General features: G+C 40.5%; 7 protein-coding genes and 2 long non-coding RNA genes across 14 annotated transcripts in view; 4 read left to right on the top strand and 5 right to left on the bottom strand.

The window, feature by feature from the left end:
- Positions 1-6,636: 6,636 nt before the first annotated feature.
- On the top strand, positions 6,637-32,654 carry arg2 (arginase 2). The gene is made up of 8 exons (XM_061893924.1): positions 6,637-6,934; positions 7,009-7,081; positions 17,436-17,610; positions 17,673-17,832; positions 17,914-18,008; positions 28,396-28,500; positions 28,565-28,701; positions 30,428-32,654. The coding sequence occupies exons 1-8, from the start codon at positions 6,821-6,823 to the stop codon at positions 30,619-30,621; spliced, it is 1,053 nt and encodes a 350-aa protein (XP_061749908.1). The 5' UTR covers positions 6,637-6,820; the 3' UTR covers positions 30,622-32,654.
- On the bottom strand, positions 32,567-51,678 carry vti1b (vesicle transport through interaction with t-SNAREs 1B). The gene is made up of 6 exons (XM_061893928.1): positions 51,443-51,678; positions 51,317-51,375; positions 49,518-49,691; positions 39,736-39,909; positions 36,825-36,886; positions 32,567-35,290 (listed from the first exon to the last, which is right to left on the bottom strand). Exons 1-6 carry the CDS (start codon positions 51,537-51,539, stop codon positions 35,197-35,199), a joined length of 660 nt encoding a protein of 219 aa, XP_061749912.1. The 5' UTR covers positions 51,540-51,678; the 3' UTR covers positions 32,567-35,196.
- A 5,455-nt stretch (positions 51,679-57,133) lies between these two features.
- rdh12 (retinol dehydrogenase 12) lies at positions 57,134-68,463 on the top strand. 2 transcript variants are annotated; one of them, XM_061893925.1, is made up of 7 exons: positions 57,134-57,294; positions 59,365-59,483; positions 59,544-59,699; positions 63,085-63,189; positions 63,359-63,568; positions 63,664-63,853; positions 67,700-68,462. In XM_061893925.1, exons 1-7 carry the CDS (start codon positions 57,221-57,223, stop codon positions 67,800-67,802), a joined length of 957 nt encoding a protein of 318 aa, XP_061749909.1. In that variant the 5' UTR covers positions 57,134-57,220; the 3' UTR covers positions 67,803-68,462. The 2 variants fall into 2 exon arrangements, with proteins under 2 accessions (XP_061749909.1, XP_061749910.1); XM_061893926.1 differs by having other exon boundaries at positions 57,136-57,294; positions 59,368-59,483; positions 67,700-68,463.
- On the bottom strand, positions 59,212-63,929 carry LOC133548959 (uncharacterized). Of its 2 annotated transcripts, XR_009806008.1 has the most exons (10): positions 63,352-63,929; positions 63,068-63,296; positions 62,492-63,000; positions 61,946-62,426; positions 61,398-61,878; positions 60,850-61,332; positions 60,305-60,782; positions 60,197-60,237; positions 59,993-60,088; positions 59,212-59,838 (listed from the first exon to the last, which is right to left on the bottom strand). It is a non-coding gene; the product is annotated as an uncharacterized LOC133548959 (long non-coding RNA). The 2 variants fall into 2 exon arrangements; XR_009806009.1 differs by having other exon boundaries at positions 59,212-60,237; positions 60,305-60,414; positions 61,220-61,332; positions 63,352-63,928.
- A 5,782-nt stretch (positions 68,464-74,245) lies between the features above and the next one.
- Positions 74,246-154,433, bottom strand: zfyve26 (zinc finger, FYVE domain containing 26). Its single transcript, XM_061893923.1, is given in 45 exon segments — positions 74,246-74,769; positions 78,502-78,552; positions 78,627-78,809; positions 78,874-78,933; positions 81,694-81,829; positions 81,915-82,045; positions 84,511-84,591; positions 86,725-86,922; positions 87,004-87,219; positions 91,353-91,562; positions 91,633-91,780; positions 98,509-98,729; positions 98,821-98,954; positions 103,263-103,291; positions 104,766-104,899; positions 106,636-106,823; positions 106,976-107,077; positions 110,204-110,453; positions 112,799-112,966; positions 113,095-113,217; positions 113,295-113,399; positions 116,632-116,831; positions 119,265-120,079; positions 122,335-122,440; positions 122,529-122,768; positions 122,832-123,002; positions 123,071-123,193; positions 124,975-125,238; positions 128,587-128,824; positions 128,902-129,041; positions 132,744-132,893; positions 133,062-133,577; positions 136,499-136,690; positions 136,776-136,927; positions 137,005-137,093; positions 140,119-140,283; positions 142,470-142,594; positions 142,667-142,757; positions 142,760-143,018; positions 147,473-147,534; positions 147,536-147,610; positions 147,691-147,777; positions 149,567-149,642; positions 151,246-151,524; positions 154,306-154,433. Coding segments are annotated over 44 exon segments (7,620 nt in total). The 5' UTR covers positions 151,446-151,524; positions 154,306-154,433; the 3' UTR covers positions 74,246-74,553.
- Positions 106,930-116,268, top strand: LOC133548955 (uncharacterized). Its single transcript, XR_009806007.1, has 2 exons — positions 106,930-107,106; positions 113,083-116,268. It is a non-coding gene; the product is annotated as an uncharacterized LOC133548955 (long non-coding RNA).
- A 418-nt stretch (positions 154,434-154,851) lies between the features above and the next one.
- Positions 154,852-169,374, top strand: si:ch211-10a23.2 (Galectin-related protein A-like). Of its 2 annotated transcripts, XR_009806012.1 has the most exons (5): positions 154,852-154,955; positions 155,159-155,244; positions 158,326-158,530; positions 166,687-168,694; positions 168,729-169,374. XR_009806012.1 is itself a non-coding variant. In XM_061893941.1 (4 exons), exons 1-4 carry the CDS (start codon positions 154,929-154,931, stop codon positions 166,828-166,830), a joined length of 462 nt encoding a protein of 153 aa, XP_061749925.1. In that variant the 5' UTR covers positions 154,852-154,928; the 3' UTR covers positions 166,831-169,367. The 2 variants fall into 2 exon arrangements, 1 of the variants encoding a protein (XP_061749925.1); XM_061893941.1 differs by having other exon boundaries at positions 166,687-169,367.
- On the bottom strand, positions 169,224-187,201 carry plek2 (pleckstrin 2). Of its 2 annotated transcripts, none has more exons than XM_061893939.1 (9): positions 187,066-187,201; positions 186,830-186,994; positions 181,809-181,996; positions 181,091-181,182; positions 178,805-178,995; positions 178,612-178,713; positions 177,377-177,460; positions 173,105-173,183; positions 169,224-172,916 (listed from the first exon to the last, which is right to left on the bottom strand). In XM_061893939.1, the coding sequence occupies exons 1-9, from the start codon at positions 187,168-187,170 to the stop codon at positions 172,789-172,791; spliced, it is 1,134 nt and encodes a 377-aa protein (XP_061749923.1). In that variant the 5' UTR covers positions 187,171-187,201; the 3' UTR covers positions 169,224-172,788. The 2 variants fall into 2 exon arrangements, with proteins under 2 accessions (XP_061749923.1, XP_061749924.1); XM_061893940.1 differs by having other exon boundaries at positions 178,805-178,992.
- Positions 187,202-196,722: 9,521 nt separating this feature from the next.
- LOC133548952 (tandem C2 domains nuclear protein) overlaps positions 196,723-205,726 on the bottom strand; it is a 29,289-nt gene continuing 20,285 nt past the window's right edge. For both annotated transcript variants that reach the window (XM_061893921.1, XM_061893922.1), the window contains exons 9-12: positions 205,179-205,370; positions 200,506-200,620; positions 200,234-200,430; positions 196,723-196,980 (exon numbers count right to left, since the gene is read on the bottom strand). In XM_061893921.1, the coding sequence (XP_061749905.1) occupies positions 196,867-196,980; positions 200,234-200,430; positions 200,506-200,620; positions 205,179-205,370 (618 nt within the window). In that variant the 3' untranslated portion in view covers positions 196,723-196,866. The remainder of the gene's footprint in view (positions 196,981-200,233; positions 200,431-200,505; positions 200,621-205,178; positions 205,371-205,726) is intronic.

Here is a 205,726-nt window from a genome sequence, read left to right as displayed (position 1 = left end):
ATTTTCACAATGACACGTCCAATATAAATCAAAACTCAGTTTGAAATAATTTCAGTTTTCTCTTTTTATAACTCTTTTTAAATACAAAGATATTCTTACAGCTTTTTAAGTCTTTGTTTAGACTTAAAAAGTCTTGCATGGCATCTCATAAGCTGGACAACACACTGTGTCCAATGTTTTCACAAAGATAAAATAAGTCATATTTTGGCTTCGTTTAATAGTTAAAACAAATTTACATTATTGCAATCAGTTGATAAAACATTGTCCGTTACAATTATAAAAGTTTTTTTTTTTTTCAAATCTACTACTCTGCTAGCATGTCAGCAGACTGGGGTAGACGCTGCTGAAATCTATGTATTGAATGAATACAGAATCGTTTTTGAATAAAAAATCGCATTGAATCGAAAAAAATCGATATATTATCGAATCGTAACCCCAAGAATCGATATTGAATCGAATCGTGGGACACCCAAAGATTCACAGCCCTATTTACAACTGTGCCTTTTCATTCTCGCTGAGGACACACGTATATGTATTTGTCCGAACAAATATTTGACTATCAAAACGTTGCATTGTGTGTGGTATAGCAGCTGCATTCCTCGCCCAAAAATAATTTTTATTTCAATTAGAAACCAGAAATACAAACCCCCTTTTCCATATGAGTTGGGGAATTGTGTTAGATGTAAATATAAACAGAATACAATGATTTGCAAATCCTTTTCAAGCCATATTCAGTTGAATATGCTACAAAGACAACATATTTGATGTTCAAACTCATAAACTTATTTTTAATTTTTTTGCAAATAAATATTACTTAGAATTTTATGGCTGCAACACGTGCCAAAGTAGTTGGGAAAGGGCATGTTCACCACTGTGTTACATCACCTTTTCTTTTAACAACACTCAATAAACGTTTGGGAACTGAGGAAACTAATTGTTGAAGCTTTGAAAGTGGAATTCTTTCCCATTCTTGTTTTATGTAGAGCTTCAGTCCTTCAACTGTCCTATTTTACGCTTCATAATGCGCCGCACATTTTCCATGTGAGACAGGTCTGGACTGCAGGCGGGCCAGAAAGGTACCTGCACTCTTTTTTTTTTTTACGAAGCCACGCTGTTGTAACATGTGCTGAATGTGGCTTGGCATTGTCTTGCTGAAATAAGCAGGGGCGTCCATGAAAGAGACAGCACTTAGATGGCAGCATATGTTGTTCCAAAGCCTGTATGTACCTTTCAGCATTAATGGTGACTTCACAGATGTGTAAGTTACCCATGCCTTGGGCACTAATGCACCCCCATACCATCACACATGCTGGCTTTTCAACTTTGCGTCGATAACAGTCTGGATGGTTTGCTTCCCCTTTGGTCCGGATGACACGATGTCGAATATTTCCAAAAATAATTTGAAATGTGGACTCTTTAGTCCACAGAACACTTTTCCACTTTGCATCAGTCCATCTTAGATGATCTCGGGCCCAGAGAAGCCGGCGGCGTTTCTGGATGTTGTTGATAAATGGCTTTCGCTTTGCATAGTAGAGCTTTAACTTGCACTTACAGATGTAGCGACCAACTGTATTTAGTGACAGTGGTTTTCTGAAGTGTTCCTGAGCCCATGTGGTGATATCCTTTAGAGATTGATGTCAGTTTTTGATACAGTGCCGTCTGAGGGATGGAAGGTCACGGTCATTCAATGTTGGTTTCCGGCCATGCCGCTTACGTGGAGTGATTTCTCCAGATTCTCTGAACCTTTTGATGATATTATGGAGCATAGATGTTGAAATCCCTAAATTTCTTGCAATGTCACTTTGAGAAAGGTTTTTCTTAAACTGTTTGACTATTTGCTCACGCAGTTGTGGACAAAGGGGTGTACCTCGCCCCATCCTTTCTTGTGAAGGACTGAGCATTTTTTGGGAAGCTGTTTTTATAGCCAATCATGGCACCCACCTGTTCCCAATTAGCCTGCACACCTGTGGGATGTTCCAAATAAGTGTTTGATGAGCATTCCTCAACTTTATCAGTATTTATTGCCACCTTTCCCAACTTCTTTGTCACGTGTTGCTGGCATCAAATTCTAAAGTTAATGATTATTTGCAAAAAAAAAAATGTTTATGAGTTTGAACATGAAATATGTTGTCTTTGTAGCATATTCAACTGAATATGGCTTGAAAATGATTTGCAAATCATTGTATTCTGTTTATATTTACATCTAACACAATTTCCCAACTCATACGGAAACGGGGTTTGTACAAGATAATGAATCGGTGTGTCTCGTGGTTTTATTCCAGTTTTTGACATGAAAATAAATTAACTCTGGGTAAATATTATTGGATACCTTTTAAGAAATTGCTATATTTTCTTTGATTGTGACGTTTATGATTTCCAAAATGTTTTTTGAAAGAAAAATATCAATCTGTCAATCCTTTTTTTACCATGAATTGATGAAGGTGGACCCCGACTTAAACAAGTAGAACAACTTATTGGGGTGTTACCATTTAGTGGTCAATTGTACGGAATATGTACTGTACTGTGCAATCTACTAATAAAAGTATCAATCAAAAAAAAAAACTCCCGGCTGGCCTGGGAACGCTTCGGGATCCCCCGGGAAGAGCTGGACTAAATGGCTCGGGAGAGGAAAGTCTGGGCTTCCCTGCTTAGGCTGCTGCCCCCGCGACTCGACCTCGGATAAGCGGAAGAAGATGGATGGATGGATGTTTATTTTTCCTAAACTTGCTCTTATACGATATCAAACAAGTCTGTTTCAGTTTGACCCCACATACTACGACTTAGCTCGGTTGGTAGAGCGGCCGTGCCAGCAACTTGAGGGTTGCAGGTTCGATCCCCGCTTCCGCCATCCCAGTCACTGCCGTTGTGTCCTTGGGCAAGACACTTTACCCACCTGCTCCCAGTGCCACCCACACTTCTTCAAATGTAACTTAGATATTGGGTTTCACTATGTAAAGCGCTTTGAGTCACTTGAGAAAAGTGCTATATAAATATAATTCACTTCACTTCACACACATGCTGGTAAATGAACTCATGGTAAATATTACGTCTACTGCAGTGTTAATCTTATCAGTTCCTGAAAACCAAGCCCACAGCATGATGCTGCCACCACCTTGCTTCTGTCACGTCTTGTGATCAGGTTTTGTTTTGTTATCTTCTGTTTTGCTCAAGACTCCATTGTTTCCTGTTTTTGCATTTCCTTGTTTGCTTTGTTTCCATGCCAACCCATTAGTTTTCACCTGTCCTCATGTCACGCACCTGTCTCACCTTTTGCACTCCCACACCTGTCACTAATCATGTCTATTATTTAAACCGAAAGTTGGCAGGAAGTCAGCCTGGCGACTTTACCTCTACTCACGTCATGCCATGCCACCTCCACTCACATCATGCCATGTTTACGATTCACGCTGCTTGTTTCGTAGTTCCATGCCAAGTAAGTTTTTTTTGTTTATTGTTCATAGTTTCTGCCTTTGTGCAAGTTTTGTTTCATTTGTCGGGTTTGTTCTCCGCCATTGTGCGCGCCTTTTGTTTGCTTCTTTTTTGTAGGTATAGTGTTAAAATAAAAGATGTCTTTACCTTCACGCTTTGCCCGCTCCAACTTTCCTTTGCCTTCCGGGAAAAAAGAACCCAAAGTCCAGGTTCTGACATCTTCACTGCAGGGGTGGTGTTGGCCCATGGTTTCCTCCGGACATGATGTATGGCATTCACGCCAAAGAGTTCAATCTTTGTCTCATCAGATCACAGAATTTAGTTTCTCATGGCCACTCTACCATACAGGCCTGACTGGTGGATCACTGCAGGGACGGTCGTCCTTCTGGAAGGTTCTGCTCTCTCCACAGAGGAATGTGTGACCATCAGGTTCTTGATCACCTCCCTGACTAGACATTTGACGACTGCCTTCCGCGAGCTGTGTGAGCGCGCCGATTAGGGCCCAAAGGGGATCGTCCTCCCCCGCCTCCGGTGGTCCAGCTACGTTGGGTGCCAAATGTGACAGACTTAAGCTGTCGTCGTGTGGGTTGAATGGACCACCCAGAAAGGACATCTCTCTAGAGCAGGTTTGACTCTTTTATTTTTCAATAATCAGGTCTTTTGCTCGGTTGCTTTTCAGCTCCTTCCTTCCTGCTCGTTTCTCGCTCTCCTTCAGTTGGCTGCATCGTTGTCGTGCGTTCTTTTGCTTCCACTCCTCGATATCTGCTGCAGTCTCTCCAACTCCTCTTTTGATCCCTCCTCTTTCTCCCTTTTTATACAGCAGGAAGAGATTAATTAATTGTGTACCGGTGTGTGCCACGCACCTGATTCAGATTGTGGCGGCGTCGCTCCCAGCAAGCCCCGCCTCTCCGCTCCGCCGCATCCTCCACCTCTCCACAAACATCTACGGCTCCTCCCCTCTTAACCACGCCCCCCACACCCCACACCCCACACCCCACCTACCGAATTCGGAGTTCTTAAGGTTGGCAAGTATGTCCGACAGAGAGGCAGGGCACGCTGGAGCCGGGCCCAAGATGGCGGCGAGGAGGCGGGGATGGCGAGCAAGCAGCGAGGGTTAGCCGGGAGCGACGCCACAAATGAGATACAGGTGTGTGGATCGCACACCTGTATCTCCTCTCGCTGTATAAAAAGGGAGAAGGAGGAAAAAACGGGGCTGGTGATGGTGCGGAGCGAGAGCAACCCAAACAAGGAAGGAACGAGAGAGAGAGACGACAACACAAGCAGCAGCGCGTGCAACCCGGAAGAAAGCGAGAGGCAGACGCAGACAACGGGGAAGGCTGAAAAGCAACACGCAAAAAAACTTTTGTTTATTGAAAAATAAAGAAGTCTACACCTGCTCAAAGGCATGTCCTTCCTTGGTGGTCCCTGGAACCCGCAAGACGACAGTGAAAGTCGTTTACGGTTACATTTCCATTTTGGATTTGGGAATACCATAAATGGAGACAATTATTTGGTGTTAAAAGACACTTGAACTTTTAAATGCACAATAAAGTCTACAGTAAACTACTGTGATTTCCATATTTGGACGCTTGGGGGCGCCACAACTTTAGTTTTTCATTTGGGTTGGTCCCCTTTAGGGCCTCCTGGTCCTGACTCCTGCTTGCTTTACTGCATCAAACATGCTATCTGAATGCACTTTGATTCATCATATTACTTGTACTACAGCTACACATACAAAACACAAATCTAAAGGATTGAAGATCACACACAAATGATATAAACAATAATTACAAGTATTGTCACTAACAACAATAATAGCTGAGGTTATTCAGGTGTTATTACCTTTTTCTGCTTCTTTTGGCTTGATTGAGCAAGTGTGAAACTACAACAAATCAACAAAATGACATAATAATGGTGTTATTACCAGCAATAACCACAGGGCTACAAAAAAAAAACATTGTCACTGCAGAATTGGCTATAAAACATGTAGATGTTTACGCATATTATTGTGTTGTTGTTTTTGGATTGTAGACCGTTTCCTCATGGATAGTTAATCATTACAAAGCATCTGAAATGATTAATCCGTTTACTCTTTCCTAAGCTGGTTTGTGTATCATCAAAACAGGTTTCAATAGTTTTACTCCACATATTGACATCAAAATAAACAAATTTGGTGAATGAGATCATTTTTTTTACTACCATATGCTTACTTTGTCCTAAACTTGCTCGTGTGCTACATCAAATACGGGTTTCATAGTTTTATTCCACATATTGACATGAAAATAATGTTATTCAGGGTAAATGATATCACATATTTTTACTGGCTTGCATAATAATATATTAAATAAGTGTCTCATAGTTTTACTCCATATATTGAGTTGAAAATAAATGAACTTAGAGTATGGGATATAAAATACTTTTACTACTAAGTTTATTCATTCTTAAGCTGACTTTTGTACTGCAGAAAAAAGGGTTTCATAGTTTTACTCCTCATACTGACATTGAAAAAATAACTCATGGTAAATGATATTAATTACTTTAACTGCCATAAGCTGGTTTGTGTACCATCAAAAAAGGGTTTTAATAGTTTTACTCCACATATTGACATATAAATAATTATATCACATATTTTTACTACTGCATTGTTTAACTGGCTTGCATAATATATCAAATAAATGTCTCATAGTTTTACCATGAGTTGATTAATGTGTACCCTGATTTAAACAAGTTGAAAAACTTATTGGGTTTTACTATTTAGTGGTCAATTGTACGGAATATGTACTGAACTGTGCAATCTACTAATAAAAGTATCAATCAATCAATCATACGTTTACACTTTCATAAGATGGTTTGTGTCCTATCATAAAAGGGTTTTAATAGTTTTACTCCACATATTGAGATGAAAATAAAGGTTATAAAGTTGTGAGGGAGAAACTTAATGTTAGAAGATGGATGAAAAAGAGCGCATTTGCGTGTTTAGTGCTATGTTTTTGAACGGCAGATGCTCCACGGTCAACAAGTCCATCACTTCCGCCCGGCCTCCCCCCGTGGAAATTTCCACCATCAGAGAGGATGGTTAAAAAAAGGCCAAGCCACGCCCACAAAACGAACCCACATTTTACACCCCTTCCTATTGGCCAACATGAAGGTGTGTCACGGGGTGACGTCACAAACAGAGGCATTAAAAGCGGCACCTGTGGAGGAGTTTCTATTGATACACTTTTAATCGCGGCAAGGAAACTTCTAGAAGTGACGGACAGGAAAAAAAATAAAAAAAATAATAATAATTAAAATATTATTCGGACCGGAAGTGCGCGACTCAGCATCCAGAAGAAGAGGCAACATCTCGCCGCCCTTTCGTCAGACTTGCAGCGAGCGGCGCGGAGGCAACATGGCTCTCAGCGGACATCTCAGCCGCCTCATCCGGACACGGGCGCTCTGCGGCGGGCAGCCCAGCCGAGCTCAGTCGGTGGCGGTGCTGGGGGCTCCTTTCTCGCGGGGCCAGGTAAGGACGAGCAGGAAGGAGGAGAAGGAAGGGAGGAGTCGGACTGATGATTGTTGTCCGCGCCTGTGTGGCAGAAAAGGAGAGGAGTGGAACACGGACCCAAAGTCATCCGGGAGGCGGGGCTCATGGAGAGGCTGTCCGGGCTAGGTGAGTCTTGTCGGCCGGCTCGGCTCAGCACCGGCCTTACGTAACGGCGGCCGCGGATTTAACCGTTACATCACGGACACGGTGTTTATATAACGGTGTGTGTGTGTGTGTGTGTGTGTGTGTGTGTCGCTTTCATGCTCAAATAGTTCTTTTGTATTCACACGTGTATCTGGCGCGAAATGAAAGGCGGGAAGAACAATGAAGATTCAATGGCCGCCCCCCAAGTCAGCTCTAACGGCACAGCGTGGCCGCGCAGACACACAATGGGGGAGGACGGAGCCCCTAAAGCAGGGGTCACCAAGCTTTTGGAAAGCAAGAACTACTTCTTGGGTACTGATTCATGCCAAGGGCTACCAGTTTGATACACACTTCAATACATGGCCAGAAATAGCCAATATGCTCAATTTACCTTTAACTCTGTTATTATTAATAATTAATAGGGATGCACCGAATTTTCCGAAGCCGAATAAAACTTAAACGCTCAAATACCGAATAATGAGTGCAGTTTTTCACATTTTTTTTTTATATTCCATATCAGTAGGTGGCAGCAGGTAGCTAATTGCTTTAAGGATGTTGGAAACAGCGGGAGGCAGTGTGCAGCTAAAAAGGTGTCTAATGCTTAAACCAAAAAATAGACAAAAGGTGAGTGCTCGTAAGAAAAAGCATTGAAGCTTAGGGAAGGCTATGCAGAACCAAAACTGAACGGGCTACAAAGTAAACAAAAACAGAACGCTGGACGACAGCAAAGACTTACTGTGCAGCGGTATAGCTCGGTTGGTAGAGTGGCCGTGCCAGCAACTTGAGGGTTGCAGGTTCGATTCCCGCTTCCGCCATCCTAGTCATTGCGGTTGTGTCCTTGGGCAAGGCACTTTACCCACCTGCTCCCAGTGCCACCCACACTGCTTTAAATGTAACTTAGCTATTAGGGATGCACCGAAATGAAAATTTGTGGCCGAAGGCCAAATTCCGAATAATGAATGCAGTTTTTCACAATTTTTTTTATATTCCATATCAGTAGGTGGCAGCAGGTAGCTAATTGCTTTAAGGATGTCGGAAACAGCGGGAGGCAGGGTGCAGGTAAAAAGGTGTCTAATGCTTGAATCAAAAAATAAACAAAAGGTGAGTGCTCGTAAGAAAAGGCATTGAAGCTTAGGGAAGGCTATGCAGAACCAAAACTGAACTGGCTACAAAGTAAACAAAAACAGAACGCTGGACGACAGCAAAGACTTACTGTGCAGCGGTTTAGCTCGGTTGGTAGAGTGGCCGTGCCAGCAACTTGAGGGTTGCAGGTTCGATTCCCGCTTCCGCCATCCTAGTCACTGCCGTTGTGTCCTTGGGCAAGACACTTTACCCACCTGCTCCCAGTGCCACCCACACTGCTTTAAATGTAACTTAGATATTAGGGATGCACTGAAATGAAAATTTGTGGCCGAAGGCCAAATACCGAATAATGAATGCAGTTTTTCACAATTTTTTTTATATTCCATATCAGTAGGTGGCAGCAGGTAGCTAATTGCTTTAAGGATGTTGGAAACAGCGGGAGGCAGTGTGCAGGTAAAAAGGTGTCTAATGCTTAAACCAAAAAATAAAATGGTGAGAGCTCGTAAGGAAAGGCATTGAAGCTTAGGGAAGGCTATGCAGAACCAAACTAAAACTGAACTGGCTACAAAGTAAACAAAAACAGAACGCTGGACGACAGCAAAGACTTACTGTGCAGCGGTATAGCTCGGTTGGTAGAGTGGCCGTGCCAGCAACTTGAGGGTTGCAGGTTTGATTCCCGCTTCCGCCATCCTAGTCATTGCGGTTGTGTCCTTGGGCAAGGCACTTTACCCACCTGCTCCCAGTGCCACCCACACTGCTTTAAATGTAACTTAGATATTAGGGATGCACCGAAATGAAAATTTGTGGCCGAAGGCCAAATTCCGAATAATGAATGCAGTTTTTCACAATTTTTTTTATATTCCATAGCAGTAGGTGGCAGCAGGTAGCTAATTGCTTTAAGGATGTTGGAAACAGCGGGAGGCAGTGTGCAGGTAAAAAGGTGTCTAATGCTTAAACCAAAAAATAAACAAAAGGTGAGTGCTCGTAAGAAAAGGCATTGAAGCTTAGGGAAGGCTGTGCAGAACCAAAACTGAACGGGCTACAAAGTAAACAAAAACAGAACGCTGGACGACAGCAAAGACTTACTGTGCAGCGGTATAGCTCGGTTGGTAGAGTGGCCGTGCCAGCAACTTGAGGGTTGCAGGTTCGATTCCCGCTTCCGCCATCCTAGTCACTGCCGTTGTGTCCTTGGGCAAGACACTTTACCCACCTGCTCCCAGTGCCACCCACACTGCTTTAAATGTAACTTAGATATTAGGGATGCACCGAAATGAAAATTTGTGGCCGAAGGCCAAATTCCGAATAATGAATGCAGTTTTTCAAATTTTTTTTAATATTCCATATCAGTAGGTGGCAGCAGGTAGCTAATTGCTTTAAGGATGTCGGAAACAGCGGGAGGCAGGGTGCAGGTAAAAAAGTGTCTAATGCTTAAACCAGAAAATAAACAAAAGGTGAGTGCTCGTAAGAAAAGGCATTGAAGCTTAGGGAAGGCTATGCAGAACCAAACTAAAACTGAACGGGCTACAAAGTAAACAAAAACAGAACGCTGGACGACAGCAAAGACTTACTGTGCAGCGGTATAGCTCGGTTGGTAGAGTGGCCGTGCCAGCAACTTGAGGGTTGCAGGTTTGATTCCCGCTTCCGCCATCCTAGTCATTGCGGTTGTGTCCTTGGGCAAGACACTTTACCCACCTACTCCCAGTGCCACCCACACTGCTTTAAATGTAACTTAGATATTAGGGATGCACCGAAATGAAAATTTGTGGCCGACGTCGAATAAAACTTAACATAAAGGCCGAATAATGAATGCAGTTTTTCACAATTTTTTTTAATATTGCATAAATAGCCTAGAATAAATATTTCGACATGTTTTTCAAATAAAGTATTTTTTTTAATTGAATATTGACCTTTTTTTAATATTCCAGTAGCCTTTGCTTTTCAAAAAAAGTTTTTCATTTATATTAGGCCTTCAAACAATGGGTTGTACTTGTATAGCGCTTTTCTACCTTCAAGGTACTCAAAGCGCTTTGACACTACTTCCACATTTACACATTCACACACTGATGGCTCAATAAGTGTGTGCTTGTAACCTCATACACTTATACAGGTACACAACATATCCCAACGTCACCGCATGTTGGTTGATTGCGTCACCGCGTCAAAAAATTGCGTCACACGCCACTATTCGGCCTTGTTTTTAACTCATTCCGCCGAAGGCCGAATGTGGCTTTTTTTGCCATATTCGGCCGAATATACTTGGTTACCGATTAATCGGTGCATCCGTAATAATTAATGATATTTATCTTTGTGGAAACACTCATCTTAATGATTTCTCACAATAAATATATATAGAAACTAGGGATGCACCGATTAATCGGTAACTGAATATAGGGAGATTTCTTGCCAGTGGTGCAACTTGAATCCCTCCCTGTTAGTGTTGTTACACCCGACAACACACCCACCAGGCATGATGTCTCCAAGGTTCCAAAAAATAGTCGAAAAAACGGAAAATAACAGAGCTGAGACCCGGTGTTTGTAATGTGAAAATGAAAATGGCGGGTGTGTTACCTCGGTGACGTCATCGCTAAAAGAACGATAAACAGAAAGGCGTTTAATTTGCCTAAATTCACCCATTTAGAGTTCGGAAATCGGTTAAAAAAATAGATGGTCTTTTTTCTGCACCATCAAGGTATATATTGACGCTTACATAGGTCTGCTGATAATGTTCCCCTTTAAAGGCGACCTTTAAAGTACTTCATCCTCTGGCAGAGTTCATCAGCTGAGGCTCTGTCGGAGGTGACTGTTATATTCCTCTCAGCCTGGTCAGTAAGGAGCACAAATGTGTGGAAGTCAGTTCCGGAGGAGGTTGAACTGCTCACAACTTACAAGGCCTTCACAAAAAAATGTAAAATGTGGCCTATCCACGCCTACAACTGCCAGCACTAAAAGATGAGCCCATGTTGATGCTAAGATAAATGTTACGTTTGGGTGTATTTTTTATTATTGTATATGTATTGTGTGCTTTTATTCTTTGTCTCTTTCTTTGCTTTTAAATTGTAATTTTACCGCCTTTTTTACATCATGGCCAGGGGACTACAGATGAAAACGAGCCTTCTGGATAATTCTGGCTTTTTTAAGCCATCGTATTTCCTTGAATTGCCGCCGGGGCGCTAATTATTTTAAAACCTCTTCTCACTACGGCGCTTACCAAAGGCATGCGGTAAATTTAGGCCTGCGCTTATAAATTTGAGTGTGATGTAAGGATACCATCATGAAAAGCACATTTAATAAAACAAAACGTTATTATGGTCTTACCTTTACTTATAAATGAAGTCCATGTGCAGCTCCTTCTGATCAAAAGCATCGATAACTTGTTTATAGAAGTCTTCCTTATCTTTCTTCAGTTTTAAAAGTCTCTCTGTCTCGATGGAGATCTTCCTTTATTACCTCCTGCTTCGATTGAAAGTCCAGTTTAGAAAACTGTTTTATTTTAGATATGTAATCCTCCATGTTAAAAGTGCAAGCGAGAGGAAAAAATAAAGGATTGCTGCTTGTTGTCACTTCTTCTGCAGCCGAGTAGTCGCTAGAAGGATCACTAGCGCCCTCTACCACCAGGAGGCGGGAGTCATTTAATGACTCATATTTGACACACGCAGCTACGGTATATTAATAAAACATAGCTGCTTACTGTTCTTTCTAGCATATTCAATAGCTTGGACCTTAAATCCTACTGAAAAGCTCTTAATCTTCTTCCCTTTATGCGATTTCAAATGATTGAAATCAGCCTCCTCCATTTTGAAAATGATGACAGGTGAAGTGTCACTCGTGACGTGACGAGTTTGACCCGGTGGAAATTCTAGACATATGCTAATTATTTGGCGAAACGAGTTTGACCCGGCGGAAATTCTAGACATGCGCCAATAAAAATAATATTTTGCGAAACGAGTTTGACCCGGCAGTAATTCTAGGCAGGCGCATACTATATACCCGGCATGTGTTTTTATGAAATTGCATTGTCCCCTTTGAAATAAACTCATCTAAATAAAGACAGCCTCCGGGGAGGTCGGGGCGGTGTGCAAAATACCACTAAAGAAATTGGGTCATGTGTCTGACTTCATGTCACTGCTCTTTCCAGGCATCCCAGATGAAGTGATGAATCATAGTTGAGCTTAATGTTGCAGCTAAAAGGGCGTGCAGACTAAAACAAACACAAGTATAAACTTGTCTCCCAGCATATTTTTTATTGTAACATGCACCTTCATGGGAGTCATCTTGCAGGCGACTGACACAACTCTTTGACCTTTGAGATCAAAACATGTCTTCTATGCCATGTTGCCGCTCATCCAGCACCTGTTATCATTGCAACTGCCCCACTGCTGGATGAATAAAGGCCGTCTTATTTCATGGACATAAATGCTAGAAGACACATCACACGTGTCATACTTGGCACACTGGAGATCAGCGTGTCTTAAACCATAGTTGGGCCGCCAAAAACACCTGAAATTGTACTGAGTTGTAATACACTTTTCCACCACCTCTGGCAGTAATGGCAGAGAAACAGAAGTTGTGAGTTAAAGTCATAGGGGACGTTGTTGCCCTAGGTTTTATTCGGCCCCCTGGATGACTTTGCCAAGTATAAATATTAACTTGAATTTTGAATGAAATAAACTGCTGTTCTAAATGTGTCCACTGGATGTCGCTATAGCAATTCTTTGTTGATGCAACATACACTTAAAGGCCTACTGAAATGAGATGTTCTTATTTAAACGGGGATAGCAGGTCCATTCTATGTGTCATACTTCATAATTTCCCCATATTTTTGCTGAAAGGATTTAGTAGAGAACATCCACGATAAAGTTTGCAACTTTTGGTCGCTAATAAAAAAGCCTTGCCTGTACCGGAAGTAGCAGACGATGTGCGCGTGACGTCACGGGTTGTGGAGCTCCTCACATCTGAACATTGTTTACAATCATGGCCACCAGCAGCGAGAGTGATTCGGACCGAGAAAGCGGCGATTTCCTCGTTAATTTGAGCGAGGATGAAATATTTTGTGGATGAGGAAAGTGAGAGTGAAGGACTAGGGAAAAAAAAGAAAAAAGACGAGGGCAGTGGGAGTGATTCAGATGTTATTAGACACGTTTACTAGGATAATTCTGGAAAATCCCTTATCTGCTTATTGTGTTACTAGTGTTTTAGTGAGATTATATGGTCGTGCCTGTACAACCTGATGATCAACAGGTGGTGGCGATGCCCATCTCTGCCCTTCGCAAGGGACCCTCTTCGAAACACAATCTTTCGAAATGATGGCTGCATAATACACTGTACTTTGTGTGTGTTTTGTGCAATCCAACCGTGTTCGCTTGACCGCTCCGTTCCATAGCAAAGCTTGACTGTCATCTTTCGGGAATGTAAACAATGAAACACCGGCTGTGTTTGTGTTGCTAAAGGCGGCCGCAATACACCGCTTCCCACCTACAGCTTTCTTCTTTGACGTCTCCATTATTCATTGTTCAAATTGCAAAAGATTCAGCAACACAGATGTCCAGAATACTGTGGATGTTTTAGCATGATACTTCCGCGCGAAATTTAAAATTGCAATTTAGTAAACTAAAGCGGCCGTATTGGCATGTGTTGCAATGTTAATATTTCATCATTGATATATAAACTATCAGGTCCGTAGTAGTGGCTTTCAGTAGGCCTTTAAGTACAAAATAAACCAGATGTTAAGACATCAGTCGAGGAAAATGATCAAACTACATGAATAACATACTGTAATTTGAATTCAATATTTTCTTTATCTTTATAGAATGAAAATTAACACCAATAAGTTGACTGATAAACGTTCAGAAAGTATAAATAATGATGAATAAAGATGGAATACTACTAGCCACAAAATGTGAACGTAAAAAAAAAAAGCCAACATTATGATTCGTACATTTTCAGAATGTTTTTGTTCTATTTTTAAACCAAAAAAACTATCTGAAGTCGTCTTTATTTTTAAGTTATCGTGCTATGTCTGGCCTGCTTGGGTGTAGATTTGTCTCCATGTGGCCCCAGATCTAAAATAAGATTGACACCCCCGTCCTAGAAGAAACTGGGTAACACATGGCACACGGACCAAGCTTGACCTATTCTTGCTATAACAATCTACAAGGTTAATACAGTTGGCTTCTCCAGTTAACTGCTTTCTTTTGTATTTCTAGTTATGATTTCATGTATTGTTGCATTTGAAACTATTGTATTGTTAATAATAGAGGTCATTATTACTCATTAATAATAGTGATATTTCTATTGGTATTTATATTTCTCAATGGTAGTGTAATCACGCTCTTTGTCATTTCTGTTTTATTATTTATTTCACTAACAGCTGCCCCATTCTTTAAAAAGTACTGTTTTACGTCGGCTGTTTAGAACTTGCTCTGTTTTACTTTTCTAGCGGACATTGTTTGTTTATCTGGTGTGAAAAGATAGATGCCTCTCACTTGTTGGAAAAGTGTGTGTGAGTAAAATGTTTGAGCAGTCTCTCTTTAAAAATGTCTGACAGCTTTACAGGTGCCATGTCAATAATGGCGACCCAAACAGTAGTTGAAGGGATTTTAGCCATGCTAGTTTTGAAGGCGTTTGGGTCACGGCGTCCATTAGAGTGGACAGTTAGAGGACACGCTGTACTTCTTTTGTCCTCGCACTAATGAGAGAGCGTCTATTTCTGTCGCGTCAGCTCAAGGTAGCGGAGGTCGGCCTTGCTGAGCAGAGTAAGACAACACCACTCATGGTATTATGGCGATCATGTTGCTTGTTTACCTTCCCAATGTATGTGACGACCACATTAAAAATAGACGTTTTTGGAATGCTATTAAAAATAGTGCTTAATACATCTCACTCCTCATAGAGCAGGGGTCACCAACACGGGGCCCGCGGGCACCAGGTCGCCCGTAAGGACCAGATGAGTCGCCCGCTGGCCTGTTCTAAAAATAGCTCAAATAGCAGCACTTACCAGTGAGCTGCCTCTATTTTTTAAATTGTATTTATTTACTAGCAAGCTGGTCTCGCTTTGCTCGACATTTTTAATTCTAAGAGAGACAAAACTCAAATTTGGAAATCCAAGAAAATATTTTAAAGACTTGGTCTTCAATTGTTTAAATAAATTAATTTATTTTTTTGCTTTGCTTCTTATAACTTTCAGAAAGACAATTTTTTAGAAAAAAATACAACCTTAAAAATGATTTTAGGATTTCTAAAGATCCATCCATCCATTTTGTACCGCTTATTCCCTTTTGGGGTCGCGGGGGGCGCTGGCCCCTATCTCAGCTACAATCGGGCGGAAAGCGGGGTACACACTGGACAAGTCGCCACCTCATCGCAGGGCGATTTTTAAACACATATACCTTTTTACCTTTTAAATTCCTTCCTCTTTTTTCCTGACAATTTATATAGCTGGCGGTATAGCTCGGTTGGTAGAGTGGCCGCGGCAGCAATTTGAGGGTTGCAGGTTCGATTCCCGCTTCCGCCATCCTAGCCACTGCCGTTGTGTCCTTGGGCAAGACACTTTACCCACCTGCTCCCAGTGCCACCCACACTGCTTTAAATGTAACTTAGATATTGGGTTTCACTATGTAAAGCGCTTTGAGTCACTCGAGAAAAGCGCTATATAAATATAATTCACTTCACAATTTAAATCAATGTTCAAGTAAATACATTTTTTTTATTGTAAAGAATCATAAATACATTTTAATTTAATTCTTCATTTTTGCTTTTTTTTTCGACGAAGAATATTTGTGAAATATTTCTTCAAACTTATGATTAAAATTCAAAAAAATTATTCTGGCAAATCTAAAAAATCTGTTGAATCAAATTTAAATCTTATTTCAAAGTCTTGAATTCCTTTTATTCTGGAAAATCTAGAAGAAATAATGATTTGTTTTTGTTAGAAATATAACTTGGTCCAATTTGTTATATATTCTAACAAAGTGCAGATTGGATTTTAACCTATTTAAAACATGTCATCAAAATTCTAAAATGAATCTTAATCAGGAAAAATTACTAATGATGTTCCATAAATTGTTTTTTTTATTTTTTCAAAAAGATTTGAATTAGCTAGTTTTTCCTCCTTTTTTTTCGGTTGAATTTTGAATCTTAAAGAGTCAAAATTGAAGAAACTATGTTTCAAATTTGTATTTGATTTTTTTCCTGTTTTCTCCTCTTTTAAACCGTTCAATTACGTGTTTTTTTCCTTCCGTAGAAGGAAAAAAAATTGTATGATGGAACATGGTTTGTTAAAACGTGTTAGTGTCCAGCTCGTTAAAACGGGATATTGTGATGTCACAAGACTGTCTTAGAAGTGATCATTTGAAAATGTTCAATTTGAAAAATGTGCACTTAGAGAAAATATAAAAAAGTGTTGCATATTGATATTTATCTGTTTGTATATATATTTATTGTGAGAAATCTTAAGATGAGTGTTTCCACAAAGATAAATATCATTAATTACTATTAATAACATAGAGTTAAAGGTAAATTGAGCAAATTGGCTATTTTTGGCAATTTAATTGTGTATCAAACTGGTAGCCCTTCATATCAATCAATCAATTAATCAATCAATCAATCAATGTTTATTTATATAGCCCCAAATCACAAATGTCTCAAAGGACTGCACAAATCATTACGACTACAACATCCTCGGAAGAACCCACAAAAGGGCAAGGAAAACTCACACCCAGTGGGCAGGGAGAATTCACATCCAGTGGGACGCCAGCGACAATGCTGACTATGAGAAACCTTGGAGAGGACCTCAGATGTGGGCAACCCCCCCCCTCTAGGGGACCGAAAGCAATGGATGTCGAGCGGGTCTAACATGATACTGTGAAAGTTCAATCCATAGTGGCTCCAACACAGCCGCGAGAGTTCAGTTCAAAGCGGATCCAACACAGCCGCGAGAGTCCCGTCCACAGGAAACCATCTGAAGCGGATCAGCAGCGTAGAGATGTCCCCAACCGATACACAGGCGAGCGGTCCATCCTGGGTCCCGACTCTAGACTGCCAGTACTTCATTCATGGTCATCGGACCGGACCCCCTCCACAAGGGAGGGGGGGACATAGGAGAAAGAAAAGTACCCAAGAAGTAGGTCTGGGTTTCAAAAAGCTTGGTGACCCCTGCATTAGAGGGAGTCACAGTGCCCCCTAGAGGGTGACAACAACATAGCAGTGAGGTGACAACAAAGTGTCAATAATAATGTGAATAATGAAATACTTCCAGATTACGCCGTACACGACTTTGGCGACCTGACTTTCCAACACCTGGAGACGGACGAGCCCTACATGAACGTCAAGTTCCCTCGCACGGTGGGCGCCGCCAACAAGAAGCTGTCGGGCGCCGTGAGCCGAGCGGTGGGCTCGGGCCACACCCTGGTCATGCTGGGGGGCGACCACAGGTACGGACCACCTGGGGGGGGTTCACACTCACCGTTCTTACATCAGCCCGCTCTTCTCCTAGCCTCGGTGTGGGCTCCGTGGGAGGCCACGCCCAGCAGTGCCCTGACCTGTGCGTCATATGGGTGGACGCCCACGCCGACATCAATACGCCCGTCACCTCGCCATCGGGGAACCTGCACGGACAACCGGTGGCCTTCATGCTCAAAGAGCTGCAAGACAAGGTGAGGGAGGACAAAGCCTGGTGGTGTACATGGTGGTGGTCCAAACCTCACCTTTCTGTGCGGCTCCTCCCCTTCCTGCAGGTGCCCCGTCTACCTGGATTCTCCTGGCTGAAGCCATTCCTCTCCTGCAGGGACCTGGTCTACATCGGGCTGCGGGATGTGGACCCTGGAGAGTAGTAAGTAGTACTACACTACTAGTTTACTTGTTCAAGTCACTACACAACTGTGTGTCGCTCGTGGGATTTAAGTAGTACTACACTACTAGTTTACTTGTTCAAGTCACTACACAACTATGTGTCAGTTGTGGGATTTAAGTAGTACTACACTACTAGTTTACTTGTTCAAGTCACTACACAACTGTGTGTCAGTTGTGGGATTTAAGTAGTACTACACTACTAGTTAGTTGACTTGTTCAAGTCACTACACAACTATGTGTCAGTCGTGGGATTTAAGTAGTACTACACTACTAGTTTACTTGTTCAAGTCACTACACAACTGTGTGTCGCTTGTGGGATTTAAGTAGTACTACACTACTAGTTAGTTGACTTGTTCAAGTCACTACACAACTATGTGTCAGTCGTGGGATTTAAGTAGTACTACACTACTAGTTGACTTGTTCAAGTCACTACACAACTATGTGTCGCTTGTGGGATTTAAGTAGTACTACACTACTAGTTTACTTGTTCAAGTCACTACACAACTGTGTGTCAGTCGTGGGATTTAAGTAGTACTACACTACTAGTTTACTTGTTCAAGTCACTACACAACTATGTGTCGCTCGTGGGATTTAAGTAGTACTACACTACTAGTTGACTTGTTCAAGTCACTACACAACTGTGTGTCAGTCGTGGGATTTAAGTAGTACTACACTACTAGTTAGTTGACTTGTTCAAGTCACTACACAACTACGTGTCAGTCGTGGGATTTAAGTAGTACTACACTACTAGTTGACTTGTTCAAGTCACTACACAACTATGTGTCGCTTGTGGGATTTAAGTAGTACTACACTACTAGTTTACTTGTTCAAGTCACTACACAACTATGTGTCAGTCGTGGGATTTAAGTAGTACTACACTACTAGTTGACTTGTTCAAGTCACTACTATGTGTCAGTTGTGGGATTTAAGTAGTACTATACTACTAGTTTACTTGTTCAAGTCACTACACAACTATGTGTCAGTCGTGGGATTTAAGTAGTACTACACTACTAGTTGACTTGTTCAAGTCACTACACAACTGTGTGTCAGTTGTGGGATTTAAGTAGTACTACACTACTAGTTTACTTGTTCAAGTCACTACACAACTATGTGTCAGTCGTGGGATTTAAGTAGTACTACACTACTAGTTGACTTGTTCAAGTCACTACTATGTGTCAGTTGTGGGATTTAAGTAGTACTATACTACTAGTTTACTTGTTCAAGTCACTACACAACTGTGTGTCAGTCGTGGGATTTAAGTAGTACTACACTACTAGTTGACTTGTTCAAGTCACTACTATGTGTCAGTTGTGGGATTTAAGTAGTACTACACTACTAGTTTACTTGTTCAAGTCACTACACAACTATGTGTCAGTTGTGGGATTTAAGTAGTACTACACTACTAGTTTACTTGTTCAAGTCACTACACAACTGTGTGTCAGTTGTGGGATTTAAGTAGTACTACACTACTAGTTAGTTGACTTGTTCAAGTCACTACACAACTATGTGTCAGTCGTGGGATTTAAGTAGTACTACACTACTAGTTTACTTGTTCAAGTCACTACACAACTGTGTGTCGCTTGTGGGATTTAAGTAGTACTACACTACTAGTTAGTTGACTTGTTCAAGTCACTACACAACTATGTGTCAGTCGTGGGATTTAAGTAGTACTACACTACTAGTTGACTTGTTCAAGTCACTACACAACTATGTGTCGCTTGTGGGATTTAAGTAGTACTACACTACTAGTTTACTTGTTCAAGTCACTACACAACTGTGTGTCAGTCGTGGGATTTAAGTAGTACTACACTACTAGTTTACTTGTTCAAGTCACTACACAACTATGTGTCGCTCGTGGGATTTAAGTAGTACTACACTACTAGTTGACTTGTTCAAGTCACTACACAACTGTGTGTCAGTCGTGGGATTTAAGTAGTACTACACTACTAGTTAGTTGACTTGTTCAAGTCACTACACAACTACGTGTCAGTCGTGGGATTTAAGTAGTACTACACTACTAGTTGACTTGTTCAAGTCACTACACAACTATGTGTCGCTTGTGGGATTTAAGTAGTACTACACTACTAGTTTACTTGTTCAAGTCACTACACAACTATGTGTCAGTCGTGGGATTTAAGTAGTACTACACTACTAGTTGACTTGTTCAAGTCACTACTATGTGTCAGTTGTGGGATTTAAGTAGTACTATACTACTAGTTTACTTGTTCAAGTCACTACACAACTATGTGTCAGTCGTGGGATTTAAGTAGTACTACACTACTAGTTGACTTGTTCAAGTCACTACACAACTATGTGTCGCTTGTGGGATTTAAGTAGTACTACACTACTAGTTTACTTGTTCAAGTCACTACACAACTATGTGTCAGTCGTGGGATTTAAGTAGTACTACACTACTAGTTGACTTGTTCAAGTCACTACTATGTGTCAGTTGTGGGATTTAAGTAGTACTATACTACTAGTTTACTTGTTCAAGTCACTACACAACTGTGTGTCAGTCGTGGGATTTAAGTAGTACTACACTACTAGTTGACTTGTTCAAGTCACTACTATGTGTCAGTTGTGGGATTTAAGTAGTACTACACTACTAGTTGACTTGTTCAAGTCACTACACAACTATGTGTCAGTTGTGGGATTTAAGTAGTACTATACTACTAGTTTACTTGTTCAAGTCACTACACAACTATGTGTCAGTCGTGGGATTTAAGTAGTACTACACTACTAGTTGACTTGTTCAAGTCACTACACAACTGTGTCGCTCGTGGGATTTAAGTAGTACTACACTACTAGTTTACTTGTTCAAGTCACTACACAACTGTGTGTCAGTTGTGGGATTTAAGTAGTACTACACTACTAGTTGACTTGTTCAAGTCACTACACAACTATGTGTCAGTTGTGGGATTTAAGTAGTACTACACTACTAGTTTACTTGTTCAAGTCACTACACAACTGTGTGTCACTTGTGGGATTTAAGTAGTACTACACTACTAGTTTACTTGTTCAAGTCACTACACAACTATGTGTCAGTCGTGGGATTTAAGTAGTACTACACTACTAGTTTACTTGTTCAAGTCACTACACAACTACGTGTCGCTTGTGGGATTTAAGTAGTACTACACTACTAGTTTACTTGTTCAAGTCACTACACAACTGTGTGTCAGTCGTGGGATTTAAGTAGTACTACACTACTAGTTGACTTGTTCAAGTCACTACACAACTATGTGTCGCTTGTGGGATTTAAGTAGTACTACACTACTAGTTTACTTGTTCAAGTCACTACACAACTGTGTGTCAGTCGTGGGATTTAAGTAGTACTACACTACTAGTTGACTTGTTCAAGTCACTACACAACTATGTGTCAGTCGTGGGATTTAAGTAGTACTACACTACTAGTTGACTTGTTCAAGTCACTACACAACTATGTGTCAGTCGTGGGATTTAAGTAGTACTACACTACTAGTTTACTTGTTCAAGTCACTACACAACTGTGTGTCGCTCGTGGGATTTAAAAGTGCTTATAGTAAACACTAATGTGTGTGTGTCTGTGTCTGTTACACTAACAAGATGTGTGTGTCTGTAGCTTCAATGCTAATAATCTGTGTGTGTTTGTTGATCTAGTGTGTGAGTGTGTGTGTCTGTAGCTTCAATGCTAATAATTGTTTGTTGATTTAGTGTGTGTGTGTGTTTGTAGCTTCAATGCTAATAATCTGTGTGTGTTTGTTGATCTTGTGTGTGTTTGTAGCTTCAATGCTAATAATCTCTGTGTGTTTGTTGATCTAGTGTGTGTGTGTGTTTGTAGCTTCAATGCTAATATGTGTGTGTTTGTTGATCTTGTGTGTTTGTAGCTTCAATGCTAATAATCTGTGTGTTTATTGATCTAGTGTGTGTGTGTGTGTTTGTAGCTTCAATGCTAATAATCTGTGTGTTTATTGATCTAGTGTGTGTGTGTGTGTGTGTGTGTGTTTGTAGCTTCAATGCTAATAATCTGTGTGTGTTTGTTGATCTTGTGTGTGTTTGTAGCTTCAATGCTAATAATCTGTGTGTTTGTTGATCAGTGTGTGTGTGTGTGTTTGTAGCTTCAAAGCTAATAATCTGTGTGTGTTTGTTGATCTTGTGTGTTTGTAGCTTCAATGCTAATAATCTGTGTGTGTGTGTGTGTGTGTGTGTGTGTGTTTGTAGCTTCAATGCTAATATGTGTGTGTTTGTTGATCTAGTGTGTGCGTGTGTTTGTAGCTTCAATGCTAATGATCTGTGTGTGTTTGTTGATCTAGTGTGTGTTCGTGTGTGTGTGTTTGTAGCTTCAATGATAATAATCTGTGTTTGTTGATCTAGTGTGTGTGTGTGTGTTTGTAGCTTCAATGCTAATGATCTGTGTGTGTTTGTTGATCTAATGTGTGTGTGTGTTTGTAGCTTCAATGCTAATGATCTGTGTGTGTTTGTTGATCTAGTGTGTGTTCGTGTGTGTGTGTTTGTAGCTTCAATGATAATAATCTGTGTTTGTTGATCTAGTGTGTGTGTGTGTGTTTGTAGCTTCAATGCTAATGATCTGTGTGTGTTTGTTGATCTAATGTGTGTGTGTGTTTGTAGCTTCAATGCTAATGATCCGTGTGTGTTTGTTGATCTAGTGTGTGTGTGTGTGTGTGTTTGTAGCTTCAATGCTAATGATCCGTGTGTGTTTGTTGATCTAGTGTGTGTGTGTGTGTGTGTTTGTAGCTTCAATGCTAATGATCCGTGTGTGTTTGTTGATCTAGTGTGTGTGTGTTTGTAGCTTCAATGCTAATAATATGTGTGTGTTTGTTGACCTAGTGCAGGGGTCGGCAACCCGCGGCTCTTTGTACACTCTGATATGGCTCAGCTGCGTACTTTCAGAGCCCCCGTTTTTTCCGGAAGGTTTCAGGATTTCAATGCCTCTTCCAGAAATCTCTCGGGGCAAATATTCTCCCACATTCATCCAGAGAACTATGTTGAGGACAACATTGAGGGCGTGCCGTGATGGCAAAGCCTTCAACGTCCCCTGGTACAAGACGTCACATCCGCTCTTGTTCCATTCTCTGAATGCAAGGCATACTTGGTCAACAGCCATACAGGTTACACTGAGGGTTGTGATATAAACAACTTTAACACTGTTACAAATATGCGCCACACTGTGAACCCACACCAAACAAGAATGACAAACTCATTTGGGGAGAACATCCGCACCGTAACACAACATAAACACAACAGAACAAATACCCAGAATCCCATGTATCCCTAACTCTTCCGGGCTACATTATACACCCCCGCCCACCTCAACTGACGCACGATTGCTAATCGAATCACAAAATGTGATTCAGTTGGCAAGCTGTTTGCTCTAGCTGTAGGAGGTGCTAAATGCAGTGCCATCATAGCACGCCCTCATTTTGTAGTTTGAGTGAAATTCAGCAGACATCTAAGAGAATAATTGTTTGGAATTCAGGAGTTACTCGGAAAATTCCGGAGGGCTGGCAAGTGTGATGTTGTCAAGCGGCATTCATATTAATGTCGCGGCCCGCTGTAACATTACATCTTCATATTAAGGTGCGGCCCCGTGTCTGAGACCCCTGGTTTATACATAGCACAAAGCAAAAAAAACTTTGTACGCAGTGTTACTTCATATTAAATTTCAAAAGAGTTTTGTGGCTCCCATTGTTTTCTTTATTTTGTGAAACGGGTCAAAATGGTTCTTTGAGTGGTAAGAGTTGCTGACCCCTGTTCTTGTGTGTGTGTGTGTGTGTGGCTTCAATGCTAATGATCAGTGTGTGTTTGTTGATCTAGTGTGTGTGTTTAATGCTAATGATCTGTGTGTTTATGATCTAACCCAGAGGTTCTCAACCTTTTTTCAGTGATGTACCCACTGTGAACATATGTCATCAGTTTCTGATTTATTAAATTGTATAACAGTGCAAAATATTGCTCATTTGTAGTGGTCTTTCTTGAACTATTTTCAATAAAAGATTTTTAAAAAATTAAAGCTGCAAGCAGCGTTGGTCGGGTCCGCCGTTGGCCGCCGCCGCCGTGTCCCGAGTCCCGATCTTAGTCAGACCTACATAGAAGTTTTTATTTCATCACTCTACGACATTCCTAACAGAAGTTAAAATCAGTTTTGTCTGGAAAAAGGTGACGGCTTTTTACAAAACCTTTATTTTGAAGGGGTAATTGCCAACTTCCTGTTGATTTTAACTGAAAGATGCCACCTATCAAAATGTAGGTCTAGGTGAGACCTACATTGAGGTTTTTGTTTCATGTCTGTCCGACATTCCTACCAGAAGTTACAAGCAGTTTTATCTGTTTCCTCTTCCTAGGAGCAGTTTTTTCTGTGTTTTATTCAAAAATTGCAATAGAGCGCAATTTTGAGTTTTAAGGTTTGGTTTTTTCACTAGATCGCAATTTCTGCCAGTCCTGATGTGTGTGCCAAGTTTGGTGAGTTTTGAAGCATTTTAAGGGGGTCAAATTACAGCTCAAAGAGGCAAAAATTGCGTTTTTTTCAAAAATGTTGCTTTGAATGAGTTTTTGCAAAATTTCTGTTGATTTTGGGTATAGACGTTTTTTATTGGAAATGTAGGTCTTAGTCAGACCTACACAGAGGTTTTTGTTTCATGTCTCTACGACATTCCTAACGGAAGTTACAAGCAGTCTGTTTTTTGTCTCTTCCTAGGGGGCGTTAGCGCGCAATTTTCATTTTTGGGGTTTGGTTGCTTAATAAGTTGGTCTGCCGCTCCATACCGATGTGAGTGTCAAATTTGGTGAGTTTTGAAGCATGTTAAGGGGGTCAAATTAGGGTGCGAAGGTGCGAGCGCGCCTTGGGTTGCTGCCCCCGAGCCCCAGGGCTTAAGACGCCTTCGTCCCACTATTTAATGCATTGTGAAAGTAATGCAGTTGTTGTATTGAAGTGAAAATATCTAGCTTCCTGTTGATTTTTGCCAAAGTATGTTAAATATTCAAATGTAGGTCTAAGTCAGACCTACATAGTGGTTTTTGTTTCATGTCTCTACGACATTCCTACCGGAAGTTACAAGCAGTTTTGTCTTTTTCTTCCTAGGAGCAGTTTGTCTGTGTTGTATTCCTAGGGGGCGCTAGAGCACAATTTTGAGTTTTGGGGTTTGGTTTTTTTATTAGCTCGCAATTGTTGCCAGTCCTGATGTGTGTGTCAAGTTTGGTGAGTTTTGAAGCATTTTAAGGGGGTCAAATTACAGCTCAAAGAGGCAAAAATTACATTTTTTATGAAACTTTGCGCAAGGCATCTTTGAAGGCGCGTAAAATCAAAACCTTAAAACTTATCAAAACTTTGATCCATACTTTTATTCAGAAGGGTCCAAACTCTCTCCTGAGCGAGTTTGAAGCCGAAACGACAAACGCGCTCAGAGGAGATAACTTTTGAAGAAAGGTGACGTTTTTTCACAAAACTTTTATTTTGAAGGGGTAATTGCCAACTTCCTGTTGATTTTTTCTGCTAGCTGTCGATTATTAAAATGTAGGTCTAAGTAAGACCTACATAGAAGTTTTTGTTTCATGTCTTTCCGACATTCCTACCGGAAGTTACAAGCAGTTTTGTCTGTGTTTTCTTCCTAGAAGCAGTTTTTTCTATGTTTCATTCAAAAAATTTTGTAGAGCGCAATTTTGAGTTTTATAATTTTTTTTTTTCGTTAGATCGCAATTTCTGCCAGTCTTGATATGTCTGCCAAGTTTGGTGAGTTTTGAAGCATTTTAAGGGGGTCAAATTACAGCTCAAAGAGGGAAAAATTGCATTTTTTGCAAAAATTTTGCTTTGAAAGGGTTTTGCAAAATTTCTGTTGATTTTAGGTATAGGCATTTCTAATGGGGAATTTAGGTCTTAGTCAGACCTACATAGAGAATTTTGTTTCATGTCTCTACGACATTCCTAACCGAAGTTACAAGCAATTCATTTTTTGTCTTTTCCTAGGGGGCGCTAGAGCGCAATTTTGATTTTTGGGGTTTGGCTCCCTAATATGTTGGGAAGAAACTCCTCACCGACGTGTGTGTCAAATTTGGTGAGTTTTGAAGCATGGTCAGGGGGTCAAAATACAGCGCATAGGCGAGTATGCGTGCGGAAGAAAGAAAGAATAATAAAACGCTACAGATTCAATAGGGTCCTTGCCATGGCAAAGGACAGAGTCCTTTGCTGGCAGTGCGGACCCTAATAACTAAAAACTTGTATAAAAACAAGTGATTCAATTAATAAAGATTTCTCCACATAGAAGTAATCATCAACTTAAAGTGTCCTCTTTGGGGATTGTAATAGAGTCATGAACTTCATTCTAAACATTTCTTCACAAAAAAAGAAATCTTTAACATCAATATTTATGGAACATGTCCACAAAAAATCTAGCTGTCAACACTGAATATTGCATTATTTCATTTCTTTTCACACTTTATCAACTTACATTCATATTTGGTTGAAGTATTATTCAATAAATATATTTATAAAGGATTTTTGAATTGTTGCTATTTTTAAAATATTTTTTAAAAATCTCACGTACCCCTTGTCATACCTTCAAGTACCCCCAGGGGTACACGTACCCCCATTTGAGAACCACTGATCTAGTGTGTGTGTGTGTGTGTCTTCAATGCTAATAATCTGTGTGTATTTGTTGATCTAGTGTGTGTGTGTGTGTTTGTTGATCGTGTGTGTGTTTGTTGATCGTGTGTGTGTGTGTGTGTGTGACTTCAATGCTAATCTGTTTGTTGATCTAGTGTGAGTGCGCGTGTGTGTAGCTTCAATGCTAATCTGTGTGTTTGTTGATCTAGTGTGTGTGTAGCTTCAGTGCTAATAATCTGTGTGTGTTTGTTTATCCAGTGTGTGTGTAGCTTCAATGCTAATAATCTGTGTGTGTTTGTTGATCTAGTGTGTGTGTGTGTGTAGCTTCAATGCTAATAATCTGTGTGTATTTGTTGATCTAGTGTGTGTGTGTGTGTCTTCAATGCTAATAATCTGTGTGTATTTGTTATCTAGTGTGTGTGTGTGTTTGTTGATCGTGTGTGTGTGTGTGTGTGACTTTAATGCTAATAATCTGTGTTGATCTAGTGTGAGTACATGTGTGTGTGTGTAGCTTCAATGCTAATCTGTGTATTTGTTGATCTAGTGTGTGTGTGTGTGTGTGTGTGTGTGTGTGTGTGTGTGTGTGTGTGTGTGTGTGTGTGTGACGTCAATGCTAATCTGTTGATCTAGTGTGAGTGCGCGTGTGTGTAGCTTCAATGCTAATCTGTGTGTTTGTTGATCTAGTGTGTGTAGCTTCAGTGCTAATAATCTGTGTGTGTTTGTTGATCCAGTGTGTGTGTGTGTGTGTGTAGCTTCAATGCTAATAATCTGTGTGTGTTTGTTGATCTAGTGCGTGTGTGTGTGTGTAGCTTCAATGCTAATAATCTGTGTGTGTTTGTTGATCTAGTGTGTGTGTGTGTGTGTGTGTGTAGCTTCAATGCTAATAATCTGTGTGTATTTGTTGATCTAGTGTGTGTGTGTGTGTGTGTGTGTCTTCAATGCTAATAATCTGTGTGTATTTGTTGATCTAGTGTGTGTGTGTGTGTCTTCAATGCTAATAATCTGTGTGTTTGTTGATCTAGTGTAAATGCGTGTGTGTGTGTGTAGCTTCAATGCTAATAATCTGTGTGTGTTTGTTGATCTAGTGTGTGTGTGTGTATACAGTGTTAATGCAAATCAACTGTCTGCCTGCAGCTTTAATGCTAATGAGCGCTGCTTGTAGCAACACAATACATACATTAGAACACAAATGTGAGCAACACATTTAACTTATAATAATAATAATAATAATTCACCCCTATACAATATTCTGCCCTAATACTGTGCAATACTACCCTTTGAGGCAATATGTCCGACACTGATTATTTATTACTTAGGTACTCGTCTTGTTCAGTATATTGTATTACTACAGTGTTTTGTATATTGTACAGGATTGCTTATTTTTATTAGATAGTAGTCTGTTTATTTCAATTTTTAGTTTTTCCTTTATTACCTCTTGTGTTATTTATTTTTACCCCATATTTGTTCTCACCAACGCACCTTAAATTGCAGTCCTTAATCTCATTATGTGCAAATATGACAAAGTCCATTCTATTCTATTCACTAGGTTTGCAATGCGAGCTATGTGCTAACATTACATTTCAACATTTTTGTGGTTAGCATAGTCACTGATGGGAAAGACTAAAATGATGAAACTTACCACCCCTATCTGTGACTCTGAGTGGGCTTTTATTTAAGATGTGTAGCAAAGCCTGCTTTCTTCTGAAGTGTTGGGGGATAAAAAGACACATTTAACATAAGGGAGCTTTATAAATGTTTGCGGTTTTGTTTTTAGCCACATTATGAAGGATTTGGGGATCCAATACTTCACCATGAGGGACATTGACAGACTTGGCATCCAGAGGGTCACGGAAGTCGCTCTGGACCACGTGCTGGCGAGGTACACAACAATAACCATAAGCAAACAACAACTGCAACATTAACCGCTCACTTCCTAACAACAGAAAACAGAGACCAATTCACCTGAGCTTCGACATCGATGCCTTCGACCCGTCTCTGGCTCCCGCCACGGGGACGCGGGTGAACGGAGGACTGACCTACAGGGAGGGCATCTACATCACAGAGGAAGTTCACAACACAGGTACTAAAGACTTGTAAAGATGCCTCAATTAGGTGGAACTCTGAGTGTCATCTGGGAGGTGGCAGGGTCCTCCATCCTGGAGCTGGTCTTGTTAATACAAAGCCCGTTTGCATAGGAGTCTGAAAATTGTGTTAGATGTAAATATAAACAGAATACAATGATTTGCAAATCATTTTCAAGCCATATTCAGTTGAATATGCTACAAAGACAACATATTTGATGTTCAAACTCATAAACTTTATTCTTTTTATGCAAATAATAATTAACTTAGAATTTCATGGCTGCAACACGTGCCAAAGTAGTTGGGAAAGGGCATGTTCACCACTGTGTTGCATCACCTTTTCTTTTAACAACACTCAATAAACGTTTGGGAACTGAGGAAACTAATTGTTGAAGTTTAGAAAGTGGAATTCTTTCCCATTCTTGTTTTATGTAGAGCTTCAGTCCTTCAACAGTCCGGGGTCTCCGCTGTCTTATTTTAGGCTTCATAATGCACCACACATTTTCCATGGGAGACAGGTCTGGACTGCAGGCGGGCCAGGAGAGTACCCGCACTCTTTTTCATTTTTTTTACAAAGCCACGCTGTTGTAACAAATGCTGGATGTGGCTTAACATTATCTTGCTGAAATAAGCAGGGGCGTCCATGTAAAGACGGCGCTTAGATGGCAGCATATGTTGTTCCAAAAGCTGTATGTACCTTTCAGCATTAATGGTGCCTTCACAGATGTGTAAGTTACCCATGCCTTGGGCACTAATGCACCCCCATACCATCACACATGCTGGCTTTTACACTTTGCCTCGATAACAGTCTGGATGGTTCGCTTCCCCTTTGGTCTGGACGACACAATGTGGAATATTTTCAAAAACATTTTAAAATGTGGACTCGTCAGACCACAGAACACTTTTCCACTTTGCATCAGTCCATCTTAGATGATCTCGGGCCCAGAGAAGCCGGCGGCGTTTCTGGATGTTGTTGATAAATGGCTTTCGCTTTGCATAGTAGAGCTTTAACTTGCACTTACAGATGTAGCAACAAACTATTTAGTGACAGTGGTTTTCTGAAGTGTTCCTGAGCCCATGTGGTGATATCCTTTAGAGAGCGATGTCGGTTTTTGATACAGTGCCGTCTGAGGGCTCGAAGGTCACGGTCATTCAATGTTGGTTTCCGGCCATGCCGCTTACGTGGAGTGATTTCTCCAGATTCTCTGAACCTTTTGATGATATTATGGAGCGTAGATGTTGGAATCTCTAAATTTCTTGCAATGTCACTTTGAGAAAGGTTGTTCTTAAACTGTTTGACTATTTGCTCACACAGTTGTGGACAAAGGGGTGTACCTCGCCCCATCCTTTCTTGTGAAAGACTGAGCATTTTTTGGGAAGCTGTTTTTATAGCCAATCATGGCACCCACCTGTTCCCAATTAGCCTGCACACCTGTGGGATGTTCCAAATAAGTGTTTGATGAGCATCCCTCAACTTTATCAGTATTTATTGCCGCCTTTCCCAACTTCTTTGTCACGTGTTGCTGGCATCAAATTCTAAAGTTAATTATGTTGTTAATGTTAATGAGTTTGAACATCAAATATGTTGTCTTTGTAGCATATTCAACTGAATATGGCTTGAAAAGGATTTGCAAATCATTGTATTCTGTTTATATTTACATCTAACACAATTTCCCAACTCTGTAGTTTGGCTAAGCAGAACTTCCTGGTCTTGTCCACATGCAGGTCTGCTGTCAGTCATAGATCTGGTGGAAGTGAACCCCGTCCTGGTGTCCTCGCAGGAAGCCGTGGAGGCCACCGCCTCCCTGGCCGTGGACGTCATCGCATCATCTCTGGGACAGACGAGAGAAGGCGCTCACGTGGTCATAGACGAGATCCCTTCGGCGAAGGAGGACGACACGGAGCAGCTCTGCCTCTGAGGACCCTCACAATCCGCCGAGACACAAACATTCCAACGTGTTGCGTTCAAGGCTGCTACAAGTCCAAGGAGCAGAGCCTCGTTTGCTTTAATTTAGCTGTACTCTCTCCGATGTATTTAACCGTGAAAAGTATTTGACTTGAAAGGTTTGCCGTGACCTAATTTAGACAGAAATAGGAGCACAACCTACTAATTTATTTTATATTTATTATCATTAATTGTTTTACATGAGAATGTGCTCGTCTCAAAAGGTGTTTTTTTTAGTGAAAACTAGCAGTCATAAGTTTGCACTTTTGGACCAGCAGTTGTTAGAGTTGGCTTGACATCTTCATCATAGCTGGGACTAAGAAAGAAAATGCTAGCGTCCAGCTTTGACCATCAAAGGCTGGCTGATGTGGTCACTGAACTAAGTCAAGCACTTGACATTTGTTGGTGTTCAAAAGCAGACCTTCTGGTCTTCCACGTGCTACCATTGTCATTTTTGACCTGTCAACAGAGGAGTTTGTTCTCAGAGCTTCCACAAAGTTCACTCTAATAACCACTACTTTTTATACGCTGTACAATATACAGTACAGGCTTAGGTTGGACACACCTTCTACTAGTTCAATGTGTTTTCTTTATTTTCATGACTATTTACATTGTAGATTGTCACATCCAAACTATGAATGAACACATGAGTTATGTACTCAACAAAAAAAAGGTGAAATAACTGAAAACATGTTTTATATTTTCTTCAAAATAGCCACCCTTTGCTCTGATTGCTGCTTTGCACACTCTTTGTCGTTCTCTCCATGAGGTAGTCACTTGAAAAGTAAGGTCTTCTCTTCAAACAGAAATATATTGTTTGACCCAAGAATGACAAAAGCAAAGAGGAAGCAGGACCAGAATTCCCTCCATGCGACCTTTTTTTCTGAACTGTTTACGACCCCCAACCCTTTGAAAGCAGCTATTGACATGTGGTCAGAGAAAGTCCAAATACAGGAGGAGGTATACAACGGTGGTAGAGGGGTTAGTGCGTCTGCCTCACAATACGAAGGTCCTGAGTAGTCCTGGGTTCAATCCCAGGCTCAGGGTCTTTCTGTGTGGAGTTTGCATGTTCTCCCCGTGACTGCGTGGGTTCTCTCCGGGTACTCCGGCGTTCTCCAAAGACATGCACCTGGGCATAGGCCCCTCCCACCTCCAGAGACATGCACCTGGGCATAGGCCCCTCCCACCTCCAGAGACATGCACCTGGGGATAGGCCCCTCCCACCTCCAGAGACATGCACCTGGGGATAGGCCCCACCCACCTCCAGAGACATGCACCTGGGGATAGGCCCCTCCCACCTCCAGAGACATGCACCTGGGGATAGGCCCCACCCACCTCCAGAGACATGCACCTGGGGATAGGCCCCTCCCACCTCCACCTGGGGATAGGTTGATTGGCAACACTAAATGGTCCCTAGTGTGTGAATGTTGTCTGTCTATCTGTGTTGGCCCTGTGATGAGGTGGCGACTTGTCCAGGGTGTACGCCGCCTTCTTCCCGATTGTAGCTGAGATAGGCACCAGCGACCTCAAAGGGAATAAGCGGTAGAAAAATGGATGGGTTTTCCCTTCACAGGTGTGCTTGAAGCTCAAGGAGAGAATGCCAAGAGTGTGCAAAGCAAAGTGTGGCTATTTTGAAGAAACTAAACAAGTTTTCAGTTAATTCACCTTTTTTTTGTGTGAAGTACATAACTCCATGTGTTCATTCATAGTTTACATGTGACAATCTACATGGAAATAAAGACAACATTGCAGTGAATGAGGAAGTGTGTCCAAACTTTTGTCCTGTACCGAATATGAAGTGTAGTTTTGCAAATTTTAGCGAAAATCCGACCAAGATGAAACCATCTTTAATACTTTTTGAGTAGCAGGTTAGGTGTTTGAGTCTGGATCTTGGACATTGACCAACAAGAGGCGGCGGGTACTTTGAGGAAACTTTATTATTTCTGCAAGCATTGATGATTATCAGATTGATTAAAGGAATGGCTCGTTCAACGTCCGGGGAAACAACTTCCTTTGCTGTCATGAATCATTGCCTCCAACAGATATAAAGATGTGTTTCCACTCAACTCATAAGCTTAGAAGATTCTAACTAAAACGAGGGTCGGCAACTCGCAGCTCTTTGGAGCTTTTTTAAAAAAATGTATGACAAATGGAAAAAATATTTGTTTTAATATGGTTTCTGTCGGAGCACAAACATGACACAAACCTCCATAATTGTTATAAAACACACTGTTTATATTAAACATGCTTCACTGATTCCAGTATTTGGCGAGCGCCGTTTTGTCCTACTAATTTTGCCGGTCCTTGAACTCACCCTAGTTTGTTTACATGTACAACTTTCTCCGACTTTCTAAGACGTGTTTTATGCCACTTCTTTTTCTGTCTCATTTTGTCCACCAAACTTTTAACGTTGTGTGTGAATGCACAAAGGTGAGTTTTGTTGATGTTATTAAATGGGTTGTACTTGTACAGCGCTTTTCTACCTTCAAGGTACTCAAAGCGCTTTGACACTACTTCCACATTTACCCATTCACACACACATTCACACACTGATGGAGGGAGCTGCCATGCAAGGCGCCAACCAGCACACATCAGGAGCAAGGGTGAAGTGTCTTGCTCAGGACACAACAGTACTAGGTGGGATTTGAACCAGGGACCCTCGGGTCGCACACGGCCACTCTTCCACTGCGCCACGCCGTCCCTATTGACTTATGTGGAGTGCTAATCAGACATATTTGGTCACTGCAAGCTAATCGATGCTAACGTGCTATTTAGGCTAGCTGTATGTACATCATTATGCCTCATTTGTAGCTATATTTGAGCTCATTTAGTTTCATTTAAGTCCTCTTAAATCAATTTATATCTCATGATTCACAATCTGTACATAATACGGCTTTTAAAAAATGTTTGCGGCTCTAGACAGATTTGTTTTTGTATTTTTCGTCCAGTATGGCTCTTCCAACATTTTGGGTTGCCGACACCTGAACTAAAACGATCGCTTCTCAAATCAGCGTACACTCATTTTTGTCTTACGATGGTTGGAAAAACAAGAGTTCTGTTCCTGTAAAATATTGCTAGTGAGTAAAACACTATTATAGTGTTTTGACTATTGCATTTGCTACGCCAAAAAATGGCAGAGAGCCTCGCTTCTTAACTTTTTGCTTGCAACTTTAAACAAAATTAGCCAAAAGACGTGTTTTATCTGAAAGCACTCTTAAGTTGAGGTACCGCCGTGATGAGAAGGCTGGTTTAAAAAAAAAAAAGTAGGTAGTTGTAGCCACATTCTGCAAAAAATTGCACAATTGATAGTATTGCAAAAATAAAAATAAAAACATTTAAAAAAAGTGGAATGAGGTGAAATCTAATGAGAAAAAGCGGCAATGTTGACACAAAGCTGCCGTGCAGGCAGTTTTTTGTTCCTCTTGTCTTTATTTTCTTTTTTTTCCATTGCTCCAAAAAAATCTATCTTATAATGAATTATTACTTAAAAATTATCACTTTAAAATGTTTTATGTGGAAAAAATATTGCATATGTTAAGTGGTTGCCATATAAAAACATCAAAGTTTTGACAAAAGAGCATAAAACGAACAAAATAGTAGATCAAACTTAAAATCGACAGATAAATTTCAATTTAAGTGTTAAATGTAAAAAAAAAAAACTAATACAAATGCATCACTTTATGAGTGGGGAACCTTTCGGATCTCAAATATATTTAGTAGGATTTTATTGAACTTTTCACTGTGATTACTCAAAAATATTAAATCATTAAAATCAATGGTGTCCTGCATTATTGATCTTTGAGGGCTTTAATTGCTAAATAAAGGAACTCTCCTGAAGGAATCAATAAAGTACTATCTATCTATCTAAATACTGCATATTTCAGTTTTACTACAAAAAAACAAAGTTGTCTTTGACAGAAAAGGCATAAAACCTTATTTGTTTTACTTTATATCAACCTCAAGTTGATATAGAGATTTACTGTAAGCATTAAATTTAAAAAAATAATAATTTGACTTATTTTTAACATTTTAGTGACTGAAACCCTCTATGCTCCGCAGGAGCCCTAAGGATGAAAAAAATCCATATATTTTGTTATGGTTTGAAAATAAAAATATCAAAATAGCCCCTGCATGCTAAAATTTTTCCGTGTGCTGAGGAAAAAGTTTGGACACCCCTGTTGTAGTCTTTAAACAAGCAAAAGAAGCAAGCATGCATTTCACTGCAGTGCCTACACAACATTTAGTAAGAAGAATAGTGGCTTGTGTTATCACAGCTGAGAATTGCAAATCACAATTAAGTCTGCTTTGTGGTCTTCGACTGAGGAAGCATAAAAAGCATCAATCAGCAAGTTGGTGATTACCTCATCGAAGCTGCTGAGCCAATCAGATGTCTTCAAGCAGGCTTCCAGTTTGTGCATCCTGTGGTCTGTCTTCCCAGGGGTAAATGTTCTCATTGTCCCGTGGTGGTTTGGTCCATGAGGAACTCCAGCATCCTCCTGACAAGCCGGGTGAAGATTTGACCTTTCAGACCTGGTCAGGACTCCTGTTCTCATCGGCGGAAGAATTTGAGGTAGACGACAGCGGCCAGGATGGCGACTTCCATCAGGATGATGACGGCCAGCAGGAGCTTGTTTGTCATGAGCCTAATGGAGGTAGTGTCAGTAAATACTGTGCTGCTCCCATTTACAAACCCCGTTTCCATATGAGTTGGAGAATAGTGTTAGATGTAAATATAAACAGAATACAATGATTTGAAAATCCTTTTCAAGCCATATTCAGTTGAATATGCTACAAAGACAACATATTTGATGTTGCAAATAATCCTTAACTTTAGAATTTGATGCCAGCAACACGTGACAAAGAAGTTGGGAAAGGTGGCAATAAATACTGATAAAGTTGAGGAATGCTCATCAAACACTTATTTGGAACATCCCACAGGTGTGCAGGCTAATTGGGAACAGGTGGGTGCCATGATTGGCTATAAAAACACCTTTCACAAGAAAGGATGGGGCGAGGTACACCCCTTTGTCCACAACTGCGTGAGCAAATAGTCAAACAGTTTAAGAACAACCTTTCTCAAAGTGACATTGCAAGAAATTTAGGGATTTCAACATCTACGCTCCATAATATCATCAAAAGGTTCAGAGAATCTGGAGAAATCACTCCACGTAAGCGGCATGGCCGGAAACCAACATTGAATGACCGTGACCTTCCATCCCTCAGACGGCACTGTATTAAAAACCCACATCAATCTCTAAAGGATATCACCACATGGGCTCAGGGGACACTTCAGAAATCCACTGTCACTAAATACAGTTGGTCGCTACATCTGTGAGTGCAAGCTAAAGCTCTACTATGCAAAGCGAAAGCCATGTATCAACAACATCCAGAAACGCCGCCGGCTTCTCTGGGCCCGAGATCATCTAAGATGGACTGATGCAAGGTGGAAAAGTGTTCTGTGGTCTGACGAGTCCACATTTGAAATTGTTTTGGAAATATTCGACATTGTGTCATCCGGACCAAAGGGGTACCGAACCATCCAGACCGTTATCGACACAAAGTGTAAAAGCCAGCATGTGTGATGGTATGGGGGTGCATTAGTGCCCAAGGCATGGGTAACTTACACATCTGTGAAGGCACCATTAATGCTGAAAGGTACAGACAGGTTTTGGAACAACATATGCTGCCATCTAAGCGCCGTCTTTTTTATGGACGCCCCTGCTTATTTCAGCAAGACAATGCCAAGCCGCATTCAGCACGTGTTACAACTAAGTGGCTTCGTAGTAAAAGAGGCGGGTACTTTCCTGGTCCGCCTGCAGTCCAGACCTGTCTCCCATGGAAAATGTGTGGCTCATTATGAAGCGTAAAATAGGACAGCGGAGACCCCGGACTGTTGAAGGACTGAAGCTCTACATAAAACAAGAATGGGAAAGAATTCCACTTTCAAAGCTTCAACAATTAGTTTCCTCAGTTCCCAAACGTTTATTGAGTGTTGTTAAAAGAAAAGGTGATGTAACACAGTGGTGAACATGCCCTTTCCCAACTACTTTGACAAGTGTTGCAGCCATGAAATTCTAAGTTAATTATTATTTGCAAAATAAATAAAGTTTATGAGTTTGAACATCAAATATCTTGTCTGCTCGGTAAGAGGACCAACAAATCAGGACTTGCACTTACCGCCGAGACATAGAACGAAGGATCTTTCTTGACCGACTGAGGTTCTCTCCTGTATTCACCAACTACAAACAAAAGAACATCATCAATAATAGGAATATTTCCCACATTCCTAATATTTTACCCTTTGGAGTTTAATGAGGACCTTTTAGGTACATTGCTGCTCTATTTTTGGCTTCAACTTGGATGTTGTTACTTAGAATGTAATGACTGTTCCTAAAAGGGTTTATTTCTTCTTCAATTTGAATATTTTTTCTTTTAGTTCTTTCAAAGATCAGTGATAATAATAATAATTAAAGCTGCAAGCAGAGATGGACAGGACCGACTTTCGCTGGTGTTTCCTGCCTTTACCCATTCAACATATCTTTACCTGCACTTTACCTACCTTCTCTGTATCCTGGAGTCAAACTGGTGCTTCTTTCTGTCACCCATACACGCTGGTGCTTCCTGCCATCACCCAGACAACATATCTTTACCTGCACTTTACCTACCTTCCCTGCATCCTGGAGTCAAACTGGTGCCTCCTTCTTTCACCCAGTCAACATATCTTTACCTGCACATTACCTACCTTCTCTGCATTGTGTGGTCACGCTGGTGCTTCCTGCTTTTAAGCAGCCATCTTGAGACGGCAGCAACGCAGCGGTTCTTTGAAGGCTCGCAAAATCCAAACCGGAGCAGTTAATAAAACTCTTTCTGCAACTTTTAATCAGAAGGGTTCAATCTCTTTCCTGTGCGAGTTTGAAGCCGACACAAGAAACGCGCTCAGAGGAGATAACGTTTGAAAAAAGGTGACCGGTTTTTACAAAACTTTTGTTTTGAAGGGGTAATTGCCAACACTCTGTGGATTTTTGCTGAAGGATGTCAATGAATGAAATGTAGGTCTAAGTGAGACCTACATAGAAGTTTTTGTTTCATGTTTCTACGACATTCCTTCTGGAAGTTACAAGCAGTTTTGTCTGTGTTTTCTTCCTAGGAGCAGTTTTGTCTGTGTTTTATTCCTAGGGGGCGCTAGAGTGCATTTTTTAGTTTTGGGGTTTGGTTTTTTTTTATTAGACCGCAATTTTCGCCAGTCCTGATGTGTGTGTCCTGTTGTGGTGAGTTTTGAAGCAAATTACAGCTCAAAAGAGGCAAAAATGAAATTTTTTAGGAAACTTTGGTTTTGAAGGGGTTTTTGCCAACTTCTTTTTGATTTTTGCTGAAGGATGTAAATGAATGAAATGTAGGTCGAAGTCAGACCTACATAGAGGTTTTTGTTTCATGTCTCTATGACATTCCTACCAGAAGTTACAAGCAGTTTTGTCTGTGTTTTCTTCCTAGGAGCAGTTTTGTCTGTGTTTTATTCCTAGGGGGCGCTAGAGTGCAATTTTGAGTTTTGGGGTTTGGTCTTTTTTTATTAGATCGTAATTTTCGCCAGTCCTGATGTGTGTGTACAGTTTGGTGAGTTTTGAAGCAAATTACAGCTCAAAGAGGCAAAAAAGAAATTTTTTAGGAAACTTTTGTTTTGAAGGGGGTTTTGCCAACTTCCTGTTGATTTTTGCTGAAGGACGTGAGTGTATGAAATGTAGGTCTAAGTGAGACCTACATAGATGCTTTCGTTTCATGTCTCTACGACATTCCTAACGGAAGTTACAAGCAGTTTTGTCTGTGATTTTTCCTAGGGGGCTCTAGAGCACAATTTTGAGTTTTGGGGTTTGGTTTTTTTGATTAGATGGCAATTTTCGCCAGTCCTGATGTGTGTGTCAAATTTGGTGAGTTTTGAAGCATGTTAAGGGAGTCATATTACAGCTCAAAGAGGCGGCGGTATAATAATAATAATAAAAAAACCTTAGAAATACAATAGGGTCCTCTGTCCCAAAGGGACATTTGGTCCCTAATAATAATAATACCACCTTAACATGTGACAACCAAACAATTACACAGGGCAAATCGGTAAAGAGTCTGGCTATTATCGTCCACCCAACTCTGTCCTTTGAGTCACACATCCAGAGCGTTACTAAAACGGCCTTCTTTCATCTCTGTAATATCGCTAAAATGATCATTATTCATGCGTTCGTTAAGTCTTGTCCCGATTACTGTAACCTATTATTTTGGGGTCTCCCTATGTCTAGCATTAAAAGATTACAGTTGGTACAAAATGCGGCTGCTAGACTTTTGAGAAGAACAAGAAAGTTTGATCATATTACGCCTATACTGTATATACCTTTATATACATATATACATACATATATACCTATACTGTATATACCTTTATATACATATATACATACATATATACCTATACTGTATATACCTTTATATACATACATATATACCTATACTGTGTATACCTTTATATACATATATACATACATATATACCTATACTGTATATACCTTTATATACATATATACATACATATATACCTATACTGTATATACCTTTATATACATATATACATACATATATACCTATACTGTATATACCTTTATATACATACATATATACCTATACTGTGTATACCTTTATATACACATATACATACATATATACCTATACTGTATATACCTTTATATACATAAATATATACCTATACTGTATATACCTTTATATACATATATACATACATATATACCTATACTGTATATACCTTTATATACATATATACATACATATATACCTATACTGAAAAACCTTTATATACATATATATATACACCTATACTGTATATACCTTTATATACATATATATATACACCTATACTGGCTCACCTGCACTGGCTTCCTGTGCACTTAAGATGTGACTTTAAAGTTTTACTACTAGTGTATAAAACACAACACGGTCTAGCTCCATTAAACATAAACAAAGACTAAATAGCAGCAGGTAAGAAAAGTGACTTTTGTGTCGTCTGATCCCCTTCAAGACCACCCGAACTGACCCTGTTCCTGCTGCGGTCGAGTTGTTCCCGCTGTTCTCCCAGCTCCTCGATGATGTCCGTGCCGATGTGCTCCGTCTCGGCGGCCAGGCGCTGACTTCGCTCGATGCTCTGGCTGGCGTTGTTCAGAGACTGGGTGCCCTGCAGGAGCAAGGCCCTCTGCGACTGCAGGTGTGTCTGCACAGGGGGACAAAGACCCGAATTCAACACAATTGTTCTCAGGGCGACATTTACAGAAAACTAAGAAAGGGAGGCCAGACTTCTCCCTTCACCATTATTATTTCGAGAACCAGCATTCTCTAGTGCGGTGTTTTTCAACCACTGTGCCGTGGGAGATTATCTAATTTCACCTATCTGGGTTAAAAGTATTTTTTGCAAACCAGTAATTAAGGTCTGCAGATTATGTGTTGTTGTTGCCTGTCGGTTTTATCTAGAACTGTGTAATACTCTTCCATATCAGTAGGTGGCAGCAGGTAGCTAATTGCTTTGTAGATGTCGGAAACAGCGGGAGGCAGTGTGCAGGTAAAAAGGTGTCTAATGCTTAAACCAAAAAATAAACAAAAGGTGAGTACTCGTAAGAAAAAGCATTGAAGCTTAGGGAAGGCTATGCAGAACCAAACTAAAACTGAACTGGCTACAAAGTACACAAAAACAGAACGCTGGACGACAGCAAAGACTTACTGTGCAGCGGTATAGCTCGGTTGGTAGAGTGGCCGTGCCAGCAACTTGAGGGTTGCAGGTTCGATTCCCGCTTCCGCCATCCTAGTCACTGCGGTTGTGTCCTTGGGCAAGGCACTTTACCCACCTGCTCCCAGTGCCACCCACACTGCTTTAAATGTAACTTAGATATTAGGGATGCACCGAAATGAAAATTTGTGGCCGAAGCCGAATAAAAATTGAACGCTTGGCTGAAGACCGAATAATGAATGCAGTTTTTCATAATTTTTGTAATATTGCATAAATAGCCTAGAATAAATATTTAGACATGTTTTTCAAATAAAGTAATTTTTTATTGAATATTGACATTTTTTTAAGATTCCAGTAGTCTTTGCTTTTCAAAAAAAGCACAAAGTTTTTCATTTATATTAGGCCTTCAAACAAAACATGCATTCCAAAAAAAAATAAAGTGCATTAAAGTGGATAAACCCACAACAAATGAATTATTGTCCTTTTGGCAAAAGTCTGCTTAGCCACAGTAGATATGCTAATAATGTAAACAGAAGGCTCAAGTAAATCTCAATTAAGTGTGTGCTTGTAACCTCATACACTTATACAGGTACACAACATATCCCAACGTCACCGCGTCAAAAAATTGCGTCACACGCCACTATTCGGCCTTGTTTTTAACTCATTCCACCGAGGGCCGAATGTGGCTTTTTTTGCCATATTCGGCCGAATATATTCGGTTACCGATTAATCGGTGCATCCCTATTAGCTATCGGGTTTCACTATGTAAAGCGCTTTGAGTCACTAGAGAAAAGCGCTATATAAATATAATTCATTTCACTTCAAAGACGGCGTTTACAATGTAATGTACATCCGAACATGACAATCAACAATATCCCCACACAGAAGGATAACAACAACTGAAATATTCTTGATTGCTAAAACACAGAAGATGCGGAAAATATCGCTCCAAGAAAGACATGAAACTGCTACAGGAAAATACCAAAATAAAAGAGAGAAACCAGCAAAGTAGGAGCGCAAGACAAGAAGAAAAACACTACACACACGAAAACAGCAAAAAAGCCCAAATAAGTCAAGGTGTGATGTGACAGGTGGTGACACTACACCTACTTTGAGAGAAGAGCTATATAGCAGGAGTCGGGAACCTTTCAGGCTGAGAGAGCCATGAAAGCCAAATATTTAAAATGTATTTCCGTGAGAGCCGTATAATATTTTTAACACTGAATACAACTGTCAGGTTCAAACACAGATGACATCTATTAAACAGACAAGAAGCAAGGAATTAAACAGAGACAGGATTCCATTTAGCTCAATGAGGAGAAAGGTGTAGACATGTACACTTGTACAGTGACGTCTACGCCTCCTCTTTTATTTGGACTTTCCCTGATTACAACAACTAAATGCTTGCATCGCTTATTCTTTTTAATAACATTGTTATTCTGAACGTAACCAATAATAAATCAAATACTCTAGACCATTAATGCGACTTCTTGAAACGGATGGATGGATTCAAATGCATGAGAATGTTTTATATTTTGAACGTTATTTTTAACACTGATTACCAGCGGAATTATTAATTACTTCTCGCGTTAAGCAACGTCGGCTAAGCTTGATCAGGGAGCCAGATGCAGTCTTCAAAAGAGCCACATCTGGCTCTAGAGACATAAGTTCCCTCCCCTGAGCTATAGTCTTGCATGCTTGCTTATGCTTTAAAGTCACATCCAACAATTACCACAACCACTTTTTACTGTCAACTGGGTTTATTTTTTTCATGATTTCTGCTGGTGGTGCGCCTCTGCATTTTTTCAACGCAAAATATGTGCTTTGTCTCAAAAAAAGGTTGAAAAACACTGCTCTGGTGGACATTTGCTGTTGGTCTATTTTGAGAGAGAATAAACACAACCCTGTCGGGCAAAAGACTATTGCAAAGCTTCCAGGAGGTTTAAAGTCCTACTGAAAGCCACTACTAGCGACCACACAGTCTGATAGTTTATATATCAATGATGAAATATTAACATTGCAACACATGCCAATACGGCCGCTTTAGTTTACTAAATTGCAATTTTAAATTTCGCGCGAAGTATCCTGTTGAAGACGTCGCGGTATGATGACGCCGGTTGTAGCGGACATTTTTTTCCAGGCCCGATCCAAGCTATAAGTAGTCTGATTTAATCGCATAATTCCACAGTATTTTGGACATCTGTGTTGCTGAATCTTTTGCAATTTATTCAATTAATAATGGAGACATCAAAGAAGAAAGCTGTAGGTGGGAAGCATTTAGCCTTTAGCCACACAAACACAGATGGTGTTTCCTTGTTTACATTCCCGAAGATGAAGCTTTACTATGGATCAGAGCGGTCAAGCGAACATGGATCCCGACCACATGTCAACCGGCAGGTTTCAGTGAGAACATTGTGGTAATAAGTCGGCTCTTACCGTAGTTATGAGCGGAGCTTGCGTCCTCCTGCAGCTGCGGACTATTACCTTCTCCCACCGGAGACACTGGCGGTCACCACACCCCTCCGACTTTCATGTACCATATAATCTCACTAAAACACTAACAACACAATAAGCAGATAAGGAATTTTCCAGAATTATCCTAGTAAATGTGTCTAATAACATCTGAATCGCTCTCACTGCAATCGCCCTTTTTTTTGCAACACATGCCTATACGGCCGGGTTAGTTTACTAAATTGCAATTTTAAATTTCGCGTCAAGTATCCTGTTGAAAACGTCGCGGTATGATGACGCTTGCGTTTGACGTCACCGGTTGTAGCGGACATTTTTTTTCCAGCCCAATCCAAGCTATAAGTAGTCTACTTTAATCGCATAATTCCACAGTATTTTGGACATCTGTGTTGCTGAATCTTTTGCAATTTGTTCAATTAATAATGGAGACGTCAAAGAAGAAAGCTGTAGGTGGGAAGCTTTTAGCCTTTAGCCACACAAACACAGATGGTGTTTCCTTGTTTACATTCCCAAAAAGGAAGCTTTATTATGGAACAGAGCGGTTAAGCGAACATGGATCCCGACCACATGTCAACCGGCAGGTTTCGGTGAGAAAATGGTGGTAATAAGTCGGCTCTTAACGTAGTTATGAGCGGAGCATGCGTCCTCCTGCAGCTTCGGACTATTACCTCCTCCCACCGGAGACACTGGCGGTCACCACACCCCTCCGACTTTCATGTACCATATAATCTCACTAAAACACTAGCAACACAATAAGCAGATAAGGAATTTTCCAGAATTATCCTAGTAAATGTGTCTAATAACATCTGAATTGCTCTCACTGCAATCGCCCTTTTTTTGCAACACATGCCTATACGGCCGGGTTATTTTACTAAATTGCAATTTTAAATTTCGCGTCAAGTATCCTGTTGAAAACGTCGCGGTATGATGACGCTTGCGTTTGACGTCACCGGTTGTAGCGGACATTTTTTTTCCAGCCCAATCCAAGCTATAAGTAGTCTACTTTAATCGCATAATTCCACAGTATTTTGGACATCTGTGTTGCTGAATCTTTTGCAATTTTTTCAATTAATAATGGAGACGTCAAAGAAGAAAGATGTAGGTGGGAAGCATTTAGCCTTTAGCCACACAAACACAGCCGGTGTTTCCTTGTTTACATTCCCGAAGATGAAGCTTTACTATGGATCAGAGCGGTCAAGCGAACATGGATCCCGACCACATGTCAACCGGCAGGTTTCGGTGAGAAAATGGTGGTAATAAGTTGGCTCTTACCGTAGTTATGAGCGGAGCTTGCGTCCTCCTGCAGCTGCGGACTATTACCTCCTCCCATCGGAGACACTGGCGGTCACCACACCCCTCCGACTTTCATGTACCATATAATCTCACTAAAACACTAGCAACACAATAAGCAGATAAGGAATTTTCCAGAATTATCCTAGTAAATGTGTCTAATAACATCTGAATTGCTCTCACTGCAATCGCCCTTTTTTTGCAACACATGCCTATACGGCCGGGTTAGTTTACTAAATTGCAATTTTAAATTTCGCGTCAAGTATCCTGTTGAAAACGTCGCGGTATGATGACGCTTGTGTTTGACGTCACCGGTTGTAGCGGACATTTTTTTTCCAGCCCAATCCAAGCTATAAGTAGTCTACTTTAATCGCATAATTCCACAGTATTTTGGACATCTGTGTTGCTGAATCTTTTGCAATTTGTTCAATTAATAATGGAGACGTCAAAGAAGAAAGCTGTAGGTGGGAAGCTTTTAGCCTTTAGCCACACAAACACAGATGGTGTTTCCTTGTTTACATTCCCAAAAAGGAAGCTTTATTATGGAACAGAGCGGTTAAGCGAACATGGATCCCGACCACATGTCAACCGGCAGGTTTCGGTGAGAAAATGGTGGTAATAAGTCGGCTCTTAACGTAGTTATGAGCGGAGCATGCGTCCTCCTGCAGCTTCGGACTATTACCTCCTCCCACCGGAGACACTGGCGGTCACCACACCCCTCCGACTTTTAGGTACCATATAATCTCACTAAAACACTAACAACACAATAAGCAGATAAGGAATTTTCCAGAATTATCCTAGTAAGTGTGTTTAATAACATCTGAAGTGAATTGTGAATTATATTTATATAGCGCTTTTCTCTAGTGACTCAAAGCGCTTTACATAGTGAAACCCAATATCTAAGTTACATTTAAACCAGTGTGGGTGGCACTGGGAGCAGGTGGGTAAAGTGTCTTGCTCAAGGACACAACGGCAGTGACTAGGATGACGGAAGCGGGAATCGAACCTGCGACCCTCAAGTTGCTGGCACGGCCGCTCTACCAACCGAGCTATGCCGCCCTGAATCGCTCTCACAGCAATCGCCCTTTTTTTTCTAGTCCTTCACTCTCACTATCCTCATCCCCGAATCTTTCATCCTCGCTCAAATTAATGGGGAAATTGTCGCTTTCTCGGTCCGAATCGCTCTCGCTGCTGGTGGCCATGATTGTAAACAATGTTCAGATGTGAGGAGCTCCACAACCCGTGACGTCACGCGCACATCGTCTGCTACTTCCGGTACAGGCAAGGCTTTTTTATTAGCGACCAGAAGTTGCCATTCTTGTTTTATGTAGAGCTTCAGTCGTTCAACAGTCCGGGGTCTCCGCTGTCCTATTTTACGCTTCATAATGCGCCACACCATGTTTCCTTGTTTAAAATTATGGATCAGAGCGGTTAGGCGAACATGGATCCCGACTACATGTCGACCGGCAGTTTTCGGTGAGAAAATTGTGGAAATAAGTTGCCTCTTACTGGAGATCAGCGGAGCCAGCGTCCCCCTGCAGCTGCCGTGAAATTCTCTCAGAGACTTTGGCGTCAACACACCCGTGGCCACACACCTCTGACTTTCAGGTACCATATAATCTCACTAAACACTAGTAACACAATAAGCAGATAAGGAATTTTCCAGATTTATCCTAGTAAGTGTGTCTAATATTATCTGAATGGCTCTCACTGCAATCGCCCTTTTTTTTCTCCTAGTCTTTCACTCTCACTTTCCTCATCCACGAATCTTTCATCCCCGCTCAAATTAATGCGGTTATTGTCACTTTCTCGGTCTGAATCGCTCTAGCTGCTGGTGGCCATGATTGTAAACAATGTTCAGATGTGAGGAGCTCCACAACCCGTGACGTCACGCGCACATCGTCTGCTACTTCCGGTTCAGGCAAGGCTTTTTTATTAGCGACCAAAAGTTGCCAACTTTATCGTGGATGTTCTCTACTAAATCCTTTCAGCAAAAATATGGCAATATGGCGAAATGATGAAGTATGACACATAGAATGGTTTGAATAAGAACATCTCATTTCAGTAGGCCTTTAAATGTCAATGCTAGGATCTGACACGGTTTACACTGGTCCAAGTTCCTTCATGCAACAGGAGTGCTCGAAAGTTCACAATAATTTGTCGGTGTTAAGTTTTGAACTGAACTCGGAGGACAAGTCTGGAGTCATGGCCCTGCATTTAGCAATGAGTCAACAATGAGGACTCTATCAGAGCAGATCTCATGATCATTGTCACATGAATACCCAGATGTTTATCACCCTCAACAAGTATGTTTGCATAAATCAAGGGGTGTCCAAACTTTTTCCACTTAGGGCCGCAGACTGAAAAATCAAAGCAAGCGGGGGCCATTTGGACATTTTGTTATTTTAAAAAGCAATACAATATATGTATAACCAATATACATTTAGGCCTCCACTCAGGCTTGATCCCGGGGACTTCAAAGGGTTTTTGTCAAAAAAATATAAAATATGTGTCAATATTCAGTATTATTTTGTTGTATCATTATTCAAGTTTTACATCTCCAGATCTGTCAATATAATGATTTTAAAGATTTAAGTTGTATGCTCTTTTTGTCAAAGAAAACCCTGTTTTTTGATGGAAAAAAACCCCCACAAAATATGCAATATTCCATCCATCCATCCATTTCCTACCGCTTATTCCCTTTTGGGGTCGCGGGGGGCGCTGGCGCCTATATCAGCTACAATCAGGCGGAAGGCGGGGTACACCCTGGACAAGTCGCCACCTCATCGCAGGGCCAACACAGATAGACAGACAACATTCACACACTAGGGACCATTTAGTGTTGCCAATCAACCTATCCCCAGGTGCATGTCTTTGGAGGTGGGAGGGGCCTATCCCCAGGTGCATGTCTTTGGAGGTGGGAGGGGCCTATCCCCAGGTGCATGTCTTTGGAGGTGGGAGGGGCCTATCCCCAGGTGCATGTCTTTGGAGGTGGGAGGAGCCTATCCCAAGGTGCATGTCTTTGGGGGTGGGAGGGGCCTATCCCCAGGTGCATGTCTTTGGAGGTGGGAGGGGCCTATCCCCAGGTGCATGTCTTTGGAGGTGGGAGGGGCCTATCCCCAGGTGCATGTCTTTGGAGGTGGGAGGAAGCCGGAGTATCCGGAGGGAACCCACGCAGTCACGGGGAGAACATGCAAACTCCACACAAAAAGATCCCGTGCCTGGGATTGAACCCAGTACTGCAGGAACTTCGTATTGTGAGGCAGACGCACTAACCCCTCTGCCACCGTGAAGACCATATGCAATATTATCACCCAATATTTTTTTAATGTGGAATATTTGATTGGAGCATTAAAATAGTCAATAACTCCTAACACCATTGATTTTAATTCATTATTATTTTTGAGCAATGACATTAAAAAACAAATCACACTAAAATAATTGGGGATCCAAAAGGGTCCTACTCATTAAAGTGTTAGAAAATAAATCATATTTTTTTTACTGTTTACTTTTAACACAATAATCTCGAAATCATCTTCAAATCTATCTGTCAATTATAAGTTTTATTGTTGTTTATGTTTTTTGTTTGTTCATTTTAGGCCCTTTGAAAAAACAGCTGAGTTTTTTCTATGGCAAACAAAATATGCAACATTTTCCCCAAAAAATATCTCAAAGTGGAATATTTAACGTGACGTAATTGGAGCCTTGAATAGGTCAATAATTCAGGATGACATTGATTTTGATTCATTATTATTTTTTAACCCTTCTATTATGTTGAGGGTCAATTTGACCCATTTCAGTTTTTGTGTTGATCAAAGTACTGGTTATCCTTTCTTTTTCTTGCTGAAATTTGGTGAGTTTTCTTCATCTCGGGTCATGAACTGGTGTGTAAAATCTGGACACTTTGTTGTGTAGTGGAATGTCTTGCAGAGTTTGTATACAAAGATGATGTTGCGGGTTATTTTGACCCAGACGCTTTAATATGGGTAAATAGCCAAAATAAACCTGTCTCTTTGATGTACTTTTTACTTTGATGTACAATTGTTTGTATTTTGATTGCCTCTGAGACCCAGAGCCAGGTGTGTGAAGAGAGGGAACTTTCTCACACTTGTCCTTGTCACTGTTCTCATGTCATCTCTTTGACAAACTCACCAAAAAATGCGCTCCAGAAGGATGACATCTGAGGAGACAAAGACAAGTGTGAGAAAGTTCCCTCTCTTCACACACCTGGCTCCGGGTCTCAGAGACAATCAAAATACAAACAATTGTACATCAAAGTAAAAAGTACATCAAAGAGACATGTTTATTTTGGCTATTTACCCACATTAAAGCGTCTGGGTCAAAATGACTCGCAACATCTTTTTATACAAACTCTGCACAAACATTCCACTACACAACAAAGTGTCCAGATTCACACACCAGTTCATGAGCCTAGATGAGGGAAAAGTCACCAGATTTCAGCAAGAAAAAGCAAGGATAACCAGTACTTTGATCAACACAAAAACTGAAATGGGTCAAATTGACCCTTAACATAATACAATTGGAATAAAAAATGTATTGTATGTCACTTTCTAAATGTTTATATAACCTAAAATAAAATTGTTATTGGTTTAACCTATTTCTATTTTTTAGGGGCGGCATGGCGTAGTGGGTAGAGCGGCCGTGCCAGAAACCTGAGGGTTGCAGGTTCGCTTCCCACCTATGGACATCAAAGTCGCTGCCGTTGTGTCCTTGGGCAGGACACTTCACCCTTTGCCCCCGGTGCCGCTCACACTGGTGAATGAATGATGAATGAATGATTGGTGGTGGTCGGAGGGGCCGTAGGCGCAAACTGGCAGCCACGCTTCCGTCAGTCTACCCCAGGGCGGCTGTGGCTACTGATGTAGCTTACCACCACCATTGTGTGAATGAATGATGAGTTCCCACTTCTCTGTGAGCGCTTTGAGTATCTAACAATAGAAAAGCGCGATATAAATCTAAACCATTATTATTATTATTATTTTCTTGACTGTTTTGAGTGCATTTACACAGTACGGGTCAAAACGACCCGCAACATAATCAATGTCATTTTTTCCCAACATAACACAAGGGTTAAAGAAAGAAACAGCCTGCATGGCAGCTTTGTATTATTAGAGTCAACATTGTTACATTTCACCCGTTTGCTCCTTTATATCACTTTTTACGTTTGAAAACATTTTCAATCGTATTTTTAAAATGTGCCGTGGGGCCGTTAAAAAAACGGCCCCCGGGCCGCACTTTGGACACCCCTGGCGTGAGTGTATTCCATTCCCACCGCTGACAAAAATCCCAAGCTGACGTGTCCACGGTTCCAAACTCACACTTTGCTGGTTTTGTGATGAATAGACGCCATCCGACTTCGCAGAACCCGGGTTAGAGTTCTTCATGTCCCTCTGCAGCTTGGCCAGGTCCCGTTGGTACAAGCGCAGCTTTGTCCTCATCGGATTTTTGAAGGACTGCGGCGCATCCTGCAGCTCGTCTTCCATTCCTTGCAACTGAAATGACAGGCTGTTATTGTGTCTTACAAAACCCCAAAGCAGTGAAGTTGCTACCTTGTGCAAATTGTAAATAAAGACGGACTAAAATGATTTGAAAATCCTGTTCAATAGATACTCAATTGAATCAACTGCAAAGACTTTGTTCTTCTGCTTCGTCGCTGTTACGTTTTTGGACATTACTACTTGCCGTAGTTTTGATGGGAATGTGGCTGTTGTGAGAAATAGTTCCGTGCCTGCCTACTTTATGGGTTATAGATAAACCTATGGATAACGGAGACATATATATAATAGTCTCCTTTTCAGGCACGCCCCCAATATTGTTGTCCGGGTGGAAATCGGGAGAAATTCGGGAGAATGGTTGCCCCGGGAGATTTTGGGGAGGGGCACTGAAATTTGGGAGTCTCCCGGGAAAATTGGGAGGATTGGGAAGTATGCTAAAATCCAACATGACTGTGCACCAGTGCACACAAAGCAAGGTCCATAAAGACATGGATGACAGAGTCTGCTGCAGATGAACTTGACTGGCCTGCACAGAGTCCTGACTTGAAACAGATAGAACACCCTTAGAACGGCGACTGAAAGCCAGGCCTTCTCGACCAACCGCTTTTGGAAGAATGGTGGAAAATTGCTATAACGACACTCCGCAACCTTGTGGACAGCCTTCCCAGAAGAGTTAAAGCTGCAATGGCTGCAAAGGGTCATATTGAACCCTGTGGGTTAGGAATGGGTTTGTACTTCAACTTCATATGTGGGTCAAGGCAGGTAGCAGGTAGCCAGATACTTTTGGCAATACAGTGTAGATCCGTGACGTTCCAAGAGCTAGCTTCTGTAGCCGAGGATCGGACCGCCAAGTTCCCTGCCGCCCAGCTCGCATTGTACCCGACCTCTATGGCCCTGCTATGGGTGGTGAGCCCATTGGAGGGGTGACTCTAGTTGCTTGCCATCCTGCCCCACCTCCGGACCTGGCTCCAAAAGGGGGGCCCCGGTGACCCGCGTCCAGGCGAGGGAAATCTGGGTCCTTCATTGTTATTCCTCATTGAGGTGTTCGAGATGCTCTTTGTCTGATCCCTCACCTAGGACCTGTTTGCCTTGGGAGACCCCAACAGGGGGCACGGAAGCCCCCGGACAACATAGCTCCTTGGATCATTGGGACACTCAAACTCCTCCACCACGATAAAGTGGCAGCTCAGAGAGGAGAGCCAGATGAGATGAGGTGGTTGGGGCTTCTGGTCAGGATGCCACCCGAACGCCTCCCTAGGGAGGTGTTTCGGGCAAGCCGGACCGGTAGGAGGCCACGGGGAAGACCCAGGACACGTTGGGAAGACTATGTCTCTTGGCTGGCCTGGGAACGCCTCGGGACCAAGAGCTGGACCAAGTGGCTGGGGAGAGGGAAGTCTGGGCTTCCCTGCTTAGGCTGCTGTCCCCGCGACCCGACCTCAGATAACCGTTATCATGACTTTCATAAAGATTGTGAAGGATAGGCGACATAACAACAAGATAGTGACAGTTTCTACAGCTCTTGTGTTCCATATTAGATGATGCAGGTGAACTTATTGAAGTGTTAGCTGACTAGCATTAGCTAGCTAGCTAACAGTTGTCATTAAACAAAGAAGGCGGCTCACAATTTCCTCAGCCTCGCCCTTCCTCTCCTCGAAGGCCCTCAGCAAGCTCTTCTTCTCCTCTGCAGGCACACAAAACACACACGTTGAAGTTAGAAAGGTAAACAACTGCTGTTTAAATGTGTTTACCTGCATGGCTTCTTAGCAGCCGGGCCGGCATCAGCTTCAACTCTTCAAACAATGACTTGTACATTTCATGCAACTTCTCAAACTCCTCCGACGACATCTTTGTGACTCAACGTTGGCTTACTTTTTCTTTAATGGAAGATTTAAGACAAGTAAGTGCCACCGATAGCTTAGACATTTGCCTTCGTAAACAAGCCCATAGATATCTACGAGCTAGACAACCACAGACATGTTATAAGTAGACGCAGCATTGGCTGCTGTGACGCGAGAAATTGGGCCGCCATCTTGAAGTGGTGATGAGGAGCCGGCGAGTAGCCTAAACTGACAGTTGACAGGTAGAAAACAAAGATGCTAAACTGACAGTTGACAGGTAGAAAACAAAGATGCTAAACTGACAGTTGACAGGTAGACAACAAAGATGCTAAACTGACAGTTGACAGGTAGAAAACAAAGATGCTAAACATACAGTTGACAGGTAGAAAACAAAGATGCTAAACTGACAGTTGACAGGTAGAAAACAAAGATGCTAAACTGACAGTTGACAGGTAGAAAACAAAGATGCTAAACTGACAGTTGACAGGTAGACAACAAAGATGCTAAACTGACAGTTGACAGGTAGACAACAAAGATGCTAAACTGACAGTTGACAGGTAGACAACAAAGATGCTAAACTGACAGTTGACAGGTAGACAACAAAGATGCTAAACTGACAGTTGACAGGTAGACAACAAAGATGCTAAACTGACAGTTGACAGGTAGAAAACAAAGATGCTAAACTGACAGTTGACAGGTAGACAACAAAGATGCTAAACTGACAGTTGACAGGTAGACAACAAAGATGCTAAACTGACAGTTGACAGGTAGAAAACAAAGATGCTAAACTGACAGTTGACAGGTAGACAACAAAGATGCTAAAGTGACAGTTGACAGGTAGAAAACAAAGATGCTAAACTGACAGTTGACAGGTAGAAAACAAAGATGCTAAACTGACAGTTGACAGGTAGACAACAAAGATGCTAAACTGACAGTTGACAGGTAGACAACAAACATGCTAAACTGACAGTTGACAGGTAGACAACAAAGATGCTAAACTGACAGTTGACAGGTAGAAAACAAAGATGCTAAACTGACAGTTGACAGGTAGAAAACAAAGATGCTAAACTGACAGTTGACAGGTAGAAAACAAAGATGCTAAACTGACAGTTGACAGGTAGAAAACAAAGATGCTAAACTGACAGTTGACAAGTAGAAAACAAAGATGCTAAACTGACAGTTGACAGGTAGAAAACAAAGATGCTAAACTGACAGTTGACAGGTAGAAAACAAAGATGCTAAACTGACAGTTGACAGGTAGAAAACAAAGATGCTAAACTGACAGTTGACAGGTAGAAAACAAAGATGCTAAACTGACAGTTGACAGGTAGAAAACAAAGATGCTAAACTTACAGTTGACAGGTAGAAAACAAAGATGCTAAACTGACAGTTGACAGGTAGAAAACAAAGATGCTAAACTTACAGTTGACAGGTAGAAAACAAAGATGCTAAAGTGACAGTTGACAGGTAGACAACAAAGATGCTAAACTGACAGTTGACAGGTAGAAAACAAAGATGCTAAACTGACAGTTGACAGGTAGAAAACAAAGATGCTAAACTGACAGTTGACAGGTAGAAAATAAAGATGCTAAAGTTCCAGGGGTCACCAAGGCGGGGCCCGCGGGCACCAGGTCGCCCGTAAGGACCAGATGAGTCGCCCGCTGGCCTGTTCTAAAAATAGCTCAAATAGCAGCACTTACCAGTGAGCTGCCTCTATTTTTTACATTTTATTTATTTACTAGCAAGCTGGTCTCGCTTTGCTGGACATTTTTAATTCTAAGAGAGACAAAACTCAAATAGAATTTGAAAATCCAAGAAAATATTTTAAAGACTTGGTCTTCACTTGTTTAAGGTTTTTACTTTGCTTCTTATAACTTTCAGAAAGACAATTTTACAGAAAAAATACAACTTTAAAAATGATTTTAGGATTTTTAAACACATATACCTTTTTACCTTTTAAATTCCTTCCTCTTCTTTCCTGACAATTTAAATCAATGTTCAATTTTTTTTTTATTATTGTAAAGAATAATAAATACATTTTAATTTTGAGCAAGACACTTCACCCTTGCTCCTGATGGGTGCTGGTTAGCGCCTTGCATGGCAGCTCCCTCCATCAGTGTGTGAATGTGGAAGTAGTGTCAAATCGCTTTGAGTACCTTGAAGGTAGAAAGGCGCTGTACAGGTACAACCCATTTATATATATATATATAACCTAATCATATTGTTTATTTAACTTAAAAATAGCTGAGCGTTTTTTTCCCCTTCGATTATATTCCCAGTTTTGATCTGGTCACTTATAGCATATAAGAATTATATATTACTGTTAAGCAAACTATTAACAATAAAACATGTGTCCTTAATCATAGCTACATGAATGACGAAAAAGGGGAGTGAAAATAATAATATTCAGTGAGGTGAGATGAATGACAGTTCATTGCTCCTGTTAAATAAATTGCACTGAGTGGAGCGGATCACCACTCCAAGATGGCGGCCCCGCGTCTCGTCAGCGCCAGTAAGACGATGTTTATGGATGCCGGCCCACGTGATTAAAGGTGTCCCTTAGAACCGCCATGCCAAAATTTCGAACACACAGGAGTGAAATATTTCAAGTGTCCAATAAAACAAGTATACAAAACATTTGTACAATATGACATGAATTTGAAATTTTTGGAGCTGGCCTAAACATTTAAATTAACTGGATAAGTATTCTGATCAGGCGCTGCTAAGACCGCTTTTACCGGTGTCTTCTGTGTGAAGAAATTTATTTTTAAATGGTATTTTATTGTTTTAATTAAACAACAGACATACATTAATAATGCACACAAAAGTCACGGCGCTTTCAACGTCAGCGAAACATGTCAAGGAACGAAAACAAAAGCAAATACAGAGAGTATTAAATAATAATAAATATTAATGTAGCAGAGTGTTTTGGGTTCGCCTTTACTGTGTTATTATCTAATAACAAAATAACCCTGAGACATTAGAGCAGGTCTGAGAGCCACTGCTCTTTAATGCTACCTTCACACACCTTTTTTTAAACCTTTATTTATACATTTCAACATTTACAAACAGACGAGAAACAATAATCAAAATAAGTAGAAAACAGTACAAAAACAGTACAAAATAAAACAGCGCCAGGGGGTTGTAAATTCAAAGTAACTAAAATAGAATACACACACATATATATACATATATATATATATATATATATATATATATATATATGTAAACAAACTAAGTGCAAAGCCATAGGCTCATTCAATTTAAGTAAATATATAATTTAAATTTGGAACACAGCATCATCGTTTTCACAGGTTGTTAGAGGTGGTGAGTGTTTTAAAGTTGAGTTTTAAATCTTTTTAGAGGCACAAAAAACAGTTCGGGTATTGAGAAACTTACATTTATAAAAGTTAGCCAATAGTATAATGAGACCATCACACACCTTCTTCAACAACCACGCCCCCACTACGTCACAGCCCTACGGCAACTCTGGAGGTACAAAACTCCTCCTTACATAACTCTCCGGTAACTTGGGACACCCGGAACTGTTTTGTACATCAATAATAATTAAAAAAATGACAAAAGGGGCTACTTAAATCATTTTACTTTTTCTTGAATAAAGGTATCAACTTAGGGGTTTTGTACTCTTAATCATCCTCCAATATTTCATTGATAATTGTAAACCTTTAAGGCAGGCGTGTCCAAAATGCGGCCCGGGGGCCATTTGTGGCCCGCAGCTAATCATTTACTGACCCGCCACACATTCTGCAAAAATGGCAAAATTGATAGTATTGCAAAAATAAAAAAATAAACATTTAAAAAAGTGGAATGAGGTGAAATCTAAAGAGAAAAAGTGGCAATGTTGACACAAAGCTGCCATGTAGGCAGTTTTTTTTCCTTTTGTCTTTATTTTTGTCAGAGTTATTTGGTGACGAACCCCAAGATGCAGAGATGGAGGCAGGCATGGAGTGAGCAAACATGATTTTAATATAAAATACTACAACTAGAACAAACAAAAAGCACGCACATGGGCTGATATAACAAACTAAGGGCTATGAACCAACTAATCGGAAGCAGGGAACAAAAAACAGTAAGCTACAAAACATCTACCAAATATAGCTTACCGCTACGCTGCATTCACACGACCAGTAGGAATGACAAGTAGAAAATGACATTGACACGACAATACAAATGATCCAGCCCTGACTGGAGGAACAAAGCAGGTTAAATAGGAGCGGGCTGATTGACTACAGGTGTGGCCAGGTGCCAATCAGCCGCAGCTGAGTGAAAACAGGACACAGGGAGACAGACAGGAAACCAAACCAAAATAAGAGCACTAGACAGGAAGTACGGACAGGAAATACTAAACACAGATGAAACAAACAAATGCAGAGGAAAAAACTAAAACGTAGTCAAACTGTCAGAGGAAAGCCTGACAATTTTCTTTTTTTTCCATTGCTCAAAAAAAAGGACAAAAAAATCTATGTTATATTGAATTATAACTTAAAAATTATCACTTTAAAATGTTTTATGTGGAAAAAATATTGCATATGTTGTGTGGTTGCCATATAAAAACATCAAAGTTTTGACAAAAGAGCATAAAACAAACAAAATAATAGTTCACACTTAAAATCGACAGATATATCAGAAGTTGATCTTGAAATGTAAGTGTTAAAAGTAAAAAAAAAAACTAATAAAAATGCATCACTTTATGAGTGGGGAACCTTTCGGATCTGAAATATATTTAGTAGGATTTTATTTAACTTTTCACTGTGATTACTCAAAAATATTAAATAATTAAAATCAATGGTGTCCTGCATTATTGATCTTTGAGGACTTTAATTGCTGAATAAAGGAACTCTCCTGAAGGAATCAATAAAGTACTATCCATCTATCTAAATACTGCATATTTCAGTTTTACTATAAAAAACAAATTTGTCTTTAACAAAAAAGGCATAAAACCTTATTTGTTTTACTTTATATCAACCTCAAGTTGATATAGAGATTTACTGTAAGCATTAAATAAAAAAATCATAATAATAATTGGACTTATTTTTAACATTTTAGTGTCTGAGACCCTCTATGCTCCCCAGGAGCCCTAAGGATTAAAAAAGAAATCCATATATTTTGTTATGGTGTGAAAATGAAAAATATCAAAATGGCCCCCGCACGATTAAATTTTTCCGTGTGCGGCCCTCTGTGGAAAAAGTTTGGGCACCCCTGCATTAAGCCAATTAAAAACGTAGGTCCATCCATCCATCTATTTTCTACCGCTTATTCCCTTTTGGGGTACTTTCATAATCAACATTTATGTACAACTTTTTTTTTTTGCCTTGAGCATATTAATGTTGACAAACATTTCTATGTTATAGTCGTTAATAAAAATACCAAATTTGATCTCTTTCTGTGTGAACAAGTACTAGCGTGTATGGTCTTCAGTACACAAATTGCAAAGAGATGATTATGTCCTCGTTAACAACAATTTAAGCTTGAAGTCAAATTACCAAGACTCTTCTCACGCCTCCTGGCTAACAAGCAGAAAGAACCACAAATCCCATGATGCAGTTCGCGTAAAGATAGTGTAGCCTGTATAGAACTACACTTCCCACAATCCCCTTCCCGCGTCATCGCTGGCCTCATCAGCTGTTGAGCTAGCAAGCAGTGCAGCAGCGTCCTGCAGCTCCAAAGATGTGGTTTTTAATATTGGTCGCCGTCGTCGGCTTGGCGACATTGCTGGTGGTTTTATTCGCGCCGCACATACGGTAAGAAGGAATCTTTTGGCGCTCGGCATGTGACGTAGGAGGCTCCGTTTGGCAGCACGTTACATTTCACCTCACTGACACTCGCTATTTTCATAGCCAAGGGCATTTACGTTTCAACAACAACAAGAAAAACGTACGTTGGATGCATTTATTGGATTAATTCCCGACTATTTACCGAGAGAAAATCAATTGGAAAGAAGAACGCGGGAGCGGATCTGAGGGGGGCGTTCCCCGTACGGAGGAACTGCTGCGATTTGGGCCTATCAGGAGGCAGCATGTGGGCGGGACCAAGTCGTGATGGGCGTGGTCAGCGATGCGATTGGTTCGGAAGCCGAATGCGTTCGGTGAGGCGCTCGTACGAGCTCGTGTGTGCGTCACCAGTATTGATTCATCACTTTTTTGATTTTATAATTTGGCATTTTTATACACAGCTGGTTAGAGTAGACACTAATTATAATCAAGAGTATCGTTACTTTACAATAATAGGACGCAAGTAAAGTCAAATGTAAACATCCATTAAGTAAGTAATAATAATAGTGATGTCAAAACAAATTGAAGGGATCAGAATGAAACTAGGTAGTTGTTCACAATAATACTCAAGTAAAAGGACAAAATATGTTGCATTAAAGTACACTTTATCTCCAAAATTTCTTTGAGTAAATGTAACACCTTCGTAAAAAAAACTATGAATGAATAAAATAATGCACTTACATGAAACTAATGAACATAATAGAATAAATCCTTGTTTAACGCTCTTAATGGGTAATTTAGTTTAAAAAAACATGTTTACTAATTAAAATGAATTAAAAAAAAAATTGTATATAAATATATACATATGTGTGTGTGTATATATATATATATATATGTATATATATATATATATATATATATACAAACCCCGTTTCCATATGAGTTGGGAAATTGTGTTAGATGTAAATATAAACAGAATACAATGATTTGCAAATCCTTTTCAAGCCATATTCAGTTGAATATGCTACAAAGACAACATATTTGATGTTTAAACTCATAAACTTTGTTTTTTTTTTGCAAATAATAATTAACTTATAATTTCATGGCTGCAACACCTGCCAAAGTAGTTGGGAAAGGGCATGTTCACCACTGTGTTACATCACCTTTTCTTTTAACAACACTCAATAAACGTTTGGGAACTGAGGAAACTAATTGTTGAAGCTTTGAAAGTGGAATTCTTTCCCATTCTTGTTTTATGTAGAGCTTCAGTTGTTCAACAGTCCGCTGTCCTATTTTACGCTTCATAATGCACCACACCATGTTTCCTTGTTTAAAATTATGGATCAGAGCGGTCAAGCGAACATGGATCCCGACTACATGTCAACCGGCAGTTTTCGATGAGAAAATTGTGGAAATAAGTTGCCTCTTACTGGAGATCAGCGTAGCCAGCGTCCTCCTGCAGCTGCCGTGACTTCTCTCAGAGACTTTGGCGTCAACACACCCATGGCCACACCCCTCCGATTTTAAGGTACTATTTAACTCACTAAAACACTAGCAACACAATAGGCAGATAAGGGATTTCCCAGAATTATCGTAGTAAATGTGTCTAAAAACATCGGAATCACTCTCACTGCCCTTGCCTTTTTTTTTTCTAGGCCTTCACTCTAAATTTCCTCATCCACAAATTGTTCATCCTCGCTCAAATTAACGGGGAAATCGTCGCTTTCTCGGTCCGAATCGCTCTGGCTGCTGGTGGCCATGATTGTAAACAATGTTCAGATGTGAGGAGCTCCACAACCCGTGACGTCACGCGCACATCGTCTGCTACTTCCGGTACAGGCAAGGCTTTTTTATTAGCGACCAAAAGTTCCCAACTTTATCGTGGATGTTCTCTACTAAATCCTTTCAGCAAAAATATGGCGAAATGATGAAGTATGACACATAGAATGGAGCTGCTATCCCCGTTTAAATAAGAACATCTCATTTCAGTAGGCCTTTAAAAAATAAATCCATCGGAGAGTAAAGTGTGATGTCGCGAGGGACGACTTGACCACCATTTGCCCCCTGGCCTTGTTGTCATGGTTACCATCTTCTCAATAGAAGCTATGCAGCAGGAGGAAGGTGCAAGTCCCTGGCTCGCCTGGACGGGAAGACGGTCCTCATCACTGGGGCCAACACCGGCATCGGCAAGGAGACGGCCCTGGACCTGGCAACCCGAGGTGACTATAGACAGACCTGAGGTTGGAGGAATCAGTTGGGAGGATGTTGTCACCTCACAGGAGCGCAGGTGATCATGGCGTGTCGGGACGTGGACAAAGGCGAGGAGGCGGCCGCCAGCATCAGGCTCTCGTATCCCGAAGCACGCCTGGAGGTGCGGGGGCTGGACCTGGCCGACACCTGCTCCATACGATCTTTCGCGCAGCAATTCCTGACAGGTGAAGAAACAGGAAGTGTGTGTTACTTCTTCGTTGGTGTTTCATGCTCGATGTTGTGGTGCAGACTTCCCGCAGCTTCACGACAATGCAGGACGTCTTCTTTGTTGGTATTTCTGTCAGGTTCAAACACTGATGACATCTATTAAACAAGACAAAAGGCAACGAATAAAACAGAGTCACAATTAGATTTGGACTCAGATCTGAAGAGAGACATGTCTGTACAGTCCTGCACCACGCTCTGCCCCAAGATCCTACTCATCCTTCTTTATTTGATTTCCTCCCCCCTCCTTTACCGCAGCTGCTTCCTCAGGGAAGTGGGTCGTAAACAACGTTGCCTTCGGTTCCCGAACAGCTCAAAAAGAGTTCCATGAAATCGTTCAAAGAGAATCCTATAAAATATTTGAAAGAGAGTTCGTAAAAATACTTCAAAAAGAGTTCTTCTGGAAGTTGGGCAGATCCTGCCATCTGTCCGCTTGGAAGTCCGAGTGGAGTTTTACCAGCATTCTTCTTGGAAGGTTTCAGCCTTTTGTCTTCTTGTCTGGAACACAATGTAATACAAAGTTTTTTGTTATAATTCGGAAATAATTATTCTAACAGTTTCATACTCGATGTTGTGGTGCAGACTTCACGCAGCTTCACGTCCTGGTCAACAATGCAGGAGTCATGATGTGTCTTCTTTGTTGGTGTTTCTGTCAGGTTCAAACACTGATGACATCTATTAAACAAGACAAAAGGCAACGAATAAAACAGACAGAATTAAATTTGGACTCAGATCTGAGGAGAGACATGGCCACTGTACTGTCTGTACAGTCCTGCACCACGCTCTGCTCCAAGATCCTACTCATCCTTCTTTATTCGATTTCCTCCCCCCTCCTTAAGTTGCCTTCGGTTCCCGAACAGCTCAAAAAGAGTTCCATGAAATCGTTCAAAGAGATTCCTATAAAATATTTGAAAGAGAGTTCGTAAAAATACTTCAAAAAGAGTACTTCTGGAAGTTGGGCAGATCCTGCCATCTGTCCGCTTGGAAGTCCGAGTGGAGTTTTACCAGCATTCTTGGAAGGTTTCAGCCTTTTGTCTTCTTGTCTGGAACACAATGTAATACAAAGTTTTTTGTGATAATTCGGAAATAATTATTCTAACAGTTTCATACTTGATGTTGTGGTGCAGACTTCACGCAGCTTCACGTCCTGGTCAACAACGCAGGACGTCTTCTTTGTTGGTGTTTCTGTCAGGTTCAAACACTGATGACATCTATTAAACAAGACAAAAGGCAACGAATAAAACAGACAGAATTAGATTTGGACTCAGATCTGAGGAGAGACATGTCTGTACAGTCCTGCACCACGCTCTGCCCCAAGATCCTACTCATCCTTCTTTATTTGATTTCCTCCCCCCTCCTTAAGTTGCCTTCGGTTCCCGAACAGTTCAAAAAGAGTTCCATAAAATCGTTCAAAGAGAGTCCCATAAAATAGTTCAAAGAGATTCCTATAAAATATTTGAAAGAGAGTTCGTAAAAATACTTCAAAAAGAGTTCTTCTGGAAGTTGGGCAGATCCTGCCATTTGTCCGCTTGGAAGTCCGAGTGGAGTTTTACCAGCATTTTCTTGGAAGGTTTCAGCCTTTTGTCGTCTTGTCTGGAACACAATGTAATACAACGTTTTTTGTGATAATTCAGAAACAATTATTCTAAGTTTCATACTTGATGTTGTGGTGCAGACTTCACGCAGCTTCACGTCCTGGTCAACAATGCAGGAGTCATGATGTGTCTTCTTTGTTGGTGTTTCTGTCAGGTTCAAACACTGATGACATCTAGCAAACAAGACAAAAGGCAACGAATAAAACAGACAGAATTAAATTTGGACTCAGATCTGAGGAGAGACATGGCCACTGTACTGTCTGTACAGTCCTGCACCACGCTCTGCCCCAAGATCCTACTCATCCTTCTTTATTTGATTTCCTCCCCCCTCCTTAAGTTGCCTTCAGTTCCCGAACAGTTCAAAAAGAGTTCCATAAAATAGTTCAAAGAGATTCCTATAAAATATTTGAAAGAGAGTTCGTAAAAATACTTCAAAAAGAGTTCTTATGGAAGTTGGGCAGATCCTGCCATCTGTCCGCTTGGAAGTCCGAGTGGAGTTTTACCAGCATTCTTCTTGGAAGGTTTCAGCCTTTTGTCTTCTTGTCTGGAACACAATGTAATACAAAGTTTTTTGTGATAATTCGGAAACAATTATTCTAACAGTTTCATACTCGATGTTGTGGTGCAGACTTCACGCAGCTTCACGTCCTGGTCAACAACGCAGGAGTCATGATGTGTCTTCTTTGTTGGTGTTTCTGTCAGGTTCAAACACTGATGACATCTATTAAACAAGACAAAAGGCAACGAATAAAACATTCAGAATTACATTTGGACTCAGATCTGAGGAGAGACATGGCCACTGTACTGTCTGTACAGTCCTGCACCACGCTCTGCCCCAAGATCCTACTCATCCTTCTTTATTTGATTTCCTCCCCCCTCCTTAAGTTGCCTTCGGTTCCCGAACAGGTCAAAAAGAGTTCCATGAAATCGTTCAAAGAGAGTCCCATAAAATATTTGAAAGAGAGTTTGTAAAAATACTTCAAAAAGAGTACTTCTGGAAGTTGGGCAGATCCTGCCATCTGTCCGCTTGGAAGTCCGAGTGGAGTTTTACCAGCATTCTTCTTGGAAGGTTTCAGCCTTTTGTCTTCTTGTCTGGAACACAATGTAATACAAAGTTTTTTGTGATAATTCAGAAACAATTATTCTAAGTTTCATACTCGATGTTGTGGTGCAGACTTCACGCAGCTTCACGTCCTGGTCAACAATGCCGGAGTCATGATGTGTCTTCTTTGTTGGTGTTTCTGTCAGGTTCAAACACTGATGACATCTATTAAACAAGACAAAAGGCAACGAATAAAACAGAGTCACAATTAGATTTGGACTCAGATCTGAAGAGAGACATGTCTGTACAGTCCTGCACCACGCTCTGCCCCAAGATCCTACTCATCCTTCTTTATTTGATTTCCTCCCCCCTCCTTTACCGCAGCTGCTTCCTCAGGGAAGTGGGTCGTAAACAGCGTTGCCTTCGGTTCCCGAACAGTTCAAAAAGAGTTCCATGAAATCGTTCAAAGAGAGTCCCATAAAATATTTGAAAGAGAGTTCGTAAAAATACTTCAAAAAGAGTACTTCTGGAAGTTGGGCAGATCCTGCCATCTGTCCGCTTGGAAGTCCGAGTGGAGTTTTACCAGCATTCTTCTTGGAAGGTTTCAGCCTTTTGTCTTCTTGTCTGGAACACAATGTAATACAAAGTTTTTTGTTATAATTCAGAAACAATTATTCTAACAGTTTCATACTCGATGTTGTGGTGCAGACTTCACGCAGCTTCACGTCCTGGTCAACAATGCAGGAGTCATGATGTGTCCCTACACCAAAACCAACGACGGCTTCGAGATGCACATCGGCGTCAACCACTTGGGTGAGACTTGACTGTTTGTAAAATGTTGGGTTGATTCAATTTGCAACAATTTTGAATGAAATAGAAGGTCCCTTCGCCATCTCTCTATCAGTTTGTGGGTTCTTGTCCTGTAGAAAATGTAGATTGTTCTCGATCAATCCAACACGGCCACTCCTGTCCTACCTGCCAGGTCACTTCCTGTTGACCTCCCTCCTCATCGGCCTGTTGAAGCGCAGCGCTCCATCCAGGATCGTGGTGGTGTCGTCCCTGGCGCACAACTTCGGCTGGATCCGCCTCCACGACCTGCACAGCCAGGGCAGCTACAACAGCGGCCTGGCGTACTGCCAGAGCAAGCTGGCCAACGTGCTCTTTGCCCGGGAGCTTGCTCGCCGCCTGAAAGGTACAACACCCACATCCTGCCTCACAGGGAGGTAGAAGAAGGTGTCATCTTGAGGGTGGGTGGAGTCACTTCACTTCCCACGCTGGCTCTCTCAGGCTGCAACGTGACCGTCAACTCCGTCCACCCCGGCACGGTGAACTCTGACCTGACCAGGCACTCCACCCTGATGATGATCCTCTTCGGCTTCTTCTCCATCTTTCTGAAGACGCCTCGTGAGGGCGCCCAGACCAGCGTCTACTGCGCCGTGGCCGAGGAGCTGCACGCCATCTCTGGAAAACACTTCAGGTACTGCGTGTTCAAACCCCGTTTCCATATGAGCTGGGAAATTGTGTTAGATGTAAATATAAACAGAATACAATGATTTGCAAATCCTTTTCAAGCCATATTCAGTTGAATATGCTACAAAGACAACATATTTCATGTTCAAACTCATAAACTTTTTGTTGTTGTTGCAAAAAATCATTAACTTTAGAATTTGATGCCAGCAACACGTGACAAAGAAGTTGGGAAAGGTGGCAATAAATACTGATAAAGTTGAGGAATGCTCATCAAACACTTATTGGGAACATCCCACAGGTGTGCAGGCTAATTGGGAACAGGTGGGTGCCATGATTGGCTATAAAAACAGCTTCCCAAAAAATGCTCAGTCTTTCACAAGAAAGGATGGGGCGAGGTACACCCCTTTGTCCACAACTGTGTGAGCAAATAGTCAAACAGTTTAAGAACAACCTTTCTCAAAGTGACATTGCAAGAAATTTAAGGATTTCAACATCTACGCTCCATAATATCATCAAAAGGTTCAGAGAATCTGGAGAAATCACTCCACGTAAGCGGCATGGCCGGAAACCAACATTGAATGACCGTGACGTTCGAGCCCTCAGACGGCACTGTATCAAAAACCCACATCAATCTCTAAAGGATATCACCACATGGGCTCAGGAACACTTCAGAAAACCACTGTCACTAAATACAGTTGGTCGCTACATCTGTAAGTGCAAGTTAAAGCTCCACTATGCAAAGGGAAAGCCATTTATCAACAACATCCAGAAACGCCGCCGGCCTCTCTGGGCCCGAGCTCATCTAAGATGGACTGATGCAAAGTGGAAAAGTGTTCTGTGGTCTGACGAGTCCACATTTCCAATTATATTTGGAAACTGTGGACGTGGTGTCTTCCGGAACAAAGAGGAAAATAACCATCCGGATTGTTATAGGCGCAAAGTGTAAAAGCCAGCATGTGTGATGGTATGGGGGTGCATTAGTGCCCAAGGCATGGGTAACTTACACATCTGTGAAGGCACCATTAATGCTGAAAGGTACATACAGGTTTTGGAACAACATATTCCGCCATCTAAGCGCCGTCTTTTTCATGGACGCCCCTGCTTATTTCAGCAAGACAATGCCAAGCTACAGTACGTGTTACAACAGCGTGGCTTCGTAAAAAAAAGAGTGCGGGCTCTTTCCTGACCCGCTTGCAGTCCAGACATGTCTCCCATGGAAAATGTGTGGCGCATTATGAAGCGTAAAATACGACAGCGGACTGAAGGACTGAAGCTCTACATAAAACAAGAATGGGAAAGAATTCCACTTTCAAAGCTTCAACAATTAGTTTCCTCAGTTCCCAAACGTTTATTGAGTGTTGTTAAAAGAAAAGGTGATGTAACACAGTGGTGAACATGCCCTTTCCCAACTACTTTGGCACGTGTTGCAGCCATGAAATTCTAAGTTAATTATTATTTGCAAAAATGAGTTTGAACATGAAATATGTTGTCTTTGTAGCATATTCAACTGAATATGGCTTGAAAAGGATTTGCAAATCATTGTATTCTGTTTATATTTACATCTAACACAATTTCCCAACTCATACGGAAACGGGGTTTGTAATAAAATACAACATTTACCTTAGAAAGTGGACTTCTGTCCGTGTCCTCTCTGCTGCTTCACAACCTAAGCAGCTTCTTCATATTTTCATGGATACATGTCCGCCGTTTGGATAATATTTTAACGTCCTTGCTAAGTTTTCTGAACTCATTCTGCTTCAGTGTTTACCATCCTCAAAAAGCAAAACCAAAGCCACATTCCTGCCAACACAGACTTGTTTCAGATTGGCGGCCCCTAATAATAATTCGGTCTCCAACACCTTGCAGACACGGCGTGCTGCCAGGCAGGTGGCAGTTGCAAAGAAGACACGTACCTGTGCAGGCACATACTGGATTCTCAAACATGAACCACATTCAATCCAAATACCGCACCTGCCTCACAAACAACAGCAAGCAGTCAGTCCACTAGAACTGCAAGGTCTGTGCAGGTTTTAACATGTCAAATTTAAGTCTTTTTTTTAAGACCATCTTGAAAATGATTTAAGACCATTTCACATGCATACCGACAAAAAATATGATGATATTACAGACCTTGGATCCCTCAGGCAGTACGGCATTAAAAAGCGACATCAGTGTGTAAAGGATATTGCCACTTGGGCTCAGGAACACTTCATAAAACCACTGTCAGTAACTACATTTACCATTTATCAACAACACCCAGAAACGCCATCGGTTTCACTGGGCCCGAGCTCATCTAAGATGGACTGATGCAAAGTGGAAAAAAGTGTTCTTTGGTCTGACGAGTCCTCATTTCAAGTGTCTCAAAGGGCAGCATAAACCACAATGACATTCTCAGCTCAGATCCCACATCAGGGCAAGGAAAAACTCAACCCAATGGGACAATGACAAACCGCAGATGTTGGATCCATAGTGGATCTAACATAATAGTGTGAGTCCAGTCCATAGTGGATCTAACATAATAGTGAGAGTCCAGTCCATAGTGGATCTAACATAATAGTGTGAGTCCAGTCCATAGTGGATCTAACATAATAGTGTGAGTCCAGTCCATAGTGGATCTAACATAATAGTGAGAGTCCAGTCCATAGTGGATCTAACATAATAGTGAGAGTCCAGTCCATAGTGGATCTAACATAGTAGTGGGAGTCCAGTCCATAGTGGATCTAACATAATAGTGAGAGTCCAGTCCATAGTGGATCTAACATAATAGTGTGAGAGTCCAGTCCATAGTGGATCTAACATAATAGTGTGAGTCCAGTCCATAGTGGATCTAACATAATAGTGAGAGTCCAGTCCATAGTGGATCTAACATAATAGTGTGAGAGTCCAGTCCATAGTGGATCTAACATAATAGTGAGAGTCCAGTCCATAGTGGATCTAACATAATAGTGAGAGTCCAGTCCATAGTGGATCTAACATAGTAGTGGGAGTCCAGTCCATAGTGGATCTAACATAATAGTGAGAGTCCAGTCCATAGTGGATCTAACATAATAGTGTGAGAGTCCAGTCCATAGTGGATCTAACATAATAGTGTGAGAGTCCAGTCCATAGTGGATCTAACATAATAGTGAGAGTCCAGTCCATAGTGGATCTAACATAATAGTGTGAGTCCAGTCCATAGTGGATCTAACATAATAGTGTGAGAGTCCAGTCCATAGTGGATCTAACATAATAGTGTGAGAGTCCAGTCCATAGTGGATCTAACATAATAGTGTGAGAGTCCAGTCCATAGTGGATCTAACATAATGGTGTGAGAGTCCAGTCTATAGTGGATCTAACATAATAGTGAGAGTCCAGTCCAAAATGGATCTAACATTATAATGTGAGAGTCCAGTCCATAGTGGATCTAACATAATAGTGAGAGTCCAGTCCATAGCAATAGATCATTAGTCCTTTTTGCGAGGGCTGTCTCCTTAGAGTGATTTGCCCTAAAACTGGACTAAAAGGGTTCACAGAGATTGTTAGACGCTAAGTGTTCATTTAGCTGCTGCGCAACAATTTTTTCGAGGATTTTCGAAATAAAGGGAAGGTGAGACAGCGGCCGGTAGTTCACCATGAGGTCAGGATGAAGGTTAGGTCTTTTGAGCAGAGGGGGAATCACCGCCAGGGTAACAATGCCAGAGGAAAGTGATAAGTTTATAATATTTAGCACTTGAAGAAATATAATAACAAGCCGACTCGCTCCCTTCCAAGAGCCATAAATCCCATCTCTACTCTGCAGGTGTTGAGCATTCTTACCTGTCAATGTTTCCGCCCCCCCTCCTAGTCGACTGACTCTCGCTTCTTGACCTTCCAGCGACTGCACCCCCGCCTTCGTGGCCCCCCAGGGGCGGAGCGAGGAGACCGCCAGGAGACTGTGGGACGCCAGCTGCGAGCTCCTCGGCATCCAGTGGGACTGACGGGCCCAAGCTCCGCCCACCATCCTTCTCTGACGGTGTAACCGCGCTCACAGTATCATCGCCTCTGACCTTTGACCTCAGAAATGACACAGTCAGCATAAAAAATCCAACTCTGTCTCGGGGAGCAGGAAGCAGCAGCATCGTTCTCTTAATGTGAATTTAACTGACAGTATTTTGGTGCCAAGCAGAAGCAAAAAAAAATTATATATATGAAGTTGTGATGTATTTTAGTTGAGGATTGTTGACATGCAGCGGCGGTCTAAACAGGGTCAAGAAGAACGGTGTTCATCATCTTTGCATCCAAACTGCTTCACGTTTGTGCCGTGATGCTTATTTACATCTCCAGGGCTTTTCTTACACCTCTTCAAGACCACAGCCAGCTAAGCCGATACATGTTATTTTCTAAAGAAAAGCAAAGCAATATATATATACATATATATATATATGAAACGATGATTTTTCTATATAAAACACGCCATCGCCATGTTTCCTGGTCAGCGTCGGTGCAACACGTGCAAAGAGTTTACATTTGCTTTTGTACAAGTGGGACTTAATTGCCTTTTTACAAAAACCTGATGTTCATGTGCAGAGTTGAATGTTTACATTTCACGGAAATAAACAAATAATCTGCCTTTGTCCATGCTTGAAAAAGGAAACAAGTATTTAAGAGTCGCTTTTGTCGGGTTTCCTCAGCCGTGCCTCAATTCCTCGTCACGATTGACTCCTAAGTCTGGACTAGGTGTCATGATCCGCTGCCCGGGTTTTGGTTCCGTTTTGTATTTCATCTTGTTAGTATTTGACTTCCTTAGTTCCTGGTGACACTTCCTGTTTTGTTCTGTTGTGGGGCGGCATAGCTCGGTTGGCAGAGTGGCCGTGCCAGCAACTTGAGGGTTGCAGGTTCGATTCCCGCTTCCGCCATCCTAGTCACTGCCGTTGTGTCCTTGGGCAAGACACTTTACCCACCTGCTCCCAGTGCCACCCACACTGCTTTAAATGTAACTTAGATATTGGGTGTCACTATGTAAAGCGCTTTGAGTCACTTGAGAGAAAGCGCTATATAAATATAATTCACTTCACTTCATAGTTACGTATTAGTGCCACCTGCCTCTTGTTTTTTACGTGCACCTGCTTTGTAATTACTCCCCTTATTTAAGCCTGCCTTTTCCGTTACTCATCCTCGCATCCTAGTTTCTGTTCCGTGCTACAGGTGACGACGCTGTTTCCCAATTGTGGTAAAGAACTGTTTCCTGTACTTGCTAGCTTCCGCGCTTTGCGTCTTTTGTTTGTTCCCAAGCTCACATGCTAGCGCTTTTAGTTCTTTCTAGCTCCCATGCTAGTTCTAGTTGTTTTGCCTTTAGTGCCTGGTGCAAGTTTTTCTGTTCCTAGTCTGTTTTTTACAGTATAAAAAAATCATAATTTCTTACCTTCACGCTGTGTCCACTCCAACTGCAACCTTGAGAGAACAAACCCGCACCACGATGCCAGCAAAACGTCACACTAAGGTTGCAAACTTTCCGGAAATTTACCACGGGAACATACCGTATTTCCTTGAATTGTCGCCGGGTATATAGTATGCGCCTGCCTAGAATTACTGCTGGGTCAAACTCGTTTCGCTAAATAATTAGCGCATGCTTAGCATTACCGCCGGGTCAAACTCGTTTCGCAAAATATTATTTTTATTAGCGCATGTCTAGAATATCCACCGGGTCAAACTCGTCACGTCACGAGTGACACTTCACCTGTCATCATTTTCAAAATGGAGGAGGCTGATTTCAATCATTTGAAATCGCATAAAGGGAAGAAGATTAAGAGCTATTCAGTAGGATTTAAGGTCCAAGCTATTGAATATGCTAAAAAGAACAGTAAGCAGCTATGCTTTATTAATATACCGTAGCTGCGTGTGTCAAATATGAGTCATTAAATGACTCCCGCCTCCTGGTGGTAGAGGGCGCTAGTGATCCTTCTTGCGACTACTCGGCTGCAGAAGAAGTGACAACAAGCAGCAAGAGTGAGCAGCGATCCTTTAGTTTTTCCTCTTGCTTGCACTTTTAACATGGAGGATTACATATCTAAAATAAAACAGTTTTCTAAACTGGACTTTCAATCGAAGCAGGAGGTAATAAAGGAGGATCTCCATGGAGACAGAGACTTTTAAAACTGAAGAAAGATAAGGAAGACTTCTATAAACAAGTTATCGATGCTTTTGATCAGAAGGAGCTGCGCATGGACTTCATTTATAAGTAAAGGTAAGACCATAATAACGTTTTTTTTTATTAAATGTGCTTTTCATGATGGTATCCTTACATCACACTCAAATTTATAAGCGCAGGCCTAAATTTACCGCATGCCTTTAGTAAGCGCCGGAGTGAGAAGAGGTTTTAAAATAATTAGCGCCCTAGCGGCAATTCAAGGAAATACGGTAAGCTTGGGAAGTTTGGAAATATTGATAATTTTTTGATTATTCAAAGTTGGATAGAACAGGATAGGTCTTTATTGTCATTGCACAAGTACAAGGAAACTTTGTTTTCAGCACAAAACCAAATGTGTTCAAGAAGCCCCCTGATCACCAACACCATCAACCTCTCCTTTCAGACCAGCAACATTCCATCAGCTCTGAAGACCGCCATCCTCACCCCTCTTCTTAAAAAACCCTCCCTGGACCCAGACATCCTCTCAAACTACAGGCCCATCTCAAACCTTCCATTCCTCTCTAAAATACTGGAGAAAGTAGTTTCCTCACAGCTTCAAACTCATCTAGGCCTGTCTTCATGAAATTAAACAATGGATGTCCGCTAACTTTTTGCAACTCAACACCAAGAAAAGGGAAATGCTGATTATCGGTCCTGCTAGACACCGACCTCTATTTAATAATACAACTTTAACATTTGACGATTAAACAAGGCGACTCGGTAAAGAATCTGGGTATTATCTTCCACCCAACTCTCTCCTTTGAGTCACACATCAAGAGTGTTACTAAAACAACTCTCTCCTTTGAGTCACACATCAAGAGTCTTACTAAAACAACTCTCTCCTTTGAGTCACACATCAAGAGTCTTACTAAAACGGCCTTCTTTCATCTCTGTAAGATCGCTAAAATTCGCGCCATTTTGTCCACTAGCGACGCTGAGATCATTATCCATGCGTTTGTTACGTCTCGTCTCGATTACTGTAACCTATTATTTTGGGGTCTCCCCAAGTCCAGCATTAAAAGATTACAGTTGGTACAAAATGCGGCTGCTAGACTTTTAACAAGAACAAGAAAGTTTGATCATATTACGCCTGTACTGTATATACCTTTATATACATATATACATACATATATACCTATACTGTATATACCTTTATATACATATATACATACATATATACCTATACTGTATATACCTTTATATACATATATACATACATATATACCTATACTGTATATACCTTTATATACATATATACATACATATATACCTATACTGTATATACCTTTATATACATATATACATACATATATACCTATACTGGCTCACCTGCACTGGCTTCCTGTGCACTTAAGATGTGACTTTAAGGTTTTACTACTTGCGTATAAAATACTACACGGTCTAGCTCCATCCTATCTTGCAGATTGTATTGTACCATATGTCCCGGCAAGAAATCCGCCTTCAAAAGACTCCGGCTTATTAGTGATTCCTAGAGCCCAAAAAAAGTCTGCGGGCTATAGAGCGTTTTTTATTGGAGCTCCAGTACTCTGGAATGCCCTCCCGGTAACAGTTCGAGATGCTACCTCAGTAGAAGCATTTAAGTCTCACCTTAAAACTCATTTGTATACTCTAGCCTTTAAATAGACCCCCTTTTTAGACCAGTTGATCTGCCGTTTCTTTTCTTTTTTTCCTCTGTCCCACTCTCCCTTGTGGAGGGGGTCCGGTCCGGTGGCCATGGATGAAGTACTGGCTGTCCAGAGTCGGGACCCAGGATGGACCGCTCGCCTGTGTATCGGATGGGGACATCTGTGCAATGTTGATCCGCCTTCGCTTGGGATGGTTTCTTGCTGGATCCACTATGGACGGGATTCTCGCTACTATATTGGATCCACTTTGGACTGGATTCTCACGGTTATGTTGGATCCATGGATTGGACTTTCACAATATCATGTTAGACCCGCTCGACATCCATTGCTTTCGGTCCCCTAGGGGAGATTAACGCCAGGTCCTCTCCAAGGTTTCTCATAGTCATCATTGTCACTGTCACCGACGTCTCACTGGGGTGAGTTTTTCCTTGCCCTTATGTGGGCTGTACCGAGGATGTTGTTGTGGTTTGTACAGCCCTTTGAGACACTGGTGATTTAGGGCTGTATAAATAAACATTGATTGATTGATACTTGTACTGATAACTCTAGCATAACTACTCGAACTTATTGTGCAACTTATTGTCTTGTAATTAATGTACATCAGAGGTGTTCAAGTTTTTGTATTTTTGGTATATAGTGTATTATATTCTGCAACTAGTGTTTGAATCCCACTGTACACAATATCTGAAGGGCATGCAATAAAAGCATTTCACTGTGGTGTACTCTGCATGTGACCAATAAAACTTGAAACCTTGGGGTATTTAAACTTTTAATCATGGTCATTTGGGTACTTTCTTTTGTCGTTTTGATTTAAAAAGAGCAAACACAGTTTGTTTACCAATAATGAGCTTCACACAACCATTAAGCTTGAGTGGGAGGAAGGTTTTTGTGTTATTATTTATATTCTCTGAAGCAGGGGTCACCAACACGGTGCTCGCGGGCACCAGGTCGCCCGTAAGGACCAGATGAGTTGCCCGCTGGCCTGTTCTAAAAATAGCTCAAAATAGCAGCACTTACCAGTGAGCTTCCTCTATTTTTTAAATTGTATTTATTTACTAGCAATCCGGTCTCGCTTTGCTGGACATTTTTAATTCTAAGAGAGACAAAACTCAAATAGAATTTGAAAATCCCCAAAAATATTTTAAAGACTTGGTCTTCACTTGTTTAAATAAATCCATTTATTTTTTTTACTTTGCTTCTTATAACTTTCAGAAAGACAATTTTAGAGGAAAAATACAACCTTAAAAATGATTTTAGGATTTTTAAACACATATACCTTTTTACCTTTTAAATTCCTTCCTCTTCTTTCCTGACAATTTAAATCAATATTCAAGTAATTTTTTTTTTTTTAATTGTAAAGAATGATAAATACATATTTAATATAATTCTTCATTTTAGCTTCTGTTTTTTCGACGAAGAATATTTGTGAAATATTTCTTCAAATTTATTATGATTAAAATTCAAAAACATTATTCCGGCAAATCGAGAAAATCTGTAGAATCACATTTAAATCTTATTTCAAAGTCTTTTGAATTTCTTTTAAAAAATTTTGTTCTGGAAAATCTAGAAGAAATAATGATTTGTCTTTGTTAGAAATATAGCTTGGTCCAATTTGTTATATATTCTAACAAAGTGCAGATTGGATTTTAACCTATTTAAAACATGTCATCAAAATTATAAAATTAATCAGGAAAAAATACTAATGATGTTCCATAAATTATTTTTTAAATTTTTTCAAAAAAATTCGAATTAGCTAGTTTTAATAATAATTTTGAATTTTAAAGAGTCAACATTGAAGATAAACTATGTTTCAAAATTTAATTTTCATTTTTTCCTGTTTTCTCCTCTTTTAAACCGTTCAATTAAGTGTTTTTTTCGTCTTTTATTCTCTACATAAAACCTTACGTAAAAGGAAAAAAAATGTACGACAGAAAAACCCATTTTTATATACATATAGATTTATTTATTAAAGGTAAATTGAGCAAAGTGGCTATTTCTGGCCTATTAATTAAGTGTGTATCAAACTGGTAGCCCTTGGCATTAATCAGTAGCCAAGAAGTAGCTCTTGCTTTCAAAAAGGTTCAAAAATGGCCAAGAAATCCTCAATTCTCCCAGGATGTGTCAACTTATGAGCACGACTGTACATACTGTATATTCTTCTCATTTTTTAGTTAGCGTGCTAACAATATCTCAGGTATGAACCTAAAAATGGTGAGTTTTTGTATGTGCTGCTACGCTGCTAGCTCACCTCATATTGTGTCCCGTCATGCAAAAATGAAGTAATTCAGCCAAATAAGTGATGTGTCATCATTTTTATTATTTCACTTTAATTAATAAACTGTGAGAAATCTATTAAAAAAACTCGTGATTGCATCATTTAAGCAATTGTACAAATTCCTCCGAGGAAAATGACGATCATTGTTTTTTGTTTTTTAACAAGTCAGACAGTAAAGTGCGGCGGTGAGGACTTGAAATGTGTCTCAAAAGTCTTCAAGTGGCTTTTTTCTTTTTGTCACAAAGTCGCTCTGAGGCGAACGTCTGTGAGAAGGCATCTTCCGGCAAAAAAAAAAAAAAAAAAAGTCCCTTTTTTTTGTGTTGTGTCCAAGGAGTAAAATGTAGTTTAAAATGAGTAAATGTGATTATTATATGATTTTGAAGAGGATTAAAAATGGAGTTGAGCAAGCAGATTCTTGGAGGATTGTGTTGTGGAGGAAGTGTGACATGATTTGTGGGCTAAGCTACGTTCCCTTTTAGCCGAGGTAGACTGAGCGCCTGCATCGCTACGGTCGTCGTGGTAACAGATTGAAAAAAGGTCGTCTCCGGGGCTCTTTTGTTGTGTGTAGTGTTTTTTAAAAAGTCGTAGGTTTAGTTGGATCCGTCTAAAAGTCTCACCCGGCCCGGTGTGCGGGCGTGTGGTTACCTGGCGTTGTTGGCCCTCGCCGCTCGCTGCGGGTTGGCCTTGTTGTGGTGCTCCAGCAGCCACTGGCGGCAGATGTTCTGCATCACCGAGTCCTGCGCTCCCTCCGCCGCCCGCAGCACGTCTTGCACCAGCGGACCGGCCCGGCTGGCGTCCAGCTTGACCGCCAGCAGGTAGGCCGGCCGCAGCTTGTTGCACTGCAGGTACGCCTTGATCTAAAGACGGACGGGAAGGTTGTTAGTCAACTCATCGAAACGCATCGGCGGCGTGGCGAGTGCATCACTAAGCGGCCGGTGGCGCCGCAAGCCCTAAATGTATTCATGTTTTAGCCAATCAGAAGTCATTTCTGGAAAAGGCGCGTAACCGAGAATGGAGGAAAATGATCACAATTAGGTTTTATGTGCATTATGTAAATAATAATGGTGAGAATATTGCCAATAATGATGATAATAATTGAAATATCTGTCAAATTATTTGTGTTTATAATGTGTATTTTCTGCTGCAGCTCTTACATATTCTGTAATATTGTACATGCTCATTGGGACTTGTTATGTATTGTATATATTATATAATAATAAAATATATTATATACTATATATGTATAATGTGTTATGGTGCATTTTTAGTCTACTTTATGCCTGCATTATCCTTTCCATCATTTGTAACTGAGCTACTGTGTGGAACAATTTCTCTTCAGTTTGTCCGGGTCTAAATACTGATAATAATAATGTAAATAATGATGAAAATAATTGCATAAATAATAAAAAAATTAATAATTGTAACAATAAAAGTGTAAGTAATGATATTAATAAAAGTGATGTACTTTTTGAGACAAAAATGAAGTAAAAATTATAATGTAAATAATGATGGCAATGTAAGAGATTATATGAATAATGTAAATAATGCTGGTAATAATATTGTCAATAATGATGATAATAATTCAAATATTTGTCAAATCATTTGTGTTTATAATGTGTCTTTTCTGCTGCAGCTCTTACATATTCTGTAATATTCTACATGCTCATTGGGACTTATGTCTTGTATATATTATATAATAATAAAATATATTATATACTATATATGTATAATGTGTTATGGTGCATTTTTAGTCTACTTTATGCCTGCATTATCCTTTCCATCATTTGTAACTGAGCTACTGTGTGGAACAATTTCTCTTCTGGATCAATAAAGTTTGTCCGAGTCTAAATACTGATAATAAAAATGTAAATAATGATTATAAAAATGTAAATAATTGTAACAATAAACGTGTAAGTAATGATATTAATGAAAGTGATGTACTTATTAAGACAAAAATGAAGTAAAAATTATAATGTAAATAATGATGGCACTGTAACTGATTATATGAATAATGTAAATAATGCTGGTAATAATATTGTCAATAATGATGATAATAATTGAAATATTTGTCAAATTATTTGTGTTTATAATGTGTATTTTCTGCTGCAGCTCTTACATATTCTGTAATATTGTACATGCTCATTGGGACTTGTTATGTATTGTATATATTATATAATAATAAAATATATTATATACTATATATGTATAATGTGTTATGGTGTATTTTTAGTCTACTTTATGCCTGCATTATCCTTTCCATCATTTGTAACTGAGCTACTGTGTGGAACAATTTCTCTTCAGTTTGTCCGGGTCTAAATACTGATAATAATAATGTAAATAATGATGAAAATAATTGCATAAATAATAAAAAAATTAATAATTGTAACAATAAAAGTGTAAGTAATGATATTAATAAAAGTGATGTACTTTTTGAGACAAAAATGAAGTAAAAATTATAATGTAAATAACGATGGCAATGTAAGAGATTATATGAATAATGTAAATAATGCTGGTAATAATATTGTCAATAATGATGATAATAATTCAAATATTTGTCAAATCATTTGTGTTTATAATGTGTCTTTTCTGCTGCAGCTCTTACATATTCTGTAATATTCTACATGCTCATTGGGACTTATGTCTTGTATATACTATATAATAATAAAATATATTATATACTGTATATGTATAATGTGTTATGGTGCATTTTTAGTCTACTTTATGCCTGCATTATCCTTTCCATCATTTGTAACTGAGCTACTGTGTGGAACAATTTCTCTTCTGGATCAATAAAGTTTGTCCGAGTCTAAATACTGATGATAATAATGTAAATAAAGATGAAAATAATTGCATAAATAATAAAAATGTAAATAATTGTAACAATAAACGTGTAAGTAATGATATTAATGAAAGTGATGTACTTATTAAGACAAAAATTAGTTAAAATTATAATGTAAATAATGATAGCAATGTAACTGATTATATGAATAATGTAAATAATGCTGGTAATAATATTGTCAATAATGATGATGATGATAATTGAAATATTTGTCAAATTATTTGTGTTTATAATGTGTATTTTCTGCTGGATCTACTCTCTATTTTATGCTGCAGCTCTTGTAATATTGTACATGCTCATTGGGCTTTGTTATGCATTGTATATATTATATACAAATATAATACATCAGTATATATTATATACTGTAAATATTACATATGTTATATTTTATATTGCTACTATGGTACATTTTTGTCTACTTTATGCCTGAATTAGCCTTTCCATCCTTTGTGACTGAGCTACTGGGTGGAATAATTTCCCTTCTGGATCAATAAAGTTTGTCTAAGTCTAATAATAAATGTGTAATTACTGGTAATAATAATAATGTAAATAATGATAAAAATAATTAAAATAATTGCATAATTAATAAATGTGTAAATAAAGATTATAATAATGCAAATAATTGTAATAATAAACATGTTGTTAATGATATTCATAAAAATGTAATTATAACTAATTAGGATAATAATAAAGTAAAAATGATTATGTAAAAAATGACAAATAATTAACATATTTTATTGTAATTATTTATATGATAATATTATAAATACTAATACTGTAAATAATGGCAAAGTAAATAATGAATAGAATGATAATAATGTTAGTAATGAAACTATCAATGTTAATTAAACTAATAATGAAATTAATTACATAAATAATGATAATGTAAATTATGATATTGTAAATAATGATAATAATAATGTAGATAATGACAATAATGTAAAAAATGGACATGTTTTATTATAATTACATGATAATGTAAATAACAATATAAATGATAATAATATTGTAAATAATGATGATATTGACTAAGATAATAAGGTAAATAATCATAAAATAAATAATGATGATAATAATAATGGAAATACAGTGGATGAGAATAATGATATAAAGTTCATAATAGTGTAAATATTGTCTGAATATTTCACATCTCGATTCATATTGTAACACGAAAGGAACCCAACAAAAATCTTGTATAAATTTAACGATAACAAACAAAGAAATTAAATGTGAAGTTAAGTGTATTACATTTATATAGCGCTTTTCTCTAGCGACAAAGCGCTTTACATGGGGTGCTTTTGGTCCAGGTTCAATCCCTGCTTCTGCCATCCTAGTCACTGCCGTTGTGTCCTTGGGCAAGACACTTTACCCACCTGCTCCCAGTGCCACCCACACTGCTTTAAATGTTACTTAGATATTGGCTTTCACTGTGTAAAGCGCTTTGAGTCACTGGAGAAAAAGTGCTATATAAATATAATTCCCTTCACTACATAGGGCAACCCATTAGGTTCCATTTGAAGCAGTGTGGGTGGCACTGGGAGCAGGTGGGTAAGGCATCTTGCCCAAGGACACAATGGCAGGGACTAGGCGGGGATCGAACTTGGAACCCGGCCGCTCTCCCAACCGAGCCACAAAACCACAAACAAAAAGTCACTTTTACAACATTTTCACCTGAGCCAGAATTTCCCCAGATATGTAATTTCATTGCCTAAGTTTATTGTGACCAAAAGGGACCAGAGCGCTCTTTTACCTTGTTTTCTGGGCTCTTGGTCTCCAGGATGAGACTCTCCAACTCTTTGGCCTAAAAGACAAGGAGGCAGGTCACCATCTTTGCACGGTGGCGCCAACACCCCCCCCCCCCCCCCCGTCACTCACGTCCGCCGCTCCTTTATCCGCCACGGCCACGCAGCTGAGGATGAGGGCGTCGCCATCGCTCTTGGTGGCCATGCCGGACTCCATGACACACTTCAGCAGCTGCCGCACCGCGCCAAACTTCCTGTGACGGACCAGGCGTTGGCCGGCCCGCACGTACACGCCCTGGGCCTCCAGCTGGAAGTCCTGCACCGAGGACGTTTTGGGGTGACGCGGCAATGGTGGAACAGGCTTCCTTCGACGTGCTCACCTGTATGACTCGGTAGGCAATGCCGAAGCCTTCTTCGATGTTTTTACCGCCAAGCATCACCTGCAATCCAACAACACAATCTAATTGACTCTTAAAATAATTGAGTAAGGCTCGTAAAACTCCACCGTGGAGGGGGAGGCAACATGAAGGTGTTCCTGTTTCTTTCATGTATTGTAATCAAACAGAAAGATAGTGTCTGACCCAAGAACTACAAAAGCGAAGAGGAAGCAGGACCAGACTCCCCTTCAGGCGACCTCTTTTTGAACTCTTTTACGACCTCTTCTTTGAACACCTAGAGCGTTTTCCGTTCGGGCTCCAGTACTCTGGAATGCCCTCCCGGTAACAGTTGGAGATGCTACCTCAGTAGAAGCATTTAAGTCTCACCTTAAAACTCATCTGTATACTCTAGCCTTTAAATAGACCTCCTTTTTAGACCAGTTGATCTGCCGCTTCTTTTCTTTTTTCTCCTATGTCCCCCCCTCCCTTGTGGAGGGGGTCCGATCCTATGACCATTGATTATGTACTGACTGTCCAGAGTCGAGACCCAGGATGGACCGCTCGCCTGTATCGGTTGGGGACATCTCTACGCTGCTGATCCGCCTCCGCTTGGGATGGTTTCCTGTGGACGGGACTCTCGCTGCTGTCTTGGATCCGCTTGAACTGAACTCTCGCGGTTGTCTTGGAGCCACTATGGATTGAACTTTCACAGTATCATGTTAGACCCGCTCCACATCCATTGCCTTCGGTCCCCTAGAGGGGGGGGGTTGCCCACAACTGAGGTCCTCTCCAAGGTTTCTCATAGTCAGCATTGTCACTATCTATGATTGATTGATTGATTGATTGACGTTTACGACCCCCCGTCCCTTTGGAAGCAGCTGTTGACATGTGGTCAGAGAAAGTCCAAATAAAGGAGGAGGCACACAACGGTGGAAGAGGGGTTAGTGCGTCTGCCTCACAATGCGAAGGTCCTGGGTAGTCCTGGGTTCAATCCTGGGCTCGGGATCTTTCTGTGTGGAGTTTGCATGTCCTCCCCGTGACTGCGTGGGTTCTCTCCGGGTACTCTGGCTTCCTACCACCTCCAAAGACATGCACCTGGGGATAGGCCCCTCCCACCTCCAGAGACATGCACCTGGGGATAGGCCCCTCCCACCTCCAAAGACATGCACCTGGGGATAGGCCCCTCCCACCTCCAAAGACATGCACCTGGGGATAGGTTGATTGGCAACACTAAATGGTCCCTAGTGTGTGAATCCGAAAGTGAATATTGTCTGTCTATCTGTGTTGGCCCTGCGATGAGGTGGCGACTTGTCCAGGGTGTACCCCGCCTACCCCCCGATTGTAGCTGAGGTAGGCACCAGCAACCACCAAAGGGAATAAGCGGTAGGAAATGGATGGATGGATGGATGGGCATACAATCTTTCGCCAGAGTGTGCTGAGACATCGACCAGACGTTTCTCCTCAAATTGAGCCAAATTGAATTCTGCCTCTGTTCAATTCTTTGCTTCTTGTCTTGTTTAATAAATGTCATCAGTGTTTGAACCTGACATGACACTTGACAGAAAAAAGAAGCTCCTCAATCTACGTACGAGCTCCTCCCTCTGGTGACGATGATGTCAGTAAGTCTTACACGTAAATAAAAAATAAGTCAGTCACACTGTACACACAACGAAGCCACGCTGTTGTAACACGTGCTGAATATGGCTTAGCATTGTCTTGCTGAAATAAGCAGGGGCGTCCATGAAAAAGACGGCGCTTAGATGGCGGCATATGTTGTTCCCAAAACCTGTATGTACCTTTCAGCATTAATGGTGCCTTCACAGATGTGTAAGTTACCCATGCCTTGGGCACTAATGCACCCCCATACCATCACACATGCTGGCTTTTACACTTTGCGTCGATAACAGTCAGCATGGTTCGCTTCCCCTTTGGTCCGGATGACACAATGTCAAATATTTCCAAAAACAATTTGAAATGTGGACTCGTCAGACCACAGAACACTTTTCCACTTTGCATCAGTCCATCTTAGATGATCTCGGGCCCAGAGAAGCCGGCGGCGTTTCTGGATGTTGTTGATAAATGGCTTTCGCTTTGCATAGTAGAGCTTTAACTTGCACTTACAGATGTAGCGACTAACTGTATTTAGTGACGGTGGTTTTCTGAAGTGTTCCTGAGCCCATGTGGTGATATCCTTTAGAGATTGATGTCGGTTTTTGATACAGTGCTGTCTGAGGGATGGAAGGTCACGGTCATTCAATGTTGTTTTCAATGTTGGAGTGATTCCTCCAGATTCTCTGAATCTTTTGATGATATTAAGTCGGTCACACTGTACACACAACCACATAAGTACTTACGAAGTACACAAAGTCGTACAAAAAAAGACAACCGCACAGGTTTTAGTGCCGGATTCATGGGATTTAAAAGCACCAAACGGAACACCAGGACCACCTGTCTGTAACGGACACCAGCTGGGTTGATAGCTCGGGCTTTAAACTCGGTGGCTAACACGCTCGCCTCTCACGTCGGACGACCCAGGTTCGATCCCGGGCGAAACAGAGAAGAAGGGACTAAACCAGGCGGGTTACATGTACACCCCTCACATTTCAGGAAGTCTATATACTGTTAATAAACATGGATGTAGCTTCGAGTAGAGGAGGGGAGGAAGGAAGGATCCAAGGAAGGACCGAATCACAGAAGGTAAGGAAAAAAGCAGGAAAGAAGATGATAAGAAAGGAAAGAAGGATGAAAGCAGGAAGGAAATAAAGAAGCACGGATGGAAGGAAGGTTTTGGTCACATCTGACATCAGAAGGGAAGCGTCTCACCTTGCAGGCCACCTCGGCCTTCATGGGGTTTCCTCCAAACAAGGTGGGGAGGGGGGCGGATCCAGCGGGAGACGCCGCCTCACATCTGTGCAAGAAGCGAGTGACCTCCAGCTGCAGCTCGATGGTGTTCATGTGTCTGCTGACCACACGGGAGGAGGACGTCACCACAAGAGCGGCGGACATGTTGAAAGGTAGAGGAGAAAAACATGCAACCGTATGACCTGGTGACGTCGCCGGATGACATCATCTTCCTGAACGAGCCCGCTTGAGACTTCCTCCTGCCGCCGCCGCCGCGACTTTGCTGCTCCTGCAGGTACGTCCTCAGGTGCTCTTTGGCTCGCACCAACCAGCGCTGCACGCATGACAATTAGCATTATTGCCATTTATAGCTGGCAAAGTTATTTTACAGCAGGGGTCACCAAGGCGCTGCCCGGAAGGACCAGATGAGTCGCCCGCTGGCCTGTTCTAAAAATAGCTCAAATAGCAGCACTTACCAGTGAGCTGCCTCTATTTTTTAAATTGTATTTATTTACTAGCAAGCTGGTCTCGCTTTGCTGGACATTTTTAATTCTAAGAGAGACAAAACTCAAATAGAATTTGAAAATCCAAGAATATATTTTAAAGACTTGGTCTTCACTTTTTATTTTTTTTTTACTTTGCTTCTTATAACTTTCAGAAAGACAATTTTAGAGAAAAAATACAACCTTAAAAATATACCTTTTTACCTTTTAAATTCCTTCCTCTTCTTTCCTGACAATTTAAATCAATGTTCAAGTGAATTATTTTTTTTCTATTGTAAAGAATAATAAATACATTTTAATTTAATTCTTCATTTTAGCTTCTGTTTTTTTGACGAAGAATATTTGTGAAATATTTCTTCAAATTTATTATGATTAAAATAAAATAAAAATATTCTGGCAAATCTACAAAATCTGTAGAATCTAATTTAAATCTTATTTCAAAGTCTTTTGAATTTCTTTTAAAAATTTTGTTCTGGAAAATCTAGAAGAAATAATGATTAGTGTTTGTTAGAAATATAGCTTGGTCCAATTTGTTATATATTCTAACAAAGTGCAGATTGGATTTTAACCTATTTAAAACATGTCATCCAAATTGTAAAAATAATCTTAATCAGGAAAAATTACTAATGATGTTCCATAAATTATTTTTTAAATTTTTTCAAAAAGATTCGAATTAGCTAGTTTTTCTCTTCTTTTTTTCGGTTGAATTTTGAATTTTAAAGAGTCAAAATCAAAGATAAACTATGTTCTAAAATTTAATTTTCATTTTTTTCGTGTTTTTTCCTCTTTTAAACCGTTAAGTGTTTTTTTCATCATTTATTCTCTACAAAAAACCTTCCATTTAAGTAAAAAAAATGTACGACGGAATGACAGACAGAAATGCCCATTTATTTCTATATATAGATTTATTTATTAAAGGTAAATTGAGCAAATTGGCTATTTCTGGTCAATTTATTTAAGTGTGTATCAAACTGGTAGCCCTTTGCATTAAGAAGTAGCTCTTTGTTTCAAAAAGGTTGGTGACCCCTGCTCTAAATGCAAGTTCTCCGACAGCAGGAATACAAATTCTTTATTCCTACAAAATACAACATTTTTCCAACGCACTGCAGGTCATTTTTTTATTGTCAATAAAATCTGTTTGTGTCCTTTTTGTGTTGAGCCGTTTTAAAAAACATTCCAATGAAGCAAACTGATTGTCCGCTCATAGTAATAGAGTCTTGAAAATGATGTGAAGTGAAGTGAAATATATTTATATAGCGCTTTTCTCTAGTGACTCAAAGCGCTTTACATAGTGAAACCCAATATGTAAGTTCCATTTAAACCAGTGTGGGTGGCACTGGGAGCAGGTGGGTAAAGTGTCTTGCCCAAGGACACAACGGCAGTGACTAGGATGGCGGAAGCGGGAATCGAACCTGCAACCCTCAAGTTGCTGGTACGGCCGCTCTACCAACCGAGCTATGATCTGTCTGGGGTACACTTATGAAGATGACAAAATTATATTTAAGTCAACTATGAACAAACTGCTGTTAATCGCCATTAAATATTATAATTGTTCGAAAGCCCTATTATTATTATATGAATACCATATTTCCTTGAATAGCCGCCGGGACGCTTATTCAAGGCATGCGGTAAAAGTAAGCAGGCGCTAGTAATTTCAGAACCTCTTCTCACCCCGGCGCTTACCAATGGCATGCAGTAAAAATTTGAGTGTGATAAAAAAAAATAATAAAAAATGATTCTGCGGCCGCGGCCCGGTGGTTTGGGACCACTGTTCTACAACATGTCATCACGCCTACCTTTACACCATGCTATCTGCTTCTCATACGAGATTGCAATGCAAACTTGGTCAACAGCCATACATGTTACACTGATGGTTGTGATATAAACAACTTTAACACTCTTACTAATATGCGCCACACTCTGTGAACCCAACCAAACAAGAATAACAAACACATTTCTGGCAAACATTGGCTCTGTAACACATTATAAACGCAACATAAGAATTACCCAGAATTCCAATGCATCCATGACTCTTGGCTATATTATACACGCGACCCCCTCAACCGGCGCACAGAGAAGGGGGGTTAGGGGGGTTTGGTGCTAGCGGGTGTATAATACAGCCAAGAGTCATAGATGCATGGCATTCTGGGTAATTCTTATGCTGCGTTTATGTGTTACAGAGCCAATGTTCTCCAGAAATGTGTTTGTTATTCTTGTTTGGTTAGGGTTCACAGAGTGTGGCGCATATTACATGCCCGGCGGCTACTCAAGGAAATAGGGTATGCTGTGTGTGTACCTGTTGGTCCCCCAGCTGCTGGTAAGAAGTGGCTCCATGTGTGAAGAAGCGTATGCAGGTCATAGCCGCACGCACATGATCCTGCACACAACAACATCATTCCACATGTTAGCAACATGGATTACTAACATTTAAAAACTAGGGGTGTGAATCTATGGGCCAGAGTCGGCCCAAGGCATGGGCGAACTCAGCGCTCGCTTAGGTCCCCACGGCCACCAGGGGGCCCCCAAAAGCAATGAACAAAAACATTCTTATTTTTAATTTTTTGCATCTGCAGCGCGGAGCTTTTCCAGGCTGAAATTAATAAAAAACTACTTGAGATCTTCCATGGCTCAAGAAAGACGGAGTGGACCGGCAGTGATTAGTATTAATAACAAAGTCGGCCATCAGATTTCTTACAGTGATGTCATAAATGACTTTGCCTCCAGAAAAGCCAGGAAGCCCAGGTTTGAAGGAGTGTGTGGGTGGTGAAGAACAGAGGAACAAAACTGTGATGTGATGGTCAAATGTGTGAATTGAAGTGAAGTGAATTATATTTATATAGCACTTTTCTCAAGTGACTCAAAGCGCTTTACATAGTGACACCCAATATCTAAGTTACATTTAAAGCAGTGTGGGTGGCACTGGGAGCAGGTGGGTAAAGTGTCTTGCCCAAGGACACAACGGCAGTAACTAGGATGGCACAAGCGGGAATCGAACCTGCAACCCTCAGGTTTCTGGCACGGCCACTCTACCCACTACGCCACACTGTGAATCCACACTAAACAAGAATGACAAAACACATTTCGGGACAACATCCAAACCGTAACACAACATAGCAAATACCCAGAACCCCTTGCAGCACTAACTCTTCCGGGACGCTACAATATTCCCCCCCGCTACCCCTAACCCTCAACCTCCTCATGCTCTCTCAGGGAGAGCATGTCCCAAATTCCAAGCTGCTGTTTTGAGGCATGTTAAAAAAAGATAATGCAATAATAATAAATATAGCAGTGCCATGTTGGCATTTTTTTTCCATAACTTGAGTTAATTTATTTTGGAAAACCTTGTTACATTGTTTAATGCATCCAGCGGGGCATCACAACAAAATGAGTCATAATAATGTGTTCATTCCACCGCTGTATATGTCGGTATCGGTTGATATCGGAATCGGTAATTCAGAGTTGGACAATATCGGCCAAAAAGCCATTATCGGACATCTCTTTAATATATGCATATATCCATCCATCCATCCATCCATCATCTTCCGCTTATCCGAGGTCGGGTCGCGGGGGCAGCAGCCTAAGCAGGGAAGCCCAGACTTCCCTATCTCCAGCCACTTCGTCTAGCTCTTCCCGGGGGATCCCGAGGCGTTCCCAGGCCAGCCGGGAGACATAGTCTTTCCAACGTGTCCTGGGTCTTCCCCGTGGCCTCCTACCAGCTGGACGTGCCCTAAACACCTCCCTAGGGAGGCGTTCGGGTGGCATCCTGACCAGATGCCCGAACCACCTCATCTGGCTCCTCTCCATGTGGAGGAGCAGCGGCTTTACGTTGAGTTCCTCCCGGATGGCAGAGTTTCTCACCCTATCTCTAAGGGAGAGACCCGCCACCCGGCGGAGGAAACTCATTTGGGCCGCTTGTACCCGTGATCTTATCCTTTCGGTCATGACCCAAAGCTCATGACCATAGGTGAGGATGGGAACGTAGATCGACCGGTAAATTGAGAGCTTTGCCTTCCGGCTCAGCTCCTTCTTCACCACAACGGATCGATACAACGTCCGCATTACTGAAGACGCCGCACCGATCCGCCTGTCGATCTCACGATCCACTCTTCCCTCACTCGTGAACAAGACTCCTAGGTACTTGAACTCCTCCACTTGGGGCAGGGTCTCCTCCCCAACCCGGAGATGGCACTCCACCCTTTTCCGGGCGAGAACCATGGACTCGGACTTGGAGGTGCTGATTCTCATTCCGGTCGCTTCACACTCGGCTGCGAACCGATCCAGTGAGAGCTGAAGATCCCGGCCAGATGAAGCCATCAGGACTACATCATCTGCAAAAAGCAGAGACCTAATCCCGTGGCCATGCATATATATATAAATAATTGTTTTTAACACTTTTTGGAAATGATGAATGTATTTAGAATTGGGATGAATAAGAATCGCGATTCAGATGAGAATTGATTTTTGTGTGCCCCTCCCTCTATCAAAACCCCTGAAAAGATAAGACAACAACCATCATGAACTGCTGCAGCTGATAGAGCGTGTGGAAGTAGCCTCGTCGCTGCAGGAACTGGCAGGAGGCGATGAGGTAGCGGCTGCAGCTTTCCAGACCGGGGTCCAGTTTTTCCAGGATGTCCTGCAAGGTCCCCAGGCGTCCTCTCTCCACAGTGGGCTGCAGCACGCCCTCCAGGAACACGTCCTCGGGGGAGTCCTGAGAGAGATAAATGTGAGGGATGAATACACAGGCTCAGGTTGGCGAGCCATAAAAAAAACAAGACAAATGGAGGCTGGCCTTGTTGAGGAGTAACGAGAGCGCCTGGGTCATGCTGTCATGGCGCATGTAGAAGCTGACGCGTGCCAAGAGAGTGCCGTATGTGTTCAGGTAGTACAGGCACTCCTGGTGGAGGACACTCCGCTGGTTCTGGGAGTCCACTCGCTCCACGGGGCCGCGCTCAGTGAGAGCCTCCTCCAGCTCATACAGGGAGGCCAAGATGTCCTCGCTAAGAGACTGCAGTGGACATGGAAGTGGATAGTAGACAGTTACTTAGACTTAAAGCTGACAAACTTTATTGATCCACAAACAAACACACTGCTGTGTGTGTGTGTCTTTAATGCCACACACACGTAATCAATATGCTTCATACATGTCATTTATCACGTACAACAGGGGTCGGGAACCTTTTCGGCTGAGAGAGCCAAGAAGCCAAATATTTTAAAATGTAATGGGTTGTACTTGTATAGCGCTTTTCTACCTTCAAGGTACTCAAAGCACTTTGACACTACTTCCACATTTACTCATTCACACACACATTCACACACTGATGGAGGGAGCTGCCATGCAAGGTGCCAACCAGCACCCATCAGGAGCAAAAGTGAAGTGTCTTGCTCAGGACACAACGGACGTGACGAGGTTGGTACTAGGTGGGAATTGAACCAGGGACGCTCGGGTTGCACACGGCCACTCTCCCACTGCGCCACGCCGTATTTCTCTAAGAGCCATATAATATTTTTTGTAATAACATTGTTATTCTGAAGCTAACTGTGGAGGGGGGTGTGGCCTGCGGGCCTGCAGCACTGCGTTCAAAAGACTCCGGCTTATTAGTGATTCCTAGAGCCCAAAAAAAGTCTGCGGGCTATAGAGCGTTTTCCGTTCGGGCTCCAGTACTCTGGAATGCCCTCCCGATAACAGTTGGAGATGCTACCTCAGTAGAAGCATTTAAGTCTCACCTTAAAACTCATCTGTATACTCTAGCCTTTAAATAGACCTCCTTTTTAGACCAGTTGATCTGCCGCTTCTTTTCTTTCTCCTATGTCCCCCCCTCCCTTGTGGAGGGGGTCCAGTCCGGTCCGGTGGCCATGGATGAAGTACTGGCTGTCCAGAGTCGAGACCCAGGATGGACCGCTCGTCAGGACCCAGGATGGACCGCTCGCCTGTGTATGGGTTGGGGACATCTCTACGCTGCTGATCCGCCTCCGCTTGAGATGGTTTCCTGTGGACGGGACTCTCGCTGCTGTCTTGGATCCGCTTCAACTGTGTTGGATCCACTATGGATTGAACTTTCACAGTATCATGTTAGACCCGCTCCACATCCATTGCTTTCGGTCCCCTAGAGGGGGGGGTTGCCCACATCTGAGGTCCTCTCCAAGGTTTCTCATAGTCAGCATTGTCACTGGCGTCCCACTGGATGTGAATTCTCCCTGCCCACTGGGTGAGTTTTCCTTGCCCTTTTGTGGGTTCTTCCGAGGATGTTGTAGTCGTAATGATTTGTGCAGTCCTTTGAGACATTTGTGATTTGGGGCTATATAAATAAACATTGATTGATTGATTGCAGCAAAGCGGGGTGTTGCCAGGATCAGCCTCGAAATCAGCGACAGGTGCGTAGATGGCCCACCTGGTCCTTGTGATCTAATCACCTGCCGCTCGGTTATAAGCAGCAGCCGGGAGGAGAGTTGGTGTTGGAGCTGGAGCCAGAGCACAAGCGAGGACGAAAGAGAAAAAGACAATTGCTGGAAAGCAACTGAGAGACTTATTGAAAAACAAAACAATATTGTAACCCTGAAACAGGCTCTCATGTCGGTGCTTGGTGGTCTGAAGAACCCCCAGGAGGGCAAGCCCCACACTAACCAATAGTAAATAAATAACTTCCTACCATTAACGCAACTTCTTGAACAGGTGCGGTAGAAAACGGATGGATGGATTAAAAATGCATAAGAATGTTTTATATTTTGAACATTATTTTTAACCCTAAAGTGGAATTATTCATTACTTATCGTGTTAAGCAATGTCAGCTCAGATTTATCAGAGAACCAGATGCAGTCATCTTCTAATCCGATACCAATATCGGAGCCTTAAGTATTATTGTCTGATACCGTTACTGGTCTGGTACAATATCAGCAGAAATCATACATTCTTGTATTATTTTGTAGTGTGGAAGGTTGGAAAATACAAACCCCGTTTCCATATGAGTAGGGAAATTGTGTTAGATGTAAATATAAACAGAATACAATGATTTGCAAATCCTTTTCAAGCCATATTCAGTTGAATATGCTACAAAGACAACATATTTGATGTTCAAACTCATAAACATGTTTGTTTTTTTTGCAAATAATCATTAACTTTAGAATTTGATGCCAGCAACACGTGACAAAGAAGTTGGAAAAAGTGGCGATAAATACTGATAAAGTTGAGGAATGCTCAATAAATATCATCAAAAGGTTCAGAGAATCTGGAGAAATCACTCCACATAAGCGGCATGGCCGGAAACCAACACTGAATGACCGTGACCTTCCATCCCTAAGATGGCACTGTATCGAAAACCGACATCAATCTCTAAAGGATATCACCACATGGGCTCAGGACGACTTCAGAAAACCACTGTCACTAAATACAGTTGGTCGCTACATCTGTAAGTGCAAGTTAAAGCTCTACTATGCAAAGCGAAAGCCATTTATCAACAACATCCAGAAACGCCGCCGGCTTCTCTGAGCCCGAGATCATCCAAGATGGACTGATGCAAAGTGGAAAAGTGTTCTGTGGTCTTACGAGTCCACATTTCAAATTGTTTTTGGAAAATATGGACATTTGTGTCCTCAGGAACAAAGAGGAAAAGAACCATCCTGATTGTTATAGGCGCAAAGTTCAAAAGATAGATAGATAGATGGATGGATGGATGGATGGATGGATGGATGGATGGATGGATGGATGGATGGATGGATGGATGGATGGATGGATGGATGGATGGACGGACGGACGGACGGACGGACGGATAGATAGATAGATAGATAGATGGATAGATGGATAGATGGATAGATGGATAGATAGATAGATAGATAGATAGATAGATAGATAGATAGATAGATAGATAGTACTTTATTGATTCCTTCAGGAGAGTTCCTTCAGGAAAATTAAAATTCCAGCAACTGTGTACAAAGTTGAGATCAATTTAAATAAAAGTAAAAAGTAAATAATGGGGGTTGAAATGGAAACAAAATAGAGAAATATTACAATAAGAATAAAAACTAAAAAGCAACAATGGGAATAAAAATATAACAGTAAAATAAGAATATAACAAGACAAAGTAGGCAGTAGTGACCATGTTATGAAAACGTATTGCACTGTTATTGTTTTGCATCTCCTGTCATCCTAGTACCCCCGCCCCAGAGAGGAGTTGTACAGTCTAATGGCGTGTGGGACAAAGGAGTTTTTGAGTCTATTAGTCCTGCACAAAGCCAGCATGTGTGATGGTATGGGGGTGCATTAGTGCCCAAGGCATGGGTAACTTACACATCTGTGAAGGCACCATTAATGCTGAAAGGTACATACAAGTTTTGGAGCAACATATGCTGTATTGCCATTCTAGCAACGTTATCATGGACGCCCCTGCTTATTTTAGCAAGACAATGCCACACCACGTGTTACAACAGCGTGGCTTCATAGTAAAAGAGTCTGGGTACTACACTGGCCTGCCTGTAGTCCAGACCTGTCTCCCACTGAAAATTTTGAAGCCTAAAATACGACAACAGAGACCCCAGACTGTTGAACAACTTAAGCTGAACATCAAGCAAGAATGGGAAAGAATTCTACCTGAAAAGCTTCAAAAATGTGTCTCCTCAGTTCCCAAACGTTTACTGAGTGTTGTTAAAAGAAAAGGTGACGTAACACAGTGGTGAACATGCCCTTTCCCAACTACTTTGGCATGTGTTGCAGCCATGAAATTGTAAGTTAATCATTATTTGCAAAAAAAAATAAAGTGTATGAGTTTGAACATGAAATATGTTGTCTTTGTAGCATATTCAACTGAATATGGCTTGAAAAGGATTTGCAAATCATTGTATTCTGTTTATATTTACATCTAACACAATTTCCCAACTCATATGGAAACGGGGTTTGTAGTTTAAGTGCTATTGTGTGCTTAGCTGCTGTGTAGCTGCTAGCTTCTAAGAAACTTTAGACTTGCATGTTTATCTTTTATCGAAGCGCTCACAAGGGAAAATTTAGAAGCCATCCGATACATGTTTTTTGCGACCGATATCTGATATCAATATCGGGACAAGTAGGACACAAACGATAGCAATGTGAGCTACATGCTAGCATTTCAGTCTATTTAAATGCCCCCCGCATAACAAGTGTGTACAGTATACCTTGGACAGTGTAGGTCTCACGCTGGTCTCCAGGTGTTTCACAATCTCCTGGAGTAGTGTCGGGCCCTGGTTGAGTTGGTTCCGGTCTACAGGAGCCTTCAGGCAGCGGGCAAACTTCTCCCGGGCCCCAGTGAGGTTACCCGCCTTCAACGAGGCCATGGCCCAGACTTGCCACACCGCGCCCGGGTCCAGACCGCTCTTGGTGGACACCTTCCAAAAGAGGACATGATAGGGCCACATGCGATCATACAGTATATTTACATTCTTACTATTGACTCACTTCCACTGCGAGCTGGTAATGCTCCGCCTCCAAGAGCTTGTTTCGAAGCCGCGTCACCGCCGAGGTCTCCAGGATGTCGTCCAGGGAAGGAATATGCTTGTAATTTGCCGCCACTAAAATCTTCAGGACGTCTACTTTGCTGATGTAACTGCAGAATAAACAAAAAAAGTCCAAACACTTAAAAGAACGCAGGCTTCACTACACATCTTAAAATAATGCCTGAAGCTGATGTTAAAGGCCTACTGAAAGCCACTACTAGCGACCACACAGTCTGATAGTTTATATATCAATGATGAAATATTAACATTGCAACACATGCCAATACGGCCGCTTTAGTTTACTAAATTGCAATTTTGAATTTTGTGACGAAGTATCCTGCTAAAACGTCGCGGTATGATGACGTCACGCATTGTAGAGGACATTTTGTTCCAGCACCGTTCCTACCTATAAGTCATCTGTTTTCATCACATAATTCCACAGTATTCTGGACTTCTGTGTTGCTGAATCTTTTGCAATTTGTTCGATGAATAATGGAGACGTCAAAGAAGAAAGATGTAGGTGGGAAGCGGTGTATTGCGGCCGCCTTTAGCAACACAAACACAGCCGGTGTTTCATTGTTTACATTCCCGAAAGATGACGGTGAAGCTTTACTATGGAACAGAGATGTCAAGCGAACACGGTTGGATTGGACCACACACACAAAGTACAGTGTATTATGCAGCCATCATTTCGAAAGATCGTGTTTCGAAGAGGGTCCCTTGCGAAGGGCAGAGATGGGCATCGCCACCACCCGTCGACTGGTGCTGAAGAAAGGTGCGGGGCTGACCTTCAGGTTGTACAGGTACGACCATATAATCTCACTAAAACACTAGTAACACAATAAACAGATGAGGGATTTTCCAGGATTATCCTAGTAAATGGGTCTAGTAACATCTGAATCACTCCCACTGCCCTCGTCTGTTTTTTTTTTCTAGTCCTTCACTCTCACTTTCCTCATCCACAAATCTTTCATCCTCGCTCAAATTAATAGGGAAATCGTCGCTTTCTCGGTCCGCATCACTCTCGCTGGTGGTGGCCATGATTGTAAACAATGTTCAGATGTGAGGAGCTCCACAACCCGTGACGTCACGCGCACATCGTCTGCTACTTCCGGTACAGGCAAGGCTTTTTTATTAGCGACCAAAAGTTGCGAAATTTATCGTGGATGTTCTCTACTAAATCCTTTCAGCAAAAATATGGCGATATGGTGAAATGATGAAGTATGACACATAGAATGGAGCTGCTATCCCCGTTTAAATAAGAACATCTCATTTCAGTAGGCCTTTAATCTGTGATGTTAGCATGTAGCTCACATTGCTATGCTAGTGTTGCTAACGTCCGTACTACTCCTTAATGTTAGTTGCTATATGTGACATATACATATATTACATTGGACAAGTGCACAATTACAGTGTGTATGTCACAAGTTGGTCAAGTACACAATCGCGCCTCTTTTCTGTCTTGCCTCTGGTGAAGGCGGTCGCATATTTTTCCGCTCCCTCCTCTCCCAGCTTTCTTCTTTTGTTTTTGTCTTGTCTGAACTTTTTTGAAGCCTCTTACTTTGCGCTGTCCTCAAATCTAAACATCAGGCGTGGATATGATCAGCTGCACTCTCGACGCAATTAACAAAATCTTTTCGACGAGGAACAGAGGTTCGGGGGATCCTGGCTGCCCTGATGGAACCATTGCTGCGGGGTACGTGAGAGATTCCTGGGACAAATGGAGAATCATTTGCCTCTCAGTCCTTTCCATGGAGGACGTGGAAGACATCTACCTAGTTGGAACAGTGATCGCGGTTCACTTGCTGATTGGGCTGGGCATTGCTCTGGTGTGTCGTCAAATTTGTAAAACGATGGCGGCCCAATGGCTGTTCGTTACAATTTGAATTAAATTTGAGAGCACCCAGCATGGACGAATAGAACAGACAAGTCATTGCTTTTTGTCTTCTCGCGGGAAACAAACATCCTAAGCTATGATTTGACTCCCTCGAACGGCCTTGACGCTGTGGAAACAGGACCAGGCTGTTCTGAAAACACCCCCGAGGACACCTCAATGATAGACGCTTTTGACCTTTCTTAATTGGGCATACACCCCCCCACATTCCCACCCCCACCCCACGCCTTCACCACCGCTTTTTTCCCTTGGGCGATGGTCGGATGGCAGCGCTTTTCTTCCGCAGCATTTTACCCTTTCCCATCTTTTACGGGGCGCCTCGTGGCGACCCATCAGCGTTCCTGTTCTGTAACCCTGTACACCAGGGGTCACCAACCTTTTTGAAAGCAAGAGCTACTTCTTGGGTACTGATTAATGCCAAGGGCTACCAGTTTGATACACACTTAAATAAATTGCCAGAAATAGCCAATTTGCTTAATTTACCTTTAATAAATAAATCTATATATATAAATAAAAAATGGGTATTTCTGTAAGTCATTCCGCCGTACATTTTTTTTCCTTTCACGGAAGGTTTTTTGTAGAGAATAAATGATGAAAAAAACCCCACCTAATTTAATGGTTTAAAAGAGGAGAAAACAGGGGAAAAAAATTAAGATTAAATTTTGAAACATAGTTTATCTTCAATTTCGACTCTTTAGAATTCATGATTCAACCGAAAAAAAGAAGAAAAAAACTAGCTAATTCTATTTTTTTTTTTTTAAATTAAAAACATAATTTATGGAACATCATTAGTAATTTTTCCTGATTAAGATTAATTTTAGAATTTTGATGACATGTTTTAAATAGGTTAAAATCCAATTTGGACTTTGTTAGAATATATAAAAAATTGGAAAAAGCTTTATTTCTAACAAAGACAAATCATTATTTCTTTGAGATTTTCCAGAACAAAAATTTTAAAAGAAATTCAAAAGACTTTGAAATAAGATTTAAATTTGATTCTAAAGATTTTCTAGATTTTCCAGAATAATTGTTTTGAATTTTAATCATAATAAGTTTGAAGAAATATTTCACAAATATTCTTTGTCGAAAAAACAGAAGCTAAAATGAAGAATTAACTTAAAATGTATTTATTATTATTTACAATAAAAAAAAATAAATTGACTTGAACATTGATTTAAATTGTCAGGAAAGAAGAGGAAGGAATTTAAAAGGTAAAAAGATATTAGGGATGCACCGATTATTAATCGGTAACCGAATATGGCAAAAAAAGCCACATTCGGCCTTCGGTGGAATGAGTTAAAAACAAGGCCGAATAGTGGCGTGTGACGCAATTTTTTGACGCGGTGACGTTGGGATATGTTGTGTACCTGTATAAGTGTATGAGGTTACAAGCACACACTTATTGAGATTTAGTGGGGCCTCTGTTTACATTATTAGCCTGTTGTGTAGGCTACCTGTATAAGTGTATGAGGTTACATGCACACACTTATTGAGATTTACTTGAGCCTTCTGTTTACATTATTAGCCTGTTGTGTAGGCTACCTGTATAAGTGTATGAGGTTACAAGCACACACTTAATTGAGATTTAGTGGGGCCTCTGTTTACATTATTAGCCTGTTGTGTAGGCTACCTGTATAAGTGTATGAGGTTACAAGCACACACTTATTGAGATTTAGTGGGGCCTCTGTTTACATTATTAGCATGTTGTGTAGGCTACCTGTATAAGTGTATGAGGTTACAAGCACACACTTAATTGAGATTTAGTGGGGCCTCTGTTTACATTATTAGCCTGTTGTGTAGGCTACCTGTATAAGTGTATGAGGTTACAAGCACACACTTATTGAGATTTAGTGGGGCCTCTGTTTACATTATTAGCATATCTACTGTGGCTAAGCAGACTTTTGCCAAAAGGACAATAATTCATTTGTTGTGGGTTTATCCACTTTAATGCACTTTATTTTTTTTGGAATGCATGTTGTTTGAAGGCCTAATATAAATGAAAAACTGTGCTTTTTTTTGAAAAGCAAAGGCTACTGGAATATTAAAAAAATGTCAATATTCAATAAAAAATTACTTTATTTGAAAAGTATGTCTAAATATTTATTCTAGGCTATTTATGCAATATAAAAAAAATTATGAAAAACTGCATTCATTATTCGGCCAAGCTTTTAATTTTTATTCGGCTTCGGCCACAAATTTTCATTTCGGTGCATCCCTAAAAGATATATGTGTTTAAAAATCCTAAAATTATTTTTAAGGTTGTATTTTTTCTCTAAAATGGTCTTTCTGAAAGTTATAAGAAGCAGAGTAAAAAAATGTAATAATTCTATTTAAACAAGTGAAGACCAAGTCTTTAAAATATTTTCTTGGATTTTCAAATTCTATTTGAGTTTTGTCTCTCTTAGAATTAAAAATGTCCAGCAAAGTGAGACCAGCTTGCTAGTAAATAAATACAATTTAAATTAAAGCTGCAAGCAGCGTTGGTCGGGTCCGCCGTTGGCCGCCGCCGCCGCCGCCGTGTCCCGAGTCCCGATCTTAGTCAGACCTACATAGAAGTTTTTATTTCATCACTCTACGACATTCCTAACAGAAGTTACAAGCAGTTTTGTCTGGGAAAAGGTGACGGCTTTTTACAAAACCTTTATTTTGAAGGGGTAATTGCCAACTTCCTGTTGATTTTAACTGAAAGATGCCACCTATCAAAATGTAGGTCTAGGTGAGACCTACATTGAGGTTTTTGTTTCATGTCTGTCCGACATTCCTACCAGAAGTTACAAGCAGTTTTATCTGTTTCCTCTTCCTAGGAGCAGTTTTTTCTGTGTTTTATTCAAAAATTGCAATAGAGCGCAATTTTGAGTTTTCAGGTTTGTTTTTTTCACTAGATCGCAATTTCTGCCAGTCCTGATGTGTGTGCCAAGTTTGGTGAGTTTTGAAGCATTTTAAGGAGGTCAAATTACAGCTCAAAGAGCCAAAAATAGCATTTTTTGCGAAAATTTTGCTTTGAATGAGTTTTTGCAAGATTTCTGTTGATTTTGGGTATAGACATTTTTTATTGGAAATGTAGGTCTTAGTCAGACCTACACAGAGGTTTTTGTTTCATCTCTCTACGACATTCCTAACGGAAGTTACAAGCAGTCTGTTTTTTGTCTCTTACTAGGGGGCGCTAGCGCGCAATTTTAATTTTCGGGGTTTGGTTGCTTAATAAGTTGGTCTGCCGCTCCATACCGATGTGTGTGTCAATTTTGGTGAGTTTTGAAGCATGTTAAGGGGGTCAAATTAGGGTGCGAAGGTGCGAGCGCGCCTTGGGTTGCTGTCCCCGAGCCCCACTGTATCAAACACCTTCGTGCCACTATTTAATGCATTGTGAAAGTAATGCAGTTGTTGTATTGAAGTGAAAATATCTAGCTTCCTGTTGATTTTTGCCAAAGTATGTTAATTATTCAAATGTAGGTCTAAGTCAGACCTACATAGTGGTTTTTGTTTCATGTCTCTCTGACATTCCTACCGGAAGTTACAAGCAGTTTTGTCTTTGTTTTCTTCCTAGGAGCAGTTTGTCTGTGTTGTATTCCTAGGGGGCGCTAGAGCACAATTTTGAGTTTTGGGGTTTGGTTTTTTTATCAGCTCGCAATTGTTGCCAGTCCTGATGTGTGTGCCAAGTTAGGTGAGTTTTGAAGCATTTTAAGGGGGTCAAATTACAGCTCAAAGAAGCAAAAATGACATTTTTTAGGAAAATTTGCGCAGGGGTTCTTTGAACGCGCGTAGAATCAAAACCGGAAAACGTATCACAATTTTGTCCGACCACTTTTTTTAAAAGGGTTCAATCTCTCTCCTGTGCGAGTTTGAAGCCGAAACGACAAACACACTGGGAGGAGTTTCGATTTGAAAAAGGTGACGGGTTTTCACGAAAACTTTTATTTTGAAGGGGTAATTGCCAACTTCCTGTTGATTTTTTCTGCTAGCTGTCAATTATTAAAATGTAGGTCTAAGTAAGACCTACATAGAAGTTTTTGTTTCATGTCTTTCCGACATTCCTACCGGAAGTTACAAGCAGTTTTGTCTGTGTTTTCTTCCTAGAAGCAGTTTTTTCTGTGTTTCATTCAAAAAATTTTGTAGAGCGCAATTTTGAGTTTTATAATTTTTTTTTTTCATTAAATCACAATTTCTGCCAGTCCTGATGTGTCTGCCAAGTTTGGTGAGTTTTGAAGCATTTTAAGGGGGGCAAATTACAGCTCAAAGAGGCAAAAATTGCATTTTTTGTGAAAATTTGGCTTTGAATGGGTTTTTGAAAATTTTTTGTTGATTTTGGCCCCAGAAGATACAATTATGGAATTTAGGTCTAAGTCAGACCTACATAGAGGTTTTTGTTTCATGTCTCTACGACATTCCTAACGGAAGTTACAAGCAGTCTGTTTTTTTTTTTTCCTAGGGGGCGCTAGAGCGCATTTTTGATTTTTGGGGTTTGGTTGCCTAATATGTTGGGAAGGCATGAAAGACCGACGTGTGTGTCAAATTTGGTGAGTTTTGAAATATGTTAAGAGGGTGAAATTGGGGCGCGACGGTGCGGAAGAAAGAAAGAAAGAAAGAAAGAAAGAATAATAATAAAACGCTACAGATTCAATAGGGTCCTTGCATGGCAAAGGACATGGATGTCCTTTGCCATTGCAGGGCGGACCCTAAAAATAGAGGCAGCTCACTGGTAAGTGCTGCTATTTGAGCTATTTTTAGAACAGGCCAGGGGGCGACTCATCTGGTCCTTACGGGCGACCTGGTGCCCGCGGGCCCCGTGTTGGTGACCCCTGCTGTACACTGTTTCTTTGTCTAATCTTGAACGGGTTTGTGCGTAAACCAAATTGTCGTTGCACTTGTTGCCATGACAATAAAGACCTACCTACCCACCTCAGCTCATTAGCATAAAAGCTGCAAGCCAAGTCTTATGAGAGTTACCTGTCGCACAGGGCGAGGTCGTGGCTGTGTCCCACTCGGACGAACATCAGCTTGGCGCTGAAGAGCAGCCGCCGCATGATGTCCGTCAGCAGGCAGGCGTCCACCTCCGGGTTGGTCAGCTTCCTGGAGAGCGAGCGGCAGTGGTGGATGAGCTGGTGGCCACATGCCGCCTGGTCGCTGTGCAGGGACAAGATGGCCACGCACAGATGTGCACTGGGCGCCTTGGGAGTTTTGTAAAGAAAAAACCAAGAGTGAACTACAAAAGGCATTTGTTGTTGTTGTTGTTGTCTGGCCATGTTCCAAATCCCCGACCTGCTCGTAGTAGAACTCGCTCCGCAACAGCTGGTTCTCCGTCGCATCCGTGGCCAGCAGGAACTGCCTCGGGGACACCTCAGGCAGCTGCAGCATGCCGTCCAGAATGTCTTCTGTCATGGCGGGGCTCGCTGCTGCAGCACAAAGGAATATTTATTATGTATCGCAATCATCGTCTTCAGTAATGCGGACGCTGTGTCGATCCGTTGTGGTGAAGAAGGAGCTGAGCCGGAAGGCAAAGCTCTCAATTTACCGGTCGATCTACGTTCCCATCCTCACCTATGGTCATGAGCTGTGGGTCATGACCGAAAGGATAAGATCACGGGTACAAAGAGCTTTCAACCAATCACCACAATCTAGAACCCTATGGTCATGATCTTTGGGTTATGAACGAAAGGACAAGATCACGGGTACAAGGAGCTTTTAACCGATCCCCACGATCTAGGTCCCTGTCCTCACCTATGGTCATTAGCTTGGGTCATGACCGAAAGGATAAGATCACGGGTACAAGCGGACCAAGTGAGTTTCCAGGTCTCTCCCTTAGAGATAGGGTGAGAAGCTCTGCCATCCGGGAGGAACTCAAAGTAAAGCCGCTGCTCCTCCACATGGAGAGGAGCCAGATGAGGTGGTTCGGGCATCTGGTCAGGATGCCACCCGAACGCCTCCCTAGGGAGGTGTTTAGGGCACGTCCAACCGGTAGGAGGCCACGGGGAAGACCCAGGACACGTTTTGAAGACTATGTCTCCCGGCTGGCCTGGGAACACCTCGGGATCCCCCGGGAAGAGCTGGACCAAGTGGCTGGGGAGAGGGAAGTCTGGGCTTCCCTGCTTAGGCTGCTGCCCCCGCGACCCGACCTCGGATAAGCGGAAGAAGATGGATGGATGGATGATAGGAATAAGCATTCAAAGTCTGCATCATGATTACTATTTGATTCTTCATTTCTAATCGGTGTTTCACACTTTTAGCTTGTTCTTTGTTGTCATAACTATAACATTTTGTTGTGGATTTTTAATCTCATTGTTGAATTACTTACTTAGCTATCATTTTATTGATAACGTTCAAGTATTTAAAGGGGAACATTATCAGCAGACCTATGTAAGCGTCAATATATACCTTGATGGTGCAGAAAAAAGACCATATATTTTTTTAACCGATTTCCGAACTCTAAATGGGTGAATTTTGGCGAATTAACCGCTTTCTGTTTATCGAGCTGGAGGCGATGACGTCAGAATGTGACGTCGCCGAGGTAACACACCCACCATTTTCATTTTTAACACATTACAAAAACCGCGTCTCAGCTGTTATTTTCCGTTTTTTTGACTATTTTTTGGAACCTTGGCGACATCATGCCTCGTGGGTGTGTTGTCGGAGGGTGTAACAACACTAACAGGGAGGGATTCAAGTTGCACCACTGGCAAGAAATCTGCCACCAGACCCCCATTGAATGTGCCAGAGTGTCTCCACATTTGACCGGCGATGACAGACATGGCACAGAGATGTATGGATAACCTGCAGATGCATTTGCAACGATAAATTCAAAGAAATCACAAAGGTGAGTTTTGTTGTTGTTGGCTTATGTGCTAATCAGACATATTTGGTTACGGCGTGACTGCCAGCTAATCGATGCTAACATGCTACGCTAATCGATGCTAACATGCTATTTACCGGCGGTGCTGAAGCAGACATGGCACAGAGATGTATGGATAACCTGTAGATGCATTTGCAACTGTATTACTTTTCCTTCCACCCACATTTAATGCGAAACAAACACTTACCAATCGACTGATTTAAGTTGCTCCAGTGTCAAGAGATGTGAAAGTCCTGATCGTTTGGTCCGCACATTTTACCAGCGATGCTAACGCAGCTATTCGGCCATGCTATGGCTATGAATAGCGTCAATAGCTATTCGCTCAATAGCTTCAGTTTCTTCTTCAATATTTTCATACTCCAACCATCCGTTTCAATACATGCGTAATCTTTTGAATCGCTTAAACCGCTGAAATCCGAGTCTTAATCCGAGCTAATGTCGCTATATCTTGCTGTGGTATCTGCCATTGTTTGTTTACATTGGCAGCACTGTGTGACGTCACAGGGAAATGGATGGCCGCCTCGCAAATAGCGAAAATCAAGCACTTTAAAGCTGTTTTTAGGGATATTCAGGGACCGGTAAAATTTTGAAAAAAACTTCAAAAAATAAAACAAGCCACTGCGAACTGATTTGTATTGTTTTTAACCCGTTTGAAATTGTGATAATGTTCCCCTTTAAAGACCTACTGAAAGCCACTACTAGCGACCACGCAGTCTGATAGTTTATATATCAATGATGAAATATTAACATTGCAACACATGCCAAAACAGCCGGTTTAATTTGCTAAATCACAATTTTAAATTTCCCGCGGAGTTTCTTGTTGAAATCGTCGAGGAATGATGACGCGTGTTTGTGACGTCTCGGGTTGTAGCGGACATATTAGCCCAGCACCACTCACAGCTAAAAGTCGTCTCTTGTCATCGCATAATTACACAGTAATTTGGACATCTGTGTTGCTGAATCTTTTGCAATTAGTTCAATTAATAATGGAGACGTCAAAGAAGAATGCTGTTGGTGGAAAGCGGTGGATTGCAGCTGCCTTTAGCAACCGAAACATAGCCGGTGTTTCTTTGTTTGTTGTGAAGCTTTAACACAGAGCGGTCAAGCGAACATGTTTCTCTACGTCAACCAGCAAATTTTTGGATGGGAAAATTGTGATATTAAGTTGGCTCTTACCGGAGACTTCAGTGGATTACGGGACCTCCTCCTGCAGCTGTCAAAAAGGCAGCTCTGATCTTTGCTACTCGGCTTCTCTCAGAGACACTGGCGTTCACCGCAGCCATCCGACTTTCGGGTATGACTTTATAATCTCACTAAAAATACTATAAACACAATAAGCAGATAAGGGATTTTACAGAATTATTCAAGTAAATGTGTCTAATTACATCTGAAACGCTACCACTGGCGCAGCCTTTTTTCTTTTACTTAGCTCTTCACTCTAACTTTCCTCATCCACAAATCTTTCATCCTCGCTCAAATTAATGGGAAAATCGTCGCTTTCTCGGTCCGAATAGATCTTCCTGCTGGAGGCTATGATTATAAACAATGTTCGGATGTGAGGAGCCCTACAATCCGTGATGTCACGCGCACATCGTCTGCTACTTCCGGTACAGGCAAGGCTTTTTTATTAGCGACCAAAAGTTGCGAACTTTATCGTCGATGTTCTCTACTAAATCCTTTCAGCAAAAATATGGCAATATCACAAAATGATCAAGTATGACACATAGAATGGACCTGCTATCCCCGTTTAAATAAGAACATCTCATTGCAGTAGGCATTTTAAGCACTATTTTCCTCAACTTTCATGTCACAAAATTCCATAACACAAAAATGCATGTTTTTTAAACAACATTTGGATTTCTACTTCTTTAAACTACAAGGGACATTCAATTGTAATTACAGTGCAGTGGAACCTTGATTTATGAACCCTCATAATTGTGAACTTGTTGGCTAGGAATATTCTCATTAATCCAGGTCATTTAATCTCAGGGCCACAACTGGACTGTTTGCTTGGTCTTAAAAGACGTTTCACTGTTGTTTTGATAATAAAGAGATGCTGATCCATTACCCACTTGTTATGTTTGATTCATACATTATAGTGTTTTCAAAGCGTGCATTACTTGACAATAATAGGGACTTTAGTCAAAGCTGGAACCAATTATTCATGTTTCCATTGTTTCTAATGAGGAACTCTGCTTCACAACACAAACCTTTTGATTTACCAACCATGTTCAAGAACCAACAAAGTTCGTAAATTGAGATTCAAATGTATTTTCAGATCTAAACAGGACATAAGAGTCCTTAGATTTTGGAAAGCTGTAATTTTTGAGGGGACATTTGTACTTCTTTTTTGCTCAAATTTCTGTCTCAAACACAAATACTACACAAAGTACTTTTTACTTTAATTTAACCCTTTTGAAGGTCATAAAATGACATAATGTCACAGGTTGAAATTTGTAAATTTACTAACGGTATGCAAATGTATATTAATTGAAAACTGTGACATCATTAGATCAAAAGGCCCTTAAAGTGTTAAAAAGAAAGCTGTTTAGGGCTGAATCTAATTGAGAGACTTGAGCGCAAAAAGTAAAAAAAAAAAGAAAAAAGAAAAGACTCCAAAATGTTTTTTATGCCCTTTGAGAAATTAAAGGACAATTAAATTTGAAAAAAATACCATGAAAAACAACAACCCTCAAACAAACAAAATAAAGCAAAAATATACTTAAAGGATAAAAAAGTCTGCTTTTGTCAAAAACCTGGACTTGGCACCGGTATTGATTCAAATATAAAAGATACTCAACCTGATACATTCCAACTGTTTTACTTTCTACATGTAACACCGAGACTTGTTTACCTTCACTTGGTTCCAGTTCCTCATCAGAACTGCAAAGAGGAACAAAGAAAGCAAAAATCAATACAAAAACCTATATTTTATATTTCATTAAGATCATGAGTAAAGTATAATTCTATTTATATATATATAAAAAAAGTACTTTAATTTACAAAAGCAGTGAAGTTGGCACCTTGTGTAATTCGTAAATAAAAACAGAATCAATGATTTACAAATCCTTTTCAACTTATATTCAGTTGAATAAACTGCAAAGACAAGATATTTTATGCTTCAACTGAGAAACTTGCCACGCTGTTGGAACACGTGGCTGGCATTGTCTTGCTGAAATAAGCAGGGGCGTCCATGATAACATTGCTTGGACGGCAACATATGTTGCTCCAAAACCTGTATGTACCCTTCAGCATTAATGGTGCCTTCACAGATGTGTAAGTTACCCATGCCTTGGCCACTAATGCACCCCCATACCATCACACATGCTGCATTTTCAACTTTGTGCCTAGAACAATCCGGATGGTTCTTTTCCTCTTTGGTCAGGAGGACACCACGTCACAGTTTCCGAAAGCAATTTGAAATGTGGACTCGTCAGACCACAGAACACTTTTACACTCTGCATCAGTCCATCTTAGATAAGCTCGGGCCCAGCGAAGACGGCGACCTTTCTGGGTGTTGTTGATAAATGGCTTTGGCTTTGCATAGTAGAGTTTTAACTTGCACTTAAAGATGTAGCGACCAACTGTAGTTACTGGCAGTGGTTTTCTGAAGTGTTCCTGAGCCCACGTGGTGATATCCTTTACACACCGATGTGGCTTTTTGATGTAGTACCACCTGAGGGATCCAAGGTGTGTAATATTTTGTCTTATGTGCAGTGATTTCTCCAGATACTCTCAACCTTTTGATGATATTACAGAACATAGATGGTGAAATCTTTAAATTCCTTGCAATAGCTGCTTGAGAAATGTTGTTCTTAAACAATTTGCTCAGGCAATTTGTTGACAAAGTGTTGACCCTCGCCCCGTCCTTGTTTGTGAATGAGTGAGCCTTTCATGGAAGCTGCTTTTATAGCCAATCATGGTACTCACCTGTTCCCAATTAGCCTGCACACCTGTGGGATGTTCCCAATAGGTGTTTGATGAGCATTCCTCAACTTTCTCACTCTTTTTTGCCACTTGTGCCAGCTTTTTTGAAACATGTTGCAGGCATCAAATTCCAAATGAGCTAATATTTGCAAAAAAATAAAGTTTTCCAGTTCGAACATTAAGTATCTTGAAGTCTTTGCAATCCATTCAGTAGAATATAGGTTGGTTGGCAAATCATTGGATTCTTTTTTAGTCACGATTTACACAACGTGCCATCTTCACGGCTTTTGGGGTTTGTAGTTTTACTCGATTTTGTCTCTCACTTGGCAGCATGTTGTCAGAGGACCAGATGCAAAGAGTGTTGATGACACATAAAGGTGGGTCTAACTGTCCCCTAGACTACCACCTTCTTCCAACAGGGTCCACTTACTCTGGGTGAAAGTAGGAATAACAGGAGTCACAGACTCTGACCTCGGCGGGACATCCCTCCACAGGCATCTTACGCTCTGAACAAGCGTGACAAACCAAGCGGCCGCACCTTCGACAGTGATGGCGTCTGTTGAACTGAGGACACAGTTGGATTGTTATTTCTGCAAGAGCAACTCCAAAATGATCTCCAAACCCTGTTTCCATATGAGTTGAGAAATTGTGTTAGATGTAAATATAAACAGAATACAATGATTTGCAAATCCTTTTCAAGCCATATTCAGTTGAATATGCTACAAAGACAACATATTTCATGTTCAAACTCATAAACTTTTTTTTTTTTTTGCAAATAGTAAATAACTTAGAATTTCATGGCTGCAACTCGTGCCAAAGTAGTTGGGAAAGGGCATGTTCACCACTGTGTTACATCACCTTTTCTTTTAACAACACTCAATAAACATTTGGGAACTGAGGAAACTAATTGTTGAATCTTTGAAAGTGGAATTCTTTCCCATTCTTGTTTTATGTAGAGCTTCAGTCCTTCAACAGTCCGGGGTCTCCGCTGTCGTATTTTACGCTTCATAATGCGCCACACATTTTCCATGGGAGACATGTCTGGACTGCAGGCGGGCCAGGAAAGAACCCGCACTCTTTTACTACGAAGCCACGCTGTTGTAACACATGGCTTGGCATTGTCTTGCTGAAATAAGCAGGGGCGTCCATGAAAAAGACAGCGCTTAGATGGCAGCATATGTTGTTCCAAAACCTGTATGTACCTTTCAGCATTAATGGTGCCTTCACAGATGTGTAAGTTACCCATGCCTTGGGCACTAATGCACCCCCATACCATCACACATGCTGGCTTTTCAACTTTGCGTCGATAACAGTCTGGATGGTTCGCTTCCCCTTTGGTCCGGATGACACGATGTCGAATATTTCCAAAAACAATTTGAAATGTGGACTCGTCAGACCACAGAACACTTTTCCACTTTGCATCAGTCCATCTTAGATGATCTCGGGCCCAGAAAAGCCGGCGGCCTTTCTGGATGTTGTTGATAAATGGCTTTCGCTTTGCATAGTAGAGCTTTAACTTGCACTTACGGATGTAGCGACCAACTGTATTTAGTGACAGTGGTTTTCTGAAGTGTTCCTGAGCCCATGTGGTGATATCCTTTAGAGATTGATGTCAGTTTTTGATACAGTGCCGTCTGAGGGATGGAAGGTCACGGTCATTCAATGTTGGTTTCCGGCCATGCCGCTTACGTGGAGTGATTTCTCCAGATTCTCTGAACCTTTTGATGATATTATGGAGCGTAGATGTTGAAATCCCTAAATTTTCTTGCAATGTCACTTTGAGAAAGGTTGTTCTTAAACTGTTTGACTATTTGCTCACACAGTTGTGGACAAAGGGGTGTACCTCGCCCCATCCTTTCTTGTGAAAGACTGAGCATTTTTTGGGAAGCTATTTTCATAGCCAATCATGGCACCCACCTGTTCCCAATTAGCCTGCACACCTGTGGGATGTTCCAAATAAGTGTTTGATGAGCATTCCTCAACTTTATCAGTATTTATTGCCACCTTTCCCAACTTCTTTGTCACGTGTTGCTGGCATCAAATTCTAAAGTTAATGATACAAAAAAATAAATATTAATTTTATGAGTTTGAACATGAAATATGTTGTCTTTGTAGCATATTCAACTGAATATGGCTTGAAAAGGATTTGCAAATCATTGTATTCTGTTTATATTTACATCTAACACAATTTCCCAACTCATATGGAAACAGGGTTGAAGTGTGCATGCAGAGAATGGTTTCATGTTTAGTCACATTCAATTGATGAATTGGACTTTTCCTCCTCGTAGTCCGACACTCACCATGGTGAATCTCTCGCGCCGGCACACCATGCAAACAAGCTGCTGGGTGTCTGGCACCCAGTCCTTCTGGGCCGGGAGTTGATCCGGAGGCTGGAACTTGGCAAGAGAGGAGTGTTTTCTCCCCGTCGAGCTGCGGTCCCGCTCTTTGTCGCTGCTGTTTGGCGAGGGTGTGTGCGTGGGCGTGCTGCCTGCAGGGGAACACGATTAAATGTGAAGCCAAAGCGTGCACCGGCCTGTGTTTTTATTACATAAAGTATATCAAAAACACATTTTTTCTGTGTTACCAAACCTCACCCTGGCAGCTGTGTGTCACGTGATATAACAGCGAGTGCTGACTTACTGGCGGTGGGTGTTGGCGAGTCCAGTCGACTGCATGACAGGGTGCTGCTGTCCTGAGCCGGACACTGAGAGACCAGCGCCTCCTGCAGGCTGATGACAGAGTCTGACAGAAAAGAGAGGACACCACATTAGGTACACGCTGTCACGTGTGTGTTTCATTTTGATGGACGATGGGGGGGAACAAAAACATGATAAATCGGTTTGGAAAAACAAATTAAGGTAACTTTATTCTGTCCTTTTTTTTTTTTACAAACCCTGTTTCCATATGAGTTGGGGAATTGTGTTAGATGTAAATATAAACAGAATACAATGATTTGCAAATCCTTTTCAACCCATATTCAGTTGAATATGCTACAAAGACAAGACGCTTAAAGTTCGAACTGGAAAAATGTGTCATTTTTTGCAAATATTAGCTCATTTGGAATTTGATGCCTGCAACATATTTCAAAAAAAGCTGGAACAAGTGGCAAAAAAGAGTGAGGAAGTTGAGGAATGCTCATCAAACACTTATTTGGAACATCCCACAGGTGTGCAGGCTAATTGGGAACAGGTGGGTGCCATGATTGGCTATAAAAGCAGCTTCCATGAAATGTTAAGTAATTCACAAACAAGGATGGGGTGAGGGTCACCAATTTGTAAGTAAATAGTCAAACAGTTTTAGAACAACATTTCTCAACGAGCTATTGCAAGGAATTTAGGGATTTTACCATCTACGGTCCGTAATATCATCAAAAGGTTCAGAGAATCTGGAGAAATTACTGCACGTAAGCGATATTACGGACCTTTGATCCCTCAGGCAGTACTGCGTCGAAAAAACAACATCAGTGTGTAAAGGATATCACCACATGGGCTCAGGAACACTTCATAAAACCACTGTCAGTAACTAAAGCTGGTCGCTACATCTGTAGGTGCAAGTTAAAACTTTACTATGCAAAGCGAAAGCCATTTATCAACAACATCCAGGAACGCCGCCGGCTTCACTGGGCCCGAGCTCATCTAAGATGGACTGATGCAAAGTGGAAAAGTGTTCTGTGGTCTGACGAGTCCACATTTCAAATTTAATTTAGAAACTGTGGATGTGGTGTCCTCCGGAACAAAGAGGAAAATAATAATCCGGATTGTTATAGGCGCAAAGTGTAAAAGCCAGTATGTGTGATGGTATGGGGGTGCATTAGTGCCCAAGGCATGGGTAACTTACACATCTGTGAAGGCACCATTAAGGGTGAAATGTACATACAGGTTTTGGAACAACATATGCTGCCATCTAAGCGCTGTCTTTTTCATGGACGCCCCTGCTTATTTCAGCAAAACACTGCCAAGCCACGTGTTACAACAGCGTGGCTTCAAAGTAAAAGAGTGCGGGTACTTTTCTGGCCCGCCTGCAGTCCAGACCTGTCTCCCATGGAAAATGTGTGGTGCATTATGAAGCGTAAAATACGACAACAAGACCCCGGACTGTTGAACAACTTAAGCCGTACATTAAGAAAGAATGGTAAAGAATTCCACTTTCAAAGCTTCAACAATTAGTTTCCTCAGTTCCCAAACGTTTATTGAGTGTTGTTAAAAGAAAAGGTTAATTATTATTTGCAAAAAAAAAAAAAAGTTTATGAGTTTGAACATCAAATATGTTGTCTTTGTAGCATATTCAACTGAATATGGCTTGAAAAGGATTTGCAAATCATTGTATTCTGTTTATATTTACATCTTACACAATTTCCCAACTCTAATGGAAACGGGGTTTGTACCAACTCGGCGTAATATCTTAACATCGACACTCTCTCGTCGCAACTCGGCCCTGATGGTCGGCACCTATAAGTTTACAATTAGTTGTAAAATGTTGGACGGTTGTTTTTACGATATGCAAGTAAACGACAACTTTAAAACATACCGGCTTAGCTACGGCACCTGGCAGCGATCTTGGTATAGACGATTATAGCCCCTCCCTCACGAATGTTGGTGCGTGCGCACCAGCAGCAGACTGTACGGGATAAAAAAGAAAGAAAAAAAAATCTCCCTCAATGTGTCTGCGCACGGCGGCCATCTTTGAAATGGTTTTCAGCGCAGCGGTTCTTTGCAGGCTGATAAAATCAAAACCGTAGCAGTAATTAAACTCTTTCATCAACTTTTGATCAGAAGGGTTCAATCTCTCTCCTGTGGTAGTTTGAAGCCGACACGACAAACGCGCTCAGGTGAGATGATGTTTGCAAAAAGGTGACCGGTTTTTACAAAACTTTTGTTTTGAAGGGGGAATTGCAAACTTGCTGGGAGTTGTCAATATATGAAATGTGGGTCTAAGTGAGACCTACATAGAGGTTTTTGTTTCATGTCTCTACGACATTCTTACTGGAAGTTACAGGCAGTTTTGTCTGTGTTTTCTTCCTAGGAGCAGTTTCGTCTGTGTTTTATTCCTAGGGGACGCTAGAGCGCAATTTAGAGTTTTGGGGTTAGGTGTGTGTGTCCAGTTTGGGGAGTTTAGAACCATGTTGAGGGGGTCAAATTACAGCTCAAAGAGGCAAAGGTGAGTGATTTTACAAAACTTTGTTTTGAAGGGGGAATTGCAAACTTCCTGTTGATTTTTGCTGAAGGATGTCAGTGTATGAAATCTAGGTCTAAGTGAGACCTACATAGAGGTATGGAAGTTACAGGCAGTTTTGTCTGTGTTTTCTTCCTAGGAGCAGTTTTGTCAGTGTTTTATTCCTAGGGGATGCTAGGGCGCAATTTTGAGTTTCGGGGTTAGGTGTGTGTGTCCAGTTTGGGGAGTTTTGAAGCATGTTAAGGGGGTCAAATTACAGCTCAAAGAGGCAAAGGTGAGTGATTTTACAAAACTTTGTTCTGAAGGGGGAATTGCAAACTTCCTGTTAATTTTTGCTGAAGGATGTCAGTGTATGAAATCTAGGTCTAAGTGAGACCTACATAGAGGTTTTTGTTTCATGTCGCTACGACATTCCTACTGGAAGTTACAGGCAGTTTTGTCTGTGTTTTCTTCCTAGGGGGCGCTTAAGTGCAATTTTTAGTTTTGGGGTTAGGTTTTTTGATTAAATAGCAATGTTCGCCAGTCCTGATGTGTGTGTCAAATTTGGTGAGTTTTGAAGCATGTTAAGGGGGTCAAATTACAGCTGAAAGCTGCGGAATAATAATAAAGAAAGAATAAAACGCTAGAAATTCAATAGGGTCCTCTGTCGCAAGGGGACATTCGGTCCCTAATAATAATAATAAAGCTTGTAAGTACCGGATCTAGACCTCTCTCTGGGCGCGCAAGTGAAGTCCAGGGCCTTGCCGGCGTAGTCCGCCAGAAGCTTGTCGATGTCATCCACCCCGAAGCCCGCCTCATTGCCGGCCAGGAGGCTCCTCAGGGTCCGTACGGCCATGTCGGCCCAGTCCACCTTCAGGTTCATCAAAAGCTGCTCCAACATCAGCAAGGGCTTCGACAGCAGCGGGAAATAGTCCTGCCTGGCGGCCGGCGGCAGTGTCAGCATCACCTGAGGCAGGAACACCTTCATTACAAATATGCCATATTTCTGTGGTAGTCCAAAACTGTTTGTTACAGGACAGCAGGGGGTTGTAGGGGAGTGCATGGTGCTTGACCAGTTTGAACTTAATTGGCTATATATATATATATATATATATATATATATATATATATATATATATATATATATGTAGGTGTGGGAAAAATCACAAGACTACTTCATCTCTACAGAACTGTTTCATGAGGGGTTCCCTCAATCTTTAGGAGATTTTAATGGAAGCATTCACATACAATGGTTTATATAGGACACAGAGTGGGTGGGTACAGGCAGGCGTAGGGGCGTGGTGATTGGCTCATGTGTTACCTAGGAGGTGTTTCCATCTGTGGCGGCATGTTGAAATGATTTCATTGCGCTTGTTGAGGGATGACAGGTCTGGATGATATATAATAAACAGTTTCTCTTTTAAGCATAGGTTGCATCTTTTATTACCACTGTTGTAAGGTGTGCTGGATGCAAGAATTTGCCATGTTATTGAATATTCAACATTATTGTCTTTGAGGTTCCAAATGTGTTTGCTGAGTTCTGTAGAATTCCGCAAAGTCTGGTTTCTAAAGGAGGCGTTGTGATTATTCCATCTTGTTTTGAACGCTCCTTCGGTTAATCCTACGTACGTGTCGGATGTGTTAATGTCCTTGTGTGTTACCTTTGCTTGGTAAACGACTGATGTCTGTAAGCACCTTCCGTTGAGAGGGCAATCAGGTTTCTTGTGACAGTTACATTCTTTATTGGTTTCAGAGTCGTTTAGTCTGGGGGTGGGCAGTCCTTTTGCAATTGCTTTGTTGTGGTTTGAAATGATTTTTTGTATGTTATTCATACAGCTGTAGCTCAATTTAATGTTGTTCTTGTTGAATATTTTTCTTAGGGTGTTGCCTTTGGGGAAGTGTTTGTCGATCAGAGTGAGGAACTTGTGGCCGATGTTGGTTGAGACGTTTTTGCTGAATGGCGGATTGTACCAGATGATGTTGTTTCGTTTTCTGCTCTTTTTTGGTTGGTTTCCTCACCTAGGAACCCACTCCAGGAAACCAACCAAAAAAGAGCAGAAAACAAAACAACATCATCTGGTACAATCCGCCATTCAGCAAAAACGTCTCAACCAACATCGGCCACAAGTTCCTCACTCTGATCGACAAACACTTCCCCAAAGGCAACACCCTAAGAAAAATATTCAACAAGAACAACATTAAATTGAGCTACAGCTGTATGAATAACATACAACAAATCATTTCAAACCACAACAAAGCAATTGCAAAAGGACTGCCCACCCCCAGACTAAACGACTCTGAAACCAATAAGGAATGTAACTGTCGCAAGAAACCTGATTGCCCTCTCAACGGAGGGTGCTTACAGACATCAGTCGTTTACCAAGCAAAGGTAACACGCAAGGACATTAACACATCCGACACGTACGTAGGATTAACCGAAAGAGCGTTCAAAACAGGATGGAATAATCACAACGCCTCCTTTAGAAACCAGACTTTGCGGAATTCTACAGAACTCAGCAAACACATTTGGAACCTCAAAGACAATAATGTTGAATATTCAATAACATGGCAAATTCTTGCATCCAGCACACCTTACAACAGTGGAAATAAAAGATGCAACCTATGCTTAAAAGAGAAACTGTTTATTATATATCACCCAGACCTGTCATCACTCAACAAGCGCAGTGAAATCATTTCAACATGCCGCCACAGACGGAAACACCTCCTAGGTAACACATGAGCCAATCACCACGCCCTACGCCTGCCTGTACCCACCCACTCTGTGCCCTATATAAACCATTGTATGTGAATGCTTCCATTAAAATCTCCTGATGATTGAGGGAACCCCTCATGAAACAGTTCTGTAGAGATGAAGTAGTCTTGTGATTTTTCCCACACCTACATATGTGAATTATATTTATATAGCGCTTTTCTCTAGTGACTCAAAGCGCTTTACATAGTGAAACCCAATATCTAAGTTACATTTAAACCAGTGTGGGTGGCACTGGGAGCAGGTGGGTAAAGTGTCTTGCTCAAGGACACAACGGCAGTGACTAGGATGACGGAAGCGGGAATCGAACCTGCAACCCTCAATTTGCTGGCACGGCCGCTCTACCAACCGAGCTATGCCGCCCCACCACGGTATCAAACACTATTCTCTGGATAATCCAAACAAGACATATATATATATATATATATATATATATATATTCACACAGTACAAACATGCAAGACCACGTTGTAAAGACTAAAACCACGAACATGCAAAATGCAAGAAATAACAATAATCTGATACAGTGGTCATTCACTGACCTTTGACCCAAGATGGAGGGTGTGTATATGCTGTCGCCGTGCTGGAGACACCTGCCTCTGGAAGTGCAGCGTGAGGTAGTCGGCCAGGAAGTGACAGGCAGCCAAGCCCGGGCGGCAGTCCAAAGCTCGCTCACAGACGTCCAGGCCGCACGCCAGACCCTCAAGAAGCTGAACAGATAAAGAAGACGGTGTGTGGTGGATTTGTAAGAATGAGAATAGATAGCTGGGTTCAATGTTGGATGTTTTCATGCGTGCAAACATAATGAACGTGTATTTTTCCCCAGGCAAGAAAGTACCTGGAAAGCTTCGTCGGTTTGCTCCTTCTCCAGGAGATGAAGCAAATGCTCCGTCTGCAGCTGCAGTCTCGACTCCTCGCTGACGGGATAAAGCTCCGCCCACTGTGCACAAAGTGTGAACTCCTGCGAACAAAATGGAAAGGCATGAGTCTGACCAAAGGTGGATCGTGTTCAATGTGTTGATGGCGGTCGTGCGGCACCTTGGCCTCCAGCATCCTGGCCAGCATGGATTCGGAGTCTGACTTCGACTCGGCCCTTAGGTCCTGCCACGTTACCCACGGCAACGGCGGCTGTATCGCCAACATCTGCCAAGAAAGAAGTTTCCCACGATGAGAGTTTGTGTGATTACGTGTGGCTGTGCAGTAGTACATGTGTAAAGCTTACTCCTACCATCTTTTCTGTACGTGCTAGACACAAAACTTTTTTTACACTTGATATCGATATCCGGAGCCCTTAGAATTGGTCAATACCAATCCAATATCATATTAACACAAACCAAACATACTTTTATAATTTCGTAGTTTGGAATATTCAAAAAGCTGGATCAAGTGAAATTACGCCACAAATAATTATTTATTATCAAACCTGTGGAATTATTGTTTTTTGAGGGGCAAAACCTAATGGCCGCGATAATTCATAAAGTTCCGCTCAGGACTCAGTATACTGAATGATGCGGACACGTTTGTTACTGTGTACTTTCATACATGGTGACAATTGTTGCGTTTGGACCAGATGTTCCTCCAAGGGAATTTAAGTTGCTGGTCAATCCCAAGTTATTTTGATGACACATAAGCTGAGTTTAAATGATCACCCAGAACAGAATAGGTATTTTGCAATTTATTCCAAAGCTTTGGGGAGACCAACCTAAAAACAAAACATTCAATTTGCGTCGCCTAGTTGATCTGAAAACCTTACGGATGCGGTCTTCTTCAATATCTCCCTCGCCCCCACCCACCGGAACGAATACATATGTCTATTGTTCTGCTTAGTCTGAGACACGAAGAGATAAGAAGGGTGTACTGCTACTCCTCACATTCCTAAAGCCAAGGTTAACTTGCAGGGTACCATGGACATGAGATTAAAAAATAGAAAGAGTACAAATGGAAAACACTAGCTATTATCTATCTCCGTCAATATGTTCAGTATGTGTAAGTAATATGCAACTATAATTATTTGATACTGGTTTATATTGAACAGAATAGGTATTTTGCAATTTATTCCAAAGCTTTGGAGAGACCAACCTAAAAACAAAACATTCAATTTGCGTCGCCTAGTTGATCTGAAAACCTTACGGATGCGCTGTCTTCTTCAATATCTCCCTCGCCCCCACCCACCGGAACGAATACATATGTCTATTGTTCTGCTTAGTCTGAGACAGGAAGAAATAAGAAGGGTGTACTGCTACTCCTCACATTCCAAAAGCCAAGGTTAACTTGCAGTGTACCATGGACATGAGATTAAAAAAGCAGAAAGAGTACAAATGGAAAACACTAGCTATTATCTATCTCCGTCAATATGTTCAGTATGTGTAAGTAATATGCAACTATAATTATTTGATACTGGTTTATATTGAACAGAATAGGTATTTTGCAATTTATTCCAAAGCTTTGGGGAGACCAACCTAAAAACAAAACATTCAATTTGCGTCGCCTAGTTGATCTGAAAACCTTACGGATGCGCTGTCTTCTTCAATATCTCCCTCGCCCCCACCCACCGGAACGAATACATATGTCTATTGTTCTGCTTAGTCTGAGACAGGAAGAGATAAGAAGGGTGTACTGCTACTCCTCACATTTCTAAAGCCAAGGTTAATTTGCAGGGTACCATGGACATGAGATTAAAAAATAGAAAGAGTACAAATGGAAAACCCTAGCTATTATCTATCTTCGTCAATATGTGTAAGTAATATGCAACTATAATTATTTGATACTGGTTTATATTAAATAAATAAAATAATAATAAATGGGTTGTACTTGTATAGCGCTTTTCTACCTTCAAGGTACTCAAAGCCCTTTGACACTACTTCCACATTTACCCATTCACACACACATTCACACACTGATGGAGGGAGCTGCCATGCAAGGCGCCAACCAGCACCCATCAGGAGCAAGGGTGAAGAGTCTTGCTCAGGACACAACGGACATGACGAGGTTGGTACTAGGTGGGATTTGAACCAGGGCCCCCCGGGTTGCGCACGGCCACTCTCCCACTGCTGAACAGAATAGGTATTTTGCAATGTATTCCAAAGCTTTGGGGAGACCAACCTAAAAACAAAACATTCAATTTGCGTCGCATAGTTGATCTGAAAACCTTACAGATGCGCTGTCTTCTTCAATATCTCCCTCGCCCCCACCCACCGGAACGAATACATATGTCTATTGTTCTGCTTAGTCTGAGACAGGAAGAGATAAGAAGGGTGTACTGCTACTCCTCACATTCCAAAAGCCAAGGTTAACTTGCAGTGTACCATGGACATGAGATTAAAAAAGCAGACAGAGTACAAATGGAAAACACTAGCTATTATCTATCTCCGTCAATATGCTCAGTATGTGTAAGTAATATGCAACTATAATTATGTGATACTGGTTTATATTGAACAGGCAGAGGGGTTAGTGCGTCTGCCTCACAATACGAAGTTCCTGCAGTCCTGGGTTCAAATCCAGGCTTGGGATCTTTCTGTGTGGAGTTTGCATGTTCTCCCTGTGAATGTGTGGGTTCCCTCCGGGTACTCCGGCTTCCTCCCACCTCCAAAGACATGCACCTGGCGATAGGTTGATTGGCAACACTAAATTGGCCCTAGTGTGTGAATGTGAGTGTGAATGTTGTCTGTCTATCTGTGTTGGCCCTGCGATGAGGTGGCGACTTGTCCAGGGTGTACCCTGTCTTCCGCCCGATTGTAGCTGAGATAGGCGTCAGCGCCCCCCTTGACCCTGAAAGGGAATAAGCGGTAGGAAATGGATGGATGGAGAATAGGTATTTTGCAATTTATTCCAAAGCTTTGGAGAGACCAACCTAAAAACAAAACATTCAATTTGCGTCGCTTAGTTGTCCTTTTTTTCTTATTTTTTCTCTTCTTTGTCATGAAAAAGGGAGTTTTTTGTGGTTGGTGCACTATTTGTAAGTGTATATTGTGTTTTTTATGTTGATTTAATAAAAAATATTTATTTATTTTAATTTTTTTTATAAAAAATTCTTCTGCGGCCCGGTACCAATCGGGCCGCGGCCCGGTGGTTGGGGACCACTGTTTTAGAGGGTTCATAGGCGGAATAGATGAACCCCTTTGGCCAAAGGACATCTTTCTAGAAGGCAAAGAGGACGTAAAGACGTGTTCTTGCCTCACATAAGGATTGTGGATGATGAAAAATTTTAAAAAGTGCAGTTTTCCTGTAAAAGTTTGCACTAGACCATTGGTGAACATCTCAGCTTTTTAAATCTGACACATTTTTGCACTTGTGCAAAGCAAAGCATTCTCACTCACTCACTTGTGCAGCCTCTAAACATGCTAACGTTCCAAAGCTCATACATTCCACTAATTACCCGGCGATAAATGTCCAGCTCGTTCCTCTTCAGCTGCAGCTCTGCTCTCAGGGGGGCGTCCGTGTCGCCGTCGTCCAAGCAGAAGTCCAGCAGCTCCAAACAAGACGACAAGGGCCAACACGCAGTGGCTTGCAGGACCACGCGGGCACGCAAATTGGCATCTTGCACCCGAAACAGGTGGCCCACGCCTTCCTCCTCACCTTTAAATGGATGAAGAACGGCACAATGGATTTGCTGGTAAAATATATTTTGAAAAGAGACAAAGCTTCCATTAAACAACATTATTACAACAAGGGAATAATGGAAGATGTTAGGTTACATAATTTAATGTTTGCTTTAGGCTCTGATACAGCTTTGGTCACAAAAGTAGTTATCTTGTTGGTAATCTACATTAAACCCAGCAGTCATCTAGTAAAAAATATTAATATCAATAAGGATTATATTCTATGTCACTTTTAGGAAAAGCATATGGAAACCCATCTCCACCACAATTGATAAAACACCCCAATATTAAGTCATAATTATGACATAAAAAGTCATAATTATGGGATTAAAAAGTCATATTTATGAGTTAAAAATGGAAATTATGAAGAAACTCGAAATGATGAGGAAAAAAGTCAAATTTATGATATAAAAGTCAAAGTCAGGAGGAAAGTCGAAATTATTGTTCAAGTCAAAACTAGGAGATGAAAAGTCAAAATTAGGAGATAAAGTTGAAATGGTGAGATAAAAGGCATATTTAAAAAAAAAAGAAGTTATATTGATGAGAAGAAAAATGATAAATTATGAAGAAAGTCAAAACTATGAGATAAAAAGTCATAATTAAGAGATAAAAAGTTCACAAGATAAAAAATGGTAATTATGAGCTAAAAAGTCAAAATTAGGAGGTAAGAAAGCAACAATTATGAGATACATAGTAAAAATTTTGAGATAAGAAAATTATAATGACATAAAAAGTAGAAATTGTGGGAGAGAAAGTCATAATTATGAGAGTGCAGTGCAGTTATGCAGTTTGTATCTCACAATTCTGACGTTATCTCATATTTTCAACTTTCTTATCTTATAAATCGTACTTTATATCTCAAAGATGATTTTTTATCTCATAATTTCAACTTTCTGATCTCATAAATTGTACTTTATATCTCAAAGATGACTTTTTATGTTATATTTTCAACTTTCTTATCTCATAAATTCTACTTTATATCTCAAAGATGACTTTTTATCTCATAATTTCAACTTTCTTATCTCATAAAATCTATTTTATATGTCAAAGATGAATTTTTATCTCATCATTTCAACTTTCTTATCTCATAAAATCTACTTTATACATCAAAGATGACTTTTTATTGCATTAATTAAACTTTTTATCTCATAAATTCTACTTTGTATCTCAAAGATAACTTTTTATCTCATAATTTCAACTTTATCTCATAAATTGTACTTTATATCTCAAAGATGACTTTTTATCTCATAATTTCAACTTTGTTATCTTATAAAATCTACTTTATATCTCAAAGATGACTTTTTATCGCATTAATTCAACTTTTTATCTCATAAATTCTACTTTGTATCTCATAGATGACTTTTTAATCTCATAATTTCAACTTTCTTATCTCATAAAATCTACTTTATATCTCAAAGATGACTTTTTATCTCATCATTTCAACTTTCTTATCTCATAAAATCTACTTTATATCTCAAAGATTACTTTTTATCTCATAATTTCAACTTTCTTATCCCCTTAAATCTACTTTATACATCAAAGATGACTTTTTATCTCATAATTTCAACTTTCTTATCTCATAAATTCTACTTTATATCTCAAAGATGACTTTTTATCTCAAAATTTCAACTTTCTTATCCCCTTAAATCTACTTTATATCTCAAAGATGACTTTTTATCTCATCATTTCAACTTTCTTATCTCATAAAATCTACTTTATACATCAAAGATGACTTTTTATTGCATTAATTAAACTTTTTATCTCATAAATTCTACTTTGTATCTCAAAGATAACTTTTTATTTCATAATTTCAACTTTATCTCATAAATTGTACTTTATATCTCAAAGATGACTTTTTATCTCATAATTTCAACTTTATCTCATAAATTCTACTTTATATCTCAAAGATGACTTTTTATCTCATAATTCCAACTTTCTTATCTCATAAATCCTACTTTATATCTCAAAGATTACTTTTTATCTCCTAATTTCAACTTTATCTCATAAAATCTACTTTATATCTCAAAGGTGACTTTTTATCTCATAATTTCAACTTTCTTATCTCATAAAATCTACTTTATACGTCAAAGATGACTTTTTATCGCATACATTCAACTTTCTTATCTCATAAATTCTACTTTCTACCTCAAAGATTACTTTTTATCTTATAATTTCAACTTTCTGATCTCATAATTATGATGTTTCATCTCATTATTATGATTTAACATTTGCGGCCAAAACGGGTTAAGCGTGAGGATAAATTACACAATTTATATATTGTCCTCAAAGTTGGTTTTCTTGATGTATGTCAATAAATAATAATTAAATAAGGTCGTTATGAAGGTCGATCACTTCCTGGAGGCTCAGGTGTAACAGTTAAATTTATGTAACAGCAAAGAGTGTGTCTCACCCTCTAAGGCAGCCCAGGCCAGCAGTCGGTCCCTCAGCGCCCCCTGCTGGGGGCAGTCAGGCCCGTATAGCTCCAGCAGCCTGAGTGCTCGGCGCAGGTCCTTGGAGCACAGCGCCTGCTGGAAAGCCTCGGCCGCTGCAGCCTGGGCGACTCCCTCCTGAGGCCCAGCCAGCAGGAGACTGAGGACTGGCTTCCCGCACACCAACCCTCCGAGTCCTGCGGAGGCGTCGTCGCCGTCGGAGAAGGAGGTCCCCAGCACAGGTTCTGCCATGGCGTGCAGGTACGCCCGCAGGATGGGGAAGTCTTTTAGGAGGTTGTCGGCCTCCTTGGCGATCTGATCTCCATCCAGCACGGCCTCTTTGCGGCCGGCGCGGAAATACCCGGACCATCCCGAGGGCTGGGAGCGGGCGCTCTCGCCTTTGCAAGCGCTCATGCACGCCAGCAGGGCCACCAGAGGAAAGCGAGACTTGAGGAAGGCCAGGGCGGAGGGCGTGAGCAGGAAAGACGAGGCGGGGGAGGAGGAGGGCGAGGCGGTCGCGGAGGAGTTTTCCTCTGCGGACGACGACTCAGAGCTGACGTCGGACTGATGGTCGACCATCATGAGCGTGGACACGTGCTCTTTAGCGTGTCTCTGGAGCAGCGAGGACAGAGCGTCCACACCGAACACAGAGTCTTCCTTTTTGGCTTGACTGGAGTCTTGGACTCGGGGCGGGTTTGGAAAGTTGGCCCACACAGGCAGGATGTTGCAGCAGCGCTGGACGATCAGCTGCTGCACGCTGAGGCCGAGCCCCGACTCTCGCAGGAGTGACAGCAACCTGGACAAACAAAAGACGCAAAGAGAAACTACATCACTGCGCCAAACAGGAATTTATTTGTACGTCAAAAGCAATGAGCTGCTCAACTGAATGTTGATGTTTTATGAGAAGGAAAATGTATTTACAGGGAAAATAGGGCTGGGCGATATATCAATATACTCGATATGACGCGGGTTTGTCTCTGTGCGATATAGAAAATGATTACCGTATTTCCTTGAATTGCCACCGGGGCGCTAATTAATTTAAAACCTCTTCTCACTCCGGCGTTTACCAAAGGCATGCGGTAAAGGCAAGCATGCGCTAATTATTTTAAAACCTCTTCTCACTCCGGCGCTTACCCAAGGCATGCGGTAAATTTAGGCCTGCGCTTATAAATTTGAGTGTGATGTAAGGATACAATCATGAAAAGCACATTTAATAAAAAAAACGTTATTATGGTCTTACCTTTACTTATAAATGAAGTCCATGCGCAGCTCCTTCTGATCAAAAGCATCGATAACTTGTTTATAGAAGTCTTCCTTATCTTTCTTCAGTTTTAAAAGTCTCGATGGAGATCTTCCTTTATTACCTTCTGCTTCGATTGAAAGTCCAGTTTAGAAAACTGTTTTATTTTAGATATGTAATCCTCCATGTTAAAAGTGCAAGCGAGAGGAAAAACTAAAGGATCGCTGCTCACTCTTGCTGCTTGTTGTCACTTCTTCTGCAGCCGAGTAGTCGCAAGAAGGATCACTAGCGCCCTCTACCACCAGGAGGCGGGAGTCATTTAATGACTCATATTTGACACACGCAGCTACGGTATATTAATAAAACATAGCTGCTTACTGTCCTTTTTAGCATATTCAATAGCTTGGACCTTAAATCCTACTGAATAGCTCTTAATCTTTCTTCCCTTTATGCGATTTCAAATGATTGAAATCAGCCTCCTCCATTTTGAAAATGATGACAGGTGAAGTGTCACTCGTGACGTGACGAGTTTGACCCGGTGGAAATTCTAGACATGCGCTAATAAAAATAATATTTTGCGAAACGAGTTTGACCCGGCGGTAATCCTGAGCCGTCGCTAATGCTAAGCATGCGCTAATTATTTTGCGAAACGAGTTTGACCCGGCAGTAATTCTAGGTAGACGCATACTATATATATTGCTGGAATTTTAATTTTCCTGAGAGAACTCTCCTAAAAGAATCAATAAAGCACTATCTATGTATCTATCTATCTGCAAGCGGGGTGTATAATGTAGCCCGGAAGAGTTAGGGATGCATGGGATTCTGGGTATTTGTTCTGTTGTGTTTAATTTGTGTTATAGTGAGGATGTTCTTCCGAAATGTGTTTGTCATTCTTGTTTGGTGTGGATTCACAGTGTGGCGCACATTAGTAAGAGTTTTAAAGTTGTTTGTATCACAACTCTCAGAGTAACTTGTATAGCTGTTGACCAAGTATGTCTTGCAGTCCCTTACGTTTATCAACAGAGGCAGCATACTACATGTGACCAGCTGGCACGCAGGTAGCAGTGTGTAAAAGCGGGCGCGACAACAAGTTTTAGAGGTTTGTAAAGGCATTTCCATCAAGGCACGCCCTCAATATTATCGACGAGGTGAAAATCGGAGAATGTTGGTCCCGGGTGATTGCTGGGGGAAGCATACTCTGGAAATCGGGGGTGTCGGCAATTATGCAGCTGAGCCACATTAGAGTGATCAAAGAGTGAAGTGAATTGTGAATTATATTTATATAGCGCTTTTCTCTAGTGACTCAAAGCGCTTTACATATCTAAGTTACATTTACACCAGTGTGGGTGGCACTGGGAGCAGGTGGGTAAAGTGTCTTGCCCAAGGACACAACGGCAGTAACTAGGATGGCGGAAGCGGGAATCGAACCTGCAACCCTCAAGTTGCTGGCACGCCCACTCTACCAACCGAGCTGTGCCGCGGGTTGCCGACCCCTGGTCTAAATTGATCAAAGTACACTTTAAAACGGCACAATAAACGTCGGTCCCGTACACAAACACACACACTCTCACAAAACATTTGGCACCAATGATTATTTGCAAAAAAAAATGAAGTTTCTCAGTGTGAACATGAAATATCTTGTCTTTGCATTCTATTCAATTGAATATAAGTTGAAAAGAATTAGCAAATCATTGTATTCTCTTTTTATTTACGAAATACACAACATGCCATCTTCATTGGTTTTGTGTTTTTATGTTTGACTAAAAATAGGCGGAGGTTGGCTGATAAGGGATTGCTGACAGCGAGCGTACCTGTCAGGAGACACCTGTCGCTCAAACAGCAGGTGAGAGAGCAGCTGAGCTGGATCTTGAAGCAGCACCAATAATGGATTCCCCAGCTTGACCTCACTGCTTTGGTCTGTGAACAATAACCAACAAACAAACACACAAGTCAGTAGCAGCCACATTCTTCTCCCTAGACCATGTCCTCCAGTCAGTCTACAGACCCTCGGCAGCGAGACTTCGCACCAGCACAGCCGCCAGCGTCTGGACGTAGTTGAGAAAAGTGCGCACAAAGTCGGGCCGGTCCAGCTCGCCGTCGGGTTCGAAGGGGCACAGCTGGTCCAGAGAGCGGAGCAGCTGCTGCATGCCGGAGCGCACCGGGTGAGAGTCCAGCTCGGGTGGCTTCAGGTTGGCCTGATCCACCAGCAGCGCCACAAGAGAACTTGATGCTGCCATGCTGCTTTCTGTTACACAACAACCTTTTCACAACACGCAAACAAAAGCCTGGCTGCTGAGACTGCACACACCTGCTCCGTCGCTTGAAGAGCTCAGCGCCTGCAGGGTGTTCTCCAAATGCCGGTTCAGACCCAATCGGCCGGCGATGCACTCTTCGCTCAGCGCCGGGTGGCAGCAGAGCAGCACTTCCTGGATGCAGCAGCCAAACGGACCGGCGAAGGCCGGCTCCTCGGCGGCATCCTCTAAGAACACACTTGAAAGCACAAACGGTACCACAGGAAGCGGGAGACCTACGGCGGTGGGAAATCACCTGACGTCTTGACTGTGCTCTTGTTGGTGGTGGAATGGTTAAGAACTTTGCTGATCTGTTGTAAAACCCGAGGAAATCCAGCAATGCTGTGGAAAGCAAGGACTTTGGGCTCCACTGTGACTCCTGGGGAAGCACATGAAGGTCGGACATGCACAGCATAGGTTTACTCTGGCGTTTCCCAACCGCACACACAGACATCCCATTAATATCACAATCTCTGTATATTGTTTTTAACCTGACAGTTAAAGGGGAACTGCACTTTTTGGGGAATTTTACCTATCATTTCCAATCCTTATGTAAGACCACAATTACAGATAATGGCTTTTTTGCCAATATCCGATATTGTCCAACTCTTAATTACCGATGCCGATATCTACAGTGGTGGAATGAACAAATTATTATGTCTAATTCTGTTGTGATTCCCCGCTGGATGCATTCAACAATGTAACAAGGTTTTCCAAAATAAATCAACTCAAGTTATGGAAAAAAATGCCGACATGGCGCTGCCATATTTTTAGGGACCTTTGCGACAGAGGACCTTATTGTATTTCTAAGGATTTATTATTATTATTATACCGCCGCCTCTTTGAGCTGTAATTTGACCCCCTTAACATGCTTCAAAACTCACCAAATTTGACACACACATCAGGACTGGCGACAATTGCTATCTAATCAAAAAACTAAAACCCAAAACTCAAAATTGCGCTCAAACACCCCCTAGGAAAAAACACAGACAACACTGCTTGTAACTTCTGTTAGGAATGACGTAAAGACATGAAACAAAAACCTCTATGTAGCTCTGACTTAGACTTAGATTCCATACACTGACCTCCTTCAGCAAAAATCAACAGGAAGTTGGCAAAAAACCTCCAAAACAAAAGTTTCCTATAAAATTAAATTTTTGCCTTTTTGAGCTGTAATTTGACCCCATTAAAATGCTTCAAAACTCAACAAACTGGACACACACATCAGGACTGTCAAAAATTGCGATCTAATAATAAAAAAAACTCACAATTGCGCTCTAGCGCCCCCTAGGAATAAAAATCAGACAAAACTGCTCCTAGGAAGGAAACACAGAAAAAACTGCTTGTAACTTCCGGTAGGAATGTTGTAGAGATATGAAACCTCTATGTAGGTCTCACTTAGACCTACATTTCATTCATTGACATCCTTCAGCAAAATACAACAGGAAGTTGGCAATTACCCCTTCAAAACAAAAGTTTTGGAAAAACCAGTCACCTTCTATTAAACATTATCTCCTCTGAGCGTGTTTTTTGTGTCGGGCTTCAAACTCGCACAAAAAAGCGATTGAAACCTTCTGATTAAAAGTTGCGGAAAGAGTTTTTCTAACTGCTCCGGTTTTGATTTTACGAGCCTTCAAAGAACATCAGCGCTGCTGCGCTGCTGCCGTCTCAAGATGGCCGCTTAAAAGCAGGAAGCACCAGCGTGACCACAGAATGCAGAGAAGGTAGGTAATGTGCGGGTAAAGATATGTTGACTGGGTGAAAGAAGGAGGCACCAGTTTGACTCCAGGATACAGAGAAGGTAGGTAATGTGCAGGTAAAGATATGTTGTCTGGATGATGGCAGGAAGCACCAGCGTGTATGGGTGACAGAAAGAAGCACCTGTGTGACCCCAGGATGCAGGGAAGGTAGGTAATGTGCAGGTAAAGATATGTTGAATGGTTAAAGGCAGGAAACACCAGCAAAAGTCGGTCCTGTCCATCGCTGCTTGCAGCTTTAATTTTACTTGTTTTGGAAAGTCTTGACAGGCTGAATTTTCTTGTTCTATCGGCAGAAAACTGTGCTGTGTTCAAATAAAATACCCCACATTTTTGTATTTTTTTTTTTTTGTTTTTGAACACTGACATTTTGCAGTGTGTGCACTAAATGTTTGGCTCATACCTCGAGCATCCAGGCTGGTACTGAGGCGACGCTCGGCGGTGTCAAGCAGCTGCCGGGACGTCTTCCAGAGCTGGCAGTGACAGCATGCCAGGTCAAAGGCGGCCATGGCAGGCGGGCTGAGCTCTTCCAGCAGCGTGCCCACCAGCCCAGTCGGCTTAGTGGAGCACCTGCTCGACCAGTAGCCTTCTTCCAGGGACGGCAGTGGGTGAGCCGGCGTGCTGAGGAGGCGGTCGGCTATGTCGGAGATGGAGTAGAACGCCACACCTGCAAGCAGAGCCAAACTATGTATAAACTCAGGTATGGTTAAGTTTCTAAATTTAGTGTAGTGGTTAATTAATCAGGAGTTTATCAAGTACCATCTCAGGCACTGGAGTCAAAGCCAAGGGTCAGCATGGCCCCTCACATCATTTATAGGGGTGCAAGTATGCAAAACAAACTTTTCTTACCTGATGGTACCTGTTTTTGTCTATTTGGGATCTGCACGATGTCAAATGAAACCAAGGAGGCAAGGCAGAGATATTTATAAAGCAATCTGAACGAGCCCATGACATATTTGTCCCTCATTACATCAGCAGATATCTCCATATGTGGTAAAGGTTTACTCAAAGATCTTTGCACGAGTCTGCCTTTGTAGTGACTAAATTCCTTCTTCTTCTTGATGCTCTTGTTCTGGGGCAAAATGGCTCATACATGCACATTCATCCTCCGCTGTTGCCTTTTCTAAAACAAAGTAGCGTTTTAATTTAAATCCGGCAGTAGACTTCACATGGAAGCGCTAAAAACTACAACATGGCTAATGGGGGAGAAGAACCAGTGTAAGTGGAGGCACGTAAATAAGACCGCCCACAAAGCGGTGTATCCTGATAAGATGGTCAGAAATGAGCTTAAAGGCCTTCTAAAAGCCACTACTAGCGACTACGCAGTCTGATTGTTTATATATCAATGATAAAATATTAACATTGCAACACATTGGTTTACAAAATTGCAATTTTAAATTTCACGCGGAAGTATCCTGCTAAAACGTGGCGGTATGATGACGCGTGCGCGTGACGTCACGCATTGTAGAGGACATTTTGTTCCAGCCCGATCCCAGCTATAAGTCGTCTGTTTTCATCGCATAATTCCACAGTATTCTGGACATCTGTGTTGCTGAATCTTTTGCAATTTGTTCAATGAATAATGGAGACGTCAAAGAAGAAAGCTGTAGGTGGGAAGCGGTGTATTGTGGCCGCCTTTAGCAACACAAACACAGCCGGTGTTTCGTTGTTTACATTTCCGAAAGATGACAGTCAAGTTTTACTATGGAACAGAGATGTCAAGCGAACACGGTTGGATTGGACCACAAACACAAAGTACAGTGTATTATGCAGCCATCATTTTGAAAGATCGTGTTTCGAAGAGGGTCCCTTGCGAAGGGCAGGGATGGCATCGCCACCACCCGTCGACTGGTGCTGAAGAAAGGTGCGGGGCCGACCTTCAGGTTGTACAGGTACGACCATATAATCTCACTAAAACACTAGTAACACAATAAGCAGATAACGATTTTCCAGAATTATCCTAGTAGTAAATTTGTCTAATAACATCTGAATTGCTCCCACTGCCCCCGTCTTTTTTTTTCTCTTCCCTAGTCCTTCATCCACGAATCTTTCATCCTTGCTCAAATTACTGGGGAAATCGTCGCTTTCTCGGTCCGAATCGCTCTTGCTGATGGTGGCCATGATTGTAAACAATGTTCAGATGTGAGGAGCTCCACAACCCGTGACGTCACGCGCACATCGTCTGCTACTTCCGGTACAGGCAAGGCTTTTTTATTAGCGACCAAAAGTTGCGAACTTTATCGTGGATGTTCTCTACTAAATCCTTTCAGCAAAAATATGGCAATATCGCCAAATGAATGGACCTGCTATCCCCGTTTAAATAAGAACATCTCATTTCAGTAGGCCTTTAAAACGGTCTGTAAAACATAATCTATACAAAATTTGACGAAAAACCACCATTACACGTTATTTAATGGCGCCACTGTAGTGGCTGCTGGTGGCAGTAGCTCTGTGCTCTTTTGTCACCCTTTTGTGTTCCCGATGTTTATATATACACAATATAAGTATTTTTTTATCAGAAGTATTTATTCAGGTAGAAATATCCCAGATTACATTATCTAACATCTTTGACGATCAAACCATTAACACTCATTTTGTGTTAATGCGTTGAACTGGTATCTAAACATGGTGTAGCTCCTCTCCTTTGAATGCAAGTTCTCCTACAGCAGGAATACAAATTCTGTATTCTTAAAAAATACCAAATCTGGCAAGACACCATCGCACTGCAGGTAATGTAATGTAGTTAAAGCAAAGTAATTGTCCAGTTACGGTAATAAAAACTTGAAAGTCATCTGTTTAGGATACATTTATTAATGACGAAAAATTATATTTATCTGTGATATTCGCAATTAATTTTGAGTTACTATGAACAAACTGCTATTGATTGCGATTACATTTCTAAACACCGTATTTCCTTGAATTGCCGCCGGGTATATAGTATGCGCCTGCCTAGAATTACTGCCGGGTCAAACTCGTTTCGCAAAATATTATTTTTATTAGCGCATGTCTAGAAATTTCGCTGGGCCAAACTCGTTTCACCAAATAATTAGCAAATGTCTAGAATTTCCGCCGGGTCAAACTCGTCACGTCACGAGTGACACTTCACCTGTCATCATTTTCAAAATGGAGGAGGCTGATTTCAATCATTTGAAATCGCATAAAGGGAAGAAGATTAAGAGCTATTCAGTAGGATTTAAGGTCCAAGCTATTGAATATGCTAAAAAGAACAGTAAGCAACTATGTTTTATTAATATACCGTAGCTGCGTGTGTCAAATATGAGTCATTAAATGACTCCCGCCTCCTGGTGGTAGAGGGCGCTAGTGATCCTTCTTGCGACTACTCGGCTGCAGAAGAAGTGACAACAAGCAGCAAGAGTGAGCAGCGATTGTTTAGTTTTTCCTCTCGCTTGCACTTTTAACATGGAGGATTACATATCTAAAATAAAACAGTTTTCTAAACTGGACTTTCAATCGAAGCAGGAGGTAATAAAGGAAGATCTCCATCGGGACAGAGAGACTTTTAAAACTGAAGAAAGATAAGGAAGACTTCTATAAACAAGTTATCGATGCTTTTGATCAGATGGAGCTGCCCATGGACTTCATTTATAAGTAAAGGTAAGACCATAATAACGCTTTTATTAAATTTGCTTTTCATGATGGTATCCTTACATCACACTCAAATTGACAAGCGCAGGCCTTAATTTACTGCATGCCTTTGGTAAGCGTCGGAGTGAAGGGAGGTTTTAAATTAATTAGTGCTTTATTTTGACAGCCCTAATTAAAATATCTGCTTGTCACGTGGACTTAACCATCAATCTGTACATTGACTGTAAATATAATTATAAAAAACATTTGCCTATTGAGAATTGTGTAACGAGGCTATTGTACGTTAATAATCATATCCATTCATTGTTATGAGTGGCGTTCTTATAGTAGCCATGATTGCGATGTGGCCCTCAATAAAAGGAAGTCTGACACCCCTGATGGAATGAGATGCAAACAGTAAATGTCGTACCTGCGGCCGCAGCACTTCCAATAGCCTGCAGAGTCAAGAGCCCGCTGCTGCCCAGCCTGCTCCGACTTGTTCCAGACGTGGCTCCCAAGCCCTCAGAGGATGACGAGGACGACGACAAGGACTGGCTCTCCATCTTCTGCTCCACCCGGCCCAGCTCCACCAGGACTTCTTTGTAGCACTCCATGAAGGCCAGCTCCCCGCAGGAGGCCGAGGCCTCCAGGTCGAACACCAGAGACACCTGTCCACGGACACGCCGGTGTTAGAATATCGCTTTGGTACCACGACAAGTGACCAAAACATGGTTGCCGTAGTAACCTGATGTGCTTCCATGAAGTTACCGCGGCGGATGCAGGACACAAGCAGAGATTCCGGAGGAGACAACATGGCGGGGATCAACCAGCTGTGAGGACAGGATGGCGGATACAAGACACCTTCGACGTGCGCTCGTCCTTCCTCTGAAAACAAAAATCGCTTACTAAATCTGAGTTTATCAATCAATTAATCAATGTTTACTTATATAGCCCTAAATCACTAGTGTCTCAAAGGGCTGCACAAACCACTACAACATCCTCGGTAGGCCCACATAAGGGCAAGGAAAACTCACACCCAGTGTATAATATCCATTCATCCATTTTCTACCGCTTATTCCCTTTTTTGGGGTCGTGGGGGGCGCTGGTGCCTATCTCAGCTACAATCGGGCGGAAGGCGGGGTACACCCTGGACAAGTCGCCACCTCATCGCAGGGCCAACACAGATAGACAGACAACATTCACACTCACATTCACACATTTGGACCATTTTATTTAAATTCGTTAAATATAATATATTTTTTTTATATTATAAATAAAAAACATATATACATACATACTATATATATGCTTTTTAAAGTATACAGTAATAATATATTATATGATAAATAAAAACATATATGCATACATACTGTATGTATATATGCATATATACATACATATATACAGTATATATGTCTGCGTGTGTGCATACACACATGCATGCATGCATATAGTAAATGCACTATATTGCCAAAAGTATTTGGCCACCCATCCAAATGATGAGAATAAGGTGTCTTAATCACTTGGCCCGGTGTATCAAATCAAGCACTTAGGCAGGAAGACTGTTTCTACAAACATGTGTGAAAAAATGGGCCGCTTTCAGTGATTTCCAGCGTGGAACTGTCATAGGATGCCACCTGTGCAACAAATCCAGTCGTGAAATTTCCTCGCTCCTAAATATTCCAAAGTCAACTGTCGGCTTTATTATAAGAAAAGTGAAGAGTTTGGGAACAACAGCAACTCAGCCACCAAGTGGTAGACCACGTAAACTGACAGAGAGGGGTCAGCGGATGCTGAAGCGCCCTCTCCCCTCAGGTAGGTGACTACGGTCCATCCGGACCCACACCTCCTGCCACCGGAACAGTTTTTCCCCCTCGGCCATCAGGCACACGAACAATAATAAGATCTGATATCTCAGGCACAGCTCATTTTGTTACCCATCAGTGTTACATGTGTTTTATGAAATATTCCTAGTTTGTGAACCCGAAAAATAGCAATAAAAAACTATTCTGATTGTGCAAAGACTTTCTGCACAGTCAGTTGCTACAGAGCTCCGAACTTCATGTCACCTTCCAATTAGCCCACGTACAGTACGCAGAGAGCTCTTAATGGAATGGCTTTCCATGGCCGAGCAGCTGCATCTAAGCCACACATCACCAAGTTCAATGCAAAGCGTGGGATGCAGTGGTGTAAAGCAGTGGTCCCCAACCACCGGGTCGTGGCTCGATTGGTACCGGGCCGCAGAAGGATTTTTTATAGTTGTTTTTAATTTTTTTTTATTAAATCCACATAAAAAACACAAGATACACTTACAATTAGTGCACCAACCCAAAACACCTCCCTTTTTCATGCCAAACCCCCTCTCCCCCCCGCCGGGGCGCGGGACAAATTATCAAGCGTTGACCGGTCCACAGCTACAAAAAGTTTGGGGACCACTGGTGTAAATAAAGCACGTCGCCACTGGACTATAGCGCAGTGGCGACACCTTCTCTGGACTGATGAGTCATGCTTTTCAATCTGGCAATCTGATGGACGGGTCTGGGTTTGGAGCGAGGACAACGCTACTGTGGAGAGGCGGAGCCGGCAGTCCAACAGCGAGGTAGGGCACGCTGGAGCCCGGTCCAAGATGGCGGCGAGGAGGCGTGGACAGCGAGCAAGCGGCGAGGCGGGGCGAGCTGGGAGCGACGCCGCAATCATGAACGCCTCCTCGCCGCCATCTTGGGCCGGGCTCCGGCGTGCCCTACCTCGGTGTCGGACTGCCGGCCACGCCTCCTTGCCGCCATTTTGCAGCGGGCTACGGCGACCAGCAAGATGGCGGCGAGGAGACGTGGCCGGCAGTCTGACAGCGTGGTAGGGCACGCTGGAGCCCAGCCCAAGATGGCGGCGAGGAGACGTGGACGGCGAGCAAGCGGTGAGGCGGGGCGAGCTGGGAGCGACGTCGCAATCACGAACGCCTCCTCGCCGCCATCTTGGGCCGGGCTCCGGCGTGCCCTACCTCGCTGTCAGACTGCCGGCCACGCCTCCTTGCCGCCATTTTGCAGCGGGCTACGGTGAGGTGATACGGTGAGGTGAAGGGAAGTGAATTATATTTATATAGCTCTTTGCTCAAGTGACTCAAAGCACTTTACATAGTGAAACCCAATATCTAAGTTACATTTAAAGCAGTGTGGGTGGCACTGGGAGCAGGTGGGTAAAGTGTCTTGCCCAAGGACACAACGGCAGTGACTAGGATGGCGGAAGCGGGAATCGAACCTGCAACCTTCGAGTTGCAACACGGCCACTCTGCCAACCGAGCTATGTGTGCTCTGCCTCGCTGTCGGACTGCCGGCTCCGCCTCTCCACGGCTACATTTCGGACTGCATTGTGCCGAGTGTGAAATTTGGTGGAGGAGGAATCATGGTGTGGGGTTGGCCCCTTAGTTCCAGTGAAAGAAACTTTGAATGCTCCAGGATAGGAATGGGATGGCACTTCAAGTTCACATGTCAAATACTTTTGTCAATATAGAGCAGGGGTGCCCATTACGTCGATCGCGAGCTACCAGTCGACCGCGGGGGGTGTGTCTGTCGATCTCCAGCCAGGCTTTTAAAAAAATAGACCTAAAAATGAGTGATCATCAATCTTCACCAAGACGTCACTTAAATGACATTCACGGTACCGGAGGGTCTTGTGAGATGACGCTGGCTGCTGCAAGATCATTATTATGAAAATATGACCGAGAGGAAGGCGAGAAACACTTTTTATTTCAACAGACTCTCGCGCCGTCCCTTCCGTCAAAACTCTAAAGGCCGACTGCACATTTCCTATCTTCACAATAAAAGCCATGCTTCATGCTGCCTGCGCTAACTAAATACAGAGTCTCGGAAAGCTGGCGTGCACAAGCGATCCCTCAGAAAGCTGGCGTGCACATCACTTGTGCACGCCAGCTTTCCGAGACTCTTATTTTGTTAGCGCAGGCAGCATGAAGCAGGGCTTTTATTGTGAAGATAGGAAATGTGCAGTCGGCCTTTAGAGTTTTGACGGAAGGGACAGCGTGAAAGTCTGTTGAAATAAAAAGTGTTTCTCGCCTTCCTCTCTGTCATTTTTTCATAATAATGAACTGGCAGCAGCCAGCGTCATCTCACAAGACCCTTGGGTGCCGTGAATGTCAATCAAGCAAGCTACGGAATTTGCCGCCAATGTTTTTCTTGTAAAGTGTATGGAAGCTGGATGAATTAGATGCCAAAAACCAACCACTTTCATGTGGTATTGTACAGAAAGGACAACTTTTTTTCTCCTCCAATTGAAAATGTGGGCGTTATCATCATTACTGTCTGATTCCAATCAATGCAAGTCATCAGAATCAGGTAATACACCAACTTATATTCTTGTCTTTGTGAAAGAAAGACATCTATATGTGTTACACATGCTTGTATTATCATTAAACACATTTAACTTGTTTACAAAAATGTCTCTTTCATAAATAAATAAATATAAATGATATATATAAATGAGGTAGATCCCCTCGAGTTGGTCAATTGAAAAGTAGCTCGCCTGCAGAAAAAGTGTGGGCACCCCTGATATAGAGTATGTACCGCTTCAAAACTGTACCTGAAGTAATTGTGCTAACTTCTCCATTGTGTTTCTCCACAGAAGCTTGTCTCTCTGTAGCTTTCTTGCTTCGCCTCAAACTGGAGCTCTTGCTGCGTTCCAAAGAAGAGAGACTACTGACGCCTGCCGAGCGTAGGGGACCTTCTAACCCTGCAATTTTTAAAGAGCGATTCCCATTACTCCATTGTTAGCCGACTTTTGCCACGTTTCTTTACGAGTTAGAGTGGAAAAAAAACAAAAACGTATGAACATTGTGAACGATGGACAAAATTCCCCCCCAAAAAGTGCAGTTCCCCTTTAAAAGATGGACCATCTCACCACTTCCACTGCCATGATTGCTGGTGATGATCTGCAGCCTCCACTGAGCCTCGGCGGTGCGTTTGGATAACCTCTGCAGGCGGGCGCCGAACGTCCCGGCCGCCACAGAGCAGCCCACGCTCTCCGCCACCTCCGCCTCTCTGTGGAGTGCTGTGCCCGTCTCCTGCCCTTCCTGCTGGCCGAGCAAGCACATGCCCTCCAGCCCTTCTTTAAGAAGCTTAAGAAAGCCCTCCATGGCCACCACATCCGCCAGGAAGCCCCTGCAGCCCTGGACGTAGTGGCCCAGGTCCAGGTAAGCATGGCGGCCACTTAAGTCCTCCTCTGTTGGAGTCTTTCGGGCTTCGGCATCGGTGGCGTTTATAGTCCCATCTTTGGAGCTTCGCGGGGCAAAGTCGGCGCTTGAAAGGAAGAGAAGTGAGAAGATGTTCTCCAGCAGCTCCAAGCGAAACATGGCGGGCACGGCCTCCAGATACAGTTGGCACTCTGAGAGGTAGTGCTGGAAGAGCAAGTTGTGATCTAAAGGGGAGAGAATGATGCAGTTAATGTAGCAATGAACCAATATGTTTTTTAAGGCCGATACCGATTATTAATAGTCACAGAGGCCATTAATTGATATTTAGAGCCGATATTCATTTGCAGTAAAAATTGGTCAAACATGAATTATATGTCAGTGAACAGCTGGACAAGGCTTTAAGTGTTTTTTTAAACACTATTTTAGAGAAAATGTTAGACCAGTAGCAACATAACTAATGTTGTGGTTAATATAGCACCAAAAAACATCAGGGGATTCCACGAACATCTTTATTACGTGTCTCTAAGATAGGGGTCGGCAACCCAAAATGTTGAAAGAGCCATATTGGATGAAAAATACAAAAACAAATCTGTCTGGAGCCGCAAAAAATTAAAAGCCATATTACATACAGATAGTGTGTCATGAGATATACATTGAATTAAGAGGACTTAAAGGAAACTAAATGAGCTCAAATATAGCTACAAATTAGGCATAATGATGCAAAATGTACATACAGCTAACCTAAATAGCATGTTAGCATCGATTAGCTTGTAGTGACCAAATATGTCTGATTGGCACTCCACATAAGTCAATAACATCAACAAAACTCACCTTTGTGCATTCATGCACAACGTTATAAGTTTGGTGGACAAAATGAGACAGAAAAAGAAGTGGCATAAAACACGTCTTAGAAAGTCGGAGAAAGTTGTACATGTAAACAAACTACGGTGAGTTCAAGGACCGCCAAAATTAGTAGGACAAAGCGGTGCTCGCCAAATACTGGAATCAGTGAAGCATGTTTAATATAAACAGTGTGCTTTTATAGCAATTAGGGAGGTTTGTGTCATGTTTGTCCTCCTGCAGAAACCAAATTAAAACAAAAAATATATTTTTCCCCCCTCATCATTTCCATTTTTCATATATTTTTGAAAAAGCTCCAGAGAGCCACTAGGGCGGCGCTAAAGAGCCGCATGCGGCTCCAGAGCTGCGGGTTGCCGACCCCTGGTCTAAAAGAAAAGTCAACAATTGCATTTATAAATATGGGAAATTGCTTGGGAAACTGCGTGAAGGAGGGCTCCGTGGTGGCAAAATCGTCATACCAAATATGTCAAGAAATGAATGAGACGTTAAAGTTGGACGCCAAACACTTCAACCTGCACGAACAATAATAAATGATCGAGGAGACGATGACCCTGCTGTCCTTCCTAGGTCGTACAAACCCCGTTTCCATATGAGTTGGGAAATTGTGTTGGATGTAAATATAAACAGAATACAATGATTTGCAAATCTTTTTCAAGCCATATTCAGTTGAATATGCTACAAAGACAACATATTTGATGTTCAAACTCATAAACTTTATTTTTTTTTGTAAATAATCATTAACTTTAGAATTTGATGCCAGCAACACGTGACAAAGAAGTTGGGAAAGGTGGCAATAATACTGATAAAGTTGAGGAATGCTCATCAAACACTTATGTGGAACATCCCACAGGTGTGCAGGCTAATTGGGAACAGGTGGGTGCCATGATTGGCTATAAAAACAGCTTCCCAAAAAATGCTCAGTCTTTCACAAGAAAGGATGGGGCGAGGTACACCCCTTTGTCCACAACTGTGTGAGCAAATAGTCAAACAGTTTAAGAACAACCTTTCTCAAAGTGACATTGCAAGAAATTTAGGGATTTCAACATCTACGCTCCATAATATCATCAAAAGGTTCAGAGAATCTGGAGAAATCACTCCACGTAAGCGGCATGGCCGGAAACCAACATTGAATGACCGTGACGTTCGAGCCCTCAGACGGCACCGTATCAAAAACCGACATCAATATCTAAAGGATATCACCACATGGGCTCAGGGACACTTCAGAAAACCACTGTCACTAAATACAGTTGGTCGCTACATCTGTAAGTGCAAGTTAAAGCTCTACTATGCAAAGCGAAAGCCATTTATCAACAACATCCAGAAACGCCGCCGGCTTCTCTGGGCCCGAGATCATCTAAGATGGACTGATGCAAGGTGGAAAAGTGTTCTGTGGTCTGACGAGTCCACATTTCAAATAGTTTTTGGAATTATTCGACATCGTGTGATCCGGACCAAAGTGGAAGCGAACCATCAAGACTGTTATCGACGCAAAGTTGAAAAGCCAGCATGTGTGATGGTATGGGGGTGCATTAGTGCCCAAGGCATGGGTAACTTACACATCTGTGAAGGCACCATTAATGCTGAAAGGTACATACAGGTTTTGGAACAACATATGCTGCCATCTAAGTGCCGTCTTTTTCATGGACGCCCCTGCTTATTTCAGCAAGACAATGCCAAGCCGCATTCAGCACGTGTTACAACTAAGTGGCTTCGTAGTAAAAGAGGTGGGTACTTTCCTGGCCCGCCTGCAGTCCAGACCTGTCTCCCATGGAAAATGTGTGGCGCATTATGAAGCGTAAAATAGGACAGCGGAGACCCCGGACTGTTGAAGGACTGAAGCTCTACATAAAACAAGAATGGGAAAGAATTCCACTTTCAAAGCTTCAACAATTAGTTTCCTCAGTTCCCAAATGTTTATTGAGTGTTGTTAAAAGAAAAGGTGATGTAACACAGTGGTGAACATGCCCTTTCCCAACTACTTTGGCACGTGTTGCAGCCATGAAATTCTAAGTTAATTATTATTTGCAAAAAAAATTAATTTTATGAGTTTGAACATCAAATATGTTGTCTTTGTAGCATATTCAACTGAATATGGCTTGAAAAGGATTTGCAAATCATTGTATTCTGTTTATATTTACATCTAACACAATTTCCCAACTCATATGGAAACGGGGTTCGTATGTCAAAATGCCAAATATTGATGCTGATCATCGGTCCAGCCGATAATCAGATAATCTCTAATTTATTGACTGTATGAAACAAAAAAAACTCGGATAGTGCAAACCTTCTGAGAAAGACGTGGCACGGCCGGGCTCCGATTCTTCCTGCTGCTTGGGTCGGCATTTACTGCATCCTGAGTACTTGTGGGCATTCACACACAGAGCGTAGATGGCGTACTTCATGGTGCAGAAGCCCTGGAACAAGATTGTGTTCCTCTGTGCAGCAGGACTTAGAGGACAATTGGCCTCAGTGTCCGCTGCAAGGCAGTAGAGAAGATGGTGTGCGTTATTATTCTGGAGCTTCATCGAGCACGAGAAAAGCGAGGCGAGACAAAGGCTGACCACTTCCTGGCGAATCTGGCGCTCGCTGCAGCAGATCCAGAATGCGCCGCTCTTCAAAGCGAGCCAGCGGGGTCAAGGAATGCAGAATGTAAAGTGCCGAGTGGTTGTCGAGAGCGTGCAGCTGCGCCAGCAAAGCCTCCATGGAGAGACCTCTGGAAGCCACAGAGCATCATTACAATAACTGATACTCATACAAATACTGTATATTAGAATTGGATCCAATGCTCACGGGTTGTTGTTTTTACACCACTCAAGAATTCTAAGCTGGGAGGACAAAAGGTTGGCAAAGTCTTGCAGGACACAGTCATTGGCTGATGCCTACAAAGGGGAAAAAAGTCACTTCAACAACAAAATAAGGCCGACAAAAACATACGTAAAAAAAGACAGTTATATTTTATTATGGGGGTTAATTTGTGTCTTTACTACGAGAGCTTTTTTTGTCACGGAATTTATGTACCTGAATTTTTTGCATTTGAATGTTGTGAACTGAATTTTTTTACATTAAATTATGCTGACAATTTCATAGAATTTTTAAATACTGAATTTTTTACCCACAATATTTAAATACTGATTTTTTTACACTGAAATTTTCAGCACTGATTTTTTAAGTTTTTATTAAAAAAGCTGTTTTGTCTCCTAATTTATGTATCTGAATTTTTTGCGTTTGAATTTTGTAAACTGAATTTTTTTACATTAAATTATGCTGACAATTTCATTGAATTTTTAAATACTGATTTTTTTATACAGAAATTTTTCTGCCCTGATTTTTTTAAGTCTTTATTACAAAAGCTGTTTTGTCTCCTAATTTATGTCTCTGAATTTTTTGTGTTTGAATTTTGTAAACTCAATTTTTTTTACATTAAATTATGCTGACAATTACATTGAATTTTATGCACTGATTTTTTTTTTTTACACTGAATTTTTAAATACTGATTTTTTTACACTGAATTTTTCAGCATTGATTTTTTAAGTCTTTATTATGAAAGCTTTTTTTGTCTCTGAATTAATGTATCTCAATTTTTTGCAATTGAATTTTGTAAACTGAAATTTTTACATTCAACCATGCTGACAAGTTTTTTACACTTAATTTTTAAATACAGATTTTTTTTAAGCTAAATGTTTTCAAAATGAATATTATACACTGTTTTTTAAAACAAATATTTTTTTTCCATTGAGATTGTCAGCATAATTCTATTCACAAAATTCGAACAAAAAATTCAGTTACCGTTAAATAAATTTAGTGTAAAAAATAAAATAAAAAAGCTTTCGTAATAGACACAAATTAACCTCAATACCCATCACAAGCAAGGTACAATTGTACTATAAGAATGCTTACTTTAGATTGACACACACAATCAGGTAATAATGGATATAATGTCATGTTTATTGCGTGTAATTTAATATCATGTCATGTGTGGTCGTAATGTAATATAATGCATGTAATGTGTCATGTAGCATCATGTAATGTAATATATAATATATACTGTATGTACTGTAATGTAATTTGTGCAATGTAAAATCCATCCACCCATCCATTTTCTACCGCTTATTCCCTTTGGGGTCACGGGTGCCTATCTCAGCTACAATCGGGCGGAAGGCGGTGTACACCTTGGACAAGTCGCCATCCCATCGCAATGTAAAATGCAATGTGAAATGTACTGTAATGTAATGTGCGTACTGGTAATATGAAATGTAATGTGTATAATGTACAAACCCCGTTTCCATATGAGTTGGGAAATTGTGTTAGATGTAAATATAAACAGAATACAATGATTTGCAAATCCTTTTCAAGCCATATTCAGTTGAATATGATACAAAGACAACATATTTGATGTTCAAACTCATAAACTTTAGGTTTTTTTTGCAGATAATCAAGTTGGGAAAGGTGGCAATAAATACTGATAAAGTTGAGGAATGCTCATCAAACACTTATTTGGAACATCCCACAGGTGTGCAGGCTAATTGGGAACAGGTGGGTGCCATGATTGGCTATAAAAACAGCTTCCCAGTCTTTCACAAGAAAGGATGGGGCGAGGTACACCCCTTTGTCCACAACTGTGTGAGCAAATAGTCAAACAGTTTAAGAACAACCTTTCTCAAAGTGACATTGCAAGAAATTTAGGGATTTCAACATCTACGCTCCATAATATCATCAAAAGGTTCAGAGAATCTGGAGAAATCACTCCACGTAAGCGGCATGGCCGGAAACCAACATTGAATGACCGTGACCTTCCATCCCTCAGACGGCACTGTATCAAAAACTGACATCAATCTCTAAAGGATATCACCACATGGGCTCAGGAACACTTCAGAAAACCACTGTCACTAAATACAGTTGGTCGTTACATCTGTAAGAGCAAGTTAAAGCTCTACTACGCAAAGCGAAAGCCATTTATCAACAACATCCAGAAAGGCCGCCGGCTTTTCTGGGCCCGAGATCATCTAAGATGGACTGATGCAAAGTGGAAAAGTGTTCTGTGGTCTGACAAGTCCACATTTCAAATTGTTATTGGAAATATTCGACATCGTGTCATCCGGACCAAAGGGGAAACGAACCATCCAGACTGTTATAGGCGCAAAGTGTAAAAGGCAGCATGTGTGATGGTATGGGGGTGCATTAGTGCCCAAGGCATGGGTAACTTACACATCTGTGAAGGCACCATTAATGCTGAAAGGTACATACAGCTTTTGGAACAAAATATTCTGCCATCTAAGCGCCATCTTTTTCATGGACGCCCCTGCTTATTTCAGCAAGACAATGCCCAGCCACATTCAGCACGTGTTACAACAGCGTGGCTTCGTAAAAAAGGAGTGCGGGTACTTTCCTGGCCCGCCTGCAGTCCAGACATGTCTCCCATGGAAAATGTTTGGCGCATTATGAAGCGTAAAATAGGATAGCGGAGACCCCGGACTGTTGAAGGACTGAAGCTCTACATAAAACAAGAATGGGAAAGAATTCCACTTTCAAAGCTTCAACAATTAGTTTCCTCAGTTCCCAAACGTTTATTGAGTGTTGTTAAAAGAAAAGGTGATGTAACACAGTGGTGAACATGCCCTTTCCCAACTACTTTGGCACGTGTTGCAGCCATGAAAAAATTAAGTTTATGAGTTTGAACATGAAATATGTTGTCTTTGTAGCATATTCAACTGAATATGGCTTGAAAAGGATTTGCAAATCATTGTATTCTGTTTATATTTACATCTAACACAATTTTCCAACTCATATGGAAACAGGGTTTGTCATATTTGATGTAATGTGTGTCATGTAATATGTAGAGTAATGTAATGTGTGTACTGTGTGGTGTAATATTTGATGTCAAGTGTGTGGCGTTGCGGTGCAGACCTGCTGATGATGAAGGACGGCGAGCAGCGTTTGAGCGGAGCTGAGACTGTGACAATGCGTCCATCCCAGCAGCAGCAGCAGGCGACACAGAGGCTGGAATTCGGAGCGAAGCATTTCTCTCAGGTGGGTGAACTCCTGGTGTTTGATCAGGTCAAGTGCGGTCACCTGCATTCAGGGCGAGGACATTTCCTTGCTTGAAGTTTGAACTTAACTCGAGCAATCAAAGGCCGTACGGTCTACTTTCTCTTCTCATGTCGGATAACTTGATCTGACATCGCACACCTGCTTGACTGTAATGTTGTGGCAAAATTCATATTTTAGTAATCCCTTGTCTAACAACTATTTTAGACTAAGCAACAGTCCTCGTCTGAGTATTGTTTATTTTCACTGCTTTGGCCTGCAATGTGTCTAAAAGATACTAATCTTCATTTTGCTAAATTCCTCGGGCCCCGCGGAGATAGCTTGGTTCTTCTTACAACCCCACACATCCCAAGAACATGAGACCAGGACTAGAGATGTCCGATAATGGCTTTTTTGCCGATATCTGGTATTGTCCAACTCCTAATTGCCGATTCCGATATCAACCGATACCGATATATACAGCGGTGGAATGAACACATTATTATGCCTCATTTTATTGTGATACCCGCTGGATGCATTAAACAATGTAACAAGGTTTTCCAAAATAAATTGACTCAAGTTATGGAAAAAAAATGCCAACATGGCACTGCCATATTTATTATTGAAGTCACAAAATGCATTATTTTTTTTAACATGCCTCAAAACATCCATCCATCCATTTTCTACCGCTTATTCCCTATTTTGGGGTCGCGGGGGGTGCTGGCGCCTATCTCAGCTACAATCGGGCGGAAGGCGGGGTACACCCTGGACAAGTCGCCACCTCATCGCAGGGCCAACACAGATAGACAGACAACATTCACACACTAGGGACCATTTAGTGTTGCCAATCAACCTATCCCCAGGTGCATGTCTTTGGAGGTGGGAGGGGCCTATCCCCAGGTGCATGTCTTTGGAGGTGGGAGGGGCCTATCCCCAGGTGCATGTCTTTGGAGGTGGGAGGGGCCTATCCGCAGGTGCATGTCTTTGGAAGTGGGAGGGGCCTATCCGCAGGTGCATGTCTTTGGAAGTGGGAGGAAGCCGGAGTACCCGGAGGGAACCCACGCATTCACGGGGAGAACATGCAAACTCCACACAGAAAGATCCCGAGCCTGGATTTGAACCCAGGACTGCAGGAACTTTGTATTGTGAGGCAGACGCACTAACCCCTCTTCCACCGTGAAGCCCTGCCTCAAAACAGCACCTTGGAATTTGGGATTTGGGACATGGGGGTGGAGGCGTTCCGAAAGAGTTAGTGCTGCAAGGGGCTCTGGGTATTTGTTCTGTTATGGTGCAGATGTTGTCCAGAAATGTGTTTGTCATTCTTGTTTGGTGTGGGTTCACAGTGTGGGGCATATTTGTAACAGTGTTACAAATTGTTTATAAGGCCACCCTCAGTGTGACCTGTATGGTTGTTGACCAAGTATGCGTTGCATTCACTTGCGTGTGTGAAAAGTCGTAGGTATTATGTGACTGGGCCGGCACGCAAAAGGCAGTGCCTAAAAGACACGCCCCCAATGTTGTTGTCTGGGTGGAAATCGGGAGGAATTCGGGAGAATGGTTGCGTCGGGAGATTTTCGGGAGGGGCACTGAAATTTGGGAGTCTCCCGGGAAAATCGTGAGGGTTGGCAAGTAGATAGATAGCTCGGTTGGTAGAGTGGCCGTGCCAGCAACTTGAGAGTTGCAGGTTCGATTCCCGCTTGTGCCATCCTAGTTACTGCCGTTGTGTCCTTAGGCAAGACCCTTTACCCACCTGCTCCCAGTGCCACCCACACTGCTTTAAATGTAACTTAGATATTGGCTTTCACTATGTAAAGCGCTTTGAGTCACTTGAGAAAAGCGCTATATAAATATAATTCACAAAAAAATTCACATTAGATAGATAGTACTTTATTGATTCCTTAAAGTATGACTGGGAGACGCAACTGCTCTGTACTTCTCCCTACGTCCGTGTAGCACTCTGTACAGCGGCGTTTTAAAAAGTCATAAATTTGGCTTTTTTTGAAACCGATAATTTCCCATATTGCATTTTTTAAGCATTTTATCGGCCGATAATTTTGGCAGTCCGATACTGCAACTTTGTGACTTCAATAATCAATATGGCAGTGCCATGTTGGCATTTTTTTCCATTTTTTCCCGCCCGCCCACCTCCAAACCCGCCCCCAATCAAGGTTGGCGAGTACGTCGACAGCCAATTTTTTTTTATACATCCAAACATGCTGAGCGCCACCTACCAAGACCTGCTCCAAGAAGTGCTTCCTGCTACTAAGGCACTCGAAGTAAATCATCTTCCACACAGACGCACGATTCTTATGGCAACACAGACTGAGGGCCAGCTTCTCTGCTTCGGGCAGGTGCACTGAGGAACAAAAACATCAGGCTTTTAGAAAAACACACAAAGGCGACATCAATGTGGCGGTGGGGCCTTCACCTTGGGAATCAGGCGCGCTCCTCAGCAGATGATCCCTCTGTAGCCTCAGCGCGGCCGAGCCGTACGCCGACACAAGAACGTGGCATCGCGGGCCGCAGCAGCGAGCTCAGAGACCCTCTCCTCTGCCAGGGGCCCCTCTCTGGCCGCCCACAGTGCTTCACACAGTGCCTCCAACTGCCCGCTGATGGCACCAGAGTTCCACGGCATCACAGCCAACACGGCGTTAGATCTCCTCCACCCCACTCCGCTGTCCTCCTTCCGCTCTGGTCTCTGGCTTTGCTAGTTTGTCCGAGGCAGGTGGCGGATATATGAACACGTGCTGCAGGGCCGCGTCGTTGATGCTTGGCTCGTCCTAAGCATTGACGATAGCTTTTCAGACATCCAAGCTAGAAATGTTGTGATGCCATTGTGTGTTCTGTGTATTCCCGAGGCCCTAAACCAGGGGTGTCAAAGTCAAGGCCGGGGCGGGCCGGAACCATGATCTATGGCCCCCGGGATGATATGTCATTACCGTATTTCCTTGATTTGCCGCCGGGTATATAGTATGCACCTGCCTAAAATTACTGCCGGGTCAAACTCGTTTCGCAAAAATAATATTTTTATTAGCGCATGTCTAGAATTGGCGACTTGTCCAGGGTGTACCCCGCCTTCCGCCCGATTGTAGCTGAGATAGCCGCGCCAGCGCCCCCCGCAACCCCAAAAGGGAATAAGCGGTAGAAAATGGATGGATGGGATAGAATTCCGCTGGTCAAACTCGTTTCGACAAATAATTAGCATATGCCCTAGAATTCCCGCGGGTCAAACTCGTCACGTCCACGAGTGACACTTCACCTGTCATCATTTCAAAATGGAGGAGGCTGATTTCAATCATTTGAAATCGCATAAAGGGAAGGAGATTAAGAGCTATTCAGTAGGATTTAAGGTCCAAGCTATTGAATATGCTAAAAAGAACAGTAAGCAGCTATGTTTTATTAATATACCGTAGCTGCGTGTGTCAAATATGAGTCATTTAAATGACTCCCGCCTCCTGGTGGTAGAGGGCGCTAGTGATCTTCTTGCGACTAATCGGCTGCAGAAGAAGTGACAACAAGCAGCAAGAGTGAGCAGCGATCGTTTAGTTTTTCCTCTCGCTTGCACTTTTACATGGAGGATTACATATCTAAAATAAAACAGTTTTCTAAACTGGACTTTCAATGGAAGCAGGAGGTAATAAAGGAAGATCTCCATCGAGACAGAGACTTTTAAAACTGAAGAAAGATAAGGAAGACTTCTATAAACAAGTTATCGATGCTTTGATCAGAAGGAGCTGCGCATGGACTTCATTTATAAGTAAAGGTAAGACCATAATAAAGTTTTTTTTATAAAATGTGCTTTTCATGATGGTATCCTTACATCACACTCAAATTTATAAGCGCAGGCCTAAATTTACCGCATGCTTTGGTAAGTGCCGGAGTGAGAAGAGGTTTTAAAATAATTAGCGCAATGGCGGCAATTCAAGGAAATACGGTAGTATTAGAATCGGCCCGCAGGCCACAGCCGCCTGCTGCTGTTTTGCACGCACCAATACTCTATCGGCGTTGGCGCTAGGAATTTTCCAAATGGTATCCTGGGGATCCCATCAAGTCATAAAGATGGGGTGCCACAAAAAATGTGTATTGGGATAAGGTAAACATCTGTTCAGTATTTTAACATAAAAGTGTTTGATTGTGAGGCATTCAAAGCCAAAAAATGCAACGGGTGCATCAGACCCACAAACGCTGGCTGAGTACCAACAATACGAACATTGCAAGTGTTAAAGTAGAAGAAGCAAACACCTGCCGAACACGGCGCTGATCAGTTACTGGACCGGTTGCCATAATCATGGCAACCTTGTAAAACCATCTTTACCATGAATTGATTAACGTGGACTTAAACAAGTTGAAAAAACTTATTGGGGTGTTACCATTTAGTGGTCGATTGTAGGGAATATGTACTGTACTGTGCAATCTACTAATTAAAAGTTTCAATCAATCAATCATTTATTTTTTTTGCCATTGCTCCAAAAAAAAAAAAATGACAAAAAAAATCCATGTTATAGTGAATTATTTCAAAGCTCCAATTAGTTCAAATATTTCACTTTAAAATGTTTTATGTGGTAAATAATGCAGTTGCCATATAAAAACAAAGTTTCTTTGACAAACGAGCATAAACAAACAACATAATAGTTAAAACGTAAAATCGACAGATACTTACGAGATCAACTTCAGATATAAGTGTTGAAAGTAAAAAAAAAAAAAAACCTAATAAAAAATGTATCACTTTCTGAGTGGGGCACCTTTTGGATCCTAAATCTATTTAGTGGTATTTTATTTATCTTTTCACTGTGATTACTCAAAAATAATAAAGAATTAAAATCAATGGTGTCCTGCATTATTGATCTTTTAGGGCTCAAATTACTAAATACTGCATATTTCAGTTTTACTATTAAAAAAACAAAAATGTTATTGACAGAAAAGCTATAAACTTTTTTTTTTTAAAGTTGATATAGAGATTTACTGTAGGCGTTAAATAAAAAATAATACCAATTTGACTTATTTTTAACATTTTAATAACTGAGACCCTTTAAGGTAAAATAATTTCTAAAAATCCATAAATTTTGTTGTGGTTTGAAAATCAATCATCAATCATTCAATGATTTATTTTTTTGCCATTGCTCCAAAAAAAAAAAAAAAGACATAAAAAATCCATGTTGTAATTAATTACTTTCAAAGCTCCAATTAGTTCAAATATCTCACTTTAAAATGTTTTATGTGATAAATAATGCATATATTGTGCAGTTGCCATATAAAAACTAAGTTTTCTTTGACAAACGAGCATAAAACAAACAAAATAATAGTTAAAACGTAAAATCGACAGATACATTACGAGATCAACTTCAGATATAAGTGTTGAAAGTAAAAAAAACAAAAAACTAATAAAAATGTATCACTTTCTGAGTGGGGCACCTTTTGGATCCTAAATCTATTTAGTGGTATTTTATTTATCTTTTCACTGTGATTACTCAAAAATAATAACGAATTAAAATCAATGGTGTCCTGCATTATTGATCTTTTAGGGCTCTAATTACTAAATACTGCATATTTCAGTTTTACTATTAAAAAAAACAAAGATGTTGACAGAAAAGCCATAAAACATTTTTTTTTTTTAAGTTGATATAGAGATTTACTGTAGGCGTTAAATAAAAATAATACAAATTTTTCTTATTTTTAACATTTTAATAACTGAGACCCTTTAAGGTAAAAGAATTTCTAAAAATCCAAAAATGTTGTTGAGGTTTGAAAATCAATCATCAATCAATCAATGATTTATTTTTTTGCCATTGCTCCCAAAAAAAAAAAAAGACAAAAAAAATCCATGTGTAATGAATTATTTTCAAAGCTCCAATTAGTTCAAATATTTCACTTTAAAATGTTTTATGTGGTAAATAATGCAGTTCCCATATAAAAACAAAGTTTTCTTTGACAAACGAGCATAAACAAACAAGATAATAGTTAAAACGTAAAATCGACAGATACATTACGAGATCAACTTCAGATATAAGTGTTGAAAGTAAAAAAAAAAAAAAAAACTAATAAAAATGTATCACTTTCTGAGTGGGGCACCTATTGGATCCTAAATCTATTTAGTGGTATTTTATTTATCTTTTCACTGTGATTACTCAAAAAATAATACAGAATTAAAATCAATGGTGTCCTGCATTATTGATCTTTTAGGGCTTTAATGACTAAATACTGCATATTTCAGTTTTACTATTAAAAAAAACAAAGATGTTATTGACAGAAAAGCCATAAAACCTTTTTTTTTTTTTTTTAGTTGATATAGAGATTTACTGTAGGCGTTAAATAAAAAATAATACAAATTTGACTTATTTTTAACATTTTAATAACTGAGACCCTTTAAGGTAAAATAATTTCTAAAAATCCATAAATTTTGTTGTGGTTTGAAAATCAATCATCAATCATCCATCCATCCATTTTCTACTGCTTATTCCCTTTCAGGGTCGCGGGGGGCGCTGGCGCCTATCTCAGCTACAATCGGGCAGAAGGCAGGGTACACCCTGGACAAGTCGCCACCTCATCACAGGGCCAACACAGATAGACAGACAACATTCACACACTAGGGACCATTTAGTGTTGCCAATCAACCTATCCCCAGGTGCATGTCCTTGGAGGTGGGAGGGGCCTATCCCCAGGTGCATGTCCTTGGAGGTGGGAGGAAGCTGGAGTACCCGGAGGGAACCCCACGCATTCACGGGGAGAACATGCAAACTCCACACAGAAAGGTCCTGAGCCTGGATTTGAACCCAGGACTGTAGGACCTTCGTGTTGTGAGGCAGACGCACTAACCCCTCTGCCACCGTGAAGCCCTCAATCAATCAATGATTATTTATATACCCCTAAATCACTAGTGTCTCAAAGGGCTGCACAAACCACAAAACAAACCACAATGACATCCTCGGTAGAGCCCACAGAAGGGCAAGGAAAAACTCACACCCAGTGGGACGTCGACAATGATGACTATGAGAAACCTTGGAGAGGACCGCATATGTGGGGTCACCCCCTCCCCCTCTAGGGGAACCGAAAGCAATGGATGTCGAGCGGGTCTAACAAGATACTGTGAAAGTTTCAAAATGGCCCCGCATGCTTTAATTTTTCCGGTGTGCGGCCCTCAGTGGAAAAAGTTTGGACACCCTTGGTTTATACGATACAATATCAAACACAAGGTAACATTCCTCCTCTCCTTTATACTGCTGTAGTGTAATAGTACCTGAAGAAATGTGCGAGCGACTGAGCGAGTCGGGGCCGCTTCTTCTGCAGTAAGGCCTGCAAAACAACACTCCACGGCAGCTTGGGCGCACGTCAAACCTTCAACGCTGCCTGTGGGGGCAAACGCCCGCTGCACCTGCTGCTGGAGCACAATAGATGTTGTCATCCCAACACATACATGAAAGGACTTTTTGCTCCATGATCAGAGGAGAGTGGAACCTTAAGGACGGGCTCCTCGATGCTTTCTGACCACAGATGTTCCAACAAAAGGAGGAACTCCAACTCTCTTTTGACGCTGGAAGGAACCTGTCATGCAGAATTAAATGACAGATCGAAGCAAAAATGTTTATACTGTAGATATGTATATATACAAACCCCGTTTCCATATGAGTTGGGAAATTGTGTTAGATGTAAATATAAACAGAATACAATGATTTGCAAATCCTTTTCAAGCCATATTCAGTTGAATATGCTACAAAGACAACATATTTGATGTTCAAACTCATAAACTTTTTTGTTGTTGTTGCAATAATTAACTTTAGAATTTGATGCCAGCAACACGTGACAAAAAGGTTGGGAAGGTGGCAATAAATACTGATAAAGTTGAGGAATGCTCATCAAACACTTATTTGGAACATCCCACAGGTGTGCCTGCTAATTGGGAACAGGTGGGTGCCATGATTGGCTATAAAAGCAGCTTCCATGAAATGTTAAGTAATTCACAAACAAGGATGGGGTGAGGGTCACCACTTTGTAAGCAAATTGTCGAACAGTTTTAGAACAACATTTTTCAAAGACCTATTGCAAGGAATTACAAATCATCAAAAGGTTCAGAGAATCTGGAGAAATCCCTGCACATAAGCTTTGATATTACGGACCTTTGATCCCTCAGGCGGTACTGCATCAAAAACCGACATCAGTGTGTGAAGGATATCACCACATGGGCTCAAGAACACTTCATTAAAACCACTGTCAGTAACTACAGTTGGGTCGCTACATCTGTAAGTGCAAGTTAAAGCTCTACTATGCAAAGCAAAATCCATTTATCAACAACATCCAGGGACGCCGCCAGCTTCGCTGGGCCCCGAGTTCATCTAAGATGGACTGATGCAAAGTGGAAAAGTGTTCTGTGGTCTGACAAGTGCACATTTCAAATTATATTTGGAAACTGTGGATGTGGTGTCCTCCTGAATAAAGAGGAAAATAATCATCCGGATTGTTATAGGTGCAAAGTGTAAAAGCCAGCATGTGTGATGGTATGGGGGTGTATTAGTGCCCAAGGCATGGGTAACTTACACATCTGTGAAGGCACCATTAATGCTGAAAGGTCCATACCGGTTTTGGAGCAACATATGTTGTCATCCAAGCAACATTATCATGGATGCCCCTGCTTATTTCAGCAAGACAATGCCAAGCCACATGTTACAACAGCGTGGCTTCATAGTAAAAGAGTACGGGTACTTTCCTGGCCCGCCTGCAGTCCAGACCTGTCTCCCATGGAAAATGTGTGGCGCATTATGAAGCGTAAAATAGGACAGCGGAGACCCCGGACTGTTGAAGGACTAAAGCTCTACATTAAACAAGAATGGGAAAGAATTCCACTTTCAAAGCTTCAACAATTAGTTTCCTCAGTTCCCAAACGTTTATTGAGTGTTGTTAAAAGAAAAGGTGATGTAACACATTGGTGAACATGCCCTTTCCCAACTACTTTGGCACGTGTTGAAATTCTAAGTTAATTATTATTTGCAAAAAAAAAAAAATGAAGTTTATGAGTTTGAACATCAAATATGTTGTCTTTGTAGCATATTCAACTGAATATGGCTTGAAAAGGATTTGCAAATCATTGTATTCTGTTTATATTTACATCTAACACAATTTCCCAACTCATATGGAAACAGGGTTTGTACGATGTTACTGTACAAGACAGGGTTTGTACGATGTTACTGTACAAGACTGGGTCAATGGTTTTAGTAGTCAGTCCCTTACTGACTTGTATTACTTTATTGAGTTTTGTGTTTCTGTGACATTTTCCTGCTGCATTGCATGAAAACACTCAACAAAATATTTGTAGTAAATTCTGTTAGTTCCACTTTACCCGCTCTTCCGTCTGTTTTTCCAAAACCTGAAGCCAAAACCATGCCAGCATGTGTGGACTGCCCACAGACTCCCACCTAAAAGCACACATTGTTGTTTACACAACACATTTGAATGAATAAAAACGCACACAAAGCACATGAGTCAAAGCGATAGTCTTGTAAAATGACGACATGTTGCACGAGGCCTGGCCGATATTTGTGTTTTATATCGGTCCATATCGATAATTATTGATATTTTTAAAACCTATCGAATAAAAAGTTGCAGAAAAAATATATATTAAAGGCCTACTGAAAGCCACTACTAGCGACCACGCAGTCTGATAGTTTATACATCAATGATGAAATATTAACATTGCAACACATGCCAATACGGCCGCTTTAGTTTACTAAATTGCAATTTTGAATTTCGCACCGAAGTATCCTGCTGAAACCTCTCAGTATGATAACGCGTGCGTGTGACGTCACGCATTGTAGAGGACATTTTGTTCCAGCACCGTTCACAGCTATAAGTCGTCTGTTTTCATCGCATAATTCCACAGTATTATGGACATCCGTGTTGCTGAATCGTTTGCAATTTGTTCAATGAATAATGGAGACGTCAAAGAAGAAAGCTGTAGGTGGGAAGCGGTGTATTGCGGCCCGCCTTTAGCAACACAAACACAGCCGGTGTTTCATTGTTTACATTCCCGAAAGATGACAGTCAAGCTTTGCTATGGAACAGAGCGGTCAAGCAAACACGGTTGGATTGGACCACACACACAAAGTACAGTGTATTATGCAGCCATCATTTCGAAAGATCGTGTTTCGAAGAGGGTCCCTTGCGAAGGGCAGAGATGGGCATCGCCACCACCCGTCGACTGGTGCTGAAGAAAGGTGCGGGGGCGACCTTCAGGTTGTACAGGTACGACCATATAATCTCACTAAAACACTAGTAACACAATAACCAGATAAGGGATTTTCCAGAATTATCCTAGTAAATTTGTCTAATAACATCTGAATCGCTCCCACTTTATAGTCCATTTTTCTAATCCTTCACTCTGACTTTCCTCATCCACAAATCTTTCATTCTCGCTCAAATTAATGGGGTAATCGTCGCTTTTTCGGTCCGAATCGCTCTCGCTGCTGGTGGCCATGATTGTAAACAATGTTCAGATGTGAGGAGCTCCACAACCCGTGACGTCACGCGCACATCGTCTGCTACTTCCGGTACAGGCAAGGCTTTTTTATTAGCGACCAAAAGTTGCGAACTTTATCGTGGATGTTCTCTACTAAATCCTTTCAGCAAAAATATGGCAATATCGCGAAATGATGAAGTATGACACATAGAATGGAGCTGCTATCCCCGTTTAAATAAAAACATCTCATTTCAGTAGGCCTTTAAATGCAAATGTTTCTTTTAAAAAGTAACCTTCAGCTATCACGGCAGAAAGGAAAGAAAGCATGGAAAACACTCAATGTAAACATTTCTAAAATCACATTTAACACTTAACAAAAATCTCTTAAAATGAAGATGCAAAAATAAGGAATACGTAAGAAATGCTTAAGAAAGTTTAACAAAATAGTGCAAAGTGGTAAAATGTAAACATAGAGAAACCTGAGAACTATTTTCTGCAGGTTTAGTTCCATAAGTTATTGCGCTTGATATTGTTTTATCGGCCCGGCCCTACGTTGCACTCACTTGAACTTGTAAGGATGACAAACAGCGGCCTTGAGGATTTCCTGCAGCTTCTCCGAGTGTCCTGCGGACTTGACCAGCTGAGGCACGCAGGCGCTTGCTAGCTCCCACTCGCCACACCTAAGGCACCTCTTGAAGTACTCAAAGAGGTCCTGAAGCGACGCCTCGGCCTCACAGCCAAAAGCATGCATCGCCGGCTCCATTTGGGACCCTGCTCCGGCTCAAGGGGAGGTGTGTCCAGGTCTTAGTTGTGGACCAGAAGGAGAATGGAGGCTTCTTAACCTGAAAGGAAGCAAAAAATAGCAATCATTTGAATGTCTCCAAAGCTGGACACACTGTTTATTCAACCAAAGGGGAATTTTGCACCAACGTCACTTTTAGGGCTGCAACAAATAATCAATTAAATCAATAACAAAAACCCTTGGATTTATATTCTGTTGTTTTGATTAATGATTAAGCCCAGTGGGACTCAAACTTGTTTGGCCTCATTTCTCTTTGGCACATAAAAAAAATAACAGTTTGTCTTCCGTAAACAGCAATGTTGTGACACTCTTAAACAGGACAATACATCCACTTACTGTACATGCATATGTGACAATAACATCTACGGCTTTTAGAGCAGTGGTTCTCAACCTTTTTTCAGAGATGTACCCCCTGTGAACATTTTTTTCATTCAAGTACCACCTAATCAGAGCAAAGCATTTTTAGTTGAAAAAAAAAAGATAAAGAAGTAAAATACAGCACTATGTCATCAGTTTCTGATTTATTAAATTGTATAACAGTGCAAAATATTGCTCATTTGTAGTGGTCTATCTTGAACTATTTGGAAAAAAGGATATAAAAATAACAAAAAACTTGTTGAAAAATAAACAACTGATTTAATTATAAATAAAGATTTCTACACATACTGCGATGAGGTGGCAACTTGTCCAGGGTGTACCCCGCCTTCCGCCCGATCGTAGCTGAGATAGGTTATGTATACTTGGGGAAAAGACGCTGAAACGGTTGCCAGAAAACTTCCAGCAGCCATGGAGAAAGTGGCAAGATGGCTACATGACTCTCGTCTTACATTAAACATTAACAAAATGGCAACAAAGTATTTTGTAAACAAATATAAACTGTCATCCTTTCCAAATATAAGGGTTAATAAGGAGATAATACAAAATGTTAGTGAATATCGTTACCTGGGTGTCATTTTAGACCCAACACTTGGCTTTAAAAAACACATCAAACAGATGTGCCAGAGTCTTAAATACAACATAAAAACGTTCAAATGTATCAAGAATTCGTTAACACTGATGGCAGCTCAAACTTATTTCAATGCAATGATTATGTCTCGTTTTTATTATTGTATAACATGTTGGTCGCAGGCAAGCAAAATGACTCAGAGGCCATTGGAAACTTTGCACAAACAATCACTTAAAATTCTTGACCGAAAACCACAACACCACCATCACTGTTTAGTTCTCCAAAAATATAGATTGTTAAACTTGGCTAATATTCAAAGATTAGCATCAATACGAATGGCCCATCGAATCCTGAATAACATTGCACCAGCGCCACTTAAGCACTTTGTCCAGTTTACATCTGCTGTTACAACTAAAAACCTCCACCAGGGGACAGTGTCCAATCCAATCCACTTTATTTATATAGCACATTTTAACAACATTTTTCCAAAGTGCTGCACAACAATGTTAAAAACAACATTCAAATACTATCCTGAGCTCCGCCAATGACTGAAGAAAAACAAAAAACAAAAATAAATACATATAAAACCAATATAAAATCCATCCATCTTCTTCCGCTTATCCGAGGTCGGGTCGCGGGGGCAGCAGCCCAAGCAGGGAAGCCCAGACTTCCCTCTCCCCAGCCACTTCGTCTAGCTCTTCCCGGGGGATCCCGAGGCGTTCCCAGGCCAGCCGGGAGACATAGTCTTCCCAACGTGTCCTGGGTCTTCCCCGTGGCCTCCTAAACACCTCTCTAGGGAAGCGTTCGGGTGGCATCCTGACCAGATGCCCGAACCACCTCATCTGGCTCCTCTCCATGTGGAGGAGCAGCGGCTTTACTTTGAGTTCCTCCCGGATGGCAGAGCTTCTCACCCTATCTCGAAGGGAGAGACCTCAAACTCATTTGGGCCGCTTGTACCCGTGATCTTATCCTTTCGGTCATGACCCAAAGCTCATGACCATAGGTGAGGATGGGAACGTAGATCGACCGGTAAATTGAGAGCTTTGCCTTCCGGCTCAGCTCCTTCTTCACCACAACGGATCGGTAAAGCGTCCGCATTACTGAAGATCGATCCGCCTGTCGATCTCACCATCCACTCTTCCCTCACTCGTGAACAAGACTCCTAGGTACTTGAACTCCTCCACTTGGGGCAGGGTCTCCTCCCAACCCGGAGATGGCACTCCACCCTTTTCCGGGCAAGAACCATGGACTCGGACTTGGAGGTGCTGATTCTCATTCCGGTCGCTTCACACTCGGCTGCGAACCAGTCCAGTGAGAGCTGAAGATCCCGGTCAGATGATGTCATCAAAATGTCATCATTTTATTGCATGATTTTTGTATCCTTTTAATTTAGTTAGCCAGGGACTGCAGATGGAAATGAGATATTTAGTTATAATCTGGTACACAACATATCTGTCTTTCAGCTTAATGTTTCTGTGCATTCTCCCTTCTAATGGGGCGGTTTAGTTCGGTTGGTAGAGTGGCCGTGCCAGCAATTTGAGGGTTGCAGGTTCGATTCCCGCTTCCGCCATCCTAGTCACTGCCGTTGTGTCCTTGGGCAAAAGACTTTACCCACCTGCTCCCAGTGCCACCCACACTGCTTTAATTGTAACTTTAGATATTGGGTTTCCACTATGTAAAGCACATTGAGTCACTAGAGAAAAAGCGCTATATAAATATAATTCACTAATAAAGACTCAACTAAAAAACTAAACAAATGTCAAGTTAGCATTAGCATTAGCTTCAGCCTAGCTAAAAGTCCGCGCAAACTTCCAGAAACACCGGTAACATTGTCGTGTCCAAATACAAGGTCAAGCTTTAAAATAAACTACTTACTCATGTCATTGTGTCGTCTTTTTGTGAAGTTTCCCCCGAAACCTGCAAGGTTGTTTACGCTGGACTAGCTTACATCGGCTCCGTGACGGTCTGTCAATCACGTGACTTGATCTGATCACCTGACTCACTGGCAGCTGATTGGTCAAGAGCGAGGCCTTGTGCTGCCTTCGCGTGCTGTCGAAAATACAGCAACTTATTGTACAAAATTACATCTATTTTCGATTTCTTTAAAGTAAAAAACACAATTTAAGACTGTAGTTATTTTCAAACATTTAGAGGTCTCACTTCTCTTACAAACACGGTCAAGTATGAAAAACAGCAACACTGAATATTTTAAAACGGAACCGACGCAAAGGCAGCATCAGTTGAGCGAACAATTTAGATTTGTGCAAAAATCTACACATTTACTTTTCACATGCACACAATAATAATACAACAATAACATTAATAATAATAATAACAATAATAATAATAAGAATTTAAATTGTATTTTAGTGTTTGAAATGACTACAACTGGCTCCTCTCAACGAGATGTTGTCGCTATGGCAACAGGCTGGAGGTAGGATCAGTCCTTTTTGGCATCAATCCGCCAAGCAGCCACACTGCGTCACGCCCTGAGTGGAATGGAGGACACCGACAAGAAAGGAAATGTATGTTGCCTCGTTTTCTTTCTTTGACACAGAAAATGCTTTCAAAAAATGTTATTTAATGGATTATTGAGGGGGAAATGGTTCATCCAGCTTATTGTTTCAAATCCTTGTCAATAAAGCTCATCGCTCCCATCCTGGGCTCACGTCATCATCCGGCAAATCAGAAAGTGCTATGGCGTCACCGTGCATGCATTGTCTCGCAGGGGGAGTACGTCGGAGAGATAAAGGGCGGTCTGCGGCCTTCAATGAAGCTGGTGGTGATGGGAATTGTTGCAAAGAAACCCAAAAGGTACGTGTGTTTGCAAGGATGTGTGCATGCTTTTTTTTTTGTAGTACAGCAGGGGTCACCAACGCGGGTCGCCCGTAAGGACCAGATGAGTCGCCCGCTGGCCTGTTCTAAAAATAGCTCAAATAGCAGCACTTACCAGTGAGCTGCCTCTATTTTTTATATTGTATTTATTTACTAGCAAGCTGGTCTCACTTTGCTGGACATTTTTAATTCTAAGAGAGACAAAACTCAAATAGAATTTGAAAATCCAAGAAAATATTTTAAAGACTTGGTCTTCACTTGTTTGAATAAATTCTTTTTTTTTTTTACTTTGCTTTTTATAACTTTCAGAAAGACAATTTTAGAGAAAGAATACAAACTTAAAAATGATTTTAGGATTTTTAAACACATACCTTTTTAATTCCTTCCTCTTCTTTCCTGACAATTTAAATCAATGTTCAAGTATATTAATTTTTTCTATTGTAAAGAATAATAAATAAATTTAAATTTATTTCTTCATTTCATCTTCTGTTTTTTCGACGAAGAATATTTGTGAAATATTTCTTCAATCTTATTATGATTAAAATAAAATAAAAATATTCTGGCAAATCTAAAAAATCTTTAGAATCAAATTTAAATCTTATTTCAAAGTCGTTTGAATTTCTTTAAAAAAATTTTGTTCTGGACAATCTAGAAGAAATAATGATTTGTCTTTGTTAGAAATATAACTTGGTCCAATTTGTTATATATTCTAACAAAGTGCAGATTGGATTTTAACCTATTTAAAACATGTCATCAAATTTTTAAAATTAATCCTAATCAGGAAAAATTACTAATGATGTTCCATAAAATAAAATTTTTTACATTCTTTTCAAAAAGATTTGAATTAGCTAGTTTTTCTCTTCATTTTTTTCGGTTGAATTTTGAATTTTAAAGAGTCAAAATTGAAGATAAACTATAATTCAAAGTTTAATTTTCTTTTTTTTTCTCTGTTTTCTACTCTTATAAACCGTTCAGTTAAGAGTTTTTTCATCATTTATTTTCTACGAAAAACCTTCGGTAAAAGGAAAAAAAATGTACGAAGGAATGACGGACAAAAATACTCATTTTTATATATATATATATATATATATATATATATATATATATATATATATATATATATATATATATATATATATATATATATGTTAGATTAGATTAGATTAGATTAGATAGTACTTTATTCATTCCGTCAGGAGAGTTCCTTCAGGAAAATTAAAATTTTCAGCACAATCCCATTCAAGATCAGACAAACATTACAGGGAGACAGAACAGGATCGCTGACGGGTCTGCCGGCTTCCAGCGCCCCTTACAAAAAAGATGACATACAGGTAAACAAAGGGGGGGGGGGGGGGGGGGGGGCGAATAGAAGATTAAAATGAAATAAAAAAATCGGTCTTAGCCTGGGCCTTGGAGAGGGGGTGCAGACTGAGGCCAAGGGAAAAAAAAACAAAAAAAACAACAAAAAAAACAACAACAACTATATATATATATATATATATATATATATATATATATATATATATATATATATATATATATATATATAGACAGAGAGAGAGAGAGAGAGAGAGGATGCTAACGTTAGCATACTAACATTTTAAACAGATTTTTCAGGTATACTAAAAATTATTTTCTACTTGACGAGATTTTATATTGTATTTCTAGAAATCTGTCTGGTTTTAGGAGCTATTTACTTATTTTTACACAATGACTGGTCTGTATTTTAGCAACATTAAAAAAAACAGGCCCTGCATGCTAGCTTATTTAGCAGGTGTACGCCTTAGTGTCATATATTAAGTTAAAGTAGCAATGATTGTCACGCACACACACTAGGTGTGGTGAAATGATTCTCTTCATTTGACTCATCACCCTTAATCACCCCCTGGGAGGTGAGGGGAGCAGTGAGCAGCATCGGTGGCCACGCCCAGGAATAATTTTTAGTTATTTAACCCCCCAATTCCAAGCCTTGATGCTGAATGTCAAACTTGGAGTTAATGGCTCCCATTTTTATAGTCTATGGTATGTGCTAACTCTTAGCATAGTACTGTTAGCATGCTAGCTTTTTTTTTTTAACTCTTTTTGATCACATTTTTTGTTGCCTGATGCTATCTGGCCAGCGTGCTAACTGTTAGCATGTCAGTTCAGTTTTGGCTTATCAACATTCTCATGAAATTTCTACCGATTTTGCATTTTTTTAGTTCTTCGAAAACAATTTATATAGCCTAGTGGTTAGAGTGTACGATGGGTAGGTTGTGAGTTCAAACCCTGGCCGAGTCATATTGGTATAGCTCGGTTGGTAGAGCGGCCATGCCAGCAACTTGAGGGTTGCAGGTTCGATCCCCGCTTCCGCCATCCTAGTCACTGCCGTTGTGTCCTTGGGCAAGGCACTTTACCCACCTGCTCCCAGTGCCACCCACACTGCTTTAAATGTAACTTAGATATTGGCTTTCACTATGTAAAGCTCTTTGAGTCACTAGAGAAAAAGCGCTATATAAATATAATTCACTTCACTTCACAAAGACTATAAAAATGGGATCCATTACTTCCCTGCTTGGCACTCAGCATCAAAGCTTGGAATTGGGGGTTAAACCACCAAAAATGATTCCCGGGCGCGGCCACCGCTGCTGCTCACTGCTCCCCTCACCTCCCAGGAGGTGATCAAGGGGATGGGTCGAAGGCAGGGAATAATATCGCCACATCCAACGTGTGTGTGACTGTGACAGTTGCTTGTTGTCGCTATGCGGGTTCCAAGGACCATCAAGGAAGGACATGGTTTTCGCAGGTTTGACTCTTGTTTATTCTTTAAATAACGCAAGCTTGTCTGCGGTTGGGTCGCTTTTCAGCTCCTTCTCTAATGCTCCCTCCTCGCTCGCATTTCAGCCGGCCGCGTCGTCGCTGTCTTCGGCTCGCTTTCTGTCGCTCTCGGTCCTCAGGTACTGCTGCGGGCCTCGATCTCTCCTCCTTCTCCCCTTTTATACGGTGTGAGGAGATAAGTGTGTGCCGAATTAGATTGCAGACTGCGCCTTTTTGACGGGAGATGGGTATGTTTTTGTGCAGCATTGAGGTGGTGGTGTCCTGCAAGCCTCACAGGGAGGAAGACGAGGAGGACGGCGAGTCGGAGTCGGAAGGCGACGTGGGTCTCCAGCTGAAGGTCACCTTCACAGATAAGGCGGTTCAGCGCAACGCCCGGCTGGATGGGAAGTGGGGTCGTGCTGAGAACACCCTCTCTTTCTTCCCTTTTGCACCCGGAGAACCTTTTAAGGTGGGTTCCTGCTCACGGTGGTGACATCATCACAACTACATGTGGAGCATTCTAAAACAACATTTTTTGTAATAATATTAATGACTTTTATTACATTGTCCAATCAGATGCAAGCATCTAAGAAAAAAAATATCCAAAAAAAGCAAATAAATTGTTATAATTAAATAGTATTATTATATTGTTTATACCTGTTTTTTTCAAAACAAAAACCTGATGATGGAAATACGTGATCTTTGTAAAACTGGCTCAAAGGAACAAAAGAACTGTTTCATTTGTTCCATAATCAATTAAGTAATTGATACAACATTGAAATAAAGAGGCAAAAGAAAGTATAAATGTATATTAATATTATGTTAGATCCACTATGGACTGGACTTTCTCACTATTATGTTAGATCCACTATGGACTGGACTTTCTCACTATTATGTTAGATCCACTATGGACTGGACTCTCACTATTATGTTAGATCCACTATGGACTGGACTCTCACTATTATGTTAGATCCACTATGGACTGGACTCTCCCTATTATGTTGGATCCACTATGGACTGGACTCTCACTATTATGTTAGATCCACTATGGACTGGACTCTCACTATTATGTTAGATCCACTATGGACTGGACTCTCACTATTATGTTAGATCCACTATGGACTGGACTCTCACTATTATGTTAGATCCACTATGGACTGGACTCTCTCACTATTATGTTAGATCCACTATGGACTGGACTCTCACTATTATGTTAGATCCACTATGGACTGGACTCTCACTATTATGTTAGATCCACTATGGACTGGACTCTCCCTATTATGTTGGATCCACTATGGACTGGACTCTCACTATTATGTTAGATCCACTATGGACTGGACTCTCACTATTATGTTAGATCCACTATGGACTGGACTCTCACTATTATGTTAGATCCACTATGGACTGGACTCTCACTATTATGTTAGATCCACTATGGACTGGACTCTCTCACTATTATGTTAGATCCATTATGGACTGGACTCTCACTATTATGTTAGATCCACTATGGACTGGACTCTCACTATTATGTTAGATCCACTATGGACTGGACTCTCACACTATTATGTTAGATCCACTATGGACTGGACTCTCACTATTATGTTAGATCCACTATGGACTGGACTCTCACTATTATGTTAGATCTACTATGGACTGGACTCTAACTATTATGTTAGATCCACTATGGACTGGACTCTCACTATTATGTTAGATCCACTATGGACTGGACTCTCACTATTATGTTAGATCCACTATGGACTGGACTCTCTCACTATTAAGTTAGATCCACTATGGACTGGACTCTCACTATTATGTTAGATCCACTATGGACCGGACTCTCTCACTATTAAGTTAGATCCACTATGGACTGGACTCTCACACTATTATGTTAGATCCACTATGGACTGGACTCTCTCACTATTATGTTAGATCCACTATGGACTGGACTCTCACTATTATGTTAGATCCACTATGGACTGGACTCTCACTATTATGTTAGATCCACTATGGACTGGACTCTCACTATTATGTTAGATCCACTATGGACTGGACTCTCTCACTATTAAGTTAGATCCACTATGGACTGGACTCTCACTATTATGTTAGATCCACTATGGACCGGACTCTCTCACTATTAAGTTAGATCCACTATGGACTGGACTCTCACACTATTATGTTAGATCCACTATGGACTGGACTCTCTCACTATTATGTTAGATCCACTATGGACTGGACTCTCACTATTATGTTAGATCCACTATGGACTGGACTCTCACTATTATGTTAGATCCACTATGGACTGGACTCTCACACTATTATGTTAGATCCACTATAGACTGGACTCTCACTATTAAGTTAGATCCACTATGGACTGGACTCTCACACTATTATTTTAGATCCACTATGGACTGGACTTTCACTATTATGTTAGATCCACTATGGACTGGACTCTCACACTATTATGTTAGATCCACTATGGACTGGACTCTCACTATTATGTTAGATCCACTATGGACTGGACTCTCACTATTATGTTAGATCCACTATGGACTGGACTCTCTCACTATTAAGTTAGATCCACTATGGACTGGACTCTCACTATTATGTTAGATCCACTATGGACTGGACTCTCTCACTATTAAGTTAGATCCACTATGGACTGGACTCTCACTATTATGTTAGATCCACTATGGACTGGACTCTCACACTATTATGTTAGATCCACTATGGACTGGACTCTCACTATTATGTTAGATCCACTATGGACTGGACTCTCACTATTATGTTAGATCCACTATGGACTGGACTTTCACACTATTATGTTAGATCCACTATGGACTGGACTCTCACGCTATTATGTTAGATCCACTATGGACTGGACTCTCACACTATTATGTTAGATCCACTATGGACTGGACTCTCTCACTATTATGTTAGATCCACTATGGACTGGACTCTCACTATTATGTTAGATCCACTATGGACTAGACTCTCACTATTATGTTGGATCCACTATGGACTGGACTCTCACTATTATGTTAAATCCACTATGGACTGGACTCTCACTATTATGTTAGATCCACTATGGACTGGACTCTCTCACTATTAAGTTAGATCCACTATGGACTGGACTCTCACTATTATGTTAGATCCACTATGGACTGGACTCTCACTATTATGTTAGATCCACTATGGACTGGACTCTCTCACTATTATGTTAGATCCACTATGGACTGGACTCTCACTATTATGTTAGATCCACTATGGACTGGACTCTCTCACTATTATGTTAGATCCACTATGGACTGGACTCTCACTATTATGTTAGATCCACTATGGACTGGACTCTCACTATTATGTTAGATCCACTATGGACTAGACTCTCACTATTATGTTAGATCCACTATGGACTGGACTCTCACTATTATGTTAGATCCACTATGGACTGGACTCTCACACTATTATGTTAGATCCACTATGGACTGGACTCTCACACTATTATGTTAGATCCACTATGGACTGGACTCTCACTATTATGTTAGATCCACTATGGACTGGACTCTCACTATTATGTTAGATCCACTATGGACTGGACTCACACTATTATGTTAGATCCACTATGGACTGGACTCTCACACTATTATGTTAGATCCACTATGGACTGGACTCTCACTATTATGTTAGATCCACTATGGACTGGACTCTCACTATTATGTTAGATCCACTATGGACTGGACTCTCACTATTATGTTAGATCCACTATGGACTGGACTCTCACTATTATGTTAGATCCACTATGGACTGGACTCTCACTATTATGTTAGATCCACTATGGACTGGACTCTCACTATTATGTTAGATCCACTATGGACTGGACTCTCACTATTATGTTAGATCCACTATGGACTGGACTCTCACTATTATGTTAGATCCACTATGGACTAGACTCTCACTATTATGTTAGATCCACTATGGACTGGACTCTCACTATTATGTTAGATCCACTATGGACTGGACTCTCACACTATTATGTTAGATCCACTATGGACTGGACTCTCACACTATTATGTTAGATCCACTATGGACTGGACTCTCACTATTATGTTAGATCCACTATGGACTGGACTCTCACTATTATGTTAGATCCACTATGGACTGGACTCTCACTATTATGTTAGATCCACTATGGACTGGACTTTCACTATTATGTTAGATCCACTATGGACTGGACTCTCTCACTATTATGTTAGATCCACTATGGACTGGACTCTCACTATTATGTTAGATCCACTATGGACTGGACTTTCACTATTATGTTAGATCCACTATGGACTGGACTCTCTCACTATTATGTTGGATCCACTATGGACTGGACTCTCACACTATTATGTTGGATCCACTATGGACTGGACTCTCTCACTATTATGTTAGATCCACTATGGACTGGACTCTCACACTATTATGTTAGATCCACTATGGACTGGACTCTCACTATTATGTTAGATCCACTATGGACTGGACTCTCACTATTATGTTAGATCCACTATGGACTGGACTCTCACTATTATGTTAGATCCACTATGGACTGGACTCTCACACTATTATGTTAGATCCACTATGGACTGGACTCTCACTATTATGTTAGATCCACTATGGACTGGACTCTCACTATTATGTTAGATCCACTATGGACTGGACTCTCACTATTATGTTAGATCCACTATGGACTGGACTCTCACTATTAAGTTAGATCCACTATGGACTGGACTCTCACTATTATGTTAGATCCACTATGGACTGGACTCTCACTATTATGTTAGATCCACTATGGACTGGACTCTCACTATTATGTTAGATCCACTATGGACTGGACTCTCACACTATTATGTTAGATCCACTATGAACTGGACTCTCACTATTATGTTAGATCCACAAAAAAGGGTTAGAAAAGCACTATACGAGTACAACACATTTACCACGATATTACGGAGCGTAGATGTTGAAATCCCTAAATTCCTTGCAATAGCTGCTCGAGAAATGTTGTTCTTAAACAATTTGCTCAGGCATTTGTTGACAAAGTGGTGACCCTCACCCTGGCCTTGTTTGTGAATGAGTGAGCATTTCATGGGAGCTGCTATTATAGCCAATCACCTGTTCCCCAATTAGCCTGCACACCTGTGGGATGTTCAAAATAAGTGTTTGATGAGCATTCCTCAACATCCTCACTCTTTTTTGCCACTTGTGCCAGCTTTTTTGAAATATATTTCAGGCATCAAATTCCAAATGAGCTAATATTTGCAAAAAATGACACATTTTTCCAGTTTGAACTTCAAGCATCTTGTCTTTGCAGTTTATTTAATTGAATATTAGTTGAAAATGATTTGCAAATCATTGAATTCTCTTTTTATTTACCATTTACACAAGGTGACAACTTCACTACTTTTGTTTTTTGTATACCAAAACCGCAATTTGTATGCTGTAAGCAGAGGTGGGTAGAGTAGCCAGAAATTGTACTCTAGTAAGAGTACTGTTACTTTAGAGATTTATTACTCAAGTAAAAGTAAGGTGTAGTCATCCAAATATTTACTTGAGTAAAAGTAAAAAGTATGTTGTGAAAAAACTACTCAAGTACTGAGTAACTGATGAGTAACCTGTTTGTTTAATGATTACGGCAACAAGTAATGCACAAAAACATAAAAATAGCAATGAACAAATTCAGAGCCAGGAATATCTCTTAAGCAACTAAAACAATAATATATATTAAATAATAATACATTAAAATAAAAATGAAGGCAAATTGAGCCACAATAACTTAACAGCACCATAGGCTCAGTAGGCATTGATTGATTGATTGATTGATTGATACTTTTATTAGTAGATTGCACAGTACAGTACATATTCTGTACAATTGACCACTAAATGGTAACACCCCAATAAGTTTTTCAACGTTCATCAATTACTTAATAAATGACCAAGTCGAGGTGATCTACCTCATATATACATACACACACATATCATATATATTAATATGTCCAGGGTGTACCCCGCCTTCCGCCCGATTGTAGCTGAGATAGGTGCCAGCACCCCCCGCGACCTCAAAAGGGAATAAGCGGTAGAAAATGGATGGATGGATGGATGGATATATATATATATATATATATATATATATATATATACACACACACAGTACATCATTTATATTTATTTTGCCGTTTTTGTTGACATGTTAAAGGTGTTTTAATGAATATATATGCATGTTTAACATATAGATTCCTATCTTTCATGAAGACACAAATATAAGTTGGTGTATTACCTGATTCTGATGACTTGTATTGATTAGAATCAGACAGTATGTCCACATTTTCAAATGGAGGATAAAAAAAGTTCCTCCTTCCTGTCTAATACCACATGAAAGTCGTTAGTTTTTGGCATCTTATTTGTCCAGCTTCCATATTTGTTTTTATACACTTTACAAGAAATACATTGGCGGCAAACTCCGTAGCTTGCTAGCTTGTTTGCGCTGGCTTTCGGAGACTCTTATTTTGTTAGCGCAGGCGCGATGGAGCGGCGCTTTTATTTTGAAGACAGGAAGTGTGCGATCAGTCTTTAGGCTTTTGACGGGAAGTACGGTTGAAATAAAAAGGGTATTTTTTCCTTTACACTTTTGATTGATTGATTGAAACTTTTATTATTAGATTACACAGTACAGTACATATTCCTTACAATTGACAACTAAATGGTAACACCCCAATAAGTTTTTCAACTTTTTTAAGTCGAATTCGACGTGTGACGGTCACGTGACCACCAGGCTCTGTTTGATTGGTCCAACGTCACCAGTGACTGCATGTGATTGGTCAAACGCAAACCAAAACAAACATTAATAGATCGATTAAAAAAAAGTAGCGAGTAGCGAGCTGAATGTTGATAAATGGAACGGAGTTAAAGTAGCGTTTCTTCTCTATAAATATACTCAAGTAAAAGTATTTTTTATTGCTAATAAAGTTAACACCAGCACAAAGTAGAGTACTGCAATGTATGTGTAATACATTATATTACACTGTCATAATAATAATAAAAATAATTTAATTTTTTTTATTTTTTATCCTGTAAAGCGTCTTTGAGTACACTGAAAAGTGCTTCTGCAAATAGTATTTTATTTTTATTTATTTATTTATTTATTTACTTCGGCAATCTTCACATAAAACAAAGAACAACAACAAAAAAAGAAAAACAAACAAACACTCATTTGAGCAATGATTGAGCCGAAAGGGTGTAGGTTGAAGCAACGCTTATATAAACCTACCCCATCACAACAAGAACAAGGTTCAAAATATATAAAATCTAAAACATGCTTCACTTATATTACTTTTTTTTAAGCAATATATAAGCAACATATATGTAGCACACGTCTCATATACACAGTTTAACATTTAAATCAAACATACATTTGTACACTTACAGTATATATATATGATATATACACAATTGATTTAAATTCCATATAAAGTGGTAATATATACATTTTAATATAACCTATATGTATAATTATGAAATCATAAATTGTATTTATATACATATTATATATTATTGTCTTTCTAAAACAATGTTTGCTCTTCAGGCTTCACGGTGGCAGAGGGGTTAGTGCGTCTGCCTCACAATACGAAGGTCCTGCAGTCCTGGGTTCAAATCCAGGCTCGGGATCTTTCTGTGCGGAGTTTGCATGTTCTCCCCGTGAATGCGTGGGTTCCCTCCGGGTACTCCGGCTTCCTCCCACCTCCAAAGACATGCACCTGGGGATAGGTTGATTGGCAACACTAAATTGGCCCTAGTGTGTGAATGTGAGTGTGAATGTTGTCTGTCTATCTGTGTTGGCCCTGCGATGAGGTGGCGACTTGTCCAGGGTGTACCCCGCCTTCCGCCCGATTGTAGCTGAGATAGGCGCCAGCGCCCCCCGCGACCGCGAAAGGGAATAAGCGGTAGAAAATGGATGGATGGATGGATGTTTGCTCTTCTTTCTTATATTTACTAATGAGAAATGATTTAAAAAGCTTTTTGAACTGGTTCATGTTGTTATACTCATTCGTTTCTGCGTTGTTCTACAATATTGGATCTTAAAAAGTAGTTCTCTTAAATTATAATTCCCTTCTCTCTGTAAAAATCTTCTCTGTAACCCTGTTGGAAGTGAATCTTTACTTGCTTTATAAATCATTTGGGCAGTCTTGAGTTGGATGAGATCTGGTAGTTTTAAATCAAATGTTTTTATAAATAATCCATTAGTGTGTTCTCGGGGTCCTGTGTTATGTATCAGTCTGATGGCCCTTTTTTGCATTATGAATAGTGGTTGGATGTTCGTCCTGTATGTATTTCCCCAAACTTCTAGAAAGTAACTCAAATATGGTAAAACAAGTGTACAATAAAGAGTGTGTAATGTTTTTTGATTAGTAAGTAAAAGTATATTGCATAAAAACGACTCGTAGAAGTACAATTTATCCCAAAAGTTACTCAAGTAGATGTAACGGAGTAAATGTAGCGCGTTACTACCCACCTCTGGCTGTAGGACATGTAATAAACATGTGAATGAGTGAGGGCAGGTGTACCTAATGGAGCTCCCCTCCTGGCTGACAGATGGAGATCGTGTGTGAGCACCAGCAGTTTCGTATCCTGGTGGACGGTCAGCCTCTGTGCGGCTTCAGCCATCGTCTCCCCCGGCTGGCCAGCCTCACCGCGTTACGGGTCTTCGGGGACGTGCACCTCACCAAGGTGGCCTGAAGGCACCACGGACAGAACACGGGGGGGTTGGAGTTAGACTAGACTTGATTGTTTTGTTAGTTTCACACTTTGGAATCCCAGCAGAAGACAAAGTGCCTTCAAGTGTTTATCTTCAACATGCTGACTCAACACTTTTTTGGGGGGATGTTGTTCATTATGATGGACGGCAGGAGAAAGAAAATATTGAACACTTCTATTAAAATACAAGACTGGTATTCCGAATATACTTTCATAAAATTATGACTTAATTTTTTTTTTCTCTGAAAGCTCAGAAGCTCATAAATTAATTCTTGCAAAAATACTGCATATTAAATCCTCATTTGAATTTTTTTTTATTTCAACTTAAAGCCCTCAAAGACACCATTGATTTTATTTCATATTTTTGAGTGAAAAGTTAAATAAAATCCTACTAAATATATTTGCGATCCGAAAGGTTCCCCATTCATAAAGTGATGCATTTTTTTATTTTTTTTTTACTTTTAACACTTAAATTTCAAGATCAACTTCCAATATATCTCTCCATTTTAAGTTTGAACTATTATTTTGTTTGTTTTATGCTCCTTTGTCAAAATGTTGATGTTTTTATATGGCAACCACACAACATAGGCAATATTTTTTCCACATAAAACATTTTAAAGTGATCATTTTTAAGTAATATTTCATTATAATAGATTTTTTTGTCCTCCTTTTTTTTTGCGCAATGGAAAAAAAAGAAAATAAGTGAATTATATTTATATAGCGCTTTTCTCTAGTGACTCAAAGCGCTTTACGTAGTGAAACCCAATATCTAAGTTACATTTAAAGCAGTGTGGGTGGCACTGGGAGCAGGTGGGTAAAGTGTCTTGCCCAAGGACACAACGGCAGTGACTAGGATGACACAAGCGGGAATCGAACCTGCAACCCTCAAGTTGCTGGCACGGCCACTCTACCAACCGAGCTATACCGCCCCAAAATAAGGACAAAAGAAAGAAAAAAACTGCCTGCATGGCAGCTTTGTGTCAACATTGCCACTTTTTCTCATGAGATTTCACCTCATTGCACTTTTTTTTAAGGTTTTTATTTATATATTTTTTTTGCAATATTATCAATTTTGCAATTTTTGCAGAATTAGCTGCGGGCCACAAATGGCCCCCGGGCCGCACTTTGGACACCCCTGTTATACATCATTGATAATATAATGGAAAATTATACATTTTTTTAAAGTAATATTTTTGCAACCAAACTGCCATTTTTTTCCCACGTAAAATCTCAAACTTTAGTCTCATGTTATTTTAAATTACTTCTCAAAATATTTTGAATTTTTTCTCCAAATATTAAAATTTTAACTTAGTAATATTTTAATATTTTTTTAACTGTTTGATTATATTTGTTCTGGTAATATTATAAGATTTCCTCCAATTCTCACACTAAACTGTGTTAATGTTCGGAATGTATTGAACATCCCTTCTTCAGTCTTGTCATATTTTTCTTGCAATATTCAGACAAAGTTCTCATATTTTGAATGCATTCCCTTAAAAAAGTCACATTCATTTGAAGGTAAGTCACACAATATTTGTCATGTATTCTCATACTTGCCAACCTTGAAACCTACGATTTCGGGAGGTGGGGGTAGATGGCAGTATTGTCCTGTTTAAGAGGGTCACGACATTGCTGTTTACGGCAGACGAACTGCTTTACGGTAGACGAAAACGTGACTGCTGTTGTTGTGTGTTGTTACCGGGCTGGGGGGACGTTAGTGAAACTGCCTAACAATAAAAGGAACCAAGAACTCGCCCTCGATTATTCTACAGTTGTAACGTCATTGGGCAGACACGCTGTTTATATTGTGGGAAAGTGGATGTGAAAACAGGCTGTCCTCACTCAGGTCCGCATGGAGCTGGAGGGGGCGTGGCCTCCAGCTCCGCCTGAATTTCGGGAGAAAATTTGTCCCGGGAGGCGCTGAATTTTGGGAGTCTCCAGGAAAAAACGGTAGGGTTGGCAAGTATGTATTCTGGTCAAATGACAACTTGTTTTTGTCTCAATATTTGGACTTGATTGTCATCAAATGACTAGAAGAATGTAGTTTTTTGCTCTGTATGAAGTGTAAAATGCATGGACAGACTGCAAGAAAAGAATGTAGAAGAAGACCCGCAAAGTGTTGTAATGTTCTTCTACTTCCTGTGTAGACCTTTCAAAGGCCACGCCCACTTTGTGTGCTTTTCATGACAACAAGCACAGCCATTGTTGACTTGAGAAATAAAGTTGTGTTACTTGCTGTGATGCAACACAAAATTATTGGAAGTCAATCATTGCTGCTGAGGCCGGATCAGACTTGCAAAGACTGGAAGGCAACAGCGCTCATGTTCTTACTTGTCCTGCTCGCACACATTCTCAACACAACAACACACAGAAAGTACAACAATTGTCATTTATTTTACATATTTTTCACATTAGCAATGCTGACTGCATGAGTCATTAAAGCTGTAAGGGAAGATTGTCACATTTCAGTGGAGGGAGCCTTGGTCTAGTCCAGGGGTCAGCAACCTTTTTGGAAGCAAGAGCTACTTCTTGGCTACTGATTAATGCCAAGGGCTACCAGTTTGATACACACTTCAATAAATTGCCAGAAATAGCCAATTCGCTCAATTTACCTTTCATAAATAAATCTATATATATAAAAATATGGGTTTTTCTGACGTACATTTTTTTTCCTTCTACGGAAGGTTTTTTGTAGAGAATAAATGATGAAAAAAACCCTTAAAAAAGGAGAAAACAGGAAAAAAAAATGAAAATTAAATTTTGAAACATAGTTTATCTTCAATTTCGACTCTTTAAAATTCGAAATTCAACCGAAAAAAAGAAGAGAAAAACTAGCTAATTCGAATCTTTTTGAAATTTTTAAAAAAATAACTTATGGAAATCACTTGTTTATTTTTCAACAAGTTTTTAGGTATTTTTGTATATTTTTTTCCAAATAGTTCAAGAAAGACCACTACAAATGAGCAATATTTTGCACGGTTATACAATTTAATAAATCAGAAACTGATGACAAAAAAAAACAAAACAAAACAAAACAAAAAAACTTATGGAACATTAGTGATTTTTCCTGATTAAGATTAATTTTAGAATTTTGATGACATGTTTTGAATAGGTTTTATGTAGAGAATAAATGATGAAAAAAAAAACACTTAATTGAACGGTTTAAAAGAGGAGAAAACAGGAAAAAAAATGAAAATTACATTTTGAAACATAGTTTATCTTCAATTTCGACTCTTTAAAATTCAAAATTCAACCGAAAAAAAGAAGAGAAAAACTAACTAATTAGAATCTTTTTGAAAAATTTTTAAAAATAATTTATGGAACATTAGTGATTTTTCCTGATTAAGATTAATTTTAGAATTTTGATGACATGTTTTAAATAGGTTTTATGTAGAGAATAAATGATGAAAAAAAACACTTAATTGAACGGTTTAAAAGAGGAGAAAACAGGAAAAAAAATGAAAATTACATTTTGAAACATAGTTTATCTTCAATTTCGACTCTTTAAAATTCAAAATTCAACCGAAAAAAAGAAGAGAAAAACTAGCTAATTCGAATCTTTTTGAAAAAATTAAAAAAATAATTTATGGAACGTCATTAGTAATTTTTCTTGATTAAGATTAATTTTAGAATTTTGATGACATGTTTTAAATAGGTTTTATGTAGAGAATGAAAGATGAAAAAAAAACACTTAATTGAACGGTTTAAAAGAGGAGAAAACAGGAAAAAAATGAAAATTAAATTTTATAACATAGTTTATCTTCAATTTCGACTCTTTAAAATTCAAAATTCAACCGAAAAAAAGAAGAGAAAAACTAGCTAATTCGAATCTTTTTGAAAAAATAAAAAAAAGAATTTATGGAACGTCATTAGTAATTTTTCTTGATTAAGATTAATTTTAGAATTTTAATGACATGTTTTAAATAGGTTTTATGTAGAGAATAAATGATGAACACTTAATTGAACGGTTTAAAAGAGGAGAAAACAGGAAAAAAATGAACATTTAATTTTGAAACATAGTTTATCTTCAATTTCGACTCTTTAAATTTCAAAATTGAACCCCCCAAAAAAGAGAAAAACTAGCTAATTCGAATCTTTTTGAAAATGTTTTAAAAATAACTTATGGAACATTAGTGATTTTTCCTGATCAAGATTAATTTTAGAATTTTTGATGACATGTTTTAAATAGGTTTTATGTAGAGAATGAAAGATGAAAAAAAAAAAAACTTAATTGAACGGTTTAAAAGAGGAGAAAACAGGAAAAAAATGAAAATTAAATTTTATAACATAGTTTATCTTCAATTTCGTCTCTTTAAAATTCGAAATTCAACCGAAAAAAAGAAGAGAAAAACTAGCTAATTCGAATCTTTTTGAAAAAAATTTAAAAATAATTTATGGAACATTAGTGATTTTTCCTGATTAAGATTAATTTTAGAATTTTGATGACATGTTTTAAATGGGTATTTCTGTCTGTCATTCCGTCATACATTTTTTTTTCCTTTTACGGAAGGTTTTTTGTAGAGAATAAATGATGAAAAAAACACTTAATTGAACGGTTTAAAAGAGGAGAAAACAGGAAAAAAAGGAAAATTACATTTTGAAACATAGTTTATCTTCAATTTTGACTCTTTAAAATTCAAAATTCAACCAAAAAAAAAAGAAGAAAAAAAACTGATTAATGCCAAGGGCTACCAGTTTGATACACACTTCAATAAATGGCCAGAAATAGCCAATTTGCTCAATTTACCTTTAATAAATAAATCTGTATTTATAAAAAAAAATGGCTCCGTCGTACATTTTTTTTCCTTTTACGGAAGGTTTTTTGTGTAGAGAATAAATGATGAAAAAACATTTAATTGAACGGTTTAAAAGAGGAGAAAACACGAAAAAAATGAAAATAAAATTTTGAAAAATGGTTTATCTTCAATTTCGACTCTTTAAAATTCAAAATTCAACCAAAAAAAAAAGAAGAGAAAAACTAGCTAATTCGAATCTTTTTGAAATTTTTAAAAAAAGAATTATGGAACATCATTAGCAATTTTTCCTGATTAATATTAATTTTAGAATTTTGATGACATGTTTTAAATAGGTTAAAATCCAATCTGCACTTTGTTAGAATATATAACAAATTGGACCAAGCTATATTTCTAACAAAGACAAATCATTATTTTTTCTAGATTTTCCAGAACAAAATTTTTAAAAGAAATTCAAAAGACTTTGAAATAAGATTTAAATTTGATTCTAGAGATTTTCTACATTTGCCAGAATAATTGTTTTGAATTTTAATCATAATAAGTTTGAAGAAATATTTCACAAATATTCTTCGTCGACAAAACAGAAGCTAAAATGAAGAATTAAATTAAAATGTATTTATTATTCTTTACAATAAAAAAATAAATTTACTTGAACATTGATTTAAATTGTCAGGAAAGAAGAGGAAGGGATTTAAAAGTTAAAAAGGTATATGTGTTTAAAAATCCCAAAATCATTTTTAAGGTTGTATTTTTTCTCTAAAATTGTCTTTCTGAAAGTTATAAGAAGCAAAGTAAAAAATTTAAACAAGTGAAGACCAAGTCTTTAAAATATTTTCTTGAATTTTCAAATTCTATTTGAGTTTTGTCTCTCTTAGAATTAAAAATGTCCAGCAAAGTGAGACCAGCTTGCTAGTAAATAAATACAATTTAAAAAATAGAGGCAGCTCACTGGTAAGTGCTGCTATTTGAGCTATTTTTAGAACAGGCCAGCGGGCGACTCATCTGGTCCTTACGGGCGACCTGGTGCCCGCGGCCCCCGTGTTGGTGACCCCTGCTCTAATGCTAGCAAGTTGTAGCAAACAAAGTGCGTGGTGATGGTTTACTGTTAAACATGTTGTAACTAACAAAGTGTGTAGTGATGGTCTACAGTTAGCAAGTGTCAGCTAGCAGGGTGACAAAGTGACTACTAAGTAAAATGGCGGATGGCGTCGATCCAGTCCATCTTGTCTTGGTGACTGGGAGCTTGCATGAAGTAATGTTTGTCTGACTGGGTGATCACCTTCAGCAGGTTGCCTTCCACCTTGCCTTTCACCCCTGAAACACACACACACACACACACACACACACACACACACACACACACACACACACACACGTAAATAAGACGTGATATTTATTCCGAAAATGTGTATTTGTATTTCTGGTACTATTGAGAGGAAATAGTTGTCATGGTGGACATGTCCTCTTGTGAAAATGCTGACTTAGCAATACTGGATCTTCACCTGAGGGAACGCCGTTGTCATCCAGCGAGGACACCAGCGAGCCTCGGAGGGCGAATCCTCCCACGGGGCTGAGGTCACCCTGGAAGCAGACAGTTTTAAAAGTGCTCCCACTCTGGTCAACATATGAAATAACAAGTGTGTGTAAATAGAAGTGCTTCCCCTCTGGCCAACATATGAAATAACAAGTGTGTGTGTAAATATTAGAAGTGCTCCCCCTCTGGCCAACATATGAAATAATAAGTGTGTAAATAGAAGTGCTTCCCCTCTGGTCAACATATGAAATAACAAGTGTGTGTAAATACTAGAAGTGCTCCCCCTCTGGCCAACATATGAAATAACAAGTGTGTGTAAATATTAGAGGTGCTCCCCCTCTGGCCAACGTATGAAATAACAAGTGTGTGTAAATATTTGAAGTGCTCCCCCTCTGGCCAACATATGAAATAACAAGGGTGTGTAAATATTAGAAGTGCTCCCCCTCTGGCCAACATATGAAATAACAAGTGTGTGTAAATATTAGAAGTGCTCCCCCTCTGGCCAACATATGAAAAAACAAGTGTGTAAATAGAAGTGCTTCCCCTCTGGTCAACATATGAAATAACAAGTGTGTTTAAATATTAGAAGTGCTCCCCCTCTGGCCAACATATGAAAAAACAAGTGTGTAAATAGAAGTGCTTCCCCTCTGGTCAACATATGAAATAACAAGTGTTTGTAAATATTAGAAGTGCTCCCCCTCTGGCCAACATATGAAATAACAAGTGTGTAAATAGAAGTGCTTCCCCTCTGGTCAACATATGAAATAACAAGTGTGTGTGTGTAAATATTAGAAGTGCTCCCCCTCTGGCCAACATATGAAATAACAAGTGTGTGTAAATATTTGAAGTGCTTCCCCTCTGGCCAACATATGAAATAACAAGTGTGTGTAAATATTAGAAGTGCGCCCCCTCTGGCCAACATATGAAATAAAAAGTGTGTGTAACTATTAGAAGTGCTCCCCCTCTGGCCAACATATGAAATAACAAGTGTGTGTAAATATTAGAAGTGCTCTCCCTCTGGCCAACATATGAAATAACAAGTGTGTAAATAGAAGTGCTTCCCCTCTGGTCAACATATGAAATAACAAGTGTGTGTGTGTAAATATTAGAAGTGCTCCCCCTCTGGCCAACATATGAAATAATAAGTGTGTAAATAGAAGTGCTTCCCCTCTGGTCAACATATGAAATAACAAGTGTGTGTAAATACTAGAAGTGCTCCCCCTCTGGCCAACATATGAAATAACAAGTGTGTGTAAATATTAGAAGTGCGCCCCCTCTGGCCAACGTATGAAATAACAAGTGTGTGTAAATATTAGAAGTGCTCCCCCTCTGGCCAACATATGAAAAAACAAGTGTGTAAATGGAAGTGCTTCCCCTCTGGTCAACATATGAAATAACAAGTGTTTGTAAATATTAGAAGTGCTCCCCCTCTGGCCAACATATGAAATAACAAGTGTGTGTAAATATTAGAGGTGCTCCCCCTCTGGCCAACATATGAAATAACAAGTGTGTGTAAATATTTGAAGTGCTTCCCCTCTGGCCAACATATGAAATAACAAGTGTTTGTAAATATTAGAAGTGCTCCCCCTCTGGCCAACATATGAAAAAACAAGTGTGTAAATAGAAGTGCTTCCCCTCTGGTCAACATATGAAATAACAAGTGTTTGTAAATATTAGAAGTGCTCCCCCTCTGGCCAACATATGAAATAATAAGTGTGTAAATAGAAGTGCTTCCCCTCTGGCCAACATATGAAATAACAAGTGTGTGTAAATATCTGAAGTGCTCCCCCCTCTGGCCAACGTATGAAATAACAAGTGTGTGTAAATATTAGAAGTGCTCCCCCTCTGGCCAACATATGAAATAACAAGTGTGTAAATAGAAGTGCTTCTCCTCTGGTCAACATATGAAATAACAAGTGTGTGTAAATATTAGAAGTGCTCCCCCTCTGGCCAACATATGAAAAAACAAGTGTGTGTAAATAGAAGTGCTTCCCCTCTGGCCAACATATGAAAAAACAAGTGTGCAAATAGAAGTGCTTCCCCTCTGGTCAACATATGAAATAACAAGTGTGTGTAAATATTAGAAGTGCTCCCCCTCTGGTCAACATATGAAATAACAAGTGTTTGTAAATATTAGAAGTGCTCCCCCTTTGGCCAACATATGAAATAACAAGTGTGTGTAAATATTTGAAGTGCTTCCCCTCTGGCCAACATATGAAATAACAAGTGTGTGTAAATATTAGAAGTGCTCCCCCTCTGGCCAACGTATGAAATAACAAGTGTGTGTAAATATTAGAAGTGCTCCCCCTCTGGCCAACATATGAAATAACAAGTGTGTGTAAATATTAGAAGTGCTCCCCCTCTGGCCAACGTATGAAATAACAAGTGTGTGTAAATATTTGAAGTGCTCCCCCTCCGGCCAACATATGAAATAACAAGGGTGTGTAAATATTAGAAGTGCTCCCCCTCTGGCCAACATATGAAATAACAAGTGTGTGTAAATATTAGAAGTGCTCCCCCTCTGGCCAACATATGAAAAAACAAGTGTGTAAATAGAAGTGCTTCCCCTCTGGTCAACATATGAAATAACAAGTGTTTGTAAATATTAGAAGTGCTCCCCCTCTGGCCAACATATGAAATAACAAGTGTGTAAATAGAAGTGCTTCCCCTCTGGTCAACATATGAAATAACAAGTGTGTGTGTAAATATTAGAAGTGCTCCCCCTCTGGCCAACATATGAAATAATAAGTGTGTAAATAGAAGTGCTTCCCCTCTGGTCAACATATGAAATAACAAGTGTGTGTAAATACTAGAAGTGCTCCCCCTCTGGCCAACATATGAAATAACAAGTGTGTGTAAATATTAGAAGTGCGCCCCCTCTGGCCAACATATGAAATAACAAGTGTGTGTAAATATTAGAAGTGCTCCCCCTCTGGTCAACATATGAAATAACAAGTGTGTGTAAATATTAGAAGTGCTCCCCCTATAATAACACTATAATAAGTAGGACACTTTTGGATCCCCAATTATTTTAGTGTGATTTTTTTTTAAGTGTCATTGCTCAAAAAGTAATAATGAATCAAAATCCAAAATTAAGGCTCCAATTATTATATAATCTCAAATATCCCACCTAAACAAGTTATTGGGTGAAAATATTGCATAGTTTGTGTTTTTTCCATTTTTTTTCTTCTAATGTTGATCTAGAGATTTAAAACTTGCATAATAATAAAAATTATAATACTGAATAATGACACATTTTTAATATTTTTTTTGACCAAAGCCCTTTGGGATCCCCGGGATCATAACTGAGTGGAGGCCTAAAGTATGGGCGGTTTAGCTCGGTTGGTAGAGTGGCCGTGCCAGCAACTTGAGGGTTGCAGGTTCAATTCCCGCCTCTGCCAACCTAGTCACTGCCGTTGTGTCCTTGGGCAAGACACTTTACCCACCTGCTCCAAGTGCCACCCACACTGCTTTAAATGTAACTTAGATATTGGGTTTCACTATGTAAAGCGCTTTGAGTCACTAGAGAAAAAGCGCTATATAAATATAATTCACTTCACTAAATGTATATTTTTTATACATATATTGTATTGTTTTTGTTTTTTTTAATTATGAAAATGGCCCCCGCTTGCTCTGATTTTTCAGTGTGCGGCCCTCAGTGGAAAAAGTTTGGACACCCCTGGCTTAACGCGATAATTATGAATAATTCCGCTAGTAAGCACAGAGCTAAAAATAACATTCAAAATACCAAACATTCTCGTGCATTTTATCCATCCATCCGTTTTCTACCAGACTTGTTCAAGAAGTCGCATTAATGGTAAGAAGTATTTGATTTATTATTGGTTAACTTCAGAATAAGAATGTTATTAAAACGAATAAAATATTTATTATCCTCTAAACATGTTGGTCTTACTTAAAAATGCACACTTTTAGTTGTATTCAGTGTGAAAAAATATGATATGGCTCTCATGGAAATACATTTTATAATATTTGGCTTTCATGGCTCCTCAGCCAAAAAGGTTCCCGACCCCTGCTTTGGAGCATTCACACAATTTCAAACATATCAACAATTCTAAAAAAGTACTAAAAGTTGACCTTTTTTTATATTTGCATGTTATGTATATATTATCAATGTTGTAAATACACATCTTTGTATATCTAGAAAGGCTGCTCCTAAAGAAGGAGGCATTTTTGGGAGGTGTCAAGAAGGTGTTAGACAGAAGAATGTGTGTGATGTCACCTTGGTGGGGTCGTAGTAGTGAAGGAAGGAGGGTTCTGAGCGCAGAACAAACAGTCGGATCTTCCAGTTTTTCCTCCTGTGTCCCTGGTGAGGACGACGATGATGTAATGATGATGTAATGATGATGTAATGATGATGTAATGATGATGTAGTGATGATGTAGTGATGATGTAGTGATGATGTAGTGATGATGTAATGATGATGTAATGATGATGTAATTATGATGTATAGTGATGATGTAGTGATGATGTAGTGATGATGTAGTGATGATGTAATGATGATGTAATGATGATGTAGTGATGATGTAGTGATGATGTAGTGATGATGTAATGATGATGTAATGATGATGTAATGATGATGTAATGATGATGTAGTGATGATGTAGTGATGATGTAGTGATGATGTAATGATGATGTAATGATGATGTAGTGATGATGTAGTGATGATGTAGTGATGATGTAGTGATGATGTAATGATGATGTAATGATGATGTAGTGATGATGTAGTGATGATGTAGTGATGATGTAATGATGATGTAATGATGATGTAATGATGATGTAATGATGATGTAGTGATGATGTAGTGATGATGTAGTGATGATGTAATGATGATGTAATGATGATGTAACGATGATGTAATGATGATGTAATGATGATGTAGTGATGATGTAGTGATGATGTAGTGATGATGTAATGATGATGTAATGATGATGTAATGATAATGTAATGATGATGTAATGACGATGTAATGATGATGTAGTGATGATGTAGTGATGATGTAGTGATGATGTAATGATGATGTAGTGATGATGTAATGATGATGTAGTGATGATGTAATGATGATGTAGTGATGATGTAGTGATGATGTAATGATGATGTAGTGATGATGTAGTGATGATGTAATGATGATGTAGTGATGATGTAATGATGATGTAATGATGATGTAATGATAATGTAATGATGATGTAATGATGATGTAATGATGATGTAGTGATGATGTAGTGATGATGTAGTGATGATGTAATGATGATGTAATGATGATGTAGTGATGATGTAGTGATGATGTAATGATGATGTAATGATGATGTAATGATGATGTAGTGATGATGTAGTGATGATGTAGTGATGATGTAATGATGATGTAATGATGATGTAGTGATGATGTAATTATGATGTAGTGATGATGTAGTGATGATGTAATGATGATGACACATGCAGGAAAAGGTGAGGTCTCACCTGTTTGAGCAGATAACCTCTCTTGACGACCTCGCCGCTCAGCTCCACGGCAGACAGCGAGGTCTGTGCCCTCACGCAGCCTTTCTTCTTCAGCTGGTCTGACTGGCGACACGGGAGGAAAAGATGACCTCGCTGCATGCGATGATGAAAAAGTGGGTGTGGTTACATCGCCGCATGGCGTCCAAACACTCACGAAGCTGTAGAGCGCCGTGGAGTCGTCCATGAACTGCTCGCTGAGGCCGGCGGTGCGCAGGGCCTCCACGCTCCTGGTGCCCACGGTCCTCAGGAAGCCCTCCTCCATCAGGGCGGAGGCCAAGGTCACGCCCTCGGTGCGAGTCACCACCTTCTGCATGAACACCAGCCAGTCCACCACCGCAGAACCTGCTGGATGCCAAGCACGCTGTACCTAATCTTGTGGCCTCACAGCAGGGGTCACCACATTTTTGTTTACAGCACAAACCCGTTCAAGATTAGACAAAGAAACAGTGCACAGCAGGGGTCACCAACGTGGGCACCAGGTCGCCCGTAAGGACCAGATGAGACAGAAAAAGAAGTGGCATGAATCACGTCTTAGAAAGTCGGAGAAAGTTGTACATGTAAACAAACTACGGTGAGTTCAAGGACCGCCAAAATTTGTAGGACAAAACGGCGCTCGCCAAATACTCGAATGAGTGAAGCATGTTTAATATAAACAGTGTTTTATTACAATTATGGAGGTTTGTGTCGTGTTTGTCCTCCTACAGAAACTATATTAAAACAAAAAATATGTTTTCTTCCCCACTCATCTTTTTCCATTTTTCATACATTTTTGAAAAAGTTCTAAAGAGCCACTAGGGCGGCGCTAAAGGCTCTTTAGCCGGGGGATGCTGACCCCTGGTGTAGGTGCAGCATGTACCTGAGAAACAGTTGGTGTAGGTGCAGCATGTACCTGAGAAACAGTTGGTGTAGGTGCAGCATGTACCTGAGAAACACTTGGTGTAGGTGCAGCATGTACCTGAGAAACAGTTGGTGTAGGTGCAGCATGTACCTGAGAAACAGTTGGTGTAGGTGCAACATGTACCTGAGAAACAGTTGGTGTAGGTGCGGCATGTACCTGAGAAACAGTTGGTGTAGGTGCGGCATGTACCTGAGAAACAGTTGGTGTAGGTGCAGCATGTACCTGAGAAACAGTTGGTGTAGGTGCAGCATGTACCTGAGAAACAGTTGGTGTAGGTGCAGCATGTACCTGAGAAACAGTTGGTGTAGGTGCAGCATGTACCTGAGAAACAGTTGGTGTAGGTGCAGCATGTACCTGAGAAACACTTGGTGTAGGTGCAACATGTACCTGAGAAACAGTTGGTGTAGGTGCAGCATGTACCTGAGAAACACTTGGTGTAGGTGCAGCATGTACCTGAGAAACACTTGGTGTAGGTGCAGCATGTACCTGAGAAACAGTTGGTGTAGGTGCAGCATGTACCTGAGAAACAGTTGGTGTAGGTGCAGCATGTACCTGAGAAACAGTTGGTGTAGGTGCAGCATGTACCTGAGAAACAGTTGGTGTAGGTGCAGCATGTACCTGAGAAACAGTTGGTGTAGGTGCAGCATGTACCTGAGAAACAGTTGGTGTAGGTGCAGCATGTACCTGAGAGACAGTTGGTGTATGTGCAGCATGTACCTGACAAACAGTTGGTGAAGGTGCAGCATGTACCTAAGAAACACTTGGTGTAGGTGCAGCATGTACCTGAGAAACAGTTGGTGTAGGTGCAGCATGTACCTGAGAAACAGTTGGTGTAGGTGCAGCATGTACCTGAGAAACAGTTAGTGTAGGTGCAGCATGTACCTGGGAAACAGTTGGTGTAGGTGCAGCATGTACCTGAGAAACACTTGGTGTAGGTGCAGCATGTACCTGAGAAACAGTTGGTGTGGGTGCAGCATGTACCTGAGAAACAGTTGGTGTAGGTGCAGCATGTACCTGAGAAACAGTTGGTGTATGTGCAGCATGTACCTGAGAAACAGTTGGTGTAGGTGCAGCATGTACCTGAGAAACAGTTGGTGTAGGTGCAGCATGTACCTGAGAAACAGTTGGTGTAGGTGCAGCATGTACCTGAGAAACAGTTGGTGTAGGTGCAGCATGTACCTGAGAAACAGTTGGTGTAGGTGCAGCATGTACCTGATAAACAGTTGGTGTAGGTGCAGCATGTACCTGAGAGACAGTTGGTGTAGGTGCAGCATGTACCTGAGAAACAGTTGGTGTAGGTGCAGCATGTACCTGAGAAACAGTTGGTGTAGGTGCAGCATGTACCTGAGAAACAGTTGGTGTAGGTGCAGCATGTACCTGAGAAACAGTTGGTGTAGGTGCAGCATGTACCTGAGAAACAGTTGGTGTAGGTGCAGCATGTACCTGAGAAACAGTTGGTGTAGGTGCAGCATGTACCTGAGAAACAGTTGGTGTAGGTGCAGCATGTACCTGAGAAACAGTTGGTGTAGGTGCAGCATGTACCTGAGAAACAGTTGGTGTAGGTACATCCCTGCTCCATGTGGTTGCTCATGTTGATCCCGTGGTGAAGGTCGTACATGGCGTCCAACACTTTGCTAGAACAGCAGCAAGAAGCAACAACGAGAGTGTCAAACTTGGACTTGGGTTGTTTCTTTGTCGCAGAGGGAAATTGGAACGAGCCAGGCGTGAATTAAGGTACATGTTTGATTTATTAATAAACAAAAAGGCAAACAAAGGGCGCTCACAAGGAGGTACAAACACTTGGCTATGAAAACACAAAAGACTAACATAAATGCTGCAAACTACAAACATGAAAAGAAAACACTTGCACTGTGGCATGAAAACACAAAACTTGCACTGAGGCATAAATACAAAACTTACTTGGCGTGGACAAAAACGAACAGCAAGGCATGAAGCAAATGAAACGGGGTCTGAAGGTCTGAAGAATGGCTTAAATAGCAGCTATGATGATTGGTGAAAACAGGTGTGAGGCCGAGGACAGGGACGTAACTAGGAGACCAGGTGGAACTAAATGGGTTGGCATGGAGACAAAAACGAACCAGGAAGTGCAAAGGCAGAACAAAATGTCCAAAAAACTAAACATAACATGACCAAAACAAAACATGAACCATAGGCTGGGGGTGCGTGTGTGTGTGTGTGTGTGTGTATGTGTGTGTGTGTGTGTGTGTGTGTGTGTGTGTGTGTGTGTGTGTGTACGCACCTCAGGTTGATGTCGTGCAGTTCTGACACTTCCTGTGTCCATTGTCCGCTGGGCGAGCCTCCGTCTTCTTCGGCGGCCAGTTTGTCCACGGCCGCCGTGATGTCCGCCGCCCACTCGTCACGCTCCTCCCTCGAACACGCCTCCAGGAAGTGGTCCACGCCGTTCCTGCTCCGCAGCTTGAACACCAGCTAGGAGGAGGACAGTCATCGTGTGCTTGGTCACACCTGTACCTAATCTTATGACTCATTCACACACACCTTTATTTGGGGGGGGGGGGGTTGAAATGGTGTCGAAATATTGGACCTTCACCTCAGGTCGAGGATGACATCATCAACATGAAGAGCAGTGACTCGGCAACGATGACTCAGCATCCACTCATTGATGCCGAGACATGCTGTGATAAGGAGTGTCCCCATCCAATATTGATATCAGATATCGGTCTGATATCAGCAAAATAAAATCAACTCGCAAGTTTACAAAAGGTAAATATGGTAAGCTATAAGCCAGCAGCTACACAACAGCTAAGCACACAATAGCACACGAGCTAGACACACGTAACGCTCATTGAACAGCGTGTTTACTTATAAAAGCTGTACAGATTGTTAGTTTACAAAAGGTAAACATGGTAGGCTATAGACTACTAGGAGCTAACAGCTACACAACAGCTAAGCACACAATAGCGCACGAGCTAGACACGTAACGATCATTGAATAGCGTGTTTACTTGTAAAAGCTGTACCGATTGTTAGTTTACAAAAGGTAAACATGGTAGGCTATAGGCTACTAAGAACATTGCAGCTACACAACAGCTAAGCACACAATAGCACACGAGCTAGACACACGTAGCTATCATTGAATAGAGTGTTTACTTGTAAAAGCTGGACAACTTGTTAGTTTACAAAAGGTAAACATGGTAGGCTACAGGCTACTAGGAGCTAGCAGCTACACAACAGCTAAGCACACAATAGCGCACGAGCTAGACACACGTAACGATCATTGAATAGCGTGTTTACTTGTAAAAGCTGTACCGATTGTTAGTTTACAAAAGGTAAACATGGTATGCTATAGGCTACTAAGAACTAGCAGCTACACAACAGCTAAGCACACAAGCTAGACACACATAATGCTCATTAAACAACGTGTTTACTTGTAAAAGCTGTACCGATTGTTAGTTTACGAAAGGTAAACATGGTATGCTATAGGCTACTAGGAGCTAGCAGCTACACAACAGCTAAGCACACATTAGCACATGATCTAGACACACGTAACGATCATTGAATAGCGTGTTTACTTGTAAAAGCTGTACCGATTGTTAGTTTACAAAAGGTAAACATGGTATGCTATAGGCTACTAAGAACTAGCAGTTACACAACAGCTAAGCACACAATAGCACACGAGCTAGACACACATAATGCTCTTTGAACAACGTGTTTACTTGTAAAAGCTGTACAGATTGTTAGTTTACAAAAGGTAAACATGGTATGATATAGGCTACTAGGAGCTAGCAGCTACACAACAGCTAAGTACACAATAGCACACGATCTAGACACACGTAACGATCATTGAATAGCGTGTTTACTTGTAAAAGCTGGACAGATTATTAGTTTACAAAAGGTAAACATGGTATGCTATAGGCTACTAAGAACTAGCAGCTACACAACAGCTAAGCACACAATAGCGCACAAGCTAGACACACGTAACGATCATTGAATAGCGTGTTTACTTGTAAAAGCTGTACAGATTGTTAGTTTACAAAAGGTAAACATGGTAAGCTATAGGCTACTAGGAGCTAGCAGCTACACAACAGCTAAGCACACAAGCTAGACACACATAATGCTCATTGAACAACGTGTTTACTTGTAAAAGCTGGACAACTTGTTAGTTTACAAAAGGTAAACATGGTAGGCTACAGGCTACTAGGAGCTAGCAGCTACACAACAGCTAAGCACACAATAGCGCACGAGCTAGACACACGTAACGATCATTGAATAGTGTGTTTACTTGTAAAAGCTGTACTGATTGTTAGTTTACAAAAGGTAAACATGTTATGCTATAGGCTACTAGGAGCTAGCAGCTACACAACAGCTAAGCACACAATAGCACACGAGCTAGACACACATAATGCTCATTGAACAACGTGTTTACTTGTAAAAGCTGGACAACTTGTTAGTTTACAAAATGTAAATATGGTAGGCTACAGGCTACTAGGAGCTTGCAGCTACACAACAGCTAAGCACACAATAGCACATGATCTAGACACACGTAACGATAATTGAACAGCGTGTTTACTTGTAAAAGCTGTACTGATTGTTAGTTTACAAAAGTTAAACATGGTGGGCTATAGGCTACTAGGAGCTAGGAGCTACACAACAGCTAAGCACACAATAGCACACAAGCTAGACAAATGTAAGGCTCATTGAACAGCGTGTTTACTTGTGGAAAACTGGACAGCTTGTTAGTTTACCAAAGGTAAACACGGTAGGCAAGAGGCTGCCAAGAGCTTGCACCTACACAACAGCTAAGCACACAATAGCACGCAAGCTCAATATGCGTAACGCTAATTGAATGGTGTGTGTGTACTTGTGCAAAGCTGGACTGATTGTTAGTTTACAAAAGGTAAATACGGTAGGCTACAGGCTACTAGGAACTTGCAGCTACACGACAGCTAAGCACAAAATAGCATGAAATTATCAATAAACAAGTATGAAAGGATGATTGTGGGATATTACTTACACATACAAAACCTTCGAGGCAGAAGCGTATTACAAAGTATCCAGTATAAGACGTGTCAGCATCTTACCAGTGTGTCACATGGCCTTTCCTTTTAACAACACTCACTAGAGGTTTGGGAACTGAGGAGACACATTTCTGAAGTGGAATTATTTCCCATTCTTGCTTGATGTACAGCTTAACTTGTTCAAATATTTGAAATGTTGACTCGTTCAACCACAGAACACTTTTCCACTTTGCATCAGTCCATCTTGGATGATCTCGGGCCCAGTGAAGCCGACGGCGTTTCTGGGTGTTGTTGATAAATAGCTTTCGCTTTGCAAGTACAGTTTTAACTTGCACCTACAGATGTAGCGACCAACTGTAGTTACTGACAGTGGTTTTATGAAGTGTTCCTGAGCCCATGTGGTCATATCCTTTACACACTGATGTCGGTTTTTGATGCAGTACCGCCTGAGGGATCAAAGGTCCGTAATATCATGGCTTACGTGCAGTGATTTCTCCAGATTCTCTGAACCTTTTGATGATTTTACGGAGCGTAGATGTTGAAATCCCTAAATTCCTTGCAATAGCTGGTTGGGAAATGTTGTTCTAAACAATTTTCTCAGGTATTTGTTGACAAAGTGTTGACCCCTCGCCCTGTCCTTGTTTTTGAACGAGTGAGCATTTTATGGAAGCTGTTTTAATACCCAATCATGGCACCCACCTGTTCCCAAATAGCCTGCTCACCTGTGGGGTGTTCCAAATAAGTGTTTGATGAGCATTCCTCAACTTCCTCACTCTTTTTTGCCACTTGTGCCAGCTTTTTTTGAAACATGTTGCAGGCATCAAATTCCAAATGAGCTGACATTTGCAAGAAATGACAAAAGTTTTCCAATTTGAACGTTATATTCAGTCTATTCAACTGAATATAAGTTGAAAATGATTTTTTTCACAAACAAGGACGGGGCGAGTGTCACCACTTTGTCAACAAATGCCTGAGAAAATAGTTTATGAACAACATTTTTCAGGCAGCTATTGCAAGGAATTTAGGGATTTCACCATCTACGCTTTGTACTATCATCAAAAGGTTCAGAGAATCCGGAGAAATCACTCCACGTAAGACATGATATTACGGACATTTGATCCCTCAGGCAGGTCTGCATAAAAAAGCAACATCAGCGTGTAAAGGATATCACCACACGGGCTCAGGAACACTTCAGAAAACCACTGTCAGTAACTACCGTTTGCTGCTACATGCGTAAGTGCAAGTTAAAACTCTACTATGCAAAGCCAAAACCATTTATCAACAACACCCGCAAACGCCGCTGGCTTCAATGGGCCCGAGCTCATCTAAGATGGACTGATGCAAAGTGGAAAAGTATTCTGAGGTTTGACGACTCCACATTTCAAATTGTTTTTGGAAACTGTGGACGTGGTGTCCTCCGGAACAAAGAAGAAAAGAACCATCCGGATTGTTCTAAGCACAAAGTGTAAAAGCCAGCATGTGTGATGGTATGGGGGTGCATTAGTGCCCAAGGCATGGGTAACTTACACATCTGTGAAGGCACCATTAACGCTGAAAGGTACATACAGGTTTTGGAGCAACATATGTTGTTATCCAAGCAACGTTATCATGGACGCCCCTGCTTATTTCAGAAAGACAAGTGTTACAACAGCGTGGCTTTGTAAAAAAAGAGTGCGGGTACTTTCCTGGCCCGCCTGCAGTCCAGACCTGTCTCCCATGGAAAATGTGTGGCGCATTATGAAGCGTAAAATAGGACAGCGGAGACCCTGGACTGTTGAAGGACTGAAGCTCTACATAAAACAAGAATGGGAAAGAATTCCACTTTCAAAGCTTCAACAATTAGTTTCCTCAGTTCCCAAACAATTAATGAGTGTTGTTAAAAGAAAAGGTGATGTAACACAGTGGTGAACATGCCCTTTCCCAACTACTTTGGCACGTGTTGCAGCCATGAAATTCTAAGTCAATTATTATTTGCAAAAGAAAATAAAGTTTATGAGTTTGAACATCAAATATGTTGTCTTTGTAGCATATTCAACTGAATATGGCTTGAAAAGGATTTGCAAATCATTGTATTCTGTTTATATTTACATCTAACACCATTTCCCAACTCATATGGAAACGGGGTTCGTACACACAGCTTTTGGAACAACATATGTTGTCACCCAAGCAACGTTTTCATGGACACCCCTGCTTATTTCAGCAAGACAATGCCAAGCCACATGTTACAACAGCATGGCTTCATCGTAAAAGATAGAAAAAAAAGAACAAATGTGGTGAGGACTCACAGGTCTGGTGTCGTAGTCCAGGAAAGGACAGGTGACAACACAAGCTCTCAAGGCGATCTTCCCTCGCTGACACGAGTCTCTCTTGCCACTCCGGTACTTGAAGTACGTCAGCTTGTCCGCCGTCAGCACGAACCAGCGGGCCTTCCAGTTGGGCACCACATGACCCTGACCACCACCACCACCATGTTGTCATCAACACGGAGACGGGCGGGATGAGAAAAAATGTACAAACTCACCCTTTTTACCAGGAATCCTTCTCGGAGGGCGGTGACATTCTGTGGTGTGTTCATGGTGTTGATGAGCGGCTGCTTGTTGCTGCCTGCTCCATCCTGAGGGAACATGACACACACACACACACACACACACACACACACACACCCTTACCACTCACTCCATGGTTCAGAGTGGGTGTGTCAAGGCGGCTTTTTCATCTGACAGCCACACGGGGGCGCCCTCAAGCTATTAGTAGGGGTCAGCAACCTTTTTGAAAGCAAGAGCTACTTCTTGGGTACTGATTAATGCCAAGGGCTACCAGTTTGATACACACTTCAATAAATGGCCAGAAATAGCCAATTTGCGCAATTTACCTTTAATAAATAAATCTGTATTTATAAAAAAAAAATGGGTCCGTCGTACATTTTTTTTCCTTCTACGGAAGGTTTTTTTTTGTAGAGAATAAATGATGAAAAAAACACTTAATTGAACGGTTTAAAAGAGGAGAAAACAGGAAAAAAATGAAAATTACATTTTGAAACATAGTTTATCTTCAATTTTGACTCTTTAAAATTCAAACTTCAACCAAAAAAAAAAGAAGAAAAAAACTGATTAATGCCAAGGGCTACCAGTTTGATACACACTTCAATAAATTGCCAGAAATAGCAAATTTGCTCAAATTACCTTTAATAAATAAATCTATATTTATAAAAAAATGGGTATTTCTGTTTGTCATTCCGTCGTACATTTTTTTCCTTTTACGGAAGGTTTTTTTTTTGTAGAAAATAAATGATGAAAAAAACACTTAATTGAACGGTTTAAAAGAGGAGAAAACAGGAAAAAAATGAAAATTACATTTTGAAACATTGTTTATCTTCAATTTTGACTCTTTAAATTTCAAAATTCAACGAAAAAAAAAGAAGAAAAAAACTGATTAATTCCAAGGGCTACCAGTTTGATACACACTTCAATAAATTGCCAGAAATAGCCAATTCGCGCAAATTACCTTTAATAAATAAATCTATATTTATAAAAAAAAATGGGTCCGTTGTAGATTTTTTTTCCTTTTACGGAAGGTTTTTTCTGTAGGGAATAAATGATGAAAAAAACACTTAATTGAACGGTTTAAAAGAGGAGAAAACAGGAAAAAAAAATGAAAATTACATTTTGAAACATAGTTTATCTTCAATTTCGACTCTTTAAAATTCAAAATTCAACCAAAAAAAAAAGAAGAAAAAAACTGATTAATGCCAAGGGCTACCAGTTTGATACACACTTCAATAAATGGCCAGAAATAGCCAATTTGCTCAATTTACCTTTAATAAATAAATCTATATTTATAAAAAAAATGGGTCCGTCGTACATTTTTTTTCCTTTTACGGAAGGTTTTTTGTAGAGAATAAATGATGAAAAAACACTTAATTGAACGGTTTAAAAGAGAAGAAAACACAAAGAAAATGAAAATTACATTTTGAAACATAGTTTATCTTCAATTTTGACTCTTTAAAATTCAAAATTCAACCAAAAAAAAAAAGAAGAAAAAAACTGATTAATGCCAAGGGCTACCAGTTTGATACACACTTCAATAAATTGACAGAAATAGCCAATTTGATCAATTTACCTTTAATAAATAAATGTATATTTATAAAAAAAATGGGTCCGTCGTACATTTTTTTTCCTTTTACGGAAGGTTTTTTGTAGAGAATAAATGATGAAAAAACACTTAATTGAACGGTTTAAAAGAGAAGAAAACACAAAGAAAATGAAAATTACATTTTGAAACATAGTTTATCTTCAATTTTGACTCTTTAAAATTCAAAATTCAACCAAAAAAAAAAAGAAGAAAAAAACTGATTAATGCCAAGGGCTACCAGTTTGATACACACTTCAATAAATTGACAGAAATAGCCAATTTGATCAATTTACCTTTAATAAATAAATCTATATTTATTAAAAAAATGGGTCCGTCGTACATTTTTTTTCCTTTTACGGAAGGTTTTTTGTAGAGAATAAATGATGAAAAAAACACTTAATTGAACGGTTTAAAAGAGGAGAAAACAGGAAAAAAATGAAAATTACATTTTGAAACATAGTTTATCTTCAAATTTGACTCTTTAAAATTCAAAATTCAACCAAAAAAAGAAGAGAAAAACTAGCTAATTCGAATCTTTTTGAAAAAATTTAAAAATAATTTATGGAACATCATTAGTAATTTTTCCTGATTAATATTAATTTTAGAATTTTGATGACATGTTTTAAATAGGTTAAAATCCAATCTGCACTTTGTTAGAATATATAACAAACTGGACCAAGCTATATTTCTAACAAAGACAAATCATTATTTCTTCTAGATTTTCCAGAACAAAAATTTTAAAAGAAATTCAAAAGACTTTGAAATAATATTTAAATTTGATTCTACAGGTTTTCTAGATTTGCCAGAATATTTTTTATTTATTTTAATCACAATAAGTTTGAAGAAATATTTCACAAATATTCTCCGTCGAAAAAACAGAAGCTAAAATGAAGACTTAAATACATTTTTTTTTTATTATTCTTTACAATAAAAAAATGTTTTTATTTGAACATTGATTTAAATTGTCAGGAAAGAAGAGGAAGGAATTTAAAAGGTAAAAAGGTATATGTGTTTAAAAATCCTAAAATCATTTTTAAGGTTGTATTTTTTCTCTAAAATTGTCTTTCTGAAAGTTATAAGAACCGAAGTAAAAAAAAAAAAAAGAATTTATTTAAACAAGTGAAGACCAAGTCTTTAAAATATTTTCTTGGATTTTCAAATTCTATTTGAGTTTTGTCTCTCTTAGAATTAAAAATGTCCAGCAAAGCGAGACCAGCTTGCTAGTAAATAAATACAATTTAAAAAATAGAGGCAGCTCACTGGTAAGTGCTGCTATTTGAGCTATTTTTAGAACAGGCCAGCGGGCGACTCATCTGGTCCTTACGGGCGACCTGGTGCCCGCGGGCCCCGTGTTGGTGACCCCTGCTGTTTGTAATGTGACTTTAAAAGGTTCCATGTAATTGCAGTATTTTTTTAACAATAGTAAACACACAGTAGTGTATTAAAAGTGTTATTTTGAAAAGTACTTTTATTGTGTGTTAGTTGCTTTCATGCTAATTAGCTCTGATAGTCTCCAATGATTGTTATTGATCCACTTTTGTCCACATAACACTGAAGAGTGGGACAGGAGGACATAAACATTAGCAACACTAGCATGGCTACGTGAGCTTCATGCTAACATCACATTTTAACATCATACTAGGTTAGCAACACTAGCATAGCTATGTGAGCTTCATGCTAACATTACATTTTAACATCATGCTAGGTTAGCAACACTAGCATAGCTATGTGAGCTTCATGCTAACATCACATTTTAACATCATGCTAGGTTAGCAACACTAGCATGGCTATGTGAGCTTCATGCTAACATCACATTTTGACATCATGATAGGTTAGCAACACTAGCATAGCTATGTGCGCTTCATGCTAACATCACATTTTAACATCATGCTAGGTTAGCAACACTAGCATGGCTATGTGAGCTTCATGCTAACATCACATTTTGACATCATGATAGGTTAGCAACACTAGCATAGCTATGTGCGCTTCGTGCTAACATCACATTTTAACATCATACTAGGTTAGCAACAATATCATAGCTATGTGAGCTTCATGCTAACATCACATTTTAACATCATACTAGGTTAGCAACATTAGCATAGCTATGTGAGCTGCATGCTAACATCACATTTTAACATCATGCTAGGTTAGCAACACTAGCATAGCTATGTGAGCTTCATGCTAACATCACATTTTAACATCATGCTAGGTTAGCAACACTAGCATGGCTATGTGAGCTTCATGCTAACATCACATTTTGACATCATGCTAGGTTAGCAACACTAGCATAGTAGGTATGTGCGCTTCGTGCTAACATCACATTTTAACATCATACTAGGTTAGCAACAATATCATAGCTATGTGAGCTTCATGCTAACATTACATTTTATCATCATGCTAGGTTAGCATCACTAGCATAGCTATGTGTGCTTCATGCTAACATCACATTTTAACATCATACTAGGTTAGCAACACTGTCATAGCTATGTGCGCTTCATGCTAACATTACATTTTATCAACATACTATGTTAGCAACACTAGCATAGCTATGTGATTCATGCTAACATTACATTTTATCAACATGTTAGGTTAGCATCACTAGCATAACTATGTGAGCTTCATGCTAACATTACATTTTATCATCATGCTAGGTTAGCAACACTAGCATAGCTATGTGAGCTTCATGCTAACATATTTTAACATCATGCTAGGTTAGCAACACTAGCATGGCTATGTGAGCTTCATGCTAACATCATATTTTAACATCATGCTAGGTTAGCAACACTGTCATAGCTATGTGCGCTTCATGCTAACATTACATTTTATCATCATGCTAGGTTAGCAACACTAGCATAGCTATGTGATTCATGCTAACTTTACATTTTATCATCATGTTAGGTTAGCATCACTAGCATAACTATGTGAGCTTCATGCTAACATTACATTTTATCATCATGCTAGGTTAGCAACACTAGCATAGCTATGTGAGCTTCATGCTAACATCATATTTTAACATCATTCTAGGTTAGCAACACTAGCATGGCTATGTGAGCTTCATGCTAACATCACATTTTAACATCATGCTAGGTTAGCAACACTAGCATGGCTATGTGAGCTTCATGCTAACATCACATTTTTACATCATACTAGGTTAGCAACACTATCACAGCTATGTCAGCTTCATGCTAAAATCACATTTTAACATCATGCTAGGTTAGCAACACTAGCATAGCTATGTGAGCTTCATGCTAACATCACATTTTAACATCATGCTAGGTTAGCAACACTGGCATAGTTATGTAAAGTGAAGTGAATTATATTTATATAGCGCTTTTTTTCTAGTGACTCAAAGCGCTTTACATAGTGAAACCCAATATCTATTTTTTTTTTTTACATTTAAAGCAGTGTGGGTGGCACTGGGAGCAGGTGGGTAAAGTGTCTTGCCCAAGGACACAATGGCAGTGACTAGGATGGCGGAAGTGGGATTCAAACCTGCAACCCTCAAGTCGCTGGCATGGCCGCTCTACCAACCGAGCTATGCCGCCCCACGTTAACTCCGTGCTAACATCACATTTTAACATCATACTAGGTTAGCCTTATAATCCGGTGCGCCCTATGGTCGGGAAAATACAGTGTACACAATAACACACACAGTCTGTAGTCATGTTCAATCTTCAACCCTCCAACTCCAACCACGTGTGTCTGCCTGGCTGCTGCTAATAAAGGCGACAGGTGATTAGATAACAAGACCCAGCTGGGCAATCTACTCACCTGCCGATGACTGCGAGGCCGGTCCTTACACACAACGCTCCACGGCAGGCTCGCAGGCCACGCCCCCCTCCATAGAGTCATTTAATGCGCCCAATAAGCCGGTGTGTTTTATAATTGAAAAAATATCGGAAACAGACCATTCATCGGCGGGAAAATACAGTGTACACAATAACACACACAGTCTGTTGTCATGGCAACGCTCTTCAAACACGACCCCGGCGTATTGTCAGCGGGCCGCGTGCAAAAAGACGTGTTTGGCCTTTATTCGGCCAAGAAAACTTTCAGCCGTGTTTCGACGCCTCACACTTGTCCAAACAAATGATTGGCGGTCATTGTTCCAGGTTTTTATTGTCAGAGTGATGGACGGGACCGACTTTTGCTGGTGTTTCCGGCCTTTACCCATTCAACATATCTTTACCTGCACATTACCTACCTTCTCTGCATTGTGTGGTCACGCTGGTGCCTCCTTCTCTCACCCAGTTAACATATCTTTACCTGCACATTACCTACCTTCTCTGCATTGTGTGGTCACGCTGGTGCTTCCTGCTTTTAAGCGGCCATCTTGAGACGGCAGCAGCGCGGCAGTTCTTTGAAGGCTCGTAAAATCCAAACCGGAGCAGTTAGAAAAACTTTTTCCACAACTTTTAATCAGAAGGGTTCAATCTCTTTCCTGTGCGAGTTTGAAGCCGACACAACAAACGCGCTCAGAGGAGATAATGTTTGAAAAAAGGTGACGGGTTTTTACAAAACTTTTGTTTTGAAGGGGTAATTGCCAACTTCCTGTTGATTTTAGCTGAAGGGTGTCAATTAATGAAATGTAGGTCTAAGTGAGACCTACATAGAGGTTTTTGTTTCATGTCTCTCCAACATTCCTACCGGAAGTTACAAGCAGTTTTGTCTGTAGTTTCTTCCCAAGAGCAGTTTTGTCTGTGTTTTATTCCTAGGGGGCGCTAGAGCGCAATTTTGAGTTTTGGTTTTTTGATTAGATTGTAAATTTTGCCAGTCCTGATGTGTGTGTCCAGTTTGGTGAAGCATTTTAAGGGGGTCAAATTACAGCTCAAAGAGGCAAAAATGACATTTTTTAGAAAACTTTTGTTTTGAAGGGGTTTTTGCCAACTTCCTGTTGATTTTTGCTGAAAGAGGTCAGTATATGAAATGTAGGTCTAAGTGAGACCTACATAGAGGTTTTTGTTTCATGTCTCTACAACTCTCCTACCGGAAGTTACAAGCAGTTTTGTCTGTGGTTTCTTCCCAAGAGCAGTTTTGTATGTGTTTTATTCCTAGGGGACGCTAGAGTGCAATTTTGAGTTTTGGTGTTAGGTTTTTTTTTTATTAGATCGTAATTTTCACCAGTCCTGATGTGTGTGTCCAGTTTGGTGAAACATTTTAAGGGGGTCAAATTACAGCTCAAAGAGGCAAAAATGACATTTTTTAGGAAACTTTTGTTTTGAAGGGGTTTTTGCCAACTTCCTGTTGATTTTTGCTGAAGGATGTCAGTGGATGAAATCTAGGTCTAAGTCAGACCTACATGGAGGCTTTTGTTTCATGTCTCTACGACATTTTTGACGGAAGTTACAAGCAGTTTTGTCTGTGTTTTTTCCTAGGGGGCGCTAGAGCGCAATTTTGAGTTTTTTGTTTTTTTTTATTAAATGGCAATTTTCGCCAATCCTGATGTGTGTGTTAAATTTGGTGAGTTTTGAAGCATTTTAAGGGGGTCAAATTACAGCTCAAAGAGGCAAAAATGAATTTTTTTTAGGAAACTTTTGTTTTGAAGGGGTTTTGCCTACTTCCTGTTGATTTTTGCTGAAGGAGGTCAGTATATGAAATCTAGGTCTAAGTCAGACCTACATAGAGGTTTTTGTTTCATGTCTCTACGACATTTTTGACGGAAGTTACAAGCAGTTTTGTCTGTGTTTTTTCCTAGGGGGCGCTAGAGCGCAATTTTGAGTTTTTTGTTTTTTTTTATTAAATGGCAATTTTCGCCAATCCTGATGTGTGTGTTAAATTTGGTGAGTTTTGAAGCATGTTAAGGGGGTCAAATTACAGCTCAAAGAGGCAAAAATGAAATTTTTTAGGAAACTTTTGTTTTGAAGGGGTTTTTGCCTACTTCCTGTTGATTTTTGCTGAAGGATGTCAGTGTATGAAATCTAGGTCTAAGTCAGACCTACATAGAGGTTTTTGTTTCATGTCTCTACGACATTTTTGACGGAAGTTACAAGCAATTTTGTCTGTGTTTTCTCCTAGGGGGCGCTAGAGCGCAATTTTGAGTTTGTTTTTTTTTTGATTAGATGGCAATTTTTGCCAGTCCTGATGTGTGCGTTAAATTTGGTGAGTTTTGAAGCATGTTAAGGGGGTCAAATTACAGCTCAAAGAGGTGGCGGTATAATAATAATAAAACCTTAGAAATACAATAGGGTCCTCTGTCCCAAAGGGACATTCGGTCCCTTAAAAGATGTAAAACGAGGTTAAAATGGACTGAAATTGTGGCGTTTATGGAATGAACACAGGGTGTTCACCACAGGGGGGAGTTTTTCAGAATCAACACGTCACCTTACCTCACCTTGTTGATGATAAGGAGTGTACTAATGTCCTGCTCCCTTTATGGCTGCATGACTAACACTTCCCTGAAGGGGCGTGGCTTCTTCCACATTGATCAATACACAAATTGAATGACTCTTTTATTGAATTCATCCATCTTAAATAGGAAATAGTTTGTTAAAAAAGTGCTTCTTTCCACGACAAGGTGACCTTTGCAGCTACGATTGAGTAATACTACTTCTCAATCTTTTCTTTCCAAGCTGGCGTGGAATGTCGCTGAAATGTGTCGTCTGCCGTGTGAGCAGACATGGTGCAGTAGGTGGCTGAGATGTGAGCAGACATGGTGCAGTAGGTGGCTGAGATGTGAGCTGACATGGTGCAGTAGGTGGCTGAGATGTGAGCTGACATGGTGCAGTAGGTGGCTGAGATGTGAGCTGACATGGTGCAGTAGGTGGCTGAGATGTGAGCAGACATGGTGCAGTAGGTGGCTGAGATGTGAGCTGACATGGTGCAGTAGGTGGCTGAGATGTGAGCTGACATGGTGCAGTAGGTGGCTGAGATGTGAGCTGACATGGGGCAGTAGGTGGCTGAGATGTGAGCAGACATGGTGCAGTAGGTGGCTGAGATGTGAGCAGACATGGTGCAGTAGGTGGCTGAGATGTGAGCTGACATGGTGCAGTAGGTGGCTGAGATGTGAGCAGACATGGTGCAGTAGGTGGCTGAGATGTGAGCAGACATGGTGCAGTAGGTGGCTGAGATGTGAGCTGACATGGTGCAGTAGGTGGCTGAGATGTGAGCTGACATGGTGCAGTAGGTGGCTGAGATGTGAGCTGACATGGTGCAGTAGGTGGCTGAGATGTGAGCAGACATGGTGCAGTAGGTGGCTGAGATGTGAGCAGACATGGTGCAGTAGGTGGCTGAGATGTGAGCTGACATGGTGCAGTAGGTGGCTGAGATGTGAGCTGACATGGTGCAGTAGGTGGCTGAGATGTGAGCAGACATGGTGCAGTAGGTGGCTGAGATGTGAGCAGACATGGTGCAGTAGGTGGCTGAGATGTGAGCTGACATGGTGCAGTAGGTGGCTGAGATGTGAGCTGACCTGGTGCAGTAGGTGGCTGAGATGTGAGCAGACATGGTGCAGTAGGTGGCTGAGATGTGAGCAGACATGGTGCAGTAGGTGTTTGAGATGTGAGCTGACATGGTGCAGTAGGTGTTTGAGATGTGAGCTGACATGGTGCAGTAGGTGTTTGAGATGTGAGCTGACATGGTGCAGTAGGTGGCTGAGATGTGAGCAGACATGGTGCAGTAGGTGGCTGAGATGTGAGCAGACATGGTGCAGTAGGTGGCTGAGATGTGAGCTGACATGGTGCAGTAGGTGGCTGAGATGTGAGCTGACATGGTGCAGTAGGTGGCTGAGATGTGAGCTGACATGGTGCAGTAGGTGGCTGAGATGTGAGCTGACATGGTGCAGTAGGTGGTTGAGATGTGAGCTGACATGGTGCAGTAGGTGGCTGAGATGTGAGCTGACATGGTGCAGTAGGTGGCTGAGATGTGAGCTGACATGGTGCAGTAGGTGGCTGAGATGTGAGCAGACATGGTGCAGTAGGTGGTTGAGATGTGAGCTGACATGGTGCAGTAGGTGGCTGAGATGTGAGCTGACATGGTGCAGTAGGTGGCTGAGATGTGAGCTGACATGGTGCAGTAGGTGGCTGAGATGTTAGGTGACATGGTGCAGTAGGTGGTTGAGATGTGAGCTGACATGGTGCAGTAGGTGGCTGAGATGTTAGGTGACATGGTGCAGTAGGTGGCTGAGATGTGAGCTGACATGGTGCAGTAGGTGGCTGAGATGTGAGCAGACATGGTGCAGTAGGTGACTGAGATGTTAGGTGACGTGGTGCCAGGCCGACACCACCTTCTCAGGATGCTCCATGGTGTCCTTCCACTGCTCCACAGCTTGTGGACTGGAACTGTCAGAACTGTGCAGTCCCAGCAGGACCTGCAACAACATCCAGGACAGAACAATGAAATCCTCTTTAGTGCATTCAAAGCCACAAGTAAGGTGCTAAGTAACCAGAAGATTAACCAACCCCCTAATTTATCAACTCATCTACCTACCAACGAACCAGTGAATTGAATAACCGACTAACTAGTCACTTAACTAAGCAAGCAGCCGGACTAACTGACCAACCAAATAATGCAGACAAACAAACTGACATTTCCAACCGAAAAAATTTAAAGTAGCCACCTACCTAAGTAGTCAACCAGCCACTGAACCAACGAACCGGTCAGCAAAAAACCTAACCCACCAAATAAAACACAAACCAAACAACTAACCAACAAAATGATGTTCCAACAAACTAGTCAGACAGCCAAACAACTAATTGGTCAAATAACTTACCAACCAACAAACCATATTATTAACAAACATACAAGCAAACAAAAAAACTAGACACCGATTTAACTAACCAATCAAACAGTAGGCCAGCCAACCAGTCAGCGAACCAACTAACCAATCAAATAATGTACCAGACACAACTAACTAACTAACTAACTAACTAACTAACTAACTAACTAACTAACTAACTAACTAACTAACTAACTAACTAACTGGTGAACTGAACTACCAACTAACAATATAACTAAACAACACAACACATTATAACTACTCACTGACCTAACTTATCAACCATCCAGTGAGCCAACTAACCAGTCAGCAAACCAAGTAGACAACCTAATAACATAATAACCAAACAATCAACCAACTTACTAAATAACCAGCCAACTAATTATTCAGCAATATAACTAACTAACTAACTAACCAACTAACTAACTAACTAACCAACCAACCAAAAAACTGATCAACCCACTAAATGACTAATTATAACTATCCACCCACCTAACATATCAACCATCCAGTGAGCCAACTAACCAGTCAGCAAAAAAGTAAACACCCTAATAACATAATAACCAAACAATCAATCAACTAACTAACTAACCAGCCAACTAATTATTCAGCAAAAAAAAAAACTAACTAACCAACCAATCAACTGACTAAGCAACTAACTAACCAACCAAACAACTGATTAACCAACTAAACGACAGACCAACTATCTAACCAACTAAATAACTAACTGGTGAACTTAATTACCAACTAACCATATAACTAAACAACACAGCAAATAATAACTACCCACCTGCCTAACTTATCACCCAGCCATTGGGCCAACTAACCAGTCAGCAAACAAATTAAACCAACCTTAGTTAGTACATTCCGCAAATGTATTAACCAAACAATGAAGAAAATAATTAACCAGACCACTAACTAATTAGCCAGCAAACTCATCAGCCTAGTGATTAGGTAACTAACTAATGAGCCAACTAATCAGTCATCTATCAACCAACAAACTTAGTAAACAGAAATGAAAAATAAATGAAATATGTGAAGTATCAAGTTGAAATGTTCGAAATAAACTTCAACTAACTAACCTACAACAAACCATAAAAACTAAGAAACCAATCAACCAACCAACCAAAATACTTTTCAACTCACCAATGACCTAACCTGTTTAACTAATCAAACAGACATTCAGCAAATGTACTAACCAAACAATGAAGAAAATAATTAACCAGACCACTAACTAATTAGCCAGCAAACTCGCCAGCCTAGCGATTAGGTAACTAACTAATGAGCCAACTAATCAGTCATCTATCAACCAACAAACTTAATAAACAGAAATGAAAAATAAATGAAATATGTGAAGTATCAAGTTGAAATGTTCGAAATAAACTTCAAACTAACTAACCTACAACAAACCATAAAAACTAAAAAAACAATTAACCAACCAACCAAAATACTTTTCAACTCACCAATGACCTAACCTGATTAACTAATCAAACAGACATTCAGCAAATGTACTAACCAAACAATGAAGAAAATAATTAACCGGACCACTAACTAATTAGCCAGCAAACTCGTCAACTAACAAATTTGGTAAACAGAAATGAAAAATAAATGAAATATGTGAAGTATCAAGTTGAAATGTTCGAAATAAACTTCAAGTAACTAACCTACAACAAACCATAAAAACTAAGAAACCAATCAGCCAACCAACCAAAATACTTTTCAACTCACCAATGACCTAACCTGCTTAACTGATCAAACAGACATTCAGCAAATGTGCTAACCAAACAATGAAGAAAATAATTAACCGGACCACTAACTAATTAGCCAGCAAACTCGACAGCCTAGCGTTTAGGTAACTGACTAATGAGCCAACTAATCAGTCATCCATCAACCAACAAACTTAGTAAACAGAAATGAAAAATAAATGAAATATGTGAAGTATCAAGTTGAAATGTTCGAAATAAACTTCAACTAACAAACCCAAAACAAACCATAAAAACTAAGAAACCAATTAACCAACCAACCAAAAAACTTTTCAACTCACCAATGACCTAACCTGCTTAACTGATCAAACAGACATTCAGCAAGCCAACCACATAATGTACTAACCAAACAATGAAGAAAATAACTAACCGGACCACTAACTAATTAGCCAGCAAACTTAGCCAGCCTACCGATTAAGTACCCAACTAATGAGTCATATTATTAACTCATGAGCTAACTAATCAGTTCCTCTATCCCTATCAACCAACCAACTTAGTAAACAGAAATGAAAAATAAATGAGATATGTGAAGTATCAATTTGAAATGTTCGAAATAAACTTCAACTAACTAACCTATAAAGAATCATAGATCTAAGAAACCAATTAACCAACAAACCAAGCAAAAAACTTTTCAACCAACCTGCTTAACTAATCAACCAGACAGTCAGCAAGCCAACCACATAATGTACTAACCAAACAATGAAGAAAAAAACTAACCAGACGACTAACTAATTAGCCAGCAAACTTGTCAGCCTACTGATTAAGTAACTAACTAATGAGTCATATTATTAACTCATGGGCCAACTAATCAGTCATCTATACTATCAACCAAGCAACTTAGTAAACAGAAATGAAAAATAAATGAGATATGTGAAGTATCAAGTTGAAATGTTGGATATAAACTTCAACTAACTAACCTATAACGAAGCATAGAACTAGGAAACCAATTAACCAACCAACTTTTCAACTCACCTGCTTAACTAATCAACCAGGCAGTCAGCAAACTAACTAACTAACCAACCGAATGATGCAGTAACAAACAATTAAGCAACTAAGTAAGTAAGTAACTAAGAGTGGCTGACCTGTCCCAAACAAGTCTTTCTGTTGAGGGATCTGCAGTAGAGTTGGATGGCCAGCGAGCAGGCGGGGTCCAGCGCCGCCATGGGGAAGTGAAGAGTCTCCGCCCACTGGCACCGCCCCTCGGCGCCCCGCAGGGCTCGCGTCTTCTTCCTGGTCACCTGACCATCCACCTGGTGAAGCTCGGCCGTCACCAGGAAAGCTGCGGAGGACACCAGGATTAGACCTGGTTAGCAGGGCAGGTGTGCTGACCCTCACCTGTTGACTCCTCCCTTACCTGGGCGGAGGAGTGCCGAACATGGCGGCAGGTTCTGGGCGGCGAGGACTTGGACTTGCATGCGTCTGCAGGCGGGCTGGAAGCAGGTGACAACGTGCAGCTCGCAGCCGCTCACCTGCGACAAAACCAGCTGTGTCACGCTTCTTTTTACACTTGGAATGCTAAATGTGCTCCTTAACACCACATTTGCACCAGGAACACCTGATGATGAATGACTGTTCCCTCAGGTACACTCTGTGTGTGTGTGTGTGTGTGTGTGTGTGTGTGTGTGTGTGTGTGTGTGTGTGTGTGTGTGTGTGTGTGTGTGTGTGTGTAGTTCAACTTCTGCACTCTTTTGGTGGCAAGTAGAGGATGAAACAAACTACTATCAGAATACAAAATAACTAAATTACTGGAACAATAAAGTCGGAATGACGGATATTGAAAAAAAAAAATGTTGATCATTTTCCAATAAATGCTCGCACGACTCCCAGAAAAAAAAAGTTTGAAGGAAGTCGCCTAACTGTCATATCATTAGAGAAAACAATTTTTTTTAAATATATATTTGAGAAAGATATTGGCAAGAAAAAAAACTATTTTACATAACACAAAAAAATAATATATTTTTAAAACAAAAGTAGTATTTTTAAAAATATATATATTTCCAAAACAAAGTATATATTTAAAAAAAAGTTATTTCCAAAATAAACACATATATACTTATGTATAATATATATATATATATATATATATATATGTATATTGGCCCTGCGATAAGGTGGCGACTTGTCCAGGGTGTATCCCGCCTTCCGCCCGATTGTAGCTGATATAGGTGCCAGCGCCCCCCGCGACCCCAAAAGGGAATAAGCGGTAGAAAATGGATGGATGGATGGATGGATATATATATATATATATATATATATATATATATATATATATATATATATATATATATATACATATATGTATATATATAAAAAAATATATATATGCACATATATAGAAAATAGATATATATATATATATTTATACATATAATATACCAATATATATATGTGAATGTATATATACACATTTATATATATATGTATATATACATGTATATATATATATACATATATTATATATATGTATATATATACATATATACATGTATATATACACACACACAAATATACATGTATTATATATATTTGTATATATATAAATATATACATGTGTGTATATGTATATATACATACATATTTATATGTATGTATATATATAAATACACATATGTATATATATATTATATATACAGATATATATAATATATATGTGTGTACATATATATACAATATACACACACATATGTATATATTTTTATTTACATACATATATATAAATATATACACCTATATATATTTATATGTGTGTGTTTATATATATATATATATATATATGTGTATATATATACATACATACGTATGTAATACATGCATATATACACAAACATATGTATACATACACATATAAATATACACATATATATATTTATATGTGTGGTGTGTGTATAAATATATATATATATATATATATACATCCATCCATCCATCCATCCATCCATTTTCTACCGCTTATTCCCTTTCGGGGTCGCGGGGGGCGCTGGCGCCTATCTCAGCTACAATCGGGCGGAAGGCGGGATACACCCTGGACAAGTCGCCACCTCATCGCAGGGCCAACACAGATAGACAGACAACATTCACACTCACATTCACACACTAGGGCCAATTTAGTGTTGCCAATCAACCTATCCCCAGGTGCATGTCTTTGGAGGTGGGAGGAAGTCGGAGTACCCGGAGGGAACCCACGCATTCACGGGGAGAACATGCAAACTCCACACAGAAAGATCCCGAGCCTGGATTTGAACCCAGGACTGCAGGACCTTCGTATTGTGAGGCAGACGCACTAACCCCTCTGCCACCGTGAAGCCCATATATATACATACATACATACATATATATGTATATATATATATATATATATATATATATATATATATGTATATATATATATATATATATATATATATATATATACATACATACATACATATATATACATACATACATACATACATACATATATATGTATATATATATATATATATATATATATATATATATATATATATATATATATATATACATACATACATACATATATATACATACATACATACATACATACATATATATATATACATACATGCTGTATGTATTTTGAGTATATTTTAAAAAAAAGTATTTCTAAGACAAAAAGTAGCATTAAAAAAAAAAGTGATATATATTCACAAGACAAAGTTAGTATATAAAAGTTGAATATGTTGATGACAAATAGTGTATTCATAAAAAGGTTATATTTCCAATTTCTTAGAAAAACTAAATTGTTTGACATGTACACTTCAAAGGAAAAAAAAGAAGTTGTAATTATATAATAAAAAACTTGACATTTGTATATTTGCAAGAAAAAATAGGATGTGTATTTTCTTTTCTTTCTTTTTTTTCTTTAAACTGAGAAAAATATTTTTTTAAATATCCGAGAAAGACATTTACAAGAAATAAGTTGCATGTTTTTTTGGGGGGGGGGATTGAATCACGTGTTCTCATTTGAAAAGTTTCTGGAAATTACAACATTCTAAAGTCATAAAGTTAGCAAAACAAAGCTCTGTGGGCATGTTTCTTTCTTTCAGTTCACAAAAAAAACCAAAAAGTCATTTCCAAGAACAAGTGCTGTGTCCTTCCAAGAAGAAACGTCAGACGTGCCAGAAGAAAATCTACCGACTTCAAACTTTCACTTGAAAACACTTTGTTCTGCTCTTTTCTTTTTCGGCATGGCTTAAGGCCTCCTGCAGGATGTTGCCGTGGCGACTGGGACCTCGCTAACGAGCGGTGACATTCCTGGCGGTAACAGCTGCAAGGCGGGTTGGCCCACTTTTAAATAAACCTTCATTATGATGCCAAACACTTTGTTTGAACATCCTCTTTATTCCTTTATGAAGGTCAGCTTGCATAAGTGCACGTCCACAAACTACACACCTTGTTTCCTTATGAGCTGGGAAATTGTGTTAGATGTAAATATAAACAGAATACAATGATTTGCAAATCCTTTTCAAGCCATATTCAGTTGAATATGCTACAAAGACAACATATTTGATGTTCAAACTCATAAACTTTATCTTTTTAATGCAAATAATTAACTTAGAATTTCATGGCTGCAACAGGTGCCAAAGTAGTTGGGAAAGGGCATGTTCACCACTGTGTTACATCACCTTTTCTTTTAACAACACTCAATAAACGTTTGGGAACTGAGGAAACTAATTGTTGAAGCTTTGAAAGTGGAATTCTTTCCCATTCTTGTTTTATGTAGAGCTTCAGTCCTTCAACAGTCCGGGGTCTCCGCTGTCCTATTTTACACTTCATAATGCACCACACATTTTCCATGGGAGACAGGTCTGGACTGCAGGCGGGCCAGGAAAGTACCCGCACTCTTTTACTACGAAACCACGCTGTTGTAACACGTGCTGAATGTGGCTTGGCATTGTCTTGCTGAAATAAGCAGGGGCGTCCATGAAAAAGACAGCGCTTGGATGGCAGCATATGTTGTTCCAAAACCTGTATGTACCTTTCAGCATTAATGGTGCCTTCACAGATGTGTAAGTTACCCATGCCTTGGGCACTAATGCACCCCCATACCATCACACATGCTGGCTTTTAAACTTTGCGTTGATAACAGTCTGGATGGTTCGCTTCCCCTTTGGTCCGGATGACACAATGTTGAATATTTCCAAAAACAATTTGAAATGTGGACTCGTCAGACCACAGAACACTTTTCCACTTTGCATCAGTCCATCTTAGATGATCTCAGGCCCAGAGAAGCCGGCGGCCTTTCTGGATGTTGTTGATAAATGGCTTTCGCTTTGCATAGTAGAGCTTTAACTTGCACTTACAGATGTAGCGACAAACTGTATTTAGTGACAGTGGTTTTCTGAAGTGTTCCTGAGCCCATGTGGTGATATCCTTTAGAGAATGATGTCGCTTTTTGACACAGTGCCGTCTGAGGGATGGAAGGTCACGGTCATTCAATGTTGGTTTCCGGCCATGCCGCTTACGTGGAGTGATTTCTCCAGATTCTCTGAACCTTTTGATGATATTATGGAGCGTAGATGTTGAAATCCCTAAATTTCTTGCAATGTCACTTTGAGAAAGGTTGTTCTTAAACTGTTTGACTATTTGCTCACACAGTTGTGGACAAAAGGGTGTACCTCGCCCCATCCTTTCTTGTGAAAGACTGAGCATTTTTGGGGAAGCTGTTTTTATAGCCAATCATGGCACCCACCTGTTCCCAATTAGCCTGCACACCTGTGGGATGTTCCCAATAAGTGTTTGATGAGCATTCCTCAACTTTATCAGTATTTATTGCCACCTTTCCCAACTTCTTCGTCACGTGTTGCTGGCATCAAATTCTAAAGTTAATGATTATTTGCACAAACATTTTTTTTTTATGAGTTTGAACATGAAATATGTTGTCTTTGTAGCATATTCAACTGAATATGGCTTGAAAATGAACACAATTTCCCAACTCACATGGAAACGGGGGTTTGTCCTCTGAAGAGAAGTATTTTGACACCAAGTATTCTGAGGAGAACTACTCACAGAGGACTTGCGCGGCGCTCTCAGGTGCAGCCAGTGTTGGGTCTCCCGGGGCCCGAGGTGCCGCAGCGAGATGGCGCCCTCGGCCAGCGTACGTTTTTGGAGGAAGCACGTCTGCAGCCGCAGGACCAGAGCACTACTTCGCAGCGTCTGGAGGCTCAGCGCGAACACGAAGGTCTCCATGAAGGTTGCGTGCTGGAGGGAAACAAAAGAGCGGAAGCATGTAGCGTTAGCTTGCGTGCTAACAACAAATATAGTGGCTCACGGCAAGAAAATGTAAAAACGTGGCTATGACTTTGAAAACAAAACAATAAGATTGTCAGGCTTGCCACTGACAGTTTGTGTTTTAGTTTTTCCTCTGTGTGTTTAGTATTTAATGTCCTTATGTCCTCTTTTTTTGGTTCAGCTTCCTGTTTGTCTCCCTGTGTGCTGTTTTCCCTTAGCTGCGGCTGATTGGCACCTGGCCACACCTGGTGTCAATCAGCCCGCTCCTATTGTACCTGCTTTGTTCCTCCAGTCAGTGCCGGATTATTGATTTTTTCGATCTCACT

This window comes from Nerophis ophidion, linkage group LG03 (genome assembly GCF_033978795.1).
Source record: "Nerophis ophidion isolate RoL-2023_Sa linkage group LG03, RoL_Noph_v1.0, whole genome shotgun sequence".
NCBI classification, from domain to species: domain Eukaryota; kingdom Metazoa; phylum Chordata; class Actinopteri; order Syngnathiformes; family Syngnathidae; genus Nerophis; species Nerophis ophidion.
This window is presented reverse-complemented; position numbering and strand designations above follow the sequence as displayed.

Excerpts from the sequence above, each read along its gene's own strand:
- si:ch211-10a23.2 (XM_061893941.1), top strand. The coding sequence starts at position 154,929 with ATGGAGGACACCGACAAGAAAGGAAAT. Across the intron at positions 154,956-155,158 it reads ACACCGACAAGAAAGGAAAT|GGGGAGTACGTCGGAGAGAT; the intron begins GTATGTTGCCTC and ends ATTGTCTCGCAG. Across the intron at positions 155,245-158,325 it reads GTTGCAAAGAAACCCAAAAG|CATTGAGGTGGTGGTGTCCT; the intron begins GTACGTGTGTTT and ends GTTTTTGTGCAG.
- plek2 (XM_061893939.1), bottom strand. The coding sequence starts at position 187,170 with ATGTTCCCTCAGGATGGAGCAGGCAGCAACAAGCAGCCGCTCATCAAC. Across the intron at positions 173,184-177,376 it reads ACTACTACGACCCCACCAAG|GGTGACCTCAGCCCCGTGGG; the intron begins GTGACATCACAC and ends GTCTGCTTCCAG. Across the intron at positions 172,917-173,104 it reads TGACAACGGCGTTCCCTCAG|GGGTGAAAGGCAAGGTGGAA; the intron begins GTGAAGATCCAG and ends TGTGTGTTTCAG.
- arg2 (XM_061893924.1), top strand. The coding sequence starts at position 6,821 with ATGGCTCTCAGCGGACATCTCAGCCGCCTCATCCGGACACGGGCGCTC. Across the intron at positions 17,611-17,672 it reads ATGCTGGGGGGCGACCACAG|CCTCGGTGTGGGCTCCGTGG; the intron begins GTACGGACCACC and ends CTCTTCTCCTAG. Across the intron at positions 18,009-28,395 it reads GATGTGGACCCTGGAGAGTA|CCACATTATGAAGGATTTGG; the intron begins GTAAGTAGTACT and ends TTTTGTTTTTAG.
- vti1b (XM_061893928.1), bottom strand. The coding sequence starts at position 51,539 with ATGTCGTCGGAGGAGTTTGAGAAGTTGCATGAAATGTACAAGTCATTG. Across the intron at positions 49,692-51,316 it reads AGGGCGAGGCTGAGGAAATT|TTGCAAGGAATGGAAGACGA; the intron begins GTGAGCCGCCTT and ends CTGTCATTTCAG. Across the intron at positions 36,887-39,735 it reads TCGACCGCAGCAGGAACAGG|TTGGTGAATACAGGAGAGAA; the intron begins GTCAGTTCGGGT and ends TTTTGTTTGTAG.
- rdh12 (XM_061893925.1), top strand. The coding sequence starts at position 57,221 with ATGTGGTTTTTAATATTGGTCGCCGTCGTCGGCTTGGCGACATTGCTG. Across the intron at positions 57,295-59,364 it reads TTATTCGCGCCGCACATACG|AAGCTATGCAGCAGGAGGAA; the intron begins GTAAGAAGGAAT and ends TCTTCTCAATAG. Across the intron at positions 59,484-59,543 it reads CCTGGACCTGGCAACCCGAG|GAGCGCAGGTGATCATGGCG; the intron begins GTGACTATAGAC and ends GTCACCTCACAG.